Here is a 288,358-nt window from a genome sequence, read left to right as displayed (position 1 = left end):
ATTCCTTCCAAAGAAATCCCAGGGCTGATCTCCTTCAGAATGCACTGGTTGGATCTCATTCCAGTCCAAGGGACTCTCAAGAGTCTTCTCCAACACCACAGTTCAAAAGCATCAATTCTTCGGCACTCAGCCTTCTTCACAGTCCAACTCTCACATCCACATATGACCACAGGAAAAATAATAGCCTTGACTAGACGAACCTTTGTTGGCAAAGTAATGTCTCTGCTTTTGAATATGCTATCTAGGTTGGTCATAACTTTCCTTCCAAGGAGTAAGCGTCTTTTAATTTCATGGCTGCAGTCACCATCTGTAGTGATTTTGGAGCCCAGAAAAATAAAGTCTGACACTGTTTCCACTGTTTCCCCATCTATTTCCCATGAAGTGGTGGGACCGGATGCCATGATCTTCGTTTTCTGAATGTTGAGCTTTAAGCCAACTTTTTCACTCTCCTCTTTCACTTTCATCAAGAGGCTTTTTAGTTCCTCTTCACTTTCTGCCATAAGGGTGGTGTCATCTGCATATCTGAGGTTATTGATATTTCTCCCGGCAATCTTGAACCCAGCTTGTGCTTCCTGCAGCCCAGCGTTTCTCATGATGTACTCTGCATATAAGTTAAATAAACAGGGTGACAATATACAGCCTTGACGAACTCCTTTTCCTATTTGGAACCAGTCTGTTGTTCCATGTCCAGTTTGAACTGTTGCTTCCTGACCTGCATACAAATTTCTCCAGAGGCAGATCAGGTGTTCTGGTATTCCCATCTCTTTCAGAATTTTCCACAGTTTATTGTGATGCACACAGTCAAAGGCTTTGGCATAGTCAATAAAGCAGAAATAGATGTTTTTCTGGAACTCTCTTGCTTTTTCCATGATCCAGCGGATGTTGGCAATTTGATCTCTGGTTCCTCTGCCTTTTCTAAAACCAGCTTGAATGTCTGGAAGTTCACGGTTCACATATTGCTGAAGCCTGGCTTGGAGAATTTTGAGCATTACTTTACTAGCATGTGGGATGAGTGCAATTGCGTGGTAGTTTGAGCATTCTTTGGCATTGCCTTTCTTTGGGATTGCAATGAAAACTGACCTTTTCCAGTCCTGTGGCCACTGCTGAGTTTTCCAAATTTGCTGGCATATTGAGTGCAGCACTTTCACAGCATGATCTTTCAGGATTTGCCATAATATTTGTTAACTCTTTAAAAGTGTAGCACATGAGCAAATAATTTAAATGGAACCTTACCCATTACTATGCTATGGAGTTTGGATGTTACCTGTGGACCATTCAACTGGGGATTAGGAAGTAGGCCAGAGATGGAACCAGACCTGTGCATAGAAATCATTCTAGAGGTAATGTGGAAGGTGGATTTGAGTGTAGAAAATAGGGCCACAGCAAGGGAAACCAGGGAGGAGGCTGCTCAAAGACCCAGACCAAAGATGACCAAGCTAGGGGTTGGCATGGGATTTGGGTGTATAGAGTAGAGAGGCTTGTAGGGGAGACGAGTTTTGTAGAGAAAAGGGTAAAGATTCGGTGACCTACTGGGTACTGATGGCAAGGAAGGAAGGAGCTTCAATGACTTCAGGTTGTCCAAGTAGGAGAATGGAGAAACAAGGTTTGAAAGAGGAGGGGTGGGTTGGTGATAAACATTCTTTGCCTTGGACATGTTCTTTTCAAGTAGAGATGTTCAATGAGCAATTGGAAATGCAGATCCTGGGCTCAGTGCAGATGGAAATTTGGGGATGACACAGATGCAGCTGAAGGCTTGGTGTGAATGACAAAGAGCATGTGGAGCAAGCAGTCCACCAGGGACTCAATCCCCGGGATCTGTGAGGTTCAAATGGCAAGTCAACTAAGAGGAGTCTGAGAAACAAAGAGCAGAAGAATGATTAGGGAGGAGTGGAAAGAGCAAATTAGTCGGAAGGGAAAGTTACATGCAGGGCCCTGTTCCAACTCCCCTCTTCCACCAGACTTCCCTGTGTCCTGCTTGAGGGCCCAGGGTGTTCACAGAGTCTATCACTCTGTTGCGGCATCTTGTCTTGCTTCTGCAGCATCCCAAGCCCATCCGGAAGCTCAGGCTCCCTTGGGTCTTCTCTCTTCTCATCATTTCCTGTTCTGAGAACGGAGACATAGTGCCTGCCTCCACCTCCACTCACTCCTGGATCAAAAACCAATCTCAGGGGTCCTGGCAGGCACTGAGAAAGAGAGAGGAAGAGTCTCCAGACCCAACCAGGAAAAGAGTCTCAAGGGCCCTCTGCACCTTGAAGAATCCAATCCTCTTGAACTCTCTCTGACCTCAGGAGCCAACTTGTTATTGGCCAGAGAGGCAGGGAAGCTCAGGGGAATTAGTGGCCCAGTTCCAACCCACCATTCCCCAGTTGCAGAATCTTGGCCAAGTCCCTGAAGCCTCTCTGAGCTCAATTTCCTTGTCTGTAAATTGGATAATGGTACTACTCTATTGGGCTTCCCTGGTGGCTCAGATAGTAAAGAATCTGCCTGCAATGTGGGGAGTTTGATCCCTGGGTTGGGAAAACCTCCTGGAGGAAGGCATGGCAACCCACTCTAGTATTCTTACCTGAAGAGTTCCATGGACAAAGGAATCTGGCGAGCTATAGTCCATGCAGTCACAAAAAGTCACGAGCAACTAACACTTTCACTTTTTTCACTACCCTTTCACCCCTTCACGAATCACAGCCTGTGTGTCCCTTGGACTACAAGGAGATCAAACCAGTCAATCGTAAAGGAAATCAACCCTGGATATTCATTGGAAAGACCAATGCTGAAGGTGAAGCACCAGCATTGGACACCTGATGCGAAGAGAGGACTCACTGGAGAAGACTCTGCTGTTGGGAAAGATTGAAGGTAAAAGGAGAAGGTGGCGGCACAGGATGAGATGGTTAGATAGTATCACCAACTCAATGGACATGAGTCTGAGCAAACTCCAAGAGATGGTGAAGGACAGGGAAGCCTGGCGTGCTGCAGTCCCTGGGGCTGCAAAGAGTCAGACACGACTTAGCGACTGAACAATAACACTACCCTATTGATTGTACCCACCTTTCTGCAAGTTGGATAACAGTACCACACAGAATTGTGAGAATTGCTGGATAGTGCACAGAAAGCTCTTAGTAAGTGCCATTAAGCATCAGATAGGAGTGACCTTAGTGATGAACAGAACAAAACCTGAGGTAACGCCCCCACCCCAGGGCTTCTCCAACAACAGTGGGCAGACGTGTGCCTTATATTTAAACACTTAAGAAGCCAGTCTGAAGCCTTTGTTTCCAAATTGTCTGCTCCTAGAGCACTTTCTTTCTATTCCTCTAGAACATTTTATCAGTTCCATCTTCTCATTATTGAAAATAAAAATAAAGAAGAAGTTGAGCCACTTGGAGAAGCTGCTGCTGGGGTGAGGCTCTTTCTACCTTGATGTTCAGTGGAGCCGTGGGGTCACAGACAGCAGAGGGGGAGATGGAGGCACGTTTGCTGTCCTCTTCTCTTGGAAGCCTGTTCAGAGGCCTAGGGGGAGGAATTGCTGGAGAGGGAGAAGGTGACAGTACAGGAGAGGCCAAGGAAGGGATGGATGCGAGGGGTCCCCTCCGCCTCTGACCGTCACAGGAGAGACGGGCCTCCATGCGTGGGGGCCACATCACCTGCTGATGTGAGGGGAGCAGTGAGGGGAGATCCCAGGGAGCTTGAGGAGCTGCAAGGAGTTTGAAACGCTGCCACGAGGAGGAATCAGATCGGAGGACAGCCAGGGCTCGCGCCTGAGGCCTGGCTGGCTCCACAGTGGGAGGTGTGCATGCAGGGGTAACTGCCCACCTCTGCTTCCTGGTCACCTGAGCTCTAGAGTTTCCCACAGTCACCCTCATGTCTAACAAAGGTGGTCTTTTACATTTTGAAGTCTTATTTTAAACATCTGAGTGGGTAAAACTTTAAAATGAACGTATACACATAACCTAAAAATGGTGTTACTGCTTTATTATTTGAAAAATCAAAATATAAACGCACTTACAATAAAGCATCTGAAGGCTATTCTCATTACAATAACCGTGTTTTCACACACATGAACTTTCATGCACATGCATTACGTGTTACATCGACATACGAATAATCCATGGAAAAGACGACAGGCAGAGCCCACAAAGAGCGCTTCTCTGGTTCAGGGGGTCAGCGTTCCTCCCTGACATCAGCATTCCGGTATGCACGTCTTGATTTCTTCCTCTAAGTCCAGGCCTCGGGATATCTTGCTGGCATTTCACCCCCCAAGCTTGGCAGGACCTGGACCTGCCCCCGCCCCCACCACCACGTGGCTCCCTATGGGCTGGCTGTCTGCTCTCCTGCAGGAGTCACTCCCCTTTCTCAGCAGCAAGGGGGCATCCCCAACAAGAGCACACGGCATGGTAATGCCACATACTTTGATTACAATTAGGCCTTGTTGCTAATTAGCATCTACATAAAACAATTAGCAAAATATATTAGCGTGAAATTTCTCTTTTAAAATGCCCCACACAACCCATATTTTTAAATAGTCAACTGAAGGATAAAGTCCATCAATTGTTCTAAACTCCTGCTGAGCGCCTCTAGTTTGTAGCAGCTCAGCTGGTCTCTCAATGCCCTCGGGAGCTTAGAAAATTTTTTTAATGTCAACAGATGGACATTGTAAGGAAAGTGTGGAGAAAAAGAGGGCAAGCTGGGCAGTCAGGCAAGAAAAAGAAATTTATTAGAGGGAAAACAAGAGGATGACTGGCCCTTAAGGAGAATCAGTGTCCTCCCTTTCTAATGGGGTCTTTCTTATACCCTGCCAATGAAAAATTCTCTGAAGGAATTTTTAGCCTGTAGCTGAGTCCTGCTGACATGTAGCTGGAGGTCTGAAATCCAGTGGTCTCGTAGCCTTGAGAAAGTAGGGGCCAGTGGGAAAATAGACTGTCATTTGGGCAATTTGGTCAGTCTCAAGGATCACTGTGATTTTATTCTTTGTTTGTGAGGTCAACATAATGAGCCATTTCAACCATAAGCCCCCATGTGGGTGCTATCAGACATGTGGATAGGGTCCCACATGTCTGTGGGCTGTAAAATATAAACGGGAAAAGTTTAGCTTCACAATGATTTAAGCAAGACAAATAACTATGAAGTTTCATTGACCATACCCAGTAAATCGACAAAATCCAGTGTACAGCAGTGTCTGGCACTATTGCAAATCAGTGTAGCTTTTTTGGGGGGGACAGTCATGCAATAACCATAATACTTTGACCCAGCAATTCTACCCAAGGAGTGAAGACAAAGGTGCGAAAATTTTGTGCAACAATGTTCACTGAAGTTTCTCCCTATAAGAGGAGGACATTTAAAACAATCCTTAGCAAACAACGATATGCAGGTACACTGAGAGGTTCAGCGTGGCCACTATGAACTGCATTCATACATGAGATTTTATACATAAAATAATAAGTGACAGTAAAGGAAGACTCCAACTGAATCAATATATCACTTGTAATTAAATGAAAACGTATTTCATTTAAGGGACACAGATCATACCAGAAATGAATTAAGAATGAAATAAATAATTGGCATTGAGGTTTTTGTTCTTGTTGCTGTTGTAAAGTTGAGTCCAAAACAAAATTTAATTTATAAAAAAATAAAAAAGGGAGACCCCTAGAGCTCTGTGTGGGCACTGAGCGGCCCTGTGGCCGGTGATATGGATGCAGGGCAGAGGCTAGCTCAGTCAGGATTTCTCGCCTCGGCATCACTGATGCCTTGAGACACACGATTCTGTGTTGCGGGGGCTGTTCTGTGCATTGTAGGGTGACCACTGTCTTTGCTGGCTCTTACCCACTTGATGCCAGCAGCACCCTCAGGCATTGCCAAATGTCTGACAGTCGAGGATGGGAGACAAAATGTCCTGGGTTGAGAACCACTGGAGTGCCCGCTAAAAAGCCACAACTCTCCAGCTTAGCCACAGGCAGAGGCAGGCAGAGATCATGAGGGCCGCGGGGAGCCAGGGAGTATGTGCCCTTTTAAGAGGTCTGTCCTGATCCAATTAGGATGACACAGAATGTGCCTCCAGAATGACACAGCCTGATTTTGTTTTTCCTTAGCGGATACTTCAAAGTTAAAACGCTTTGTGCAGTCTGAGCCCTGTGTCTGTCGGCTTCACAGGGGTGGGTCAGCAAACTTTTTCTATAAAGGACCAGATGGTGACTATTTAAGGCTCTATGGAAGAAACTCTGTCACAACTACTCAGTTCTGTCTCTGTGTGCAGAAAGCAGCTGGAGATGATACATAAAAGATGAGTGTGACCGCGTCCCAACTAAGTTTCATCAGTAGACACTGAATTCTGTAGAATTTTCACATATCATTCAATGTTATTCTTCATTTAATTTTGTTTTCTAGTCTTTGAAAATGTAAGAATAATTTTTGGCTCATGGGCCCTTCAAAAACAGAGCCCAGACTGGGCTCGAGGGCCAGTTGGCAGGCACCTGGGCCGAAGCATGCCTGCTGCAGCAGCAATAGCTAAGAGCTACTGGAGACCTGGGGAAGGGACTGGGGGTGTGGGGGGTAACTGGCAGGTGTTGGGCAGACCAGCACAGGCTTTCCCCACACGAGGCAGGAGCAGCCCTGAGGGTGGCGGGACCTGCCCATCTTCTGCCTCTTTCAAAGTCCCACCCCCACCAGGATCCCCACCAGGACCCCACCTCACATGGTGTTACTCTGTGTTTTATTGCAGAGAAAGAATGAAGGTACCATCTCTCTTTTTTGAACCACTAACCGCTTCTCTGCCAGTCTTTAAAATTTTTTTCTGATATTACTGTAAAAGAAAGGCTAGTAACGGCACTAATGTAGCTGTTTGCATGGTTCCCAGAGCCCTAGAAAACTCTAAGGAGAATTTTATCAGTTTTTAATGAGCTTGATAAAACAAGTTGTCCTGTTTGTGTCTTCTCAGTATCTCTCTGACAGCAACAGGAAAAAACGCAGATGGCCCTCTCCATCTGCAGCCACAGAGGCAGGGCAGGACCCTAGAGCAGGGACAGTTCAGGACCAGATTCCAGGAGAGGATGGCCCCCGCCGGCTTCTCCCAGGCCAGGCCCGTGACCTGCTCTGCAGAGCTGTGCTGCTCAGCATGCTTGCTGGCCTTCCTCGGAAACTTGCCCCCTTTCCTCGCAGGAAACACTGACTCCTGCAAAACCGCCCTGGGCCATCTAGAACAAAACAGAGGGCCCTAAATTTCCTAGCCCTCAAAGCTAGCAGAAGTAAATCTGGAGATGTTATAAGGGGGCTAATGGAAAGGGGAGAAAGGTATAAAAAGAAAAGAAATAAGAAATGGGAGAGGGGAAAAAAAGGAAGCATTTAAAAAGATGCAAAGCTGCTGGGAATGGTGGGAAAAAAGGAGCAGAAGACAGGCGGCAAGAAGGAAAGTGAGAAAGGGAATGAAACAGAGGAAGGGTCAAGGGTGTGGTGCACGCGTGCTAAAGTCACTTCAGTCGTGCCCAGCTCTTTGCGACCCACTGCACTGAAGCCGGACAGGCTCTTCTGTCCATGGAATTTTCTAGGCAAGAATACTGGAGTGGATTGCTGTGCCCTCCTCCAGGGGATCTTCCTGACCCAGGGATTGAACCCGCATCTCTTATGTCTCCTGCATTGGCATGCAGATTCTTTACCCGTATTGCCACCTGGGAAGCTCCAGGGCATGGTATTTGCCAGCTATTCATCAGAAGCTTCAGGTGTTAACGAATGGTTAAGGGAGGGAGAGCAAGGGTAATGGCTTCATCCCTGAAACCCACTTCGATTTGTGACCTTTTCTCTCTCCTCACCATCAAACTCTTGGACTTTAGGTTCAAAAGGGTGTGAGAAAAAGACTAGAGGGACTCACTGGCACTCCCTGCCCCTCAGCTGGAGGCAGCAGAGGGTTTTTCAGAAGAGAGAGGAATGTGGGGTACCAGGCTAGGGCCTCCTGTGAGCCCAGAGATCAGAGGTGGGTGGAAAGGGCCAGTCTGGGGTTCTGGGAGACAGGGAGTTCACAGGAGTGCCCACATAACAACAGGGTTGGGGAGGGAGGCGTCAGGGCAGAGAGCGCCCACCACAGCCGAGAATCCTTTCATTTGGTCCCTTTCTGCTCCCGGACCATAGGCTCCCAGCGCCTGCCCCAGGCATCCTTTATTCCTAGATTTGTCAGTGGTCACTGTTCTCTGAACCAGGACTGAGGAATTTGGGGGTGCTGTAGACACTGGAGACTTAATGAGGAGGCAGCTTTGGGAAAGCATCCTTGCCTGTGCCCATGATAAGGACGCAGTGATTAGAGGAAAGTGGCAAGGGATAGGGAAGAGGGCACGTCCCTGCCTGGGGTCAGGCAGCAGACCTCACATTCCCCTGAAAATCTGCTGGCACTCAGAGCCAGTCCCAGGATGGACGGGGCATTGAAATCCCAGGTGAGCCCGAGCTCCAAACCCGAGGCAACTCAAAATCTCTAACTTGGGGTGGTTCCTTCTAAAGGTCAGGGGCTGGCACTGGAAATTAATCTTGGTTATAGGAAAGTAAAGCAATGTTTTTGCACACCTGAGTCAGTGGCTTGTGAAGTCTGTGACACTGCTTGTGGAGCACAAGCACAGACTTCTCACTCTTGGAGAAAATACCATCAACCTTTCTATCTGGCAAATGCTGGGCTCACCAGGCCCCACTGCCCCCACCTCACCAGGCTCTCAGCAACCTCCCGCAATGGCCAGACGAGCCATCGCCAACACCAGCAAGCCACTGTGTGCAGGGTGTGAGCCCAGGGCCAGCCGCAAGTTCCCAGGGGTCTGCCATCAGCCCTTGGGCTAGAGGTTCCAGTCAAGGTTGTGGGCTCCCGGCTTTGCCGGGTGAAGGCAGAGGAGCCCGGTGTGGGAGCAGCATGGTTACTAAGCATTCCACGTGCCCAGGCCCTGCCTGGCTGCGTCTGGGGAGGCCTTTGCAGGATGTGTTCCGTAAGCATTCCTGGGCTCCGGGCCAGCATGAGGGACCAGAGTCCCTGTCAAAAAGCCACTTCCATCTACAGTGCCTTTCAACTCCCAGGCTTGGGTACAGACAGAGGGGCAGCAGGGGCCCCTGGAAACTGTTGGCGGGCTGGGCTATGACCTGGACAGCGGGGCGGACCTGCTGGCCCAGGCGAGCGTCCCTTCCCCAGTGCCCTGCTGAGGCCCTCCCTTGTTCCTCCATCCCCCACTGCAGGCGTGGAGTGGACCAAGGGCAAGAGTCCTGGGTTGGTTGTTGCTGCAGACACTTAAGATTTAATGAGGGTAATGAAGCGTTTCAGGCACTTCATCTGGAAGGCCACCCCACTTGCTGCCTCTGTGTTGAAAGAGAGATTTAAAGCGACCTAAAGCGACGCCATGGCTGCCTCAGAGTGGAACCTAGAGCCGGGGAAGTCAAGGTGATGGGAGAGCCCCTCGCCTCCCAGCAGGTCACCCAAGTGCCAACTAAACAACAGTCTTCTGGCAACGGGGAAAGTCTCTCCTGGAGCTGTGAGGAGCAGCCCCAGCACAGGCCGTGCCCAAGGTCCAATTCCTCGGGAAGGCCACATATGTCTGCCTCCAGTGTCTACTGTCCCTCTAAGTCCATCTGCCAGGGGCCTCAGTGACAGCTTGTTAGCTGAACAACAACAACAACAAAATTGTTCTTCGTCTGCAGTGCTCAGGCTGATCAGCATCCTTTCTTCTCAAGCAAATTCCACATCTGTACCAACCAAGTTTGGGGGTGTGCAAGGCTTTCTCTAACACAAGCAGGATGGGACGATGCCAAGAAAGCTCTTGTAGCCATACCTTCCCCCTCTGTGTGTCACCCACACTGAGACACAGCGGGATTCAAGCCACAGCAGCTCTCAGACTTCTCTGTGGATTTGCTCTGGAAGTTTTTCAGACACGAGAAATTCTCTGGTTGTCACTGAATTTTTCAAGTATGGGTTTGGTGCTCCTTCCTCACAGAGATGGTCTGGCCCACAGCCCTGGGTGGGAGGGAGAAGCCGCTCTCTGGTTTCTGGGTAGATCCCCTCTAGCATCCCAGAGCTCAGGCACTGGGGCCCTCTGGGTGGAATCTCGGTTGAAACAGTGGGACAGTAAGGCCTGTTTGGGGAGGCCACGTACTCATTCTTTTCTCCTCCCAAGATATTTTCGCAACCCTTTCCAGGATTCTCAGCGGAAACCACTTCCAGAAAATTCTCAAAGTTCACCACCAGCTTGTCAATAAAGTCATTGGGTGAATAACATGGTTTTAGAATCCCGTCTTCTCTGTTCACAGAGTCGTCAAACTCCTTCAGATTTAGCTTACCCTGGGAAAATGAGAGAGACACGCCCCCAGTATTCATTTGGGGGCCACACATGATGTAGACAAAAGCTACTGGGCTTGGGACACCCAAAGCCCACCTCTGCACTGCTGCTGCTAAGTGGTCCCCTCCACGGGAGCTTGGCAAGAGTGGCCCATTTCCTGAGAAGAACACACTATATTCAAATAATTTCTTCTTCTAGGGAGCCCAAAGCTATTTTTCATATACTCATGGGTTCACAAAATCCCAGTGGAGATGGAGGCATCAAAATTAAAACTCTTACAGATGGAAAAACCACAATCATAAAGACAAATGACTTCCCCAATGTCACCAGAAAAATCAAAGATGGCTTCCTGGCAGGGGCAGGGTCGGACCTCTTTGCATTCCCAGAGCCTAGTTCAATGCCTGGCATATATTGAGTGATTAAGTGGGTGCTACAGATAATTCAAAAAACATTTTAGACATCAGACAATACTTCCTATGAATTAATTTACTCTCTTAATAACTTTTGATCAGTGGAAAATGAAATAGGATAATACATGAATGATGAGAGAAGAAAATAGAAATAACAAAAATTTAATTAAATAATAATATAATTTTAATGTCCATGTTAAGAAAAAAAGTCTTCTGAGTGGAAATAAGGGCTAATACTAAAAATTCCTGCATCAAGGGATACTGAAAATAGTCCTTCAATAATAAGGATTTAAAGGTTATGCTTGATTGGGCTTATTTCTACTTAACCAAGAAATTAAACCTTAAAAATTTCAGAACAGTTTTCACTTTCAAAATGTATGTGAAAGGAAACTTTCTATTATGAATAACTCACGAGAATACCCATTGCCAACTTCTCCAATCTGAGAAGAACAATTTGACGCACCCTGCCCCAGCCTTTGGGTGGAAATTCACATAAGCAGTCCCCAGGTGGTTTCTGGATTAATTTGCTCTTGGCTGCTTTTTCAACAGCCTCCAACCTTATAGCTCAGCTCTCCTGCTTTCTAACTGGACAGTCAGGTCCTTAAAGGTAAGGCCAGTGTCTTTCTTCTATGGCATCCTTTATAGGACCAGTTCTATGCCCAGCAAACACCAGGTTCTATGAGCCTGGTGAAGCCCTTTCCTCTTGTCCAAAGATTGAGGTCAAAGTTGTTCCAGGAAGGCTGATTCCACTTGTCCTGCCAGCCATTCCCTGGGATGTTTAAACCTCGAGTTCCCCTTGTGTGAACCCTGTGCAAATCTCAGCCCAGGACTGCTCCCCACCCACATCATCCTGTCCACCTCCCATAACCAGCCTGCTCACAATCTCCTTAATAGAAACAGGAGCATTTACCTTGAAATCATCTCCACACCACGTGGCTATACTGCTTTCAGCAGGGTTGGGAACATCAGGCCAACATAGGTGCTTCAGTTTGCTAATAAGAGAGAAGATTTTAAAACAGGAAGTGAGTCCAAGAAGCATTTTACTTGTACTGCATGGCCAAGCCAAAAGAGTGTTAACCCGCCTTCCAGTGGAGGAGACGCAAGACCCAGGTTCAAGTTGGGAAGATCCCCTGGAGAAGGAAATGGCATCCCACATCAATATTCTTGCCTGGAAAATTCCATGGACAAAGCAGCCTAGTGGGCTACAGTCCATGGGGGTCACAAAGAATCAGACACGACTGAGCCCGCATACACACGTGGGGAACTGTGCGGCTCCCTATTGAATAATGGCAAGCTCACAGCCTCCTGAGGGAAACTGAGAAAACAAAATACTTTGTTGGGGGAGGGGGGTGAAACTGCAAGTCATTTGTGGGACGTGATGGAGGGAGACCTTTCCCCAGACTATTCCCCAAAGCTATTCTTTCCCACTCTCCTGCCACTGTGTCTCCACACCCTGGTCCTGGTGCAGGGAATCACACTATCACAGAGCCATTTGTTTGAGATTTATTCCCCAAGAAAGGTAACACTCTAAGTCTTATAAAAGATACCCATATTTTAGAGCAGTGATTCTCAAAGTGTGGTTCCCAACCAGCAGCATCGTCACCACCTGGGAGCTTTTAGGTATGCAAAATGTCCAAGAATTTGTGCTGAAGATTCAGTTACAATCCACAGGAACTGAGGTTGACTTAGTTTGACCATATCTAAGCACAGCTTGGGCTTCCCAGGTGAGGTCAGTGGTAAAGAACCCACCTGCCAATGCAGGAGTCATTAGAGATGTGGGTTCAATCCCTGGGCTGGGAAGATCCCCTGGAGGTGGGCATGGCAACCCACTCCAGTATTCTTACCTGGAGAATCCCATAGACAGTGGAGTCTGGCAGGCTATGGTCCCTAGTTAGGTCTCTAGGGTCACAAAGAGTCAGACACAACGGAAGTGACTTAGCACACATGCACACGTGAGCGCAGCTTGGCAGAGAAGGCTCACAATTGTGCAGTTCTGGAGAGAGAGGTCTACCAGGCAGGGAGCCCGTGACCCTCAGGGCAGAATGAGACCCCCCGGCAGAGAAAGCACAAGACCCTGAAGACAGGCTTCCTTCCCTACAGTGGCCAGAGCAGGCAGGACAAAGGGCCTTCAGCCAGCCCTCCAACACTGTGTAACTAGCAAGGACCAGTCTATGCTGGCCATGTGCTAGCCAGTGCCCCAACTCCCCACTCTACCTAGAAGAGAAGCTGGCCACCTGGAGACCCTTTGCTGCTGCCAGTGGTCCCCACTAGACACTGAGAGAGAGGATCTTCTCCCCAGCTCTAGTCTTAATTGCAGAACATAGCAGATAAAGCCTGTGAGGCAGCTGGCACTTCCCTGGCTTCAAAAAGTCCTAGGCCTGGTGCATGGGACTGTGGGGGGTGGAGGTCCTCTGCTCCAGTTAGAATTCCAATGTGCCACAGTGTAAGGCACAGGATAAATTCAGTAGCTATGTGAAAAACCAAAAAATGAATGAACATGCCTAAATGGCAGAGTGCCCTCTTCCACCCATTGTGCCTTCTACCCCATTTCCATCCCTGATTTTGAGGGCCCACATTGTTGTCTCCAAACTCACTTGGGTTTTTTGATGCCATATACCACCGTCAGGATGATGAGAATAAGAAGGCCCCCTCCAACCAGAGAAGTTACAAGAAAAATCTCAAAGACACCTTTGGGAAAAGGAGAACAAAAGTCAATAGTAGGCTGAGCTCCTTACTTTCTTGACAAAAATCAAAGATTAATATTTCCTTCTAGTAGTTTTATGCAGAGTACATCATGAGAAATGCTGGGCTGGAGGAAGCACAAGCTGGAATCAAGATTGCTGGGAGAAATATCAATAACCTCAGATATACAGATGACACCACCCTTATGGCAGAAAGTGAAGAAGAACTAAAGAGCCTCTTGATGAATGTGAAAGAGAAGAGTGAAAAAGTTGGCTTAAAGCTCAACATTCAGAAAACTAAGATCATGGCATCCAGTCCCATTACTTCATGACAAATAGATGGGGGAACAGGGGAAACAGTGGCTGACTTTATTTTTCTGGGCTTCAAAATCACTGCAGATAGTGATTGCAGCCATGAAATTAAAAGATGCTTACTCCTTGGAAGGAAAGTTATGACTAGACAGAATATTAAAAAGCAGAGACATTACTTTGCCAACAAAGGTTCGTCTAGTCAAGGCTATGGCTTTTCCAGTGGTCATGTATGGATGTGAGAGTTGAACTATAAAGAAAGCTGAGCACCAAAGAATTAATGCTTTTGAACTGTGGTGTTGGAGAAAACTCTTGAGAGTCCCTTGGACTGCAAGGAGATCCAACCAGTCCATCCTAAAGGAGATCAGTCCTGAGTGTTCATTGGTAGGACTGATTTTGAAGCTGAAACTCCAATACTTTGGCCTCCTGATGCGAAGAGCTGACTCATTGGAAAGACCCTGTTGCTGGGAAAGATTGAGGGCGGGAGGAGAAGGGGACGACAGAGGATGAGATGGTTGGATGGCATCACCAACTCAATGGACACGGGTTTGGGTTGACTCCGGGAGTTGGTGATGGACAGGGAGGCCTGGCGTGCTGTGATTCATGGGGTCGCAAAGAGTCAGACATGACTGAGCGACTGAATGGAACTGAAATGAACCAATAGTTTTAGCAACATATTCCTTGTCAATTTTCTTTCAATTTAATTCAAATTCATTTCATTTCTCCTCTCCATGAATAATACTGACAAATTATGTTCCCCAGGTTCATCCTCCAATTTCATTCATTTAATAAACATTTTATGAGCACTTATAATTTGGCAAACACTATTCTGAGTAATAAAATAAACAACAAGAAACACAGGAATCCCTACTCTCATGGAGTTTACATTCTGGTACAAGAATTCAGACAATAAATAATGTAAGATTATTTCAGATAAAATGGGTGTTTTTAAAATTATTTTTGTTATTAGAGAAAAACTAGGGTAAAGTAGGATAGGAGTTAGTACCTTTAGATAGGGTAGCAAAGGAAGGCTTTTGGGAGAAGTGAAATTTGAGGTAATGTGAATAATGAGAAGGAATGAGCCATGTTCATTTTGGGGAAAGCATTCCAGGCAGAAAAAAGAGCAGATTCAGGAGCATAAATGGGAACATAAATGGTAAGTGGTGGGAGGTGAGATCAGGAAGGGACAGATTAGGAAGGGTCCTAAAAGCTATAGGAAGGAGTTTGGATTAAGCAGGGCGTCTAGGATTTTAAACTCTGGCTGCTGTGTGGAAAACAGATGGTAGAGGATCAAAGATAGAAGCAGGGAGATCTATAAGAACCAAAGGTAAGAAACTTCTAGGCTCCAAGGTAGACTTTTGCCTTCAAGTTGACCCCTAGAGAAATTCCACCAGATAATGCAATTTGTGCCTACTGTTGTAAAAATATAACATGATTTTTAAAAATTTTAAAGAGCAATATCAAAAAAGAAGTCCCTAAAGACAATGTTTCAGTCAATAAAAAACGAACGTGTTTTCTGTGTAGAAACACATACTGTACCCACATTTTCTAGAACCATAAACTGCTTTTCTTCTCTTGGAAACATGATAAATAAGGGACTTCCAAGAATACTTAGACTATTTCTAGCTTTTATTGAAATTTTGCAATATTCCTTCACTTTTAAGTTTCATTTGTAAGAACAGTGTTAGTATATCCTTACAATCAAACCTGTCATTCAAAGACTTGGAAAAATTAACCTGTTTCTCTCATCTTCCTTCCTTCTTTCTCCTTCATCTCCCTTCTCAGCCCATCTTCTTTCCCTCTTGAATAGCCCCACAAGCATCATATGAATCATATTATATTTTACATTATTGTTGTATTTATTACAATTTTCTTTCTCCCATTTTTAATATAAAATCTGATTACTAGAACATATTATGCACTTTCTTACTCAAAAGACTCCACAAATGTGACATTAAGTGGGTCAATGGTGCAAGGTTTTTCCTTGTTTGACACACAGGGATTGACTGTGAACTGGGGACAGTCTTCAGGTGGGGCTGGTTTGAAGTGTCAGTAAAGTTGGCATTAACTTGATCCCTCCTCTCTATGAAGATCTGGGGCCACCCCTGAGGAAGAAGCAAAACGAACCATCTTTCCAAATTCAGCTCTCCCTCCCATCACTCATATGCTTTCCTGGAAGGCCAGTGAGTCAGAGAACAAATGGTTCTTCTTACATCGCCCTTTCACTTGGCTTCCTCCTGCCCCTGGCAAACACCATCTGTGACTGGCCTAAAGGAAATACCAAGGAGATATTCCCAGGGACTAAAGGAGTACTCACTAATTGACAATGTCTTGAAGTTTATCCCGGTGCCATTAATTCCCCCAGCACTGGTGCTGGCCATGACCTGAACAGTGTAAGAGGTCTTTCGTGTCAGGGACTCCAGGTCATACTGCAGGATGCTGGAGTTGACTGTCTTGGCTAAAGGAAAAATACAGAAGTCAAACACCACAGCCAAACCCAAGTGAAAACTGTGCTTTATTGGAGCTCAAATAAGAGCACTGGAACCTGTGCTTCCAAGCTTGGTGATCTCACAGTCCTATCTCTCTATCCATTAAAATTAGCTTATTAAGATGGATCAAAGACCTAAATATAAGAGTTAAAACCATAAAATGCTTAGAAAACCACATAGGGTAGATCTATATGGACTTGAATATGACAAAGACTTCTTAAATATGATACCAGCACAGAAGCAGCAGAAAGATTAAACTGGACTTCATCAAAATTAAAAGTTTTTGTGCATCAAAAGACACTATCAAGAGAGTGAAAAACTCACAGAATGGGAAAAAATATTTGCAAATCATACATTTGATAAGGAATTTGTATCCAGAATGTTTAAAAAAAAAAAAAAAAAACCCTAACAACTCAACAACTGAAAGACAAACAGCCCAATTTAAAAATGAGCAAAGAGATTCAAAGACTTTTTCTAAAGAAGATATACAAATGGCCAAAAACACATATCAAAGATGCTCCACATCGTTAGTTATTACGGAAGTGCAAATCAAAGCCACAGTGATATGGCTGGTTCATGTTGACATTTGACAGAAACCAACACAATGTTGTAAAGCGATTATCCTTCAGTTAAACATAAATACATTTTTTAAAAACCACATTGAGATAGCATTTCATACCCACTAGGACAGCGACACTTTTTAAAAATGGAAAATAACAAGTGTTGATAAGGATGTAGAGAAATTAGAACTCTAATTTATTGCTGGTGGAAATGTAAATTGGTGTAGCTGCTATGGAAAACAGTTTGATGGCTTCTCGGTAAGTTAACTTAGAATTCCCAAATGACCCAGCAATTCTAATCCTAGTATATACCCCCAAAGAACTAAAAGCAGAGATTCAAACAGATATTTATACACCAATGTTCACGGCAGCATTAATCACAGTGGCTAAAATGTTTTATCAACTGATGAATGGATTACAAAAAAATGTTTCTTGATATAATAAAATATTATTCAGCCATAAAAAGGAATGAGGTGCTAATACATGCTACAACATTGATGAACTTTAAACACATTATGCCAAGTGAGAGAAGCCAGGCAAAAAAAAAAAAAAAGTCACATATTGTATGATTCTGTTTATATGAAGTATCCAGAATAGGTAAACCCATAGAAACAGAAAGGAGTTTTCTGGTTGCCACGGACTGTGGGAAAAGGGTAAGGAAGTGACTAATTGATGGGTATGCGGTTTCTGTTTGGAGTGGAAATAAGTAGTGTTATGGTTACAACATTATGGATGCTTAATATTTAGTGCCACTAAATTGTATACTTTCACATGTTTGAAGTGGTAAAATTTACATTATATGTATTTTACCATAACAGCAAAAAAAATTAGCCTAAACAAAAACCCAGGCCTAGCCCACAATTGAGGACGTCAGGCAATATTGTAGATGCAAGAAAAGGCAGTGGACGGTAGGAGCCATTGTAAAGGGTCCTTCACTGAAGCAAATGCCACCAAACAGGGTCTGTCCCCTCTAGCCTTTATCTAGGCATGTCCCATTCTGGAGGAAAGGTCAAGAAGCTCCCTGGAGGCCCACTGTTCACAGCCTGACGGGCACAAATGGTATCAGTTTCTCTGGTGCCTACAGGACTCTCAGGTACAGTCATTTCAATCTCATTTGACTCTTAAAAACTCAAGAGATGGACACCCTTGACTCTGTTTTCAGAGAATCTCAAGGAAGTTAAGTGATTCCTGCAAAATGGAAGGGCACCCACCACAGGATCTACCCCGATAGCAGGTCTACCGCAGCATCCATCTGGGGCTCAGGGTTCTTTCAGCTTGACTATAAGCTCACTTACAGAATTCCTTTCCATCTTCAGCTTGGTAAAATATGGTGTAATTGTTGATGAAACCATTTCTGTGACGCTTGGGAATCTCCTTCCATGTAATTGTGACTGTCCTCACACCAATGTTCTCCACCTTCGTCTCGGGACCTTCTGATGGAACTTTATAGGACGGGGAGACAAATGAATACCGAATCACACCCCAGCAGGTCCTTCCCCTACGAAGTCTCTGCCCAGTCCTCAAACTGTAATCAGTGCTGGGGGTGGGAGGCGGGGCAGAGTAGGGAAATGATGAATCAACTTGTCTTGAGAAAACTGTTGTCTGGAATCATACCTCTCAAACAGGAAGAGAAGCAGAGTCAAAGACCAGAGAAAGAGTACTTGCTCATAGACCTCTCACTAATTTGGCACCCAGCTCTCTCATCCATACGTGTAATAGCTATTATCAAACAGTTGAAGATTATGCCTCCGTGAGCTATCTTTGAGTGATAGGATATATTTCCTAAGGTTGAATCTGGAAGATGTTAACTTCCAAAAAGGTAGAAGTAAAGTCTGAGTGGTTCACCAATAAAACCTTTGCTTATTGCTATACAATCAACTATAATTTTTTAGCATCTCCAAGTTACAGTTAACTCTTAGGGTCCCTAGCTTGGTCTTTTCTGGTTATAGAGCTGTTAGTGCTGTTTCTTTGTGACTTTGGGCAAGTTGGTTCACCTCTCTGAACCTTGCTTTTGTGAGATGAGGGACCTGAACTTGATGATCTCTAATGTCCACCACAGCTTCAAAATTCAGTGACTCCATACTTTGACCACAACTGTGTCAACTACTACAAACGGTAATAAGTATACATAGCTTACTACAAGCTAAATGTGCAGCACGGATGAGCACGAAAGCAACTGTGAACAAGCTTCAGGCCTTCGCAGCCTTGGGTAAAGGATGGACAGGCCCCAGAGTTGCCTTTGCCCAGTGGAACCCTGTCCATACATACCACCTTCTTTGACATAAGCCTGGATGGAATATGGCTCGCCCACTAGGTTTTGCAACATTGGATACACAGAGATATTATAGCACCAGAAAGGTTCCAGTTCATCTGTAGAAAAAGGGGAGGTAGACAGGGAGTGGGGCAGCGGGAGGGAAAGAGAGAGAAGGAGGGAGGGAGAAAGAAGCGTTAGGTGCAGAGCACAGCATAGAAGAAGGAATGCTAGACTGACTTATGACCTATGACTTATGGAAGATATTTTATTTCCCTATCGTCTCCACATCTGGAAAATAAGGGACTTAGGTTGGATGGTCTCTAATATCTATGTTGGTTCTAACATTTTGAAACTAATTCTTAGAACCAAACCTGCACCACTCTGACAAAATGGTTGAGCCACCCAGGAAGGAGAAGTAAAAGATCCAGGCTCTTCTTCATCATTGATTTTGTTACATCATTTGGGGTGCACCACAGAATAAACTTAATTCTTCTTTCAATAGCATATCACCCTAGAGAACTCAGCTACCATAAATTCTAGCTCTTCTGTCTGTCTGCCTCCCTACATAAGTATAATTCTTCATATAGATGCTTCTAAGTATTAAAAAATGGTCAGAGTGATAGGACTGGGAGAGTGAAGCCTCACTTATGTGTCTTATATGGAGCAGGGACTTTCTTGAAAAGAAGGCTATTCTCTGTATCAGTCACTTGTGGAAGGGCCCTAGAACCTAAACATATAGCCAGAACTGAAGGAGGCACCCTGAGTAGGACAGATGGGATACAAAGTCTGGTGTTTCCACACAGTCACATGATTTCCACATTGCATCCACATGATCATGGTATCTGGGAAGAGCTCTCTGATGGTGGGTGTCCACCACCAAAGATGGTGCTTTCCGCCTGGAAACACGTCAGCTGCCTAGTCTGATGCTCACGGCTTCTTATTCCAGCACTGCTGGGAAATGCCAAGAAGCACACGTCACTAAGCTTGCCCTAGCCTGTCAAATTCTATTACTCACAATTTACAGGTATGAAGCCAAAATTAAGGATTTTAAAACTGGTGAAAACAAAAGTGAATCCTACACAGCAAGAACCTGTGGGGTCCGCACTGGCTACCTTGCTGGATTGTCCAGTTCCTGGCGTGAGACACAGACTCCCAGGAAATGGCCAAGGGCTTTGAGTCCAAGTCTGGGACCCACTCCACCATCCATGTATCGACCTCCAGAGCAGAGCTTTGCCACTCCACCACCAGCTGGTCCTGAGTGAGGCAGGTGTGCATGGCCTCGATGCAGTGGAACACTGAAAGGAGAGGAAAGACTGCTTCACAACACCGAACTCATCCTCCAGATGCACCAACCACATTTACATCTGTTCACTGCCCAAAGTGTAAAGAAGGTCAAAGTTCAGGATCTCCACTGCCACCTTCCACTAGGATGCTGTTTTTAATGTTTTTATTGTATCCCTTTTCCTTACTCTTAATATTTGATGAAGTGCCTTTTGTTATCTTCCCCATATTTGCCTGTTGCCAGCAGAGAATCTTACTAGACAGTTGATGACTAAGAATTACTGGGCAGCTCTGGGGTCTGTGCAAGTCAAAAGGAAAGTAAGCCTGAGACAAAGAATGATCTCTAAAGGTAGAATTTCAGGCATCTATAATTTTGTGACTGGGAAGCTGGAAGCTGGTGACCCTAAAATCATACCAGGGTGATGGCTTCAAATTTTGACCATCTAAACTGGTGCTATATGACCTGTCTATGCAGTCCCATCTTCAGGTAGGAAGAATTGTATCTGCTGCAGAAGGAGATAGACACACTCAGCTGAAGCACCTAGATGTGGGCCAATAGGTAAATGACTCTATTCCCCGCAGACCTAGCAAAAGGACAGGTGAGGAAACAGCCTACAGTGTTCTTTAGTAGAAAAGCTGAACATGTGGCTTCAAATCTAGTACCTGGGATCTAATCAGAATCAGAGAGTTCCCTTATTGAAAATGTTCTGGACACGCAGAAGAGAGGACTACTGGAGATGTGGGAAGGGAAGGAGGAGAAGGAGGGCATGAAGGAGTGCGGCTCAGAAGACCACAGCATGTGGCTTTCCCCTCCTCTACTCCTCACCACCTGCAACAACCCTGAGCCTCTAGAATTGGAATCCACAGGAAGCATGTTTAAATAAACATCAAAGATGGTCCTGGATGAGGGCAGAAGGGGAGATGGAGTCCCTCAAAAAAGCCAAAATGCCTCTTGAAGTTGGAAACTAGGCAAGTATAGAGATTTGGCATAAGAGTCCAGTGGGTAGTAAATTCTGCTATGCCTATGCAACAAATACATTACTATGAAATAAAATAGATAACTAATGAGAACCTACTCTATGGCAAAAGGAACTTTATTCAGTGCTCTGTGGTGACCTAAATGGGAACTCTTTGGGACCCAATGGACTGTAGCCATGGAATTCTCCAGACCAGAATACTGGAGTGGGTAGCCGCTCCCTTCTCCAGGGGATCTTCCCAACCCAGGGATTGAACCCAGGTCTCCTACATTGCAGGTGGATTCTTTACCAGCTGAGCCACAAGGGAAGCCCAAGAATACTAGAGTGGGTAGCCTATCCCTTCTCCAGGGAATCTTCCTGACCCAGGAATCAAACCAGGGTCTCCTGCATTGCAGGTGGATTCTTTACCAACTGAGCTATCAGGGAAGCCAAAGAAATGGGAAGGAAATCTAAAAATGAGGGGATATGTGAATATGTATAATGGATTCATTTTGCTGTACAGCAGAAACTAACACAACACTGTAAAGCAGCTGTGTGTAGATTAGTCATTAAGTTGTGTCCAACTCTTTGCGACTCCATGGACTGTAGCCCCCCAGGCTCCTCTGTTCATGGGCTTTCCTAGACAACAACACTGGAATGGGTAGACACTTCCTTCTCCAGGGGAATCTTCCTGACCCAGGGATTGAACACAGGTCTCCTGCATTGCAGTCAGATTCTTTACCATCTGAGCCACCAAGGAAGCTCCCCTCTCCAAAATCAACTATACTCCAATAAAAATTAATTTAAAATAAAAGGAAAACAACAACAACAAGCCCCAGAGGGTTGTGTATGTATTTAGGAGCCTCTGTTCTTGAAGCTCACAGTTGATGGGAAGGAGTCCTTTCCCCATACTGGGCCTTTATGAGAGACTCCAGCATCTGGTCTAGAAGCTAGGCTGGAGGATCTGTCAACTTGAAAGGGCAGCTCTGAGGAAGGGCAACTGAGACGTGGGGAAATTGTGAAGCTAGAGTGGGGCAAGCAGCACAGAGCCAGGAGATCAACCCCACCGAAGCCCTAGCGTCCCAGCTCTCTCCTCCCTGCCCTTCTCTGCTCATAGCCTCTAAGCATCCTTAGTCACTGTTTCAGTCAAGCTGAAAGTCATTATTGGAGCATTTGGAAACTTACTCAGCCTCTTGAAGCAGGTAACATTAGTGTTCCCTGATCGCCTCAGTTGGTAAAGAATCTGCCTGCAATACAGGAGACCTGGGTTCAATTCCTGGGTTGGGAAGAGCCCCTGGAGAAGGAAATGGCAACCCACTCCAGTACTCTTGCCTGGAGAATCCCATGGGCAGAGGGGCCTGCAGGCTATAGTCCATGGGGTCACAAGACTTGGACACGACTTAGAGAATAAACTGCCAACCGATCCCCTCTGATGCCTTTTTGCTGTCTTTATATGTTGCCTGCTTAGGATAACTTTGAGCTGTAACAAACTTCAGAGTTCCTGTGCAGGGTCAGGCTGGAACCACCCTCCCCAGGACTGTCAACTCAGATCGAACCATTATGGGTTGAATTGTGTGCCTGCAGAAGATATTCTTGGTATTGCAGAATGTAACCTCATTTGGAAAGCAGGTGTAAGTAGCTAAAATAAGATGAGAGTCCTTAGCCCAGTATGACTGGTCTCCTTAAAAGTGGAATTTGAATGCAGAGACAGACACACACAGGAAGCTGGTCATGTGAGGAATGAGTTGGATTAGAATTATACTGCTACGAGCCAAGAAAAGCCTGGGGCTTCCAGAAGCTGGAATAAAAAGGAAGGATCCTCCCTTGGAAGTTTTTGAGGGAGCACAGTCTTGCCAATGCCTGATTTTTAGACTTCTAGCCTGCAGAACAACGAGGCAGTTGAGTTTCTGTTGTTTGAAGTCACCTAGTCTATGGTGCTTTCTTGGGAATATCTGGGAAAATCAATCAGCATCTTTGGCTCAGCCTCCTCTTCCTCCTCTTCCCTGGCCTTCCTTCCTTTTCTGATTAATAAACCACTTGCACGAACATCCCAATTTGAAGATGGACGTGCGTGTTGGTTGCTAACCACACATTCTTTCTCTTTAGCAGCATTGGAACTCTGAGGAGCAGAAGTCAGGTCTAAAGAGTTAAGAAATAAGCACAGATTCTGGACCACAGAGGGTGTGGAATAAGCCATAAGTCAGTCTAGCAAGAGGAAAGGGCCTGGCAGCATTAAGGGTTGTTGAAAGAAGTTTCCAAGTCATTGTTCTACTGAATGTCGACTAATTGCCTCCATCACTCAATAGTCACTTTTTGGGCAATTTCTCCAAACACAATACACCCCCAGATGTGGTAGGAAATAGATTCCTCTTGAGAAAAGAGGAAAGGGACTTAGACTGCAAAAGCCGTTAATTTCTTATGATTTGCATGAAGTCAGTCACTCTGGGCCCATCAAATACCATTCTCAGATGCTAGAAGTGCTTCATCTTTGCCCACCATCCCAGCCCAACTTGAACCCTACCTCAACTCAGTACCAACCTCCTCCTCAGACAGTTGGTCATGTTTTGCCATGTCCTGCCTCAGACCACTCCACAGCTGTCTACTGGCTAAGGTCTCCTACAAGCAGAGCTTCTTGTCTTGGGGCCAAAAGGAACCTGAAGGTGTTTCTATTCCAATTCTTTATTTGAAAGATAGGAAAATAGGGGTCCACAGAGGAAAATAATCGTTCAGTGTCACACAGCAGCTGTGATCAGATTTCTAAGTCACTTTACTAAGTCCACGGTTCTGGATAAAATATATTGGACAAGTTTGGAATCATGTAGACCTGTGCTTAGAGTCCACCTGAGAGATCTTTGGGCAAATTACTAAGCTTTCCTGAATCACAGCTTCATCAACTAAAAAGAAAACCTGATGGCACCTATCCCATGGGTCATCTGAGGCTAAAATTAGATTGAACCATATCATTTTAGCACAATGTCTGACATATCCTAATGGACAATGCTGGATGATTACACCTAATGATTGTTAAGCTTACAATTATTATTATAACTATTCTCCAGGTGACTCTGTTAAACAAAATTCTGTAAAACATCACATTCTTAGATGTCTTAGACTGGGAACTGCAAAGAGGTCTGTAAAGGGTCAAATAGTAAACATTTTAGGTTTTGCAGGCCTCTGTTGCAACCAACACTGCCATTCCTGCACATTGTTGCAGAGACACAGGAGACGAGGGTTCGATCCCTGGGTCAGGAAGATCCCCTGGAGAAGGAAATGGCAACCCACCCCAGTATTCTTGAGTGGGAAATCCCATGGATATAGGAACTTGGTGGGCTACAGCCCATGGAGTCGCAAAAGAGTCAGACATGACTTATCAACTGAACAACAGCAATAAGATCTATAGAGAAAATAAAGCCAGGAAGAGGAAATAGATTGCCTGCAATTCCTTGAATAAGACTCAAAGAAGCTCTTTTATTCCAAAACAGGATATAAAATATAAGTTTGCATGGAAGTAACGTTTTTAAAATTACTTAATTAAAGGTGTAATGAGCAATTATTGGCAAGAATAAACATTACAGCCAACTCATTAGAAAAGACCTTGGTGCTGGGAAAGATTGAAGGCAAAAGAAGAGGGTGGCAGAGGATGAGACGGTTGGATAGCATCACCAACTCAATGAACACAAATCCAAACAAACTCCAGGGAGAAAGTGAAGGACAGGGAAGCCTATGGCATGGGGCAGTCCATGGGGTCGCAAAGAGTCAGACACTACTTAGAAACTGAACAACAACAACAATTAACATCAGAAATATCCCTAACTAGGTAGTCAAATGGGAGGGAGAAAAGGAAGAAAACAGGAGAGGGAACAGATCAAGACTGGGATATGGTCAGCAACGTGAAGGGAAGATCTCGAAAGACATCTTTTAGCCACTGAGGATAAACATGGCAGATCTGACAGTTTTATAATGCTCAATCCAGCTTATATTCACTCAGAATAAAACAAATACACGCTGCACATAGAACTTCTAGGCTCATGACTGTGTCTCGTATGATTTACGAAATCTCTGATTTTCAACACAGGCTTTATTCCAAAAGAAAAGTATTTCAAGAGGCTCATTAATTCATTGAAGATTATGATCACCCCACCTTAACCTAAAATGTCCTTACTTCATTTTCATTTTGATGCTAAAAAAACAGCAACCATTGAGAGGACAGGGACAACTCCTTGGCATATCAGATGGGGTTAGGCATCTAAATAAGAAGTTTATGTCATACTCACACTTTTCATCAATAGCTGGGATCCTCAAGGTGGCCTCTGGAGATTCCCCAAGAGAATTATAAGAACTCACATGGACCCAGTAGGTCTGGTTTCCCAGGTACAGTTCAGGCTGCTGGTTAGTAGTGTTCATTGTCTCTGTGAGGTTACTATTGTTTTCTGGAAAATACTGTATTTTGTAACCAAGAACTTTCTCCAGGACTGGGGCTCCTTTTGCCTTCTGAACACAAAGGAAACAAAATTTACTGCTAACAGCAAAGAAAGAAAGTCACTGAGACAGTAATGAATGGTGGGAATCAGAGAAGGGAGGCAATATTAGGTGCTACACTATAACCCTGTGATGATCCCTCTGGGATGAGTAACATACCTGTGCCATGTCAACCCTCCAAATGCCATAAGAGGTGATTTATAAATGGTCTCTTGGTATCAACCCTTGATAGAAGCCTAATTCCACAAAGCTAAACTAGCATGATGCCCAAACCAATGCAAGCAAATAACTCCTTATTCCTTTAGGCAGCATCTTTCTCTCTGTCTTAAATGAGGTTGTTGTTCAGTTGCTCAGTCATGTCCAACTCTTTGCGACCCCACGGACTGCAGCACGCCAGGCTTCCCTGTCCTCCACTCCTTCCCAGAGTTTGCTCAGACTCAGATCCACTGAGTCGGTGATGCCATTCAACCACCTTATCCTCTGTCATCCCCTTCTCCTCCTGCCCTCGATCTTTCCCAGCATCAGGGTCTTTTCCAGTGAGTCAGCTCTTCACATCAGGTGGCCAAAGGATTGGAGCTTCAGCTTCAGCATCAGTCCTTCCAATGAATATTCAGGGTTGATTTTCTTTAGGATGGACTGGTTTGATCTCTTTGCTATCCAAGGGACTCTCAAGGGTCTTCTCCAGCACCACAGTTCGAAGGCATAAATTTTTCGGTGCTCAGCTTTTTTTATTGTCTAGCTCTCACATACATACACAACTAATGGAAAAAATATAGCTTTGACTACCTGGACATTTGTAGGCAAGGTAATGTCTCTGCTTTTTAATACACTGTCTAGGTTTGTCATAGCTTTTCTTCCAAGGAGCAAGCATCTTTTAATTTCATAGCTGCAGTCTCCATCCACAGTGGGCTCTTTGGAGCCCAAGAAAATAAAGTCTCTCACTGTTTCCATTGTTTCCTCATCTATTTGCCATGAAGTGATGGGACCAGATGCCATGCTCTTAGTTTTCTGAATGTTGAGTTTTAAACCAACTTTTTCACTCTCCTCTTTCACTTCCATCGAGAGGCTCTTTAGTTCCTCTTCACTTTCTGCCTTAAGGGTGGTGTCATCTGCGTATCTGAGTTCACTGATATTTCTTCTGGCAATCTTGATTCCAGCTTGTGCTTCATCCAGCCTGTCATTTCACATGATGTACTCTGCCTATCAGTTAAATAAGCAGGGTGACAATATACAGCCTTGACACACTCTTTTCCCAATTTGGAACCAGTCTGTTGTTCCATGTCCAGTTCTAACTGTTGCTTCTTGACCTTCATACAGGTTTCTCAGGAGGCAGGTAAGGTGGTCTAATATTCCCATCTCTTGAAGAATTTTCCATCGTTTGTTGTTATCCAAATACTCAAAGGCTTTAGTGTAGTCTAGAAACAGATACAGACATTTTTCTGGAATTCTTTTGCTTTTTCTATGATTCAGTGGATATTGGTAATGGACAGAGAAGCAAAAACTTAAAAGTTGAGGCATTTCCTCTGAGCCAATCCCAAGTCTGTTCTGGCCCTGGGTCATTTCTTTCCTGGAAATGTCCAGGGATTGGAGAGTACCCTGTCCTTTTATCTCCATACCACCCCCTCCAAGGAGAGAGCTAGCTTCCCCAACCAGACATTCCAGCTAAGAGGACTAGAACATTCAAGGTTACCCTACCAGACCAAATCCTTGGTGAGAAATGAAGGTGACCCCAGGGGCTCCAGGCCAATCTCTTTTTTTCAGCCTTGAACCTGAGTCCATGTTTTGCTAGAGATCAGTATGTTGAATATTTCTCAGGAATTAGAGGGCTTTCCTGTTTTTCTCTTTCTGTTACTGATAACACACAGAGATGAGCAGAATGACTGATTATAAGGTCAGAAGGACTTCAGAAGTCACTTTTTCCCACTGTCTATCTGGTTTGAGAATTTCCTTTACACCTCCCATGACGTAAGAAGTCAGTTAAAAATCTTCCTAATGACTGGGAGGCATTTATAATTCATGATAACTCATTCTCTTTTTATAATAAAATCATAGTTTATTGAGATATAATTCACATACCAGAAAATTCACTTAGTGTGCAACTCACTGGCTTTTAGTATAGTCAAGAGTTGTGCAGTCATCACCACGATCTGATTTTAGCTCATTCTTTTTTAAGCAGCTCTAGTTCTTGGAAAACTCTACAGAAGCAAAAGGAAGACCAGTCCCCAGGCGAGGGGGAGAAGAAGAAGGACGTCCAAGTCCATCTCACCTACTTCACAGGTTGGCCAACTTGACCTGTGTGGGTCTGGCCACACACAGGATGTGCCCTGGTTCACTTTCCTTCTCAGAACTATGTTGACAGAGTAATTCGTTTCCTCACTTGACTGAGAAAGAACTCGACAACATCTGGGATCAATTCTTGGAGATTTCCCAACACCACAGGCTGTGTTCTCCCCTGTCTGCTGCCACTGAGGGTGTCCTTCTCGTCCCCGGGGTGGGGACAGGAGAAAGGTAGAAGGATGCTCCAACCCTGAGGTAACTGGGAATGGAATGTCATTTGGAAAAAGCAGGGTGATTTCCCCATTTTCAAGAGCGTTTGAAACTTGCCCAGACTTGAGCAAGTATGAGCTAACCCAATGAGTATTTCCTGAGAAATCTGGAGACACACCAAAGAATCAGGGCATCTCACTGCTCTCCTCCCTCTCTTCTTTCCCCCACCTCCTCTCTCCTATTTTCTGGCTGTTTTTTCCCCCTCTGTTTGCCCTTTTCCTTTCCTACTGATTCCTTCTTCCCCTCCTTTTTTATCCTTTTTTCTACCATCACCTCTCATCCCCTCTTTCGTGTCCTCTGTACTAACCTGGCTCCTCCTTTGTTCCTCATTCCGAGGCCTCCATCCTACAAAGGCCCACTTGGCCCCTGTTCTATCCTTGCACCCCACTATCCCAGTGCCCTGGGGGGCACCTGTGCAATGACCTCAGGAACACTAGCAAGCTCACCCCCAAGCCAGTGCTCTTCTCCAGTGTGGGGGTGGGGGCTATATAATTTTACATTGCCTTGGAGTGAAGGCCAGCCAGCGACGGTTTTCTCCAGAAGGTCAAGGTGCCTCCTGCACTGACACTTACACTTTGTACCTGTCTCAGGTGTTAACATTTCCAAGTGTTAACATTTCAGATCAAAGAAGAAGGCTCAGGGTCTGCATTGCACATTCAGGACATCTACAAAATGACATACAGGGCTTTTCTGAGATAGGAAATCATTGTGAGATTTGGGGCATCAAAGCCTCTAGGGAAGGAAATTAAGGAGGTAAAATGTCCATGATCACATTTCTTAGAGGTATAAGAGACCAAGGCTTTTACACAGAATTATAAATAAATAACCCAGAGAGAGGTCACCTTCAACAACAGCTGCACTGGCCTTTTTCCATCCACTTTGTCTGATCTCAGGACTCTCCATAGATCCAGGCCATGTGGAGCTGTAAAGAATAAGAGTGAGGTGTTCAGCAGAGACAGAAGGGAGCTGTAGCAGAATATGGTGAGATTAGTGAGGCTGTCTGTTTAGAAAATGCCGTTGGGGAGGATTTGCTTGAGGGGGCCAGCAGGAGTAATGTGGAGAGTGGAAGACTTCGTTGCAATGATGTCTTCATGCTGTGGTTGAAGGACTAGAATCAACCAAAAGTCAAAAATAACAAAAGATCATTATAACATTAATATCAAAATAAATTAAGATCAAAATAACATTAATATCCTATATATAATCACTCCTCCCCTGCAATGAAAATGTTGGGATTTTCTTGTATTAGAACACTACTATAATGTGGTGAAAAGCTTTGTATTTTGTGAAAAAAATAAAACCATAATCATGTAGGGCAAAAATTAAAAAAATAAAATAAAACTGCTCTTGGATCTGATGACTTAAGGTAAGCTAAAATAAAACGACAATAGATCCAACTGTAATATAATTTATCACTCAAATCTGGATTGATATATGACATCTCCTGCCCTCTACCATTCACATACATGAAAGCTAGGAATAACATAGATAACTGCTAAAGAGATTTTATATATAATTTATGCCATATCTACTCCCCAAAGAGATGAAACCACACACTTACAATGTTATAAAGCACAACAAAAAAATCAAAGAAGAAAGAAGCAGAGAAATAATCTTTCCTAAGCCCCTCTGTTAGCTCTAAATTTAATGCTAATCTTCCAGGCAAGAAGAGTAAAAAAGATAAAATTTAGTTGTGTATTCCTTATGGACTGAAATAAAGAACACATAGAAATCATTGTGAAGAGGCAAGTTTTTTCAGGCTATGGGCATTAAATTCATAAATGGAATTATCTTGTAGATCCAGTCAAAAAAGACAAAAGATAACCTAAAACCTGATGTCTGCAATCACAGTTGAACAAAAGTACAAAAATATGGCAGGTGTACAGTTCTCATGGTTGTCTTCTATGAAATGCAAGATCATAATGTGAAAGCTAGGTCCATGCATTTCTCCAGGGAAAAACAAGACCTGAAGACAGTACAGTTCAAGTGTGTCAGCTTCTGATGATCTACCTATTCAGGGACAAAGCTTAAAATAAGAAAAAAAGGAGAGAGAGCAACTTCTATTACACTTGACCTCTGCACTGTATCTCCCAAATATCTTGTCTCAAGGAGTTTTGGCACAAAGTGGGCCACTGGTAATTTATAGTTGAACCTTCTGACATGTGCCTGAAATTTCAAAATGCTGAGCTACTGACTAAAGAATGACACATACATTTTAGTCAAGAGAGGAAAGCAAGGTTCTAAAGAACTGTTCAGAAGGCTATTGGCCTGTAATTTATGAAATTGAGGAAATGTCTCTGAAGCTGCAGTTGATGAACACTAAATCTTTTTTTGAGGAAATCACATGGATGAAAAGAATGTAATTCAGTCTCCAAAAAATGGGGTCTGCCACTCAGGCCAAGATCTAAACTATTTTAGTATTGAGAGACTATTTTTAGGGACTTTTTTGTTCTTAATTCAGGTAATTGAGTGTTTAAAGTGAAATTACATACTGAACCCTAATTAAAGACAACTTCATAATGTAGAAATGTGCACTAAAGGGCAATTAAGTCAATGACCTGTCTTGTCATCAATGAAGGGTGACATTTCTACAACTACGCCTGCAGAAGCCAAAGTGTGGGTAACAGTCTAACTGCCAGGTTCCAAGTCTCCCAATGAGACCTACTATAATTCCATGTAAGTTCCATACAAGGAAATTGAAACTATTTAAACTTTCTATATGACTCAATCTGCATTCCATTGAAATGTTGTTATACAAGCTCTGCCAGGAGTTTTCCCAAAGGTCATTACCGAATCAAGAGACTGGACAGTCAGGACTCAACTTTCTCAGACACAGAGTAACAGGTTTCAGCCTGTCAACAGGTTACAGCCTGAGCTGTAAGTAAAGACAGCTTTCTTCCCAGAAGACATTCTTCTCAGCACAAAGCTACGAAGTCATGAGACCTTCATAGGTGACCCACAGAACTGGAAAGACTCTCAATCCATCTCTTACTTGCAGAGTCTCTCTGTTCCAGTTACATGGAAGTCAGACTCTGGGATAATAATATTGAAAATAAGAAAGAAGAAACCTAAAGGCAAAGTTTTCATTACAAGCCAGTTCCAAATACTCATCTGAAGCATAGACAGAAACAAAAATAAACTGATTATTAAATAATTAATCATTCCAGTCACTGATTAGAAAGAGTAAAATTCTACTTAGATTTACCCCATAGGCAGCCACTTAGTTCTAGTAGGTGGTAGACAGTGCTGATGAATGAATTTAATCAGGTATTTTCTCCTTTCATTGTGGTCACTATTTCCTGCAGATGTGTTCCAAAGAGAAACAGTCTTCCTGATGTAGACTTCCTACAGACGCAACTTTTAGTAGAACAAATGGCTAGCTTTTACATTTTCTACCATTATGTGTGCATGCTCAATTGTGTCCAACTCTTTGCAACCCCATGGATTGTAGCCCATCAGGTTCCTCTGTCTATGGAATTTTTCATGCAAGAATACTGGAGTGGGTTGCCATTTCCTCCTCCAGGAGATCTTCCCGACCTAGGGATTGAACCTGCATCTCCTGCATTCATAGGTGGATTCTTTACCATTTGAGCCATCTGAAAAACCCTCTTCTACAAGTATTACAGTCAATTTTCCATGATCATAAATTGATAATGAATAAATTAATAATGCAGCTTAACCAAATGGGGAAAAGTAATAATTCTGTATTTGTGAAAGAATAATACTAAGCTTTTACAAATTTGCCAAAATATTCACATATTTGTGGTGGTGGTCTAGTCACTAAGTCATGTCTGACTCTTGCGACCCCATGGACTGTAGCTCTCCAGGTTCCTCTGTCCATGGGATTCTCCAGGCAAGGAATACTGGACTGGGTTGCCATTTCCTTCTCTAATTACATATTGGAGTTTACATATTCCAAGGCATCAACTGTTTGGACAGATGTAGTAAGAATTTGCTGCTCTGTTGTTCCAGTTACAATCTGGAAATACCCACAGTCACCATCAATCAGTACTTTAGACACATTCTACTGCCTTTGCTGAAGATAACACTAAGAATCGCTCACTTTTAGCAAGTGTCACATACTAAGCATTTTACCTGAATCATCTCATCTAACCTCCACAGGCTTATAATTAGGTACATCAATATTACTATTTCCTCTTCTGAGGTGTTAAGAAGTGAGACAATTGCCCAATATAACTTTTAAGTAACAGAGCCAGGAATTGAATATTATTATATCTGTTTCCTGTTGCTGTTCAGTCACTAAGTCATGTCCAGCTCTTTGTGATCCCAAGGATTGCAGCACTCCAAGCCTCCCTGTCCTTCACTGTCTCCCGAGGTGTGCCCAAGTTCATGTCCACTGAGTTGGTGATGTGATCCAGCCATCTCATCCCCTGCTGCCTTCTTCTCCTTTTGCCTTAAATCTTCCCTAGTAACAGGGTCTTTTTTAATGAATTGGCTGTTTCATGTAGTATGCATGTTTCATGTAGTATATATTTATATGCTTAAATGTGAGTAAATAATCCTAATAATCAATATATTGAAATGTAAAAGAGAAGAGTACCTCATATTCTACTTAAAACAGAAATTTTCAAATTAGAAAAGGTTTGAGGTGGTGTGTGTAAAACAGCTGGCATTTCATTGTGAAACAGGGAGATATTTTATGAATTAGAAGAGGATAAATTAGGATTTGCTTGGGGTGGGTACATTTTCATTAGTTTCTTCTGGGATTCTGAAAAAATTAAGAAAAGCAAAAATTGTCCAGTGGTAATGTTAACAGATGTTCATTTTATTTAATTAGCACAGGGCACAGAGAACACTAGGATCTAGTGTTTGGTGGTCAATCTTAGCCAAGCAAGCTGAAATAATAAATCAGTTGAAATGGTAAATCTAATTTCTAGCAATGAAAGAAGTGTATTAAATTGACATTAGCAAGTGGTTGGACTGTGATGAACTTAAGACACTGAACCATAATGATGCTAGGTCTCTAAGCAGAATGACAGCTACAGGGAGGAGAACTGTACAAAACAAGGTCAATCCCAGGGTAGAACTCACTCTCCAAGATTGCCTGCTAAAAGGTGTAGCAGAGGGAGAGGGCAACTTGCACAAGGATATTGCTTGCATTTCGTCCTAATATTTTAAAAGAATGGGATCAGCCAAGCCACAGACAGCAATAACTGAGCACTCCAACAGATTATAACCATTGGACCATTTTATATTGTACAATTTATGTGCTGTTTGGTATTTGTAAACTAGTATATTTGTTTTAAGATTGGATTATTTGAGATGATGTCTATAGAGTGCTCCCAAATACGGCATAAATTTTAATCAAAAATTCACATTAGGTCCACAACTTGACTAGTTTTGTTTTAATCATGCACGTGTTTTTATTTATTTAAAATTTATATGGCACTTACCATTTGTAAGGCACTGTTCTAAGCATATAAACACATAATGATTATAAATTTTTTATTACTTTTCTCTGTATTCTTACAGTTGAGCATGGAAGCTTGGATGCCTGAATACCGTAGATTAATAGAATCTCAGAGCAAGAAGGGACTTCAGAGGCCATCCAGCCCAATCCTTTATGTGTGTCACATGAATCTTTGTTGTGACTACATCCACCAGTGAGTAGTCCAGACTAAGCATGAACATCTCCAGTGGGAGATACGAAATTCAGAAGGCACCAGATTATTCCCAGACATATGATCATATGGGCAAACATGCCAAATATCTGTTAACACTAATTTGGTTGTCATGGGAAACTCAACCAGGATCCAGGGGAATACATTTTTGCCATATAGACCAGGGAACACAGGAGCTGACCCCACATGTTGCCTAAGACCAGTGAGGGACTTGTTGTAAGATTGATTAAGAAGGGCCTGAAATCATGCCCAGAGGTGGGGTGGGGGCAAATTCATGGTCTAGAACCAACATGTCTCAAACAAAGTTAAAGCCTCAGAAGGTTAGAATGATCAGCATTTTTCTGTTTCTTTGACATATTTCAGAAGATGTGTGGCCCTTGATAGGTATTCATTTAATTAGTCATTCATTCATTGTAGTAGGTTGAAAAACAAACACCAAAGATCTAAGTACAAATCTCTATCACCTATAAATATTACCTTATATGGCCAAAGGGACTTTGTACATGTGATTGGGTTAGGATTTTGAGATGGGGAGATTATCTTGGATTATCCCAGTGGGCCCTAAATGTTATCACGATGGTCATTACAAGAAGGAAGCAGACAGATTTGACACAGAAGAGGAGAAAAAGGTAATGTGATAACAGAAGCAGAGTCTGGAGTAATATGCTTTGTTCATAGGAAGGGGCCACAAACCAAGGAATACAGGGAGCTACTAGAAGGTAGAAAAGGCAAGAAAATATATTCTCCCTTCAAAATCTCCAACTGTGACAACATTTTGACCTTAGTCCAGTGAAACTGATTTTGGACCTTTGAATTCTAGAACTAGAAGAGAAAAAGAAAAAATGTGGGCTTCCCAGGTGGCGCAGTGGCAAAGAATCCACCTGCCAATGCAGGAGACACAAGAGAGGGGAGTTCAATCTCTGAGTTGGGAGGATCCCGTGGAGTAGGAAATGGTAACCTGCTCCAGTATTCTCGCCTGGAAAATTACATGGACAGAGGAGGCTGGCATGCTATAGTCCCTGGGGTCACAAAGAGTCGGACATGACTGAACAACTGAGCACACACACACACCCACAATTTGTTACAGTGGCCACAGGAAACTAACACATTCATCAAACACTTATTGAACATCTACTGGGGTCAGGCTCTGGGCAAGGCTCCTGATTTATAGAGCATGGTAACATGCTGAGTGACCCTGAACAAATTAACATCTCATCTATCTCACTTGCAAATGGAGGTGATTCTACATATTTCATAGGGCTTTTCGGAGAATTAATAACACTAATAGGAAATCTATCAATTACTGAATGTTGATTATGGGCTAAACACATTATCTCATTTAATCTTTAAAATAATACTAAAAAATAGGTACCACTATTAACTCAAGTTTATAAATTATAGTTCATTATGGAAAAGGGGAAAAATTAGTAAGGAGACTGAGTCTTAGAGTTTGTGTATCTTGCCCAAAGTTACTCCGCAGCCTGGCTGGATTTTATATGAAGCCCACAGATTTGAAGTATTGGGTTGGCCAAAAAGTTCATTCCAGTTTTTCCCTAAGAGGTTATAGAAAAACTCAAATGAACATTTTGGCTAACCCAATAGTATTCTTAATTACCATTCCTGACTCATGGTAACCATTCAGTCAAGGTACAATCCTCTTCTCCTTCCTTCCTTCACTATAATTAAAGATGTGACCTTTTTTCTCATTAGTTATACCTTTATTTTTTAGCAGTAGCTCAGGGTTTGCAACATCAATCTTTATCATAGGACATCTTTAAATAATATTATACTACTTCAAGCATAGTATAAGAAATTTATACAAGTATTCAAGATATGGTCCTTTGCCTTCAAGGCAAAAAGCTGCTAATGTCACTAACATCATCGGGGGAGGGCCAGCTTATCCTGTAGGCTCAAGCATGTGCCATGCATGCCCTGTGGAGGGGCACTGTACAGACTCTCTGGCTCTGGGATTGCGGGATTCCATGATTCCCAAGTATGGCAAAGTACTTGACAAAATCCACAAAGGCTCAGTTCAGTTTGCCCTAAACCAGAGCAGGCAAAAACGAAACCACAAGGGACCAACTTGCCTTCTTCCACAGTTACTCCCATCTTTTCTTGACTCCAGCCACTCCAGAACCTTGACTTGTGAACCACACACTGCAGAGCTACAACGTACTCTGTAAAAGCCTGCAGCCCTGTGAGGTTGTATGCTTCTTCTTCATTCTTACCGCTTCTGGTGAAGTTGACTTCCATCTAAAAGACAAAGACAGCCTTGAGCTGGATGGGAGACCGCATGTTATCTTTCCATTTTTCTTCTTTACTTCCCAACCTTCTCTTACCTTTCTGAACTAGCAGCATTATATTTCACCTTTTTTAATTTTCATAAATAAACTTCTACACATGCCTGGAGACTGTTAGCATCAAAATAGAGGTGAGTTACCCCAAGAACCACCACCCCTCCCCTTTCTTGTTTCTAAGCTTGTGAGGTAGAGATTCCTGCCTCTGGACTGGATGTGAGTGAATCTTGCTGTTCTGGAAGATGCAGAGTGGAGTCCTGGCACCCAATACGGGCCTCAGTTTAATTTCTGGAGGTGACAATAATATGTAGAGATAAGATCTCAAGGAACAGCATGTAAAAGACACCTTGAGAGTATTAAATTCAAACTCATGTCATGAATGAAACCCAGACAAGTTAAGTGATTATGGACTACCTCAGCATTTATAATCAGCAGAACTAGGATCGGAGCACAGATTCCTCTCACTCTCAGACTCTTTCCTTTTATTCAAACTTCCCATTTCAAATGATTGGTCTTTGGGTGATCACTCAAGTTGCTAAAGATCTCAGTATCCTAGATAAATAAATTCATTTTGACACTCTCTCAATGTGAAGAACAGGGAGAGGCAAATAAACCACCTCCCCTTTCTAGACCTCAGTTTCCTTGTTAGTAAATGAGCGTGTTGCTTTCTATAAAAGTCCCTCTGGACTTAACTCTCCACAAGAAACTAGAAATTCAGCTATGTCTTACTGAGCATGATCATTGTTGCTACAGCATGAACTTTAAGCTGTAGGTTTATATAGATTTATATTGAGCTTATTAATGAAAATAAACTGTAATTACAGACATGACTACTTTGTGAGGATGCACACCAGCCCATAGAATCTGGCAAGAATAGGAAGTCCGGATATCGCTTACGTGTACAACAACAGCTGTGAAAATAGGTACACAATTGTAGGTGCTGGGCCTAAAGGAAACTGGGGCAAAATGAGGATGTGCCTATGTGGCCAACAGCTGAGCATCCCAGCTGCAGAAGGATGGTTCTGAACTCCCAGTCTAGTGAGATGGCATCAGAGCAAGGAAGCAGCATGCAGGCCTGAGGGCAATTTTGCTGCTGAACCCCAGGTTCCCTGAGCACCTTCCTGCAAAAGCCCCTGGAGACGTTGCAGTGGTAGAACAGGGCTGTTGGGAACATATCTTGGGACAATTCATCATCTCTGGGGAAGTACCCTCCCCAACTGACCTCAGTTATGGGACTCAGTTAAAACCAGATTAAGACCTTTGAGAGAAGGTCAACCACATGGTATTCTCCAGGCGTAAATCAAAATAAAAACAGTGTTAAGCCATAAAACACATGCAAGGGAGTCTAATGACATTCTATTTTACTTTTCATGCTTTTTAAAATACATAATATTCTTCTTCTATTTTTAATTTCTCAAAATTTTCCTTCTGCTTTGCTAGTACTCTCAGCACATGCTTGGTCTCTTGCTGGTTCTCCTCACAATCAGAAAGCTCTGTTCACAGTACCTATGCAAACCTGTTCTTTCAAGCCCTAGCCTCAGGGCAGTAAAAAATGCAATTAAATTTCCAAAGAGTGCTCCTCTACGGCTTCTTTACTGTGACTTTTTTCCAGGCTATATGGCTTTGGTCCTCACTGGGTCCAAGATCAATTGATCCTCTATATACAGGCTTAAATCTAAAATTTCCTGAACTCAGTACAAGCAATGGACTCCTACCAAAACACTAATTAACTTCACCAGTTTTGTTTCTAACAACCTGTATTTTGTGCCAAGTCCTAGCTTATTCCAAGCGTTTATGTGTTAAGAGATGGGTCAGAAGTTTTGGAGCAAAGCCTAAATCAAATTCTTAAAACTGTCTTGAAAACCTTTGGTAGAGTGTTTACATGGTTCCCTTTTATAAAAGTAGAAACCCTTTACACTACGGCCATGGGAAGGTGGTTTGGAGGTTAAAGTATGGGCAAATGAATGACTGAACTTGGCCTCACAAAACCTGAGCTCAACTCTGTAACTTACAAATCTTGGACAGATGACCAAAGCACTCTACATTGCAATTTACTAATCTGTAATAATAATGGGGCTTCCCTGGTGGCTCAGTGGTTAAGAATTCACCTGCAAATGCAGGAGATGTGGGTTTGATCCCTGTGTCAGGAAGATCCCTAGAAGAAGGAAATAGCAACTCATTCCAGTATTCTTGCCTGGGAAATCCCATGGAGGAGGAGCCTGGTGGGCTACAGTCCACAGGGTCACAAAGAGTCAGACACAACTTACTGACTAAACAACAACCACAATAAGAAGAATAGTGATATCTTATTTATAGGAGGGGTTTCCCAGGTGGCTCAGTGGTAAAGAATCAACCTTCCAATGGAGGAGACACAGTTTCAATCCCTGAGTTGGGAACATCTCCTGAAGAAGGAATTGGTAACCCACACTAGTATTCTTGCTTATGTTTTCCCAGTAGTCACATATGGATGTGAGAGTTGGACCATAAAGAAGGCTGAGCACCGAAGAATTGATGCTTTTGAACTCTGGAGTTGGAGAAGACTCTTGAGAGTCCCTTGGACAGCAAGGAGATCAAACCAGTCAATCTGAAAGAAAATCAACCCTGAATATTCATTAGAAGGAATGATGCTGAAGCTGAAGCTCCAGTACTTTGGCCACCTGATGTGAAAAGCCTACTCATTGGAAAAAATCCTGATGCTGGGAAAGACTGAGGACAGGAGGACAAGAGGGTGACAGAGGATGAGATGGTTGGATGGGCATCATCAACTCCATGGACATGTGTTTGAACAAACTCTGGGAGATAGTGGAGGACCAGGAACCCTGGTGTGCTGCATTCACAGGGAGTTGCAGAGAGTCAGATATGACCGAGCGACTGAACAACAACATTCTTGCCTGGGAAATCACATGGAAAGAGAAGCCAAGCAGACTATGGTCCATGGGATTTCAAAGAGTCAGACACAACTTATTAACTAAACAACAAGAATTTATAGGATATTTGCAAGGATTGAGTAGCTTAGAGTATAAAAAAGCACTCTGTAACCCATATATTGTGTGCGTGGGTGCTCAGTCTCAGACTCTTTGCAATCCCATGGACTGTAGCCCACCAAACTCCTCTGTCCATGGGATTATCACAGCAAGAATATTGGAGTGGGTTGCCTTTACCTCCTCCAGGGCATCTTTCCAACACAGGAATTGAAAACAAGTGTCCTGCAGTTCCTACATTGGCAAGTAGGATTCTTTATCATTGAGCCACCTGGGAAGCAAACCCATATATTAGCATCACACAAATATGAGTCTTGTTATATGAACGTATTGGGATTTTGAAATTAGTTTTTATGTGGTTTAGTTTAATTAAACATTTATTGAGCATATGCGGCAGGCAATAAGAAAACTAAGATGAAAATCAAGGTCTCTGTGTTTGAGGAACTTATCATCAAATATGGGGAGAGATGAGTTTAAGTGACTATGTTAAGTGCAATGACAGAGGAGGAGCACCTATCTAGACTCCCAGAAGAAAATACGTCAGACCAGAGTTCTGAGAGACGAGTGGATCTAGCAAGGTTTAGGCCAAGAGGAGATGTACAAAGCAGAGAGCTGTTCTAGGCAGAAGCACAGAATAATGAAATGACATGACGCAAGGGAAACTAGCAATTCAGAATCACTAGAGAAGCGAGAGCAAGATGGAAGATGAGTTTGGAGGGGTTGTTAGGGGCCAGACCTTGGAGGGTTAAGAATTTAGGCCTTTTCCATTGACAATGGGATGAGAACCATCCAGACAAGACTGGATTGGTTTAGTTGGATTTAGAACTGATTAGACTTGGTTGTGGTTGAGAACTGAAAGGAGAGAGATTCTGGTTGCACATTCCACTCTCCTTCCCACTTTCTCCAGGTTAGCAGGAGGAAGGACCTCTTCCTTCCAGGGTATTGGAAGGAGGGAGGCAAAGATAAGTACAGATGCAGGTAAGTTTATCAAAGAGGTGGGGTACAGGATGCTAGGGATTGAAGTAGCTTGCATGTGTTGCCCTCACTTCGTATTGTAAATGGTTTAGTAATTTTCCAGGGGAATATAGATCCTGGCTTATTTTTCTTGTTGGATTTTATAAAGTAGTCACAGGACTCTGGGATCAGACAAAAGAAACCAAGGGTTGCTAGACAGTAGATCACACAGAAGTTCCTCAGATTCACTGAGCCCATGATATGTGGTATGAAGATGAGCTTATGTTGTGCTGGGGAGTGTCCTACTTAGGGGTTCCTTTCTGGGTTCCAGAAACTACCAATCAGTGAGTCTTATATTCTTATAGTCAGTTCTAGGAGAATGGATCCAGAGTTGGCACAGAAAAGAAGCTGAGAGGAAGAGTGAACTCATTATTTCTCTTGACTTGAATATAAGACAAGTGAAACTTAACCAATTTTCTTTTCTGAAAGAGTCCTAGTCTAGTGGAGGATGCAATAGATATAGTACGGTGGGCTTCACTAAAGGAAACAGTCTAGTGATGGCCTCATGGCCAAGATGAAAAGAGGAGGCTGAATGACTGTGGTGGCCTTCTATATTCAAAGAAGCCTGAGTAAATGAGCTTCTTTTAGCTCAAAGTAGAGGCTGATATCTTTGGATGGGCTCTGATATAGTCATTCTTTTTGATCAATGATTAGATGAAGGTATAAAAGTGTTATCATATCTGAAGATATTAAAAAAATTAAAAAGTAAAAAGTTAACTCTAAGGTTTATCGAAAAGTTATAAAGTAGAAAGTTAACTACAGGCTTTGGGTAATAGAATAAAGATTCTCAATAGGCCAAAATGATGGATAAGTCCAACCTGAATAAATTCAATAGGAAGAAATAAAACATCAGCATTTTAGGTTAAAAAGGGATAAGTTATAAGACAGTGGAAATGTTCTTACTAGAAAATCTTTTGTGTGTTGAGGGGAAAGTCAAAGATTTAAGTGATTTAATTGGCTGGAAGCTAAGAGTGAATAATGTAAGTTGGTTAGAAATAGAAAGTTGATATAAGATCAAACTGCATTATGGAAATATGATAATTATTTCTGAATTTTGTGGTAAGAAAATATTTCTCAAGATGCAAAAGACAATAAATATAAAGGAAAAGGTTGATAAAATTTGACACTATTCATATTAAGAAGTTCTGTTCCTCTAAAGTTACCATTAAGAAAGTGAAAAGGCATGATGCATAGTGAGAGATGTTTACAAGACACATAAAAAATGAAAGACTCATAAACAGAGTATGTAAGTAACTGCTATAAGTCAATTAAAAAATCAGATCATCCAACAGAAAAAAGTGTGCAAAAGGCTTAAATCAATATTTCACAAAGAAGAATTCCAAGTGGCCAATAAATACATGAAAAGACATATAATCTCATTAAAAGTCAGGTAAGTGAAAATTAAAGCCATGATTCCATTGTGTACATGCAACAGAAGACTACACTGGGATAAAAATGTATAAACTCCAGCACTGTAAAACATGAATGGATCTTAGAAGCACAATATTGAGAGAGAGGAGTCAAACATAAAGAAAATACAAAATATATGGATTCCATTTATATACTGTCTCCAACTACATTGCTTAGGGATGCAGGCTTACATGGTAATACCATAATAAAAAGCAAAGAAGTAATTACTATGAAAACTAGGATAATCATGAGTTCTAAAGGCAGGAGGAGTGTGTCATCAGAAAAAGGTAGGCAGGGGGCTACAGCATGCTATTTTTTATATCAGTGGTTTTTACATGCACACTGACTTAATCTGTTAAATGCAATATTTATGTTTTGTTCACTTTCTAAATATGTGCTATAGATCACAAAGCTTAGAACAATTTAAAAGGAAATTCCCAAGCTATAGACTTTCAAGAACCAATGTAGCTAGACACAAAACAGAATGAAATGCAAAAATAAAGATGCATATAGTAAAACACTTTTCCAATCTAAAAGGCCCAAATAGGAAACTGGGGAGAAAAGTATTCACTATTGTCTCTCTTAAATGTAGAAAATGGAAAAAATGATTCCAGATCAACAAATGTCAACAATTCTCTTAGAAACATTATAATGGCATAACTTACCCAGTGGGTACTATTTACTGCTCTGAATCGAAGTGTATAATTTAAAGTAGATGACTTAGGTGCCAACACAGGCTGTGTCCATTTTATTTGAACCATTTGTTTGAGGCCCAAAACTGGTTTCACACTGGAAATCTTAGGTGGCTCGATTTTAGCTGAAAATAAAAATCATACAGTTTTTGTATTTGCACAAAGACCAGAAAGTGCTAATAACATCCACCCAGAATTGCAAAGGAAATCATAGTGCATATTCTATGATTTAGTGTACGCAAAAGGCAGTAGGAAAGCAGGGCATAAAGAATGCTGCTACCTCCCACCCCTTCAAAAAAGAATGTACAGTGAGGAGAGGCTATATTTCTGTGGGTTTCTTTCTTTCTTTCTTTCTTTTTTTTTTTTAACAAATCAGCCTTTTACCGACTGGGTCAGATCTTTTGTCAAACAGAAGGGAGGTAAAAAGAAACTTCATGACCAGAGAATGGGTGGTTCCTCTTGTCTATTCTCCCCATCTCTCTGTCTTTGACCCCCAGGATGAAGAAGTGCTCAGTAGAAAGCACCTTCATTTCCCCTGAACACTACAAACATTCTCACCCTAAATCTCTCCTTGAAAAAGGTTGGGGGGGGGGTGTTATAAAAGTAACATAGGCTCATTTCAAAAATTATTTATTTAAATTTATTTATTTGGTTGTGCCAGGTCTAAGTTGCAGCATAAGAATTCATAGTTGTAGCTTGTAGGATCTAGTTCCCTGGCCAGGGATTGAACCCACACCCGCTGCATTGGAAGGCAGAGTCTTGACCACTGGACCATTAGGGAAGTCCCCCCCCCCAATTTTTTAAATATAGAAAAACTACAAAGAAAAACTTTAAGTCAATCATAATTCTATCAACCAGCATGCATGCTAAGTCACTTCAGTCATATTGGATTCTTTGTGATCCCATGGACTATAGCCCACAAGGCTCCTCTGTCCATGGGATTCCCCAGGCAAGAATACTGCAGTGGGTTACCATGCCCTCCTTGCCATCAACCAGAGATCATCATTATTAGCATTTTGGTGTATTTCCAGGCTTTTACCTATACAAAAATTTGTACTTTTTAAAAGAAAATTGATGTTATGCTAAATAAATCTTTTGTCTTTATGAAAAACATTATGGAATCAGCGAACATCCCTTTGCATTGAAATTTTTCAAAACATGTTTTCAAAGCTTCATAATATTCTCTTATAGAGAAACAGAATTTGACACTTTCTCTATTAGTGTACTGTACATAGTGTTTCCAATTTCTCGTTTTAAAGCCCCCCTGAAAACAGAAGCTGAGTCTCAATCACAAGGCCTTTGATTAACACTTGGTACTTAGCAAATTTCAGATATTTGTTAAGTGAACAAGTAAGTGGATAATAGTTGTATCTTTGTGTGTATCTCTCATGGCTTCCTTAGATCCCCTAGGACAGAAGGATTAAATTAAAAAGTATAACCATTTTGGGGCTTCCCAGGTGGTTCAGTGGTAAAGAATCCACCTGCCAGTGCAGGAGATGTGGGTTTGATCCCTGGGTTGGAAAGATCCCTTGCAGAAGGAAAGGGCAACCCACTCCAGTATTCTTGCCTGGAGAATCCCAAGGACAGAGGAGCATGGCAGGCTAGAGTCCATTGGGTTCCAAAAGAGTTGGACATGACTTAGTGACTAAACAACAAACAACATAAACATTTTTAGGGCTACTTTCCACAAAATGTCATTTTGCTTTCCAAAATAGCTACAGTAATTGCAGTGTATGTGTATAGCACAATTTATTTATTCATGCCTCTGTTGGTGGGTATTTGGGTTGTTTCTATATCTTGGCTATTGTGAATAATATTGTAATGAACATGGAAATGCAAGTATCTCCTTAAGATCCTGCTGCTGCTGCTGCTAAGTTGCTTCAGTCGTGTCCGACTCTGTGCGACCCCATAGACAGCAGCCCACCAGGCTCCACTGTCCTGGGATTCTCCAGGCAAGAACACTGGAGTGGGTTGCCATCTCCTTCTCCAATGCATCAAAGTGAAAAGTGAAAGTGAAGTCACTCAGTCGTGTCCGACTCTTAGCGACCCCATGGACTGCAGCCTACCAGGCTCTTCCGTTCATGGGATTTTCCAGGCAAGAGTACTGGAGTGGGGTGCCATTGCCTTCTCCAAAAGATAAAAATAAAATAAAAGTTTGTGTTTACAAAGTGAAAAACCTTGCCCCTTTTAGGCCCATCGACAAGAGGCAGAGCCAATGTTAGCATTGTAATGTAAGCCTTTCAAAGGGAGTTCCTAAATGTTTTAGGAATTTTTAGTTTAAAATGTTTTAAAAAGAAACCCAAGTCAAAACACTTCATAAAAAGAAAATCTGAGGCCCAGATACCTACACTGGTGAGATGTACCAAAGGTTTAAAGACCAATTACCACTGATCTTTCAGTTCAGTTCAGTCGCTCAGTCGTGTCTGACTCTTTGCAACCCCATGAACTGCAGCATGCCAGGCCTCCATATCCATCACCAACTCCTGGAGTTTACCCAAATTCATGTCCATTGAATCGGTGATGCCATCCAACCATCTCATTCTCTGTAGTCCCTTCTCCTCCTGCCCTCAAACTTTCCCAGCATCAGGGTCTTTTCCAATGAGTCAGCTCTTCGCATCAGGTGGCCAAAGTATTGGAGTTTCAGCTTCAACATCAGTCCTTCCAATGAACACCCAGGACTGATCTCCTTTAGGATGGATTGGTTGGATCTCCTTGCAGTCCAAGGGACTCTCAAGAGTCTTCTCCAACACCACAGTTCAAAAGCATCAATTCTTCAGTGCTCAGCTTTCTTTATAGTCCAACTCTCACATCCATACATGACCACTGGAAAAAACATAGCCTTGACTAGATGGACCTTTGTTGACAAAGTAATGTCTCTGCTTTTTACTATCTGTCTAGGTTGGTCATAACTTTCCTTCCAAGGAGTAAGCATCTTTTAATTTCCTGGCAGCAATCACCATCTGCAGTGATTTTGGAGGCCAAAAAATAAAGTCAGCCACTATTTCCACTGTTCCCCCATCTATTTGGCATGAAGTGATGGGACAGGATGCCATGATCTTCGTTTTCTGAGTGTTGAGCTTTAAGCCACCTTTTTCACTCTCCTCTTTCACTTTCATCAAGAGGCTCTTTAGTTCTTCTTCACTTTCTGCCATAAGGGTGGTGTCATCTGCATACCTGAGGTTATTGATATATCTCCCGGCAATCTTGATTCCAGCTTGTGCTTCATCCAGCCCAGTGTTTCTCATGATGTACTCTGCATATAAGTTAAATAAGCAGAGTGACAATATACAGCCTTGACGAACTCCTTTTCCTATTTGGAACCAGTCTGTTGTTCCATGTCCAGTTCGAACTGTTGCTTCCTGACCTGCATATAGGTTTCTCAAGAGGCAGGTCAGGTGGTCTGGTATTACCATCTCTTTCAGAATTTTCCACAGTTTATTGTGACCCACACAGTCAAAGGCTTTGGCATAGTCAATAAAGCAGAAATAGATGTTTTTCTGGAACTCTCTTGCTTCTTCGATGACCCAGCGGATGTTAGCAATTTGATCTCTGGTTCCTCTGCCTTTTCTAAAACCAGCTTGAACATCTGGAAGTTCATGGTTCACGTATTGCTGAAGCCTGGCTTGGAGAATTTTGAGCATTACTTTACTAGCATGTGAGATGAATGCAATTGTGCAGTAGTTTGAGCATTCTTTGGTATTACCTTTCTTTGGGATTGGAATGAAAACTGACCTTTTCCAGTCCTGTGGCCACTGCTGAGTCTTCAAAATTTGCTGGCATGTTGAGTGCAGCACTTTCACAGCATCATCTTTTAGGATTTTAAATAGTTAAACTGGAATTCCATCACCTCCACTAGCTTTGTTCATAGTGATGTTTTCTAAGGCTCACTTGACTTCACATTCCAGGATGTCTGGCTCTAGGTGAGTGATCACACCATCATGATTATCTGGGTCATGAAGATCTTTTTTGTACAATTCTTCTGTGTATTCTTGCCACCTCTTCTTAATATCTTCTGCTTCTATTAGGTCCATACCATTTCTGTCCTTTATTGAGCCCATCTTTGCATGAAATGTTCCCTTGATAGCCCTAATTTTCTTGAAGAGATCTCTAGACTTTCCCATTCTATTGTTTTCCTCTATTTCTTTGAATTGATCACTGAGGAAGGCTTTCTTATCTCTCCTTGCTATTCTTTGGAACTCTGTACTCAAATGAGTATATCTTTCCTTTTCTTCTTTGCTTTTCGCTTCTCTTCTTTTCACAGCTATTTGTAAGACCTCCTCAGACAGCCATTTTGCTTTTTTGCATTTCTTTTTCTTGGGGATGGTCTTGATCCCTGTAACCCTTTCAAAAAACAGGACCAGGAAACACTTTCCAACTCATTCTGTGAGGCCAATATTTCCATGATGCCAAAAATATACAAAGATATCACAAGAAAAGAAAGCAAGAGACCAATATCCCCTAGGAAGATAGAAGAAAAACTCCTCAACAAAAAAACTATCAATCCAAATTCAGCAACATATAGAAAGGATTATACACTTACAACCATGTGAGATTTATTTCAGGAATACAAAGTTTGTTATTTTGTTTAAAAATTAACTCAGAAGGATCATAGAACTAAATGTAAGAGCTAAAGCTATAAAGGTCTTTAAAAGAAAACAGAGTAGAAATCTTTGTGACCTCAGGTTTGGCACTAGATTATTAGTTCTGACTCCTGAGCACAAGCAATAAAGGAAAAAATAGATAAATTATAATAAAATCATCAAAATTAAATTATGTTTTAGTTTCAAAGGATATCATTAAGAAATTGAAAACATAACCCGCAGGAAGAAAGAAAACATGTGCAAAACATATCTTATAAGGAGCTGATACCCAGAATATATGAAGAGCTCGAACTTCCCTGGCAATCAAGTGATTAAGACTCACTCTTCCACTGCAAGGGGCTTAGGTTTGATCCCTACAGCCCCCACAAAAAGAACTCTTAAAATTGACTAATAAAAAGACAACATATTTGTAAAATCGGCAAAGGTTATGGATTAACATTTTCCAGAGAAGATGTACAAATGGCCAGTTAGCACATGAAAAGATGCTCAACACCATTAATCATTTGGTAAGTGCAAATCAGAACAGTGAAGTATGATGTAATACCCACCAGGGAAGTCCCCTAATACCCACTAGGATGGTTATAATAAAAAAAAAAAAAGTGCAATAACTAGTGTTGAAGAGGATATGGAGAAGCTGGTAACTTTATAAATTGCTGGTGGGATGTAAAATGGTACAGCCATTTTCGTAAAATTCAGCAGTTCCTCAAAAAGTTAAAGACTAAGTTATATGACCCAGCAATTTCATTAGGTATACATCTAAGAGAATTGAAGCCTATATCCACACAAAAATTTGTACACAAATATTCATAATTGCAGCATTCATAACCAAAAAGTGGAAACAACTAAAATGTCTATCAACCAATGTGTGGTTAAACAGAATGTGATATGTCCCTATGATGGATTATTATTCAGCTATAAAAAGGAATAAATGCTACAAGATGGATTGAACCTTGAAAACATTATGCTGTGAAAGAAATAAAATACAAGGACTATACTGTATCATTACATTTATACGAATTTTCAGAAATAAGTAAATCCATAAAGACAGAAAAATAGATTAGTGACTGCCAGAGACCAAGGGGAAGGTAGAATTAAGGATTTCTGCTAATGGGCATGAAGTTTCTTTGAGGGGTGATGAAAAGTTTCTGGAACTAGATCCTGGTGATATTTGTATAACTTTGTGAATATGATTTTTAAAAACTGGTGAATTGTCATTTTTAAAAGGTGAATCTATGGGGTGGGAGATGGGATGGAGGTTCAAGAGACAAACAGAAACAAAAACTATATTGTAAAGCAATTATCCTCCAGTTAAAAATAAATAAATTAACAAAAAAGGTGAATCTTATAACATGTGAATTATTCTCACAAACGATGTTATTTTAAAATTAAATAGTAAAAATGACTCTTTGAAAAAGAATTTGAAAGCAACAATCAGTGAGATATTTTTAAAAATAAGAGTTTTACTTTCTCCTACAGGAGCAATAATATACTGTTTCTTCTAATATAATTGATAGTACAAACTGCAAGAGAAAATCAAGGACCAGCAAAATGTTTCTCATTAATTTTTTTTTTTTTGGTCAGGTCCCTCCTTCCTTCCTTTCTTCTTCCCTCTGGCCCTACCTCTCTTTTCCTTCTTCAAAAGAAAACAAATTTTCCATATATCTATAACATACACCTATGTGCTTGAGATGTGAATCTACTTTTGAGTTTACAGATATCTCTTTTAAAAAACAGAAGAAGAGGGTATATTTTAATTAAAAAGTTCATAAGAATATAAAGTGACACTTACTTATGGTAGTTAAGTCCCAATATGTTATATCAGATTTAATTATGCCATATGCATTTTTAGCCTCCACTTGAATAATGTAAATATCTGGTGGTGTTAAACTTGAATAAAAAGAGCATGAAGAACCAGCTTTACTTGTAGAATTACAAGTATCATTTTCACGTACATAACACCTTTGAAGGAAAAAATGATTCAGCATGAGTTTAGTACAGCAGTTTAGAAACATAAGCATATTTAATATGTTAAGCATGTATTTGGTAGCTTCCTTCTGGGTCTCTCTTGAGAACTGTATAGTCCAGAAATTGATGTTTATCTCTCCAGATTCCTTCCTCATCTTCAAGGAGAGAGAAAAGTTACCATGGAGACCTCCCTGGGAACCCTGTAAGTCCATCAGAAGTTACACTCATATAATGCATTTCCTATTGGTAAGAAATAATGAATAGGCTCTTGAAAATCTCAGATTCTAACCTTGAGAACTTATTCTTAAAAGGAAAAAATAAAAAAAATTTGTTAAATAAATTACAGTAGATACATAAATAGAATTTAAAATGATAGTTTTTAATACAACTATATTTATTGATATGGAAAGATGCCTGGTACTCTATTAATGGTGAAAAAAAGCAAGATGCATATTATGTAAATAATGATTACATTAATATGAAATTACATATTTATATAACTCTTCTTAAAGGTGTCTAGAAAGGTCTTCATCAAAATATTAAAAATTGTTACCTTTGGTGGTGGGATTTGGGGTGATTTTTTATATTCTTCATATTTTTCAGATTTAATTTTTTGCCATTGGTGTACAATGTTTTCAGAAAACTCATTACAATTATTTTCTTAGATAGATAACTTAAACCCTATCAAGCTGTAACTTAATGAAAACAGCTACACATATTGGTAGGAATCAAGTAGGTGGGTATTGCTAGAGTCCTCTGGGGACTATGTGGGAGATGAAACAGGCTGAGACCAGAAGAGGGGGCCCACTGTGTAAGGATTTGCAAAGGCAGGGGTGAGGGAGCAGAGACTGAACATACAGAAATATAGAATCATGGAATTTTGAAAGCAGAAAGGATCTCAGCATTTTCCATGGTTATCATAGAGTGCAAAAATGGCCTACAGGGTAATGTTGTGTCATGGTTATACAAGCATCCTCCCACCCTCTTAGCTGTAGATCCTATCAGTATGGTTGCAAATAACCAAGTATCACCCCAGCCACTGGATACAAATAATGGTTATCTAGAAGCTATAATTGAGAAAACATTTTACTGTCTAAGTGACTTGAGTCATGAGTTAAAGTGGGAGCCTCTGCCTCCTCCCCTTACTCTCCCTGACGGCACACAAGCTCCCGTACTCACAAAGTTCTCCTGACTGTGTATGATATAGAATTAGCTTCTTTCTCTGGACTCCAGGTGCAAGTAAAATTTTTCGTATAGTAGAAGACGCAAGAAATGTTCTCAGGCTTAGCTGGCAGGTCTAGAAAAATACACAAACACAATAATTTTAGTGCATGATAAACATTGCCAGCATTAACGAGTTTGATGAAAACAGATTAATCGAAAGCTGAATTTCTTGGTAAGTTACTAGGTATAATAGGTTCTCCTTATCAGGGCCATGGAAAGAATCTAACTCCATCTCTGCAGTTACTCCCTTTAAACAGCTAGATTTTGACTTAAAAAACACTTCTTATATTTTTATTCAAGGAAGTTCCTACCAGATAAGAAGTAAGAAGTCCATGACTTGTAGCAAGTAAAATATTGGAGCAGGGTAGTGAAAATAAGACGGAGCAAAGAACTCGGATGTCAGTTCTTGGTGCAACAGTACAAACATGCGTGAGTCTGAAGAACCAAGGTCGTTTGGGCTGGTGGCCTATTTCACCAGGCATAGCAAGTCTAGTCGGAGCCTCATGTACCACTCAGCACCAACTCCAGCATGATATGGAAGTCCTAGCACTGCGGAGAGAGGGCTGGGGAAGATCTTCACATAAGCTCTGAACAGGTGAGAGTAGCAGGCAGGGATTCAGAAGTCCCCAGTATCTCAGGGTGAGGAACTGTGGGCGGGTGTAGATGTGTGGGGTTGGTCCAGGCCTGGGATTCAGAAGAGATCAGGCATGTTCAGGGTGATATAGCTGTAAATCAGGGCTGGGATTCAGATGAAGAGGCTTCTGTGCACAGGGGGATGTCAACTACAGGCAAACAGCTGGGGCATGAACTTCAGGAGTGGGTTTGGCAATGATACCCCAAAGCCCATGCAAAGCTGGCTGCCCGGCAGCAGATAGCAGAGAAGGGATAAGACCCCAGCAGAACGTCCAGAGGGAAACAAAGACTTGCTCACACAGATTTAGGAGACCAGGACTCTGAAGTTACGTAAACCCAGACACCACCCTAGGCAGGAGTAGGGGGACAGGCAGAAACTATGGAACTGTGCACTGTTACCCCAGAGAGGCTGAATCAGCTGGAAAACACTATAAATCAGAAGAAACAGAGACAATGCTAACAAATGTAAGTGCTGCCTGTGCTGTCCCCTTCCTCAGCCCTGCCTGGCTTTCCAGGGGAGCAGGGACTTTTTGAAAACTGATTAGCTTATTCCTAGAAAATAAGGATGTTATAAAATATATCTGCATATCTGACTAATGCATACATTTCAACTCTTTCAGAGGTAACACCTTCTAATAGGAAGTCAGTAACAAACAGTTTCAGAATGGGTTGTATTCACTGCTTAGATTTGGGAGTTTCGGGATTTGTATATTCATTCATGGGTTTCCCTGGTGGTTCAGATGGTAAAGAACCTGCCTGCAACGTGGGAGACTGTGGTCTAAGAAATGAGAATTGTCCACATAGGTAAAGCAGCCCCTGGGAGAGACAAACAAGAGTGAAGCAGAGCAAGGGGGCCTTCATGTCATGGCCACATTTCCAGCTCTTTTCTGAGAAGCCTTCCTCTGAGTCCTTCAGATGAGCCTGATCCTGACAAGACCCACTAGTCAGCAGTTAAGTCAATGACTTGCTATCTATGCTACTTGCATGTTGAAAACCATGAAAAAGCTGGTGATCTCCAAGTCCAACTGCTTAAAGGACCAAAGTTAACTGACCTGAACCAAATAATGCTACATGGTAAGTGGAGATCAGAAGGTAGGCCAATTAGCCCAGTAATTCCTCAGAGAGCCCACATAGCTTGAAAACACTCCCTCAGGATTCCTCAGGACAGCAAGCAGAATACTAACAGATACACACTTCACAACTGTCAGTGGGACAGGCAAAATCCTCTAAGAGGGTGAGCAAACAGTTAGCCAACAATGTCCCCAGGGACATCGCTTTTACACTGACTGACTCACTCTCTGGCTCAGAGATCTTGGCTGTGTGTGTTTGTGCGTACATGTGGGTCTGTCTTTAGTCCTCTGGCCAATTTCCTTACAAATAGTCATCCAAAACTAGCCTGCCCTCCACCTCCATTTCACTCATACCAGCACATGAGCTCTTAGCAGGATATCAAAGTTGATCATTGGCTGGAAAACAAAGAAATAAGATGTCTTTCTCTGTCTACTCAGAATAGTCTTTAGTTTTGTACTCTTCTCATTATGGCCCCCTACAGTCACATTTTATTTCCACCTTCATTCTCGGTCTGCCTTGCACAGGCTGACTCCAAAGACAGCCACCCAAAAACCAGCGTAGAAATAGATGGACAGAGGAGCCTTGGACACGACTGAGGTGACTTAGCATAGCACAGCACAGGAATAGATCCTTGTGGATCTAAACATATCCCCATCGAACCATGGTGAACTCTGGTCTTTACTATGCTTCCTTGAATATCTCTCTTCAGCTCTTTCAGAAGCTTTGATTAATATCTATAAAAACCATAAGTCGGAGGGGAATCCAACCTCTGGTTACCAGAACCATCAGTGTTATCAGATATCAGAAGAGAAAGTAGTTCTAAAAATGATTTTCCTCTTCACCTGAGCTTTTTTTAAGGAGTAACATTTGTTTTACTCTCACTGTTTGGTACACGGCAAGACAGAAATATTCTTGGACAGGCCACTTGATATTGGTATAGAGAAGGAAAAAATTCTGTTTCCTTTCACTCTCCTAGGCTCTCCAGCCAGGGCCCTGTAAAATCAGACTGACAAAAGACAGATTCACAAGAGAAAAACATTATATTAATGCATGCAGTGAAATTACACAGGCAAAAACTCAATAAAGAGTCATTTAAAGGGGTGGTTAGAACTTGGGCTGGTAAAGCATCTTAAGACAAAACCAATAAATCTGTAGAGAACTGACAGGACAAAGGAAAATGAACTTAGGTTTTCAAGGGTAGCAGACTGTGAAAAGGTGAGTATACGGGAGACACTAATGGAGCAGGGTCTGCATGTGCAGACCCATCCTGGCACTGGTTTTCTGTCTTCCTCATGGTCACAAAACTCCTCCAGGAGAGGAGATTTATAGCAGTCCTCACTTTTCAGAAGTTCCTTCTTTTAAACAAATAAAAGAAGTTCCACAAAGACTTCACTTCTGCATCTGTTGATTCTCTTTTGACTCCAAATAATAAATTGACTCCAAAATAAATCCTTATGCGAAAGTGGTATATTTTGGGGTGGCATATTCTGATCCCCTATGCTGGTGTTACGGAAGAGATTTATGATAAATAAAATGAATGCCCAGGAACATTTCCAGTGCTCATCAGTATTTCCCCTTCCTGGGCATAGGGGAAGATTTTATTTCCTTTCTTCCTTGAAATTGGGCATAGCAATGTGACTTCTTTGGCCCCTGACATGAAAGGAGACTAAAGCGCTGCTACATTATTATCCTTTTTCTCCTCCCTCTGCCCTGCACACCCTGCAAATCCATGTTGAGATAATGAGTCTTAGGCTGGTACAGCCTCCAACAGCCTAGGTCCTGCTTATCTGTGATGGACATATAGACTTTGTTGTCTTAAGCACTAAGATTTTGGGCTTGTTTATTTTCACTGCATAAACAACTTTCCCTGCCTCATGTGAAAAATAGCTTGTCTGAAAATCCAAGATTTTAGGACTCGGGAGAGGAATTCATTTAAGAGTAATCTTCCCTCTTCTCTTTGTTATGTTCTCATGACATCCTAACTCTGCATATGATCTCAGGGCATTGTAGATTTGTTTGATCACAAATGAGGGTGCCAAGGGGAACTGGAATAAAAAAGGAAAACCAGATCAACAAATAGCTTCAGTTTTGCTTTCTTGTGGATCCCATACATCTGAACTGCCCTGACTTATGTAAAGAACTGCCAGCAAGTAGCAAGGCTTATACATCTGTTGTCCTGCCTACCTGCTGGCAACTTGTGTGCCTATTTTAAGTCTTCTTCAACTTACCTCTAATTAGAATATAAACTCTTCATCAAAAGACTGTCACAAACATTATGTAATTGTGATAGAGCAATGGAGGGCATTTTACCTCTGTACTATTTTTCATAAAACCCCAAGAGTACTCACAGAACTCTTCAAGACTGCCACAGTCATGAGAAAAAAGGGAAGACTAAAGAGTTGTCATCCACCAGAAGAGACTAAGGAGACAGGACAATTCAGTGCAATATGCTACCCTGAATTGGATCCCAGAATAGAAAGAAAACATTAAGGAAAAACTGGTGAAATCAAGTAAAGTCTGGAATGTGCTTAATAGTCATGTGTTAATACCAGTTTCTTTATTTCAGCAAGCATATGATGCTATTATAAAATATTAGCAATAAGGGAAACTGGATAAAGGGTATATAAAATTCTCTGTACTATCTTCACAATTTTTGTATAAATTTAAAACTATAACAGAATGGTTTTTTTGCACGTGGATGACTAAAGGCTATGTTTGCCCCTCACACACATGTATCCTTCCACATGTTAAGAAAAAGCATATAAACATATTGCCACATTTCTAGAAATAACTATTTCCCCTATTTTTAGAAATAGCAGCAATATTCAGAACTTTTCTCTAAGAAGGACCAGGAGAATGTTCTTGCTTATCAGCGAATTTCCTATATGCAAAAAGAACATTTTTCAAAATTAAAAAGATCTTCTCAATCTCCCTTCTTCCTCTCTACGCTCATAACACTTTGGTGTCATTGCAAAGTTAAATTTTGTTGTGAAAAGTGTCTTGAAATAAAAGAAGGGCAAGGCTGAGACCAAGGGGAAAATTGTCTAGAAGGGAAGTAGTATGGAAACTAGAGTCAGTTATACAGGAAATGGTATTAATGAAAGGTAGTAAGAGAAGACAGAGATACAAGACTGAAAAAGACAAGTTGAGGGGGAAAGTGTTATGATGCTTATAAACAGAACTTTAAATTGGACAATTGGAAGCAATTGGGGATTTCTGAGATGGCCAAAAGAGACTGAATGAGACAGAGACACACGGCCCTCCCTGCCTATAATGCCTACAAAGCTCTGGAGTGTCACAAGTATAACCCCAGGGACCTGCAAGGTGGGCCAGGCCATGCCAGAGGTCTGGAAGACATTCTCATTATCTCTGGATCACAACTGCCTTCTGGGTGACCTCCGATTATGAGACGTTATGGGCTGAATTGTGTCCCTCCCCACAAATCTCATATGTTTAAGCCCTACCCTCTCTCTGCTGTGCCTCAGAAAGTGACTGCATTTGGAAACAGGGCATATAAGGATGTATTAACTAAAATGGGGCCTTTACAATGTGTCCTAATTCAATCTCACTGGTGTCCTTATAAAAGGAGATTAAGATACACAGAGGGATGACCACATGAAGAGGCAGCAAGATGATGGTCATCAACAAGTCAAGGAGAAAGGTGTCAGAGAAAATCAACTCTTCGACCTTGGACTTTCAGTCTCCAAAACTGTGAGAAAATAAACTTCTGTTGTTTAGGCTACCCAATCTGTGGTATTTTGTTATATAGCAGCCTGACCAGACCGATATTTATACTACATGCCTTGTCTACATTCCCAGTGCTCAATCACCATTTCTTTTAATCTGGTCTTATCTTCTTTAACATAATATGTGATCTAAGTAAAACATCTTAGATCTACAAGGTATTATATGGCCATTAGGCCCATAGTTTTGAGTTGGATCATTGTAGTGATGTTGTTTCATTTCCCTTTATACCCTTGGAATTTATGGCAAATAGTGTGAAAATGTATATATGTTTCTATGTGTGCATCCTATATGAACCAATGCACACTTCACACAGGAATCACCAAGATAATCACCTACTATTACTCTAAAACAGTGAATCTTGACTTTCAAAGGGTCATTTCTCCCTTTGAAAATATGATAGATCATCTTGCCAAACTTGCACATGCATAAGTATACATCAACACACACATACAACCCCACACAAATTTAGGGAGCTCACAAATCCCCCACTGTTCATCCATGAATGCCCATGTCCAGCTGTCCCTTTGTTCTCAAGTTAACAACTCTTATCCAAAAAAGGCAAATAGAATTGCATAATCCATAAAAGGGCACAGGCTGACCTACCTGCCAGGCCAAATCTGCAGAGTAGAGGGAGCATCCACAGTGTCCAGGCCCACATTGTTCCCAAATAATGCAGGGAGGCTGGAAAGAGAACAGAAAATATCATCAGTCAAGAGTTAGTTTGCTTCCTGTCTCTCCTCAACAGCTCTGTTTCTAGTGATAAACAGATTCTGGGAATTTTGAGGAAAGGTATTTTATTTTATATATTTTGAATTACATTCTATTTTGTTATATTTATTTGGTTAGCATCACATAGATCCCTCTGTGATTATTCCATTACCCCAGTCAATTTTTTGTCCACAGTTAATTCTACTATATAATACAAAAAGTACACCAGCCAGCAAGAATACACTCCAGAAAAACAGTACTGTCCTCCAGTCTCTGCCTCAGTTCCTGAGCACTCCAGCTAAACAAGACATCTCATAATTTCCCAAAAGCACCATGCAATTTCACATCTCCATGCTTTGTCCATGTGGTTCCTTCTGTCTAGAATGTCCTTTCTTCCCTATTCCTGACAAAGTGATCCATCTTTCCAGACTCAGTTCAAAGCTAGCCTTCTCCAAGCACCTTCCCTGAATTCCCAGATGGACTCAGCCCGCCAGTCGGCCTCTGTGCCCCACCCACCCTCCATGCCATCTGTACTGTGCACACAGCACTCAGAATGGTCTTTAGTAGTTTACCCGCTGGCTTCTCTACAGATAGGGAGCTTCTGAAGAGTGCAGCTTCTCTCTCTGAGAAGCCTGAGTGTTGAAGGCAGTGCCTGGTACCTGGTAGACATTCACTATTGTTTGTGGAATAATTAGAATAACAAGGCTGCTGGCTCCTCACGTCATCCCAGATGAGATGGTGAGATAGTCTAAGGATTAAAGCAAATGTAAAGGCAATACCTCGCTTTCAGAAAGAAATACATGATGCTACATTTTCAGCTGACATATCATTATGGGGGGAAAAGGAGAGTTTTCAGCAAAATGAATCATTTTAGGGAAAGTTGAACGCCGCATTTCTGGACAAAAACCACAGGGATAACATTTTCTCACACACAAACCAGTTGAAACACCTAACGAACTGAAAGTGCCTAAGGCAAAATAAAGCTGAGTGAGAACTTGGATCCATAGAAATACCATTATGAAACAATAAAAGACTAGTTACATAACAGCAATAGTTAATGCCTGTTACTCAAGAGCTGTGGCTAATCTCTCCCAAAACAACCATTTTGATTTAAATGAGTATAAAACTTAGGAAGTTTTAAAATTTTTCAATGAAGAATAAATGTGTTCTTTGAAAATTAATTATAACAGAAAAGAATTTTTTTTTTTGGCCTTGAATAGAATTTTATTTATTTATTTAGTTTTTGGCCTTGAAGCATGTGGGATCTTAGTCCTCTGACCAGAGATAGAATCCATGCCCTCTGCAATGGAAGCTCGGAGTCCTAACCACTGGACCACCAGGGAATTCCCAGTAATAGCACTTTTTAGCATCCAACTATTCACAATGTTGTCTTAATTTTCTCCAGTTCTTAGCCAAAAAACATGCCTTTACAAGTTTTAAAAGCATACTGGAAAGGGAGGGAGGCCCAGTCATGAAGACATTATTAAAGACATGATGCTGATAGTCTCAATGATTAAATAAATAAACAATTATAGGCGCTAAAGCTCATATTGTTATTCCAATACAGGGTTTTGCATTTTAAAATCTTATCAATATTAAATATTGAATATTTTGAACTTAAAATATTTTAATCAATTGTAATTATTGCTTCTTTACTTTACAGTGAGAATACTCACCTATTATTTGTGAATTTTTAAAGCCTTAACAAAAAAACAGCAGTACTCACAGTACTAAATTATACCCAGGGACAAAGCTGTAGAAGAACAAAGGGTTGAGAACCACTAATCTACTTGCAGCAACACAGCATGGATAGTAATAGCAAATATCACCTGGTAAGTGCTGTAATTACAATAGTGCAGAGAGCGCACAGAATGTCCAAAGAGAGGAAAGAGCTCATGCCTGGGGAAAGTCAATAAGCTTTGTTGAATGACAATGCCCTAACACCTGTTTGTCCTCCAGTGCCTTTTCCACTTCCCCTCACACACCAGAGAACCACCACTCATGACTGCTTATTGGTAGTAAAAGTGAACAAATGTGAGGTACCTCCCAGGAACTTAGAAATAAGTTCAACTGAGAGTTCAACTAGCAAAATGTGTTCACAGAAGTGACCCTAGTTAACTGTGGGAGTAAATCAAGAATGTTTGAAGAACTTGAGTTTACTCCAAACTTCTTCCAAGGAAGCCTGGGTGTAAACTCAAGAGAGTTGGATCTGAAAAATTAACACTGTCATTTAGTTGCAGGAATTTATTCAACTAAATGTATCCTAAATGGAAGGAGACTATGGGAACAAAAGGAGAGGTCACAGAAAAAAAAGTTGGCAGTGTTCATCTGTGTTCATTGGGCTTCTCTGATGGCTCAATGGTAAAGAATCTGCCAGCCACACGGGAGATGCAGTTTCGATCCCTGGGTCAGGAAGATCCCCTGGAGGAGGAAATGGCAACCCACTCCACTATTCTTGCCTGGAGAATCCCATGGACAGAGGAGCCTGGCGGGCTACAGTCCATGGGGTCACAAAGAGTCGGACACAACTGAGTGACTAAGCATCCATGGAAGGAAATTATGAAGTTTTCCATTGCTGGAGTGACATACAGCTGACCTTGAGCAATGCCGAAGTTAGGAGCATAGGCTCTCTACACAGTCAGAAATCCACTCACATACCTTCTGTCCATACACACAGTTCCTCCCCATCTGAGGTTCTACAACCTTGGAGTCAACCAATCATGAACAGTGGAGTACGACAGTATCTACTATTGAAAACAAGACCACTTACAAGTGGACCCACACAGTTAAAATCCATGTTGTTCAAGGGTCAGCTGTACTCTATACCAGGACAATCATTAGACTTCACCACAGCCTTGATGCAAGATATCTCAAAACCCAAAATTTCCACGATTGCTCTGATTCTGTGAAGCTGTTTCTGATTATTAATAATTTAGCAGAAGCTCAGATCCTGAACAAAGGATGTAAGCCTTCTAGTAATTAGAAAAGACTACCCTCCTTTGTTTAACATACCAGCCTCATGAAGTCTTACATGAGGTAATCAGCCTCCCCAAATCTGAGCAGTTCTGGGTGCAGCAAGACTGTGGGCTATAGAAAATTCACGAAGATTATCCTGTGCTCTTCAGGAGAACCATTAAACTATTACCTTCATTGCCTGACTCATCAGCGCTAACTTTTAAAATGCAGCAGCTTTGAATAACTGTCCCCACTAAGGGGGCACTTCCTAGAAATATACACCTTCTCATTAGTGGTGCCTGATTTGAATACAACAGGAGCTCTGGAATTCTCAAACAACACTATGAATATTCCATGCTCAACCAAAGGACTCAGAACATAAAGTGATGCCACTTGAGTAATTTTTAGTGTTTTATCTTTAAAGTAGTAGCTACTGTTAGGAGTACAATGACTGGAAGTGAAACCAACCAATTATTGCTGGCTACAGCAGCGGCTGGAGACAAGAACACAAAGGAAGAGACACGGCTCTTGCCAGCTGATGTTAAACTATCCCTTCCTCTCCACATTCTGTCTCCTATCACCCAAGCAGAAGCAATAGCACGGCTGTTTTACTCTCTAGAAATCTCCCATTACACACACCCAAACACCTCCACCACCCCACACACAGGCTGTCCTTTGGAGCTTCAGTTCCCACTCAAGGCTGTGTCCTGGAGGCTGTTTTACCTGATTTCGCGTGCACACAAATATATTGCTATATGACCCTGCTTTCATTCATTCATTCATACATTTACTCAGTTAATGTGTGTTGATACCCATTCTGTGCCACAAACTTTGCAGAGTATGGGATTGGGTTTTTAAAGGATGGACAAATAAGTAAATTCTAGGGATAGCAACATACTTTTAGGTTGAATTATACAAAATTGCTATTTTCATAAGTCTAAAACAGTCGAATATTGGCAATTTCAGCCTAGTAAACTAACTGTATCTTTTCTTTTTGGGTGAGGAAATGCTTATGTACCTTATCCAAGATGAGATTAAGAGCTATCAGCATGGTGACTAACATATTAATATTAGTTAATAATACTGTACTGTGTATTTGAAAGTTGCTATGGCCAGTAGACCTTAAAAGCTCTCATCACAAGAGAAAAGTTTTGTAACTATGTATGGACTTCCCTTGTGGCTCAGCTGGTAAAGAATCCGCCTGCAATGTGGAAAACCTGGGTTCGATCCCTAGGTTGGGAAGATCCCCTGGAGACGGGAACAGCCACCCACTCCAGTATTCTGGCCTGGAGAATTCCATGGACTCTGTAGTCCATGGTGTATCTAAGAGTTGGAGACGACTGAGCAACTTTCACTTTCATGGCAGTAGACCTTAAAAGCTCTCATCACAAGAGAAAAGTTTTGTCTATGTATAGTGATATGTGTGCACGCTAAGCCGCCTCGGTCGTGGCCAACTCTTTGCAACTCTGTGGACTGGGGCCTGTCAGGCTCCTCTATCCATGGGGATTCTCCAGGCAAGAATATTGGGTTGCCACACTCTCCTCCAGGGGATCTTCCCAACCTAGGGATAGAACCTACATCTCTTATGTCTCCTGCACTGGCTGGCATGTTCTTTACCATTAGTGCCACCATATATGTTACCTTAACTAGACTTAATGTGGTGATCATGTCACACTACATACAGATATTCAATCAGTATGTTGTATACCTGAAGCTAGTAAGTTAATTATATCTCAATTATTTTTAAAAAGAGTTCTCAGGAAACTGCATTCAGTTTCAGAGTATAAACCCATTTGAGGTTCAGGCTGCTTTCACACAATGAATACTTTGAGACTGCCAGCAGCAAGACTGGTAAAAACACAAGTATGATGCAATAGTAAGAGTCTACAAAGTCCTAATTGCATTACATAAATTACATCTGTATTTCCTAAAATCCCTGCAGAGTTAGTATTATTACCCCTGCTTTACAGATATGGATGTTGTGGCTCACAGTATCACGTAATCAGTCCGAAACTCCCATAGTTTGTAAGTGACTTCACTTTCCTTTTCCGTTCAGTCGCTCAGTTGTGTCCGACTCATTGCGACCCCATAGCCGGATTCAAACCTATGCTTGTCTTATTCTGAAGCCTAGATTCTTTCCATCAAAATCAATCAGTAGTTATTAGTGATTTACTCTCTCTCAGTTCTCCTGCCACAAAATGCCATTACACACAGGGATTTTCTTCTGAATCTCCTAGGTCTAATTTTCTACAGCCTCAAGTTCCCAGAAAGATAAACCTTTAACGTTCCTATATTTTCCCCAGCCCCTGATCGTTGTCCTCCACCATCTCCTACCCTAGAGCCAGCATTTTAAAAAGATTTACTGCCAGAAAATTAGATTCCTTGTACCATCAATAACCAGTCTAACTACAGAGTAAGTCATGCAGCGAGTTCTGACCAACAACTTTATTGAAGAAAGCAGAAATAAACCCTCATATAATAGAAGAAGGGACCAAATCACAAGTTTTTGCGTTATCAGGTTGTGTGGCCTGATACTCACCTTCCTGTGTGGGGTGCTATCCCACAGAGGTTCTGCTGTTTAAAAAGATCCACATCAAAGGTGCTCTGTCTTCCACAGCACAAGTGAGAGCAAGGAGCGTGGTTTGTAATTTATCAACACAGTTATGCAAGTGTTTCCTCTCTGGTCCAAGGGCTTTTCCTTTGCTTTTAAGCCCAGCCCAAGCCAGGGTGGCACTTAACCCACTTATGCTGGGAAGTGGAGTGCATTATTGTAGCTTTAAAAAAATCTGCTTCTGTGCGACCACTCAACTTTACAGGAAAAAGTGCCATCTGAAAGTGCCATGAACAACTAAAAGGAATGACTAAACTTAAAATGTTCTATACAGGAAGTCCTTACAGATGCCACCTGCATTTGTAATGGGTGAAATGCGAAGAGTATGTTTAGCTTCAGAAATACATCATCATGCAATTATCTTTAAAAGAAGGAGATGGAGAGAAAATAATGGTTGCTAACTTGGAAAGAGATTTATAATTCCTAAGCATGTGTTGGGGTGGCCAAAAAGTTCATTTGGGTTTTTCATCCAGTATTGCAGAAAAACAAACGTTTTGACCAACCCAATATTAAGGATACTAAACTGGGGGGCTGGAAGCCAGCTAAATTACTAATTAAGAGGCTTAATATGATAATTAAATATATATGGAGATCTTACCACGTGTCAGTCACAGTACAACGAACTTGAAATTATCTCAATCTTCACAACAATTCTATGACATCAGTAATATTTTTCCTCTCATCTTATAGATGAGGACACAGAGGCCAGAAAAAGACACTTGTCCAAAGCAAATAGTAGAGCCAGGAACTGAACCAAGACAGCCTGACTCTCAGTATCCTATAAATCAAAGGTTAAATCTGATGGTTTCTGGGATCACTTTAGGCATTACAATTTTGTAACTTTTTGTAATTGACAAAATCATAAAGAAATCTCTTCTATACGGAAAAAAATTATGATGCAAAAGGAAAGAAACTCAACCTAAGCTTTAAAATAAGATATGCTCTCCAGCTGAATGTTTTTTTATTTAATAATTTTTAAACATATTATTTATTCGTTTATGGCTGTGCTGGCGCTTTGTTGCTGCACGGGCTTTCTGCAGTTGTGATGAGAAGGGGCTACTCCTTGTTGCAGGGCTACTCCTTCTCATTGCAGTGGCTTCTCTTATTGCAGAGCAAAGGCGCTTGGGCTTCAGTAGTTGAAGCAGGCAGGCTCAGGAGTTGCAGCTTATGGGCTGAATTGCTCTGAGGTATGTGGAATCTTTCTGGACCATGGATCGAACCCATGTCCTTGCATTGGTGGTGTTCCTATCCACTGTGCCACCAGGGATGTCCCCATATATGTCTTAATTTAAATTTATTTCCCATCTTCCTTAGGCAATGTTCTACTAAGTAGGAAAGTTTAGCAAAAGTAAGGAGGAGAAAGTTTTTTGTTTTTTTTTTTTACCTAGTAAACTATGAGGTACTAAAAAATCCCATTTTAATGTACTCTCTAGGACAGGTAAATTTTTGCATAAAAATAGCAGTTCTTTAATTTATTCAACAAATACTTAGTAAACTTATTATACATATAACACCTGACTAATGATGCTATACAATAAAATTCTGACTCCATGGTTGATTGGATATATACATTTCTCTCTGCTCTATCAGATAACTCCATGAAAATTATGGTAAATGTAGAGGAAAGCTACAAAGTCACACAAAACATAACAAATGGGAGAAGAGACAATAAAACATGGCAATAAGAGAGGTCAAAAAGTTTTGGAGTATGAGAAGTGAGTCAAGTGGCACCTGAATTAAGAAACATGAGAGAGTTGAAACCTAAAAACACCTAAAAGGGAGGCCACCAAGAAGCAAGATGTGTGGCGTGAATCTCATAATTTCAGAAGATGAGACACTATGGGGGCACAATCCATCCTCATTACCCATAGATTCATATTTGCAAATTCACCAACTCTCTAAAATTCACTGTGTCCCCAAAATCAGTACTTGAGCTATGTCATGGTCATTCACAGACGTGAGCAGTGGCAAGAAGCATACATTCCATGCGGAGGTTGAATAAGTAACACTGCTCTTGTACTATACAAACATTCTTTTCATGATCTGTTCAGTGCCACCATTTTCACATTTTCGTGTGCTTTCTGATGGCGATTTTGCCATTTAAAATGGCCCTCAAGCATAGTGCTCAAGTGCTGTCTAGTGGTCCTAAGCAGAAGGTCATACGTGTGTTAGACAAGCTTTGTTCAGGTGTGAGTTACACTGCTGTTGGCTGTGACTTCGAGGTTGATGCACCAACAATATACACTGAACTAGGTGCCTTTAGACAGAAACACATATACAACCTGGTTATGTGCTGAATATCTGGCACGAATGTCGTGAGCAGAGGTTCACAGGAACTGAACCCTGCGTTTCCATGAGGGAGAGGTGTTCAGTGTTCACTAACTCTGTGTCCACGGTGCCTTTATAAAACATGATTACCACAAGTAACACATGCAACAGAGAAGATAAATGTCAACTGAAGGAAGAGGGCAACTTGGACTTTTAGGGACCACTGAAGCTATGGCAGCAGGAGTTTACTGATAGGGGCTAAAGTCAATCTGAGCATATGACAGAAAGCATGGGACAGAGCACAGTAGGAGACAGTGCTGGCTAGAATGGCTAATTAATACACTGGGAGAAAGTAACATTGAGTTTGGAGGAGGAGAGATGAAATCTACACATTCCAGCCTTTCAACTCAACTCCGCAAACAAAAGTCAGTGTCAGATCTTATGCTTGAGAGTGTGGAAACAAAGGTGAGGAAAGCAGAGGTCCCAGCTAGGAAAAATTCACAACTTAGGTGGGAAAACAGACTCATAAACAAAGGTGCTGTGTGCTGTGCTGTGCCAAGTCGCTCCAGTCGTGTCCGACTCCGTGTGACCCTGTGGACTGTAGCCCACCAGGCTCGTCTGTCCATGTGATTCTCCAGGCAAGGATAAACAAGGCACTGTAAAACAAAGTGGCAAGTGCTGTTAAAGGTGTGTATAAAGTGCTACAGGAAATGGGAAAGAGGAGCCATTAATTGTGCCCTAAGGGAAATGGATCCCAGAAAGTAAGAGAAAGGAACGTTTTAGCAGTACATTGAAAATAAATGGAAAAATTATAAAAATAACATATTTCTGGTAGAGATGTTTAAGAGCCTGACATGGCAACTGGCTAAAGCCTAATCAATTCTGTTTTTCATTTCTTCAAAAAACAATTCATACCTTCATCAATCTTTTCTATTGGTTTTTTCCTTTAGAGGGGCTCTATTTCATTTCCTGATTGATCTTTACTATTTCTTCCTTCTACTGACTTCAGGCTTTGTTCTTCTAATTCCTATAGATAGTAGGTTAGGTTGTTTGAGACTTTTCATGTCTCCTGAGGTTGGTCTGCATTGCTATAAACTTCTCTTCTGGATATGTTTTTGCTGTGTCCCATAGATTTTGGGCTTCTCTGGTGACTCAGGTGGTAAAGAATCTGCCTGCAATTCAAGAGACTTGGGTTCGGTCCCTGGGTTGGGAAGATCCCTTCAGAAGGGAATGGTTACCCATTCCAGTATTCTTGCCTGGAGAACTGTATGGACAGAGGAGCCTGGTGGGCTACAGTCCATGGGGTTGCAAAGAGTGGGAAGTGACGGAGCGACTAACACTTTCACTTTCATAGATTTTGGAAAGTTGTATTTTTGTCTCAAGGTAATTTCTGATTTCCTTTTTTATTTCTTTGTTGACTCTGGTTTTTTAAGCTACTGGTTTTTTAGTAGCTTATTGTTTAGTCTCTATGTGTTCGGGTTTTTTTCCCCATTTTTTAAAATGCAGTTGATTTCTAGTTTCATACTATTGTGGTCAAAAATGATGCTTGATGTAATTTCTATCCTCTTAAATTTGTTGAAACTTGTGGCCTAGCATATGATCTACCCTAGAGAATGTTCTATATACACTTGAAAAGAATGTGTATTCTGCTGGTTTTGGATGGAATGTCCTATACATATCTATTCAGCACAACTGATCTAATGTATCATTTACTACTACTGTTTCCTTATTTTCTGTCTGGATGATCTGTCCACCAGTGTAAATGGGGGTGTTAAAGTCACCTATTATCAATGTCAATTTCTCCCTTTATGTCTGTTAATATTTGCTTTATATATTTAGATGCTCCTATATAAGGTACACACACATTAACAAATGTTATATCCTCTTATTGTATTGATCCTTTTATTATTATATAATGGCCTTGTCTTTTGTTACAGTCTTTGTTTTAAAGCCTATTTTGTTTTATATGAGTATTGCTACCCCAGCTTTCTTGCTATTTTTATTTTCAGGAAGTATTCTTTTCCATCACCTCACTTTCATTCCATGTGTGTCTTTAGCTTTGGGGTCTTATTTTTTATCCAATTAGACACCCTGTCTTTTGATTGGAGCATTTGGTCTATTGACATTTAAATACACTTACTGCGACTTTGTTACTTGTTTTCTGGTTGTTTTTGCAGTTATTCTGTTTTCTTCTTCCTTTAGATTCTTTTCTCATGGTTTGATTGCTTCAGCGGTATGCTTACGTCCTTTTCTCTCTCTTTTTTGCATATCTATTGTAGGTTTTTGATTTGTAGTTTCCATGGGGTTCACATATGTTGGCCTGTATCTATTGTTTTAAACTGGTAGTCAGTTAGTTCATACACATTCTAAAAGATTTACATTTTTTTACTCCTCTCCCCTGCATTTTTGTATTTCTGATGTCATATTTTACATCTTCATGTTTATCCCTTAACTGTTTATTATAGTTATGGTTGATTTTAGAATTTAATTCTTTAATTAAATCTTTAATCTTTACACAAGCTTACTTAAGTGGTTGATTCACAATCTTTACTATATATTTGCCTTTATTAATTGGATTTTTCCTTGCCTGTAAGTTCTTCTTGCAGCCTTTTCTTTCCACCTATAGAAAATCCTTTAACATTTCTTTTAGGGTTGGTGTGGCATTGATGAATTCTTTTCACTTTTACTTGTCTGAGAAGTTATTTCTCCTCCAACTCTGAATTATAATCTTGCCAGGCAGATTATCCTAAATTGTAGGTTTTTCCCCGTTTAATACTTTAAATAAACCATGCCACTTCATTCTGGCTTACAAAGTTTCTGCAGAAGAATCAGCTGATGACCATGGGAATTCCCTTTTACATGAGTCTGTTCTTGCTGCCTTTAAAATTCTAAATTTTGCTATTTTATCTTGGTATGGGTCTCTTTGAGTTCATAAATTTTAGGGAACTCACTGTGACTCTCATACCTAGATATGTTTCCTTCTCCAGATTCAGACATTTTTAAGCCACAATTGAGTCAAATTACATTTTCAACACATTTTTCTCTCTCTTCTAGGATGCCCATAATGTGAATATTAGTATACTTGCTATTTTCCAACAGGTCCCCTAATTGTTCCCTTTTTTTTCTTTTTCCTGTTCTGCTTGGTGATTTCCCTTATGCTGTCTTCCAGATCACTTGTGTTCTTCTGTTTTCTTGTATGTGTGTGTGTGTTGTTCAGTCGTGCCCGAGTCTATGCAACCCCATGGACTGTAGCCCCCCAGGCTCCTCTGTCTGTGGAATTCTCTAGGCAAGAATACTGGAGTGGGTAGCTATTTCCTTCCCCAGGGATCGAACCTGAGTCTCCTGCACTGTGGGTGGACTCTTCACCACCTGAACCACCCTTTTTTTCCTGTTCTGATTGCATGATTTCCCTTATTCTGTCTTCTGGATCACTTGTGTTCTTCTGTATCCTTGGTCTGCTGTTTACTCCTTCAAGTGTGTTTTTCATTTGCTACTGTATTCTTCAGTTCTGACTGGCTCTTTTATTCATTTTCTAGTTCCTTATTAAAATTGTGTCCATCTATTCTTTTCCTTAGTTCAGTCAGCATTCTTATTACTAATGTTCTGGATTCTTTGGTGCTTGGGTGCTTGGCATGGACTGAGGCATGCACTGGGGTGGTTGAGGGAAACCAGACTAAGTTCCAGGCAGCCTCAATCTGCATCCTCTGCCTTGTTTCAGGAGTAAGCAAGCATGTGCATGTTCTTCATGAATGAAGCCTAGGTTCCTAACAGTGTTAGTTTCACTGATTTTCACACCAACTAAAGGGACTTGTCTTTTCAGTGTCAGACCCCGGGATTGAGACACCCAATGTATGGTTCAAACTGTTTCCTCATCAGGGAGGCTCTCCAAGCCCACAGAATCCTGCTCCTCTTTTGTGCTTTCTCCCAGGGGCAAAGGTCCTGACCTGACCCCTTCTCTTCCCTTCCTATGCAACTCAGTTTGGATCTAACAGCCTTGGTTATATGTCTGCCAGTCTCCAGTTTTTCTGTGAGAATTGCTTCACCTGTAGATGTATTTTTATGTGTTCATCAGGGGAGGTGAGCTCCACATTCTCCTACTTGGCTTTCTTGCTCTCCATCTGCTAGTACTTTTATTTTTTAATTGGAAGAAAATTGCTCTACAATGTTGTGCTGGTTTCTGCCAAACAATGATGTGAAAAGGTCATTCTGAAGGAAATCAGCCCTGGGATTTCTTTGGAAGGAATGATGCTAAAGCTGAAACTCCAGTACTTTGGCCACCTCATATGAAGAGTTGACTCATTGGAAAAGACTCTGATGCTGGGAGGGATTGGGGGCAAGAGGAGAAGGGGACGACAGAGGATGAGATGGCTGATGGCATCACTGACTCAATGGACGTGAGTTTGAGTGAACTCCAGGAGTTTGTGATGGACAGGGAGGCCTGGCGTGCTGCGATTCACGGGGTCACAAAGAGTCGGACACAACTGAGCGACTGAACTGAACTGATACACACACACACACACACAAATACATGGGCTTCCCTGGTGGCTCAGTCGATAAAGAATCTGCCTGCAATGCAGGAGACCACCTGCAACACAGGAAACTCGGGTTCGATCCCTAGGTTGGAAAGATCCCCTGGAGAAGGAAATGGCAACCCACTCCAGTATTCTTGACTGAAAAATCCCATTGACAGAGGAGCCTACAGTCCATGGGGTCACAAGAGTCAGGCACAACTTAGTGACTAAACCACATACACAAACCATACACACACATATATATTTCCCTCCCTTCCCGCATCTCACTCCTCTAGGTCATCACAGAGGGCCAGGCTGGGCTTTCTGTGCTATCCAGTAACTTCTCACTATGTGATAGTGTATATATGTCAACACTACTTTCTCAATTCTTCCCACCCTTACTTTCCCCATGGCCACAGTCCATTCTCTAGCTCTGTGCTCCATTCCTTCCCTGCAAATAAGTTCTTCCGTGCCTTTTTTCTAGATTCCATGAACTAATAAATGACATTTGTTTTTCTCTTTCTGACTTCACTCTAATTTCACCCACTTCACTACAACTGACTCAAATTCATTCCTTTTTAGGGCTGAGTATGCTGGTACTTTTTGGATTTTTATCCCAAAGCATCAATTAGATCACAACTGTTATCTGGATGACATCAATTATAAAATACATCTTGATTTCAAAGATATTAAAATGTTGGGAAATGTCCACCCTAGAGAGATAAGGGTAGTTTGAGGTCCTGAGGACAGATTTCATAAATAAGAAGTCCATGTCCCAGCCAAGAAAACACCAATTTTTTAGGCCTGACCATAAGCAATTACAAAGACTTTCCTTGGTGGACTTCACATCAAAGGTTTCCTCCCCATATCAGATTTGATACAAAATCAAAACACAATGCATTACCATCTCTGAAAGTTGTTGCAGACAAGGATTCAGGTCCCCCTGGATGGTGGTGCTGTTATACACATCTGCATTTCTGGCCCAGGCACCTCTATTTGGAAGTCTTCTTATGGGAAAAAACTAGAAGACAATTTCCTAGACCCTGACTCTGTACTTTCCCACTCCTAGCCTTTCCTTCTTCCTTTTCCCAGCCTCTGGGTCCATAAGTCTGCAGTTGCCTTTTGTTCAGGGCTCCCTAAACAGTGAGACAACCCCCAACATCTGTGCTGATCCATCCAACCCTCAACAAGGAGGCCATTCCACAGGAAGAAGTGGAACAGAGGGAGTCTTTTAGTTCAGACCCCTGTCTATACAAATGCCATAAGTGGTTAAAGACTTGACTCACTTTCATTTTGACCTGTTTAATGCAGTACTCCAACACTGGGCAGTTAGCTCTCTCCAGCTCAGCTGAACTGTTCTCACTATTCAAGTCAAGCAGAATGCAGAAAAGCAATTTGAACTCAAAGCATGAGAACAGTCAGAGGTCCTTAAGAAGTCTGTCAGTCAGGATTTCCATTTGTCATTTTTGGGTGTACTCAAGCACATGTTGAGCAACTGTTACTTGTTAAATACTGAGATGACTGAGTTGAGATGGCTAGACATGACATGACGTGAGTCAAATGAGAAACAATTCACAACACTGTATATATATATTTGGATAACAAAATATTTGAGTCTATGAGTTATGGGATGGGAGGAAGCACTATTAAGTACAGTAACCAAGGAAGATTTTGCAAATGAAGTGTGACTTGAGTAGAGCACTGAACTAGTAAAGTCTGGATAATTAGTGGGAAAAACATATGGATGTTAATATATAAAACTCCTATTCTCAAAGAATATAGTTCTTTTTTCATGTTTTTTTTTTCAAAAAACATTTTTTGTTGTTGTTGTTAAATTACATGTGTATGCCTCTGTAACACAACAAAATAGTTTCCTCTGCAGAGCAACATGAAATAGGACGTATGATTTTTCAGAATTTGAACCTTGTTTTAACCTCATTTTCCTTTAGTTTCTATTCCCCAAATTCAAACCAATGAATCGCAGAAAAATCAACTTTGAACATTTTCCTCCATAGTTGTTTAGCTAATCCACTATGTGCCTATTAACATGCAATTTGACCAGAGCTGCCAGCCAGTGGAGTAGAAAAAGACATCCTCCAAAAATGTATAGCCATTGTAGCCTAAATCACTGCATGTATAAATGCTATATTTAATAATAATAAATACTATATATAAATAAATGCTGTATTTATGTTAGTCACTCAGTCATGTCTGACTCTTTGAGACCCCACTGACTGTAGCCCACCAGGCTTCTTTGTCTATGGAATTCTCCAGGCAAGAATACTGGAGTGAAAAAAAAAAAAAAAAAGAATACTGGAGTGGATTGCCATTCCCTTCTCCAGAAGGGAATATATATTTATATATTATATATAATTAAAATATATTATATATAATATATAAAATATATATTTAAAAACATGTATATTATATAATGAATATATAAATAAAAATAAATGCTATATTTATATATAATAAGCATACACTAAATGCTTATTAAGAATAATTAAATTTTTGAGACAAAACTTGGCTTTGGAAGTCTGGCTTCCTCCCAGCTACTCAAATTATTTATTAAACCTCACTTTCAACTCTTACCAACTTCAGAATAGGATGACATTATTTTCAAACCATAAATATTTCTTTAGCACTTTCTCAGTGCCAGGCTGAAGTCTCTGCCTTCCTAGAGCTTACAGTCTGAATTTAGTCTAGACTTTAGAATTGCACTGTTGCTAAGAGAGTTTTAGCCACTAACCACATGTGGCTACTGAGCACTTGAAACACAGTTAGTACAACTGAGAAATTGAATTTTTAAAATTTTATTTTACTCAATCTAAAGCTTGAGACTTGATTTAGCTATTGGGAAACTTAAGTATATCCGAAACAACTTGTGTATGTGAATCTATATTGGGTATGTAAATCATAATTTACTATATTCAGTCAGATCAGATCAGATCAGATCAGTCGCTCAGTCGTGTCCAACTCTTTGCGACCCCATGAATCGCAGCACGCCAGGCCTCCCTGTCCATCATCGACTCCCGGAGTTCACTCAGACTCACGTCCATCAAGTCAGCCATGCCATCCAGCCATCTCATCCTCTGTCATCCCCTTCTCCTCTTGCCCCCAATCCCTCCCAGCATCAGAGTCTTTTCCAATGAGTCAACTCTTCGCATGAGGTGGCCAAAGTACTGGAGTTTCAGCTTTAGCATCATTCCTTCCAAAGAAATCCCAGGGCTGATCTCCTTCAGAATGGACTGGTTGGATCTCCTTGCAGTCCAAGGGACTCTCAAGAGTTGTCTCCAACACCACAGTTCAAAAGCATCAATTCTTCGGTGCTCAGCCTTCTTCACAGTCCAACTCTCACATCCATACATGACCACAGGAAAAATCATAGTTTATAAAATCTAAACACTAAGTATTTCCAATGAAAACAGCTTCCAAATTGAGATATGAAGCAATTATAAAAATACATATTGGATTTCAAACATTCAGTACAAAAATTTTAAATACCTTAATTTTTATACTGATTATATACTGAAATCATATTTGGGATATATTGATCACATATGTCTCTCCCGTACCAGCGAGGCAGCAGTAAAGAATACCCTGCAAATGCAGGAGACTCAAGAGACGTGGTTTTGATCCCTTGGTTAGGAAGACCCCCTGAAGTAGAAAACAGCACCCCACTCCAGTATTCTTGCCTGGAAAATTCCATGGACAGAAGAACCTGGTGGGCTACAGTCCACGGGATCGCAGTTAGACACGACTGAGCAACTGAGCATACACACAGCAGCTGGAGATGGGCTAGACTGGAGTTTCAGCAAACAGACTTTTGGGCCAGAATATCTGGGTTCAAAGCCCCACTCTGCCACTTGCTAGCCTCCTTACAGTTAGATGTGACTAAGTTCTCAACGGCGGAATAGGAAAGGAGACCTATATGCCATTTCTTTGCCTAATTCATAAACATCTTCCTCTTGTCCACCTCTGCCCTCCCCTGGCCCCACTCCTTCCCTTTTCCTGGCTTGATGAAGAGAAGCATAAAGTCCTTGGAAACCATGTACCAAAGATAGTAGAGGCACACGACAGAAGCAGCCTGGAGTCCTAAATACCTACCTTGCAGGAGCACCCTCCCTGGACAGTTAGGCGAGCAAAAACCTATCTCCATCTTGTTAAGTCACTGAAGTTCTGGGGGTTTCTAAAAAGCAGCTAGTGTCATCCTAGTAGATAAAATCAGTGACTCAAAAGGCTAACAATATACCAGTTCACAACTCTTGGTGCCATCATGAAGCAGTAAGATAACACCCCAACCCTTGATTCCATCTCTTCTCCACCCCCTTGTATGACTCCCAGGTGTATTGCTGCCAAGACTGTGATTGGGTAGACATGTAAACAGATGAAGAAACAATAAAACAAATGACCAACAGGCACATGAAAAGGTGCTCAACATCACTAACCATCAGGTAAACGTAAATTAAAACCACAGTAAATGGCCAAAATTTTTAATCTGGCAATAACAAATAATGGTGAGGATGTGAAGCAAATTGAACAATCTTCCTACAATGCTGGTAGCTATAATAATAATAATTCAACTACTTTGGAAAACTCTTGCTGTTACTAAGAAAGCTAAACGCATACCTACCCTGTGATCCAGCAATTTCACTCCTACGTACACACCTGTGAGAACTGAGAGCTGTGTTCACCAAAGACTTACAGAATATACTTAGGAGCTTTATTTACAATAGTAAAAAACGGGGAACAACTCAAATGCCCATCAACAAGAAATTAGAAAAACAATTTATAGTATATTCATATGACAGAACACCACACAATAAGAGAGAACTGATACACACAACATGGAGAAATCTCACGAATACTATGTTGAAAAAACCAACAAAAAAGAGAGCTTATGATTCCATTTATATAGAGTTCAGGAACAAACATAAATTTATGGTTATAAATATCATAATAGTGGTTACCTCTGGGCAAAGGGGTCGAATGTAAAGGGGCAAGAGGGTAATAGAAATGTTACCCATTTTGATTCACGCAATGGTTTTAAGTATATGTAAATAAAAATTTAAGCCATATACTAAAGGTTTGTGCATTTTAAAATATGTAAATCATATTTCTAATAAAATGATTAAAAAGTTAACTTGTCCCAAAGCACACAAATATAAGATGTTGAGCTCAGGTTCAAACTTAGGTTAATCTTAGTCTTCTGACTTGAGTAGGGTTCACTTTCCTATCCAATACATAAAGAAATGAGAAAACTACAAGAAGACTGTTGTTACTTAGCTTAAATATGTCAGTAACATCACTCTCGCTACATAATTTATCCATAGTATCTGTATTATGATCAACTGTACTGATTTTTCAAGGCAGGCTTCAACAGTACGTGAACCGTGAACTTCCAGATGTTCAAGCTGGATTTAGAAAAGGCAGAGGAACCAGAGATCAAATTCTCAACATCCATTGGATTATCAAAAAACCAAGAGAGTTTCAGAAAAACAACTACTTCTGCTTTATTGACTATGCCAAAGCCTTTGACTGTGTGGATCAAAACAAACTGTGGAAAATTCTGAAAGAGATGGGAATACCAGACCATCTGACTTACCTCCTGAGAAATCTGTATGCAGGTCAAGAAGCAACATTTAGAACTGGACATGGAACAACAGACTTGTTCCAAATCAGGAAGGGAGTATGTTAAGGATGTAGTTTGTCACCCTGCTTATTTAACTTACATGCAGAGTACATCATGTGAAATGCTGGGCTGGATGAAGCACATGGTGAAATCAACATTGCCAGGAGAAATATCAGTAACTTCAGATATGCAGATGACACCACCCTTATGTCAGAAAGCGAAGAACTAAAGAACCTTTTGATGAAAGTGAAAGAGGAGAATGGAAAAGTTGGCTTAAAACTCAACATTCAGAAAACTAAGATCACGGCATCTGGTCCCATCACTTCATGGCAAATAGATGGAGAAACAATGGAAACAGTGAGAGACTTTATTTTCTTGGGCTCCAAAATCACTGCAGATGGCAAATGCAGCCATGAAATTAAAAGACAGTTGCTCCTTGGAAGAAAAGCTATGATCAACCTAAACAGCATATTAAAAAGCAGAGATATTACTTTGCCAACAAAAGTCTGCCTAGTCAAAGCTATGGTTTTTCCAGTAGTCATGTATGGATGTGAGAGTTGGACCACAAAGAAAGCTGAGTGCTGAAGAATTGATGCTTTTGAACTGTGGTGTTGGAGAAGACTCTTGAGAGTCCCTTGGACTGCAAGGAGATCCAACCAGTCCATCCTAAAGGAAATCAGTCCTGATTCATTGGAAGGATTGATACTGTAACTGAAACTCCAATACTCTGGCCACCTGACTCAAAGGACTGACTCATCTGAAAAGACTCTGATGCTGGCAAAGATAGAAGGCAGGAGGAGAAGGGGATGACAGAGGTTGAGATGGTTGGATGAAATCACTGACTCAACGGACATGAGTTTGAGTAAGCTCTGGGCGGTGGTGATGGACATGGAAGCCTGGCATGCTATAGTCCATGAGGCTGCAAAGAGTCAGACACAACTGAGTGACTGAACTGAACTGTACTGATTTTGGCACCAAAACATTCTATACTTCAAATGATGGTTTTAATTTGTGGCACTACAGCAGTAACAATTCTGTCTATAGAACTGAAATAAATTATTGAAATCAAACTTTCAATCATCCCATACAACTGGTAACATAGTAAGATAATCCACTTGAAGAACAAACATGGTAAGATAAAACTGTCAGAACCTGCCATTTAACTAACACAAATACATTAGCTGATTAGCATCTGTAGATTATAATGAAAAATCTCAAGTGGCAGAATATCCTAAAACTGATGAAACAATTAATAGATGAAGATATAGTGAGATGATAAATGGTCAATTAACAAGTGTCACTCATATCCCTGTGATATTTATAAGCAACTAAAACACTGTAGTTGCAAATGTGATCCCTGCTTCTCAGGAAAAAACTTATTGATCATTGATATATCAGCTAATTCAATACAGTATGTCCCCTAATACAAACCTTCACATTGTTAACTCTGAAGGATGCAAACATGCGTTCCATCAACATTAGGCATGAGTGAAACTGCAGCTTGCCCTCTGTTTCCTATTGCTGACGATCCTTCAGGTCTCTCATTTCCCATCTCCCTTCCCTCTTCCAGTCAGTAACTCTTCTTGCCTGTTCACTCAGTGCCAGCTCCTGTATGCTAGCTTCTGCACTGTACTACTATACTCTTCAAGGTACTGCACTGTAAGACTAAAAATGTTTTAATTTTGTTTTTTAATGTATTATTTGTGTGATAAGTATTATAAACCAATACAGTACAGTCCTCTGTAGCCGATTGTTCTGCTTGGGTACCTAGGCTAACTCTGTTGGATTTACAAGCAAATCAGACTTATAAATGTGCTCTTGGAATAGAATTTCTTTGTATGTAGGGGATTTTTTGTATTAGAGTAAAATGAACATTAAAATATAAGGGCACCAGCATATGGCTATGATACTCTGCATTCTTTCACGGGGCTGCCTCTTTTAAAAGTATTTTACTGTAACTGCATGCACTGACTGTAGCATCTTCACTGGATGCACACTGGATGAAGAAACCTCCAGCTATTGTCTTTTATGTAAAAGCAAACTGAAGGATAAACCAGATCACTGATAGTGCTAGGTACCACCCAAGTCATCAAATAAGACCAATGTTAAGGCTACTCCAACTAGTTCTTTAATATGAAGCAGCATACCCACCTTGTTATACAGGCATGTCTCTTCCTATACATAAAAGTTTTTGAGTATTTTAAACTGTTTTTGTATCTGTTGAGAATATATCCCTCACATGGTGAACCTCTGCCAAAACTAAGAAGAAAATCAGGTTAAATAGAGATAGCCAAGACTTTGGGATAATAAATTCATATACACAGGAAAGAAAATATTGGGCTTTGTTCTTGAATGCTGAAAAAGAATTCTACAAAAACACGATTCCAAATCCAGAAAACACTGATAAAAGGGAAAAAACAAAAAACAAAACCTTTTCCAAGGAATTCTTACATGCAAAATCCCCCACAGAGAAGTAGATTTCAATGCCCTACTATGACAATTTGGCAATTCCTAAATTATAGCCAAACAATTAATGAAGCACTTAAAGGATTAACCTAAATTGCCAAACCCCAAACTCTAGGACAAATCATTTGCTCACTTCAATTTCAAGCATCCGTAGTGTTCCAGCACACATTCACCTTATTGCCCGCCCCCATCCCCCGAAGTCCTCTCCTTACAAGAAATTCCTCAGGGAACCACCAACTGTCTCTAAAGCAGGAGTCATTTAATCTTTGGTTCCCTGGCCTTTTTGCTGTGTCTATGGATGGATTTTACACAGGTAGAGAAATCTAAGCACACGCCTAAGCACAGCACAGATAAATCCCCTGAAACTTCAAGTAAAAACTTGAGTCGGAAACCAACGTGATTTAAAGTGATTAGGAACCGCGATTCTAAAGGGAGAACCCTAAGAGTACAGCAGCGCCAGCCCACCACGCAGGCACGCCCCACACTCACTTGGATGCGATCAGCGCAAGTTCTCAGCAGCAGGGACGCTGTCCTATCTGCTTATCCCAGTCCCTGGGATCCCAGGAAGCCAACCTCCGGCTCCGCCCCAGGGGACGGTTCCCGCCGCCCCCACACCCTCAGTAGCTGTCATTCCCGGCAGCGGGCAGAGCAAAGCACTGCCCTGGTTCGGGAAAGGAAGGACCACCAGCTCAGAGCTGCCTCGGGGACCAAGCCGGGATGCAGGCAAAGCTGCTTCCCAGCACCAGCAGTTTCAAGGTGACCACAGCCACACACAGCTGTCTGATTGCTCACATTTGTCTGACCCCGAGGCTGAGCTCTCTGCTGGTCGGATAGTAAAAGAGCACTTTTCCTCACCACCAGCATCGTGGGACATAATACAAGTCTATTCTGGGCTTTTCCTAAGGAGGTACTAGGTTCCCGGTTCTGCATGAGGCATGGCAGGGAAATCTAAAGCCGACACTGAACGTTAAGTGCTGACCACAGCATCACGCACACTGGTGTGTGACTGAAATTTTTAACATGGCCATTTTAAACATAGTTTAAAATCAATAGAGTACACAAAACAAAATGAAATGCTCTCTTCTCCCCAGTTAGGGGACTAGTAAAGAGATTATACAGCACAAAATGTAAAGCCAGGGGTGTAAAGTGTAAAGAAGGGGTGAACTTCTGTCCAGTGCTGCTGCCCTGTATTATCAATGATGAAAAATTAAATCAGAAAACAATCACTACTCTACCCAAGACCCTAACGGACAGATGGGCTGGACGGGTCATGTACCCAGTATGAAATCAGGACCACTCTTCATCTTTACTCTCTAACATCACCACTATTCCCAAACCTTTATTTGTACAGCTGATGCCTGACATTCTACATTTTGAGCTTCTTTAGTTTGGGCCACAACCTTTGACTCTGCAAAGCTTTAAAATGCAAAGAATTCAAGGGAAGAAAATCTAAGCTTTATTATTCACATCTTAACCTATGCCTTTTCAGGTGGCACTAGTGGTTAACAATCCACCTCTCAATGCAGGAGACTGGAGAAACACAGATTCAATTCCAGTCAGGAAGATCCCCAGAATAGGAAATGGCAACCCACTCCAGTATTCTTGCCTGGAAAATTACCTGGACAGAGGAGCCTGACAGGATACACAGTCCATGGAGACGCAGAGAGTTGGACACAACTGAGAAAAGTGACTAGGCACTCACTTGAGAGAAGGCCTCAATGAACAGATAGAGGAGAGGTCACTAGACTCTAGTGGTTGGCAGGAAAGGCACAAAAACGAACAGATTACTGAATCTGACTAAAGCCAGCATTCTGTATCGGAGAAGGCAATGGCTACCCACTCCAGTACTCTTGCCTGGAAAATCCTATGGGCGGAGGAGCCTGGTAGGCTGCAGTCCCATGGGATCACGAAGAGTCGGACACAACTCAGAGACTTCACTTTCACTTTTCACTTTGATGCATTAGAGAAGGAAATGGCAACCCACTACAGTGTTCTTGCCTGGAGAATCCCAGGGAGAGGGGAGCCTGGTAGGCTGCCGTCTATGGGGTCACACAGAGTTGGACACGACTGAAGCAACTTAGCAGCAGCAGCATTCTATATACCATAACAAATTAAAGTTGATAAAGGCTAAAGATTTCTGATGTCAAGCAGCAGGAAAACACATGCTTAATGTAAAAAAAGAAAAATGATTTCTCAGGTTAAATTCCAGGGATTAAACAAGCTTTAGTGAAGTAGAAAAGGAGGAGGGTTCAGGATGGGGAGCATGTGTATATCTGAAATTAAAAAAAAAAAAAAAAAGAAACATTTGGAAAAACAAAAGAAAATAAGACAGCTATTGGAAATAAAATATAATTGCTAAAAAATAAAAAGATTTAAAGACAGTATTCTACCAAAACATAAGCAAAAAGATGAAAAAACATGAAATACAGAAGACTTAGAGATTAATTTTGTAGTTCTAGCATCTGATTAATATCAACAGGAGTTCCATAAAGAACAAAGAAAATCTAGGAAAAATTATCAAAGAAATACAATACACTCCCAGAGTCAGAAAAGTATGATCTGCAAAGCACACCAAATACTCTAGAATTTAAAGGTCCACTCATTATAAAATTTAAGAACATTAACATCTTTAGGGATCTAGCTTCCAGACACTAACTTTGAACACAGAAAATAATATGATGAAAAGCACATATTTCTTCTCCCAAAGAGAGAAAAGACAATCGAACTATGGACTATCAGTGTATAGTTATTTATATATCTGGGTATGTAGTAATACTATTAGATACTATTAGTATCTAATTAGATATTATTAGATAGTATTAGATATTAGTACTAGATAGTATTAGATATTCGGAGAAGGCAATGGCACCCCACTCCAGTACTCTTGCCTGGAAAATCCCATGGACGGAGGAGCCTGGTAGGCTGAAGTCCATGGGGTCGCTAAGAGTCGGACACGACTGAGCGACTTCACTTTCACCTTTCACTTTCATGCATTGGAGAAGGAAATGGCAACCCACTCCAGTGTTCTTGCCTGGAGAATCCTAGGGACGGAGGAGCCTGGTGGGCTGCTGTCTATGGGGTCACACAGAGTCGGACACAACTGAAGCGACTTAGCAGCAGCAGCAGCAGTATTAGTTATTAATACTATTAGATACCATTAGACAAATACACAAAGTACAGACAAGTCAAAATGAGTTTAGTTAAAAAGAATAAGCAACAGAAATTCCCTAGGAATCCAGTGGTTAGGATTCCGTGCTTTCACTGCCAAGGACCTGGGTTTGATCCTTCACTGGGGGAACTAAGATCCTGCAAACAAAAAAGTAAATAGGATGTATTTAACAATATTATTATCTCACTTCTGGGAAAGGCTAAATGAAAGTGTTTGCATCGTTAGTTGTTTTGTCTGTATGTCTTGTCTCTTCCAGTTTTGTTTACAAAGTGAATTTATAGGTCATTTCTTTTTTTATTTCCTCAAAGAGCTTCTTGGTCATAGCCTGATTGCCTTACAACTTTTTTGAGTCATGCTTGATTTATCAAATTTACCATCAGAGCATTACTGAAACAAATGTAAAGAGAAAGTCACACATAATCCTACCATCATAACAAACCAACTATAAATATCCAAGTGTTCATTTACTTATTTCTGAGTATAGATTTGAAAATTTTCTTTAAAAAATATCAAAGTGACAGATACACATATGACTAGAAAATAAAATTCTGTAGAAGGATTATATAATAGAGCAATATTGCTGCCTCTCCCTTTCTAAATTGCTATTCCACATCCCACAGTCTACTGACTGTGGTAAAGACCACTCACCTCATTCTCCCTTCCTTGGTAACTTTTTTCCAGTTCTACTGAGATGCAGTTAATATATACCACTGTGTAAGCAGAGGGCATATAGCATATGGTTTTGCTTATACTGTATTGTAAAATGAATACTGTAGTAAGTTTAGTTAGCATCCATCATCTTATAGTAGATAAAAAGAGAAAAGAAAAAAATTGGTAACTTTACTGTGCAGGTAGTTCACAGATTTGTGCTGTGTAAGCATAAAGGGGAGAACAGCTTTTAGGGGTCTCAAAGTTTCTGTCTGAGGGGGGACGGTATGTTGACAATAGTTTGCCAGTTATGACCAGGTCTGCCTTGCAGCTACGGTTTCCTAGAAAAGACTGCAGGGATTTCTGGTTTTCACTTGAAGCCTGGAGGCTTTGTTTTAGGAGTCTCACAGGTGACACTGAGAAGCAGGTAGATGTGAGAATCTCAAATGCTTCTAAGCATAACATTTTTTTTTCCTTACTAAACGGACAGATTCCAGGGTGTTTCATTACTGTGGAGGGAAATCTTCCCCAGGTCTGCAGAGAGCCATGTTCCCTGATTAGTATAACTTGTTGTAATACCACTGGGTCCGTAACTGGTGCAGAAACACTGATTTGTAGGGAGAGGAGAACTGCAGCCAACTAGTGTAATGTGCTGCTTCTAAACGTGCATCCAGAAATGTCCATGTAAAAGTGATAGTCCCTCTGTATTGTTCATCTCAAGGCCATTACCACACGGACTGGAAGAAAATTAAAAGGGGGTCTAGTCCCTGGCTGTCGGAGAAGGCAACGGCACCCCACTCCAGTACTCCTGCCTGGAAAATCCCATGGATGGAGGAGCCTGGTAGGCTGCAGTCCATAGGGTCGCTAAGAGTCAGACACAACTGAGCAACTTCGCTTTCGCTTTCACACTTTGTGAGATGATAAAGGCACCCTACTTCTGTTTTTACATCGCAACATCTGTAAACTATACATTTCCATTTCCAAAGTTAACATCTGCATTCTGTAACAAAGCCCTCTTGTTTTTTCTACAAGTTGGTTCTAAAACTGAAAATCAATAGGGTGTACATTATATAATTTGTTCTCTGCATGGGCCAGTTAACATAGTCTGATTATCTTTCCTTTACTGTTTTTCCAATTTTGTCACCTCTGTGTTTCTAGGGACAATTACTATAAATATTCCACAGACCAATTTGCTTTAACTTTGGATAAACTCTTAGAGCAATTTGCTTACCTTAGTGATATTTTTCCTTGTCTGTCTACCCTTTTTATATAAGCAACTAATTTTATTGTGATCAAATCTATTCATTGTTTCCCTCATGATTTCTGTCCTTTGAGCTTAATGTCAACTCTCATTCCCAAGTCAAAGGTTTAATCTTTAACTGTATTTTTTTGTAGTTGTAATTTTTACATGTCACACAGGGCTGATTTTTCATATGGCATGGGGGTAGGCATCTAGTTATCCCAGCAGAATCTGTTGAATGTTCCATTCCTCTTTTAATTTGTGATGCCTCATTTATTAACCAAATTCCTATAACAAGACATACATGTTCAGGAAATGCTGCTTTGGATATTTTAAGTGAATAATAACAAACACTTGAAACTGATTAGTTTTGTCCCCCTGTATTTATGTCTAACTTGTTTTATGTTAATATTTTGGTTCATTTATTTAATGATTTATTAAGAATTTCTTAACAATCTAGACACGTAAGTTTTTTTTCCCCTTCTTCCCTCTTTTTTATAAAAATTATTATTCTTTATTTTAATTGGAGGCTAATTACTTTACAATATCGTGGTGGTTTTTGCCATACATTCACATGAAGCAGCCATGGGTGTACATGTGTTCCCCATCCTGACCCTCCCTCCCCATCCCATCCCTCAGGGTCATCCCAGTGCACCAGCCCTGAGAACCCTGTCTCATGCATCGAACGTGGACTGGCAATCTATTTCACATATGATAATATACATGTTTCAATGCTATTCTCTCAAATCATCCCACCCTTGCCTTCTCCCACAGAGTCCAAAAGTCTGTTCTTTATATCTGTGTCTCTTTTGCTGTCTAGCATATAGGGTAATCATTACCATCTTTCTAAATTCCATATATATGCATTCATATACTGTATTGGTGTTTTTTTTTTCTGACTTACTTCACTCTGTATAATAGGCTCCAGTTTCATCCACCTCATTAGAACTGATTCAAATGCGTTCTTTTTAATAGCTGAGTAATACTCCATTGTATACATGTACCACAGCTTTCTTATCCATTCGTCTGCCGATGGACATCTAGGTTGCTTCCGTGTCCTGGCTATTGTAAACAGTGCTGCGATGAACATCAGGGTACACGTAGACACAGTAAGTTTAAGATATGTAATGGTAAGTGAAAAAAAGTTTTCACCCTCAATATTAAAATATCAAAAAGTTAATTATGGCAAGAGTGAACAACACTGTTTCTGTTGATATAGTTTGAGCTCAAAGAATGACTTTCATTACTGCATCTGTGTATTAATATATATTATACATATTCAATTTATATAAGACTTTTCACTTCATTGGTTTCACAAGACTCAAATAAAATTTCAAAATACGAGAGTTGAGAATTATAATCTGTAACAAGAAAAATTAAAAGTGCTGTTGGAAATCTTAGGGGGAAAAGAGTTTCATCCTTTATTTTTAAGGAGAAGTCTGTATATTATAAATATAATACAAACAGTTGTATCATTGAGTACAGAGTTCACGTTGCAAACATTAAAGCATGTTCATCACATATCTGATGATATAAAATCAAAACTGCTTTTAAAAGCTTGTCTTTCACTGTTTCTATCATGAAAATCATGTCATTACATTTCAGTGACACATATTGTTTAAAGGCTCCTTATAAGTAAAAATAGAACCCAATAATTTTTAACCAAAAGTGTACCCTATAATCCTGTTTGCTGTGGGATCAATAAACACTATACTAAGACATGGCATTTAGACATGAAATATGTCTAAAATCTTGAAGGATACAATAGAAATAGGCAAGACATTTAGAATGCTTTAATCTTTCTGGTTAACACCATTTGTATTAGTAACCGCAACGTTGTAACTTTTAGCATTTCACAGAACTAGTCAGTAAGGATTTTCTTAAGGGTGGGAGTAAGAACAGAAGGATAGGAGATGCAAGGTTTCATACTTCTGTTTTAAAAAATCAAAAATCAAAACTACTTTCTTCTCTGCATCAAAACTGTACCACAAACTTGCAGGTTGTTTTCGTTTTAATCCCATGACTCATCGTCTACTGGATTAGGAGCTTGTGTTGAAGAAAACCCTGCTGTGTTCAAAGAGCTCTTGCCGTGGTAATTCTTAAAAAACAAACAAACAAACATTTAATTTTATGCATCGTTAAAGTTACACTACTTAGACTGATAGTAAGGACTCAAGCTTTCTACCATTTCTTCCCCAAACAAAAAATTTCATTCTCACTGAATCCAATCCATTTGAAAAAAGGTCCATATCAACCTAGGAAGTTTAAATTGCACAGAATTTTTAAAGAAAAAATGTAAGCCAATAGTTTTGGCAACTGGAAAAACAAAGCTCTTCACTTCAACGAATAAGCAGAAATACTTAATGACCAGTATGCCCACTGTTTCTGTATAAAAATTATGTTGCCTAGAAACTGACACAATAGAAAAGATATGCAACCACACTGCTATTATTTTATCTTACTTATAATGTGGTCAGAATTCAAAAAATAATTACTACAAAATCTCAGAAGATCCCAAATTAGAATTTAAAATGTGAAAAGAAGGTGTTTGAGCATAAATCTTAAATTCCTTCCCTTTAAGACCAAAACTATATATGTACATAAAATATTTAGAGAAACATTAATCTTCCAGGCATGAAAAATAATGGCTTAACTTATTGTTATAGTTACTTCACAATATTAAGCACAACATTCACAAAGAGCAAATAACTAAAAGCCAATTTCTAAATTTTCCCCCTCAACTAACCTTTCTAGTATCGACTGATGCAAACACATTTCCTCTTGCATTACCACTGAAGCCAGGACCATATGTACTAAAGGCAATTTCTTCTAACCATGCAGGAACATCCTGTTGAGCCTTAAAAAAAATTAACTTCATAAACAACATGCATAAAGTCTCAAAAGATTCACATGTTTACTTTTCCTTCGAAAAAAGCAAGACAGTTCCAGAAAAACATCTACTTCTGCTTTATTGACTACACCAAAGCCTTTGACTGTGTGGATCACAACAAACTGGAAAATCCTTCAAGACATGGGAATACCAGACCACCCGACCTGCCTCCTGAGAAATCTGTATGCAGATCAAGAAGCAACAGTTAGAACTGGACATGGAACAACAGACTGGTTCCAAATAGGGAAAGGAGTATGTCAAGGCTGTATATTGTCACCCTGCTTATTTAACTTATATGCTGCTGCTGCTAAGTCGCTTGAGTCGTGTCCGACTCTGTGCAACCCCATAGACGGCAGCCCACCAGGCTCCCCCGTCCCTGGGATTCTCCAGGCAAGAACACTGGAGTGGGTTGCCATTTCCTCCTCCAATGCATGAAAGTGAAAAGTGAAAGTGAAGTCACTCAGTCGTGTCCGACTCTTAGCGACCCCATGGACTGCAGCCTACCAGGCTCCTCCGCCCGTGGGATTTTAGAGTACATCATGTGAAATGCTGGGCTGGATGAAGCACAAGGTAGAATCAAGACTGCCTGGAGAAATATCAATAACCTGAGATACGCAGACGACACCACCCTTATGGCAGAAAGCGAAGAACTAAAGAGCCTCTTGATGAAAGTGAAAGAAGAGAGTGAAAAAGTTGGCTTAAAGCTCAACATTCAGAAAACTAAGATCATGGCATCCGGTCCCATCAATTCAGGGCAAACAGATGGAGAAACAATGGAAACAGTGAGAGACTTTATTTTTGGGGGCTCCGAAATCACTACAGATGGTGACTACAGCCATGAAATTAAAAGATGCTTGCTCCTTGGAAGAAAAGCAGAAAAGCTATGACCAACCTAGACAGCATATTAAAAACCAGAGACATTATTTTGCCACCAAAGGTCTGTCTGGTCAAAGCTATGGTTTCTTCAGTAGTCATGTATGGATGTGAGAAGTGGACTTCAAAGAAAACTGAGTGCTGAAGAATTGATGCTTTTGAACTGTGATGTTGGAGAAGACTCTTGAGTCTCCTGGACTACAAGGAGATCAAACCAGTCAACCCTAAAGGAAATCAGTCCTGAATATTCATCGCAAGGACTGATGCTGAAGCTGAAGCTCCAATACTCTGGCCACCTGATGCAAAGAACTGACTCATTGGAAAAGACCCTGATGCTGGCAAAGATTGAAGGCAGGAGGAGAAGGGGATGACAGAAGATGAGACGGTTGGATGGCATCACCAACTCGATGGACATGAGTTCGAGTAAGCTCTGGGAGTTGGTGAGGGACAGGGAAGCCTGGCATACTGCAGTCCATGGGGTTGCAAAGAGTCAGACACGACTGAGCAACTGAACTGAACTGAAAATCCATACATATAAAATGTCTGCTTTCAATGACAAGGTAAGAACACTATCCATTCAGTTTTAAAAATTAAAAACTTACATCTGATAGCACTTTCACTAGAGGCTGTGCTAACTGGCTATCTGATTCCAGATCAAAAAAGGAAATAGCTCTGCCAGTATTTCCACAACGACCAGTACGCCCAATTCGATGAACATATTCATCAATGGTAGAAGGAAGATCAAAATTAATAACATGCTGAACATTTTCAATATCCAGCCCTCGGGCAGCTACTGAAGTAGCAACAAGAACAGGGCACTTTCCACAGCGGAAATCTCCAAGAGCTTGCTCTCTTTCTCTCTGTTCACGATCACTTGAAAGAAAACAAAGCATGTATTAGAATAGCCCTTAAGAAAACTATTAAAGACAACCATTAAAGTTCAATGGATAGATTTCTTTTTGGATAAGTTCAATGGATAACAGTAAAACAAAAATAGCAACAGTTAACATTAATGTCTACTTCTTACATACAAAGTATTATACTAATTTCTTGTAAGTCATCATTTAATTCTCACAATAATACTTTGAGGTTAGGACAATTAACTCCATTTGCAGATGAAGGTGACAGCTAATACCTACAGCCAAAATACAGACTCAAATGCGACAAACATCAAATCTTACCAACTAATAAACTGTTTCTAGTTTTGACAAAAAATACACAACTAGTTGATCAAATCCTTTCTCAAAAATTCCTGATTTTTTAAAAGTATAATCTCGGAATTCTACATATTCACCAATTAATATTTTAGATCTCCTAGTAAAGTGCCAATGAAGTTGTGTTACTATGACATTTTTGAGGCCCAGTGAAAAAAATACCAAGCACTGGATAGATTAGCTGAATAAGCACCTAGATCTAAGGATTAGAGAGACTAAGTGAGACTGCTTGATAATCATGATGAGGAACTTAAGATACTTCTAACTCATCCATCCCAGCCACTTGGTTCTTATAAAAACTTAAAGATGAAGAATAATAGCTAGACCTTGAGATCCTAATTCCAGGATTTTTTACTAGTTAAATATACCAACATTTCTTAACAAATGACAAATAGAAGTTACCTCCTTACTAGGAAATCATAATAATCTACTCACCCATGAATACTTGTTGTTGATATTTTTTCTTGACAAAGAAAAGTGGCAATAAAATCTGCTTTTTTCTTAGTTTCAACAAAGACCATAGTTCTTTCATCACCTACAAGACAATGAAACATTCAAACTACAAAATTAGGAAAAGAAAAAAAAGCATAGGGTGAGTAGGAAACTGTCTTATTCACCACTGTATTCCCAGCACCTAAACTCAGGCCTGATAGGTAAGAGCAATTCAAATATTTCCTGAGTGGATAAATGTCAAAGATAGAGAGACAAGGACTTTTTCCTACTTTATGACTAAAAAAAAAGAAAAACGACCGCTTGCCCCTTGCCTTCATAGGCCAACCAATAAGTAGAGACTTAGGGAAAGATAAATGATATCTACCTGCCAACTCTTAGCAGTTCCAAATTTGGCTCCAGCCCTTCATTTCCCTCTCTATAAATAAATTCCTTTGTTCTTCCCATGGTTATAGAATCTATTATTTTACCTTGACTGCCAGAGGCATTCATAATAATTGCATTCAACCCAGGGCTGACAAACTCTACAATATTCTATGTTTCAACATTATCTCAATTCAAACCCCTTAATCCCCAAAGTATCTTATATATATAGATATATAAGATATTATCTCAGGGTCTTAACACATTAAAGAATATTTACTTGTTAGCTTTGTTAATTGGTTTAAATATAAGCATGAGCCAAAGACTCTTCCACCCCAAGAAATTTTCTATAAAATGTTAGAGAGGAAAGATAATAATCTATAGCCTGAATAGAAGTAACAAGGTGTTACTTTTTGTAATCCCACTCCTCCATGTCCCTATCAGCTGTCTCCATTTATTAACAAACATTTAGCACCCAGTAGATGCCAGTATCTATTCTAGATACTGAAAACACAGCAAATAAAACAAAGCACCTGCACTCATTGTGGAGAGGTAAATAACAAATATGATGCATTAAGTCTAAAAAAGAAAAAAATTTAGCAGAATAAAGGGCCAAATGGGTTTATGCACCTTCTCTAATTAGATGACATCTGAGGACAGATATTACTAAACAAGTGAACTATTCAGATATCTGAAGAAACAATATTATAGGTCAGAGGTAAGAACAAATATAAAGGTTCTAAGGTATAGGTGCTCTTTACGTGCTCACAAACAAACAAACAAACCAGAAAAGAGGTCCCCATCTGGTTTTTACGTTCTAGGCAGAGGGAATATCAAGAACAAAGGCAATGAGGTAGAACCATGTCTGGTACGTGTGGGGATGAGTAATGAGCAAAGTGCAGCTAGAATAGGGTAAGCAATGGAGAGCAGCAGGATTTGGAGAGGGATGATGGAAGCCATTTCATGAAGTGCCTTGAAATCCACTGAAAGATCTTTACTTTGAGGAGGGAAGCCATTGGGTTTGGAGGCAAGAAGTAGATCTGATCTTTGTTTTAACTTAGCAACTGATGGGTTCTGATATAGTTTGATGCTAGACAGAAACAAGAGGACTCTGCTGACAGATATGTACACTGGAGAAAGAAATCAAAGATGCCTCATATTTTTGTGTCTGAACAACTGGAATGAGTGTCAGTCGCTCAGTCATGTCCGATTGATTCTTTGTGACCCCATGGACTATAGCCCACCAGGCACCTCTGTCCCTGGAATTCTCCCGGCAAGATACTGAATGGAATTTCCTAAGTAAGATAGTAGGACTGCAAAAAAGGAAGGTTTTAGAGGTGATATTTAATCTCAGATATCAGAAAACCAGGTAGGAAATCAAGAGAATGACTGATTCCTACAGTAATAAATGAGTTATATCCTTGAGACATAGTCATTTTATTAATGAGTAATGATTTTGTCAAAAATTATCTTTCAACAGTTTTGGAGATCATATATCAAGATGCCCAATGCCAAAACTGATTCATTTGATATAGTCAGGTACATAATACTACTATGCAGCTTCAAGCCTTGATCTCATCTTTTCCTGGTTCCCCAGTGTGAATCCCGCCAGGCTCCTCTATCCATGGGATTCTCCAGGCAAGAATACTGGAGTGGGCTGCCATGCCTTCCTCCAGGGGGCATCTACCTGACCTAGGGATTAAATCCACATCTCCTGCGTATCCTACACTGAAGGTATCCTGTGTACCACTGAGCCACAGGGAAAGCCCCCCACGCGCCCAACAAAAAAAGATGAAATGTGTTAAAATTTTAACAAATTCAAGCAATTAGCATGGAACTATTTCCTGATTTACTGTTTAATGCCTTTACTTACAATATGAAAGGTTCTTCTTTCTCTTCCTTATAATCAGCCTATATAGCAGAGAATCTTTTGACTTTATCATGTCTTTGGTTGTTTAAAGAGAAAAAGACCTTTATGAAAGATCTATTGTTCTTTATAACCACGTTACCTTCTACTCTAATTTTTAAATGCTTTGTCACTTCAATTAAATTACTACCTAAGAACTGAGTAATCTTACACTAGTAAAATGTTCAACTCTCTTCTGACAACTTTTGATTTTGTTTTTTTAAGATCAGACTATAAATTTAGACCTAACAGAAGCAGAAGATATTAAGAAGAGGTGGCAAGAATACAAAGAAGAACTGTACAAAAAAGATCTTCACGACCAAGATAATCACGATAGTGTGATCACTCACCTAGAGCCAGACATCCTGGAATGTGAAGTCAAGTGAGCCTTAGGAAGCATCACTACGAGCAAAGCTAGTGGAGGTGATAGAATTCCAATTGAGCTATTTCAAATCCTCAAAGATGATGCTGTGAAAGTGCTGCACTCAATATGCCAGCAAATTTGGAAAACTCAGCAGTGGCCACAGGACTGGAAAGGGTCAGTTTTCATTCCAATCCCAAAGAAAGGCAATGCCAAAGAATGCTCAAACTACCGCACAATTGCACTCATCTCACGTGCTAGCAAAGTAATGCTCAAAATTCTCCAAGCCAGGCTTCAGCAATACGTGAACCATGAACTTCCAGATGTTCAAGCTGGTTTTAGAAAAGGCAGAGGAACCAGAGATCAAATTGCCAACATCTGCTGGATCATGGAAAAAGCAAGAGAGTTCCAGAAAAACATCTATTTCTGCTTTATTGACTATGCCAAAGCCTTTGACTGTGTGCATCACAATAAACTGTGGAAAATTCTGAAAGAGATGGGAATACCAGACCACCTGACCTGCCTCTTGAGAAACCTATATGCAGGTCAGGAAGCAACAGTTAGAACTGGACATGGAACAACAGACTGGTTCCAAATAGGAAAAGGAGTACATCAAGGCTGTATATTGTCACCCTGTTTATTTAACTTATATGCAGAGTACATCATGAGAAACACTGGGCTAGAGGAAGCACAAGCTGGGTTCAAGATTTCTGGGAGAAATATCAATAACCTTAGATATGCAGATGACACCACCCTTATGGCAGAAAGTGAAGAAGAACTAAAGAGCCTCTTGATGAAAGTGAGAGTGAAAAAGTTGGCTTAAAGCTCAACATTCAGAAAACGAAGATCATGGCATCCGGTCCCATCACTTCGTGGCAAATATATGGGGAAACAGTGGAAGCAGTGGCTGACTTTATTTTTCTGGGCTCCAAAATCACTGCAGATGGTGATTGCAGCCATGAAATTAAAAGATGGTTACTCCTTGGAAGGAAAGTTATGACCAACCTAGACAGAATATTAAAAAGCAGAGACATTACTTTGTCAACAAAGGTCCACCTAGTCAAGGCTATAGTTTTTCCAGTGGTCATATATGGATGTGAGAGTTGGACTATAAAGAAAGCTGAGTGCCGAAGAATTGATGCTTTTGAACTGTGGTGTTGGAGAAGACTCTTGAGAGTCCCGGGGACTGCAAGAAGATCCAACCAGTCCATCCTAAAGGAGATCAGTCATGGGTGTTCACTGGAAGGACTAATGTTGAAGCTGAAACTCCAATACTTTGGACACCTGATGTGAAGAGCTGAGTCACTGGAAAAGACCCTGATGCTGGGAAAGATTGAGGGCAGGAGGAGAAGGGGACGACAGAGAATGAAATGGTTGGATGGCATCACCAACTCAATGGACATGGGTTTGGGTGGACTACGGAAGTTGGTGATGGACAGGGAGGCCTGGCATGCTGTGGTTCATGGGGTCACAAAGAGTAGGACACGACTGAATGATTGAACTGAACTGATAAATTTAGAAGAAATCCACCTAAACTACTTCTGAGATTTCTCAGAGAACCCCAGGGAAAAGACAGGCTTTTTATTTTACCATATAAAATAAAAGAGAGGCTAAAAATAATTAAGCTTGTATAGAATGTTATTACTTTCAGGAGTTGTGTGGTAAGAACTGTTGTATCAGAAGACATTAAGCTTTCCCTAGGTTGAAATGCATACGTAAAAATGTTATTCATACATTTCAAAACTGTTTACTTTATGAGAAGTCCCTAGAATTATGTAAATTCTCTTGCTGTTCATAATATTTTTTTTAAACTTCAGGAGAAACACTGACCAAGACACTTATGAAAGAACTCTAAACAGGTTTTCTGTATGTTTCAGAGGCTTGGAGGTACACTGCTCCATACAACCAAATTTGTTTGTAGATTTATTCTTATTTTCAGCCTTCATCAGATCTTTCGTATTTAACAATGATCACTAATAACCACAACCATTCTCTGTCAACTACAGACAGTTGCTGTTTTGTTTTGATGCTTGTCCAAAGACTTTCTATAAACCAGAGAATTTCTATCATCAGTGAAGAAGAACAGACTCCAAGTCTTGTGGGAAAAGGACTGTTTCAGGCACTTCAAACTATTGATACCTCAAGATAGAAGGCTGGAAACTGACATTTTGACAACTTGCAAAGATCACTGGATTGAGGATAATTTCTAGAACTGTTTATAGTCCAAAAGCAGATGGAATCTGCAGACAGATTCAATGAAACAAGAATCAATTACATTAAAAATCTGGGGAAATTAGAAGAGAGGAATTCACTTAAATTTCTAGGTACTGTAAATGATATATGAAAAGTATTTTAGACTTAGTTTCCTATTCTTCAGAGACCCTTACAACTTCAATCTCAGATTTCTTATGAAAACTATCTAGAAGTTAATTTTGTGACTTTCATAGTTGTTCAATATTGTACAGCTCTAGATTTGTGAAACGAACTTGAAGAGGCCTTTGTTATGGAACAGTCTTGCTGCACCTATGAAAATAGGCCAAACATAATGAGATCAGCCTTTCTTGTGATCAAGAATAATCTGAGATTATTGTGGCTATGTGGGAATACAGGTTGTCAGAAAAAACTGTTGAAGACTCTGAAATGAGCAAAGCTGATACTGACTAGCATACCCTTCAAGGTTGTCTGTACCTTTTACTACCTCGGTTTTATACCTCTACTGCAACTGAGAGCAATGCAAATGATTCTTATCGATAAAAATACAAATGAAAATCTTCCCTCAAATGTAACAGATTATTACGCTTTGTGGATACTGATTAATTTTGCATCTATTTATAAATTCATCTTAGTCTTCCTGATATCCTACACATAAATGTGTTCTTTGAATTCTCCTCTGAACTGGCTATAACATCTTACTAGTTCCCTTTGTAATTAATGAGCTCAATAAAATCTTTGACACCTGTTCATTTAAAATTATGAAAAAGGCAGTTGGTATACTACTATGAAATAATGAAACCTATACATTTTAAAAGCAAAAGAGGAAAGCTACCAGATTTAAGTTAATGATTAGAAAAAGAGATAAATTTATATGAACAAAAATACGTAAAATATGATATACAGCATAACATTTCTATGCAAAGCAAAAAGAAACCAAGAATAATAAATTATGAACTACAAAACATTTAACCTTTCAATTAATACAGAAGTATACCAACAGTGCTTATATGCTGACCTCAAAGGTTTCCCAAAGGAAAACCAGAACTTTTGAAACACTATCTTCAGCAGAATTATTCTCAAACTTCATGCCATAAATTCATATATAAAAAGTCTTAAGATAACTATACTAGAAATGTGCTCTAACTTCAGCAAAACCATGTATTACTTATCTCCTGTTGCATTTGGAACTTCAATTTATACTGGGCAAGTTATTTGACATCTCTGTATTTCAGTGCCCTCAACCTTAAAATGAGGGTAACAAACCTCACCCTCAGAAGGTTGTTTTGAGAATTAAATGAGTGGACACATGTAAAACAATCAGAATAGTATATGGCCCACAACAATTATTATTTTTATTTTGCATGCAATAGTACCTGCTATGAAACAGATCATGAAGTAAAACTAATAACATTTCTCAAACTCAAGATGAATATTTGGTTTTTAAAGTTTTTTTTATATAAAACTCAGAAAAAATTGAAGACTAGAAGCCTTTTAAAAGCATTTCTAAATCAACTTCTTATTGTTGGAAATTAGACAGCTTCTTGCCTTTTTATTCCCCATTCCTAACATTGACTTCAAACTGAAACAGACACTTAAAATGGAGGATGAGGAGAAAGGATCCATATGATACATTTAGCCTGTGAGGCAACAAAAAAAAAATTAAAATGGCCATATTATAAAATTTTATTTCCAGGCATAAACTAAAGCTATCTCAATCAAACAAAGAAATACAACTTTCCATAAAAACTAGCTTTTTTGAAGGGAGGGATAGAGTTTCTCATTAACATTGTAAGGAATAGAATTAGACCATTAAAGTCCCTTCTAGCTCCAAAATTCTTTAAATATATGAATACAGGAAGCCTTAGAGAGCAAAAACTGGGAATTAGAAATACAACAAAGATCTTACTTTTAGTGGAGTAAATAGAGCTTGAGGTAAAGATATGTTACTAATCCTTTCTATTTTCTAAAACAAAAACATATATATTTCTACTGGAATAGTTTTTGGTCACGCATTGTTAAAGTCTCAAACTCTTCCTATTTTTTTTTTAACATTTATGGAGGAAAAACAACTATACTGCTATATAATTTTCTTATGATTTGATTTTCTGGTAAAAGAATTTTAGAGGAAGAAGAAACAGTGAAAACTTATTTAACTCATGCCAAATAATGCTTAAAGTCTTTTCTAAAAGTAATTTTTGTAAAAATCAAAATCATGACAAAAGATAATCAACATAAGATACCTATGTTTCGTAGAATTTCAACAAGTTTTTCTCTTTTTGAGTACTGGCCAACTTGAAGAATGGTCTGCTGAACATCTCTACATGCTCCACCCACTTGTCCAACAGCAACAAACAAATAATTCGACTTTAAAAACTCCCCAGCCAACCTTGAAAGACAAAAGAGTATTCCTTAACTTATTCTCTTCCATTAATACTAATAATATTCACTGAATTCCTGCAAGTGTTACTTCAACATTTATAAGCCAGATTATAACATTTATAAACCAGATTATAACAGTCATAATAAGAGATGGTAGATATTACATCATCCAAGAATTACTTTCAAGTATCATTGCAAAATGTTAGCATTTTGCAAAACACTTATTACGAATGTAAAAGTCTGTGTCAAATGATGGTTAAGTAATTTCAAGTGGAGCCCTGACCACACGAAACTATATAAAATGTGTATACAACAAAAGTATGCTAAACCATCAGACTACAACAAGCAGGAATTTTTTAATTAAAGATTAAAATGCAAACCTACAGCAAAAATTCTGTTCTTCATTCAATGCCTTCATATATGTTATTTATAAGAGTTGGTTCCTGAAAATATGAGCTGTTAAATTAGTGTACTTCAAATGAACTATAATATTCTGAGCAAACCAGATCTTAAGTCAATGCTTTTCACATCATGACAAACAAAGAAAATGATAATATCTGTAGAGCATAACTGTTGAAAAAAATGAGACCAGGTGAACAGACTAGGGGCTAGGCCACACCAAGCTGCAGATGATCTCCCCAAAGTTTGAAGGTATCAACATCCTGACACACACACAACTCACGGACAACATATAATGAAGAAGCCCTGCTTCAGATCACAGAAACATGGGGTGGGGAGAAGGGGAACTGCCGATTATAGAGCAAGTTTGGGAGGAAAAAAGAGGAGGTCATGGAGCAGTCCTCCTCTCTCCTACATAGCAATCTCTTACTTTCTAGTCATTTCCTAGCATATCAAGAAAATAGTTCAAACTCCACATATCTAGAATCTTAATAAATCACTGTTGCTTCTTTTCCTTCATCTGCTCTCTTACCATAAAAGAAAAACTTCTTGTTCATATACTACTTCTAGAGTCAAGAACCCTTTCATCCAGGCACAAACCTTGACATTATCTAAAATTCTTATCAATCATCCTTTACACTCATTAAAATATATACTAAGTATATATATTAAAATATATATATATGTATTAAAATATAGACACACAGTACCTGGCCTATGTGGTATAAGGTAGTGTGTATAAAGATGAACATGATGATCTCTGCCTGTGTTGCTCAGCATAAATATAGCTATAAAAAGCAATTACTATAACTTAAAAATATTTTTAGTTTAATATTTACATATTTTAATTATTTAATGCTTTACTATAGTAAGCTAGTGCTATAACAGTTAACACTGATTGAACCTTACTATGTTACAAGAAAACTGAAAAGTGTTTTAAATAATTTCTTTCACAAGAAAGAGGGTTCCTTTATAAGACTGGCAGGAAATGGATGAAATGATGTCTATTAAGAGTCTTCAAGTTTAAAGCTTGATCTAAGGAAGAAGCAAGCAAGAACATGAAATAGTGATGACTAAGGAAAAGCACTCTATGCAGAAGGAAAGAAGAAATAAGGATTAAATAATGAAGAGGAACAGAATTCGGCTTGCGTAGCCAAAAATCCCATGGACGGAGGAGCCTGGTAGGCTGCAGTCCATGGGGTCGCTAAGAGTCGGACACGACTGAGCGACTTCACTTTCACTTTTCACTTTCATGCATTTGAGGAGGAAATGGCAACCCACTCCAGTGTTCTTGCCTGGAGAATCTCAGGGACGGTGGGGCCTGGTGGGCTGCCGTCTATGGCGTCGCACAGAGTCGGACACAACTGAAGAGACTTAGCAGCAGCAGCAGCCAATAGGAAATACTCTAAATAAGCCAGAAATCATTCCAAGGAATAAAGTGGCAAATGAGGCAAAAATTGTCATGTATAAAACCATTTAAAAGTTGGTTAGTCTGTGGAAATGGAAAGACATGGGAGAATTTATTTTAAATAAATGGCGATAAAGATGAGACTTAGTTTTGCAATTTTAACAGCCCAAAAGTCAAACTACAGACATATTAGAAAGCTACTATCAATAAGCAGAGGGGAACTTAAAAGGACCTAAAATAAGGTGGTAAACAGAGAAGAAACTAACAAATTTGCAATATTATAGAGATAACTGCCAAGTTGAATACTTTTGAAGGGCAGAGTTAAAGGAGTATGAGGGAGGAATCAACATGCTTCAAACGACTTTGGTTTCGAAAGACCTTGAAGCCAACAAGGAAAACTGGAAAGAAAAAAAGAGGGAGCTGAAGAAGAGGTTCAATTTTGTACCTGATGAACGTGAGTTACTGGTAATTCATATAAGAGGAAAAATAATCCTGAAGAGTTAAATCTAAAAGTCTGAAGCTGAGGAGAGAGATTAAACATACAGGTAATAATCAGGCTGTTTGTTTTTTGATATTTACTTATACAAGTTCTTCATGTATTTTGAATATTAACCCCTCATTGAACATATTGTTTACAAGTATCTTCTCCCAATCAGTACACTGTCTTTGGGTTTCTTCATGATTTCTTTCATAGTGTAAGACAAACAACCCAATTTTTTTAAATGGGCAGAGGTCCTGAATAGACATTTTCCCAAAGAAGACATACAGATGGCCAATAGGCACATGAAAAGGTGCTCAGTAACACTAATCATCAGGGAAAGGCAAATCAAAACTACTATGAGATATCACTGCACACCTGTCAGAATGGCTATCATCAAAAAGACAAGAAACAACAAGGGCTGGCAAGATGTGGAGAAAAGAGAATCCACATGCACCGATGGTGAGAGTGTAAACTGGTACAACCACTAGAGAAAACAGAATGGGCATTTTTCAAAAAATTCAAAAATAAAACTACCACAGGAAACAATTGAGTAAATATCTGAAGAAAATGAAATCACTAAAATGAAAAGATACATGTATCCCAATGTTCATAGTAGCATTATTTACAATAGACAAGATATGAAAACAACCTAAGTTTCCATCAACAAATGAATGGATAAAGAAGATGTGGTATACACACACACACACACACACAATGGAATATTACTCAGCCATAGAAAATAATGAAATTTTGCCATCTTCAATAACATGGATGAATCTGGAGGTAATTATATTTAGTAAAAGAAGTCAGAAAGAATACTGTACATTTTCACTTATAAGTGGAATCTAAAAAATAAAACAAAGGAACAAATATAACAAAACAAACAGACTCAGATATTGAGAATAAACCAATGGTCACCAAAAGGGAGGGGGCCAGGAGAGTAGTAAAATAGGTGAGGATTGAGTTACAATCTGCTAGGTATAAAATAATTGAGTTACAAAGACAGAATGTACAGCATAAGGAACATACTTAACATTTTATAACTTTGTATGGAATATATTCTATAAAATATTAAATTACTAAGTTGTACACTTGAAAGTAATATAATATTGTAAGTCAACTATACTTCAATCAAAAAATTACAGGTAATAAATTTGGGAGAACATACAGGTAGAAATGCAAGCCAAGGATATGGTTCAGGGAATATGCAGAATGCGAAAAATGGACTTCAGATGGAATAATAGGCAATTTGTAACATTTAAAAGCAGATAGTAAAGCAATCATTCAGTAGGAACCAAAGATCTTTATGGAGTATATGGGTCTGGGAACCAAGGGATCCAAGCTAGAGTGGCCCATTTACCATGACTCCCGGTGACCCACACAGGAAATTGTGCTTACTGCACTGACTACAAGTATTGGAGGTCTTGGTTCCCAAAGGGGCTTCCCTAGTGGCTCAGAAGGTAAAGCGTCTGCCTGCAATGTAGGAGACCCGGGTTCAATTCCTGGATCAGGAATATCCCCTGGAGAAGGAAATGGCAACCCACTACAGTACCCTTGCCTGGAAAATCCCATGGACGGAGAAGCCTGGTAGGCTACAATTCATGGGGTCGCAAAGAGTCAAACACGACTGAGCGACTTCCCTTAACAGTTCCACCAGAGAAAACAGGAGTTTTACTGAACTGTTTAAGCTAGAGCTGCTGTATGGGTACTTCAGGTTCCCTGTTGCCAAGGGATTAGCAGGCAGAAAGAAGAGTCACCATTCTAGCAGGAGTATGTCATGCTAACCTCAGAACTCACAGAACACACAGTGTATTTATGATACTCAAATATCTGCCAACAATTAGTACATAAATTTCCTAATACAAGTGCAATTCCCCTAAGTTCTATAATTTGGGGTCGAAGAGGGGGCACCACCATAAAAATATTTTTATTTAGTAAGCACTTACTAAATCCTAGCTAGGTGCTACGTGCTCTCATTTTCTCTCTCACACAACCGCACACACTCTAATAAGATGCGATGCTAATGCAAAGCCAGGAATTAAAGTAAGAAACAAGGGAAAATATAGTAAAATATAGTAAATTTAGAAATACTTTTAAACTATCTATGTTATAATCCTAAATTTTTTAAAAAAGTAAATCTCTCAGGAATAAGATATTCACATTAGTTCTCCTGCTGTAAAAGCATTTTAGTACATAGCAGCTACTTCTAGGAAGAAAAAATTTACCTTTGAATTTCTTCTGGAAAAGTTGCACTGAACATAAGGGTCTGACGCTGTTCCTTTGATGGCATTCCTGGGCAGGAAATTAACTTTTTCATCTCTGGTCCAAAACCCATATCCAGCATGCGATCAGCTTCATCCAAAACTAAGTATTTGACTTGTCTGAGACCAATCTTTTAGGATATTTTCAAGGGTTAGAGCAAAGAATGCATACTAATTAGTATAGTAGTTGATATATTAAATGAAAATATTCTCATCAAGTCTAACTATTAATATATTCTCAAAGATGAAGATTAGAAATCAATGCATACAATGATGAGACCACTGTTATGGATAGGTAATAGTATTAGTGTTCATTTCAGTTCTCAATTTTGTCTTATGTTATAAAACATTTCATAAAACTGAAAAAAAAAACAAAACATTTAGATCAGTATTACACAATAGACCTTTCTGTAATTACTTAAAAATTCTATATCTTCACTATTAGCCAGTAGCCATATGCAGCTATTAAGCACTTGAAATGTAGTTAGCATGCCTGAAGAACAAATTTTTAATTTTATATCAGTTAAAATGTAAATATCCACATGTAGCTAGTGACTACTGTATTAGCACATATCTAGACTACATTATCTGATAAAGTCAGGCTATTTCAATGTAAGAAATAAAATTTCTTAATAGCATGACATTATCAAATGGCCTATAACTGACAAATTTATTTCTAACTCCTTTAAACCCTTAATAAATCCCTGATTCTCTAATCACTCAGGAACAACTGGGAAACTTTTCTTACCTATCATGAATACTTAGTGCTAAAAACAGAAGCACATATTTGCAAAAAGAAAACAAGTGATTTTGTTACCCCATGGAAGATGGGAAACAAGGAGGGAATCAAGGTGAATTTCTCTGGATATTCTTAATAAGTAAAGAAAAATTCCTTTCTGCAAAAAGAGCATATTTTTAATAATCCCTTTAGAGAACAGTCTTTAAAAAGCAAAGCAGGGTCATGAAAGTGAACTGAAAATACTGATATAGAGATGTAATTATGTGGTATATGAATATTGAAAATAAATAGCCCTAAAATCTCTCTTCAAAGACAGAAACTTAACAATCCTGGATAATATGACTCTCACACTTAAAACAGGAGACAAAATTACTGATGCCACAAAGGTTTTCTTCCAGGAAAAAAAAATGAGTTCCTCAAGACATACATGAAACTAGAAAAAAGCATTGATTTCATTTTTCTCCCAGAGTAGTGGGTCTAGGATATGGATTCTGGAATCAGATCCAGATTCTAACCCTATCACTTACTAGAGCTAATTTAGAGATTAAAATAAATTACATAATCTCACTAAAAGTTTGTTTTCCCAAGTATAAAATGGAAAATACTATTTACTTATTTGTATTAAGATTTATATAAGAAAGCATTCAAGGAATCAGAAGGGAGCCTAATATACAAATGGTACTGTAATGAACATACATATCTTTACACAAGTTTCTCTCTTTCCCAAACAAAACAATTACTAGTCAATCTCACAACTTTGTTATCTGTCTAGAGCCTACCTTTTCTTTGCCTATGACATCCATCAGTCTCCCAGGAGTAGCACATAATATATTACAGCCTTGTACTATTTGTCGAATTGAATGCCCCAACTGGGTTCCCCCATATGTGACAACTGCTCTTACACAAGTCCTATTGACAATAAACATAAATGTCATTTTCTAGTTGCTTGAAAATTAGTCATTTGTTTTTAATGAGATGTAAAATGAAATACATAAAGAAAGAGCTAATACATTCAACATTTCTTTTACAATTCTTCCCCGAAAGTTGAAAAGCTGCAGTAAAAAAAATATCTGCAACTTGTCTGATAGAGCTCTTCAAAAACAATGATAAACACAACCAACACCCACACAACGGGCCAACAACATGAACAAATGTTCATTAAAAATACAAATGGTTTTTAAACACTTTAAGTTCAATATTACTTTTAAAAGCAAAAAAGCAAAACAAATGAAGTCTAACAAAATCTTCCCTCAAGTGTGATAATGCCATGTTAAGCCAGTGTAGGGAAACTGGCACTCAGGGGGATAAACTGATACAATCCCTTTCACAATTTTAGTCTCTATTAAAATTTTAAAACTTATTTTTCCCAATAAATTCATATATAGGATTTTCCCTCAGATATGTCCCCACAAATGGGTAAATATGACTGTGTAATATAATCACTGCTAACATGATTTTTAGTATCGAAAGACTGAAAACTATCTAATTGTCTAACAATAAAAAACAGAATTATAGGCCTTCCTTACAAAAGAACTGAGCATCTATAAAGAGGAGTACAGTTCTATGGTAAGTGTTAGCTCCAACATATACCATTTTTTTTAAAAGGGTGGCAACCAAGCTTAGTATGCTAAGATTTGTTGAGAGGAGAATTAAAGTGCATACATGTGCACCAGCTCTTTCTATACTATTTCACATAAAACTGATAATAGTGTGCAAACTTTGAAGAGGAGGATTAAATATAGTTAGATACTTCTCAGTTTTTTGCCACAAAAATGTTCCAACAAATATCCACATACTAATACAATTTTGTGTACACATATTATCTGAAATATCATTATTGTTTAAAAAAAAAAAACTTTTATCTTTTACTTGATTTAAGAGCTCGAAGAGCAACACAGTACATGGGGCTAAGAAATAAAACACTGATATAAGCAATGTACATCTACTTCTTACAAAAGATCTGTCAAGCTTAACATTAAAAGAATTTTAATTTTTCTCCTCTAATTTCAAATTAACTGATTTATACAAAATAAAAGGTGAAGGTTCTAGATAGAAAGCTCTAAAGAATTGTACAGAAAAACACTAATATACCAACAGATAAATGGGTAGACAACAAATGGATAATTCACAGGAAAAATGTACAAAGCATTCAAAAAGGAGTTCAACCTCTCAATAACCAAATAAATGAAAACATGAAGATAGTTGTAGTGATTTTAAAATACGTACACAAAATCTTCAATACACCTTCCTTTAAATATAGATCCTAACTCCCCTCCTCCAAAGATGTGTGCAAGGCTGGCCTCATAGGTATACAACCTGTGCAGTCATACAGAGTCCTATGCTTAAAAAAGACCTGAGCCTGGTTTAATATTCTATTTGCTGCTTTAAAATTCATCATAATTTTTTTAACAAATAACCTTGTATTTTCATTTTGAGCTAGTTCTCGCAAATCATACAGTCCTGAGTATGAGCTAGACTTAGTGACCTGCTTAGTAATGAACAGAATACAGCAAAAGTGACTGCAACTATCTTAAAAAGTCACAGAAACCTCCTTGCTCTTTCTCACTGACTCTTCAATCTAAGTGAAGCCAGCTGTCATTTCCTAGAGATGACCATTCTTACAGACAGATCCAATAAAGCCAGATGACTGTAATTCTAAATGACATCTTGTCTGCAACCTCATGAGATGCCAAGCCAGAAACACCCAGCTAAACTGTTCCTCAATTCCTAACCTTCAGAAACTGTACGATAATAATATGTATTGTTTTGAGCAACTAGGTTTTAAGGTAAGCAGCAACAGATAACTAATATAATACCAAATAGTGGCAAAGTGTATAGTGAAGTTAGCATTTTCAAATACTGCTGGTAGAATGCAAGCTTTAAAATAACTTCATATTCTTTAACATTAAATCTATTAAATCTACTCTAATAAAATACTTAAAACATAAAAGTAGAAAAAGTTTATAAGCAAGCTGTTCATTAAAGCAAGAACTGCTTTTATTTATAGTAGCCCCAAATTAGAAACAACTTAAATCTCCCAAATAGAGAAATAAAATACAAACACATGGACAATCTTACAGTCATTAAAAATTAGGTCTGATTGTTAAATAAGCAGTTATCCATTTTACTAAGTTATGTGTTAAAGAAACATTAACACATGGAAAATTATTAGGAACAGAAAATTATTAGGAACACCGTAAACTCATTTTTAAACATATACTTAAAAACTACCAGAAAACACATGAATATGTCCACTGTCTTATCATTCTACTTCTATCATCATCTAATTTTTAATAAGCATTTTTAAAAATAGATTCTATAAATAAGATTATGAAAAAGTCAACTTCAGTCAAGTAACACCAAATTAAATTATAGGACTGCATTCTTCTTCATGTACTGAGTTCTTCCCAAAATAAATACAATAATTCTCTAAAGAAAAACTTGTTTGTGAGTGGCATTCCAGATGTACTTACCCAAAAGAAAATTTTCTGGCTTCCAAATAGATCTGATTGATCAACTCTCGAGTTGGTGCTACAATAATACACTCTGGTTCCTGCAGTTCTTTAAAACGACTGGCAGTTATTCCATCACGCATCATATGAGCCAAAATTGGCAAGAGAAAAGCTGCCTAGAAGTTAAATTGCATAACTTACAAATTTATAGGGCATCATCCTTTTCCCTATGGCAACCTATTCCTCATGTCTTTATATCCTTTAGCTTCTTCTTTCATCTTTTTGATAAATTTAAAATGACAAAGGGAAATAATTTTTATTTCAATGAGTTTCTAACATTTTGGTCATCATGTTCATATTATACAATATAAAATGTTTGATAAAGTTAATCTATCTTATGAAACTATCTTTTGTGCTTTAAAAAAAAAAAACACAACCGAAGATTCTAAATAAACAAACATTAACTTATTTTGAGAGGTTAATGAGGAATGTAGCATTTATTCTAAATGATTCCTTTTGAGGTAGAAATAAAATCAGAATGCATGACAAAAGTGGTCCACAAAGCAGAACAAAAATTGGGAAAGCATTCATTTGGATTACTAGACGTATCACCCTTGTAAAAGTTACATATGGCAAGAGAAACTTTGTGCTACAGTTTTCTTATTAAATAAGACACTAAAATCTACCTCCAAAACCACATTTAAGTCACACATTAGCTGCTATATTGTACAGCTTATTTTCACTTATTTTCCTTTCACCTCTACTATGGAGGATTTTTAAGACTAATATAGTATGAGGTAAGACTATGATCCTGGAAATGACAATCTTTAATGTTCATCTCATGGAGCACTATTTAATTCACAAATCTCACAGTTTATTCCTAAGACCAACTTGGTCCCATCAGAGTTCTTTTAGCATAACCAGAGGTCACTTCATACTAAGGACCAGGTACTGTACACAGACAACAACAATACATACAGCTATTTCTCATTCTCGACTCCAAACTGTATAGCTATCACACTGTTGTTGTTAATCACTAAGTTGTGTCCAACTCTTTTTGACCCCATGAACTACAGTACGTCAGGCTGCTTTACTATCTCCCGGAGTTTGCTCAAACTCATGTCCATTGAGTTGGTGATGCCATCCAACCATCTCTTCCTCTGTCGCCCCCTTCTCCTCCTGCCTTAATCTTTCCCAGCATCAGGGTCTTTTCCAATGAGGTGGCTCTTTGCATCAGGCAGCCAAAGTACTGGCGCTTCAGCATCAGTCCTTCAAGTGAATATTCAGGGCGAATTTCTTCTAGGATTGATTGCTTTGATCTCCGTGCTGTCCAAGGCACTCTCAAGAGCTTCCTCCAGCACCACAGTTTGAAAGCATCAATTCTTTGGCTTTCAGCCTTCTTTAAGGCTCTCACATCCATACATGACTATTGGAAAAACCTTAGCTTTGACTATAAGGACCTTTGTAAACAAAGTGGTAAATTTCTGCTTTTTATTACGCTGTCTAGGTTTGTCATAGCTTTTCTTCCAAGGAGGAAGTATCTTTTAATTTTGTGGCTACAGTCACCATCCACAGTAATTTTGGAGCCCAAGAAAATAAAATCTGTCACTGTTTCCACTTTTTGTTTCCCATCTATTTGCCATGAAATGATGGGGAAAACTTTACATTACATAAATTATTTTTTCCCTTGCTCTTATAATCAAAGGTCTTATAACCTTCGGTGCTTTGACTCTCAGTTGTTTTGTTTTTAATATTAAGTCCCACAGAAGGAGCTGAATACATTTAGAGATTAAACATCTATGAACTGCAAAACACTACTCTAGAAATAGTTAAAAATTCTTTCTTCAAAAGTACACAAACTTCAATAAAACCAGAAACCAGACGCAAAAACATGAGTATTTATGACAGTTCACTAAAATCATCTACTTGGGAAGAACCAAAGTTCAAAAAGTGACAGTTTGAACACTGGGCAAAATATAAGTAGGGAAGTGACTTACAGTCTTTCCAGAGCCCGTCTGAGCACAAGCCATCAAATCTCGTCCTCCTTGTATAATAGGAATACTGTATTTTTGCACAGGAGTAAGCTTAGTATAACCAGCTTTAGCAATGTTGTTATTCAGTGTCTGACAAAGATTAGCTTCTTCAAAAGTCTAAAAAAAATCAGGGGGCAGTGGTTAAATTCCATGTATCATACACTAGTCATTTCATAAACATATTCCATTTGAATTAGTTTCAAGTTGTTAATTCTACTTTATATAATACATATTCAAAAGTAATATCTAGAACCTTTATGCGATTACTTGATAGAATTAAGGAATATTCCATATAGACAATGGCTCTAAAAACTTGTTCAGCCCCCTTAAAACCTGTGAGATACAAATAACTCTGATCAATAAAAATGGTTCATTACCAACAGGGGATTCTGGGCTCCTCACTCCTTAGAAAATCACTCCCCTAAGATGCACTTTCTCACATACATAGAAAGCAGAAATATTGAATTTTCAGGAAAAGTATCCTTTTTAATAAATTTAAATCAAGTTTCCATCCTAGTTTGAGGAGGTGGGGAGGAAATATAGTACCCTCCCTTTCAACACAGCAATTAATTCTAATACAGATGTTAGATATGATTCTAAATTTCCAACCTAAGATATTGAATACTAAAGATGAAATTTTGTATTTTTTAATATCAACTTAAAGAAATGTACCAAATTTTTAAAAAACAAAGTTTGCCTCACAGGCATTACAGAAACAATTATTGCACTGACCAGAATTGCTGGTGGTGGATCATGTCCAGATACTTCTACAAGAATAGTATCGTATTTGTCAAAGTTTATGCCTGTTTGATAATGTGCAAAGATGGAGTCCTCATCTTCAGGTGGAGGAGGTGGTATGTAGGTCACTTTTGGTCCTTAGAATTTAAAATAAAATTTACATTATAAGGACTAGAATAAAAATTAAAGAGAAAACAGACAAAAACCAACAGACTCAAATTTAAAACAACATGCAAATTCCTGGGCTTCCCTGGTGGCTCACTGGTAAAGAATTCACCTGCCAAATGCAGGAAACACAAGTTCAATCCCTGCCCCAGGAAAATCTCACATGCCATAGAGCAACTAAGCCCATGTGCAACCTGTGCTCTAGAGCCCAGGAGCTGTAACTACTGAGCCTATGTATCACAACTACTGAAGCCCGTGCACCTTAGAGCCCATGCTCTGCAACAAGAAAAGCCACCACAATGAGAAGACCGCAACTAGAGAGGAGCCCTCACTCTCTGCAACTACAGAAAAGCCTGTGTAGCAACGAAGACCCAGCACAGCCAAAAGTAAATAAATAAAATTACAAAAAAATTCCCAATGTTTACCATTAAAGTTTTTACTTCAAACTTTTTAAAGTTATCTCTTTAAATAGTCTGCATTTGTATTAAAATGTAATATACATTTATGTGGATCACACAAAAATTAATATACCTTGAGTGTCACCACTTTCTCCTCCTTCAGCTTCTGACTTCCAAGAATCTTAAAAAGAATCAAACCAAAAAAAGACAAATGTTTTTTAAAATTGAGGGGTAAAACAATACTCACTATAAAAATTAAATACCTTATCTAAAGTAAAACTCACTCTTTCCAGAGCCTGTAATTACTTCTTCATTTAAACCTTTGTAACCACCTATTAAAGAAATACAGTGACAGTCAGTCAATATACAAGACTATGTATATCTTTATTTTTGTTGCTTGTCTTCAAAAAGAAAAAGTTCTAAACATGGATGGTCCCTTCAAACAAATAATATTTGAGACAATTAAGATAAATAGAATCCTGAATATTTTAAGTTCCCTTAGCATTCAAAATGCTGACTTTATGCAGGTTACAATGTTATAACATATTAGTATCTTCTTTTTTAAGCTGTTATGTCTCTTTCCTATTCCTATATTCCTCAACAAAGGAATATATTTTCTAACAGGAACTAAAAGACCATCTCTGTTGAGATGTCCCCACTATAACCTATAGGTTCTATGATTTGCTAGGACTTAGAATACAGTCATAACTACGGCTGTGACTTATTACATAGAAAAGATATGGAGCAAAATAAGCAAAGGAAAAAAGGGTATGGGGAAAAGGCCAGAGAAGACAAGGTACAAGATTTCAAGAGTCACTCCCACTGGTGTCATACAGGACAACTTGTGACAACATGCTGAAAATGTTTACCAGAGTAATCAATTAGAGATTCAATATCCAGGGTTCTTATGAGGGGCTGATAAAGCAGGCAGGCACCTTCTGCCTGGCATGTACCAAATGTCCCAACTCCCAGAAGAAAAGTGGGTATTCATTATAAACCACATTGTTTTACAAACCATTTAGGCACAGTGGACCACTCTGTGGGGTTAAGGGTGTTGAGACCCCTCCCAAAATCCAAGTTCCCAGAAGTCAGGGAAGGGTCTCGTAAGAAGGACTTTCCAAGAAGAGCAGTCAGGCCTATCATGTTAACTCTTTTCCACATGCTACCCTTCTGGTTTCTAGACAAGGAGTCATTGATTGTGCCATTTTCAGATACTATCACAAAAAGAATAAGGACTGCATTAGATTTGAAAGGCTAACATATAGCATTTTTATATGTGTACTCTCTAATTTTCTTATCCTGTATGTCCATAGGTCTTCAAACCCCTTTTCAAACAAGATCTAATAATTTGTATAAAATATGGTTTAGCCATTAATAATCTTTTTCTGCACCGAAGAAACCAAGAATTTGAAGGAGTGAAGCAGGGAAAAGTGGTTCAAGGGAGTTGCCACTATGAATGCTCTCAGACTAATAATGATCTCAGAATTTTTCAGAGATATTAAACAAGCTTTATTGTTTTACTAGTCTGGAAAATATTTTAACTTTTATATGAAATTTAAGCATTTTTAACTCTGAGATTTTTTTAATAGTATAAAATTATCTATACTGAATTTTTTTTACCCCCTATACCAAGCTAATTATCTCATAATAAGGAAGATTATTTTAATATAAGAATCTGTAAACACAGATTACATCTCCATCTTTAACATTTGCATGGTAACTCCTATTTTATGGTTATACTATTTATTAAACAGTTATTTATTGATGAATTTTAGGTGATTTTCAGTTTTCACTTATTATAAATGAAGCTTCAGTGAACATCCTTTTATATGTATTAAACATATATACCTACAGTATATAATGGAATTGCTGGATTAAAGAGTAGTAGTAAACAACTGGCTTCCCCTGGAGAAGGAAATGGCAACCCACTCCAGTATTCTTGCTTGGAAAATCCCATGGACAGACGAGCATGGTGGGCTATAGTCCACAGGGTTGCAAGAGTCAGACACAACATAGCAACTAAACAACAAAAGAACAACTTCTCCAAACTAGCCGTGCAAATGTATACTCCTCGAAGTGTGTATAAAAGCAGCAACAGTTACCTTTAACTTCAAAAATTAAACTTGGACTACAGTCATTTTAACCACTTACAGGTAAACCAAATAAGAACTCACCTCGTCCACTTCCACCACCACTTCTGCTTTGGAAAGTGTCACCATTACCTGTAAGGCATTGTTTCACAGAATATTCAGAGAAAACACAGCTCCTCTTCAAGCACATAAAACATATAGCTATTTCTGAGAAATCTGAGTAATTTCTCAGGATTCCTAGACCCTTAATCCACCCATCTCCTAATTCTATATTTAACTAAAATCTTTTTCTCATTTGAACATTTTGTTTAAACACTTCATTTTTTAGGGCAATTTCAGGTTCACAGAAACATTAAAGGGAAAATACAGAGACTTCCCAGATATTTCCAGTCCTAACACCTGCATATTCCCCCCCTCCCCATAATCAACATTCCCCACAAGAGAGGTATTTTGTTACAGCTGATAAACCTATACTGGCACAACATAATCACCCAAAGTCCACGGTTTACATTACAGCTCATTCATGGTACTGCACAGTGTTTTTTATGTTTGCAAAAGTATATCATGGCATGTCTCCATCATTACAGTATCATACAAAGTAACTTCACTACCCTAGAAATTCTCAATGCTCTGTCTGTTCATCCCTTCCCTGAACCCCTAGCAACCACTCATTTTTTTTCACCCCTCTTCTTACAGTTTTGCCTTTTCCAGAATGTCATACAGAGCTGGAATCATATAGTATATGGTCTTTTCAGATTGGCTTCTTTCACTCAGTAGCACATATTTAGAGTTTCCCCAGTGGCTCAGCAGTAAAGAATCTGCCTGCAATGCAGGAGTCACAGGAGACGCAGGTTCAATCCCTGGGTTGGCAAGATCCCCTGGAGGAGGGCATGACAACCGACTATAGTATTCCTGCCTAGAGAATCCCATCGACAGAGGAGCCTGGTGAGCTACAGTCCATGGGGTTGCAAAGAATCTGACACAACTGAAGTGACTTAGCATGCACACAGTACACATTTAAGGCTCCTCCATGTCTTTTCAGGCTTGATAGCTCATTTCTTTTTAATACTACAGTTCATTTAACTACTTTTAAACATTTTCATTAACAGAATGCTTTTTTTTTTTTCACTTTCTCCTCAAATCCCCTCAGAATCCTTTCTTTGAAACCAAAGGAAACTTCATTTTCCTTCTTCTAACCAAAAGTATAATTTATATTTCAAATTAACTGGTAGATAAGAAAGAAGGAATAATTCACAGAGCACAAATTTTATGAGGGAGGGAAAACTGTCCACGTTCTTTTTCCCTACAAATCTAAAAAGCAGAGATAATCATGAGCCAATCTAATATACTTAAAAATATATATTAGGTTCAATAATCCTAGAGCTAGAAGCAAATGTAAATGATTCACATTCAGTAATAAATTCTATTTCTCACCTGCACCACTTAATGCTGATCTTCTAGAACCAAAAATGCCACCAGAGCGCTGGGTCCCCTCATCTTGTTCATAATCACTATCTAGATTTCCAGATAAAAATTTAGATTATGTTACCTTTTAAAACTTTTAAATCATGCAGTAAACAGAAAAAAATCAATTTATGGTACCAGAAATTAAAAAGATGCAAGATAAAATAATTTAACAGGAATCATAGTATTTTTGAAGTATCACACAGAAGGATTTTTCCATAAATTATTTCCTTCTATTACAAATTACTTTCTCAAAATTTTATTAAAATTATCTTATAAAAGTAGTCAGAGCTAATACTACACCAAAATATGATATAGGCAAATTAAATTACCTTTGAAAAACAGCACTGTTACTGTCCCTCAAAATTTCACATTACATAATCTTACTGCTTATTCTCCAGAATAGCATCCCTTGGTACCCACTGCACTCAAATCAAACTTTATCAGTCTTAAACAGCAACCCTCTGGATCTCTTCACTTTTAAAAAAGTGACAATTCACTAATCTGCTACACATCTATTAAATTATTAAATCATTTATGTTTTTAGTTTCACTATTCTGTTCTCCTCTGTTAAGAGAGATATGCATTCCAAAAGTGACCTCAGGAGACAATATCTTAGCACCAAGGAAAGATGACTGGAAAAATTTAGGTAGAAATCACACTGGTATAAGAAGGTATAATGGGAGGCTGAGTCATCAGAATGCCACTTATTTGTAAGGTCAGCCATCTTTATCAAAGCTCTGAAATGCTTCACAGCATGTAATATTAAAGAACTGCATCACACAAACTGTTAGAAAGATTCACATATTCTCATTTAATCTCTAAGGAATTACATGTGTCTACAAAATAATATTTTACATAGCGTAAGTGATTATGTACCAGCCACTATACTAAACCATCCCCATATAGTCATAACAATCTTATATGTGATAGGTATTATTTTTAATCATTTCTTTAATAAATGAAGGACACTATTTGCAATCCACTACTAACTTGGACTTCCTCGACCAAATCCTCCACGGCAACCTCGGAAACTACCTCTTCCACCTCTTCTGGACGATCCTAAAGCTTCTGAATCATTTCCGTCTTGATAACCTATAATATTAAAACACAAACACACAAACGACACAAAAACCAACAAAGAAATCTTGGGGACACGGTGGCCAAGTTAATTTAAGCCTTGCATAATTCAATGACTTTAATATTTTAAGCCATCAACAGATAGTTACTAAAGAGAAATGCTGTATTTGACCTATAAATGCTCAACTTTACCAGTAAATAGATAAAAGGTATTATTTTTTTTAAAAAAAATCCACTATTTGCTTTGCGAACAAAACCTAAAAATGACTAAAAAGAAAAAGTGACACCTATAAACACTGTGATGTTAGAGAAGACTCTTTAGAGTCCCTTGGACTGCAAGGAGATCAAACCAGTCAATCCTAAAGCAAATAACTCCTGACTATTCATTGGAAGGACTGATGCTGAAGCTGAAACTCCAATACTTTGGCCACCTGATGTGAAGAACTGACTTGTTGGAAAAGACCCTGATGCTGGGAAAGATTGAAGGTGGGAGGAGAAGGGGACGACAGAGGATGAGATGGTTGGATGGCATCACCAATTCAATGGACATGAGTTTGAACAAGCTATGGGTGTTGGTGATGGACAGGGAAGCCTGGTGTGCTGCAGTCCGCAGGGTCGCAGAGAGCCTGAGTGACTCAACTGAACTGAACTGAATGTCCTAAAAATATCAGTTAAGTCTAACTGTTCTAATACGTCATTCAGGATCTCTGTTGCCTTACTGATTTTCTATCTGGAAGATCTGTATATACAAATGACCAATATACACATGGAGAGCTGCTCAACATCACAGTCATCAGGAAATGCAAATCAAAATCACAATGATACAAGGATATGTTGTGCAATACAGAGGATACAGCCAACATTTCATAATAACTATAAGTGGAGTATGAATCACTATGTTTTGATACCTGTAATTTACAAAATATTATACATCAACTATATGTCAATTATAAAAAACCATAATGAGATACCACTTTATATCCATTAAATGACTATAGTCAAAAAGACAAACACTAACAAGTGTCACCAAAAGAAATGTACTTGAATGTTCAGAGCAGTAGTTTCAGAACAGTCCAAAACTGTACAAAATCCAAGTACACATCATTAGCAGAACAGGAGAACAAAAGAACACTATATAGCAATAATGATCTTCAACTGCAACCAACAATAAGACAATCTCACAATTAAGAAGCTAACCACAAAAATATTATATACTATGTGATTCCATTTATATTAAATACAAAATTTTTTTAAATTTATGCTACTAGAAGTCGGAATAGAGATTAACTGGAAGGGCAGTGCTAATGACTAAAAATGAGCATGAAAGGGGTTTTTGAGGATCTAGTAGTTTCTACTCCTGATCTGCGTGCTTGGGAAAACACAGAACCCAGGTGTTTTCAGTTACTGAAAAATCACTGAGCTGTATACATTTATGACATATGCACCAACCTGTTCCTGTATGACATCACACTTCAACATAAACTTAGATACGGTTCTATTTACACACACATCTGTATTTACTGAGTGACCACTGTGTCACACACAAGTTTTCTACCTTCAAATGTATACATCTAAAGAAAATAGCAATCAGGGACACCCTACTAGACAACCTACACTAGTCAATAAGCCAGGATCAAGCACAAAGAGCTGCAACTGGCTTTTCATTGCTGCACTTAAATATGAATTAAAATGATTTAAAGAAAACTGAATAGTAAGAAAGATAGCCACTGTTCTGCAGAAAACCAAAAGAGCTATGTTTTAGGAACATTAGTGTCAAAACTCCTTGTTAAAGGGGGAAGGAGAGCAATGTTAAAAGACGAGTCTATTTCTTAACTAAATGTCCGCCCCATCATTGCAGGGCCCCCTACAATTGCCATTAAAGACTCAGCTTATGCAGAAAGTGAAGAGGAACTAAAAAGCCTCTTGATGAAAGTGAAAGAGGAGAGTGAAAAAGTTGGCTTAAAGCTCAACATTCAGAAAACAAAGATCATGGCATCTGGTCCCATCACTTCATGGGAAATAGATGGGGAAACAGTGGAAACAGTGGCAGACTTTATTTTTCTGGGCTCCAAAATCACTGCAGATGGTGACTGCAGCTGTGAAATTAAAAGACGCTTACTCCTTGGAAGGAAAGTTATGACCAACCTAGATAGCATACTGAAAAGCAGAGACATTACTTTGCCAACAAAGGTCCATATAGTCAAGGCTATGGTTTTTCCAGTGGTCATATATGGATGTGAGAGTTGGACTGTGAAGAAAGCTGAGCGCCGAAGAATTGATGCTTTTGAACTGTGGTGTTGGAAAAGACTCTTGAGAGTCCCTTGGACTGCAAGGAGATCCAACTAGTCCATTCTAAAGGAGATCAGTCCTGGGTGTTCTTTGGAAGGAATGATGCTAAAGCTGAAACTCCAGTACTTTGGCCACCTCATGCGAAGAGCTGACTCATTGGAAAAGACTGTGATGCTGGGAGGGATTGGGGGCAGGAGGAGAAGGGGACAACAGAGGATGAGATGGTTGGATGGCATCACCGACTCGATGGACGTGAGTTTGAATGAACTCCAGGAGTCGGTGATGGACAGGGAGGCCTGGCATGCTGCAATTCATGGGGTCGCAAAGAGTCAGACACAACTGAGCGACTGAACTGATTCACCACCAAATTCCTACCCACCGCCCCTCACAACTCATCCAAGGCTATAGTGAAATCCACAGCAAGTCTCAGCTTCACTAGGAAGGCCTGCTATTCAATGATCTATTCAATGAGCCAATCATCTAATAGGCAAGGGAAAACGATATCTCCAAGTTGCAGCAAAAACTATGATGTATCTAGTGCAGCTCCAAACACTAAAGTTCTATCATAAATATATTTGCACACTTGTAGCAATTTTATAAGTTCACTGTGGTTTTTCATGGATATTGTTGCTATTTTAACATGTCTGCCTATAGATAATCCAGAACTGAGCACTATAATTTTTATACCATCTCACCTCAAGCAGAGGCAGGATTAGCAAGTATGGTAATTAATCTACAACTTCTCCCTTCCCCCATATCTCCAATGTTCCTACTCAGAGACAAAGACATCCCAGTTTATCTATACTGTGAATGACCAAGATTCACACAGTCCCACCTTTTGTAGTTCATAGAACACTCTGGAGGTCTTAGGAAAAGACAAATCGAGTGACATCAGAAAGCAGAAGGAGAGACACCTACTGAATATTAACTCAAATATTAACAGCATAAAGGATATGCCAAAGTATTTTTCTTGAAAGGTTTTCACCACCAGAATTTTTCTTTCAGCTCTTCCAAAATCAATTTTTCAGTTTAATTTCTGTCTTAAGTACAAGTTGTTCCAAAACATGGTCCTTACCGCCTCTCTTGGAAAACCCTCTGTTCCGTGTTTGATTATCTTCACAGTCAATACTAGATTCTTGAATAAAAATTTAACATGTGAATAGCATCTAAATAATTATTGCAGTATTTATATTACTGTAGTATCTAAATAGTACTATCACAAGAGAAATTACTGAGAAAAAATATATTCATAAGCTAACATATGAACAAAATTTTAAATTTTAAAATCACCATAACAACAAAATACAAACACATTATTCAGTCAATTCTTTTTAAAAATCACCTAATATACCTAAATACTAAATGTTAAGCATGTTATCTGTCAAGTTCTGAGCACAGCCAAAAAATAAGAATTTCATAAATGTCACAAAACAGTTTCAGAAATATCTGAACAGTTGAGTAGTCAAACGGATCTCAGAAATGCATAACTATTGTATTTATAATGTCATCATTAATCTGTAAATTGTCTTTCTTAATAAACCTGAGGCATTATAGTGTTTTTTTAATATACAAACTTTTCCCTATCCATCCTAATGGAAGCATTTGGGGACATCCCGGCTTTCTGTCCTTAGTGACATTATTAAGTAACATTACCAGAGTTTATACATAGTAGTATGAGGATCACTACACTGAAGGATGACTAAAAATTATCAGGAAAGTTGGTTAAAAATAAATTATCAGAACCCACCCTAGAGAGATTCATTTTGAATGTGCAGAGTGATATCCAGGAATGAACAATTTTTCTAAATTAAAAAATTATACCTTATTGATATAACTTTCAGTAATAACTTTAAGCTTTCTAGAAGATTCCAATAAACCCATATTTGGAAAATACCAAGATGGTTTCAAGGAATCTTTGTACATATCACTAACATTTAGTGCCAGAGAACTAGGTCCCAGTGATGACATATGTGGCTCGACAGATTAAAAGCTATCAGTTGTTTATGTACAAAAGTACTAATCTACTCAATTAATATTGATTTATAATAAACAATGACCCACAGCTCTTGTTGCAGGCTCCTACTTGAGCTGACATCAACAATTGACAATATTCCTAAAGAGTCATTTAACATCAAGACAACCTTCTCAGAAGCAAAGATTTCATACAAGGGGGTTGAAGAGGAAAGAAAGAATTCTGGAAAGATTCTTAGAATAATCTGGAATAATAGAATTATTATTTGATGATATAATAATTCATCATCATCTGGAATAATGATGATGGTAGCTAACATTTATTGTCATATATGAAAGAAAACCCACCTCACATAACCTTTGGCCAACTGTTCTCCTCAAACAAACTTACAGTTATTTTGACCACACTGGGAATTAAAATAGGCTAATGACATTAGGAGAAACTGGGTGAGGAGTACAATTACATTAGAGGCAAGCTGAAGGAAATCTTCTGTACTATTTTTGAAACTTCTTGAGTCAAATGATTTCAAAATAAAAAGTTATTAAAAAATAATCTCTGTAGAGTTAAAAATAAAGTTAAGCACAAACAAAAATGAGATAATGATCCCAAGATCAGTTATAATCTACTAATTATAGAAAAATAATGTAATAATAACACATAAAACAGTATCCATCTGACACTCTTCTAAATGAATTCTATTTTAACTTTTTAAATCCTCACAAAAACCTTATGAGGTGGGTATTATCCTCAATTTATAAACAGAAAAAAAGAAATACAAAGTTAAACATGCTTTTTTAAAATAATACAACTGACAGGAAGAGAAGGATCTGGGTCTCAAATCCCGGGTGTCTGATTCCAAAATCTGAGCTCCTTATTACTATACTGGACCAGCTAAGGGACACAAGATACGGGAAAAATAACCACAAAATACACTATACATCTGTGTGCAGAGAAGTTATAAAGACTCCATAGATCAGTGGTTACCAAATGAAAGAGGCATCAGAGTCAGCAGGGAGGCTTTTAAATACAGGATCCAGGGCCTCACTCAAATCTCCTCAATCAGGTTCTCTTGGGAAAGTATTATTAATTATTGTAGTCTATCTTCTGCTAACAATACTCTATTCTCACCATTTTCTGTATTCCTCCAAACCAGAGTGTCAGTACCTTCAAACCACATAAATGTCTTTGATTTTAGCAGTGATCCAGTCTCAGGAATCCTTTTCCACTGTAAATACTTATTTGAGTCTGAATAAGTGCCTACATGCCCCAAATTGTATTTATATATAAAGTGAAATTTTGTTTCCTGACTTGTTCTACTATCCTCTTTTTCTTAAGGTAACACAGCATTCAAAAGTTGTACTTCATAGATTAGTTAAGATAGATGACAACAGCCCAGATTAGGAAGGCTGAATTCTTGGTTAAGGCTCTGCCTATACTGCTTTGGTCACAAAGAGTCGGACACAATTGAGCAACTGAACTGAACTGATACTGCTTTGGGGCTTCCGTGGTGGTTCAGATGGTAAAGAATCCGCCTGCAATAAGGGAGACCTAGGTTGGAAAGATCCTATGGAGAAGGGAATGGCTACCCACTCCAGTATTCTGGCCAGAAGAATTCATGGATGAAGCACAAGCTGGAATCAAGACAGCTGGGAGAAAAATCAATAACCTTGCCTATGCAGATGAAGCCACCCTTATGGCAGAAAGCCGAGAGGAACTAAAGAGCCTATTATTGAAAGTGAAAGAGAGTGAAAAAGCTGGCCTAAAACTCAACTTTCAAAAAATGAAGATCATGGTATCTGGTCCCATCACTTCATGGCAAATAGATGGGGAAACAATGGAAACAGTGACAAACTTTATTTTCTTGGGCTCTAAAATCACTGCAGATGGTGACTTCAGCCATGAAATTAAAAGACACTTACTCCTTGGAAGAAAAGCTATAACCAAGCTAGACAGCATATTAAAAAGCAGAGACATTACCTTGCTGACAAAGGTCCATCTAGTCAAAGCTACGGTTTCTCCATTAGTCATGTATGAATATGAGTTGGACCATAAATAAAGCTGAGTGCACCAAAGAATTGATGCTTTTGAACTGTGGTATTGGAGAAGACTCTTGAGAGTCCCTTGGACTGCAAGGAGACCAAACTAGTCAATCCTAAAGGAAGTCAGTTCTGAATGTTCATTGGAAGGACTGATGCTGAAGCTCCAATACTTTGGCCACCTGATGCAAAGAACTGACTCATTAGAAAAGACCCTGATGCTGAGAAAGATTGAAGGCAGGAGGAGAAGGGGACGACAGAGGATGAGATGGTTGGATAGCATCACTGACTGGATGGAAATGAGTTTTAGCAAGCTCTGGGAGTTGGTGATGGACAGGGAAGCCCAGCATGCTGCAGTGCATGGGGTCACAAAGAGCCAGACACGACTGAGCGACTGAACTGACTGATAGTTGCTTTATAAAACTGTGTTTAAATAAATCAGAGCTGGAACAGATTAAGATACTTAATTATATTTTCTCCTTAACATGTATTCTAGACACTAAATTCTTAAGTCACTACAAAAAACAGTGAACTTACCTCTCCAGAAACCAGAGCTATCACCTTCTTCAAACTTGTTATTTGAAAAACCTACACAAAACATAAAATTAAACTCGCAAATTTCTGAAAACAATTACCTAAATCAAATGACCAAAAACCAATTTCTTCTGCAGAAGAAAGAGAAACAGAGAAACACACACCTTACAGGGACTGACAGTTATGATGTCCCTTTAAAACTGTATAAATCACATACAACTATATATATAAATAGTGATGAGTGCATATGCATTGTATGCCAACTTCTGCCTTGTGTCAGTTTAAGATTAAAATACCAGCCAATCTTATATAACCTAAAATGTTACATATTCCTCCATATGTACATGAGTGAAACATGGGTATGCGTGTGCCTATCTCACTATAACCACTATGTACTTTCTATTCAAAATATCAAATTTTTATGAATTTTATGAATTATACTCTCATCTGCTGGAGGACAACTAAATTACAATCCAATATCATATCATTTTTCCCTTCTCAGTATCAAGGAGATTCTGCCAACTTCTGTTAATAAAATTTTAAAAACAATCTTTCACCAAAGTCTGCTTTCAAATTTCTCATTGAATAAAACCTTGTGTCTAGATCTATGCATCTCTGGAACATATAGATGTAGCTCTAAAGTTCACTTTAAAAGCATCCATCAGTAATATATCATACATTTTTAAAAATATTAGTCTTAATAAAATGATCTTTACTGAAGTGATACTCAGGGTACCTAGGTAACTACAAGTTACTCAGATAATGTAACTTAAATGTCAATATGCAATGTCTATCAATCATGATCTAATTTAAATAAAATATATTAAATTACAGCTTCAATAGTACAGAGACCAATCAATTACTCTTTGACAGACATTAAATTTATATGCAAGGTGTCTACATATTAAGTCATTTAACATCTCAGGCTCAACAAAATCTCATGTTCCAGCATTAAACTTCAGAGACATTTAATATATAATTAGCATATAAAAAAGTAAGTATCCATATATAGAGGCCATATGGCCTCTATATATGAATGGATAACACTTTTTCCTTAAGCAGATATATAATTTCAAAATAAAGACAGCCCCTACAAAAAGATTATATATAACAAAACAGATTTTTTGGTTATTTTATTCATTTAAATATTTGCAATCTTTGAAGTTGGTTCAGAAAAGGATTACATTCTACTGCCCTCTACAATTGCCCCTTTCCCTCCATACACCTTTCCCAGAAAAGTCAAGTGCTGAGTCTCCAAAATGCTTGAGAAGTCTTCCATCTACGTACTATTGGTTTTGATCTTAAACTCTATGTAAGTTCTACTTTATAGTTTTTAAATTTTTTTAGAAACAAAATGCAAATTCAAAACTTCTACTGGTTCTTTTGGAGAAGGAAATGGCAACCCATTCCAGTATTCTTGCCTGGAGAATCCCATGGACAGAGGAGCCTGGCAGGCTACAGTCCACGGGGTCGCAAGAGTCAGACACAACTTAGCGACTAAACCACCACCACTGGTTCTTTGTTCAAGTACAGATGGAAACTCAGGTTCACCCCTGGAAGTGTAAGATAGATCTCTTGTTGCAGAAGCAGGGCAAGGAAATCATGAGTACAGGAGAAAAGACGTGGGGTTCACCTGTGGGGTAAAGCAATTTGACGAGATGCTGCAGCAAGTAGCATGGCTATTAAAAGGGAAAACAAGAGAACTAAACAGAATAGCAAACACATCCAAAGCAGCATAAAGTGTTGCTCTAAACTATGATTAGGAAAGTGAAAGCACTCCCTTGTGATCTCCATAAATTCTTGGGAAAGGCACACACTTAAAAGGAAACAGAACTCAAAGACTATAAGATGTCACTTAAGTTTCAATTGAAAGACATCATAAGCAGATTACCTCTGTTTCCAAAACTCTTTCCAACTCCAAAACCACCCACTGTGGACGTATTCTCTCTTTTATTAGACTCACCAGGATCTGAAAAAGTTCAGATAAAATTAAAACTTTTTAAAGTATAAAATCAAGTGTGTCATCAATAACTAGGAATTAAATGAATCTGTGTGGTAAGGGAACTTACAAGGATGAGGAGAGAGTATTACAGGAACTTATAAAATTAAAATATACCTGCAACTTCTTTTTTAAAAATTCTTACATTATACCAAACTAAAAATGTAAATATACTATTGCTGAAATACAGCTCTCAACTAGTTGCTATTTTACTAGAGAACTTTAACCAGGAAATTCAACTCTACAATTGAACTCTATTCAACTCTGATTTTCTATATATTGAAACCTCACCTTGATAGATCCAGCTATTTAGATAGATCACATACCTCTATGTGAAAGTCACTGCTAATGAAAATTCTATACTCTTGTCCTTTAATTATTATTTATTCATTTTTAAAAAATATATTTATTATTTATTTGGCTGCACCAGGTCTTAGTTGCATCATGAGAACTCTTAGTTGCAGCATATGGGATCTAGTTCCCTGACCAAGCATCAAACCAGGGCCCCTGGTATTGGCAGCAGAGAGTCTTAAGTCACTGGACCACCAGGGAAGTCCCGATTCATTTTTCCAGTACTTAAATCACTCTCAATCTACTTTTTAAAATTAGAATTAAGAAAGAGCTATATAATAACAAAAAAATGCTAAGAATACCATTTCCTTTTATCTCCCACTCCTCCATAGTATTTCCCTATATCAACCTTCTTAGTTTTATATCCTGCCAGGAGCCAGCATATTGCATATTGAGTGCATATTGCATATTGAGTGCAGCACTTTCCACAGCATCATCTTTCAGGACCTGGAATAGCTCAACTGGAATTCTATCACTGCCGGGAGCCAGCATGAGGAACTCTGCCCATGACAAAGGTCATGAGGAAGGAGGCTCGGCATACGCAAAGGCGGGATCGAGCCTCAGGGGTCCCCCTGGAAATTTTCGAGCATTTACACCCAAAACCAGAGTCTGCCTACTTTCTGCTTTGTGCTTTCACCTACACCTCTGACTTTACAGGGGGCTGTCCCCCACTACCTCTCTGAAAAAAGAGTTAGCTTACAGCTCCAGTTAATAATTCCTGGGTGTGACAGTGTTTAACCTACAAACTCCTTTGGAAGTCCTCTAGCCTGCATGAATAGGTTTTTTCCGGCAACATGTGATTGTTCAGAGCCTCCCAACTGTGAGAGGCAGGAGATGTTCTAAACTGTCTAAACACAGATTCCTTTGAGTAGTTAAAAGATTGATTAGAAATTGTATTGGTGAAGGGTTTTTCACTTGTTGGGCCAATGTTTGCTGTTAAGTTTCCATATCCCTTACCTGCTGTGTCCCTGGCAGTGTATTGATTAATATAATTGGTATAAGTAGTAGCTTTAATGTTTGTAACCTGGGACCCTTGAGTTAATTCTTTTTCTTGTTATAGCCCACCACACCTTTGCTCTGTAGGAATGCAACTTTATCTAATGCTTTTGGAGGGTGGCTCCTGACCAGTCACCTTTAGAGAAAAATAAGTTTTCTGAAGAAAGGGTCTTAAAATGTTAACAGGCCTCCGGGCCAGAAGATGATGCAAATCACCTAAGCTTTTGCATATGATAAGTTCGCAGGAAGAAAGCCTGGCTTGCTGCATGACTCTACCCCTTCCCCCATTATCCTCTATGCATAACTTATAAAAACTACTTTGGAAAATAAAGTGCGGGCCTTGTTCACCGAAACTTGGTCTCACCATGTCGTTCTTTCTCTTACCTTCTGGCTGAATTATTCAGCCTCTTTTCTCCACTGAATTTCCTCACCGAGCTATCCTTATTCCATTACTCTTTATATCCTTAATTAAAGTTTAATTAAGCAGTTGTTTCCTGATCCTCGCCAACGCCGTCCCCGCTTCAAATTCCCTGGGTCCACCGGGGCTGGACCCCGGCAATATCCCACTATATAACTCTGAGATATTGGGGGCAGGAGGAGAAGGGGATGACAGAGGATGAGATGGCTGGATGGCATCACTGACTCGATGGACGTGAGTCTCAGTGAACTCCGGGAGCTGGTGATGGACAGGGAGGCCTGGTGTGCTGTGATTCATGGGGTCGCAAAGAGTCGGACACGACTGAGCGACTGAACTGAACTGACTGATACAACTCTGAACACCCAACATTTTAACTCGTAAAACAACTTCCCATACTCCACACTGTGAACTTCTAATATATTCTATTTCCTACATGCTATTCCTTCAGCATGACATTCCTTGCTTTCCTATTTTTCCTAGCAAAATTCTTTTCACTCTTCAAAAGCCTGATTCAAAACCCACCTCTTCTGTGAAGTCCTCCTTCAGTCCTCCAACTGTAATCAATTCATCAATCACATTCCCACAGCATATTATGTGTATCTCTTTTTAAGCAATATTTCTTTCCATGTGCTTCTCTACCACTAAATTAAGAATTTTGAGGGCAGAGTTTCTATGCTAAGCAGCACAGTTATTTAAAACATAAACTTAAGCACCCAAAACATTATAAATAGCCACTTTAAATTATCACTGGGATAATTATCATTATCTTGTTATTTTCACAAATTATCTTCCCTACATCTGTAATATCCTAATACAGAGGAGCTAAGAGATCTGTGAAACTCCTAATGCCACATGTAAAACTGTGTATATGCAACTATCAGTATTTTTATCAGATGCTAAAAAAGCATGTGATTCAGAAAGCTAAGGCTTTTCAGGCCATACTTCACAGAAGATAAAAAGCTAGTCAATATATATGTTAGGTAATTAAAAGTCAATTTTAGAACCACGTTACTAGATATATCCAAGTTGTGAAAAAAAATACCATAGAGATTGAAACGAACTAGAATGTTAAACTGAATCATTTGGGATAGGTGTGGTTCTTCTATAAATTTCCAGGATTATATGCAGTATTAAAGATAACTTTTTTCTTTTCTTAAATATTATCGGAGTACAGTTAATTTACAATTTTGTGTTAGTTTCAGGTATACAAAGTGATTCAGTTTACATATACATATATTCATCCTTTTTCAGATTTTTCAAAAATAACTTTTTAAAGTATCAATGTTCACAGAGAGTTTTGATCAGAAATTTAATGTATTTAAATCTACAATATAACAATTCATAGTAAAATCTCAGTGATGGTTTTCTCATTTAAAAAGGCTCTATTCAACAATGTTTAGAAGTCTGTATCAAAAAATATCATTCTAAATTAGGATTTTAAAATATATCCAAATATTAAGTAGTTCCCTGAGTGTCATATTAAGGTATTTGTTACTTCTTAGTAGTAGCAAACAAAATACACACTTGACTCTCTAAGTACAACTACATGGTCCAAAACATTAATGCTTCTTACTTAATATGCAGGCTTAAAAACAAAAAAATATATATGTATCTTCAACAAATTTCATTAGTAGAATATGTCAAAGCATAAAATTCACACTTATGTTAACTCTATCTTAAAAAATTAAGTTTTCCAAGTAGCAAATGAAATACCATAGACCAACTTTCAGTTGCCAATGAATAAAAATATATAGAAATACCAAAGTTTTTCAAAAACTAACATTTAATAAATTCAAGAATAAGTATCATGTATATTTAAAACTATTAACCTTAGCTTACGGCATCCCATAAAAGAAATTTATTTAAAAATTCATATGACCATTTGAGGTTCTAATAATATTTTGTTGCACTATACTAAAATACAGTGAGAATATTTTCAGCATTTTAACAACAAATCTAAAAATGGAATGGAGGAAAGTATTTTGCTGGGTCATTTTCTGTCAAATCTAGTGCTGGTTGTTCTAAAAGTGACAATAAAAACTTTGAATTTTGAAAAAACAACCTCTTAATACTAGCGAGCTAACAGAACTGTTTCACATACTGCATTTTCATGAGAAACATAAAACTTAAGAAAGAGGTCCTTCACATTCTAGTCTCTGGAGTTTCTCTCATTCCTCCCATGCCAAATGGGAACAAAAACCATCAACACATTAAGCAGAAGCTCTAGGAAGCTGCTCTAGGAAGCAACTCTCTTTAATCAATCTACCCATCTAATCAATTCAACTATTTTCTACTATCTTAAAAAGTAAAACAGTGAAAAGAATACTGGTATTGAAAAAAAAATTCATCATCCCAACAAAGTCTACTATACACTAAGTTATATCAGATTTACCTTGCACTAAACTGCCTCTTGAGAAACCTATATGCAGGTCAGGAAGCAACAGTTAAAACTGGACATGGAACAACAGACTGGTTCCAAATAGGAAAAGGAGTACATCAAGGCTGTATATCGTCACCCTGGTTGTTTAACTTATATGCAGAGTACATCATGAGAAACGCTGGACTGGAAGAAACACAAGCTGGAATCAAGATTGCCGGGAGAAATATCAATAACCTCAGATATGCAGATGACACCACCCTTATGGCAGAAAGTGAAGAGGAACTCAAAAGCCTCTTGATGAAAGTGAAGCCTCTTGATGAAAGTGGAAGAGGAGAGTGAAAAGTTGGCATAAAGCTCAACATTCAGAAAACTAAGATCATGGCATCTGGTCCCATCACTTCATGGGAAATAGATGGGGAAACAGTGGAAACAGTGGCAGACTTTATTTCTGGGGGTTCCAAAATCACTGCAGATGGTGACTGCAGCTGTGAAATTAAAAGACACTTACTCCTTGGAAGGAAAGTTATGACCAACCTAGATAGCATATTCAAAAGCAGAGACATTACTTTGCCAACAAAGGCAAAGGCTTTGGTTTAGTCAAGGCTATGGTTTTTCCAGTGGTCATGTATGGATGTGAGAGTTGGACTGTGAAGAAAGCTGAGAGCCAAAGAATTAATGCTTTTGAACTGTGGTGTTGGAGAAGACTCTTGAGAGTCCCTGGGACTGCAAGGAGATCCAACCAGTCCATCCTAAAGGAGATCAGCCCTGGGTGTTCTTTGGAAGGAATGATGTTGAAGCTGAAACTCCAGTACTTTGGCCACCTCATGCGAAGAGCTGACTCATTGGCAAAGACCCTGATGCTGGGAGGGATTGCGGGCAGGAGGAGAAGGTGACGACAGAGGATGAAATGGCTGGATGGCATCACCGACTCGATGGACATGAGTTTGGGTAAACTCCAGGAGTTGGTGATGGACAGGAAGGCCTGGCGTGCTGCGATTCATGGGGTCGCAAAGAGTCAGGACACGACTGAGTGACTGAACTGAACTGAAACAACCATAAAAGCCTCTATTCATTCCACTATTCAGCTATTATAATAGATGATTAAAGAAAGATACTTACCTCTGTTTCCCAAACTCCTCCCAGAGGCAAATCCACTTCTCATGAAATGATCTCTTCGAGATGATCCATCACCCATTTCTAAAGTAAGTAACATGTGAAGCAAGTCAAAATAACAAAAAACTATCCTGGTGGTAAGTAAGCTTTAAACCATCTAAATGTGCCGTGCACATGGCATAGGAGGAATTTTACATAGCAATAAGAAAGATGAGTAGACTAGTAGAAAAATGGGCTATAAGAATAGGTAGTCCTCCAAAAGAAAAAAAATGCTGACTCTCAGTCATAATTAAAGACACTGAAAATCAAAAGAAGAATGTACTTTTCCCAACCATGACTGACTTGAACAGTTTGCTAATACAAATCTAGCAGAAGACCTAAATGGGCTTTCCTCATAGCTATGTTGGTAAAGAGTCTGCCTGCAATGAAGGAGACCTAGGTTAGATCTCTGGGCTGGGAAGATCCTCTGAAGAAATAAATGGCAACCTATTTCAGTATTCTTGCCTGGAGAATACCATGGACAGGTTACAGCCCATGGGGTTGCAAGAGTTGGACATGACTTGGACATGACTTAGTGACTAAACCACCACCAGAAGACCAGACATTTCTCCAAAGACAACATACAGATGGCCAACAAACACATGAAAAGATGCTCAGCATCACTAATTATTAGAGAAATGCTAATCAAAACTACAATGAGGTATCATCTCATGCAAGTCAGGATGGCCAACATCAAAAAGTCTACAAACAACAAATACTGGAGAGTGTGGGGAGAAAAGAGATCCTCTTACACTGTTGGTGGGAAGGTAAATTGATACAGGCACTATGGAGAACAATATGGAGGTTCCTAAAAACTACTAAAAACATAAGGACCATATGAGCCAGCAATCCCAACACTAGGCATACACCCAGAGAAAAACATAATTCATAAGGACACATGCACCCCAATGTTCACTGCAGCACTATTTACAAAAGCCAGGACAGGGAAGCAAGCAAAAGTTCCATCAACAGAGGAAATGAATAAAGAAGATGTGGTACACACAGACAATAGAATATTACTCGGCCATAAAAAGGAATGAAATTGGGTCACTTGTAGAGACATGGATGTACCTAGAGACTGTCATAGAGAATGAATAGTCATAAAAACAAATATCATATATTAATGCATAAATGTGGAATCTAGAAAAATGGTATAGATGAACCTATTTGCAAAGCAGAAATAGAGACACAAACATAGAAAACAAATATATGGATACCAAGAGGCAGGGGTGGGGGGAAGGATGAACTGAAGACTGGGATTCATGTATATATACTATTGATGCTATGTGTAAAATAGGTAACTAATGAAAATCCTACTATATAGCATAGGGAACTCATTGCTCTATGGAAAGGAAATCCAAACAAGTGGAAATATATATATATATAACTGGTTCACTTCACTGTACAGTAGAAACTAACATAACATTGTAAAGCAACTATATTCCAATAAATATTTTTTTTAATACCAAGACTAGTCAAGGACATAGGGAAACAAGCAGAATCATATACAACACTGAAACTATAAACTAGATCAATCTTGATCCTAATTTTAAAAGAAAATACTTTTTGAAAATATACTAGTATAATTTTTCCTGTGGATATACTCACACGGTAACACAGATACACATAAAAATGTTTTGATAAGCACTGTCTATAACAGCCAAGAAAAACAGTCAAAGGAGAACAGATAAATTACAATCATCCACAGAACACTGTAAAAATCCACAGAACTAAAAACATCAAACAAGTGACATTCTTCAATAGAATGTTCATAAAAACCAACCACATGGAAGGCCAAAATGTAAATTCAACAATTTCAAACACCAGTATCACATACACAAAATTCTGTAATTGCAATGCAATCAAATTAAAAGTTACTAGAAGACAAATACTGTATATTTTTGCTTATATGTGGAATCTAAAAAATAAAACATGTCCACAGATATACAAAAACAGAAAAGATGAACAGATATAGAAAACGAAGTAGTGGTTTGCCACATGGGAGAAGGGTGAGGAAGGTATGAAATAGGTGAAGGGGAGGTAAGAGGTACAAACTACTAGTTATAAGGAACTACAGGGATGTAATATACAGCACAAGGAATATAGTCAATATTTTATACTAACTCTGTATGGTGTATAGTCTATAAAAATAGCAAATCACTATATATACTGAAAATTAATATGATAGTGTAACTCAATTATACAATTTTAAAATTCTCTTACATTTGGAAATATATTTTTAAAACACTTCTATACAAAACAGTTCAAAGAAGAAAAATTACAATGGAACTTTAGAAATACTTAGAATTGTATGATAAAATGATATATATCAGAAATTAAATTTTTATACAATAAGAACTGAAAATTAATTAGGTAAACATCCATCTCAACTAGTAAGAACGTTAGAAAAACAACAAAATAAATCACACAAGAATAAAGGAGAAAAAAAGGAGGTAAGAGCAGACCTCCCTGGTGGCTCAGTGGTAAAGAATCCACTAATGCAGGAGACACAGGTTCAATCCCTGGTTCAGGAAGATCCCACATGAGGGGGGACAACTAAGCCTGTGCGCCACAACTACTGAGCCAGCTCTAGAGCCCATGAGTTGCAACTACTGAAGCCCATGCATCAACAGCCTGTGGTCCACAACAAGAGAAACCACTGGAATGAGAAGCCCATGCACTGCATCAAGAGTAGCCCCCACTTACCACAAGTGGAGAAGGCCTGTGCAGAGCAATGAAGACCCAGTACAGCCATAAATAAATAAAAATAAATATATCTTTAAAAAAATGTTAAAAACAACAAATAATGCAAGAGGAAACAGAAATATAATAGTGGCTCAATGAAGCCAAAACCTAGTTCTTTTAAGAAACCAATGAGACACTCCAGGACAAAGGACGGAAAGTACGGAGATGGAAAAAGGTATTTCATGCAAATGAAAATGACAATAAAGTGGGGGATGCAACACTCATATAAACAAAACAGATATCCAAACAAAAGCCATAAAAAGGCTAAAGAAAGACACTACATAATGATAAAAGAATCAATACATGAAGAGGATATTACATTCAATGACACATATGCACTCAATATAGGAGCATCTAAATTTATATAAATATATACATATTTATAAATATAAATTTTTATATTTAAAATTATATTTAAATATTTAAAATACTTATAAATGTAAAAACATATAAGTATATAAAAATATTATACTCTTTGCAGACAAACATGGAGAACTCTATACAGTCAGCAAAAACAAGACCAGGAGCTGACTGTGGCTCAGATCATAAACTTGTTACTGCCAAATTCAGACTGAAACTGAAGAAAGCAGGGAAAACCACTAGAGCCTTCAGGTATGACCTAAATAAAATCCCTTATGATTATAGAGTGGAAGTGAGAAATACATTCAAGGGATTAGATCTAACGGAGTGCCTGAAGAACTATGGATGGAGGTTCCTGACATAGTACAAAAGGCAGTGATCAAGACCATCTCCAAGAAAAAGAAATGGAAAAAGGCAAAATGGTTGTCTTAGGAGGCCTTACAAATAGCTGAGAAGAGAAGTGAAAGAAAAAGGAGAAAAGGAAAGATAAACCCATTTGAATGCAGAGTTCCAAAGAATAGCACAGAGAGAGAAGAAAGCCTTCCTCAGTGATCAGTGCAAAGAGATAGAGGAAAACAATAGAATGGGAAAGTCTAGAGATCTCTTCAAGAAAATGAGTGATACTAAAGGGAACAGTTCATGCAAAGATGGGCTCGATAAAGGACAGAAATAGTATGGACCTAAAAGAAGCAGAGATATTAAGAAGAGGTGGCAAATACACAGAACTATATACAAAAAAGATCTTCACGACCCAGATAATCACGATGGTGTAATCACTCACCTAGAGCCAGACATCCTGGAACGTGAAGTCAAGTGGGCCTTAGGAAGCATCACTATGAACAAAGCTAGTAGAGGTGATGGAATTCCAATTGAGCTATTTAAAATCCTAAAAGATGATGCTGTGAAAAGTGTTGCACTCAACATGCCAGCAAATTTTGAAGACTCAGCAGTGGCCACAGGACTGGAAAAGGTCAATTTTCATTCCAATCCACAAGAAAGGCAATACCAAAGAATGTTCAAACTACTGCACAACTGCACTCATCTCACATGCTAGCAAAGTAATGCTCAAAATTCTCCAAGCCAGGCTTCAACAGTACATGAACCATGAACTTACAGATGTTCAAGCTGGATTTAGAAAAGGCAGAGGGACCCAAGATCAAATTGCCAATATTCAAATTGCCAATAACTCAAGATCATTGAAAAAGCATGTGAGTTCAAGAAAAATATCTACTTCTGCTTTATTGACTAGGCCAAAGCCTTTGACTGTGTAGATCTCAACAAACTATGGAAAATTCTTAATGAGATGGGAATACCAGACCACCTGACCTGTCTCCTGAGAAATCTATTTCCAGGTCAAGAAGCAACAATTAGAACTGGACATGGAACAAAAGACTGGTTCCAAATAGGAAAAAGAGTACATCAAGGCTGTATATTGTCACCCTGCTTATTTAACTTATATGCAGAGTACATCATGCGAAATGCCAGGCTGGATGAAGCACAGGCTGGAATCAAGATTGCCAGGAGAAATATCAATAACCTAAGACATGCAGATGACACCACGCTTATGGCAGGAAGCAAAGAAGAACTAAAGAGCCTCTTGATGAGAATCAAAGAGGACAGTGGAAAAAGTGGCTTCAAATTCAATATTCAGAAAACGAAGACCATGGCATCCAGTCCCATCACTTCATGGCAAATAGACGGGGAAATAATGGAAACACTGACAGCCTTTATTTTGGGGGGCTCCAAAATCATGGCAGATGGTGACTGAAGCCATGAAATGAAAAAATGTTTGTTTCTTGGAAGAAAAGCCAATGACCAACCTAGACAGCATATTAAAAAGCAGAGACATTAATTTGCCAACAAAAGTCCATCTAGTCAAAGCTATGGTTTTTCCAGCAGTCATGTATGGATGTAAGAGCTGGGCTATAAAGAAAGCTGAGTGCCGAAGAATTGATGTTTTTGAACTGGGGTTTTGGAGAAGACTCTTCAGAGTCCCTTGGACTACAAGGAGATCCAACCAGTCAATCCTAATGGAAAGCATTCCTGAATATTCATTGGAAGGATGCTGAAGCTGAAACTCCAATACTTTGGCCACTTGATGCGAAGAACTGACATTTGAAAAGATCCTGATGCTGAGCAAGATTGAAGACAGGAGGAGAAGGGTATGACAGAGGATGAGATGGTTGGATGGGATCACTGATCGATGGACATGACTTTGAGTAAGGTCTGGGAGTTGGTGATGGACAGGGAAGCCTGGCATGCTGCAGTCCATGGGGTCACAAAGAGTCGGACACAACTCAGCAGCAACTGAACTGAACTGAAATATAGAAAACAAATACTAACAGACCTAAAGGGAGAAATGGATCGGAATACAATAATAGAGACTTTAACACCTCACTGACATCAGTAGACAAATCTTCCAGACAGAAAATCAATAAGGCAACAGAGATCCTAAATGACGTATTAGAACAGTTAGACTTAATTGGTATTTTCAGGACATTCATGCTCAGACTCTTTGTGAGTCTGACACCACAGTTCAAAAGCATCAATCCTTGGCGCTAAGCTTTCTTTATGGTCCAACTCTCACATCCATACATGACTACTGGAAAAACCATGGCTCTGACTAGACAGACCTTTGCTGGCAAAGTAATGTCTCTGCTTTTTAATATGCTGTCTAGGTTGGTCATAACTTTCCTTCCAAGGAGCAAGCGTCTCTTTTAATTCATGGCTTCAGTCACCATCTGCAGTGATTTTGGAGCCCCCCAAAATAAAGGCTCTCACTGTTTCCACTGTTTTCCCATCTATTTGCCATGAAGTGATGGGACTGGATGCCATGATCTTCGTTTTCTGAATATTGAGTTTTAAGCCAACTTTTTCACTCTCCTCTTTCACTTTCAAGAGGCTCTTTAGTTCTTTGCTTTCTGCCATAAGGTTGTGTCATCTGCATATCTGAGGTTATTGATATTTCTCCTGGCAATCTTGATTCCAGCTTGTGCTTCATCCAGCTTGGCATTTCACATGATGTACTCTGCATATAAATTAAATAAGCAGGGTGTAAGTTAAATAAGCAGGGTGTAAGTTAAATAAGCAGGGTGACAATATACAGCCTTGACGTACTCCTTTCCTGATTTGAAATCAGTCACATTACATCCCCCAAATACACATACTACACATTCTTTTCAATTACACATCATTTTCAATTAAAACATTCTCTAGGTTAGACCCATAGTAGGCCACCTCATGCGAAGAGTTGACTCATTGGAAAAGACTCTGATGCTGGGAGGGATTGGGGGCAGGAGGAGAAGGGGACGACAGAGGATGAGATGGCTGGATGGCATCACTGACTCAATGGACGTGAGTTTGAGTGAACTCCAGGAGTTGGTGATGGACAGGGAGGCCTGGGGTGCTGCAATTCTCGGGTTGCAAAGAGTCAGGACACAACTGAGCGACTGAACTGAACTGAAGGATACAAAATAAGCCTCAACAAATTTTAAAGGACAGAAATTATTTTAAACATCTCTTCTGACCACAATGGCATGAAGTCAGAAATCAACCACTGAGAAACAAGAAAAAAAGTGATTATTCAGAGACTAAACAACATGCTACTTAAGAAAAAAAAAATGGATCAACGAGATCAAAGAGGAAATTTTAAAAATACCCTGAGACAAATGACAATGAAAACATAACTATATACAAAATCTATGGGATACAGGAAAAGCAGTCCTTTGAGGGAAGTTTACAGTGATACAGGCCTTCCTCACAGAACAAGAAAATCTCTCAAACAAGTAACCTAACCTATTACCTAAAGAATTAGAAACAGAAGAACAAACAAAAGCTAAAGTCAGAAGGAAGAGAGATTTAATAAAAATCAAAGAGAAAATAAATTAAAATAGATATTAAGAAATAGGAAAAAAAAATCAATAAAACTGAGACCTGGTTTTTTGAAATGACAAACAAAGTGCACAATCTCTGGCCAGGCTCACCAAGAACAAGAGAGAGAGAGGACAGAAATAAAACAAGAAATGAAAGGGGAAATATACCAACCAATACTGCAGAAATACAAAAAACCATAAGAGAATACTATGGACAATTATATGCCAATAAATTAAACAATCTAGAAGAAATGGACAAGTTTTTAGAAACATACAGCCTACCAAAACTGAAGCAAGAAGAAACAGATAATCTGAACAGACTGATCACTAGAAGTGAAATAGAAACTGTAATTTAAAAACTCCCTGCAACAGAAAGAAGCACATTTGAGCCAATTCTAATGAGGTGGATGAACCTAGAGTCTATTATACAGTGTGAAGTAAGTTTGACAGAGAAAAACAAATATTTTATACTAATGCATATACATGGAATCTAGAAAGATGGTACTGATGAAATTATTTGGGGCAGCAATGGAGACACAGACATAGAGAACAGATTTATGGACATGGATATGGGGAGGAAGGAGAGGGTGGGATGTATGGAGACAGTAACATGGAAACTTACATTACCATTACGTAAAATAGACAGTCAATAGGAATTTGCTGTATGACTCAGGGAACTCAAACTGGGGCTCTGTAACTACCTAGAGGAATGGGATTGGGAGGGAGGTTCAAATAGGAGTGGATATATGTATACCTATAGCTGATGCATGTTGATGTTGGGCAGAAACCAACACAATTCTATAAAGCAAATATCCTTCAATTAAAAACTAAATTTAAAATTTTTTTAAAGTATAGGGACCAAAATATTACTAAAAAAAAAAAAGAAAGTTCCCTACAAATGTTCAGAACTGGATGGCTTAAATGGAAAATTCTACCAAACATACAAAGAAAAACTTGAACCAATCCTTCTCAAACTTTTCCGTAAGACTGAGAAGGAACACTCCCAAAGTGATTCTATGACATCACCATCACCCTGATACCAGGCAAAGACATTACCAAAAAAGAAAATTACAGGCCAGTACCTCTGGTGAATATAGATGCAAAAATTCTCAAGGAAGTATTAGCAAATCAAACCCAACACATAAAAAGTCATACACCATGATTAAGCTGGTTTCATCACAGGGTCAAAAGAATGGTTCAACACATACACCATATTGACAAAAGACAAAAACCACATATCATCTCAACAGATGCAGAAAAAGCATTTGCTACAATTCAACACCCATTCATGATAAAAATTCTTACCAAAGTGGATATGGAGGGAACATATCCAAGCATAATAAAAACTATTTGTGACAAACCCACAGCCAACATAGTACTCAAAAGCAAAAAGTTGAAAGCCTTCCTACTAAAATCTGAAACAAGTATGCCCACTCTCACCATTTCCATTCAACATAGTATTGGAAGTCCTAGCCACAGCAATGAGATAAGAAAAATAAAAGATGTCCAAACTGGAAAGGAAGAGGTAATACTGTCATTATATGCAGATGGCATGATAATATATATAGAAAACCCTAAAAACTCCACACAAAAACTACTAGAACTGATAAAATCAGCAAGGTAGCAGGATACAAGATTACCATACAGAAATCTGTTGCATTTTTTAACACGTACAATGAAATATCAGAAAGGGAAAAGTAATGAAAATTCTTTTTAAAATCACATTAAAAACTCCTAAAAGAGAAGAAAGGCAAAACATTCTCTGAAATAAATCTTACCCAATGTTCTCCTAGGTTACTCTCCCAAGGCAACAGAAATAAAAACAAAAACTAGCAAATGGGACCTAATCAAAACTTACAGGCTTTTGCACGCCAAAGGAAACCATAAAAAAAAAAAAAAAATTAAAAGACACACTACAGACTGAGAGAAGGACCAAGAAGGGATTAATTTCAAAAATGTACAAACAGCTCAATAACAAAAGAAACAAACAGCCCAATTACAAAATGGGCTGAACACCTAAACAAACATTTCTGCAAAGAAGACATACAGATAGCCAACAGGCACATGAAAAGATGCTCAACACTGCTAACTATCAGAGAAATGCAAATCAAAACTACAATGAGGCATAACCTCATATCAGTCAGAATGGCTATCACTAAAAGGTCCTGAAAATAAACCACTATGTTGGCTGTGGGTTTGTCATAAAATTATAAATCCTGAAGAGAGTGTGGAGAAAAAGGAACCCTCCTACACTGTTGGTGGGAATGTAAACTGGTGCAGCCACTATGGAAAACCTCCATACGTTACAGAGGTTCTTTAAAAAACTAAGTTACTATATGATCTGGCAATCTCACTCCTGGGCATATACCTGGAGAAAACTCTAATTTGAAAAGATACATACACCCCTATGTACCCCAATGTTAACAGAAGCACTATTTACGATAACCAAGATATGGAAGAAATCTAAATGCCCATCAACAGAGGAAAGGACAAAGAATATATACACACACACACAATGGAATACTGCTCAGTCATTAAAAAAAGACAAATAATGCCATTTGAAGCAACATAGGCAGACCCAGAGAATAACATACTAAGTGAAGCAAGTCAGAAAAATGAAGACAAATATATCACTTACATCTGAAATCTAAAAAAGACAAACAGCAAAGTTCTGATTCACCAAAACTGACTCAAGAAAACAAAAACAAAAACTGTCCTACAGAAAGTGAACCAGTACTCAAATCTCTGTATCAAACCTATTTAAATGTAGTTTCACAGGTGAGCTCTAGCAAACTCTCAAAGAACAAATCATTCCAACATTATACAATTCTCCCAGAAAATAGAAAGAGGAATTATTCCCCAATTCATTCCACAAGGCCATAGTAATTATGATATGACAAGACAGAAGAAAATTAAACCTCTTTTACTCATGAGTAGATATAAAATGGAGAAGGAAATGGCAACCCACTCCAGTGTTCTTGCCTGGAGAATCCCATGGACAGAGAAGCCTGGTAGGCTGCAGTCCATGGGGTCGCACAGAGTCGGACACAACTGAAGCAACTTGGCAGCAGCAGGCAGATATAAAATCTCAAAAATACATATTAGCAAATCAATCCCAATAGTAAATTGAACAGGTACAACAGTATGACCAAGTTGAGTTTACTCCAGTATGCAAGGGTGTTTATCATCAGAACATCTAAAAAGGTAATTAATTAACATTAACAGATTAAAAAGTATATCTCCACAGATTAAAGTACATAATACAATTCAACACCATTCATAACCTAAACCATATATTTAGCAAACAAGGGAAAATAAGAGATGTTCATGGTAGCTTTGCTCATAACAACAAAAAAGGAAGCAACTCAAATGTACATTAAAAAAAGAATTCAAATATGTGGTACAGTCACACAACAGAGTTTTACATATATTGTGTTCTATACTGTATTACAGAGTATTAAATATATGGTATATCCACACAACAGAGTATAATTATAAATGAACTACAATAATTGGCAATACAGATGAACCTGGTGGTCTGGTATTTTGTGTGGCAAAAACCACAATACTGTAAAGTAATTAGATTCCAATTAAAATAAATAATAATAATAAAAAGAATCTGCCTTCCAATGGAGGTGACAGGTTCGATCCTTGGTTGGGGAATTAAGATCCCACGTGACACAGGGCAAAAAAGCTACTGAGCCTACACGTCTCAACTAGAGAGAAGCTCGCACGCTGCAACAGAGCAGACTCAAATAAGTAAATTTTTTTTTTTTTTAAAGAAAGAAATCTAAAATATCAGAGTCAACAGACTTTAACAAAACAGAGTTTAACAAAAGTGGTTAAACCTGGAAGTCAAGATTTCAGATTATTTTCTTTCTTTTCACCACTATATTTAAGTTTTTTCTTTTTTTTTGTTTTTTTGCAATAAGAATATTTAGATAGTAACTTAGGATAGCATTCATTGCCCTGGTATGTATTTCTGTAATAAGAAAATCTATTTTCATGAAAAAGAAATCAATTAAAAAAGAGGGAGGGGGGATGATTTGGGAGAATGGCATTGAAACATGTATAATATCATATAAGAAACGAATTGCCAGTCCAGGTTCGATGCAGGATACAGGATGCTTGGGGCTGGTGCACTGGGATGACCCAGATGGATGGTATGGGGAGGGAGGTGGGAGGGGGGTTCAGGATTGGGAACATGTGTACACCCGTGGCGGATTCATGTTGATGTATGGCAAAACCAATACAATATTGTAAAGTAATTAGCCTCTAATTAAAATAAATAAATTTAAATTTAAAAAATAAATAAAAGAAATATACTAAAAAAAAAATAGAGATACCAAAGTACTTATTATTCAGAAGGTAAATAAGCAAGCTATATTTTTCATTATTGATTTTACTTCATTAGTCTGAACATTCAAGATCTAATGCTAAGAAAAGTCCACATTTTTAGCTGGTGGCCATTTCAATCTAGCTTATTGATGACTTCACTACAACGTTACACCTTAATGTACTATAGATTCAAACTTTCATTCCTTTATGAAAGTTATCTTTGACACCTCACAGAACAAGGTTTCTTTTGATTACACAATGATCTATGCATATAGATATGTTAAGTATAGAATACTTTCACCCAATTTTCTTCTTTGAATACTTCAAGTACCTACACATGGTTATTAGCCTTTTCCTGGGGTTTCAGCAGGCAGCAATTTCATAAACTTTTGAGAATCAGGATATTCTACATTAAACTGCTGCATTTAAAAGTTTACAAAAGATAAGTGTATCTTGACAACAACAAAAATATTTCATCTAAACTTGACTTCCTTCTATCAAGAGGATTACTCTGAACTTAAGGTGAACATGGGAATTAAATTTGCTTTAACCTGACGAAATTTCTCAACAACCCACCACCTTTTACATTTTATAAACTACCTCTCCACAGGTTTTTTCACATTAGGACAGGCTTCAGTGAGTCAGTAGCTCCCTTAACTATAAAAATGTTTTACTTCATTCACAAATTTTTGATGAGAGAAATGAAACTACCTGGTGTCACCAGGCCCTCTTTCTTACATTAGTTGTTGTTTTAGTCCCAAAGTCACGTCCGACTCTTTTGCAACTCCGTGGGCTGTATATCCCACCAGGCTCCTCTGTCCATGGGATTCCCCAAGCAAGAATACTGAAGTGGGTTGCCATTTCCTTCTCCAGAGGATTTTCCTGACTTGGAATCAAACACACATCTCCTGCATTGGCAGGTGGATTCTGTATCACTGAGCCACCAAGAAAGCCCCTTTCTTGCATGAGAGTAAGACTTAAAAGAAGTAGTTACTCAAGGTCACAGAGACTCAGAAAATTCATAGTAACTTAAATTCATAGAAAGTAAACAATGGTTGCCAAGAGCTGAGGAGAGGAGTGATTGTTGAGTTATTGTTTACTGGGTATGAAATTTCAGTTTGGGAAGGTGAAAAAGTTTCAGAGGTAGATGGTGGTCATGGCTGCACAGCAACATGAAGGTACATAATATCACTTGAACAGTACATTTAAAAATGGTTAATACAGTAAATTTCGTTGCTACATGTATTTCTTAACTGAAAAAATACTAGAAGTAGCATATCAGCCTGCTGTGAACTTCAACAAAATCAAAGACTACTGTCATGAGTTTAATTTTCTAGCCCAGGTCCTACCACTTCCAGCTATCTTCTCAACTTTATAAAAAAATGTAGGTGAACAAAATGGAGACAAGTGACGGGAAAAACAACAGCTCCCTTATCTTGATTTGTTTCTCTTATTTGCCAAGGACCTCCCTAAGTTAGTTTTCAGATCCCAAAGAGGCTCATATTATCTTTTAATTAAATATTTTACTTTTTAATTAATTTATTTAATTGGATCAGATCAGATCAGTCGCTCAGTCGTGTCCGACTCTTTGCAACCCCATGAACTGCAGCCAGCCAGGCCTCCCTGTCTATTACCAACTCCCGGAGTTCATTCAAACTCACGTCCACCGAGTCGATGATGCCATCCAACCATCTCATCCTCTGTCTCCTCCTGCCCCCAATCCCTCCTAGCATCAGAGTCTTTTCCAATGAGTCAACTCTTCGCATGAGGTGGCCAAAGTACTGGAGTTTCAGCTTTAGCATCATTCCTTCCAAAGAAATCCCAGGGCTGATCTCCTTCAGAATGGACTGGCTGGATCTCCTTGCAGTCCAAGGTACTCTCAAGAGTCTTCTCCAACACCACAGTTCAAAAGCATCAATTTAAGTACAATATTGTGGTGGGTTTTGCCATACACTGACATCAATCAGCCACGAGTGTACAAGTGTCCCCCTGTTCCAAACCCTCCTCCCACCTACCTCCCCATCCCATCCCTCTGGGTTGTCCCAGTGCACCAGCTTTGAGTGCCCTGTTTCATGCATTGAACTTGGACTGGTCATCTATTTCACATATGGTAATATACACGTTTCAATGCTATTCTCTAAAATCATCCTACCCTCGCCTTCTCCCACAGAGTCCAAAAGCCTGTACTTTGTATCTGTCTCTTTTGCTGTCTTACATATAGGGTCACTGTTACCATCTTTCTAAATTCCACCATATATATGCATTAATATACTGTATTGGTGTTTTTCCTTCTGACTTACTTCACTCTGTATAGGCTCCAGTTTCATCCACCTCATTAGAACTGACTCAAGTATGTTATTTTTATAGCTGAGTAATATTCCATTGTGCATACATATCACAACTTTCTTATCCATTCATCTGCGGATGGACATCTAGGTTGCCTCCATGTCCTAGCTACTGTAAACAGTGTTGCAATGAACATTGGGGTACACGTGTCTCTTTCAATTCTGGTTTCCTCAGTGTGTATGCCCAGCAGTGGGACTGCTGGGTCATATGGCAGTTCTATTTCCAGTTTTTTAAGGAATCTCCATACTGTTCTCCATAGTTGCTGTACTAGTTTGCATTCCTACCAACAGTGTAAGAGGGTTCCCTTTTCTCCGCACCTTCTCCAGCATTTACTGTTCGTAGACTTTTTGATAGCAGCCATTCTGACCAGCGTGAGATGGTACCTCATTGTGGTTTTGATTTGCATTTCTCTGATAAATGATGCTGAGCATCTTTTCATGTCTTTGTTAGCCATCTGTATGTCTTCTTTGGAGAAATGTCTGTTTAGTTCTTTGGCCCGTTTTTTGATTGGGTCATTTATTTTTCTGGTATTGAGCTGCTTGTATATTTTTGAGATTGTCAGTTGCTTTGTTTGCTATTATTTTCTCCCATTCTGAAGGCTGTCTTTTCAACTTGCTTATAGTTTCCTTCGTTGTACAAAAGCTTTTAAGTTTAATTAGGTCCCATTTGTTTATTTTTGCTTTTATTTCCATTACTCTGGGAGGTGGGTCACAGAGGGATCATGTTGTGATTTATGTCAGAGAGTGTTCTGCCTATGTTTTCCTCTAGGAGTTTTATTTTCTGGTTTTATATTTAGATCTTTAATTTATTTTGAGTTTATTTTTGTTTATGGTGTTAGGTGTTCTAGTTTCATTCTTTTATAGGTGGTTGACCAGTTTTCCCAGCACCACCTGTTAAAGAGATTGTCTTTTCTCCATTGTATATTTTTGTCTCCTTTGTCAAAGATAAGGTGTCTAGAGGTGCACGGATTTATCTCTGGGCTTTCTATTTTGTTCCATTGATCTGTATTTCTGTTTTTGTGCCAGTACCATACTGTCTTGACGACTGTAGCTTTATAGTATAGTCTGAAGTCAGGCAGGTTGATTCCTCCAGTTCCATTCTTCTTTCTCAAGATTGCTTTGGCTATTTGAGGTTTTTTGTGTTTCCATACAAATTGTGAAATTAATTGTTCTAGTTTTGTGAAAAAAGCTATTGGTGGCTTGATAGGGATTGTATTGGATCTACAGATAGCTTTGGGTAGTACACTCATTTTCACTATGTTGATTCTTCCAATCCATGAACATGGTATATGTCTCCATATATTTCTGTCATCTTGGATTTCTGTCATCAGTGTTTTACAGTTTTCTAAATATAGGTCTTTTGTTTCCTGAGGTAAATTTATTCCTAAGTATTTTATTCTTTTTGACATAATGGTGAATGGGGTTGTTTCCTTAATTTCTGTATCTATTTTCTCATTGTTAGTGTATAGAAATGCAAGGGATTTATGCATATTAATTTGATATGAGTTTGGTTTAAATAGTTGTTATCCTGACAAGTCACCATCACTGTAACCTGCTTCAACACCTGAGTCTACTCTCCTACTGCCTCCTTTCAGGAATCCTGACAATTCCCATAACAGCCTGAAAGCCAAACATGCAACTTCCAGGCTGGGCAAAGGTTTTACAGCAAACCCACTAAATCAAAGGATACACTCTGTAATACTACACTCTTTCTTCTCTCCCTTCCTTTAATTCTAAGAGGCTCCCAACCCAAAATATTCAAGCCAGAATGTCTCACTGCTGCTGCTGCTAAGTCGCTTCAGTCGTGTCCGACTCTGCGACCCCATAGACGGCAGCCCAGCAGGCTCCTCCATCCCTGGGATTCTCCAGGCAAGAACACTGGAATGGGTTGCCATTTCCTTCTCCAATGCATGAAGTGAAAAGTGAAAGTGAAGTCGCTCAGTCATGTCCGACTCTTAGTGACTGCATAGACGGCAGCCTACCAGGCTCCTCTGCCCATGGGATTTTCCAGGCAAGAGTACTGCAGTGGGTTGCCATTGCCTTCTCCGGAATGTCTCACTAGAAAATTTTAAAGACATCCTTGACAAGGTATCTATTAGTCTGCTTCTCATCCAATGCATGAAGCCCTTAACCTAAAAACAGTTCTGCATTTTTGCCTTAACACATACCTGACGATGAAGCCGGAGTCCTGTTAAAAGTGTCTCCATTTGCTCCAGAAGAATACCTATCCTGTAAGAAAAAAGAAAAGATTAGTTTTCTACTTTGAATAATAAAAATGAGTAATCTATCTCATAAATACTAGAAAGTTTTAACAACTGGGTTTTGTCCAGAACAAAACAATTAAAGAATGTAAGATTTCCTGGGTCACTGCATGTTCCTTTATTAACTACTCTAAAACACCTTCACTTTAAAATTGTATATATAGCATACTAATATATCACTTAAAACAATGGTCAGCAAACTATAGCCACAAGCCAAATCTGGTGGGCCACCAGTTTTTATAAATAAAGTTTTATTGGAAAAAAGCCATCCTCAATTCATTTAGGTATGTAACAGTCTGCTTCCTCTCAAACAAGTTTCTGATACTAAATGCAAAACTTTTGAACAGAGCTCTGAAATTCTTCAAAATCAAATTCAATAATTTAAGCACAAAAAGTGACCTAAAGTTTACAGATAACACTTCAATTAACTGACTGAATTAGAAAAATTACGATTTTTTTGTCAAATAAGTTTCTTTAAATAAACCTAAAGCTGGAGGGAGTGCACCAAGGTAGGTATTAACATCTTCAGGTAATGCTTTTGCTCCAAAATTTCTTTCACAAAAGACACTGACTTTAAAAACTACCTTTATAAAGCTCAAAAGACATTCAACTATTTTTCTAACTTACTAAAAACATACAATAAAATCCTTGAAATGGCTTGGGATTTTGATAACTGCTACAGTAAAAAGTTCCAATTTATGATTACCATAGACGATAAGACAAACAAGAAAAGTAATCTAGCTTTCCCGATTTAAAGTGAAACACTGAAGACTTTCTCTTTTCTAGTATCCAAAATACTACTGGATGAATAGAGCCCCCAAAGGGGCTAGTTTTATAAGTGTTATAACATTCAGCTTCATATAACTGATAAAAAGTAATGAAACACCCTGGTACCAAACAACTGAAAAATTATTATTACCAAACAATCTTCAGAAGATGGAATTTAACATCCCACATACATTCTAAGGAAAATTTTGAAAAAAAAAAATTTTTGTTTCAATAGAATTCATCTTTCATCATAAAAATCCTTAACATTTTTCATTACCTTAAAAATAAGGTAATTTTTATAAGAAATAAATAAGAAATAAGCATTTATCTGCTCCATTGTAGGCAAAAAATTTTGTCTACATTTGCTGCCTCTATTTTCTCACATTCCATATTTCCTTCAAGCTACTCTTGCTAGCCTCCATCCTCACCTCTGCACTCAAAAAGCTTATAGTAAGCATACTATGTAATAAAATTACTACTTTTAAGCTTCATCCTGCCAGAGCTCTCAGCAGCATTTGAAACAACAGACTATCTACTTCCCTCTCTGGCTTAGGGAACACATACTTCCCAGATTTTCCTCTTGCCCCATAGCCATTCCCTCCACAGTCTCCTTTGCCAGCTCCCCAGCTAACATACCTTTAAAGTCAAAGTGTCCCACAGTTCATGGCAGAGCTCTCTGTTTTATTCCATCCAACTTTACCCACTTTCACAGATTTAAATCCTATTAAAATAGATAAATCCCAAATTTGTACCTACAGCTCTGATCCCTCTCCTAAACAACAACTACTGACTAGTATCCTTACTTAAATCTTTTCTTGCTGCTGCTGCTGCTAAGTCGCTTGAGTCGTGTCCGACTCTGTGCGACCCCTTAGACGGTAGCCCAGCAGGCTCCCCCATCCCTGGGATTCTCCAGCCAAGAATACTGGAGTGGGTTGCCATTTCCTCCTCCAATGCATGAAAGTGGAAACTGAAAGTGAAGTCGCTCAGTCGTGTCTGACTCTTAGCGACCCCATGGACTGCAGCCCACCAGGCTCCTCCATCCATGGGATTTTCCAGGCCAGAGTACTGGAGTGGGGTACCCTTTTCTTAGGCCTCTGAAATTGAACACTGCAAATACAGAATTCTTGATTTTTTTCCCTGCCAAACTGGATCATCTCCATTTCAATAAAGAGCACCATCATCTATCTACTTGCTTCAGTAAAAAAACTTAGCATCACTCTCTCTTGCATTCCCCATATCCAGCCCATCTAGTTCTATCAACTATATGTCCACCTCTATCTCCAGGGGCCTCTCCCTCTCTTCCTTTTCTCTTTCCTTCTCAGATTTCATTTACTATAAATCTTCCATCTTACTATAGTTTAGCCATACTCGATATTTGTTGTTGCTCACTCAGTCATGCCCGACTCTTTGCGATCCCATGGACTGCAGCACAACAGGCATCCCTCTCCTTTACCATCTTCCAGAGGTTGTTCAAAGTCATGTCCATTGAGTCACATGATGCCATCCAACCATCTCATCCTCTGTCATCCCCATCTCCTCCTGCCATCAGTCTTTCCCAGCATCAGGGTATTTTCTAATGAGTCTGCTCTTCAAATCAGGTAGCCAAAATATTCAGGACTGATTTCCTTTAGGATTGACAGGTTTGATCTCCTAGCAGTCCAAGGGACTCTCAAGAGTCTTCTCCAACATCACAGTTCAAAAGGATCAATCCTTGGCACTTAGCCTTCTTTACGGTCCAACTTCACACCCATACACGACTATTCAAAAAACCACAGCTTTGTCTAGATGGACCTTTGTTGACAAAGTAATGTCTCTACTTTTTAATATACTGTCTAGGATGGTCATAGCTTTTCTTCCAAGGAACAAGCATCTTTTAATTTCATGGCTGCAGTCACCATCTGCAGTGATTCTAGAACCCAAAAAAAATGGTCTCTCACTGTTTCCATTGTTTCCCCATCTATTTGCCACAAAGTGATGAGACCAGATACCATGATCTTCGTTTTTTGAATGTTAAATTTTAAGCCAGCCTTTTCACTCTCCTCATTCATTTTCATCAAGAGGCTCTTTAGTTCCTCTTCGCTTTCGACCATAAGGCTGATATCATCTGCATATCTGAGGTTATTGATATTTCTCCTGGGAATCTCGATTCCAGCCTGTGCTACATTCAGCCTGGCATTTCACATGATGTACTCTGCATATAAGTTAAATAAGCAGGGTGACAATATACAGCGTTGACGTACTCCTTTCCCAATTTGGAACCAAACCATTGTTTCATGTCCAGTTCTAACTGTTGCTTCTGGCCTTGCATACAGGTTTCTCAGGAGGCAGGTCAGGTGGTCTGGTATTTCCATCTCTTTAAGAATTTTACACAGTTTGAAGTGATCCACACAGTCAAAAGCTTTAGCATAGTCAGTGAGGCAGAAGTAGGTGTTTTTTTGGAATTCTCTTGCTTTTGCTATGATCCAGCGGATGTTGGCAATTTGATCTCTGGTTCCTCTGCCTTTTCTAAATCCAGCTTGAACATCTGGAAGTTCTCAGTTTATGTTGAAGCCTAGCTTTGAAAATTCTGAGCATTACTCTGCTAGAGCATGAGATGAGTGCAACTCTGTGGTAGTTTTTTGTCATTGCCTTTCTTTGGGAATGGAATGAAAACTGACCTTTTCCAGTCCTATGGCCACTGCTGAGTTTTCCAAATTTGCTGGCATATTGAGTGCAGCACTTTCACAGCATCATCTTTTAGGATTTCAAATAGCTCTATACTAGCTATAGGAGATTGAATAATGTCCACTCAATGATATCAAGCCCTAATTTCTGAAATATGTGTTATATTATTTGGAAAAAAAAAAGTTCTAGCCAATATAACTAAGAATTTTGAAATGAAGAGATTACCCTGGATTATCCAAGTGGGTCCTAAATGTCATCACAAGTGTCCTTATGAAAGGCCAAGGGTATTAACACAAACACAGAGAAGGCCAAGTGAAGACAACAGAAAGAGATGCAGCCACAAGCCAAGGCTGCCTATAACCACCAGAAGTTGGAAGAAGCATGGATTCTCTCCAAGAGCCTACTGAAGGAAAATAGCACTGCTGAGACCATGGTTTCTAACTTCTGGCCTCCAGAACTATAAGAGAAATTTTTCTGTTACTGTAAGCTATCTAGTTTGTGATAATTGGTTACAGCATCTATAGACAACTAATACATTGTACTTCTTCCTGTTGTCCTGATACCCCAAGTTTGTTTCCTCTTCAGGATCTTTGCACATCATGTGTTACTGGGACTCTTTCAGGTCTCCGGCTCATGAGTCATAGTCTCAAGGAATATTTTCCCCTCCACATGATCTAAATCTACCCATACCAATACTCTTCCTCTCTCCCTCACACAGAGAGTTTCCTGATTCTCTTATTACTATTATTATTAAATTATTATTTAATACTTTTTACTACTAGTATGTGATTTTTAATGTGCTTATTCTGTCTCCTCCAGTAAAATACAACATCCATGCCAGCAAGCCCCTTATCTATCATGTTCACCACTAGCTCCAGCATCTAATAAGGCTCAAAAAAACTTGTTGAATGAGTCTTAGGTCTTAATGTTACCTATTTTTAGAACACTTAGCTATAAAACTTTTATAACCTCTTTACTCATCCAAGTGAACCAATTTATAAATTTTAAAACTTAACATTATTTCAAACATTATAAATTTCAAAATAATAATTGTGGATGGACTAATTATCTTGAGCAGTTTCCACTTTAATTACAAGAGTATATGCCTTCTGAAATACACCAGAAAAATGGCAAAAAGATCAGACAGAAGAGATGAGTGTGTAGACTCATCAGTCATTTAGTAAGAAATATTACAACTAGCAAGCAAACCCAGTATACTTTTACAGTCATCACGCTCATCCATTTCATCTCTCATCCCAAAAAGTGTGCACACAATGTGCAAATGCCTAACCATTTCTGGACTACTGTAACTGCTAGATTACCAAATATTTCTCAACCTCACATTTTTTTATTATTCTATCCCCGCATGGTACATTCACTTCAAAAACTAGCATTGGGAAGTTCTAAAATCTACCAGAAGAGCAACCTGTTAGTTCAAAATTATGTAAGTTTGTGTTAATACTAAATCTCCTTAGAAGGATCCTTAGAAGCACTCAGAAAAGGCTTATCACATAATAAGAACCTCCTGCATAGCACAGGGAATTCTATTCAATACTTTTTAAAGACCTATATTAAGAATACAAAATAAAAAATGAATATATGTGTATGTATAACTGACCTATTTTGCTGTACAGCAGAAACACAACATTGTAAATCAAATATACTCCCAATTTTTTAAATTAAGAAAAGGCTGATCACAGATATTATTACCAATCCAAGATGATGTCACAGCCAATACAAATTGAACAAAAGGGAAACCCAGTCACTTCTTGAAACAGAAACCCAATTAGACCAACCAATCAAATGGTGCCTTTAAAAGAAAACAGGCTGAAGAAAAGACCTCAGATTTCTCCTACATAAAAATGTCATATGTTCATTAGCTTCTACACAGCTTATTCAACGAAGACAAGCAAACAAAGCCATCATGTTCCTTCAAGTCAAGTAGGTCAAATTACTAACTGCACATCTAGCATCAGATGTTAAGTTTGTGGACAAATGTAAAAAATTTACTACAAATTGGCCCCACACAGATATGTACTAGGAATCGTAAGGTAGAAATATTAACATAATTAATATTCAATCAGTATGACCAATATCAAGAAACAAAGTATGTTACTGAATAGCACAAAGACTCCCAAAAGGTAAATCTGGAAGCCTGACAGTTGACCATCCTCAATTTCAGACACCCTTTGCAATAACCATGCACAACATGCTACAGTGCAGTATACCATTTGAATAATACTTAGTTAAGACAAAATCTCAGAGTAAGAAAAAGTAAAAATTAGACAAGTCCAAACGGTACTTTGGTACAAATGGAAGAACATCTGTACTTGTGAGTTAAACTGTGTTATTAGAACAAATCTACCAAGAACCTGGGAAAAAAAAGAACCATAAAAAATTATTTGACCAAGTAATTCAATTTTTGAAAAAAATACTCCCAAATAATAAACTGTAGATATTCATGACAATACTACAGTGCAAAGATAACACTTTAATTTCTACCAACAGAAAATTAATTATGTTATGGTAGTTCTAGTCCATTAAATACTATATAACCATAAGAAATTATTTTTAGGAAGTTAGTAATACGGGATAGCTAGTGCTGAAGAGTGAAAAAGCTGAAATCAAAAATTACTATAATGTACAATCATTACAATCCATATAAAAATGTGTTTGGGAAATACAGTAGAAAATTTACTAAAACCTCAACAGAGCATTTGTGCTAGTGAGCGAGACTGTTAGGTAATGTTTCACCTCTTTTGGTCTTACAGTATTTTTATGATATTGTAACATAAAGAAGACTATAAAAAGATACAAAAAAAATGTTATTTCTAAAACAAGTCCCAAAGCAAGAAACATTATAAATTCAGATTAACATTTTAGGTATTTTAATCTAAACTTTATATGCAAACAGACCAAATTCAAGACAGACAAAGAATTAAATTTTATGTTTTGGGGTAAATTAAGAATTTCTATAAGATATCACTTGAAATAGAAAGTGTCAGAACCGACTAACATAAATACAAACTGGAAATCCTAAAAGGAAAACAATTTGACCTTTGGAGACATTTTCAAGTAGATAAAATTTATGTAAAAGCAATCCATTAAATATACTGTTTTCCAAAGTAGACTCTGTTCATCATCTTAAAGTCAAAACTAAATTCCAAAAACCCACTCCATAACCCCCTCACCTAAATTACAGTGTAACTTTTCAAAAGCTATTGAGGAAAAAGATCTGCAGATTTGTACATCTGAAGATCAAACTGATGTTACCATCTGAACCAGCCTAATGTTTTCAACTTGAGACCCCTGCTTGTATAAAACCAATTTTCAGAATTCAAATTGCCACCCAAAAACGAATTGTATTTTTCCATTTTCTATACAACTATATCTGAGACATTCAACCACATTAACACAAGCTTGCTTTCACCCACAATAAGTTCTAAATCACTGAGATTTAAATTAAGTTGCTAATAATATTATACCCGTTTTAGGTTTTAATTATTACATTACGTCAGACTGTTTTCTTCTATTTGAGGCTTAGCATGCTTCATCATTCCCTATAAGACAGTTAATAACAATCAGGTGGAGAAGCACAGCATGCTTCTCACCACAGATGAACTTTCTCACCACAGAGATTTTCAACTTTGATAAAATCTGTAGCATTCAATAACTACAAACTTTAAATTTTATTACCTTCTCAAATACAGGAACATAGGAAGATATATGAGGTTTGATTATTTCTGCTTCCCAATCTTCATCTCCCATGGTGGCTTCCAGTTCAGTTTTTATAAAAATACAAACATGCACATTTAGGCTCAGTCAGAATCAGAGATCACAGTTGTACCTTTAAAAGCATAAACCATCTTTTCACACATATACCTCCAAACTACACAATTAACTGTTGATCCTCCCCAGAAGTTTTTGCAAAAAGAGCAATTAAAGTTTTGTTTCTTACCGAGAGAGACCATTTATATTCATCCTTTTGGCTCAGACGGTAAAGAATCCGCCTGCAATGTGGGAGACCTGGATTCGATCCCTGGGTTGGGAGGATCCCCTAGAGAAGGGAATGGCTACCCACTCCAGTATTCTGGCCTGGAGAATTCCACGGACTGTATAGTCCATGGGGTCGCAAAGAGTCGGACACTACTGAGCACTTCCAATTTTTTACCTTAAAAAATTAGTTGAACCACTTATCTAATCACTCTAGCAATCACCATGTTCCGGTGAAGTGTAGGCTTTTCCCCAAAATCTGTTGACAGAATTTATTTTCTCACCGAAGGGTTCCCAGTACGTCTTACTGAATGTTAAGAGGGAGGGGAAATTTTTCAGACACTACTCAAGGTTTCTCCCTTCAAAACTGGGTACGACATTTCGCGTGGGGTTTATTTAGTTTCTTTGGCGGGGAGGGGGAGATTGACCAGGGATCAAGGCCTTGAAGTTTGGCAGGGAAGGAAGGGGTGATTAGGTGGCCCAAATGTCTCCAACAAACAACTAGTTTCGCGAAAGAAAGTGTATACACGAATAGTTCTACAACCATCCGTGTTCTGAGAGTCTTGTTCTCTGAACACGGATGGTGTAGCACCAGGTGGTCAAAAATGCTCCTTCGCCTTTCCTGCAGGCCTCAACTCCAGACTTCGGACACGCACCGTGCTACTGGACTCTCCGGCAGGAAGCAGAAAAGACCCCAAAGGACAGCTTCAAACCCCTACCCACCCCAACGGTTCTTCACTTGGCCCGAAGTCCAGCTACTACTAGGAAGCCCAGAGCGTTGGGATGACTCCTGTACTGGGAAAAGAGCCGGCGGCCTACTCACCTCTCCGCGGCTTGCTCTCCCGGGGTCCTCACAGGCGCTGACGCGGCTTAAACGGCTGCACGTGCAGGACGCAGACTGCGTCTGGTGCGCTTATCCAACAACAAATGGCACCAGGCGACGAGCTCCATCAGCCAATCAGCGTCAGGCAGCCATGTCGTCCCGCCCCCATCTCCCGCCTCTCCTACCCTACGCGTTCGCGTTCGAGGCCGCTGTCGGCTGACCCATTACGTTCCGGACGGAGTGGCCCGTTAGGCCTGGGGGTACAAGGTTGATCGTGGGTCACTTTCTCTGGATGCTTGTGCGGGGTCCTCAATCTGGAGAGGCTATAGAATTTTCCTATGTAAGCACTGCAAGTCAAAGTTTAAAATAGAAGAGGAATTAAAACGTCCTCCTACCTACCTCTTTAAGTTTTCTCTCCTTTTTTTGCCTACTGCAGTCCCTGGCAGTTGGCCTCTATTTCTGAGGCGCTTGCTTCACATCCAGGGGGTTCCCAGGTACCTCAAAGTATGGCTGAGGCCGGGGGTGGTGGTGTATTTCTTTTTCTTCCCAGACCGAAGTTATGAGACTGTCACGCTGATACCTAGGAGGCTGTGAAGACAGTAACTTGTCTTAAAGAGCTAGAGGTCGAATTCTTTGGGCACCCTCTGATCCGGAAAGGAAAAATAAATTGTGCTGGTGAAGGTCGTTCATTAGATTTGTGACCCACCTGTTTATAGCCCTACTTACTGGCCAAACCTAAGGGTGTCCGAAGGTAGTTCAGACTTACACTCATCAACCAGTTAGTGTTCTGGCCCACAAAAAGTCAGAGAAATCTTTCCATATTTTCCTATCCTTCCAAAAGGCATAACAACACACCACTGGAAAAATGCCATTTTTATTTTTGGCTTTATATTCATCATTTTCCATGCTCTGAATCTTTTAATAAATTCCTGAATAGTTCAGAAATGTAAGTCCCAACACAGTCTGACACTCAGGCATAGAGGCTGAAGTACTTTATGGAACACTTTACACTTTCCAGCTCTAGAACCATCATTATTGGTCTCTTTAATTAAAAATACTTATTTTCTTTGAATCCTTAAAAAGTATTTATTTGGTTAGCATCAAACTTTGTCAGACTATTATCAAGGTGAATTTAAAAGATTACATTTAACAAAAGTGAAACCAGAATATTTTTTATAATTTTTATTTTTTCATTTTAAAAATTTCTATTTAAAAAATTTTTACATCGTACTCTTGAGGCATCTTATACTTTCAACTGTATATGTATGGGGGAGAGCTACCAACACTCTTTCTGATGCTCTGAATTTGTACACAGGGTCCTCTGATGTATTTTTACTCACTTTGAATTGAATGTTCTTTCGAAAATTTTTATGTTGTAGGAAAATATGTATTAAGTGAAAATAAAATATGAAATTGTGTAGATAGAATGATAACCAACTAGCTTTTTTATTTTAGGAATGGAAAGCTTGGAAATATTTTCTAAAATGAGCATATTTTTTTAAAACACTTGGCAAACATTCTCCGCTATTAACTCTAGAAGAAATTTTTGTGCTTTCAGGTATTGCAATGAAATAGTTCTTTATGAAACAATATAATCCTTGAGAGCTCCTAGTTAAGAAAAAGTGCATTCTGATGAGAACTAAAGTTCAGTATTGAGTAAAGGATAAACAATGGATAAAAATCATGCAATTCAAAACTTGAACATAAACAGTGAAAAAAAGACAAGCACGGTTTAGTAAACACTTGCTCCTTAATGGGTGTCCCAAGAAAATCAAGCCAGTATAAATATATTCTATTTTCTTGTTCTCACTAACAGATCCTAAGTTACTGGTGGTAATAAATCACAATGTATGGAAAAGGCAGAGATTCATTCATAAGTTAAAGAGGCTTTAAATGAGCACCTACTGTATGCCAGGTATTATGCTAAATGTTCCAGGTAAAATTAGCTTCTCAAGCAACATTCTAGTGACAAGAATGGCAATGACCAATGAAATTTAAACCTTAACATTCTTATCTCAAAAGATTCCCTGGAAAGCTTATGTAATGTTTCTCCAAATTCCCTAAATCCCCTATAATAAGGTAGGGCAAGAGTTTCCTCAAAGCTGTCTCTCAGTTTGGAATCAATGTAGTTAGTTCAAAGTACTGCATATAAATATGACTGATATAGATTTTATGTTCTTAGCATTCTCTCCACATTATTCAAGTTATGATTTTTTAATTGATGTGTACTGTGCCTTGCGCCATGTCAAGTCTATTAAAAATTCTTTTAATCTACCAGTAGTACATGGGGCTTCTCTGGTGGTTCAGTGGTAAAGAACCTGCTTGCCAATGCAGGAGACGTGGGTTCAATCCCTGGGTCCAAAGACTTTCTGGAGAAAGAAATGACAACCCACTCCAGTACTGTTGCCTGGGAAATCCCATGGACAGAGGAGCCTGGTGGGCTACAGTCTATGGGGTCACTAAAGACTCAGACACGATTTACTGACTGAACAACAAACAGTACAAAAATGGGTCACCTCATGTGGGGGAGAATTAGATGTTCATCTTTAAGTATTATAAATATTTGAGAATCTTTTATTATGTACATAACCATACAATAGGCTAAAAAGAATTAAATACTGCAGATTGGAGCCCTATAAATCAACACAAAAACGAGGTGGAGTGGGTTATAATGTCTCAGACAGGTAGCACATCTTGTACTAGTGAAACTTCTAAGGAGGAAAGCAACTTGGACAGGGGTTTTCAGCATACCAAGCAAGGTTCAGAGAGGCCAAAATATCTGTATTTTTCAAGTAATGGCTAAGGCAGTGTTTATGAATGTGTGGTACTCATACCACTGATTTTAGGCAACTCATAGACAATTTCCATTTTGATAGTCATTTTAGTGTTTTTATTTAATATCTTAGTATATATTAGACACATTCAGTGCACATGTTGATAATGAACTCTGTTCGAGGAGCTTCGAGGTAACAAGCACCCTCTTATATCACTGTTGGGGATGTTCCATGCCCTAAACCTTGAGGGAAGGGAATTTGACAACATCTAGCAAAATCACATGTGTATTTACCCTTGGATCCTGTAATCCTACTTCTAGAATTTATCTCAAAGATACACTAACAAAAATATAAAAGGACAAATCTGATGTTCAGTTGCTCAATTGTGTCCAACTCTGCAACCCCATGGACTGCTGCACGCCAGGCTTCCCTGTCCTTCACCATCTCCTGGAGCTTGCTCAAACTCATGTCCATTGAATCAATGATGCCATCCAACCATCACATCTTCTGTCATCTCCTTCTCCTCTTGCCTTCCATCTTTCCCAGCATCAGGGTTTTTTCTAATGAGTCAGCTCTTCATGTCAAATAGCCAAAGTATTGGCCCCTCAGTTCAGCATCAGTCCTTCTAATGAATATGCAGGATCGATTTCATTTAGGATTGACTGGTTTGATCTCCTTGAAGCCCAAGGGACTCTCAAAAGTCTTCTCCAAAACCACAATTCAAAAGCATGAATTCTTTGGCATTCAGCTTCTTTATGGTCCAACTCTCACATCCATACATGACTACTGGAAAAACCATAGCTTTGACTAGATGGACCTTTGTCAGCAAAGTAATGTGTCTGCTTTTTAATACACTGTCTAGGTTTGTCATGGAGAAGGCAATGGCAACCCACTCTAGTACTCTTGCCTGGAAAACCCCATGGACGGAGGAGCCTGGTAGGCTGTAGTCCATGGGGTCGCTAAGAGTCGGACACGACTCAGCGACTTCACTTTCACTTTTCACTTTCATGCATTGGAGAAGGAAATGGCAACCCACTCCAGTGTTCTTGTCTGGAGAATCCCAGGGACGGGGGAGCCTGGTGGGCTTCCATCTATGGGGTCTCACAGAGTTGGACACAACTGAAGCGACTTAGCAGCAGCAGCAGCAGCAGATTTGTCATAACTTTTATTTCAAGGAGCAAGCATCTTTTAATTTCATGGCTTCATTCACCATCTTAGGTGATCTTGGAGCCCCCCAAAATAAAGTCTGTCACTGTTTCCACAAAGTTATTAACTGCAAAACTAAAAGTTAACCAGAAATAAGTCAAAAATCCCTCAATAGCAGACTGAAACATCCACCTATGTAGTTGAAGGGGCAGAAAAATTTTCCCTTCTTCCTTTGTAGGCTTTTTGGCTGGCCCAATAATTAAACTGACATTAAACAAAAGGAGAAAAACAACTTTAATTTCATACATACAGGAGTCACACAAAAATATGAGACTCAAAGAAGTGACCAGGGGTTTTCTTGATGGCTCAGTATCAATATAATGTCCTTCCAGTGCATATCCAGGGCTTATTAACTTTAGGATTGACTGGTTTGATCTCTGCAGTCCAAGGGACTCTCATAGTCTCCTCTAGCACCACAATTTGAAAGCATCAATTCTTCGGTGCTCAGCTTTCTTTATGGTCCAACTCTCATATCCCTACAAGATTACTGGAAAAACCATAGTTTTTTACTATATGGACCTTTGTTGGCAAACTGATGTCTCTGCTTTTTTTAATATGCTATCTAGGTTGGTCACAGCTTTTCTTCCAAGGAGCAAATGTCTTTTGATTTCATGGCTGCAGCCACTGTCTGCAGTGATTTTGGAGCCAAAGAAAAAATCTGGCACTAATTCCATTTTTTCCCCATCTATTTGCCATGAAGTGATGGGAACAGATGCTGTGATCTTTGTTTTTTGAATGTTGCATCTTAAGCCAGCCTTCTCACTCTCTTCTTTCACCCTCCTCAAGAAGTTCTTTAGTTCCTCTTCACTTTTTGCTATTAGAACGGTACAATTTTCGTATCTGAGGTTGTTGATATTTCTCCAGGCAATCTTGGTTCCAGTTTATGAGTCATCCAACCTGGCATTTCGCATGATGTACTCTGCACAGAAGTTAAATAAGCAGGATGACAATATACATCCTTGACATTGACATACTTGATTTTGAACCAGTCTTTTGTTCCATGTCCAGTTCTAACTGTTGCTTCTTGTCCTGCATACAGGTTTCTTAGGAGACAGGTAAGGTGGTCTGGTATTCCCATCTCTTTAAGAAGAGGGTGGGATGATTTGGGAGAATGGCATTGAAACATGTATAATATAAGAAACGAATTGCCAGTCCAGGTTCGATGCAGGATACAGGATGCTTGGGGCTGGTGCACTGGGATGACCCAGAGGGATGGTATGGGGAGGGAGGTGGGAGGGGGCTTCAGGATTGGGAACACGTGTACACTCATGGTGGATTCATGTTGATGTATGGCAAAAACCAATACAATATTGTAAAGTAATTAGCCTCCAATTAAAATAAATAAATTTAAATTAAAAAAAAGAAAAATGGAAGCATTGTAAAATCAGAAAATTATGATTACATATTGCTGCTGCTACTGCTGCTAAGTCGCTTCAGTCGTGTCCGACTCTGTGCGACCCCATGGACTGCAGCCTACCAGGCTTCTCCGTCCGTGGGATTCTCCAGGCAAGAACACTGGAGTGGGTTGCCATTTCCTTCTCCAATGCATGAAGGTGGAAAGTGAAAATGAAGTTGCTCAGTCGTGTCTGACTCTTAGCGACCCCATGGACTGCAGCCTACCAGGCTCCTCCATCCGTGGGATTTTCCAGGCAACAGTACTGGAGTGGGGTACCATTGCCTTCTCCCTGATTACATATTACTGATGCTATAAAATAAAAATAAAGATGTTCTAAAAAAGATTTAAATGAAAAAAAAAAAACAATTTTCCAGTTTGTTGTGATCTACAAAGTCAAAGGCTTTAGTGGAGTCAAGTATGTTAGGTCAAGTATGCTGGCTTATATCTAAAGAGATATATCTGCTTGTATTTTTTTTAATGGAAGGACAAGCCAAAAATTATAAAATGACTAAGAGAGAATAGGTTGAGAAGAAGAATGTCAGACTTCTCTGAATGAGTGGATTTGATTGTGAAACCATGTGATTGTTATACAAAATTATAAAACTAAATCAAATCAAAATTTAAAAAGGTAATCTTTAAAGTTAATGCAAAAAAACAAATGCACTTAAATAAATGTGTATTTAGTTAGTGGCTTAACCACACAGAAATGTATTTCAAATGCTTTAAAATATAGTAATTTGACCATATGTCCCTAGTGAGATATATCATAAGGCAAAAAATATTGCATAAAATCCACCAATTCTGTAGTCATATTGTCAGTAATAAACTGGTACATAATTAAGTTACTATTGTTTAAGAAGTAAGATTTTTCAGTGTGAGAGAAAAGAAATTGAAAAAGAAAAGCAGAGGTTAAGAAATAACCCTATACTCTTAAATTTGAACTAGAAGTATCAGTATGAACTCATGATATATTATCTCCTTAAAAAAATAAAAAATTTACAACACAAAGACTTCCGTACTCTGCCCACTGAAAAAACTTAGCAACTATGACAAACCCATCAGCAGTACACATGCTAACACATAGACTAATGTTGACTTGAAACAAAAACACTGCTAAATATTTCTCCAGCAAAGATTTGTTTATTCAGGATCAGAAGAGAACTGCATTTTGGGGTCGGCAGCCATCCCAAACCACATGCAAGTCCTGGCGTGGCAAAGGAAGGAGAACACTTTTATAGAGAGGAGAAAGGCTTGTCAAAGTACCTGCCCAATAAGATGGGTTCCTCAGAGCTCTAGAGGAGTTCCCCAGATAGGGATAACCACTTCTAAAAAGACTTTAGCCACAGAAGAGGTAGTCTGTCTTCAAGGAAAGTCTTCAGTCCAGTGCACAAACATACATATCACGACTAAAACAAACAGCTCATGGCTTTTCACTGAGTCCTTGTCAGGAAAGGAGTCTTTCCTCTTCCTGTTGGGTTCTATTATCATTACAGGTTACGAGAGCTCCCCCTTCTGGTCTCCCAACTCTATTTAACTGAGGTTTCTGTTCATTAATTTTTTACATCTTCCCCTTTTGATCAGGATTTTTCTCTGAAAGCATTGCTGATCAAGAGTCAGGGTTTCTAGTTCTAACAGCTTTTTGTCCCTCAGTGTCACAAAGGACCATTACTGGGCATAGTGTCTCACATTAGATTGGAAACCCATTAATGTCACATTTGAGTAACAAGGAGGGGAAGGAGGGAAGACTGTCAAGCACTTTTTATCTAAAGTCCTGTTATCAAAATCATAGACATCGGAGATCTTCTGAAGCATTATGCCATCATCAAAGGTTTGGCAACAAACTTCCAACAGGCCTGGTCTACATATCTAGGGAAAGTTGTCTCATCAGATGTCATCTGCTTCAGTTCTGGAAAATCTTCACTTTCATGTCACCAGACGATGTGCAGTTTCAGTCAGGGTTTGGTGCTTTCTTTAGGTGTAGCTCAGGAATCCAAGAGTCTATTCTTTGGAGTCTGGAGGCACAAGGGTTGTTTGGAGTATTCAATAAAGGGCTTTCCAACAAGACTGAAGAGAGTTCTTCTGGATGTATCGTTTCTAATAGATGAAATCTCCAAGTTGCAAGTTGTGACACTTAAGGTCTTTGTCCCCCAAGGGTGCCATTTGAAAAGACTGATCTACCAAAACATGGTTATTTTTAATAGAAGCCATTACGCACTTGCAATACTGGAGTTCCTTTCCTTTTATCAGTTGTGGATCAAAAGAAGCAGGAGCCAAGTTCATTGGATATACTGTGACTATCTTTAAGAGTTTATAAATTCCAAAAGGAATGGATGTGAGATTTAGATGCCGAGGTCCAGCCCCGGCTGATCCGGGGTATTCGAAAGAGAGACGGCTTCAGCAACTATTTATTTATTTATTTATCAAAGATATAAAGAGTAATAGAATGAGGATAGCTCAGTAGGAAAATTCAGTGGAGAAAAGAAGCTGAGTAGCTTGGTTTACGCGGAAAATCAATATAACCCGTGACACCAGGTTAGCTCTGACCACGGAGGCCTCAGGCGCCCTCTCGAATAGCGGAAGGTGCCCCACCTTAGACACCTTCTCGAGTGGGTCTTAGATGCCCAGGCAAATAAATGGTTGCAGAGGATATCCACGCTCCAGATGGAGACTCAGCTGGAAGTTAAGGGGGAGAATGACATGGGGAGACCAAGCGTTGGTGAGCAAGGCCCGTAGCTTTATTTTCAACAGGGGCTTATATACCCTAAGTTACACATAGAGGATAATAGGGGATGCAAAATCAGCAGTCTTTGATCCTTATAAAAAACCAGGGTTTCTTTCCTACAAATTTATCGAATACAAATGGTTTAGGTGATTTACATCATCTTCTGGCCAGAAGGCTTATTAACATTTTATGACTCTTGACAAAGACTTATCAACCGTAAGACTTATTTTCTCTAAGAGTAATTATTTTAAGGTTTGGCACCATCTTCTGAAGATAAAATTGCATTCCTATAGGGCGGATGTGTAATGGGTTTACAACAAAGGAAAGAATTTATTACCTTAAGGGTCTAAAGTTACTAACACCAAGGCCACTACTTATTTTTTCTACATACCAACTATTAATTAATACATATTCAAGGATACAATTCAGGGGATGTGGAAACTTGGCAGCAAGCGTTGGTTCATCAATGAAATCTTTTACTAGTTTTATTCTGACAGTTTCTAATTCTCTGAGAGGCTCTAAGCTATTTGAATATCTTAAGCTTCCTTTGCCTCTCAAGGCTGGGAGACTGTAAACAATTGTATGCATAGCTGTAGGAGTCTGGGTAAACTTGTCAGGTGAGTTAGAGAGCCATCTGAGGGGTTTGGATTTAAACACTCCTAGTTGCCCAGGAACTTTATTAATTGGAGCTGTAAGTTAACTCTTTGTCAGAGAGAACGAGATGGTGGTAGGGGACAGCCCCCAGTAAAGTCAGAGGTGAGAGCACAAAGCAATAAAATAGGCAGACTCTGGTTTTTTGGGGGTAGATGCTCGAGAATATATGGGGGGACTCCTGAGGCTCGATCCCGCCTTTGCGTATGCCGAGCCTCCTTCCTCATGACCTTTGTCACGAGTGGAATGTCTCTTGCTGGCTCCCGGCATTTAGAGGAATCATAGCAAGGCTTTAGGCCTCTCTGAATTTTGCCAATTGAATCTAAACAACACCCTTTGTGCGTTAGACTAAACCAGAGGACTAAGGATGGTAACTACAGTGAAAGTGATAGAAAGCCAGCCAAACAGCACAGACTTGTCAAAGCACCTGGCCAGTAAGATGGGCTCCTCATAGTTCTAGAAGACTTCCCCAGGTAGGGGTGATCTTTTTCAAAAGGACTTTAACCACAGAAGAAGTAGTAGTCTGTCTTCAAAGAAAGGCTTCATTCAGTCCAGTGTGAAAACATATAGACCATATCTAAAACATACATATATGCATTAAATGGAGGAACTTGTATGAAATCCACTTGCCAGACCTCAAATGGTCCACAATGCAGTTTAAATTGTCCAGGATGCAATACAAACCAGCTTCCCAGATTTGTACTTTGGACAAGTGAGACAAGTGAGGTAGGCATTTTTTGCAGCCTTGTTAATGTATTGATTCATGAAGGCTATTATTTTGTCAGTATACTAATTGTTTAATTCATATATAGTAGTGAAGAGTGGGAATTCTAGAGTCTTCAGCAGGCTGGATTATTATTTGGTCCAAAACACAGTTTTTAAAAAACCAACACTTAAAATTTTACTTCCACTGGAATAAGGAAGCCATGTTGTTTCCACATTCTGAAATCATGAACTACTTCAAAACCATGTCTACTAACGATATAAACATTGGCAGTTTTGTCCTTGCCTAAAGTACAAGTCCATGTAAGAGCATATAATTTAGTGTATTGGGCTGAAGTAGTCATGGATAAAGATGCTGCCTCAACAGCATCAAAAAGAGTTGTTATAGCATACCCAACACAATATTTTCCATTGTCACCTTTCAAATAAGAACCATCAGTGAATCATGAGAAAGAAATATTACACAGTGGAATTTCCTTTAGATCATTATAAGAATTCAGGAGGTGATCCATCAGCATTAAGCAGTCATGAGGTACTTGATGAGTGACAGAGGGAGGAGAAATAATCAGGGTAAGGTTATTACAAGGTAAAAGAGTTATGTGAAGGACAGTTAACCAAAGTACTTCACTGGAGTTGAGGCAGCTGTCTGAGGAACGTTGAGTGTGATGGGAATTCTGCTGTGTGTGTGTGCTTAGTAGTGTCCAGCTCTTTGTAGCCCCATGGACTATAGCCGCCCCCCAGGCTCCTCTGTCCGTGAAACTTTCGATACAAGAATACTGGAGTAGTGGTCACTTCCTACTTTAGGGGCTCTTCCCGACCTAGAGATTGACTCTCCGACTCTTGCATCTCCTGTACTGGCAAGCAGATTCTTTACAACTAGTGCCACCTGGAAGCCCTGAGCTTCTGCTGGCTGAGCAGATGTGCATAATTTTGTAACAATCTAGACACTAAAAGATGATGCTGTGAAAGTGCCAATATGCCAGAAAATTTGGAAAACTCAGCAGTGGCCACAGGACTGGAAAAGGTCAGCTTTCACTCCAATACAAAAGAAAGGCAATGCCAAAGAATGCTCAAACTACCGTACAATTGCACCCATCACACATGCTAGTAAACACAGCAACATCTGTCAGATGCCATGTGAACCAGCTTGAGATGCTTCACAGTTTTAACATTAGATCAAGCTAATTCTTTTGGCTAACATCACATCTTTGGAAAATTGAGTTTGCCACAGTTGCTATGATGTCAAGTAAGTGTCATGCAAAATCCAGTGTGGGACAGGACATGAAGATAGTGATGTCCCATCTGATTTCCAGGTTTGAGAAGTTACACAGTGCCCAATAGGTATATACACCCAATTAGTAAGCAATTGTGGTTCTTTAAGAATAAAATAAAATAGTTTTCTTTAAATTTACATATGTATTTAAATGGTTAAAATTGTTAGGGCATAAACACATATTAACTTGTTTGGATCTAACTACTTAGTAAATGGATACAAGGACACGGAGAAAAACTTACTCAGACACTGAAGGTGACATGAACCTCTGATCTAGCAGATGATCATCAATGGCTGCATCTGCTGCTGCTGCTAAATCGCTTCAGTTGTGTCCGACTCTGTTCGACCCCATGGACAGCAGCCCACCAGGCTCCCCTGTCCCTGGGATTCTCCAGGCAAGAACACTGGAGTGGGTTGCCATTTCCTTCTCCAATGCATGAAAGTGAAAAGTGAAAGTGAAGTCACTCAGTCACATCTGACTCTTAGCGACCCCATGGACTGCAGCCTACCAGGCTCCTCCATCCATGGGGTTTTCCAAGCAGGAGTACTGGAGTGGGTTGCCATTGCCTTCTCCGTATCAAAGAATGGTGAAAAGCTAAAGGAGAATTTTGAAAGAAAAAATATTTGAGCCCACTGAGTAGTTTAATATCGCAAATGAGACTTCCAGAAATGTGCTTTCTAATATGATGGAAAGTACACAATACCACTTACAAAGACTTGATTTTAAAAATCAAGCTTAAATATGATCAAGCTTCTAGCCTTAACTGCCATTCTTGTTCAGTTGCTAAGTCATGTCTGACTCTTTGTGACCCCATATACTGCAGCACGCCAGGCTCCTTTGTCCTCCACTGTCTCCCAGAGTTTGCTCAAAGTCATGTCCACTGAGTAGGTGATACTATCTAATAACAATCTCATTCTCTGCTGCCCTCTTCTCCTTTTGCCTTCAATCTTTCCCAGCATCAGGGTCTTTTTCAAGGAGATTTAACTACCAGTTAACTAATTCTATAAAGTCTGCCTTCTTTGCTGCATGACCACTCCATTCCATTAGCTTGGTGGTCAACTAGTAATTTTTTTTTTCTGGTTATTTATATATATTTTCTCTCTCTTTTTAAATTTAATTTTATTTTTTAACTTTACAATATTGTATTGGTTTTGCCATATATCAAAAAGAATCCACCACAGGTATACACGTGTTCCCCATCCTGAACCCTCCTCCCTCCTCCCTCCCCATACCATCCCTCTGGGTCGTCCCAGTGCACCAGCCCCAAGCATCCAGTATCGTGCATCGAACCTGGACTGGCGACTCGTTTCATATATGATATTATACATGTTTCAATGCCATTCTCCCAAATCATCCCACCCTCTCCCTCTCCCACAGAGTCCAAAAGACTGTTCTATACATCAGTGTCTCTTTTGCTGTCTCGTATACAGGGTTATTGTTACCATCTTTATAAATTCCATATATATGCATTAGTATACTGTATTGCTGTTTTTCTTTCTGGCTTACTTCACTCTGTATAATAGGCTCCAGTTTCATCCACCTCATTAGAACTGATTCAAATGTATTCTTTTTAATGGCTGAGTAATACTCCATTGTGTATATGTACCACAGCTTTCTTATCCATTCATCTGCTGATGGACATCTAGGTTGTTTCCATGTCCTGGCTATTATAAACAGTGCTGCGATGAACATTGGGGTACACGTGTCTCTTTCAATTCTGGTTTCCTCAGTGTGTATGGCCAGCAGTGGGATTGCTGGGTCATAAGGCAGTTCTATTTCCAGGTTTTTAAGGAATCTCCACACTGTTCTCCATAGTGGCTATACTAGTTTGCATTCCCACCAACAGTGTAAGAGGTTTCCCTTTTCTCCACACCCTCTCCAGCATTTATTGCTTGTAGACTTTTGGATTGCAGCCATTTTGACTGGCGTGAAATGGTACCTCATAGTGGTTTTGATTTGCGTTTCTCTGATAATGAGTGATGTTGAGCATCTTTTCATGTGTTTGTTAGCCATCTGTATGTCTTCTTTGGAGAAATGTCTATTTAGTTCTTTGGCCCATTTTTTTGATTGGGTCATTTATTTTCCTGGAATTGAGCTGTAGGAGTTGCTTGTATATTTTTGAGATTAGTTGTTTGTCAGTTGCTTCATCTGCTATTATTTTCTCCCATTCTGAAAGCTGTCTTTTCACCTTGCTTAGAGTTTCCTTTGTTGTGCATAAGCTTTTAAGTTTAATTAGGTCCCATTTGTTTATTTTTGCTTTTATTTCCAATATTCTGGGAGGTGGGTCATAGAGGATCCTGCTGTGATGTATGTCGGAGAATGTTTTGCCTATGTTCTCCTCTAGGAGTTTTATAGTTTCTGGTCTTATGTTTATATCTTTAATCCATTTTGAGTTTATTTTTGTGTATGGTGTTAGAAAGTGTTCTAGTTTCATTCTTTTACAAGTGGTTGACCAGTTTTCCCAGCACCACTTGTTAAAGAGATTGTCTTTTCTCCATTGTATATTCTTGCCTCTTTTGTCAAAGATGAGGTGTCCATATGTGCGTGGATTTATCTCTGGGCTTTCTATTTTGTTCCATTGATCTATATTTCTGTCTTTGTGCCAGTACCATACTGTCTTGATGACTGTGGCTTTGTAGTAGAGCCTGAAGTCAGGTAGGTTGATTCCTCCAGTTCCATTCTTCTTTCTCAAGATTGCTTTGGCTATTCGAGGTTTTTTGTATTTCCATACAAATTGTGAAATTATTTGTTCTAGCTCTGTGAAGAATACCATTGGTAGCTTGATAGGGATTGCATTGAATCTATAAATTGCTTTGGGTAGTATACTCATTTTCACTATATTGATTCTTCCAATCCATGAACATGGTATATTTCTCCATCTATTACTGTTCTCTTTGATTTCTTTCACCAGTGTTTTATAGTTTTCTATATATAGGTCTTTAGTTTCTTTAGGTAGATATATTTCTAAGTATTTTATTCTTTTCATTGCAATGGTGAATGGAATTGTTTCCTTAATTTCTCTTCCTATTTTCTCATTATTAGTGTATAGGAATGCAAGGGCTTTCTGTTGTTAATTTTATATCCTGCAACTTTACTGTAGTCATTGATTAGCTCTAGTAATTTTCTGGTGGAGTCTTTGGGGTTTTCTATGTAGAGGATCATGTCATCTGCAAACAGTGAGAGTTTTACTTCTTCTTTTCCAATTTGGATTCCTTTTATTTCTTTTTCTGCTCTGATTGCTGTGGCCAAAACTTCCAGAACTATTCAATTAGTAATTTAGCAGAGATGTCTTTATTAAATGCCTAGAAGCAAAAAAATAAACACTCAAGATTCAAAAAAACTCTTCCAGTGCTTGCCAATTAGTTGTGTCACTGGGGCACTCCTTCAATGCTTAGTTAGATACTTTACATTTCTGCAGTAGTCTTCATTTCCTCCTTGCACCAACTGTAAAGGTCAACCAGAAGTGAGAGCTTAGGTTGACAGGGTCTTCTCAGGTCTTTTCTGAGTATATGTCCAGACCAAGGTAGGCATGTGGCCTTCTGGATTTCCCAGAATAAGAGGAAGCTTTTCAAAATCCTTATTCCCCAAGTATCTGCTCTCCTAGCCTCTTCCTTCCAGGCTTTTGGCCTGCTTATTGTTTGTCTCATCTGTTATACTGTACCCTGATGGCAGTGGCTAATACATTTTAAACCCTTTTGACAAACACTGCCTAGGAAGCTAGCTGCCTTAGTCCTGGGGAGGCTCCAGGACAGCCTTGAGTCAAACTTTTAGGGAACCACCAGATAGGTCAAAACACACAATTACAACTCTTTATCTTTTTTTTTTTTTTGCCCTCACAGCACTGCCTGTGGGATCTTAGCTCCCTTACCAGCAATTGAACAGGGGCTCTCAGAAGTAAAATTGGGGACTCCTTAACACTGGACTGCCATGGAATCCTTTAGAATAAGGTCTGTGTTGCCCTCTGTGTTACTGTCAACCTAAGCCAGGAATGTGGGCTGCTGTCTTCAAGGCCACTGACAAGCTGGAGATGATCATAGAGCTCTCTTGCCGAAATTCAGCAGTCTCTCCTTAAGTGTTTCCCTGGTTGCTGTAATTTTTTTTTATTAGATTTCAGAGTACCCAAAAAAGTTGATTCTGACAGTTTTGCCAGCTTATTCATTGCTTTTGTGGGAGGGACAATTTTCAAGTTCCCTATTCAGCTATCTTTGCTGATGTCATTCTATACCATTTCCTTTTACGCTTCTCAGCCTTGCCTAAAAATATTTTCTCAGCTTGAAAAGCAGAGAAAAAAGAACATTTTGCTGTCACTGGAGTTATCAAAAGAAATGTACTGTTGATCTGAAGAATGTAATGTTGATCTAAAGAGCAGTTGTAAAAGTTTTTAAATAAGGATACCATTAGCAAAATAACTTTTATCTACCTTAAAGGCAAGGAGGGCATGGCAACACACTCCAGTATTCCTGCCCAGAGGATCTTATGGTCAGGGAAGCCTGGTGGGCTACAGTCCATAGGGTCACAAAGAATCAGACGCTACCGAAGTGACTTAGCATGCACCTTAAAGGCAACGTTCATCACATCACCTGCCTTGCATTTGTCAAACCCTCAATACCAGAGGCAGTGTTTGAGAGCACAGGTTTTGGAATAAGACCTTAGTCTGATTTCCAGCTCTTCTGCTGCTTAATAGTTGTTGTGCCTTGGGTAACTCACTTAAATTCTCTAGGATGGCTTCCTTATTTGTAAAATAGTGGTAATATACACTTCTAGAATCATGGTAAAGACTTAGAGAGATACTGAATGTGAGAGTACAGTGGATAATGATCCAACTGTCAATGCAGGGGACACAGGTTCAATCCCTGGTCAGGGAAGATTTCACATGCTGCAGAGCAACTAAGCCCACGCACCACAACTTCTGAGCCCAACAAATACTGAAGCCAGCACACCTAGAGCCTGTCCTCCACAAGAGAAGCCACCACAATGAGAAGCCTCTGTAACGAAGAGTAGCCCTGCTCTCCACAACTAGAGAAAGCCCGCACAGCAACAAAGATCCAGCACAGCCAAAAATAATAAAATATTTTTAAAAGATATTTTGCATGTAAAATGCTTGGCACTCAATATTAGATATTTATTAAATTTGGGTTATTTCATTTTCCATTAACATATTACATTGTTGTAGTTATGCTGGTTGTTTTGCTTCCAAAAAAAAAAAAAACTCACAGGCTTCCTATATAAGAAGAGCTTGCTGCTGCTATGTCACTTCAGTCGTGTCCGACTCTGTGTGACCCCATAGACGGCAGCCCACCAGGCTCCCCCGTCCCTGGGATTCTCCAGGCAAGAACACTGGAGTGGGTTGCCATTTCCTTCTCCAATGCATGAAAGTGAAAAGTCAAAGTGAAGTCGCTCAGTCGTGTCTGACTCTTGGCGACCCCATGGACTGCAGCCTACCAGGCCCCTCCACCCATGGGATTTTCCAGGCAAAAGTACTGGAGTAGGGTGCCATTGCCTTCTCCAAGGAAGAGCTTAGGTATCACCATATGCTTTTCAGAAGGCTTACCTTAAGCTGACTTTTAATAACAAGCACATTAATTTTACTTAGTTGTATATTTATTTGGGGTGGCTCTGGGAGAAACTGTTAGGGATGAGGAGGGGGTGTTTAAAATCCTCCCAAATCCCCTTTCCGGCTAATGAGTAATTTGCCAACACGTTAAAAATTAAAAAAAAAAAAAAAAGCCTAAGTGTCGAGACAAGGAAGGAAAAGTGCCAATCCAACTATTTATTTTTCAAACCAGCTTCCCTTGGTATCCATAGGGTTCAAGCACGTGATGAGAGTACAGAGCATCAGCCAGAACATCCCGAGATGAGAGACAGTGGGAAGTCCGCCCTAGATAGAAATATCACATCGGCCCTTTCTCAGTGGCCTCCGGGGTGGTACCGACTGCAGGAGATCGCGTCCCTCCGCTTCGACGCCTTAAGGGCCTCGGACAGACAACAGACTCCAGCGCGGACGTCAGGCGGCTGGGGGAAGCGATCTGCCTACCCCGGCCGCCCGTCTTCCTGAAGCCGAAGCCCAAGCAAAAGCCGAAGCTGAAGAAGGAGGGTTGGGCTCTGCGGCGGGAGGCGTGTTGGTTGTCGCAGAGCCCTCTGGGAGTTGTAGTCCGCGACGGCGGGAGGTTTGACTGCGGCTGCCGGCTTGGTGCTCTGAGAACTCCATCCCCCGCCGGCCCCCGCGACCTAGGCCTTTGCCTTTTCCTGTCCTGGGGACGAGAAGCCTCGCTGTGGCAAGTTGAGAAGCTTGGGGAAGGGGTGTCCTTCTTCCCGCCAAACACTCTGAGTTTCTGGGCTTGGCCTGCTCAGGTAGAGCACGTTCCGGGTTTTGCAAACTCACCTCCGGGGAAGGAGCGGAGGGAACAGGGTAGAAGCGGCCTGAACTACTGAGCTTGCATCGGAGCGGTCTGTCACCCGGGGAAGTTCTTTGGGGAAACGCTCCGGAACGGTGGCTTCTTGCGGGAGCGGTGAGGCCAAAGCTGGGGCCCGTGGAGTCCTGTCCGGAGGGGAGGCGCGCGCCCCTGCAGGGTTCGGGTGCGAGCAAAGCAGGGGACTCATTCCGTGACTGGGAGAACTCAAGGGGCTGTGGGAGTCGTGTCTGCCGGAGCCTTAAGGAAAAGACATGGTTACAGTGGGTGAACACCCAGGTGAGAGGAGGATGGCGGAGAATTGGCAGAATTATAGGAATGGGAGTAGGAGAGAGCTTAGAGAGGGGAGGTGGGGGGGAAACCCCTTTGATGCCTTGATGTGATCCTAACCGCAGATGGCGGGGGCGAGGGGTGGGGAGTGAGGGCCAGACCAGTAAGTCCTTGTCACTCTTCTCCCCAACCTCCACCCCCGGCTCGATTGTGAGAGCTAGTGTTCTGAAGGCAATGGCACCCCACGGAGGAGCCTGGTAGGCTGCAGTCCATGGGGTCGCACAGAGTCGGACACGACTGAAGCGACTTAGCAGCAGTAGCAGCAGTGCCCTGATAGTAGGTGGCTTGACATCTTCCTGTCTTAGAATAACAGCTAGAAGGGGTCTTTGAGAGTTGCTATCAAGTGCTTTGAGACTTTCCAGATGAGGAAAGTCAGGCCCACCGAGATGAAGAAATTGACTCGCTCACCACCAGACAACCAGTTATTGACCAGCTTGACTGAAACCTAATTTTCATGACTCTCAAGCCTTGCCTTAATCTATTGCTGCCATCAGTAGATTAGCAAACTCTAACCTGTTCGCCCTTCTTTTATCTTTTTACTCTGTCATATGCAAGGTAACCAGGCAACCCCTGAAGGGAAAGAAAGGCTTTAAACTCCAATGCGTGAGTGCAAAGTCGCTTCAATCGTTTCAGACTCTTTGCGACCCTATGGGCCGGCTGTAAACCGCCAGGCTTCTCTCTCAGTGGGATTCTGCAGACAAGAATACTGGAGTGGGTTGTCATGCCCTTCTCCAGGGACTCTTCCTGAACCAGGGATTGAATCAGCGTCTCTTCCCTCTCTTGCATTGGCGGGCGGATTCCTTACCACTAGGGCCACCTGGGAAGCCGTTAAACTTTTCAATAGGTTAAAGAAACCTTGTTTTAACTTGAACAAAAATCTCCTTGCATCACATGTTAAAATGACAGATCGATAGCAAACTAAAATGTAAGCTATAGATTCTTTGACTGGAAGAAAATAAAGTTCACCTTTCCCACTGTGTGCCCACTAGAGCTCTGAGAACCTTTAGCCTTAGATTTCTTCTCTCAATCTTAAATGCTGCATATCTCAGTTACATACATAAAAGTAGTTGCTGTTCATTGTGATTTTCATAATGCCCTGAATAGTTACAATAAAGGATAAACAGCATAGGAGGATGGGAATGCATGAATGATTTATAGTATTATTTTTTTTTAAAGAAAATATAACCATAAAAGTAAAAAAAAAAATCATTAAGAGGTTAAAAATCTCTACCAGGCCAGCATTTTATAATACACTTAAATTTAAGTCCTTTACCAGTATTCTTTCTTTCTTCCTCCCTAAACATAACTTGAGAGCATTTATAATAGTGTTCCCTATTGTGGGAGAAGAGGTTCTTTGGTGCTACTGCATTGTTTTAACTGGTAATTTCTTTATTAAGCCACATTCTCTTCCAGCACCGTCAAATTTACACCTCTTGAAGGATTTGTTGATCCAACTGTCACATCAGAATTTAAATATTATAGCTCCTGGCGGTTGACCATTAAGCAATTCATAAGGAAGAGGTTTGGATAAGTCCATTACTGGACTTTATAGAAGTTATAGACTTACAATACATAAAAGAACATACATATACATAACAAAACTGCTTTTACCAGGCTGCCTTTTTAATGGTATGATTCCATTTGCTTTTTTTTTTTTTGAATATTTATTTATTTGGCTGCATTAGGTCTTAATTGCAGCATGTGGGATGTTTTAGTTGTGGCATGTGGAATCTAATTCCATGACCAGGGATTGAACCCAGGCCTCTTGCATTGGGAACACAGATTCTTAGCCACTGGATCAATGGTAAAGTCCCCCATTTGCTTTTCTTTTTTTCCCCCGTTTGCTTTTATATTGGCGTACTGGATAGGTGTGTAAACTATGACCAAACTTGGCCCACTGCCAAATGTATTTACTTTTTATGTAGTTTTACTGGAATACAGCTGTGCTTGCTCATTTATATATTGTCTTTTGTGCTACAAGGCAAAGTTGAATAGTTGCACAGACTGTATGGCTGGCAAAGCCTAAAATATTTACTATCTGGCCATTAACAGAAAAAAAATTATCAACCCCCAGCCTGGTAAACTGAATATAAATATAATATAAACTGAATCTAAAACTCTACCATATGCAGAAGTATTAGTTAATAGTAATTCTCAGTCATAAATACTTATATGGTGGGTTCATAATCCATTTCTTTGGGCAAAAGCCAGTGCCTGTTATTGCAGATTGTTGCTAGCATCTTGGCATATATATTGAGTTGGCCAAAAACTTGATTTGGTTGTTTTATGTAAGGTGCTATAGTAGTGCTTTGTTGTTTTTAACTTCATTTGAAACAGTTCTGTTAGATTGTATTGTAACAGCTGTCGTATCAGTGTGCATTAAAAAAAAATTCATCAAAATTGGTGAATTTTTGTGTAGCTTTTTTAATATTGAAGATGGAAGGAAAAAAGCAACACTTTTGGCATTTTATGTTTTATTATTTCAAGAAAGGTAAAAAGGCAACTGAAACACAAGAATAGACTTGTGCAGTGTGTAGAGAAGGTGGCATGACTGATCAAATGTGACAAAAAATGGTTTGTGGTTTGTACTGGAGCTTTCTTTCTTTCTTTCTTTCTGGCTGTGCTAGGTCTTTGTTGCTGTGTGGGCTTTTCTGTAGTTGCAGAGAGGAGGGGCTACTGTCTAGCTCCAATGCGTGGGCTTCTCATTGCGGTGCTTCTCTTGTTGTGGAACACAGGCTGTAGGGTGCACGGGCTTCAGTAGTTGCGGCACATGGGCTCAGTGGTTGTGCCTCCCAGCCTTTAGAGCACAGTCTTGGTAGCTGTGGCACATGGACTTAGTTACCCAGTGGCATGGGGACTCTTCCCAGACCAGGGGTCAAGCCTGTGTCCCCTGCATTGGCAGGTGGCCTCTTTAATCATTGAGCCATCAAGGAAGTACGGTACTGGAGATTTCTTGTTGGATGATGTTCTACAGTCAGGTAGACCAGTTGAAGTTGAGAGTGATCAAATCGAGACACTAATTGAAAACAGTCAACTTTCTATCATGAGGGAAATAGCCAACATACTCAGAATATCCACGTTAAGCACTGAAAATCATTTGCACCAGCTTGGTTGTGTTAATCGCTTTGATGTTTGGGTTCCATGTAAGTTAGGCAAAAAAACCTTGACCATATTTCTGCATTCAATCCTCTAATGAAAATTCCATTTTTAAAACAAATTGTGATGGGCAATAAAAATTGGATACCATACAGTAATGTGGAATGGAAGAGATCATGGGACAAGTGAAATGAACTACCACCAACCACACCAAAGGTTGATCTCCATTCAGAGAACATGATGTTGTATATATGGTGGGATTGGAAGGGAAGTCTCTACTATGAGCTCCTTCTGGAAAACAGAACTATTAATTCTAGCAAGTACTGCTCTCCATTTGGCCAACTGAAAGCAGCACTCAAAGAAAAGAATCTGGTATTAGTCAACAGAAAACACATAGTCTTCCATCAGGATAACGCAAGACTGCATATTTCTCTGATGACCAGACAAAAACTGTTACAGCTTGGCTGGGAAGGTCTGATTCATCTGCCATATTCACCAGACACTGCATCTTCAGATTTCCATTTATTTCAGTCCTTCCAAAATTCTCTTAATGGAAAATTTTCAATTCCCTGGAAGATTGTAAGAAGCACCTGAAACAGTTTCTTGCTCAAAAAGATAAAAAGTTTTGGGAAGATGGAATTATAAAATTGCCTGAAAAATGTCAGAGGGTAGTGGAAGAAAATGGTGAATGTTGTTGTTCAGTCACTAAGTTGTGTCCCACTGTTTGCAACCCCCTGGACCCCTGGACAGAAGAATGCCAGGCATCCCTGTTCTTCACTATTTCCTGGAGTTTCCTCAAGCTCTTGTCCATTGAGTCTGTGATGCCATCTAACTATCTCATCCTCTGCTGCCCCTTCTCCTCCTACCTTCAGACTTTCCCAGCAACAGGGTCTTTTCTGGGATGAGTCAGCTCTTTGCATCAGGTGGCCAAGTATTGGAGCTTCACCTTCAGCATCAGTCCTTTCAATGAATGTTCAGGGTTGATTTCCTTTAGGATTGACTGGTTTGAGCTCCTTCCTGTCCAAGGGACTCTCAAGAGTGTTCTCCAGCACCACAATTGAAAGCCTCAGTTCTTTGGCGCTCAGCCTTATCTATGATCCAACTCTCACATCTGTATAATACTACTGTAAAAATCATAGCTTTGACTACATGGACCTTTGTTGGCAAAATGAAATCCCTGCTTTTTAGTATGCTGTCTAGGTTTGTCATAGCTTTCCTTCCAAGGAACAAACATCTTAGTTTCGTGGCTGCAGTCACAGTCCACAATGATTTTGCAGCCCAAGGAAATAAAATCTGCCACTGCATCCACTTTTTCCCATCTACTTGCCATGAAGTGATGAGACCAGATGCCATGATCTTCGTTTTTTGAATGTTGAGTTTTAAGCCGGCTTTTTCATTTCCTTTTCACCCTCCTCAAGAGGAACTCTTTAGTTCCTCTTCACTTTCTGTTATTAGAGTAGTTTCATCTGCATATTGGTGAATATGTTGTTCAATAAAGTTGTTGGTGAAAGAGATGAAAAATGTGTCTTCTGTTTTTGCTTTAAAACCGCAGGAACTTTTTGGCCAACCCAGTACTATAAATTTGCTTTCTCAAAGAATTGTGAAAGGAAGTTTCTGAACCTGGAGTGGAAAGGACTGACATTCTTTGAAATATGGTGATGCTCATAGTTAATACCTTTTAAAAGACGTTACAGGAGCTTCCTTTTGTTGTTCTCTATGTTCTTTTTATGGAGATAATGTTTCAGCATAGGTATTAGCAAGCAAGTTATTAATAAGCTATTTTGGTCTTGGGACCCCATACTAAAACCAATCTTAAATGATTAGGAGCTCATTATTAAATGACTTATCTTTGACATTAATCTTGCATCTGGGACTTTGTTTTAAAGGTCAGAGGACTGAATGAAATAGTGAATATGTCTGTTTATGTCATTTTGTGTATTTAATTTCCTGTGTTAGTGTTAGTCTATGACAAAAATAATGTTTTGGAATATTTAACTGTTTAGTCAATCATTGACAGCACTATCCTGTGTTACCATCTAAGTAATGTTAGCTATGAAACTCCAGTTCACCTCTCAACCTAATTCATCAGATTTTAAGATATCTTATAGTTCTCATCAAGACTTTCAAAAAAGATACTAAATTTCCTTTGAGACAGCTTTCTGGGGGAATTTAAAGTTGAGGCAACTGAAAATTATCAATTTTATTACAATTCTTCATATTTATTTGAATATTATAAATCTCTGAAAGGCACTGGGGACTTTGAATTTGAACTTTGAACTCATTCATGATTTATTTTAAATCATTGAAATATCAATTTTCTACTTGTTTGGAATAAAAGGCTAATTTGACAATGCAAATTTCAGATTTGCTCAGGAAAAAAAAAAAGATGTTTGTGATTAAACTGGAACTTTTATGTCAATTCCTGAATGTCCTTCATATTTTCCTTAACCCTGATTACTACTTTTTGTTAAGGCTGACTGAAATTTAAGAACCTTTCTAGATTTTCCTCTTTTCTGGTTTCCTAACATTCAATAATCAGTGAAAGTATCATCTCTGGGAGTTAAAAGAATCCTGTTTGTAAATTCAGCCACATCCTAGTTTAGTTTAGGAACCAATACAGTGGAGAGCATTGGTTAGCAAAATAAGTCAGAAGTGTAACCCTGTATTTCCACCATTGTTTAAGCAGGTAACTTTTTTCCCTACTCTGACTTGGTTATTGACTTTTCCTCTGTTTCACTGCTGCTAGAAGGATTATTGCTGCATAAGGAAATACCTAGGGCTTCCCTGGTGACTCAGATGGTAAATATTCTGCCTGCAATGCAGGAGACTCAGGTTGGATCCTGGATTGGGATGATCCCCTGGAGAAGAAAATGGCTACCTACTCTAGTATTCTTGCCTGGAGAATTCCATGGGCAGAGGAACCTGGTGAGCTATAGTACATGGGGTCACAAAGAGTCAGATATGTCCCTGGGGTCACAAAGAATCAGATATGTCCATGGGGTCACAAAGAGTCAGATATAGTAAGGAAATGCCTAGGGTTTCCCTGGTAGCTCAGATAGTAAAGAATCTGCCTTCAACATAAGAGACCCAGGTTTGATCCCTGGATTGGGATGATCCTATGGAGAAGAGAATGGCTACCCACTCCGGTATTCTTGCCTGGAGAATTCCATGGGCAGAGGAGCCTGGTGAGCTATAGTCCATGGGGTCACAAACAGTCAGATGTGATTGAGCGACTAACACCTACTTACTTACTAAGGAAATATCTAGAGTTCCCTGGTGCAGTGGTTAAGAATCCGCCTGCCAATGCACGAGACCCAGGTTCAGCCCCTTAGTTGGGAAGATCCCTTGGAGAAGGAAATGGCAAACCACTCCAATATTCTTGCCTGGGAAATCCCATGAACAGAGGAGCCTAATGGACTACTGTCCATTGGGTCACAAAGAAGTCAGACACAACTTAGCAACTAAACAACAAAGTGTTCCATTGTACCTGTACCACATCTTCTTTATCCATTCATTCATCTGTTGATGGACACTTAGGTTGCTTCCATGTCTTGGCAGTTATAAGTAATACTGCTCTAACCATTGGGGTACCTGTATCTTTTTGAATTAACGTTTTCATTTTTTTTTTTTTTTTCAGATACATACCCAGAAGTGGAATTAATGAGTCATATGGTAGTTCTATTTTTAGTTTTTCTGAGAAGTAGCCATACTGTTTTCCACAGTGGTTACACCAATTTACATTCCCACCAATGGTATATAAGGGTTCCCTTATATTGGCATACTCACCAAGACTTGTTGTTTCTTACCTTTTTGATGATAACCATTCTAATGGGTGTGAGGTGATATCTAATTGTGGTTTTGAATTTCCCTGATGATTAATGCTATTGAGCATCTTTATTGGTTGGCCATCTGTATGTCTTCTTTATAAAATGTCTATTCAGGTCTTCCACCCATTTTTAAATTGGGTTGTTTGGTTTTTTCATTGAGTTGTATGAGCTGTTTATATATTTTGAATTTTGACCCCTTATCAGTCATACCATTAGCAAATATTTTGTCCCATTTAGTACACTGTCTGTTTTGTCTGTTTTGATTTCCTTCGTGTTCTGCAAAACCTTTAATTCTGATTAGGTCATATTTATTTTTGCTTTTATTTCCTTTGCTTTAGCATTTGTTGTTCAGTTGCTCAGCCACGTCCAACTCTTTGTGACCCCATGGACTGCAGCACACCAGGCTTCCCCGTCCTTCACCATCTCCCGGAGTTTGCTCAAACTCATGTCCATTGATTCAGTGCTGCCATCCAGCCATCTCGTCCTCTGTCATCCCCTTCTTCTTGCTTTAGCATACAGATAAAAAAATACTGCTGTAATTTATGTTAGCATGTTCTGCTTATGTTTTCCTCTAGGAGTTTTATGGTTTCCAGTCTTATATTAGGTCTTTAATCCATTTTGAGTTTATTTTTGTATTTAGTGTGAGAAAATGTTCTAATTTCATTCTTTTACATGTAGTTGTCCAGTTTTCTGAGCACTTTTTGAAAAAATTCTTTTCTCCATTTTATATTCTTGCCTCCTTTGTCATAGATTAATTGACTATAAGTGCATGGGTTTATTTCTGTGCTTTCTATCCTGTTTAATTGATCTATTTGTTTTTGTGCCTATGTCATAGTTTTTATTTTTATTATTATTTGTTTTTGTAGCTTTGTAGTATAGTCTGAAGTCAAAGAACATTATTCTTTTAACTCTTCTCTTTCTTAAGATTATTTTGGCTATTCAGGGTCTTTTGTATTTCCATACAAATTTTAAAATTATTTTTCTATAGTTCTGTGAGAAAGGCCCTTGGTATTTTAATAGTGATCGCATTGAATCTGTAGATTGCCTTGGGTAGTATGGTCATTTTAGCAGTATTAATTCTAACCCATGAACATGGTGTATCTTTTCATCTATTTGTGTCATTTTCAATTTCTTTCATCAGTGTCTTGTAGTTTTCCGAGTACAGGTCTTTTGCCTCCTTAGATAAGTTCATTTCTAGGTTTTTTATTCTTTTTTGATGCAATGGTACATGGACTTATTTTCTTAATTTCTCTTTTGAGTAATTCATTGTTCAGTTCAGTTCAGTTCAGTCACTCAGTCGTGTCCGACTCTTTGCGACCCCATGAATCGCAGCACACCAGGCCTCCCTGTCCATCACCAACTCCCGGAGTTCACTCAGACTCACGTCCATTGTTGCTGCTGCTGCTAAGTCGCTTCAGTCGTGTCCGACTCTGTGCGACCCCATAGACGGAAGCCCACCAGGCTCCCCCGCCCCTAGGATTCTCCAGGCAAGAACACTGGAGTGGGTTGCCATTTCCTTCTCCAGTGCATGAAAGTGAAAAGTGAAAAGGAAGTCGCTCAGTCGTGTCCAACTCTTAGCGACCCCATGGACTACAGCCTACCAGACTCCTCCGTCCATGGGATTTTCCAGGCAAGAGTACTGGAGTGGGGTGCCATTGCCTTCTCCTCACGTCCATTGTTAGTGTGTAGAATTAACAACCGATTTCTGTATATTAATTTTGTATACTGCAGCTTTACTGAATTCATCAATGACATCTGGTGGTTTTCTGGTGGCAGTGTAGGATTTTCTGTGTATAATGGAGCTTCCTTTATAGGTTATTATCCTTTTTCCCTTTGCTACCTTTAAAATGTTTTCATTGTGACTCACTTCTGACAGTTTTTTGTTGTTATTTTTTATGGCTTTATTGGGTTTTCATTGCTGCATGGGCTTTCTCTAGCTGCCGCGAGCATGAACTACTCTCTAGTTGTGGTACAAGGGCTTCTCATCACTGTGGCGTGCATGCCTGGGCACGTGGGCTTCAGTGGTTGTGGCTCCCGGGATTTAGAGCACAGTCTCAATAGTTGTGGCGCACAGGCTTAGTAGCTCTTTGGCATGTGGGATCTTCCTGGATCAGGGATGGAACCCATGTCTTGTGCACTGGCAGATGGATTCTTTACCACTGAGCCACCAGGGAAGCCCCTTTTGACAGTTTTAATATAATGCATCTTAGAGAAGATCTTTTTGCATTGAGGTTATTAGGTGTTCTCCTAGCTTCATAGCCATGTATATCCAATTCTTACCACAGGCTTGGGAAATTCTCAGCTATTATTTCTTTAAATAAACTCTGTTCCCTTCTTTCTTTTCTGGGATACCCAATGTCCTAATGTTGTCCTTCCTAAAAGAGTCAGTCAGCTCTTGTAGAATTTTCTGACTTAAAAAAAAAATCTTATTTCTCTTCCTCTTCTACTGGTATTATTTCTAGATTTCTATCTTCAAGCTTGCTGATTCTGTCTTTTATCCAGTCTGCTCTATTTCCATTGCTTTGTAATTCATTTCATTTACTGAATTCTTCAGCTCTAGAATTTTCATTTATTTCTATTTTTAGAGTTTAAATCTCTTTGTTAAAGTATTACTTCTGTTCATTAATTTTATTCCTGAGCTTATTGAATCTGCTTTTCTGAGTTTTCTTTAGTTTGTTGAGTTTCTTCATGACAAATATTTTGAATCTGTTTCAATTACGTCACAATATTTCATTACTTTACATTTAGTTTCTGGAGAATTGTCATTTTGTAGTGCAGTGTTACTATGGTTCATGGTGCCTGATGAGCTGTTTCTCCACAGACAGTTTTCAAGTGGCAAACACCTTTTTTGTTGATTATAACAGATTCAATAGATTAGAAATTAGAGGCCTTTCTTCTGTTTTCCAGTAAGTGGTGCACAATCTTTTGGTTTCTCTTACCTGAACTACCTGTAGTTATATTTGAATCTTCACTCTCCATCCTCCATCACCTCTGTTAGCAGTGTTACCTTGGGCACTCATTATTGCTTCTTGTGCCTCCTGGGTTGTCGGTGCCTTGCCTTCTGCTATAGCCGGGATGGTGGTTTCTTACGTCATATCCAGGGTCTCCTGAATTACAGGCTCTGACATTGCAGGGGAAGGGAGAAGAGAGAGAAGAGCCAGGATTGCAGGGGCATCTATGCTGGGTGCAGTGTTGTAAGGTTCTCTGTCTTGGCCTGTTTGTTCATGGCGGCTGCTGAGGCAGGAGTCGTGTGCCCACCTCCCCTGCTGCCAACCAGTCTTTTGGGGCTGCAGTTTCAGCTGCTAGAGCTGGAGGGCCACTCTTCTCTTGGTTTCTCCCTCCCTCAGTTTCCCCCTCTTCTATATATTCTATCTAGTCTGCTCACTCTTAGATGTACAGATGTATGGAACTCTCCAGCATCCTAGTGTGTTGGGTGGAGGCAGTTTTGTTGTGTTTATAGATGTTTTACTGGTTGTACTTTGACGGGAAAAGATGAAGGTAGTTTTTTATTCTACCATGTTGCCAGCATCCTTTCTTCAACTTTTAAATACACCCATTGACTTTAAAATTTTGGCTATTATGTTTTGTTTTATTTTTTTGTTGTTGTTGTTATTTATCTGGGCCTAAGAGTTCACTCTGTCCTTTTCAAACATGCTGTTACTTTTTGAAAATATCCACTTTTTCCTTTATTTGTTTAAAGGTAGGAATCATAATTGTTTTATTATCTTATTCTGATAATAAAAATGTGGTTGAAGCCTTTGTGAAACTATTTCTGCTGTTTCTTCTGGTTCTCACTAATAGCATTTTATTTCTTTATATGCTGGTTTATTTTGACAGTGTACTGTTCATTGTTCTTGAAAAACTGTTTGCAGGTCTTTTTTGAGGGCTAGGATCAATGTTTTCTGGATCCTCAAAGAAAAGATTTACATTTGCTTCAGCCAGTTACCTATAAGCTCTACCAAGCAAGTAACCTGAAATTATGTTCACAGCTTTAAGTGTTCTTTGATCACCTTGCAAATCCATGAGGTACAGTTTGTAGTATATAATATCTCCCTCTACACAGACACACACACAGACACATACACACACAGGCTGTGGTCAGTGTCAAGAAAACTTGTTTGCGATTCTCTTGTGAGGGAGTGAGGCACTTTTCAGTTCAGTTCAGTTCAGTCGCTCAGAGTGTCCAGCTGTTTGCGACCCCATGGACCGCAGCACGCCAGGCCTCCCTGTCCATCACCAACTCCCGGAGTTTACCCAAACTCAGGTCCATGGAGTCGGTGATGCCATCCAACCATACCATCCTCTGTCATCCCCTTCTCCTGCCTCCAGTCTTTCCCAGCATCAGGGTCTTTTCAAATGAGTCAGCTCCTCGCATTAGGTGGCCAAAGTATTGGAGTTTCAGCTTCAACTTCAGTCCTTCCAATGAACACTCAGGACTGATCTCCTTTAGGATGGACTGGTTGGATCTCCTTGCAGTCCAAGGGACTCTCAAGAGTCTTCTCCAGCACCACAGTTCAAAGCATCAATTCTTCAGTGCTCAGCTTTCTTTATAGTCCAACTCTCACATCCATATGTGACTACTGGAAAAACCATAGGCTTCACTAGATGGACCTTTGTTGGCAAAGTAATGTCTCTGCTTTTTAATATGCTGTCTAGGTTGGTCATAGCTTTTCTTCCAAGGGGAAATTGTCTTTTAATTTCATGGCTTCATTCAACATCTGCAGTGATTTTGGAACCCAAGAATATAAAGTCTCTGTTTCCATTGTTTCCCCATCTATTTGCCATGAAGTGATGGGACCAAATGCCATGATCTTTGTTATTTGAATGTTGTTTTAAGCCGACTTTTTCACTCTCCTCTTTCACTTTAATCAAGAGGCTCTTTAGTTCTACTTTGCTTTCTGCCATAAGGGTGGTGTCATCTGCATATCTAAGATTATTGATATTTCTCCCAGCAATCTTGATTCCAGCTTGTGCTTCATCCAGCCCAGCATTTCTCATGATGTGCATATAAGTTAAATAAGCGGGGTGACAATATACAGCCTTGACATACTCCTTTTCCTATTTGGAACCAGTCTGTTGTTCCATGTCCAGTTCTAACTGTTGCTTCTTGACTTGCATATAGGTTTCTCAAGAGGCAGGTCAGGTGGTCTGGTATTCCCATCTCTTGAAGAATTTTCCACAGTTTATTCTGATCCACACAGTCAAAGGCTTTGGCATAGTCAATAAAGCAGAAATAGATGTTTTTCTGGAACTCTCTTGCCTTTTCCATGATCCAGCGGATGTTGGCAATTTGATCTCTGGTTCCTCTGCCTTTTCTAAAGTCAGCTTGAACATCTGGAAGTTCACAGTTCACATATTGTTGAAGTCTGACTTGGAGAATTTTGAGCATTACTTTGCTAGGTATGAGATGAGTGCAGTTGTGCAGTAGTTTGAGCATTCTTTGGCATTACCTTTCTTTGGGATTCAGTTCAGTTCAGTTTGGTCTCTCAGTTGTGTCCAACTCTCTGCGACCCCATGAATCGCAGCACGCCAGGCCTCCCTGTCCATCACGAACTCCCGGAGTTTACTCAAACTCATGTCCATCGAGTCGGTGATGCCATCCAGCGATCTCAATCTCTGTCATCCCCTTCTCCTCTTGCCCCCAATCCCTCCCAGCATCAGAGTCCTTTCCAGTGAGTCAACTTTTCGCATGAAGTGGCCAAAGTACTGGAGTTTCAGCTTCAGCATCATTCCTTCCAAAGAACACCCAGGACTGATCTCCTTTAGAATGGACTGGTTGGATCTCCTTGGGATTACTTCCTGTTAACTCCTAATCTGATGGTGAAGCGCTCTGTAGTCACAGCTGTATGGGAAGTAGGGATAGGGAGTGATTTCTTACTATACTCGTTCCTTACTTTGGATGAATTTTGGGGTTTGTTTTTTATTTCACTAATATTCCACAAGATCTTGAAAACCCCAGCACAGTTTCTCCTGGCACAGCGAATACCTTTAGAATGGAACCAACTTGTTTGAGCTACTTACTTTTCTAGGTTCCTTAAATTCACCTACAAATGGCCTGCTTTTCCTATTTTCAAAAAAAAAAATTTAATATTTTATCCAGTATTTTCAGTTGTTTTCTGCAGGAAAATGAGCCCAAATAGCCTAATCTGTTTTATTACTGGAAATGGATTGCCTTGCTTCTTTTTTTATTAAGCTGAAAAATAAGTAGTAACTCCTTTTCAACTTAGCAAGTTTCTGATAATATAAGTATTTTAGACATATATCTCATTAAGATATCTTCAGCAAATTCCTGTGTTTTTGATTTCTTATACATGCAAATGTATTACCTATCAGTAGTAAAATAATTCTTATATTAAACTTTAAATTATTTCTCTTTTCTGATTTATTACAGGACTGACTTCTTTAGTGCTTACAGTCTGAGAAAAATGGCAAATATGGATAGTGATTCTAGGCATCTTCTCATCCCTGAGGGAGATCATGAAATAAATCCTGGACCTATGAATATCCAGTTTGATTCATCAGATATAAGATCTAAAAGGTAAGTGTTTAAAATAAAACATTTATTTTATAATTAAGACTTTTAGTTATTAAAATAGAACTCATTATAACCAAATATATAGAGATTTTATTATAAAATATCTAATTTCTTACAGGGTCTGTATGTTTGTATATAAAAGGAAATATATATGAATACATTTTCTCACTTACATTTGACTTTTTAGACTAAACTCCGTATCTCTGTCAGGGATGGCTGAGGTAAGTTTTATGAAGTAATATGCATGTAACTCATTTAACAAATACATATTGATTGTCTGATCTGTGCGATGTATTACGCGGTCAGGCTTCCGCAGTGGCTCAGTGTTAAAGAATCCACCTGCCAATGTAGGAGATGTAGGTTTGATCCCTGGGTTGGGAAGATCTCCTGGAGGAGGAAATGGCAACTCACTCAAGTATTCTTGCCTGGAGAATTCCCTGGACAGAGGATCCTGACGGGCTACAGTCCATGGGTTTGCAAAGAGTTGGACATGACTGAGCAACTGAGCACAAGTATGGGAAGTGCTGGGAATAGAACAGTAAAAATAATTTATAATCCTTACCTTCTTTGAGTTTAAATTCTAGCAGATAGTTTAAGATAATTAGAGTTTAAAATTTATTTCATTCCTTACCTTGAAAATCCAAAAGAATCCACTGAAAAATTATTATAAATGCAATTTATAATAACAGTTTATATTAAAAAATTCAGTAAGGTGGTTGTTTACAAAATATGCAAAAATCAATAGCATTCTAATAATAAAATATAATGGAGGAAAAGATAAAATACATAGGAATAGCCTTAAGAATATGCAAAATCTATATGAGAGAAACTCTAAAATACTAAAATAACAGCACAATGTTTATTCAAATCTGAGATGCTGATTAAAAGTTGTACTGATTTTGGTTGTTCTTTTTTTTTTTTTTTAATATAAAATTAACATAAACTGCTGCCCATACCTCTGATGCAACAATTTCTTAGAACTTAGAATTTTATTTTTGTACCTACTAGAATTCTAGTGCGATTACAAAATCAAAAATATAAACAAAATATATCAGTTAAGATATTACAATCTGATTCTTCACATACAGCCTGCTTCTTCTGAATCACTTTTTGACTTGCAGTCATCAAAAATCATTATTTTTTCCTGCTCACACAAAATTGTCCATATTACGATTAAGAGCATTGATAGTGTAGTATTTCTTGAAAGAATTTTCTTCCAAATCACTGACACTTTTTAGTTTTGATGCTTGTACTTGCCTGATCTTACCAGAAGGTGTCACAAAAAGCTTTCTAACAACACTGTGGCTCATATTTATTCCTTGCTGCTGCTGCTGCTAAGTTGCTTCAGTCGTGTCCGACTCTGTGCAACCCCATAGACGGCAGCCCACCAGGCTCTCCCGTCCCTGGGATTCTCCAGGCAAGAACATTGGAGTGGGTTGCCATTTCCTTCTCCAATTCATTAAAGTGAAAAGTGAATGGTCTCTAAATGGTTTGATCATTGAAATGACCACAGATGAACTGTCATGCCACCAGGAGCAGTTACTTTCATGACTGCCACCTGGCTGACAGTGATTAAAAGATGTCCTGGATTATTAGATGCCTCCATATTTTAGAAAGGACTAAGTATGTATGTTCTAGTTAATAAGGTATTACATGTAACAAAAAGGGATATTCTGTTCTCAGTAGGGAAGACTCTAAAATATAGTGTCATGCTCTTTAAATTTTAACCCACAAAATTAATGTGATCTGCCCCTCGCCAAAAAAAATGCCAGAAACCAATGCCAAAGTTTACATGGCCCAGCAGTTTCACTTCTAAACATTAATTTGCAGTGTCAAATAGTATATGTACAGAGTTGTTTGATGCACTGTTTCTTTGTAATAGCAAAAGATTGAAAACAACAAAAATGTCTTTTCTTATAGGACTAGATAAATTATGGCACCTTGATACAATGGAATATTTTTCACCCATTAAAAAGAAGGAAGTGACTGTATTACATATCAAAATGGAACAAGTCTTCAACTTATTTTGTTAAATGAAAAAAGTGAAGTGCAGAGCTGTCAGTGTATATAGTATACTGCCATTTGGGTAAAGACATTAACAAGTTATATATATTGCAAATATATATAAATGAGTCCAGGGGAGTAAATAGGAAACTGTAAGAGTGTTGTTTTCTCAGAAAGAAGCTGAGTGCTTTAGGTGGGACATGTGGCAGTTACTGTTAGGTAAATACCCAACTATTCAACAACCCCACCTATTCCTTGAACTTCTGTTTTTCAGTTTTCTCAAACTCTGTTTCCTCTTCCATTTCTCCCAGGACCTAGGGCTTTCTTACTCATCTCTGTGTTCCAGTTTTTCTCAGGGAATTCACTCAAAAATCCCCTCTAGACAATGCTTTATAAATTATACTTTTTCTTCCTCCCCTTATTCACTATTATTTATCTATCCTATTGGTGCCAGCTGTAATGTCTGTTTAATGTTATGATGGCAAAAAAATGCTGATTTTAAGGCTTTAAGGAGTTTCCAGTCCAGGGGATGAAAGAGGATTGGTTTAAACTATTCTTGATAATCCTGTTTCCATTTTCCAGATACTTAATTTTTTAGTCTTTTTTAGCAGGTTGAGCAGTATGAAATTTATCACTTGAGAAATGTATCATTGTCATTTAAAGTGGTCATCAGAGAAGATAATGAAATGAATCTTGTAATTTTCACTTGTATGATTCAGTATCAGTGAATAGAAGGAGTAATGAATGCTGATTAAATGCTCGGAACTTTCTTGAAACCTCTGAATTCTATGATAAATAATTGACCACTGTGACGATACAACACAGGTCATTAAAGTGCATTCCACTGCAATAGGTTGGCAGGAGTTCAAACAGTTCTCTGAGTATTTAACCATTTAGATTAAATGGAAGTATATTTTCTATAATGAAATTTGTCAAAATAAGAGGGAATCAACTATTTTCAATCATAGGATAACTGTCTAGGTAAGCATGTTTTAAGGAAGGCAAATTTTTATAGGAGTTTAGCAGTATTGAATGCTAATTTTCTTGTGAAATAATTTCAGGAACTTATTTGATGGGGAAAAAAACAGGAATATCTTAAAATACTGATATTTCTACTAAAATGTGGGTTATTTCATTTTATATACATAAATTTCAGATATACTGTATTTTTTATTAACTTTGAAAAAATTAATGTTAATTTAGCCTTATCTTCACATATTTGTGAAATGATGAAGTATCATTTATACTTTTTTCTAATATACATTGCAGTAAATACAAAGGAGTTAAAATAGCATTTATCCTCGTGCTACCTAAAATCATCTTTCGTATAGCCACACTTTGGGAAACTGTCTTCAGCTGTTAGAATATAAAAAATAACATTTGATACTTTTAGATTGCTTATTCTCAGTTTAATTTGTGGTTGACTCTGTCTCTTCCACTAGGTGGCAATCAAAATCATGTTCTAGTTCAAACATAAAAATTTTAAGAAATATTTGGGACTGAAAGTGTGTTGGACTTGCTTATCATTTTGGTGGACTGGGGATCTGATTAGACTTAGGTAGATGAAGGAGCTTGTCACTGTAGAGGAACCATACATGTCATAATCATAAGCATTTGGATCATTTGGAGAATTTTTGCAAATTACACAAATCCATATTTCTCTCTGCATGCCTCCCCTCCCCTCCCTTATTAGTTTTTCACCTGGTTTGGGGTGAAGAATGTGGGTAGGGGGACAGAGAGGTTTAGAAATCTCCTATACTGTATTTGTTATATGCCATTGGGAGTCACTGGCCTTAGAGTTTGTTTTGCTGCTTTTCCCAGACTTTCTGGTAACCAGATATTAGAGCTGGTATTCAGGATTGCTTCATGCTCAGCTGCTGCTCTGGGATTATAACCTTTGGGAGTTGACCCTCCCAGCCAGCCTGAAACCAAATTGGGATTTGAACTTCCCTTTTTCAGTTTTCTCAAACTCTGTTTCCTCTTGCATTTCTCCCAGTACCTACAGCTTTCTTACTCATCTCTGTGTGTCCAGTTTTTCTCAGGGAATTCACTCAAAAATTCCCTCTAAACAATTCATTGTAAATTATACTTTTTCTTCCTCCCCTTATTCACTAATGTTTATCTATCCTATTGGTGCCAGCTCTGTTGTCTGATTAATGTTATGATGGCAAGCAATCTGATGTGTCAAAGACCTAGTCTGTTACTTTTTCATAACTATTTGCATTTTAATAAGGAGAATTCTAGAAATATAAAAGCCTAACCTAAGGATTAGATTTTTCTAATAACATTTCAAGGACTCTGGTAAGCCAGTGGGGTAGAGGTAGATATTTAAAATAGGCAGTCTTCTGGGTGCCCTTCAAAGATACCAAGCATGCTTATGGCCCTTATTTTTTTAAAGTGTTTATTTGTCTGCCCATGTGCAAACTGGCCTCTCTCACTTTTATCTGTCATTAATACTGTCACTAGATAGCAACCTGAATTGACTCTGTTTGTTATCTGTGGTCCGAGAGAGAGAGAGCTACTGGGTGAGAGTGAGCAAGCACATAACAAAGTGAAGAGTTTATCTATTAACGTGTCCTAGGCCAACAACAGTGATTGGAAGTGATTATTTGATTATTGAGGCTCAGTTTCATAGTTGGGGATTTATACAGATCTAGTAAAGTAGTTTTTCCAGGAGTGTTGGTTTCCAGAGCTGTGTAATTGAATTTTGAGGAACTTGCCATCCATGTTAAATAGGCAGGACCAGGGCCCTTGACCATGCCCACATATCAGTGCCCTGGAGCTGAGGACCAATTTGCTGATTGTATATTATATCTTTTGTTCCCTTCCCTCTCCTTCCTCCTTTCTCCCTTCTTCTTGCCTCTCTTCTTTTCTCTCCCTCTTTAGTCTTCTTCTCTCACCTCTCTTCTCCCTACTTTCCACCATTATTTTTCTCCAATGGAACTCTTTTTGCTAAATGCTTAAAGAGGGCAATCCTGGCCATGGATTTAGAGATGCTTTAAATCTAACTATGGACTTTGTTAGAATGGGATCTTATTTTGAGTTTCATTGGAACCTTTTTATTCTCTCTAGTTCATAGGTTCTTTTACTTCTGCCAGTCTTTCCAGATGTCTTTGCTTAACTGTCCTTTTGCATTTATATTTGCTTTCCTGAGGTGCTTCCATTTCTTTCCCTAGATCTGTCTGTCCTATCTGATGGTTTCTTCCCTTGCCTGCAAACTAGTTCTTTATTTTCTTCCCTTTCATCTTCCCTTATTAACATTATTTGGACAAATCTGAAGAAAGAGGAAGCCTAATAATGGAGTATGACTAGTGCTCGTTAGGGCCAGTCAATCAAGCGTGTTTTGTTGGGAGGAAAGAGTATGAAGAGTTGGCCTAGCATTTTTCTCTGTCAGTTGAAAAGGATTTTAGTGTATCAACCCCGCCCCCCCCAAAAAAGTGTAGTGGGCTGCAAATAAGAAAAGAGTTTATGGCGGTGGGGGAGGGGGGTGTCTTAAAATTATAATTCAGGAGACACACATTTGGGTAATCCTGAAAGAGTGTTCTGAGAAAGTCAGGGGCTTATAAAGACAGAAAGCCATGAGATTGTTAATACTTGCCTGGAAAGAATTGTTATTCATCCTTAAGGAATCACAAGTTGTTTTAGGATAGGGGTCCTAGATGTAAATTACTGGTTATTTTAGGGTAAGGGTCTGATAAGTATCTTGAGTTTCTGGCAGATGTTCTAAATAACTTGCTTATCAGGTCAAAAGGTCAGACTCCATCCAGGCTGAGACTTGCATAACTCATACTTCCTTAATGGCTTCCTGGCTCCCTTTCAGAAAACTCTCAGCAATACCAACTCCATTTGGATTTTCCTTTCTTAAGTAATTATATCATTACTGCAAAAGTGATGAAACCCATTGCAAACTCATTCAATTTTCTTATTAAAGAAAATTAAAACTCCTTTTAACAAACAGACAAAATCAAATATTTTAAGTTGGAGGCTCATGAAATTTAGGGATCTCGTCAAAAGCCTAATGGATGACTGTAGCCCAAAGATAAGGAATTGATATAAAAGAAACATACTGAGATTATGTATCTTTGTCTTGCCTGTTATATTTTAGTCTTAATCTCAAATTGTCTCCAAAAGTCTACTATATAATTTTCCTATGGCTTCTTGTTTTAAGATTTCATCTTGCAATCTATTCTGTATTTCTTTGTCCCCAAGTATAGTTTCTAAGGGCTTTTAAATATTAAGAGATAAGTGAATGCCTCAACATTTCAAGCTAAGAAATACTTTTCTATAAAGTGACATAGAAAATTACTTTGGTGCTATACGTATTTTAAAAAGTTTGATTCATTTGCAACATCATCACACTTCCTCATTTTTTCTTTTTCAGTTAGCTTATAATTTAACTTGGCATGTATCACTACTTCAATTAAGGTTATTTCTCTTTTATCAAATTCATATCTGACTTATTGTTATTTATTCTAACACTAGTTTTTATGTCTACCAATGCCTCTGGTTTTTTATTTTATTGTACTTCTTCCATAGAATGGCTTCTAATCTTCTCTTAAATTCTGGCTTATTTATTATAAATTGATGTAGCCATTGGTCTTCATCCTGTCTTTGAGTGTTGTTATGCCCTAGCTCTTATATATTAAAATTGTTATTACTTTAGTATGTTACTTTCATTTTGTTTCTCCTTTATTATAGTTGGCTCAGAGGGTAAAACGTCTGCCTACAATGTGGGAGAACTGGGTTCGATCCCTGGGTCGGGAAGATCCCCTGGAGAAGGAAATGGCAACCCACTCCGGTACTCTTGCCTGAAAAGTCCCATGGAAGGAGAAGCCTGGTAGGCTACAGTCCATGGGATCACAAAGAGTCAGACATGACTGAGCAACTTCACTTCACTTATTATGGTTAGAGAATAATTTTTATAAATATTTTCTATTTTATTTCAGCATTATTGAGACATAATTGGTCTGTTTTATTAAGGCTAGTAAATTTGGGTGTTAAAAATAATTGCTTAAAAAGAGGGCATGATCCTTAAACATTGCTAGTGGAATTGAAATATGATATAGCCACTCATTATTCCTTCCAGTTTTATTGAGATATAATTGACATCCAGCACTTTATAAGTTTAAGCTGTACATCATAATGATTTGACTTACATAATAAAATGATTATCACAATAAATTTAATATACATCCATCATCTCATGTAGATACAAAAATTTAAAAACAGAAAAAATATTTTTCCTTATAATGAGAACTCTTAGGATTTACTCTCTTAACAACTTTCATATATAACATACAGCAGTATTAACTGTATTTATCATGTTGTGCATTATATTCCTAGTACATATTTATTTTGTAACTGAAAGTTTATATGTTTTCACTGCCTGTCTTCTTCCATTCCTCCTCTACCCTGCCTCTGGTAGAGTCTTTATTTCTATTTAGTCTTTATTTCTATGAATTTGTTTGTTTTTGAAGTATAATTGACCTGTAATGCAGTTCGTTCCTCTTATACAGCATAGTGATTTGACATTTCTGTGCATTTTAAAATGATCACTTCAATAAGCTTAGTTATGATCTGTCACCATACAAAGATACTACACTGACTTTGTTTCCCATACTATTCATTTCATACCCATGACTTCTTTTGCAACTGGTATAGCCACTTTTGAAAACAGGGTGATAATTCCTAGAAATGTTAAATACAGGATTATCATTTGACTTAACAATTCTACACCTAGGTATATACCCAAGAGAATTGAAACATATGTCCAAACAAATATAAAGAAATGTCCATAACATTTATAATAGCCAAAAGTGGAACCAATCCAAATATCCATCAGTTGATATATGTGTAAACCAAATGTAGTATATCCATACAACATAATATTATTTGACCATAAAAAAAGGATTAAAGTGTCAATATATGCTACAATATGTATGAACCTTGAAAACATGTTATATAAAAGAGGCCACACACACAAAAAATATATGATTCAATTTATATGAACTATCTAAATTAGGTAAAGGCAATAGAGACAGAAAGAAGATTAATGGTTGCAGATACTGGCGAGAGGGAATAATGGAACTTCTTTTTGGAGTGATGAAAAGTTCTAAAGTTGATTATGGTGGGACTTCCCTGGCAGTCCAGTGGTTAAGACTCCACACTTCCACTGCAGGGGGCACAAGTGGTGCCCCTGATGGGAGAACTAAGATCCCACATTCTATATGGCATAGCCAAAAAACAAAAAATTGGTTTTGGTGCTTGAGAGACAACTCCATGAATGTTCTAAAAACTATTGAATCACACATTTAAATGGGTAAATTTTACAGTATGTGAATTAATATTTTAATAATCTATCATTTTTAATAAAGTATTTTTATTTTACTTATTTTTAAATTCTTTGGCCATGCCATGCAGCATGTGGGATCTTAGTTCCCAGCCAGGAATTGAACCCATGCTTCCTGCCATGGAAATGTGGAGTCTTAGCTACTAGACCTACTAGACAGACTGCCAGGGAAGTCTTGTTAATCTATTACTTTTTTTTTAATTAAAGAGGACAAGGGAGATTTTGCTTATGACAAGGGCAGACTAAGGAATTTGGACCAACCAACTGCTTAGAATAACTAGAAAAACTTACCACCCCTCCAATTGTTTTAATGTGCCTATGGACATAGGAGAACTGATAAGACAAGAACAGTAGGATCTAGATCTCGAAGAAGGAGGGCACCAAGAAAGGGAAGTGCAGCATTTCCTCAAGAGTATCTGCCAATTCTAGTTTAAGTTTATTAGCTGAGAAGCTATTAAATTGACAGAACTTTTGACAGCTTTACAAGGCCACAGGGAGAAAAATTGGAATTCAGTGCTCACTAAAAGTAGGCAGGTCCCTGCAAACTTCAAGCTGAAAAGCCTAGAAATATGAGTGAACAGGAAATAGAATGGTCTTCTTTCAGAGACTGTAGCTCAACTTTAACTCATCTCAGTTCCTAAAATTGAATTAAAGTAATCTAGGTCTGCTAAGTGTCTTAAATTGGTTCCTCAAAGCAAATGTACATCCTTCCTAAAGAAAATAATATTATTCTAAGCCTTCAACTTATTTATACTATTTTCTGTATACTAAAATTCCATTAAGTACAATGCCAGGTACTTAAAAATAGCTAGGCAGAGAAGATAAACCAACATGATTAGAAATTGGAGACTTGGATATACAATAAAGACTGACAGATGATCCAGCTGATGGAGTTATCAGAAACAGACTTTTAAAGACTATTTTTAATATGTTCAAGGAAACTGAAATAAGATTGAGAATTTTGGCACTGGCTAAAAATATAAAAAAGAACCAAACTCATAGAAAATGTTTGCTTAATTAAAAAAGGGCCCAGATAGAAAATCTGGGAACAAAAGACAGAAAACAGTAACCTAAAGTAAGAAATCAATGATGAAAACAAATCAAGGCAAGGATGTAGAACAATAGGAGTGATTATGCAGTACTAGAGTAAGTGTAAATTAGTATAATCGCTTTGCAAGAGAGTTTGTAATTATCTGCTAGCATTATCTGCTAGCATTACAAAACTCTCGCTTTGCAAGAGAGTTTGTAATTATCTGCTAGCATGTAATTATCTGCTAGCTTGTAACTATCTGCTAGATAGTTACAAGCTAGTTTGTAACTATCTGCTAGCTAGTAATTACTAGCATCTGCTAGTAATTACACTAGCAATTATCTGCTAGTGTAATTACAAATAGCATTACACTATTTGTAATCAATAGAAACATTTCACCAAGAGACATGTACAAAAATATAGATTATAAGTTATTCATAAGAGTGCCAAACTGGAAATAACCTGGATACCCACCAACCAGCTATGGTTAAATAAATCATATTTTCATGTAATGGAATATTACACATTTATAAAAATGAACAATCTACAGCTGCAAACAAGAATATGGATGAACCTCAGAAAGACAATGTTGGCGAAAGAAGCTAAACAGAAAAACACACATTGTGTTATTACACTTTATGTAAAGCTCAAAAGCAAGTAAAACTAATTTCATGTTTCTGTGCACCTGAGTGCAGAGTGCATGTATGTGGGTCTATACTTATCTGAAAATATACTAGACTGTTAACTGGTTATTTCTAATGGGTGATTTTTATTTTCTTATATAACATCTGTATTATCCTCAATATAAACAGTGTATGACTTTTATTAAAAAACAGCTTATCCAGAAAATATAGCATTCCCATAATATAGGATAAAAATAGTATATACAAAGTGAAAAACCCATTTTCTTACAAACAGTGTTTAAGTCAACTGTACTTCTATAGGATGATAAATTTATCTTTTTTCTCTAAGAGGAGATTTTGTTTTGTTCTTGTATGGAGAAGGTTCTGGAAAAAGACAAAAGCATAAAGAAGCATAAACCTATCATACAGAGGCAAGTGTTGTTAAAGCATTTTAGTATATTTTCTCCTATCCTTTTCAATGATGTTTTAATGAGATCATATACTATATACAATTTTAATTTTTTTAACTTTTTCAATTTAAATTTTTATTACTTGTTGTTGTTACTTCTGCAAAATATTCCTTAGTTGTCTGCCTGCCTACCTGTTTTTTCTCCTTCTCTGCTTCTGTCCCTTGCTGTCTACTTCCTTCCTCCCTTTCTTTTGTTCTATCCCTTCCTTTTGTCGGTAAGCATTCACTAAGCTCCTTTTGGTGCTAGACACTCTGGGGAAGGAGATAGACACTCAGCAAAAGTAAAAGAGAGGTTATAAATATTTGATATGTATTTATATATATGTATATTGTATATGTATATATAATAATATATGTACATGCACTCAGTTTTGCCATTGTAGAATGAAAACAGCCATAGACAACACGTAACTGCATGGGCCTTGCTGTGTTCTGATAAAAACTTTATTGATAAAAACAGACTATGGGCCAGACTTGTCCTATCTGGCTGTAACTAACAACCTCTGGTCTGCAAGGAGGGACTGGACTTAGGTGTAAGCAACTGTAGGGACTGGTACTTCTGGAAAAGTTAAAAAAGTAAGGTCCACTCACCTTAATTTCTCTCCACCCTCACAGTTGCTTCTAATAGTTGTTCTAATCTAATGAGCCTTTTAGATAATTAAACAGTCTCCAGCCTCTCCCTGAACCTTAGGCCTCTGCAGCACATCTAGAGTTCTTTGGCAAGGTTTTCTAAGGGTTTTAGCTTAGATAATTTAGCCATAAATTCTAGGGATTATGACTGAGGCTAAGAATAATAAGTAAGGGGAAAGTACCAGATTTCAAGGAATTGTAAAAAATTTTACAATAAAAATTATCGTTAAGGATCATTGAAATGCCCCCAAAAGCTATGATCATTTTTCCATATTAAGAATTATTTCTAAATATCATTTTATATAAATGCATATTATTTATTTAACTATATCATAATTTAACAATGTTTAACTATTAAGCTGTTCACAATTTTAATTATTTTAAATAATGCTTTGCTTAGCAGCTTTCTACATGCCATATTTATACCATATTTTGATTTCTTCTAGTAGAGTCTCAAAAGTATAATTATTAGAATAAAAGGATGGAAAGCAGAATTAAGGTTTTTTTATATATTACTATATAGCCAAATTGTTATCTAGAAAGGCTGTGCAACTTTATACTCCTGCCATCTATGCGTGGAAGTTCCTGTGTCAGAATCCCCTTTCTAGCACTGTTTATTTTCTTTTTCACTAAATTGTTTATAAAACTTTCCTATATGTAGAATTAGCTGATAAGAGCCAGTTGGCAGCAGATTTCATGTTGGACTGTTGCCTTATCAGACTGTTCGGTTATTTTGGGAGTGGTTTGCTAAGTAACATGGCATACAACCAACCGTGGATTCTGGTCAGGCTACTACAGTGTTTGCCATTTGGGTTGAAGGCCAGTTTATGTAGACCATTTGTTTCTAGTGTCTTTTTACCTTTTTTTTTAATCTTATTTGGCTCCACCAGGTTTTAGTTGAATCATGCAAGATCTTCAGTTGTGGCATCCAAACTTCTAGTTGCAAGTGTGTGGGATCCCACACATGTAGTTCCCTGATCAGAGATCAAACCCCCTGCACTGGGAGCATGCAGCCCTTAGCCACTGGATCCCCAGGGAAGTCCCCATTTACCTTTCTTGAGGGTCATGATAAAGATTTCTAAAGCTTGATAAGTTGTTGTTATTCATTTGCTAAGTTGTGTCCGACTCTTTGGGACCCCATGAACTATAGTACACCAGGCTTCCCTGTCCTTCACTATGTCCTGGAGTTTGTTTAAATTCATGTCCATTGAGTCAGTGATGCCTTCCAACCATCTCATCCTCTGTTGCCTTCTTCTCCTGCCTTCAATCTTTCCCAGCATCAGGGTCTTTTCTAGTGAGTCGGCTCTTTGCATCAGGCGGCCAAAGTATTGGAGCTTTAGCATCAGTCCTTCCAATTAATATTCAGGGTTGATTTCTTTTAGGATTGACTGGTTTGATCGCCTTAGTATTCCTTTCTTAAGTTATGGGAGAGGAATAAGAGCAAGGCTCTTTTTCTCTGGTAATCTGTTTAAAGAGTAGATGAATTTTTTGTGTTTTCAATTACTAGGTAACAATTAAGGTAATGAAGAAAGCAATTCTAGTGTTCATCTGAAGAATCATAGTATATATCAAAAATAAGACTTGTCTCAATATATATACTTAGTGAAATATTTCATTACATTTCCAGCTTTTGAGGAAATTTTAGTTAAAATTCTGGCCTGGCAATTTTCTTCTCCCCTGCTTTTTTTCTTTTTAATGGGGAGTAATTAGGCTTTGAAACTAGACATTTTATTTCTCTTCCAGAAATTCTTTTGGTAGATTTGTGTAAGAAGGAGAGTAATAATGGGTGTGACATTGAGGGTTGAAGCCTATAATATCTATAATTTATATTATTACTTATTTATAATTAATATAAATAATTATAACTAAGTATATAATTAAGTATATCTTAGTTATAATTTATAATTAAGACAAATTCTTTTCTTCCAAAAATTAATAATACTCTTACTTTATTGCAGTTAAAGAAATTGAGACAATTTGGGACTTACTGTAGCATTCTGATAAAATGAGCAAAAGAAAGAATGTGCTTGGAGAGTGTGCCCTCTTGGGAATTTCACATTCCTCATTGGCTCAGAGGGTAAAGTGTCTGCCTGCAATGCTGGAGACCTGAGTTCGATCCCTGGGTCAGGAAGATCCCCTGGAGAAGGAAATGGCAACCCACTCCAGTACTCTTGCCTGGAAAATCCCATGAACGGAGAAGCCTGGTAGGCTACAGTCCATGGGGTTGCAAAAAGTCAGACACGACTGAGCCAGTTCACTTCAATCTTACTTTGTAGAATGTCACTCATGGTGTTCTGTTGGAACTGCTTTTTCTAGGTAAAAAATAGGATGGGGTGGTGGTGGTGGTGGTGTTACTGTTTTATATCAACCTAGAGAAAAACTGAAGAACTGTTATGTTTGTATATACTTACAGGTGCTTCTAGCATCTTAACTTTGTTGAAAGTTCCTGATGTTTATTTATACAATTCTTTTGGCCTCATTCCAGTGCTGATACTAAAATCAAAACAAACAAAAAGAACCTTACATTTATCTTATTGATCATTTTGTAACCATGAAAGAAGAGATTGTTTAATTTCAGCACAGTTGAATTAAAACAATTTATGGGTTTTTAAAAACCAAAATTTGAAACCATGAATTGCACTGAAAGAATTTGTAAATTCATTCTTAGCAGCATCTGTATTTAATTAAACTGTATAGTCCTGAGAATTAATATTCAGGTCAAGTTCTTTGTCCATGTGTCATTAAGAAAGATTTTTACTTGTGACTAAGTAACAGCCTAGAATTTTAAAATAAAGAACCCATAACCTTAGCCAGGTATTTATCAGGTAAATACCCATAGCCAGGTATTTATCAGCATTTACTTTTTTATCATACCAACCTTATCAGTTAAGAAAAATAAGCTGAAAAATTGGAACTGTATATATTTATATGTGTGTATATGTACTTTTTTTTCTTTTTGTTTCATTTTTTATTTTTTTGTATGTGTACTTCTGTATTATGTATATTATAAAACACAAAAATAGAAATTTAAAAATTATGTAATGATCTTGATAGAATTAACTTTGAAGAAGTGAAAGTCACTCAGTTGTATCTGATTCTTTGTGACTCCATGAATATACAGTCCATGGAATTCTCCAGGCCAGAATACTGAGTGGGTAGCCTTTCCCTTCTCCAGGGGATCTTCCCAACCCAGGGGTCGAACTCAGGTCTTCTGCATTGCAGGCAGATTCTTTACCAACTGAGCTATCAGGGAATCCCAGTAGAAATAACTTTAAATTTTACTTAACAGTACATTAAAACTTTTATTTTTACTTTATAATATTAACAATAACAATAGAATATGCTTTATTATTTTTGAAAATCTTCTAACACCTTGCCACAATAGTAATTCAAGATAATTTGAAATTCATTTCTGCTCATCCTACAATAATATATGGAAGTTTTTGTTGAAATTTGCCTGGTAAATTTTTATCCTTCTCAATATGACTCAATCACATTTAGTGACTGCTGTGCTAGTTTTTGTATTCTGGTATTCCTTGTTATTAATATTTTTAAAGCCCCAAATACTCCTGTTTTTATTGGTTTAATACTGTTAACTTGGAAACAACCGGTAGCATTGTTCACCTTTCTTGGTTCTCTTTCCAGTCTATCCTCCCACCTCTCCTCTCCTTTACAAAAAAATTTAAAAACACACACTGGTTTAGAGAGAGCCTTCAGAAAGCAGCTAATCTCTTTCCTGAGGCGAGGGAGAAATTAACAGAATCATCCTTCTCAGGTTAACTGGAATTAAAATCAAAACTGTTACAAGCCAGTAGCTTCTTGGCCAGAATGGAGGAGCTACCTCACGGGTCTGAAAGTACATTAGAGGGGAGCTAAATACTTCAGGGATATCCATTTGGAAGGTACTCTGATGAGAAGGATACAAAGGAGAAAGAATCATTAGATATACTCAGATCTAATAATTTACATTGGAATTATAACTTTATAATGTTTTTTATACTGTTTTATGCAAAATGTAAATTTTCATGTTTGAAATAAATTGAATGTTTAATGTCACTGACTTTTAGCCATTTTATACTCTGAATACTTTTTAGTGAAGATATTAATACTTAGTATTATACAAAATTAATACCTAGATACTGGTGTTGTCATTTGCTTCATTATTACAATTTTTACTTTGATTTTTTTGTGTGGTTAATAACATGTTCAAAGACCATTTAGATTCTTTGGAAGTTCTTAAACATTAGAAAAATTTTAATCCGTGTCTATAAAATTGCAGTTTTGAGTTTTATTGGTGACAGACATTATTTTCAACAATAAAATCATGTAACAATGGAAACATTTTTAAACATCCATTATCAGAATATTTTCTGTATAATGTGAGTTTTTTAAAAAGCAACTGCTTTTTCAGGGACTTTCCTGATAGACCAGTGGTTAAAACTCCAAGCTTTCAATACGGGGTACACAGGTTGGATCCCTGGTCAGGGAACCAGAATCCCAAATGTCACTCAGAATGGCAATAAATTACTTTTCAAAAAGCAACTTCTTTCTCAGTCATTGTTACAATATCTTTACTTTGAAGGGAGACAGATTAGGTATGTGGGGAGTTATTTTAGTTTTGGATACCTTCTGGGTACCTATGTAGCATACTCTTGACAGCCACAAGTCATCATAGAAGAGGTCAACAAATTTGGAACAATTGTCTTGTTACAGAAAAAAGGTAGCTAATTCTTATTTAAGTTTAACAAATCTTTAAGATATTTTGCCACAAGATAACCAGCAAATTTCTGTATGGTACACAAGAATTTTTGGGTCCCTCTTGATCTCATTACTGAATTTTGAAAGAATATGTTACTTTAAGATCTGTTTTTAAAGTTCTTTTTAATCATATGTTATATACAGTATACAGAAAAGTGTATGGTACATATGTACAATTTAAAAATTCATAAAGCCCACACCCATCCAACCAACAGTGAAGTCTAGAAATTAGCTGCACAGCAGCTGTTTTGAAGCTATTTTGAAGGTGTGTGTCTTTCACCAAACACATCCCTCTGCCTCCCTATAGGTAGTCACTCTCATGACATTTATGTGATCATTTTCCTGCTTTTCTTTATTATTTATTGTCTATGTATCCCTAAATACTGAATTCAGTTTTACCTGTTTTTGCATCTCATGTAAATGGGATCCTACTGTGTATATTCTTTTGTGACTTGTTGAGCATTATAGTTTTCATCCAAGTGGTACATAACTACTTTCATTGTCAGTGGTTTCTAGCATTTTATTCTATAAGTATCAGCAGTTTATTTATTCATTCTACTTTTGAACATTTGGGATATTTCCATTGTGGGACTTTTACAAAGAATGACATTATTGTATGTGTCTCCTGGTATATATATACGAGAACTCTTCTAGGATATATCCCAGGGAGTAGATTTGATGGGTAGTAGTGTATATGGGGTCGCACAGAGTCGGACACGACTGAAGTGACTTAGCAGCAGCAGCAGCAGCAGTGTATATGTATATTCAACTTCAGCTTCCCAGGTGGCTCAGAGGTTAAAGCATCTGCCTGCAGTGCGGGAGACTTGGGTCCGATCCCTGGGTCAGGAAGATCCCCTGGAGAAGGAAATGGCAACCCACTCCAGTACTCTTGCCTGGAGAATCCCGTGGACGGAGGAGCCTGGTGGGCTACAGTCCACGGGGTCGCAGAAAGTCGGACACGACTGAGCGACTTCACTTTCACTTTCATATTCAACTTCACTAGATAGTGCCAGACTCTTTTCCACAGGGGTTTTACCAGCTTATATTTCCAGTAGAGTTTCCATTGTTCTGCCTCCTACTAGTACTTGATATTGTGAGATTGTTAAATTTTACCATTCTGATGAACATATTATGCTGTGTCATTATATTTTTTCCATGAGATGGAAGTTGGTAAAGTGTTATTAATGATAACCAGTTGTAGGATTATAGGTGATTTTTATATTTTCTATGCTTTTAAAGCATTTTCCTATAGTATTTACACTTACCTCTTCAGCTACCACTTCATTGCTCTCATTCCTCTTTACAGAAAACTCTTTGCAAGGATTATTTGTACTCACCATACCAAATTTTTCTCTTGAACCCAGTTCATTCAGGATTTTGCTCTAACTACTCCGCCAAAACTGCTCACATGCAGGTAACCAGTGGTCATTTCATAGACTAGTCCTCATCTCATTTGACTTAGCAGTAGCACTTGACACAATCATTCTCTAATCCTGAAAAGTCTTTAATTTGCTTTTGGATACCATACTAAATTAATTTTCCTTTAGGTTGCTGCTTCTCATTTTTTATAGCTTTTGATACTTTGATTATTCCCTCCATCATTTCTCCCCCAGGTATTTATTTAAAATTTTTTTAAACTAAAGAAAAGTTAAAAACGTTATCTTCATGATTTTTGATTAACTTTTTTTCTGATTATAAAAGCAATATAGGTTTTGATGGTCATACTGTGGTTATATAAGACGTCATCATTGGGGGTTTACCTGCATGAAGTGTATATGGGAAATCTTTGTAGTATTTTTTCCAACTTCTATATTTCTAAAGTGATTTCAAAATGTATTTACTCACTGTATTTTATTGGGCTCCTATGATATGCCAGGTACTGTTCTAGACCCTGGGAATAGAGTAGTGACCAAACTGACAAAAATCCCTGCTCTCGTGAAGCTTTTATTTATTAGAGGTAATCAGTAGTAAATAAAAAGTACATATTATGCTAGATAGTATAAATGCTAGAGAGAAAATGTAAGGCAGAAAAGCAGAGATGGTATAAGAAATGACAGGGATGGAGAACAGAGGTTGAAATTTTAGGTAGGGTGACAAGGATAACCAAATGTCTCATTGAGAAAGGGGACCTTGAGGAAGGACTTGAAAGAAGTAAAGAAGCAAGCCATGAAAACATTTAGGAGAAAGGCCTTCAGAGCCTCTGTTTAAAGTAATAACAAAGGTCCTAAAGTAGATGCATGCTTTCAGTGTGTCAGGAATGGTGAGGAAGGTACTGGGGTTAGTGTGGTACACAAATCCTAGAGATGGGGTGGTAGAGGGGTAGCAGAGAGCAGTTATGATATGTGAATCGGAGTTCAGGCTGGAGATAATAGTTGGAGTGCCATCAGCATGCACATTATATTTGAAGTTATGGGACTAAATGAGTCCACCAAGAGACTGAGTGTAGATAGAGAAGAGAAAATGGATTCAACTCTGGATTACCCTGACATTTAAGGATTGGGGGTTTGAGAAGGAATCAACTAAGAAGACTGAGAATTTGTCCCTTTAGGATTATGTCTATTGGCATGTGAAGTCCTGCAGGTACTAACTCAGGTTTCCCTCGTCTCTCACTACTTCTCTTCTTACTACTTGTAGTTTTAAAACATTTATCGTGCTCCCTTTCTGGGTTCTTTCTACATACTTTTCCATTCTTTAAAGCACAATTTTTTTTCTTTTCCTCATCCTTGATTAACTCCTTTGTATCTTTTCAGATTCACTTCAATAATAGTTTTCTTGTGGTCTGCCAGACATGATTTAGTTTCCCCTTCTATGTACTCTGCACGTACCCAGCATCACACAACCTTTTTGCTCCTATTATTGCTCATAATCACTTTCTCTCTTTTTCTATTCTTCCTCTCTGAACTGAAATTGCTCACTTACCTCTCTTCTCCAGTAGACTGTGATCCTTGAGGCTCTATGTCCTGTTGATTATTTAATATTTAACACAGTGCTTAATACTTTGTTGGCACTTAAACAATATTTCATAAACTAGAGAACCAATAAAGTAATTAACCCTAATAAAAAGAGAAGAGCTTATATAGGCTCAACCTTTGGAGATGTTTTACCGAAATTTTTACTTTCCTTTTAGGTTCAAAGGATTTGTTAAAGAAACCACTCATCACACACAATTTCAATAGTTAATAGGGGATTATTTGACTTAATTTCAACATACAGTCATTAAAAGAAGAGAAATAGAAACAATAGAGACAGCACCAAATTAGGCCAGCCGACCTCCAGACTTAAACAGTGCTGGGAAGTCCCTCATTAACAGCAATCTGGAGTCCCAATTGGGAAAAGGTCCCAGGCAGTGCATCCAACCACGAGTGAGACTTCAGATTGCAGTTTCAAGGGCTCCCACTTATAATTCCAGACACAAAAATGCAGCTCTGACTTTTTTTAACTTTTACAATGCTGTTTGTTTCACCTCTAGAATTTTGCTAGACCCCAGGGTGTTGGCCAGACCTCCAGGGGCTCAAGAATTTCGAAACCTGCTCTCTTATCTAAAGCGCCGCCTGACTTGCTGTGTTTGCAGGCAGGCATGGAATCCGGGCAGTACCCAGGCAGGTCAGAAGTGGGTCAGAGGCCTGCTCTCCTGCTTCTGAAGTCTGAACAAGACTTCCTCCATTTTAATTTCCCTAATAGGAGACATTGAGTAAAGTTGGAGCATAGGGCAGGGTTTTTGTGGAAGAGAATGTTATTTAGGCATCAGAGGAAGCAAGAAATGTGTCTATAAGCCAGAAATTACCAATATTTTTCTTATAGCAGCAAATATCTAGGCACAATGGCTTGATTAACTTCTTTTCTGTCTTCTTTATTGAAAAGCTGCCCAGCATACACAGTGTTTTACCAAACAGGTAGAAACAAGTACAGTGGGTTCATTATTTTGAATGTTTATTTGCATGGGGTTTTTGTGAATACTTGATTCTCTTTTCATTTTCTAACAAACAGTTCCAATTTGGTAGGTGTTTGAGAGTTTCATCTTCCATAGAGATGTGAATAAAGAAATAGTTTTAAATCAAGAGTCTTCATTGTGAGAATGAACCTTCTTAAGAGTCATGGAATTGTTAGTAAATTTCAGAGAAGCGTAACTGGTCAGTAGAAGGGTGGAGACAGATTTAAAAGCCAAAAATTTTTAAGGAATTTAAGGAGTGGAACCTAGAAAAGGTGTTAGGTAAAAATAAGGTTTCTTTGTTTATAAGTGTATTAAATGAAAATACAGGGTTTTGAGTCACATTTTTAAATATTTTAAAAATTTTGCTGAATGTTAAAAACATTTTTTTTTCTGTAGCATGACCATAAATATTTTTAAGGTGAGATAAACATAACTTGTGCATGAAATATTATAATTTCTTTCCAGTGTGACACAGTTGAGCTGCATTTCAAATGAGAAGTACCATTGATAGGGAGCATTCATGTGAAACTGTTCAAAAGAAAAAGTTTCAAAAAATGTTTTATTCTGAATATTCTCTGTATAGTTTCAATTTTAAGTGTTTTCAAATTCAACAAAAGTTCAATTTAGAAATATAATTCATATTTTTTGCTTTCTCAGATGAAGCTTTAGCATATGTTTCTAATAATTCAGTTAAAATATGCTGAGTTGTATATTTTTAAAAAGAATCTGCATTGAAAAGATTCCAAAATATTTGTTTGAACAGGCACTCAGCATCTTGATGAAAACTGTTGAAAAAGAACAACTTTCAGAGTCATTCTGCTCTCTGAGTACCCAAGCCAACTAAACTGGTACAGTTAACACTTCTGTAAGAGGCCAGGAGCCAAGAAATTGGAACACTTCCTGGACTGCTTTTTAACAGGCCTTTGAGCCAACTTAGTGCTTGGTATTAAATATTAATACCATTGAATTTTCAGAGTAACAAGCTACGAGTAGAACATTCTCATCTCTTTCTGTCAATGTCATGCTTATTAGTCTCTATTAGTTATCATTGATTAGCTTAAAGCTCTGCTTTATGTTGGCCTTAAAGCTGTAGTTTGTTTTTTAATTTTGTGGGATATCATTCTTACAAAACAAGAAGGGAATGTCCTGTAGAATGTGACCCCTCACTGTCTCCCAGACATAAATGTTTTTATATTGCTTTTTTTAATACTACTGAGTGCTACAGTAGAGATGTAAATTATTTAGAACACCTAATGCCTTCAAAAGAGTGGTAATTATCTCAGGCTACCAAATTTATAAGTAAGGATAGTTTATTTGGCCTCTGACTCTTGTTTTCAGTGTATCCCCTTGAGATTTATTGACATCACTGATTTCATTTAGCAAATATATGCTTACTATAGATAATATATCATATTGATCTCTATATCTACTTATTTGCTCTAGGAAATGCTCTTAGATGTTTTTTGAATTGAACTAGAAAGTACCCACCATATTTAGGTGCTATGGTGGAGAGTAAATAATAAACAAAAGATTCAAAGATACTGTATGCTAACTAGAGAGACTAGGCTAAATTTAACTTCTCTAATATTACAGAGTTATTTGGAAAAATTGCATAAACTAAAATTCCAGTCACTTGGTTTTTCAAGTGCTTCCTGCAAGATTAGATTAACAGTGTCTCCAAAAATGGTTACCATACTTTAAGAAATTTTAAGCTTATTTCAGAACTATGAATGTAGAAGACTTACAGGGAACCAGTGATAAATCTCTTGGCTTTTTTTCCCCTTTATTATTTTGGATCTATGTACAATCTGAAATAGCAAATTCTATACAGTTTGGGAGACAATTCATTTGTAACTTCAAGGGATCTGAGGAATACAGTCATTTCATGCACCCCTGCAGATCTTTCCATTTAAAGTAGTTTATTGCTGGAAAGAAAGCAAATGGAGAGAGTTTCAGTAAGGAACTGAATGGGTTAATGACTGAACATGATGGTTGAAAATCAGAATCTATGGTTGATTGGGACACAGTTATGAGGAGAAAACATTGCATATAAATAGTAATGTAATGGTATGTTACTGAAATCTAAGAAAAGTAGAATGAGACAAAATATCTCTAGTGTCTTGATGTTCCATTTGATAGTACTTTGGATAAGTTTCATAAGGGAGTTGGTTGAGACCACTAATCCTTAGTACATGAACCAAGAAATAGGAATTGTATTTATCATAGGAAGTAATTTTGGCCCATAAAGGAGTAGAGACTCTTTAATAGAGGAATGTTTTTGTCTGTAATCTGTCTGATTCAATGCCAAACATTTTTCAGAGAATATTCAAAGCTGTGCCTAAGTTTCATTGTTGAAAACCGACAGCTGCTATATGTCTTTTTGATAACTGATTGAAGCTCTTTCTGTTATGTCTCCTCTGTTGCTAAATTCCTTAAGTTTAAAAAAGTGTGTTTAAAGTAAGAACTTTATGAAACAAAAGCTTTATTCTATACATTGGATAATACTTCTTTTGTGACATTTTCTTTTCCCACCAAAAGTGAGAAGTGAATGCCTTGCCTTGGTACATCCCATTTCTAATGGAGGACAAGAAGTCATTTTCTTCAATGGCTGACTTCCAGAATTTCTGCCTGAACGTTCTTTGTCAAGTGTATATTCCCTTCTCTAGGCCTTTCTATATAGAGCCCACAAACATCGTCAGTGTGAATGATGTCATTCAGAGGGTTAGCGACCATGCCTCTGCCATGAACAAGAGGATTCATTACTACAGCCGGCTCACCGCTCCTGCAGACAGGGCACTGGTAAGGGGCAAAGCATTCCTAATTGTCTAAGAAGTTGAAATGAACAGTGAACATAAGTCAGGGCAACTCCCAGTGGTTGAACTTTTTGCTGGCCATATTCCAAGGATGGCATCATGGAAAGTCAAAGATACTAATTAATACATCTTACATCTCAGACTAGTTCATTCTTATTAGCCTGGCATAGAGAAATTTGAAACAATCTCTTTATGTTTACAACACCCTAGAGATTTGTTAGATTGAATTCTGCTAATCCATAATCCTAAAATCTTTGAGAAGGATGAACTATTGAAGTAGTTTAGGTCATTGATTAATAAAATAAATAATAAGTTGTGCTTAGTCTATTCAATTTTTCAGTTTGTAGGTATAATGGAAAAATTTTTGAGATATTTTCTATAGGAATGAGAAACTGAAATTTATCAGATCAGATCAGATCAGTCGCTCAGTTGTGTCCGACTCTTTGCGACCCCATGAATTGCAGCACGCCAGGCCTCCCTGTCCATCACCAACTCCCGGAGTTCACTGAGACTCACGTCCATCGAGTCAGTGATGCCATCCAGCCATCTCATCCTCTGTCGTCCCCTTCTCCTCCTGCCCTGAATCCCTCCCAGCATCAGAGTCTTTTCCAATGAGTCAACTCTTTGCATGAGGTAGCCGAAGTACTGGAGTTTCAGCCTTAGCATCATTCCTTCCAAAGAAATCCCAGGGCTGATCTCCTTCAGAATGGACTGGTTGGAAGAGTCAAAGAGCAGATATTAAAGATTTTAAGCTTTGCAGTCCACCTACTGTCACATATTCTTTTCTGCTTTTGTTTTTGAATCATTTAAAATGTAAAAACTGCCCATAGGAAGAGACTGTAAAAAATCAGATTGAAGGCTACATCTTCCTATTAAATCTGTATTATTATCTTAGGTTCAAAACTATATAAGTAATTTCATGCTTATAAGAATTACCACATATGAGATGTTCAGAAATTTGAAAGTTTAAAGAAGAATGAAACATTCTGAGAAAAAAATCATTTTTATAGGTAATAATAAAAAGGGAGAAGGGAATTCAACATTCTAGATGTTTACAAGGGGCAAGGACTGAGCTAGTCACTTGAGCACAGATGTCTCATATTAGGCCTTGTGAATTCCTAAGATATCTTTTTGCGTAGTCAGAGTAGGGACTTTCAAAATATTCTGGGTGGGATCATTTGTTTCCCCCAATTTTTTCACTTTTTCTTATTCTAGGTCTTTACGTCAGTAGTTATGGTAAAGTCTTAGTGCCATATGAGAATTATCTAAGCCCTCTGGGGAGTAGAAGTAATCCAGTATCTCCAGGTCTAGTTCAGACCTCCTAGAGGCTGTATTCTCAGAAGCAAACTTCAGAGATACCAGCTGAGCCAGTCTAACTCTGAGTGTATGTTGTTTGCCTGGAAATTGTCAGCACTGTACACCAAGTTGAATCCCTTTTGTTAACTGACAGAGAGATGAGTCTAGTTAATCAAAGTATATAAACAGTGACCTAAAATTAATATGATATGACCATTTTAATGATTGTGTGTATACATCCACGCTCATTTTCTGAGAATCCCAAAATTATTTTTCTTAAAAGATTTTTAAAGGAAGAGAAATATGAAACCACAGGTGTCAGGTCTTTGCAGAGTTATAACTTTTATTTCTGAAAATTTCCCCACTTACTTTAATATTTTTATTCTAAATTGGAGAAGGGTAGTAAATCATTTGACTACCAACATCTCCCAGATGCTTGCTAATAAATGTGTGGCCTGCACAGGCCAGCATCACTGAGAGCATGTTAAAAAGGCAGACTCTCAGCCCTTAGTCCAGATCTACTGAATCAAAATCTGTATTTTAACAAATTTTCTGTGTGAATCACAAAAATATTCAAGTTTGAAAAGCACTGTCCTAGACCCACCGACAGAGTGTGGGATCCAATCTCCCAGTTTTTCTATATCTCCTAATAATTTCTTATCCTCTAGCTTTTTAATCGTATCCCTGATAGCTTTAGATTTTCACTTTTTATGAACTTGCTCTGGTAGATATCATAGTTTATCTCCTGCCTGATGCAGACATGGTCCTGTCCCTTTTTTCTTTTACTCCATAGTAGAATACAGCAGAGCTCAGACCCTAGAGGACTGAGGGTAAAGAGAAGGCGGCAGACCTATTTCTATATATGCTTTTGTAGCTCTAAGAAATAATTGTTTACAAAGCCACAGGCATGGCATTCAAGACATTCTTTCCCCACAAGGCACCAAAAATTGTATGCATAAAAAGAGAAGGATTTGATATTCTTTCTTTTTGCATCAGTTCGTATCCTGTCTACCTACTGAAGCCTAATATTCTGTCACTTCCTTGAGGTCTTTCCCAACTATTCCAGTCCCCATTATTGTTGTTATTATTATTGTCATTTCTGTGTTCCAGAATTGAACACTTAATTTTTATTCTTATAGCCTTATATAATTGTTTTATATGTTTTCTAACTGAAATTTAAACTTCTTGAAGTTAGGAGCCATATATTATTTTTTCTTGAACACTAAACCTAGCATTGTACCTAGCACAAAGTTGTAGATTTATGTAGTAAGTACTGATACAAAAGATTCTTGCTTTATACCAGTCAGTTCTTATGTCTTTAATATTATATGTAAGGACTACATATTCTCAAAGGACAATTCTCAGTGAGATGGTCAGAATTCCATCAGGAAACCATATTTCTTTTAACTCCCAGAATAGGGAGGTAGAAAGAAATGTGTCGGGGTCAAGTGGGAGCTATGTGTATGAGAAATATATACATATTTAATCATTCTTTTCCTGTGTGTCTTCAACCTCTCTCTATTGGTTCCATCCCTACTGTTTACATCTCCTGTCTTTAAGAATCTTTGTCTTGCCTTTACTTTAAGCCTCTTTAGCTTACCTTTTTCTTCTACTACCAAAGCATTTAAAAGAATAGTCTATATTTTTTATTCTTTTCTTACCCTTCTTTTGACTCCTCAATTTCTTATAGTTTGAGTTCCCAGCCTGCCTCTTCTCTAAAACCACATTCACATAGGAATTTGATGCCCACTTGATTCTTAAAATTCTCCTCACTTAAAGCCCAGTACTTTCCACATAGAATTACTTAATTTCAGTCTTTGTGGCTCTTCTTCCTCCTGTCTCGTAAAAGTAAAGAGAAAAATACTTTGACCATTGCATATTCTAAGAATTCATTCTCATTTGAGATGAACAGTTTATTATTTACAGTATTTAAACTCTTACTCCTTTAGATCTTACTATATTTAAAAAGTGATTTTTATGTTTTAATCAGGGGTACACACTGTTTATTTGTTCCTGATAGTTGGAAGTGTGTCTATAGTCAGGTACTTTATTGTATAGAAAATATCCTGTGTTGAACATTTACTGGTTCTAACATTTCTTTACTTTTTTTTTTAACCAGATTGCCCCAGATCATGTAGTTCCAGCTCCAGAAGAGTGCTACGTATATAGCCCACTGGGTTCTGCTTATAAACTTCAATGTTACACTGAAGGATATGGTAAAAACACCAGTTTAGTAACCATGTGAGTTAAAATACTTTTTGGAGCATAACTTAAATTATGTGTAAATAAAAATTACTGATTATTTTAATTTTTGTCTTAATTAAAATATTTGAAGAGTCAAACTTTATGTTTTACTACTATTACTCTGCTTTCAGTTTTATGATTTGGAATACCATGCTGGGAACATCTATACTAAGTATTCCTTGGGGCATAAAACAGGTAATATAATTTTCAGCACACTTTGTATTAGAATTTTTTTCTCTTTGTATTGTGAGTTTTACAAGTTTTCATAAGTCTACATAAAATTATTAAAGAAATAGATTATTATATTTAGTTTTATATTAGCTGTCAGATATTTATGATAATTGTTTAGAGTAACTTAATATGGTTGCATATTAATTTATTCTGACATGATACATGTTGTTCTATATTTTTATTTTTTTAAACAGGCTGGGTTTACTACTGGAATGTGTGTCATCATGCTGATGGGCCTTCTAACACTTTATTGCTGCTACAGAGTAGTGAAATCAAGATCTATGATATGTAAGAATTTACCATTGTAAAAATAAATGATGTGGATATTAATAAGAATTGATGTTGAGGTGGATCACTGATGTGTGATAACACACATTTCACAAGTGTGTTAACTATTTTCTGCCTAAAGGTTTATTTCTCATAATTCATAGCATTTGGCAGAACTGATATGGTAATAAATTTAGTGGCTTTCTTTGAAATTCTGAGAGGCTAGTTCTTTGCAGAATTCATTTACTTTGGTGCTAATTTCCTCAGAAGAATAATTTAAAAAGTCATATTTTAAAAATAAGATCTTTGCCAGAACTAAATTGAGAATTTTATGATTCTTATCAGTTAATTGTGACTCATTTTGACCTATCCCTACCAAAAGATCTAGATATTGGCATCTCCTAAAAGTGAAAATTGTAAATATGAAAATGTGAGCAATGTGTCCTTTATAATCAATTCTCAAAGTTGTACCAGCATGTCCACTCATTTCTATAAATTCTAGATCAGGGATATAACTTTTTAGATTGTTTTAAAGTAGTTTAGGACCTAAATAGATGTATATTATTTCAGTCAGTCTCAGCAAATGAGAATCAACAAACCAGGCTCTGCCTCCAGTTTTTTTGTCTCTACCAAGCAGTGGTATGTTTTTCTTAATTGTATTATTTCATCATATCCCTTTCCCATTTATCCACAAGCCCCTTGGTGCTCTTATAGATCTTCTAAATTCTTTATATGAAGTAGGCAGTTAACCCTTTATTGTCTCTTGTCAGTTTCTCTCGTATTCATATTTGAAATGGCTTTTGTATCATATTAGTTTGTTTATATCTGGCTATCTTTTCCATTGTAGTTTCTATTTCTTCAGTTGATAGAAAAGAACAATCTTTCAGTTTCTATTTTTATATTGTCATCTAAATTTTCAGTTATTTTTTAAATTCTTTAACTTAATTTTCTGAAATTTTTAATTGAAGTATAGTCAATGTACAGTATTAAATGTTACAGGTGTACAATACAGTGATTCACAATTTTTAAAGATTATATTCCATTTATAGTTATTATAAAATATTTTCCATATTCCTCATGTTATACAGTAGATCCTTGTAGCTTATTTTATACATAATAGTTCATTCCTCTTAATCCTTCACTCCTCTATTACCTTTCCCACTTCCCTCATTGTCTGAAATTTTAATTGGCATGTTATGTAAATTATGACTCAAGAAAACGTTTCTCCATTATTAAGTATGCCAAATATTGGATATTGTCTTCTATCCCATATGATTATTTTCTAGCCTTGGTTTATCACTTGCTATTATTAGTTACCTTAATCTACTTCTCAGAATCTACCTACAATGCAGGAGATCTGGGTTCAATTCCTGGGTTGGGAAGATCCCCTGGAGAAGGAAATGGCAACCCACTCCAGTGTTCTTGGCTGGAGAATCCCATAGACTGTAGCCTGCCAGGCTCCTCTGTCCAAGGGGTCGCAGGAGTCAGACAAAACTTAGGGACTAAACCACTGCCACCACCACTTCTCAGATTATCTGTACTATTTCATTGGCCTAACTTCTTCTTATATGTTTGTTCTATAATTTTTTGTTTTTTGTTTTTTTATTGACATATAGTTGATTTACAATGTTGTGATAATCTGCCGTATCTAATGTTTTAATTACTGTTATTTCATAAGATGGTCTAATGCCTGGTGGTGAAATACCCACCCATAATCTTTTGCTAAATATTTTGAATCAGTTTAGAGAACACAAATTATGAATATGGAATATATAATTGACATCTAATTATATTTTCCCCTTTTATATTTTATCTAGCATCAGTGGATACCACTACCTGGGAATATCCAGATGTCTGCAGATATTATTTTGGCTCCTTTGGGCAGTGGTCAAGTCTCCTTTTCTCTTTGGTATCTCTCATTGGAGCAATGATAGTGTATTGGGTGCTTATGTCTAATTTTCTTTTTAATACTGGAAAATTTATTTTTAGTAAGTATCCATATCATATGCTTTAGCATAATTATTTTCAAATATAATAACTACTATAATGTTTTGGTTTCAGTCTTAAATTCTGGACTTGAAATTAATGAAGTAAAAAGTAATATTTATGATTCTAGGAGATATACTTGATTCAGTTTGTTTTCTATTGTTTCTATGTTGATCACAAATATAAAATGTATGTTAATTCCCAAAACCTTATTTTTGGGTGAATATATTCCTTCAAATTCTCTAATTAACGTAAAATATTTCTAAGTTCCAAAAGATGTTTTAAGCATTGTTTGCATCGCCTAAGAATGAATTTTTTTCCTGCTTAAGTAATGGTATCCGTTTAGAAAACATGATCTCAACCTATACTCACTCTCCACCTCAACTAATATAGTTATTATATATAATAGTATATATAATATTATTATTATATCATAATAAATACTATTCTCTTTTTTATATGGAATTTGCATTAATTAAAATATACACATCTTGGCCATATAATTTTGACAAATGGATACATCCATGTCACTCACACCTCCTTCATGAAACATTTCCATCTTCCCAGAAAGTAGTGGTGTATTTTTTAATTATAAAAAATTCAGGTTATTTGTTGCCATTATAAGAGAACCTAGTTCATTTTTTAATATTTATCTTGAATCTCACAAATGTGTTGAATTCTTATTGCTTATAATTTTGTAAATTCACTTTGGATTTTCTATTTAGATAGTTGTGTCATTCATGAATATGAAAACTTCTTCCTATCTAGTTATTATTTTTTGAATGATTCATATATATATGCATACATCTATATTTAGTATATACATTCAAACATATATAGGATTTCCCAGGTGACACTGGTAAAGAACCTATCTGCCAATGCAGGAGACATAAGAGATGTGGGTTTGATCCTTGGGTCAGGAAAATACCCTGGAGTAGGGCATGGCAACCCCTCCAGTACTTTTGCTTGGACAATGACCATGGACAGTGAAAGCTGGTGGCCTACAGTCCATTATGTTGCAAAAGAGGCACACATGACTTCAGTTCAGTCACTCAGTCGTGTCCGACTCTTTGCAACCCCATGGACCACAGCACACTAGGCCTCCCGTCCATCACCAAGTCCCAGAGTTTACTCAAACTCATGTCCATTGAGTCAGTGATGCCATCCAACTATCTCATCCTCTGTCGTCCCCTTCTCCTCCTGCCTTCAATCTTTCCCAGCATCAGGATCTTTTCTTGGCCTCAGGTGGCCAAAGTATTAGAGTTTCAGCTTCAACATCAGTCCTTCCAGTGAACACTCAGGACTAATCTCCTTTAGGATGGACTGGTTTGATCTCCTTGCAGTCCAAGAGACTCTCAAGAGTCTTCTCCAATACCACAGTTCAAAAGCATCAATTCTTCAGCACTCAGCTTTCTTTATAGTCCAACTTTCACATCCATACATGACTACTGGAAAAACCATGGTCTTGACTAGATGGACCCTTGTTGGCAAAATAATGTCTCTGCTTTTTAATATGCTGTCTAGGTTGGTCATGGCTTTCCTTCCAAGGAGTAAGCATCTTTTAATTTCATGGCTGCAAGCACCATCTGCAGTGATTTTGGAGCCCCCCAAAATAAAATCAGCCACTGTTTCCACTGTTTCCCCATCTATTTGCCATGAAGTGCTGGGACCGGATGCCATGATCTTAGTTTTCTGAATGTTGAGCTTTAAGCCAACTTTTTCACTGTCCTCTTTCCCTTTCATCAAGAGACTCTAGTTCTTCTTTACTTTCTGCCATAAGGGTGGTGTCATCTGCATATCTGAGGTTACTGCTGTTTCTCCTGGCAATCTTGATTCCAGCTTGTGTTTCATCCAGCCCAGCGTTTCTCATGATGTACTCTGCATATAAGTTAAACAAGCAGGGTGACAATATACAGCCTTGACGTATTCCTTTTCCTATTTGGAACCAGTCTGTTGTTCCATGTCCAGTTCGAACTGTTGCTTCCTGACCTGCATACAGATTTCTCAAGAGGCAGGTCAGGTGGTCTGGTATTCTATCTCTTGAAGAATTTTCCACAGTTTATTATGATCCACACAGTCAAAGGTTTTGGCATAGTCAATAAAGCAGAAATAGATATTTTTCTGGAACTCTCTTGCTTTTTTGATGATCCATCGGATGTTGGCAATTTGATCTCTGGTTCCTCTGCCTTTTCTAAAACCAGCTTGAACATCTGGAAGTTCACGGTTCACATATTGCTGAAGCCTGGCTTGGAGAATTTTGAGCATTACTTTGCTAGTGTATGCAATGAGTGCAATTGTGCAGTAGTTTGAGCTTTCTTCGGCATTGCCTTTCTTTGGGATTGGAATGAAAACTGACCTTTTCCAGTCCTGTGGCCACTGCTGAGGTTTCCAAATTTGCTAGCATATTAAGTGTAGCACTTTTACAGCATCATCTGTTAGGATTTGAAATAACTCAACTGGAATTTCATCACCTCCACTAGCTTTGTTTGAAGTGATGCTTTCTAAGGCCCACTTGACTTCACATTCCAGGATGTCTGGCTCTAGGTCAGTGATCACACCATCATGATTATCTGGGTCGTGAAGATCTTTTTTGTGCAGTTCTTCTGTGTATTCTTGCCACCTCTTCTTAATATCTTCTGCTTTTGTTAGGTCCATACCACTTCTGTCCTTTATTGAGCCCATCTTTGCATGAAATGTTCCCTTGGTATCTCTAATTTTCTTGAAGAGATCTCTAGTCTTTCGCATTCTGTTGTGTTGTGTTTTTTTTTTTTTTTATCTATTTCTTTGCACTGATTTCACTGATGAAGGCTTTCTTAGCACTCCTTGCTATTCTTTGGAACTCTGCATTCAAATGAGTATATCTTTCCTTTTCTCCTTTGCTTTTTGCTTCTCTTCTTTTCATGGCTATTTGTAAGGCCTCCTCAGCTAACCATTTTGCTTTTTTGCATTTCTTTTTCTTGGAATGGTCTTGATCCCTGTCTCCTGTACAATGTCACGAACCTCATTCCATAGTTCATCAGGCACTCTGTCTATCAGATCTAGTCCCTTAAATCTATTTCTCATTTCCACTGTATAATTGTAAGGAATTTGGTTTAGGTCATACCTGAATGGTCTAGTGGTTTTCCCTACTTTCTTCAATTTAAGTCTGGATTTGGCAATAAGGAGTTCATGATCTGAGCCACAGTTAGTTCCCTGTCTTGTTTTTGCTGACTGTACAGAGCTTCTCCATGTTTTGCTGCAAAGAATATAATCTGATTTCATTATTGGCCATCTGTGGTGATGTCCATGTGTAGAGTCTTCTTGTGTTACTGGAAGAGGGTGTTTGCTATGACCAGTGTGTTCTCTTGGCAAAACTCTATTATCCTTTGCCCTGTTTCATTCTGTACTCCAAGGCCAAATTTGCCTGTTACTCCAGGTGTTTCTTGACTTCCTTAGCAATGAAATAACAACAGATGACCATAACTGGCTTAAAATAAGAGAAATTTATTCTCTCACAGTCCTAGAAACTAGAAGTCTGAAATCAAAGTGTCTGTAGGGCCCTCTCCTTCCTCTGAAGCCTTTAGGGAAGAACCCTTCCTTTTTCTTCCTAGTTTCTGATGATCAACTGCTACCAGTCCTTGGCATTCCTTGACTTTAGTAATATTTCTCCAGTTTCACCCTCTGCCTTCACATGACCATCTTCCCCCAGGGTCTCTATGTCCAAAAATCTCCTGTTCTTGTTAAAGACACCCATCATTGAATTTAGGGTGTACCCTAATCCAGTATAACCTAACCTTAGCTTGATTATGTCTGCACAGACTCTGTTTCCAAATAAGGTCCATTTTATGTTTCCTGGTGGACATGGATTTGGGAGAATTCTATTCAACCTAGTATACTTGGTGTCAGGGTTTTTACTAGCCTTATGTAAATCTTTGGCATCAGGAATTATGTAATTATGTAAAGATCCATAACTGCCTATCTTGAATCACTAGTAACCCATGGAGACATTATAAAAACCTAAGCATAGATTACTTCTTTTATTCTATCTTGAGAAGCATATAATGGAGATGAATAATTCACAAATATAACTTACTTTATGACCTTAAAATCTAATCTAGCTTTTTTTTTTATCATCTTATTTAAGTTTTACATCACTTTCTTTAATGCTTACTAAGGTTATGAAAGGCTAACATAAAATAGAATAAAGTAAATTCCCTCAGGCAAATAAAAAACATATTTTTAACCCATTCTCTCATTTACTATAGAATGATATGAATGTCCAGGTATCTGCATTAGCTTTTTATTTTGCTGCTACTTTTAGTAAAACTTAGTGGCACCTGTGATCAATAATTAGTATATAGCTTTCACTTTATAAAAGCTGTTCTATATTTTGTCAAAACTTTAAGTGATTTTTTTCAGATAAATTCAGGTGTCTTGAGTAGTGGCTTTCCACCTTTTGCAGGTTTTAGAACTTTACTATATAAGATATAACTATACCTCCATAAATCAGTGTGAGTATAGGATAAGAAATTGTACACATTATCTTTATTCCAGGACTTTTAACTTCAGCCTTCTGGGTGGTTTTTTTGTTTTGTTTTGTTTTTAAAATCTTCACTCATAAAAATTTTCCACCATGAGACTGTGACACCAATGACATCATTCCTATAAAGCAGAGAAAAGAAGGTGAAGTTATGTTAATAATGAAGTAGTCTTTGTTCTGTGTATTAAATAATACTACCACAGACTAGATCTTAAAAGATTTTTATAGATAAAGAAAATTTAGAGGGTGATTGATTTAACATCTTCCACTCAGTATTAAATTATGCTTTCCTCATAATTTTTAGATTTTATTCATCACATTAATGACACAGACTCTATACCGAGTACCAACGATAGCAACCCTGGTAAGTAGTTTGGAGTTGAAAGTTTGCCTTATTTCTTTATTCATCACCTTTTTTCAAAAAAGATATGAGGTAGAACCTATAACTTTATTTTAGGTAAATGACCAGCATAAAATCATTATCTTTAGGTTAACTAAGCCACTATTAAATTGTTGATAACCAGTAAGGTAAAAAAAAAACAGCTTCACAAAAGTTTGTGTTAATGTAAGCTAAACAATATTTAGTTCATGTTATACAGTTCACAGTTATAGCTCACATCCACAGTATCCATATTTGCTTATGATCAATAAATATTTTCAAGTACCTCTATCACTGCTGATTGTTTTAGAAATCTAGGACCTTTGTTCTCAGTTTGTTAATTTAGTTTTAAACATTGATCATTTTAGTTAGTAATATTTAAGATATATAAATGTGTGCCCTAAATTTCCTAATAATGAACTAAGGCTAGGAAATATGGAAAAATAAATTGAAGATTTGCCTCCCCCCAAAAAAATCAATTTCTTAGAAAAGTTTATTTTAATTAATTTATTAAAAATAAACATTTGGGGACTTCCCTGGTGGTCCAGTGGCTAAGACTCCAAGTTCCCTGTGCAGGGGGCCTGGGTTTGATCCCTGGGCAGGGAACTGAGATCCCATGTGCTACAACTAAGACCTAGTGCAGCCAAATAAATACATTAAATAAATAAAGAGAATTAAAAAATAATAAATGTTTGTAGCCCATGTGTTTATCCAGTATAGCAGTAATGGGAAAAATGAATAGAAAAGTTAATATAACCTGAGTAACAGCATAACTAACATCACCTAAAGCTTTTATGTGTTTAGGTTTCAGAGATACTGAATTGATATTTTGATGGAGGTACACATTGATCACTAAGAGGACAATTCATTCAATGCATATTTATTAAATCTATTATGTGTCAGAAACTGTTCTAGGCTCTGGGATATAATGGACAGACAAGAGTTTCTCTTGTGAAGTATACATGCCAATGTTTGCTGTTCAGTGTCTTACTTTACCCCTTAATTAAATTAATTAATCTGTCATTTGTTAATGCTAGAAAATGAGTGAAGTACCAGCATTATTTCTGTGAATGCACATACACACACACATACTTTTCATTAATTATACTAAAATGTATTCATATAATTCAAACACATACCTCTTGAACCCTGTTCCTTACCTCAGAATTTTCAAAAGCCCAAGAAACATACCGGTTTTAAAACTGAAATTCATTTACTGTAGCTACTCTGATATCAATTGATGAAACTAGTATATTACTATCTAGTAGGATTTCTTGAGTAGAGAGTCAGTTCATTGTTGAGTTCATGAATATTAGAATTACACTAAAAATTTGGAGAGCATTATCAGCAAAGTCAGTTTACTTTGCATAGTGATATCTTAAGTTGATAGTAGCACTTCTTGATTCTTTGGTTTATTTTAAACAAAGTATTGAACAGAGCATCAAGCAATCCATTTCAGTAAACATTAGAAATTACAGCAGACATTTATTGGATACTTACTGTATGCAAGCATTGTTCTAAATGTTTTACAGCAACTTCATAAGGTAGTACCGTTCTCTTCATTTTCTAGAGGGCTTCCCTGGTAGCTAGCTCAGCTGATATAGAATATGCTTGCAGTGCAGGAGACCCTGGTTCGATTCCTGAATTGGGACAGTCCCCCAGAAAAGGGATAGGCTACCCATTCCAGTATTCTTGGGCTTCCCAAGGCACAGAGAATTTAGTGATTTGTGTGTAGAGTGACAGTGAAGATTCTTTATTCAATCAGTTTACTTCCATAACCTGTGTTCTTTACCACTCTAGTTAATTAGCACAGGAAAAATTCAAGTTAATTTACTTTTGTCCAGAGCATAGAAGGAAAAAAATACAGGTTAAAAGTGCTGACTAAGAAAACTGTTTGGCTTTGTGGCATGCCATATAACAGATAGAGAATAAAATTGTTGCTCAGCATTTTTTTACAGCATTAAACATTCTTTACAAAGAGCTGATTATTAGCAAAAGTACTATTATGAACTTAGAAGCACAGTGAGAATGATTTGTATTCTCTCTGCAAACAGAAGACACTGCCACTTGTAGATCAGTGTTAGGAAAAATACATTTTATTCACTTCCCAGTTCTCTGGATATCATCTGGGCTTTCAGCTGCTCTAAGGCCTGAGAAACATCCAGGACAATTATTCTGGATTGCTGGGATTCAAGATTCTTAAGCTGTAGGCAATTATTAGATTTTGGCAGTACCATGGCAATGTTTCAATGGTGTCCGCTTTTTATTCCAAACCCATCAATTTTGCTTAATGTTAGAAGAAACCTGTTCTCTGGACTTTGTGTGGGTTATTAGCAAAACGAACAATTACCTTGAATGATGTGTCTTATATGATTGTAATAATAAGATCAAATATCATCCAACCTGATAGTTTCTCTCTGGCAGTGGGACAGAAGGATAGCTGGTAGAATAATTGTATAGTTTCCAGTAGAAAGTAGAAATCAAGGCTATACCTCAAAATTTTCTAACATTCTACCTTTAATTATTTATAGGTAAAAGTTTTCTGATTATAACTACATATAAAATAGATAAACCACAAGGACCTACTATATAGCACAGAAAAGTATATTCAATATCTTGTAATAACCTATAGTGGAAAAGAATCTGAAAAATAATACCTGAATCACTATGTTATATACCTGAAACTAACACAACATTATAAATCAACTATACTTCAAAGTTTTTAAATAAATAATTTAAAAATTTGAAAATATTCCACATATATCTAAACATAACCCTCTATTTTTTTTCCCAAAAAGGAGAAACTTAATACATGGTAAAACTTAAGGTTGGTAGAGCAAGTATAAGTCTCATTGTTTTTTGTTGCCTCCTCTGATCTGTTACTTCCTTGTTGCAGTGATTTGTCCAAGTGCCAGGAGCGGTGGCCATCCTGACAACAGCTCTGTGATTTTCTATGCTAGTAACTCGGAACTCCAGCAGTTTGAAAAGTGGTGGAATAAGTCCAAGACAGTGCCCTTTTACCTCATAGGGCTCCTTCTGCCACTGCTTAATTTCAAATCTCCTTCATTTTTTTCAAAATTTAACATCCTAGGTAAGCCAAGGACTGTGTTATAGAGCCTCTGTATAGTAGAATACATGCTGAATTCTGTGGGAATATGGTCTTACCAGCAAAATAGTTAACTTCCAGGCCTGTTCTTCTGTGTTTAATTTGTTCACACATATATTGCCCTAGTTTTTGCTTTTCTTGATGAAGTTTGGCACAGAGAAAAATAGAGATGGCCATCTCAAGCCCAAGTCCCTTTTAAAGATGAGTTACTGGGATTTCCATTCTGTCCTTACTGAACAACTATTCCTCATTTCCTCTACAACTAGTGGCAGTAGACTTAAAGATTTCAGCAGGAGAGATCCAAAGTGAATATGATAGGAATTCTCAATTCTAAAGTTTGGAAATGTTAGAACTTACTAAGGGAGATTATGGAATATTTTTTCCGTACAGATTCTATTTAAGAGTATAAACACAGAATTATCACTTTTTTTTAATATAAATTTATTTATTTTAATTGGAGGCTAATTACTTTACAATATTGTATTGGTTTTGCCATACATCAACATGAATCTGCCATGGGTGTACAGGTGTTCCCCATCCTGAACTGCCCCCCTGCCCCCGACCTCCCTCCCCATCCCTGGGTCATGCAAGTGCACCAGCCCCAAGCATCCAGCATCATGCATTGAACCTGGACTGGCAATTCATTTCACATATGATATTATGCATGTTTCAATGCCATTCTCCCAAATCATCCCACCCTCGCCCTCTCCCACAGAGTCCAAAAGACTGTTCTATACAGCAGTGTCTCTTTTGCTGTCTCGTATACAGGGTTATCGTTACCATCTTTCTAAATTCCATATGTATGTGTTAGTATACTGCATTGGTGTTTTCTTTCTAGCTTACTTCACTCTGTATAATAGGCTCCAGTTTCATCCACCTCATTAGAACTGATTCAAATGTATTCTTTTTAATGGCTGAGTAATACTCCATTGTATATATGTACCACAGCTTTCTTATCCATTTGTCTGCTGATGGACATCTAGGTTGCTTCCATGTCCCGGCTATTATAAACAGTGCTGCGATGAACATTGGGGTACACGTGTCTCTTTCAATTCTGGTTTCCTCAGTGTGTATGCCTAGCAGTGGGATTGCTGGGTCATATGGCAGTTCTATTTCCAGTTTTTTAAGGCATCTCCACACTGTTCTCCATAGTGGCTATACTAGTTTGCATTTCCACCAACAGTGTAAGAGGTTTCCCTTTTCTCCACACCCTCTCCAGCATTTATTGCTTGTAGACTTTTGGATTGCAGCCATTTTGACTGGCGTGAAATGGTACCTCACTATGGTTTTGATTTCTCTGATAATGAGTGATGTTGAGCATCTTTTCATGTGTTTGTTAGCCATCTGTATGTCTTCTGTGGAGAAATGTCTGTTTAGTTCTTTGGCCCATTTTTTGATTGGGTCATTTATTTTTCTGGAATTGAGCTGCAGGAGTTGCTTGTATATTTTGGAGATTAATTCTTTGTCAGTTGCTTCATTTGCTATTATTTTCTCCCATTCTGAAGGCTGTCTTTTCACCTTGCTTATAGTTTCCTTTGTTGTGCAGAAGCTTTTAATTTTAATTAGGTCCCATTTGTTTATTTTTGCTTTCATTTCCAATATTCTGGGAGGTGGGTCATAGAGGATCCTGCTGTGATTTATGTTGGAGAGTGTTTTGCCTATGTTCCCCTCTAGGAGTTTTATAGTTTCTGGTCTTACGTTTATATCTTTAATCCATTTTGAGTTTATTTTTGTGTATGGTGTTAGAAAGTGTTCTAAATTCATTCTTTTACAAGTGGTTGACCAGTTTTCCCAGCACCACTTGTTAAAGAGATTGTCTTTTCTCCATTGTATATTCTTGCCTCCTTTGTCAAAGATAAGGTGTCCATAGGTGTGTGGGTTTATCTCTGGGCTTTCTGTTTTGTTCCACTGATCTATATTTCTGTCTTTGTGCCAGTACCATACTGTCCTGATGACTGTGGCTTTGTAGTAGAGCCTGAAGTCAGGCAGGTTAATTCCTCCAGTTCCATTCTTCTTTCTCAAGATTGCTTTGGCTATTTGAGGTTTTTTTGTATCTCCATACAAATTGTAAAATTATTCGTTCTAGCTCTGTGAAAAATACCGTTGGTGGCTTGATAGGGATTGCATTGAATCTATAAATTGCTTTGGGTAGTATACTCATTTTCACTATATTGGTTCTTCTGATCCATGAACACGGTATATTTCTCCATCTATTAGTGTCCTCTTTGATTTCTTTCACCACTGTTTTATAGTTTTCTATATATAGGTCTTTTGTTTTGGAGAAGGAAATGGCAACCCACTCCAGTATTCTTGCCTGGAGAATCCCATGGATGTGACTTCACTTTCACTTTCACTTTGTTTCTTTAGGTAGATATATTGCTAAGTATTTTATTCTTGTCGTTGAAATGGTGAATGGAATTGTTTCCTTAATTTCTCTTTCTATTTTCTCATTATTAGTGTATAGGAATGCAAGGGATTTCTGTGTGTTGATTTTATATCCTGCAACTTTACTATATTCATTGATTAGCTCTAGTAATTTTCTGGTGGAGTCTTTAGGGTTTTCTATGTAGAGGATCATGTCATCTGCATAAAGTGAGAGTTTTACTTCTTCTTTTCCTATTTGGATTCCTTTTATTTCTTTTTCTGCTCTGATTGCTGTGGCCAGAACTTCCAAAACTATGTTGAATAGTAGTGGTGCAAGTGGGCACCCTTGTCTTGTTCCTGACTTTAGGGGAAACGCTTTCAATTTTTCACCATTGAGGATAATGTTTGCTGTGGGTTTGTCATATATAGCTTTTATTATGTTGAGGTATGTTCCTTCTATTCCTGCTTTCTGGAGAGTTTTTTTTTTTTTTTTATCATAAATGGATGTTTAATTTTGTCAAAGGCTTTCTCTGCATCTATTGAGATAATCATATGGCATTTATTTTTCAATTTGTTAATGTGGTGTATTACATTGATTTGCGGATATTGAAGAATCCTTGCATCCCTGGGATAAAGCTCACTTGGTCATGATGTATGATCTTTTTAATGTGTTGTTGGATTCTGATTGCTAGAATTTTGTTAAGGATTATTGCATCTATGTTCATCAGTGATATTGGCCTGTAGTTTTCTTTTTTTGTGGCATCTTTGTCAGGTTTTGGTATTAGGGTGATGGTGCCCTCATAGAATGAGTTTGGAAGTTTACCTTCCTCTGCAATTTTCTGGAAGAGTTTGAGTAGGATAGGTATTAGCTCGTCTCTAAATTTTTGGTAGAATTTAGCTGTGAAGGCGTCTGGACCTAGGCTTTTGTTTGCTATAAGATTTCTGATTACAGTTTCAATTTCCGTGCTTGTGATGGGTCTGTTAAGATTTTCTATTTCTTCCTGGTTCAGTTTTGGAAAGTTGTACTTTTCTAAGAATTTGTCCATTTCTTCCACGTTGTCCATTTTATTGGCATATAATTGCTGATAGTAGTCTCTTATGATCCTTTGTATTTCTGTGTTGTCTGTTGTGATCTCTCCATTTTCATTTCTAATTTTATTGATTTGATTTTTCTCCCTTTGTTTCTTGATGAGTCTGGCTAATGGTTTGTCAATTTTATTTATCCTCTCAAAGAACCAGCTTTTGGCTTTGTTGATTTTTGCTATGGTCTCTTGTTTCTTTTGCATTTATTTCTGCCCTAATTTTTAAGATTTCTTTCCTTTTACTAACCCTGGGGTTCTTCATTTCTTCCTTTTCTAGTTGCTTTAGGTGTAGAGTTAGGTTATTTATTTGACTTTTTTCTTGTTTCTTGAGGCTATGCCTGTATTGCTATGAACCTTCGCCTTAGCACTGCTTTTCCAGTGTCCCACAGGTTTTGGGTTGTTGTGTTTTCATTTTCATTCATTTCTATGCATATTTTGATTTCTTCTGTAATTTGTTGGTTATTCAGCAGCGTGTTGTTCAGCCTCCATATGTTGGAATTTTTAATAGTTTTTCTCCTGTAATTGAGATCTAATCTTACTGCATTGTGGTCAGAAAAGATGCTTGGAATGATTTCAATTTTTTTGAATTTACCAAGGCTAGATTTATGGCCCAGAATGTGATCTATCCTGGAGAAGGTTCCGTGTACGCTTAAGATAAAGGTGAAATTCATTGTTTTGGGGTGAAATGTCCTATAGATATCAATTAGGTCTAACTGGTCTATTGTATCATTTAAAGTTTGTGTTTCCTTGTTAATTTTCTGTTTAGTTGATCTATCCATAGGTGGAGTCCATAGGTGTGAGTGGGGTATTAAATTCTCCCACTATTATTGTGTTATTGTTAATTTCCCCTTTCATACTTGTTAGCATTTGTCTTACATATTGCAGTGCTCCTATGTTGGGTGCATATATATTTATAATTGTTATATCTTCTTGGATTGATCCTTTGATCATTATGTAGTGCCCTTCTTTGTTTCTTTTCACAGCCTTTGTTTTAAAGTCTATTTTATCTGATATGAGTATTGCTACTCCTGCTTTATTTTGGTCCCTATTTGCATGGAATATCTTTTTCCAGCCCTTCACTTTCAGTCTGTATGTGTCCCTTATTTTGAGGTGGGTCTCTTGTAGACAACATATATAGGGGTCTTATTTTTGTATCCATTCAGCCAGTCTTTGTCTTTTGGTTGGGGCATTCAACCCAGTTACATTTAAGGTAATTATTGATAAGCATGATCCTGTTGCCATTTACTTTATTGTTTTGGGTTCAAGTTTATACTCCCTTTTTGTGTTTCCTGTCTATAGAAGATCTTTTAGCATTTGTTGGAGAGCTGGTTTGGTAGTGCTGAATTCTCTCAGCTTTTGCCTGTCTGTAAAGCTTTTAATTTCTCCTTCATATTTGAATGAGATCCTTGCTGGGTACAGTAATCTGGACTGTAGGTTATTTTCTTTTATCATTTTAAGTGTGTCCTGCCATTCCCTCCTGGCCTGAAGAGTTTCTATTGAAAGATCAGCTGATATCCTTATGGGAATCCCCTTGTGTGTTATTTGTTGTTTTTCCCTTGCTGCTTTTAATATTTGTTCTTTGTGTTTGATATTTGTTAATTTGATTAATATGTGTCTTGATGTGTTTCGCCTTGGGTTTATCCTGTTTGGGACTCTGGGTTTCTTGGACTTGGGTGATTATTTCCTTCCCCATTTTAGGGAAGTTTTCAACTATTATCTCCTCAAGTATTTTCTCATGGTCTTTCTTTTTGTCTTCTTCTGGGACGCCTATGATTTGAATGTTGGGGTGTTTAACATTGTCCCAGAGGTCTCTGAGATTGTCCTCATTTCTTTTAATTCATTTTTCTTTTTTCCTCTCTGATTCATTTATTTCTACCATTCTATCTTCTACCTCACTAATCCTATCTTCTGCCTCCATTATTCTATTATTTGTTCCCTCCAGAGTGTTTTTGATATCATTTATTGAGGTTCAAGCTGGTTTTAGAAAAGACAGAGGAACCAGAGATCAAATTGCCAATATCCGCTGGATCATGGAAAAAGCAAGAGAGTTCCAGAAACATCTATTTCTGCTTTATTGACTATGCCAAAGCCTTTGACTGTGTGGATCACAATAAACTGTGGAAAATTCTGAAAGAGATGGGAATACCAGAACACCTGATCTGCCTCTTGAGAAATTGTATGCAGGTCAGGAAGCAACAGTTAGAACTGGACATGGAACAACAGACTGGTTCCAAATAGGAAAAGGAGTTCGTCAAGGCTGTTTATTGTCACCCTGTTTATTTAACTTATATTCAGAGTACATCATGAGAAACGCTGGACTGGAAGAAACACAAACTGGAATCAAGATTGCCGGGAGAAATATTAATAACCTCAGATATGCAGATGACACCACCCTTATGGCAGAAAGTGAAGAGGAACTCAAAAGGCTCTTGATGAAAGTGAAAGTGGAAAGTGAAAAAGTTGGTTTAAAGCTCAACATTCAGAAAACGAAGATCATGGCATCCAGACCCATCACTTCATGGGAAATAGATGGGGAAACAGTGGGAAGTGTCAGACTTTATTTTTCTGGACTCCAAAATCACTGCAGATGGTGACTGCAGCCATGAAATTAAAAGATGCCTACTCCTTGGAAGGAAAGTTATGACCAACCTAGATAGCATATTCAAAAGCAGAGACATTACTTTGCCAACAAAGGTTTGTCTAGTCAAGGCTATGGTTTTTGCTGTGGTCATGTATGGATGTGAGAGTTGGACTGTGAAGAAGGCTGAGTGCCAAAGAATTGATGCTTTTGAACTGTGGTGTTGGAGAAGACTCTTGAGAGTCCCTTGGACTGCAAGGAGATCCAACCGGTCCATTCTGAAGGAGATCAGCCCTGGGATTTCTTTGGAAGAATGATGCTAAAGCTGAAACTCCAGTACTTTGGCCACCTCATGGGAAGAGTTGACTCATTGGAAAAGACTCTGATGCTGGGAGGGATTGGGGGCAGGAGGAGAAGGGGACGACAGAGGATGAGATGGCTGGATGGCATCACTGACTCGATGGACGTGAGTCTCAGTGAACTCTGGGAGTTGGTGATGGACAGGGAGGCCTGGTGTGCTGTGATTCATGGGGTCGCAAAGAGTCGGACACGACTGAGGGACTGATCTGATCTGATCTGATTGCATTATTCATTACATATTGACTCTCTTTTATTTCTTCTAGGTCTTTGTTAAACCTTTCTTGCATCTTCTCAATCCTTGTCTCCAGGCTATTTATCTGTGATTCCATTTTGTTTTCAAGATTTTGGATCATTTTCACTATCATTATTCAGAATTCTTTATCAGGTAGATTCCCTATCTCTTTCTCTTTTGTTTGGTTTAGTAGGCATTTATCCTGTTCCTTTACCTGCTGGGTATTCCTCTGTCTCTTCATCTTGTTTATATTGCTGTGTTTGGGGTGGCCTTTCTGTATTCTGGCAGTTTGTGGAGTTCTCTCTATTGTGGAGTTTCCTCACTGTGGGTGGGGTTGGATGGGTGGCTTGTCAAGGTTTCCTGATTCAGGAAGCTTATGTCGGTGTTCTGGTGGGTGGGGCTGGACTTCTTCTCTCTGGAGTGTAATGAAGTGTCCAGTAATGAGTTATGAGATGTCAGTGGATTTGGAGTGACTTCGGACAGCCTGTATATTGAAGCTCAGGGCTATGTTCCTGTGTTGCTGGAGAATTTGCGTGGTATGTCTTGCTCTGGAACTTGTTGGCCCTTGGGTGGTGCTTGGTTTCAGTGTAGGTATGGAGGTGTTTGATGAGCTCCTGTCAGTTAATGTTCCCTGGAGTCAGGAGTTCTCTGGTTTCTCAGGATTTGGACTTAAGCCTCTTGTTTCTGGTTTTCAGTCTTATTTTTACAGGAGCCTCAAGACTTATCCATCTATACAGCACTGTTGATAAAACATCTAGGTCAAAGATGAAAAGTTTCTCCACAGTGAGGGACACCCAGAGAGGTTCACAGAGTTACATGGAGATGAGAAGAGGGAGGAGGGAGATAGAGGTGACCAGGATGAGATGAGGTGGAATCAAAAGAGGAGAGGGCAAGCTAGCCAGTAATCACTTCCTTATGTGTGCTCCACAATCTGGACCGCTCAGAGACATTCACGGAATTATACAGAGAAGAAAAGAGGGAGGAAGGAGACAGAGGTGGCCAGGAGGATAAAGGGGGGAATCAAAAGGAAAGAGACAGATCCAGCCAGTAATCAGTTCCCTAAGTGTTCTCCACCATCCGGAACACACAGATTCACAGAGTTGGGTAGAGAAGAGAAGGAGGAGGGAGGAGATAGAGGCGACCTGGTGGAGAAAAAGGAGAGTTCAAAGAGGGAGAGAGCAGTCAAGCCAGTAATCTCGCTCCCTAGTAAAAATGGGCACTGAAGATTGGGTTCTTAAAGGTACAAAATTGATAACAAATACCAAAAAACAAAGATTAAAAATCTAGAGTAGAGGTTGGATTTTCAAAAATTCAATATTAAAGAAAAAGTCACAAAAATCATAAAATATATATATGAAGTTTGCTTTAAAAAATAGGGTCTCTTTTTTTTGCAAAGTAATAGTAGGTTATAAAAATGAAAATTAAAGGAGTAATAGAGGACTTAAAAATAAAAAAAAATTAAAGAATGATAGTAAAAATATATCTAGGACTTTCTCTGGTGTTGTTGTGGGCAGTGTGGGGTCAATTCATTTTCAGATAGTTCCTTGATCCAGCTTATATTTCTCAAGATCTGTAGGTCCCTTCCTATGTAGTTGGTGCTAACTACAGGGCTTTAATCTATTGCACCTGTGACTTTTAGCTTCTTCTGTTTGCTGGTCTCTTCAGTGTCTAATTTCCGCCCTGAAGCAAGGGGGCGGTGGTGGATACTTTTTTAGGCTCACTTGTTCAGTCGCGCTGTAGGGAGGGAGGGATGCTGCAAACAAATAACACTGGCGTGTGCTCACAGTGTCTCAGCCACACTGGGTTTGCCCCCACTCACTGCATGTGTGCTTTTCCTGTCTACACTGCTTAGGCTCTAGGTTGCTCTGCCGGGAACTGTCTGAGGCCGGCCCTGGATTGTATGCACGTCTGAGATCTAAGCTGCTCAGGTTCAGGTACTCGGGTACTCCTCAAAGGCACAGACTCAGTTGGGCCTGCATTTTGTGCCCTTCCCAGGTCCCAGCAGCTCAGGTGACCAGGTGTTTGGTGAGTGCAGTCGCTGTGACTTATTGCCTCCCCTATCCCTGCTGCTTGGTTTTCTGGGTGTACAACCAGCGCACTTTCTCAGGTGGATGTTGACCGTCCAGAATCCCAAGAAGTCTTGGTTAGCAACAAAGCCTGCTTGGAGTTTGGTAGATAATGCCTCTCTGGGGCTGTGATTGCCCCCTTCTGGCTCTGGCTGCCCTCGCCTGCCTGTCACCGGAGGGGGATGGGCCGGCCTGCAGCAGGCTAGCTCTGCTCAGTCCTTTGTTCTGTGAGCGGCCCTGACCGTGTCTTAGATTAGGGCTTTTTGCTTAGCTCTAGTCAGTCCTTTGTTTTGTGAGCGGGCCTGACAGCGTCTTAGGGTTTTTCCGTGTGGTAGCTATCCCACAGTCTGGTTTGCTATCCCAAGTTAGTTCCCTCAGATTGCCCTCGGGGCATTCAGGCCCGGTCCTTACTCTAAGCAATGCAGCCTGCACCTCCCTGCCCAGTCCCCGCATACTAGTGGCGGATGCAGGCGTCTGCGCTGCTTCTCTGCTGGGGGAGTTACCATTGGGCACGTAATCTGTGGGTTTTAATTATTTATTTTTCCTACCAGTTATGTTGCCCTCTGTGGTTCCAAGGCTTGCCACAGACTCTGCAGTGAGAGTGTTTCCTGGTGTTTGGAAACTTCTCTCTTTTTTAAGATTCCCTTCCCGGGACGGAGCTCCGTCCCTACCTCTTTTGTCTCTCTTTTTATCTTTTATATTTTCTCCTACTTCCTTTCGAAGACAGTGGGCTGCTTTTCTGGGTGCCTGATGTCTCCTGCCAGCATTCAGCATTTTTGTGGAATTTAGTCAGTGTTCAAATGTTCTTTTGATGAATTTGTAGAGGAGAAAGTAGTCTCCCTGTCCTATTCATCCACCATCTTAGGACAGCCCCCATCACTTGACTTTGAACCTGGAATATTGTCCTCTAGCTGAAGTACCTTAGGCTTATTCTGGTTTTTCTCTGTTCCTCAGTGCTCGCTCTTTTTTTTCAACACTATTGCCTCTTTAAAGGATCAGACTTCTTTTTGTGAGGCCTGTTTTTCAGAAATTTCTGAAATCACTGAAGAAATTTCATAAAAGGAACCCCGATGAAAGCTCAGATCTGGTTAACTAAAGACAAGAGTATCATTCACAAAGAACTGATAACCTAAATAGATAATAAGATTTCACCTTCTCCCTGTACATATGGTCTCTTGGTAGGCAGACTAGAGAATGAAAAAATTAGATTACATCAAAGAGATGGCTTTTGGGGTTTTCAAAAGACCAAAGGAGGAAGTAAGGATATTTCTCTATACCTTAGCTTCATAATAAAATTCACCATGAGACTACAACAGACACACACAGAAAATGAAGAGTTGTGGTTATATAAGCTTCAGGCTTTGGAGAAGGCAGTGGCAACCCACTCCAGTACTCTTGCCTGGAAAATCCCATGGATGAAGGAGCCTGGTAGGCTGCAGTCCATGGGGTCGCTAGGAGTCAGACATGACTTCAGCGACTTCACTTTCACTTTTCACTTTCATGCATTGGAGAAGGAAATGGCAACCCACTCCAGTATTCTTGCCTGGAGAATCCCAGGGACGGGGGAGCCTGGTGGGCTGCCGTCTATGGGGTCGCAGAGTCAGACACGACTGAAGTGACTTAGCAGCAGCAGCAAGCTTCAGGCTCTTGTATGCATCCTTTCTGAATCAGCTAACCTCCAAACCCACAGTAGAGCTTATAGAGCTCATTTGTGGTTTCCTGATTTGCTGGCCAACTTTCCTGTGGAACAGATCTTTAAAAGTTAGCTTGTGAACTTACAAAATAACTTGCTCAATTGGGCAAAACAATCACTAGGCTTCTAACCAGGTTAAATTATTCTCTACCTCCTTATGGCAAAACTTTCTCTTTTAAAACTATATATAGCTTCTTTAGAGAAATCAGAATCTAATTCCTCTAAAAACCATCCTGGATCTCTTGACTCTGCTCAGTAGTGACTGGACTTAATTCCTTAAATCCTCTGACTTCCAGCCTACTAAAAAATCCTGAAATTCTGAATGCCCACTTTACCCTGCATAAAGTAGGTGTTCACTGTACACACAGTGAATGGAATCTGAAATCTTTCCATGGAGCAAGTAGTACTATGCAACCAAAACTTCATCTAGATTCTAGATCAGATTATTCATGGACTATTTGACTTACTGCCTTTCTCAAATAAGTTTATGATCCACATTTACTACTTTTCTTTCTTTACTTTCTACCATCTTACACTAAATATTTTGACAGATTTTCCCAACTTGTTGGCTGTCTCTAACTTTTAATACAGAGAATAAGAGTCAGGGACTTCCCAGGGGTCCAGTGGTTAAGACTTCGTGCTTCCAAATTCAGGGAGTGCAGGTTCTATCCCTGGTTGGGGAACGAAGATCCCACATGCCGCACAGACAAATTAGAAAAAAGTCAGTTTTGTGTTTTGTTTTTTTCCTAAATAACCTTAATAATAACCTTATAATAAACTCTCTACATGTATCAGAACCTAAATTTGGCTCATAACTTCTTAGGCCTACTACATAGTTTTGTGCTTTGTTTTCTGATATCTTCTGGGGTTTGTTTCTGTTCTTTAGATCTCACCTGGGCATAAATACTAATGCTAATTTTCCAAACTTTGCTGAAAGTGTAGAAACAAAATTTGATTTTGAAATAGTCTGTAAAACAAAGATGATTAATGGTTTCTGAATTTTTCCTTGCAGGCACAGTATCCGTTCTCTACTTGATTTTTCTCGTCACTTGGAAGGCTATTCGCTTGGGATTTCATTTGGAGTTTCATTGGTTTATGCCAACAGAATATTTTGTCCCAGGTGAGCTATTTCAGCCAAGTAAAGAATTAATGAATTACAATAATGTGATCTTTGGTTAACTATTGTTAGCTTTTGTTACTATAAAACAAATAATCGAAGTTTTTATGATGATGAGCACTTTTTATTAATGCTGTTAAGCTAAAACCAGAAATACAGTTGAAATTACTTTGGTTTTCTTGCAGTTGGGGATAACCAGGACCCTTTGTCATTTCTACTTGGGAGTTAAAAGTCACAACGCAATTGAAAAATCAAGAACTCATTCTCTAGACGTCTCTGAGAAGGCATAACCCTAGAATTTTAGAGACTTAGAACACAGTCAGTAATACATATATCTGGAAATACTAGTAATTGTAGGTCATCTGCTTGGTGGTTCTATGGTGGGTAATGCCACGTGACCCAGGTCTGCTGCAGCCAGAGCCCCTGTCCCTGTGGCAGGCCACTGCTGACTCGTGCCTCCACAGGATACACTCAAACACTCAAAGGCAGGTCTGGCTCAGTCTCTGTGGGACCTCTGGGTCCTGGTGCGCATACAGTTGGAAGCATCTCTGGTGGGTAGGGGGTTTAATTCTAAATGCGATTTTGCCCCTCCTGCCATTTTGTTGAGGCTTTTCCTTTGCCCTTGGACATGGGGATATCTTTTTTTGGTGGGATCCAACATTCTCCTGTCAATAGTTGTTCAGCTGCTGCTGCTGCTGCTGCTGCTAAGTCGCTTCAGTCGTGTCCAACTCTGTGCGACCCATAGACGGCAGCCCACCAGGCTTCCCATCCCTGGGATTCTCCAGGCAAGAACACTGGAGTGGGTTGCCATTTCCTTCTCCAGTGCATGAAAGTGAAAAGTGAAAGTGAAGTCGCTCAGTCATGTCCGACTCTAGCGACCCCATGGACTGTAGCCTACCAGGCTCCTCCTGCAGCAAGTTGCAATTTTGGAGTTCTTGCAAGAGATGAGTACACGTTCTTCTATTCCTCCATCTTGTTGCAGAATGATTATACCAAAGAAATTCTCGCAGTGTTAAGAAAGTTCTGGGACCCACAACAGATTTCCCAACTTGAGGATTGGGCAAAGGGACTGAGAACCCCCAGGCAATTTGACTTTGGAGACAGTGGGATTTGATTACAGAACTTCCACAGGACTGGGGAAACAGATTCTTAGAGGGCACAAACAAAACCTTATGAACACCAGGGCCAGGAAAAAGGAGCATTGTGCCCACAAGAGACTGAGCCAGACTTGCCTTTGAGTGTCTAGGAGTCTCAGGCCAAACAACAGAGATGGAACACAGCCTCACCCATCAAAAGAAAATTGGATTAAAGATTTCCTGAGCGTGGCCCCACCCATTAGAATAAGAACCAGTTTCCTCCACAGTCAGTCTCTCCCATCAGGAAGCTTCCATAAGCATCTCATCCTTTTTCATCAGAGGGCAGACAGAATGAAAACCACAGTCACAGAAAACTAAGCAAACTGATCACATGGACCACAGCCTTGTCTAACTCAATGAAACTATGAGCCATGCCGTGTAGGGCCACCCAAGACAGACGGGTCATGGTGGAGAGTTCTGACAAAAGTGGTCCACTGGAGAAGGGAATGGCAAATCACTTCAGTATTCTTGCCTTGAGAACCCCATGAACAGTATGAAAAGGCAAAAAGATATGTCACTGAAAGATGAACTCCCCAGGTCAGTAGGTACCCAATATGCTACTGGAGAAGAGTGAAGAAATAACTCCAGAAAGAATGAAGAGACAGAGCCAAAGCAAAAACAACACCCAGTTGTGGATATGACTAGGGATGGAAGTAAAGTCTGATGCTGTAAAGAACAATATTACATGGGAACCCAGAATGTTAGATCCATGAATCAAGGTAAATTGGAAGTGGTCAAACAGGAGATGGCAAGAGTGAACATTGACATTTTAGGAATCAGTGAACTAAAATGGACCAGAATGGGAGAATTTAACTCAGATGACCATTATATCTGCTACTGTGGCCAAGAATCCCTTAGAAGAAATGGAGTAGCCCTCATAATCAACAAAAGAGTCCAAAGTGCAGTAGTTGGGTGAAATCTCAAAATGACAGAATGATCTCTGTTCGATTCCAAGGTAAACAATTCAATATCATAGTAATCCAAGTCTATGCCCCAATCACTAATGCTGAAGAAGCTGAAGTTGAATGGTTCAATGAAGACCTACAAGATCTTCCAGAACTAACACCAAAAAAGGATGTCCTCTTTATCATAGGAGACTGAAATGCAAAAGTAGGAAGTCAGGAGATACCTGGAGTAACAGGCAAGTTTGGCCTTGGAGTACAAAATGAAGCAGGGCGAAGGCTAACAGAGTTTTGCCAAGAGAACTCACTGGTCATAGCAAACACCCTCTTCCAACAACACAAGAGACAACTCTGCACATGGACATCACCAGATGGTCAATACCGAAATCAGATTATATTCTTTGCAGCCAAAGATGGAGAAGCTCTATACATTCAGCAAAAACAAGACCAGGAGCTGACTGTGGCTCAGATCATGAACTCCTTATTGCAAAATTCAGAGTTAAATGGAAGAAAGTAGAGAAATCCACTAGTTCATTCAGACATGATCTAAAATCAAATTCTTTATGATTATACAGTGAAAGTGACAAATAAATTCAAGGAATTAGATCTGATAGACACAGTACATCAAGAACTTGGTGACCAAGACCATCCCCATGAAAAAGAAATGCAAAATGGTTAGCTGAGGAGGCCTTACAAATAGCTGAGAAAAGGAGAGAAGCTAAAGGCAAAGGGGAAAAGTAAAGACATACCCATCTAAATGCAGAGTTAATAGCAAGGAGAAATAAGAAGGCCTTCCTCAGAGATTCAATGCAAAGAAATAGAGGAAAACAAAGAATGGGAACACTAGAGATCTCTTCAGGAAAATTAGAGATACCAAGGGAACATTTCATGGAAAGATGGGCACAATAAAGGACAGAAACAGTATGGACCTAACCGAAGCAGAAGTTATTAAGAAAAGGTAGCAAGAATGCACAGAATAACTATATAAAAATATAAAAAAAAGGTCTTAATGACCAGATAACCACAATGGTGCGATCACTCACCTAGAGCCAGACATCCTGGAATGTGAAGTCAAATGGGCCTTAGGAAGCATCACTAGGAACAAAGCTAGTGGAGGTGATGGAATTCCAGTTGAGCTATTTCAAATGCTGAAAGATGATGCTGTGAAAGTGCTGCACTCAATATGCCAGCAAATTTGGAAAACTCAGCAATGGTCACAGGACTGGAAAAGGTCAGTTTTCCAATCCCAAAGAAAGGTTATGCCAAAGAATGTTCAAACTACCACACAATTGCACTCATCTCACATGCTCGCAAAGTAATGCTCAAAATTCTCCAAGCCAGGCTTCAACAGTATATGAACTGAGTGCTTCCAGATGTTCAAGTTGGTTTTAGAAAAGGCAGAAGAGCCAGAGATCAAATTGCCAACATTCGCTGGATCATCGAAAAAGCAAGAGAGTTACAGAAAAGCATCTATTTCTGCTTTATTGACTACACCAAAGCCTTTGACTGTGTAGATCACAACAAACTGGAAAATTCTTCAAGAGATGGGAATACCAGACCACCTGACCTGCCTCCTGAGAGATCTGTATGCAGGTCAAGAAAGAATAGTTAGAACTGGACATGGTACAACGGACTAGTTCCATACATACAAAGGAATACATCAAGGCTGTATATTGTCACTCTGCTTATTTAACTTATATGTAGAGTACATCATGCAAAATGCTGGGCTGGATGAAGCACAAGCTGGAATCAAGATTGCCGGAAGAAATAACAGTAACCTCAGATATGCAGATAACACCACCCTTATGGCAGAAAGCAAAGAGGAACTAAAGAGCCTCTTGATGAAGGTGAAAGAGGAAAGTGAAAAAGTTGGCTTAAAGCTCAACATTCAGAAAATGAAGATCATGCCATCTGGTCCCATCACTTCATGGCAAATAGATGGGGAAACAATGGAAACAGTGACAGACCTTATTTTGGGTGCTCCAAAATCACTGCAGATGGTGACTACAGCCATGAAATCAAAAGATGCTTGCTCCTTGGAAGAAAAGCCATGACCAACCTAAAGCAGAGACATTACTTTGCCAACAAAGGACTGTTTAGTCAAGGCTATGGTTTTTCCAGTGGTCATGTATGGATGTGAGCATTGGACCATAAAGAAAGCTGTGTGCTGAAGAACTGTTGCTTTTGAACTGTGATGTTTTAGAAGACTCTTGAGAGTCCCTTGGACTGCAAGGAGATCAAACCAATCAATCCTAAAGGAAATCAAAACCTGAATATTCATTGGAAGGGCTGATGCTGAAGCTGAAGCTCCAATACTTTGTCCACCTGATGTGATGAATTGACTCATTGGAAAAGGCCTTGATACTGGGAGAGATTGAAGGCAGGAGGAGAAAGGGATGACAGAGGATGAGGTGGTTGGATGGCATCACCTATTCAATTGACGTGAGTTTGAGCAAGCTTCAAGAGTTGGTGATGGACAGGGAAGCCTGGCGTACTGCATTCCATGAGGTTGCAAAGAGTCGAACGTGACTGAGCAACTGAACTGAACTAAATGCTGGTAATTAACATCATTGTTCCCTTTATGGGTTTTTTCTTTTAATGTTGATGGTTTTCAGGCTAATTAAGATGGTGATTATTAAGTGTTCTTTTTCTTCTTTTTTTTTCCCCATAGCAATTTTTTGTTTCACCCAAATTTAGAGTATTTTGAACATGATAGAAGGGCATCTTTTCAACCGAAGGATCAGACTCAGGTGTCCCGCATTGTAGGCAGGATTCTTTACCATCTGAGCCTCCAGGGAAGCCCAAGAACACTGGAGTGGGTAGCTTAACCCTTCTCCAGGGAATCCGTCCAACCCAGGAATCGAACTCAGGTCTTCTACATTGCAGGCAGATTCTTTTTCTGCTGAGCTACCAGGGAAGTCCAAAGCAATGAATGGATAATGCTAAATGAGGAGACAGACTAGAAAATACAAGTGGCTATTATGCCTGTATCTTAAAAACTGATAAAAAGAAAGTAGTACAAAATCCTGTTGTTGGTTTAGGAAGACTGCTCTCCTTCCATTCTTCAACTGTTGATTCTGGCAGTGTAGATTTCAAGTCTTTATTCAATTTCTCAGGTTTGTCTCTAAAGCCTACAATTAGAGTTGTCTTCCTTTGTTTCATTTATTACAACATTCTTGAGTTTTCCAAGTGTGCTGAGTTGGTGATCATTGGAAGTCGTTGTTTATGTTACCATGGTTATGTATTTTTAGTTCATCTGGCTGCATCAACTTTAATTTTTTAAATTTCTATTAGAAGCCCACAAAGACTAAAAAGTCTATTTAAATTCAGGATAAAGGAAGCACTGGGGCTTGAAAGGCATCCTTCTCTCACAGATTATATTTAAAATTGGATAGTGATAAAAATGGCAACTTTAAGCTACTTCTTCCACTGATTAATAAAAATAGTCTATTTTCTAAAAGTAGATTCATAATGATTTATATTTAGACTTAGTGATAAAAGTTCCCGCTAATGATAGAACATTAGAGATAAATATGAAAGAAAGGGAGAGTATTAATAGTTATTTAGAAGATGGAAAAGAGAAACATATTTAAGTAGTTATCAAGCCATTTATTTCACTTTGCTTCATTTCTAAATGATATGAAAGGAGAATCATGAGGACTGAAAGGAGTTTTTATAAATATTTATGGCTCTGAGACTTACTGTGATTGAAGAATTTTTCAATAAAGAAAATATGTCATAAATCTTTCTCAGTAAAAGCTGATTAAAAATCAGAGAACTTGGAGGCTGTGAATCTTTATTGTCCTGATGAAGAATTCTCATAAACTTCTGGGTCTAATTGAATCTTTATGTACTCTTGTTTCTAAAAATTCATTTTTCAGTTCAGTACTTCTTCCCAGGTAATTGGAAAAATAACAAGAAAAACCTGCTCATGTATTTCATTCTATCCTTTCCTGCCTACTCAAGGACTTTACTTTTTGCTGTTATCCTTTGTTTTTTAACCATGCATTATCAGATTTTTCCTACTGAACTATTCCTACTAGTATACAAACATGTTACCGAGTCTAAAAACAAAAACTCGTATAACCCCATTCCCTGTAACTGTTATTTCTTTTTAAAGAAAAGCTTTGTAAGAGTTGTCTGTGCTGTCTCCACTTCTTCCATTTTGCCTTGGACTCACTTCTGTTAGGCTTTTGCTCCAGTCACTCCATGCCTGATGACCAGTGACTTCATCTTTCCAAACCCCATGACCAAATCCCATACCTCTTCTTACTCAACCTATTAGCAGCATGGGGCACATTTGGCCACATCTTCCATCTTAAAACACTTTATTTACTTAACTTCTAAAACCCTATTCTCTCTTGACTCTTCTACATAACTGTTCCTTTTCTTATCTCTGACCTCTAAATGATAGTCATCCGGTTTAGACACAAACCCCCCTTCTCTCTACCTTTATTCCCTAAGTAATGTCACCTAGTCACCTGGCTTCATATGTTGTCATCATAGATGATGACCAATCCCAATTTTATCTCTAGCTTAGATCTCTCTACTGAAACCCATACTCATATATGCTTCTTCTTGGATGTCCACTTTGTATTCTTAATTTACAAAAATCCAATAATTGTTTTCTCCCTCATCCACCCCCTCCCACCAGCCTGCTTAACCTGCTCTTCTCCCAGGCTTCTCATTCTCAGAAAATGGTAGCCCCAGTTTACCACTTGACCAGGCCAAACACTTAGGAGTCATACTTAACTGTTCTTTTTTTCCACTTCCCTTCCACCAATATCTGCACAACCGACCTTCTACTTTCAAAATAAATTGAGAATATGATTATTTATTATCATTTCTACCAAAAAAGAACTATGTTAAGCTCCTACTCTCTCAGCCAGATTATTGAAGTAGCCTCATAACTAGCCTCACTGTTTCCACTTTGTCTCCTCCATAGTCTGTTCCACACCTAGCAGACAGAGTTTGTTTTTAAGACACAACCTTCAAAAGCCTCTAGTGTTTCCCATCTTATTCAGAATAGAGGCAAGTCTTTGTCATTGTCTATAGGCCCTGTTGAATGTGACTCCTGGCTTTCTCTCTGATTTCATTCCCTATTACTTTCCCATTCATTCAGTCTACTCCACAACACTGCCTTCCTTGCTGCTCTACAAAATTGCCAAGCACGCTCCTAGCTCAGAGTCTTTGCACTCAGTATTCCCTGTACATAAAATGTCCTTTTTCTCAGGTTTCTACATGATTGGTATTGTTAGAGAGGTTTTCCCTGACTTTGTACCACCTCTCACACCTTCTTGTTCTTTGTTTTCTTTAGAACTGTCATCACTACCAAATCTTATATGCAAGTATCCCTGGTTATCTAAATGTTAAATTCCTGATTCTGACTGGTTGGAGTATTGAGGCATATTCATTATTCTAATCAACTTGGCTCCCGAGTTTCAGATAGAAAGTAGCAGACATTAAGATAACAAGAGACTTACCTAAAAATGTTTCTAAATCTGTTTGGTTCTTGAATTTGGGAAGTTCAGATGTTATGAAATATCTGTATTTATTTATTTTTATCTGGGTATCTAGAATGTTCACCCTCTGAGAAATAGTCTTTGTTCTTTTTATGCTTCTCTATTGTATCCCCAAGACCTATGATACTTCTAGCATATAGTGAGTACTCAATAAATAACTGAGAAAATGGGTTTATATCTACTCCTTCCCAAATCCCATTAAAACAATATTTTAAAAAATGTAAAAAGCACAAAGAAATTCTCCAGAAGAGACAATAGCAAACGAGAGACAGCAACAGATTTTTAGAAGCTAGAAAGCTGATACGTGGTTGGTAATTGACAGCAAAGCAGAGAAAGCTGAAATGTAAATACCTGTAGAGAGGGGGCCAATGTGAATGACACAATCCTTGAAAGCCTCAGTATGTGGAGACATTTGGGAACTCTGAAAGCAAAGATAAGGAGAAGGGCTTAAAATGGGAGAATTCCTTGAAAGTTTGTATCAGTAATAATTAGATATAATCCATCCCCCTTCCCTTTTCAATCTAGCAAGAGATGGAAGAAACTAAATCAGATACTCTCTGGACTTTGGTTTGCCAAGCTCAACAGAAGGGTAGGAATAAGACTCAGTTCTGAAAATGGGTTAAGTGAAAGCATATGTGCTGAATGGTGAGGCCAAACCCCACCTCCTACCCCTCCAATTCTCTTTTCTTACACCTTGCCTCTCAGAATGCTGATAGCATAGGAAAATAGAGGGTTCTCCTCAGGAGAAACCAGTAAGCCCAAGAAGACCTGGAGTCTCAGATATTTGGGTTCTATCAAAGAAATGGCAGGTACCTTGCTTGTCTCAGACCATTTAGATGTCCACTAAGTATGCTTTTTTTTTTTTAGTGCTTCACTTTTAAATGTTAATATAACTGAATATCACTGGATACCTGTGGAAAACCTCTTACATAAAAATAAAACAAGAAAGATAAAAAAGGAACCTAAAGGGAAAATAATGAGGGAACAAAAGCAAAATTCTAAAAAATTACATCCTCAAAGTGACAAAAGACAGTGATATCCATGAAACAATATTTGAATACCATTGGAAATAAAATATGGATAGAAATTAAGAATTCAAAGAAAATTTGGAAGATAAAGCTAACCTTCTCAAAAGACTAGACAATGTGGATGGATGGATGGATGGATGACTGGAAGGAAGAAAGGAAAAATATAGGACAGAAAAGATGAGGAAATAGAGAATTAATCTAGGTGGTCCAGTATCCAACTGAAAATAGTACCGTAGAGAAGAGAGAACGTGGTGAGGAAATTTCCTCAGAACTGAAGAACATGTGTTTCTATACATAAGGGCCCAAAACATTGTGAATAAGACCCACACCAAAGCGTATCATTATGAAATTTCACAACACCAGGGATAAAGAGAGGAGCTTTCAGGGACTAAGCACAAGTCTGTACAAAAGGTCTGGAATCAGAAGAGTATCAGACTTTTTAACAACAGCTCTGAAAGAAAAAGACAATAGAAGGTCATCAAAGGTCTCAGAATAAATTATTTTGACCTAAAATCCTAAAGCCCATCATACTCTCATCCAACTGTTAGAGTATATAATAAAGGTATTTTTGGAAAGTCTCACAAAATTTTACCTTCCATGCACTCTTTCTCAGGAAAATACTGCAAAATGTGCTTCACCAAAAAGAAGTAGACTATCAAGAAATTCCCAGAATGATGGTGAAGGGAAATCCTAGGAAACAGCTGTGCAGCAGGCCTAGGGAGCAGCCAGCCCAGATTATAGCAGGTAGACAGATGGCTCCAAGAGGCATTAAAAATAATAATAATAATAATAAAATGGAAAAGGTTATTGATGTGTTATATAGATAGAGTGGAGTTTTTCCATTATTTTGGAGATTTTAGGGAAGAATTAGTGTTAACTAGAAAATCAGGCAACCGAAAAGGAAAAAAGTCACCTATGACTTCCAATAAAACAGGTCAACACAAGTATTTTATATAAGAAAGAAGAGTGTAATAATAGTAATAGATTCCATAGCTTAACTGTGAATAACAGATAATCATAAAAATGAAAACTTTGATTTTATAAAATCAGAATTATGATTCTATTAGGGGAATAAGACATGGGGAAGTGAAGGGTGATCATGATATAAAAGTCCTAAAGCCTTCTGGTGGAAAATCAATGTCTCATGTCTAAAATTTAAAAGTAAAGAAAAAGGAATATAAGCATATTACTTAAAAATAGATTATAAATTTAAGATATGCTAAATAGTTAAAAGAGTTACGGGGATACCACTTCCACCCATTCAGATGGCTATAATTAAACAAATGGAAAAGAAATGTTGGCAAGGATGTTGAAAAATTGGTACCCTTATACATTGCTGGTGGAATTGTAATAAGGTTCAGTCCTATGGAAAATACTTTGGCACTTCCTTATAAAGTTCAACACAGAATAACCATATGAACATGCAATTCCACTCCTAGGTATGTATCTAAAAGAACTGAAAAAGGGTGTTGAAAGAAATACTTGCATGTGAAGCAGTATTCACAATAGTTCAAAAAGGGAAACAACCAAAATGTTCATCAATGAATGGATAAATTGTAGTATATCCATACAGTGGAATATTATTTGGTCATAAAAAGAAAGAAAGTACTAATTAATGCCACAACATGAATGAAGCTGGAATATATGCTAAGTGAAAGAGCCCAGTTTCAAAGGTCCACATATTGACTGAGTCCTTTCATATGAAATATTCAGAATAGGAAAATCTTCAGAGACATAAAGTAGAATAGTGATTGACTAGGGATGGGGGGTTTAGGTGGAAATGAGGAATGATGGCTAATGAATGTGGAGTTTCTTTGTAAACTGTTGTAAATTGATCCTGGTGCTGGTCATACAACTCTGAATATACTAAAAACTACCAGTTTGTAAACTAAATGGGTGAATGGTATGATAGTGTACATGCTCAGTCACTCAGTTGTGTCTGACTCTTTGCAACCCCATGGACTGCAGCCCTCCAGGCTCCTCTGCCCATGGAATTTTCCAGGCAGGAATACTGGATTTGGTTGTCATTTCCTCCACTAGGGGATCCTTACAGCCCAGGGATCAGACCTGGGTCTCCTGCACTGGTAAGTAGATTCTTTACCACTGCACCATGATATATGAATTAAATATCATCTATGAATTAAATACCAATAAAGCTGTTTGAGAAAACATATGCTGAAAGGATAGAAGAGATATTAAAGTAATGTATGTGCCTGTCTAAACAAACTTCAACATTCTGTAAAGGAATATATAAAAATATAGCACTCAGTGAAGCAAAATTAACAATATTTGACATCTTAAAAAAAAAAAAAAAAGAGTTACAATTAGTTGCTTCTGGGAAACAGGATTCAGGATGGGAAATGTGAAAGGTATGAAACTGGTTTTTGTTAGAAACCTTGTGATACTGTTTAACTTTTAACAATTTAAGACTGCAATTAAGATTACATTTTTAAAATGAAAAGCTGTTAAATGCTTTGAAACTGACTTCAAAAAGAGACTCAGACACTGATTTTCAAGGATTATGGGGTGATTTGATAGCAGCATTGTGTTAATCTGCAGCCAGAAAAACATAATTTTGTAACCACATGTACTTTAAATAGTATGTATATACCCCACATTTTTTGTTGTTTTTGCTTTTGAACTTTTTAATTAAAGTATAGCATACATTTATAATAAAAGTGCACAGTTCCTGAGTGTACAGCTTGATTAATTTTCACAAACTGAACAAATCAGATAACCAGCACCCTGTTCAAAATCAGAAATTACTATTAATAGCACCCCAGAAATCCATCTCATTCTCCCTACCAGTTGGTATTGCCCTGCAGAGATAACCACTGTTCTAACTTTTAACCCCAAAGATTAATTTTGTCTGTTTTTTGACTGACTATAGTTGGTTATGTCCATATTTAGTTCTCTGCCCATGTTTTCAATCAGATTGTTTATTTTCTTGCTATTGAGTTATATGAGTTATTTATATATTTTGATTATTAGCTGTTTATCCAGTACATGATTTGCAAACACTTTCTCCCATTTTGTAGGTTGCCTGTTCATTTTGTCAATGGTTTCCTTTGCTCTACAGAAGCTTGTTAGGTTGATATGGTTCCATTTGTTTATTTTTGTTTTTGTTGCCTTTGCTCTTGTTGTGAAATAAAAATATCACTGCCAAGATCAGTATCATGGAGCTTACCGTCCTGCCCATGTTTTCTTCTCAGGGTTTTATGGTTTCAGGTCTTACTTTCAAGTTTTTAATCCATTTAGAGTTGATCTTTGTGTATGGTTTAAGATAGGGGGGCCCAGTTTCATTCTTTTGCATGTGTCTCCCGGTTTTTCCAACAGCATTTATTGAAGAGGCTCTTCTTCCCCCATTGTATATTCTTGACTTCTTTGTCATAAATTAATCAGCTGTATGTGTGTGGATTTATTTCTGAGCACTCTGCTCCACTGATCTATGTGTCTGTTTGTCAATACCATGCTGTTTTGATTACTGTATCTTGTAATAAAGTTTAAAACCAGGAAGTGTGATGCCACCAGCTTCATACTTCTTTCCCAAGATTGCTTTAGCTGTTTGGAGTCTTTTATGTTTCTATACACATTTCAGGACTGTTTGTTCTATTTCTGTGAAAAATGTCATTGAAATTTTGATGGAGATTGCATTGAATGTGTAGATTGTTTTGGGTAGTATAGACATTTTAACAATATTGATTCTTCCGATTCATGAACTTGGAGTCACTTTCCATTTATTTGTGTCTTCAATTTCTTTCATCATGTCTTACAGATTTTATAGGTCTTTCAACTCCTTGGCTAAATTTATATCTAGGTATTTTATTCTTTTTGATGCTACTATAAATGGGATTGTTTTCTTAATTTCTTTTTCTGATAGTTTGTTATTAGTGTATAGAAACAACAGATTTTGTATGTTGAAATAATACCCCCCAAGTTTTCTGATTTTGTGTATTGGTTCTAAAAATTTTTTGGTGGCATTCTTAGGGTTTTCTGTATATAGTATTATATCCTCAACAAATGGAGACAGTTTTATTTCTTCCTTTCCAATTTTGATGCCTTTTATTTCTTTTCTTGCTCTAAGACTTTCAATACTGTGTTGGATAAAAATGGCAAGAGTAGTCATCCTTGTCTTATTCCTGTTCTTGGAGGAAAAGTTTTTAGCTTATCATCATTGAATGTGATATTAGTTCTGGGTTTGTCTTATATATGGCCTTTATTATGTTGAGGTACTTTCCCTCCATACCCAGTTATTTGAGAGTTAATATCATAAATTGGTGTTCAGGCTCGATTTTGGAGGGTAAGTCCCTCCAGTGTGCACACTGCAAACATTTTTTCCCATCAATCTGGGCTTTTCCTTTACAGGACAAGCCAATTTGGTTGGGTACCCATTTGCAAAGGGGAGGTATTGTTGGACTCTACTCTGAGCCGGTTCGTTGAGAACTAGTTCTCATGGGGCAGGCCCACCCTAGTTGATATTAGCTCATTTGTAGGGTACATTTATTTACCTGATTTGGGAACTGGTCCAGTTGGAACTGGTTCATTTGGAAGCTAGTTCTTGAGGGGGTGGGTAGCCTAGTTGGAATTAGTTCATTTGTTTTATAGGATCAGGGAATCGGTTCATCTATATTCATTGATGCTGGAATCTGTGCCGTTTTTCTTGGAATTTGTCTGCATCTTTTGTGTTTTGGTGTTATAAAGCTTATAAAAATGGGAAATATTTCATGTGTACCAGGGGAAAGATCTTTGGGGTGCATATTAGATATGTTAAGATCAGAAGGGCAATGGCCCTTGAATGGTTCACAATTAAACAGTCAGAAATGCTTTACAAAGGAGAGGAACATTCTGATAATGAACATGCCCAGGAGGCTCCCCTGGACTTGTGGCATCCAATTCTAATTTCCCCTACAGGAGCCCCGGAGAAGGAAATGGCAACCCACTCCAGTGTTCTTGCCTGGAGAATCTCATGGACAGAGAAGCCTGGCAGGCTACAATAGTCCATGGAATCGCAGAGTCAGACATGACTGAGTGACTTAAGCGTATTGTAAAATGCTTTTTCCGCATCTATTGAAATGATCATATGATTCTCATTCTTTAATTTGTTAATGTGGTGTATTGATTGATTGAATGTGGTATCATTGATTACAATGATTGATTTGTACATGTTGAACCACACTTGCATCCCTGGAATAAATCTCACTTGATAATGGTATGTAATCCTTTTAATGAATTGTTTAACTTGGATTGCTAATATTTTATTGAGAATTTTTGTATCTGTGTTCATCAGGGACATTGGCCTGTAATTTTCTTTTCTTGTAGTGTCTTTGTCTAGCTTTGGTATCAGGTTAATTCTGGCTTTGTAAAATGAGTTTGGAAGTGTTTTTCTCTTTTATTTTTTAGAAGAGCTTGAGAAGGATACTATTCTTGATTGGTAGAATTCACAGAGAAGCTATCTAGTCCTAGACTTTTGTTTGTTGAGAAGGTTTTAATTATTAATTCAATCTCTAGTCTGTTCAGATTTTCTGTTTTTTCATGATTCAGTCTTGGGAGTTTGCATGTTTTTAGGAATTTATTCATTCCTTCTAGATTGTCCAATTTGTTGGTGTTTTGGTGTATAATTGTTCACATAGTCTCATGATCTTTTGTATTTCTGTTGTATTAGTTGTGGTGTCTTCTCTTTGTAGTTTCACTTATATGAATCCTCTCTTTTTTTTCTTGGTTAATCTAGCTGAAGTTTTATCTATTTTATCTTTCAAAAAAAGCCAGCTCTTAGTTTTGTTGATCTTTTCTATTATCTCTTTAATCCCTATTTCATTTATTTCTTGCTGATCTTTGTTATTTCTCTTCCTTTTAACTTTGGGATTTATTTGTTCTTGTTCTAGTTTCTTTAGGTATAAAAATGTTTATTTGAGATTTTTCTTATTTCTTGAGGTAGGCCTATCATGTACAAATGATAATTTTATCATCTTCTAAAATATTGGAGCTTTGTTATAATTATGTAAGTATAATGCTGTTGATCTGAAGTGATCATTCTTTTTCTTGTTAGAAAGTATCTTTCTGTTGAGGTCTGTCTCAATGGGGCTTTTTTTTTAACCTATATTGTTGGAACACCTCAGAGTAACTGCTATGAACACTGGAATGCATTATCTTTTCAAATTAGTGTTTTCATTTTCTTCAGATAAATACCCAGTAGTGGAATTACTGGGTCAACATGGTAGTTCTGTTTTGATGATAGCCATTTTGTATGAGATGCAAGGTAGTATCACATTTTGGTTTTAATTTGAATTTCTCTGATGATTAGCAGTGTAGATCATTTTTTCATGTGCCTTTTGACTATCTGTGTATCTTTTTTTGAAAAATGTATATTCAGGTCTTCTGCCCATTTTTCGTTCAGACCCTGAATTTGATCTTGCTCTGCAACATACTAGTTGTATGACCTCAAACAGAAACAACTAATAGAAAGTACCCTCACATGGACTTTCCTGGTGGTTCACTGGTTTCAACTCCGTGCTTCCAACACAGGGGGCATGGGTTCGATCCCACATGCTGCCAAGCTTGGCCAAAAATGATAAAGTATCCCCACAGGCATGATTTCTTGATTCCTCTTCTTTCCCTTTTCAAGTATTTGTTCAAGTATAATGTTAGCCTTGAGGAACTTTATAAAGGCATTTTATTCAGCTACTAGTACTCATTTTCCAGTTGTCAGTTTTAATGCATGTTTTTTCTTCTCTCTTTTTCTCCTAGAGATAAGATTTCAGTTTCCACAACTGACTGGGGTGCTTACCCTTGCTTTCTTTATTCATAATTGTATTATCACACTCTTGAAGAACAACAAGAACCAAGAAAATAATGTGAGTAATTACCTGAGGAATTGACTTTTGTTACTAAACCTTAATTTTTAAATGTAAACCACAAAACAATGGTCAGCAAACTTCTTCTTTAAAGGTTCAGGTGGTAAATATCTTAGACTTTATGGGCCATGGGATTGCAATTACCCAACTCTACTATTGTGGCACGAAAAGTAACTATAAATAATATGTAAGCAAGTGGGTAGTGCCTGTGTTACAAGAAAATTATATTTACTAAAACAGACAGTTGGCCGTATTTCATCCATGGGCCATAATAGTTTGCTCTAGAGCACTCACTAAAAAAAGGAAAAAAAAAAAGATGTATAGCTGGTAGCCATTAGTGGTGAGATCTTTAAAAATACCCAAGTGATCTAAAAGAAAACAAGAAAAAGGAAACAAAGAATATATGGTACAAATAGAAAACAAATAGAAAGACAATAGATTCAAACTCAGTCATATTAATAATTACATTAAAAATGGTCTAAATACTACAATTAAAAGAGATTGTCAGTCTGACTAAAAAAAAAAGCTATATATTGTCTACAAGAAACTTACTTTAAATATAGATATACCATGCAGACATTAAGTGTAAGAGAGTTGTTGTTCAGTCACTAAGTTGTGTCCGACTCTTTGCAACCCCATGGACTGCAGCATGCCAGACTCCCCTGTGCTTCGCTATCTCCTGGAGTTTGTTCAAATTCATGTCTATTGAGTTAGTAATGCTACGTAATCAACTTATCCTCTGCCGCCTTCTTTTCCTGTTGTCTTCAATCTTTCCTAGTATCAGGGTCTTTCCCAATGAGTCAGCTCTTAGCATCAGGTAGCCAAAGTATCGGAGCTTCAATTTCAACGTCAGTCCTTCCAATTAATATTCAGGGTTGATTTCCTTTAGGATTGACTGGTTTGATCTCCTTGCAACCCAAGAGTCTCTCATGAGTCTTCTCTCCAGCACCACAATTCGAAAGAGTCATTTCTTTGGTGCTCAGCTTTTTTTGTGGTCCAGCTCTCACAGCCATATATGACTACTGGATAGAAAACATATAGAAAGATAATAGATTCAACCCAGTTGTGTTGATACTTACATTAAAAATGGTCTAAATACTACAATTAAAAGAGATTGTCAGTCTGATTAAAAGCAAAACCTAATTATATACTGTCTACAAGAAACTTACTTTACATATAAAGAGATCATGCAGACACTAAGCGTAAGAGAGATGGAGAGGCTATTTTAATATCAGACAAAGCAGACTTCAGAACAAGGAGTATTGCCAAAGATAAAGAGGAACATTATATGATGATCTTTAAGGACCAGTTCATCAAGAAGACATAATTATCTTAAACATGTATGCTCCCAGTAACAGAGCTTCCAAGTAAAGGAAACAGCAACTGTCTTAACTGTAAGAAGTAGAGAAATCCACAATTATATTAATAATTAGTGATTTCATCAACCCTCCCTTAATAATTGATGGAGCAAATGGAAAATAAGTAAAGATATCAAAAGCATGAAAAACACTATCAGCCTACCAGGCATTTATAAAAGTCTTAAACAACAGCAGAATTCACATTCTTTTCAAAAACACATGAAACATTTACCAAGACTGACCATATGCTGAGTCACAGAACAAGTCATAATACACTTGAAAGGACTGAAATCATACCAAGTATGTTCTTTGACCACAATGAAATTAGAAATCAATACCAGAAAGAAATCTGAGAAACTGACAAATATGTGGAAATTAAACAACATACTCCTAAGTAACTAATGAGTTCAAGGAAAAAAATTACAAGAAAAATTAGGGAAGTACTTTGAGATTACTGAAAATGAAGATCAGATCGGATCAGTCGCTCAGTCATGTCCAACTCTTTGCGACCCCATGAATCACAGCACGCCAGGCCTCCCTGTCCATCACCAACTCCCGGAGTTCACTACAAGATAAAACATATCAAAATATATGGGATGCACTAAAACTGTGCTTAGAGAGAAATTTATGGCTGTAAATACCTACATTAAAAAAAAAATCTCAAATCAGTAATCTAACCTTCTACCTTAAGACACTGGGGGAAAAAAGAGCAAACTAAACCCAAAGAAAGCAGAACTTAACCAGTTACCTGTGGCCTTGTTAGTAAAATTTGAATTCGGCTTGATAGCTTCTAACCATATAAACGAAAATCATGATGAAGTTCTAATAGGAGTCTATACAATTATTGAAAGGTGAAAGTGTTAGTCACTCAGTCATGTCTGACCCTTTGCAACTGTGGATCTTTCTGCTAACAGGAGAGAATATCCTTCATGTTTTTTCTAGTGCCTTTAAATTTGTCTTGCAATGTGAACATATTAAGTCTTCTCCAAGATTTCTTTGTATGATATTGACAAGTTAGACTCTCTGAACAATAAATAACTCAACCACATCAGTTCTTTCTTTCTCTCTTCTCTCATCACTGTACTAGATTTTAATATTAAAAGCAGCTTTTATCAAGGGTTCATAGTAATACAAGAAAGCCATGTGTTTAATGTTGCTTCATTGTTTTATAAGAACTGTAATTGAGATATTCTTTGTTAAATTGCTCAGCATCCTTTATGTAAAGACAGTAGACAGAAAATTTTCTCTGTTCAAGGCTAGGAAAACATTTCCTTAATGAACTCATTATTTGATAATAAGGGTCATATAACTATTCTTGTTTCTATTTTTACTTTGACTTTTGGAAAACTTAAGAATTAAGGTCTCTTACCATTTTCTATAACTTTTCCTAGGCAAATGTATTTTTGCAGTTTTTTTCTTTTTCTATTACCCTCACACTTTAGATTCAGTTTTTATTTTAGAAATGTTTAATATTATTGTACTTCTGTCATAAACAGTTTTAAATCTTTGGAGGGAATAGGAAGAAAATCTTACTATCCTAAATGAACATTTGGAACTTTGGAGTGTAAAGGAAAAATTGAGAATATACTTTATGGCTTTTACTTTTAAATCTGTCTCACCTTCTTCACAAATTTCCTGACTACTTGCCACTTGAACTAAGCTGCCAATCACAAATTTTAGGAAGTTTCGAGATACGTGGAAGATATCTTTTGTATCATCACAGGAATAGTGTATGTAGTTAACAGTGTATACTTTGGTTTCAGCCAGGATACCTTTCTATCCTACTCAACTGATCTCTAATGCTAATTTAAACCAAGTACCACAGAAACCAATTTTGTGAAGTTGGATTCTCATGTTTTGGGTCATTCTATCCATAAGGCTGTGTTTCTCAAACTTCACCACCAAAGTCCCCTTAATGAGAGAGAACACCTTGTATACCTGAGAATCTGGGGGTGAAGAAAACAATTTTAGTGGAATCTCATATCCTATCCTAAACACTCATGTATATTTTTATTGTACTCATAATTAGTTTGTCTTACTAGAAAACAGTCTTAAAACAATGAGTTAAGTTACAGGCAGACTTCACTTTGTACAGTTCCCATATGCATGAATTTCAGTTGCTTGTGGCTTAGTTAGATTTTATCAGCTCCCCCTAACAACATGGTTCAAATTTAGGTTACCACAGGATTTCAACTTGCATAAAGTAGTAACTGGGGGCTTCCCAGGTGGTACCTTGGTAAAGAATCCACCTGCCAATGCAGGAAGGACTGTACAAGTCAATGAATCACTTATGGATCCTCATCTGGAATCAACTTCAGAAAATCTTAGCACCTTAGAAACCTTCACCTCAAGAAGTTTTTTTTCTAGTGACTCCCAGAGTCTTGATTGGCATCTGAACTGGTCCTTTCACTTTTAGATTATTTTCCTTTGTGCCTCTGATCTAGTCCGCACACCCCTTCTCCAGAGATTTTATGTTGTGGCTGGTTGGAGTAATTCTTCCTCGGTGAGGTGTTTTCCTGTAATTCTTCCTGGTGAGGTATCTCCCCAGTATTTGCAAGCCTTGGCTGCAACGCACCTTCCTGACTCACCTGTTCCCAGTGAGTGAACAGCATGAGGGAGGAGCCAGCCGACCCCAACAGTGCTGCAGCTGCAAAGGCATCTTCCTCAAAGAGGTGTTGGGGCACTTTCACAGTCTCATGTCGCTTAGTCGTGTCCAACTCTTTGCGACCCCAGGAATTGCAGCCCACCAGTCTCCTCTGTCCACAGGGATTCTCCAGGCAAGAATACTAGAGTGGTTTGCCATTCCCTTTTCCAGGGGATCTTCCCGAGCCAGGGACCAAAACCAGGTCTCCTGCGTTGCAGGCAGATTCCTTAGCTTCTGAGCCACCAGGTAACCCCCGTGACACAATCTCATACTACCATAGAAAGAGAAGACTGTCTATGCCTAGTTTTGGTCCTGAAAATTTTTAAGAGGAATAGCTTTTCTTGAAATTCACATCAGCTTATCTGAAGGTATGCATTCCTCAGTGCGAGAAGCAGACTGAATAGAGAGATAAATATTTCTGTCTTATGGTCCCCAAAGTACATAGGAAGAGTCCTGCCTTTCATACTATATCACTCAATGGACCTTGCAATCTATATTCCATATGTAAACAACCATAAATGAGTTCTTGTTTCTACTGAGTTGGGGGACTAGCATTTTGTAGAACTAGTGTGTGAGGTTCAGGTAATAAAATTTGGCTCAACTTTAGTCACTTGTGGAAAATAGTTTTTTAAAGGCTTAGAAGTAAAAGTTTAAATGGATGATGTCTTCTTACTGTCTTAATCGGTTGAAACCAGTGTATAAAATGCTTCCCCAGTGACTCAGCAGTAAAGAATCTGCCTGCAGTGCAGGAGATGCAGGTTCAATCCCTGGGTTAGAAGATCCCCTGGGGAAGGGAATGGCTATCCACTCTAGTATTCTTACCTGGAGAATTCCATGGACAGAGGAGTCTGGCGAGCTACAGTCTGTGGGGTCACAAAGAGTCGGACACAGCTGAGTGACTAACACTTTTCATTTTTCGTTGTATAAATTAAGCTAAATACATACTATATTCTGAGAAAACTTTGTCATTTGATTTATTCAAGGAGGTTTCAGTAAGTAATTTGAGTCACTGAAGTTTTGTTAATACCATGATATAATGTTTTCTTGAGATTTAAGTCAGAAAATGTGAAGCTTGTCAGGAACTTGGAATTTTTAATGTTGATTTTGGGTTAGTCATTCAGAGATCAGTAAAAAAAAAAAAGAAAAAAACTTTGAAAATAGAAAAGAAAACATAAGAATAGAAAAAGCCTCATTCTCATCTATATAAACTATAGTTGTACTTGGATCTGAAGACATTTGTAAAGAATAGTGAGGCTCCTAAACAGGGGTAGTGCTCAAATTTTCCAGGTTTTCCAAATTTGACATAATTTCATGAGGTTTTCTTTTCACTAAACATATTTTTACCTATGTAACTAAATGAGATATAGTTTCTGTTCTTTAGTAAGACATACCTTACCCCAAAGAAAGTTGTAGAGTTGAAGATCATCCAACTCATTCCTCATCATCAGAATATATTTGCTCTATAACCATCCTGGATCTGTGGACCACCCTCTTCCTATTTCCTCATCATGTTTGAATCAGAAGCTATACCATGCTTGTTTTGTTTTGCCTATCTTTATTTAGTTTTATTCCCTGCTTACTTCTTTTAAAACTATTCAAGGTGCTCATATCTTGTTATTTACTTTTCTCTTCTTATGAATCTTGGGTAGTTTACTCAACTATATGTATGTCTGCAGTACTTTTTATGTAATTGTTTGGGGTAGGCCTGTCTCTTTTTCAGTAAATGCTCCGCTGGATAGTCACTATGAAAAGTATGTGGAACAGAAAGATTATAAACCATTTTTGAGAAACAGAATGTGCTCCCAGGCCCACTTGTGCCCCACTTGGCATCCTTCCTGTCATTACTTCTGTACTGCCAGCCCTGCCAGCTGCTGCTTATTTGTGAGGCAGAGTAAGTTACTTTATTAATGTACAGGGTTCTTGACACATTTACCAGTTCTTATGGTCATTTGTGCTGATTTTTAAAAATATTTTTTACTTTGAGCCTCATTTTCTAAAAGATGGGTTTTTTTCTGCCGTTTTCCATTAAAGAGGCTTCTAAGAGGCCATATCTCCAGGCCTAGAATAGTGATGGCTTGGGTTCAAAGCACACATGTGTGCATGCTATTCATAGGTGGCATGTTTCCCAGGATCGTGCTCAACCTCAGCTGCTTTTATATTAAAACATCATTTCTTTCATTAGAGTATTTTCAGATGAAAACAGTTATTTTACAACTCTTGACATAGTTCTACTGAATGTACATTTAAATCACTGAGAAATAGATCTTTTCTAATCATTGTTATTTCTCTTGCATCTGTATGTGTACTTTATTGTTATCTTTTGTTACTCGTTATTTGGTACCTCTCTTTCACTGTTTTCTTTCCTATTGTTTATTAACTGTGACACAAAGGTATTATTCAACTGGTTAACTCTCCATTGTAGTAGCTAAGGGCATGTAGTTTGGAGCCGAAAAGTCTTTGGTTTGAATATTGACTTCACCAACTACTGACTGTGTAACCATGAACAAGTGTTGTAACCTCTCTGCACTAATTTATTTATCTATAAAATGAAGAAAAGGATTATACCTACTTTAAATGAGATAATGTATGTACTCTGCTTTGTACAGAGCCTAGTACCTAGAAGCACTTAATAATTGTAGACAACATGATTATTTTTATCTGTATTTACTGAGTTCCTGCTGTGTGCCAGGTATTGTCCTGGGTATTGGGATATAAGGCTTCCCAGGTGGCACTAGTGGTAAAGAACTTACCTGCCAGTGCAAGAGATGTAAGAAATGCAGATTCGATCCCTGGGTCAGAAAGAGCCCCTGGAAGAAGGCATGGGAATCCATTCCAGTATTCTTGCCTGGAGAATCCCACGGACAGAGGAGCCTGGCAGGCTGCAGTCCATAGGATCACACAGAGTCAGACACAACTGAAGCGGCTTTGCACGCATGCACACATTGGGGATATAAAGGTGAAGACACAGTCCTTGTCTCAGGGATGTCATAGTCTAGTAGTAGGGACTAACTTGGATATAGAAAAATTAGAAGACCAACATAATAGAAGAACTATTAACCTTGACTACTTTGGAGTGTGCAAGAATATTTTCTTTCCAGTTGATATCCTCATATCATAAATATAGATTCCTTTATAATAAAAATTAATGATGATTACAATATAGGGTAGTAGATGCCATATTTCAGATGTGTATGCAGTGCTATAAGAACAGGGAAGCAGAAGGGGGAAACTCTCTCATCAGGAAGCCCTTGCATCTTTGCCGATTTTCCCCAGTTTCCTAAGCTATACATCTTTGCAGAAAGCCTGCCCAAAATAATATGCTGATCAGGTGGTATACAGACTAAAGACTATCCATGAAATGGTAGCTGTCCCTCTTTATATGGATACATAGCTCTCTGACACAACCATTTTGGCCTTCCAAGATTTTGTGTTTTGCAAAACTTTCTTCTTGAGTAATACTGAGTAAGCTGAGGGTGGAATGACTTTCAAACATCACTCTGTGAGACACCTACCCATTGTTATGAATATGGGGGTTGCCTGGTCCATTTCTGTTCACACCTCACAAGACCACCGGGCAACTCAAAGGGTGACTGAAGTCTAGCCTGGGATGGGCCCTAGAGCTTCAAGAACTAGAGAAGAGACGTTGAAACTTCTCTGGAGGTTTTTTCGTCTTCCCCTTGTTTACCCCTACACAGTTAGAAACTCTTAAAACGCTGGAAGCAGTCTCCATAATCCAGGTTCCAGTAGTTCCATAGCCTAATGAAAGTGTTAGTGAAAGTGCTAGTCGCCCCAGTCGTGTCTGACTCTTTGCAACCCCATGGACTGTAGCCTGCCAGGCTCCTCTGTCTGTGGGATTTTCCAGGCAAGAATACTGGACTAGGTAGCCATTCTTTCTCTAGGGGATCTTCCCAACCCAGGGATCGAAACCAAATCTCCCGTGTTGCAGGCAGATTCTTTAGCATCTGAGCCACCAGGGAAGCCTCTACCATCTAATTTAGGGATTGAAATCCCTGTTTTGTTTTCAAGCTGATTGTCAACTTAGACTTGACTTTTGGGTTTCTCATAGTTTGTTTGTTTACTTGCTTTTGAAGTGAATTTATCAACATTTAAGTTTAGAACTCTCTACTATTGCTGTAGCCCATTTAAGGAGAAACGTTTCCCCCAAATCAGAAACGTTTCCTAATACCACATGTCCAGTTTTCTTACTGTGGTATCAAACTAGAGCAAAATTGTATATAATTTTTTTCTTATCTGTTTTCTTAGCTTTCAAAGTAATTTGTGTTTAAAATGAAAAATGAATAAGCTTATTGCCATAATTTAGTTGTGCTGAATTGTTTGGCCATAACTTTTGTGGTGATGGAGACCAGATTTATGAGCTGTGGGATCTGTTCTGTTTGGATCTGACAGCTGGCTCCATTAAATATCTTGGAGCTTTTTACTTTGCATGGGGATGGTTGGGAGGGTGGGAACAGCAGTGGAAGAAAGCAGTCCACTTTATTTAATGTTCTGCATTTGTTTACTGGCTCCAATCATAACACTGTGCAGCTGTTTGAACAGCTGCCTTTTGATTTCCTTTTGTTTACTGTTTAGGTTTATTAAGCTTGTCCTTAATGCCTGCTTACTGTCTGCTTTTTAACTAGCTTTTGTACTTTATAAAATATATTTTAATATATACCAGTCTCTTTTGGTCTAGGCATGCTTTGATGATCTACAAAGTTAATTCACTAAAAAGAAAAAAAAATTTTTTTTAATTCCATAGGTCATACAGAAAGCAGCCTATTCTTGATTTCTTGTTGTCCCTTAGCTTTATATTTTAGTTAAATATTTTAAAATTTGGTAAATAAATTGCATTTCAAAATTAAGTCCAAATTTCACTCATGATAACCACCATTTATGTTAACTTTCTAAGCCTGCCAACAGGTAACTTAGTCTACATACTCCAGATAGTTTTTTAAAAGTTGTCAGACTAGTTGTAAAGTCTGTGAATTTTGTTTTAACAAATGTCTCTGAGCAACCTGGATACCTAGGAGATATATATTTACACAGAGAGAGCAAAAATAAATATTATATTTATTTGTCAGTCTTATTATTTTGGAGAAGGAAATGGCAACCCACTCTAGTATTCTTGCCTGGAAAATCCCATGGACAGAGGAGACTGGTGGGCTACGGTCCATGGGGTCGCAGAGTCGGACACAACTGAGCCACTTCACTTTCACTTATTATTTAGCCTATTCAGACATACTAAAAATTTATTCATCATTGTGGGAATTTTATTCTCTTTACAGGTGAGGGACTTGTCCATTGCTTATATGCTGGTGACATTAACTTATCTCTATATTGGAGTCCTGGTTTTTGCTTCATTTCCTTCACCACCATTATCCAAAGATTGTATAGAGCAGGTAAGGCACTGTGTACCCTCTCTGTGTGATTGTTTACACCTTCATATCTGCAAAGCAAGCAGTGTGATAGAGTAGCAATGTATACTACCAGACAGGCCTGGGTTTGAATCCAGTCTCTTCTATTTACCATACATGTGGGAATTCAGGCACCTTCCCCGTTCTTTGTGAGCTTCAGTTTCCTCTTCCATTAAATATCATAATAGATACTCCATAGATTTTAGAAGGTCTCTCAGAAAACCTTCTGTCTGCTGGTACCTGTGGTACTCAAATAAATGATTCCTGTTATTTGCTTCTTATTTTTCTGTGTGTGTGGATAATTATGCTAGTAGCAGTCTTGAATTTATAAACCCTCACAGAGACTATATTCAGTTCCCTGATTTTCTAAAGTCCAGATCTGGAAATGTCCTGAATAAACTGGTTTCTTAATTCATCAGTCCCTGATAATAGATTTGACACTCATTTTGGTACTAGGTGGCAAGCATAAAAGCAAAGAAAAACTATTTCTAGCCTATTATACAGAGTGAAGTAAGCCAGAAAGAAAAACAGCAATACAGTATACTAACGCATATATATGGAATTTAGAAAGATGGTACCAATAACCCTGTGTACAAGACAGCAAAAGAGACACTGATGTATAGAACAGTCTTATGGACTCTGTGGGAGAGGGAGAGGGTGGGGAGATTTGGGAGAATGGCATTGAAACATGTAAAATACCATGTATGAAACGAGTTGCCAGTCCAGGTTCGATGCACAATACTGGATGTTTGGGGCTGGTGCACTGGGACGACCCAGAGGGATGGTGTGGGGAGGGAGGAGGGTTCAGGATGGGGAACACATGTATACCTGTGGCGGATTCATTTTGATATTTGGCAAAACTAATACAATTATGTAAAGTTTAAAAATAAAATAAAATTAAAAAAAGAGAGAGAGGAAGAGACAGAAAGAATAAAAGAAACATTCTTTTACTAAAAGGCTGCCATAAATAATATTATTTGATTTGACCCATCATAAACCTGGGAATAGCATAATCTCTAGTTTTATGTAACTGAAGAAGTTCTCAGAGAAAGTAGCATTCACAGGTGATTTTCATTCTAGTCAGAAGAAATTCCTCTAAGAGTGTGGTGGAGTACAAAATATGATTTATTACCTATGAATTATAAAGTTATTTCAGCATAATAGTGGTAATAATGTTCTCATCTCTTCAAGATAAATAGATTTGACTTATTGCTCTTTTGATAGTTTGAAATGTTCTCTTGATTTCCTTGATTCCAAAAGTTCTTTGGCAGCCAAATGTTTGCTGAAAATTCCCCTGATATGAAAAATCTCATATAAAGCCCACTCCCTTGGGAATAAGAATATCTGTGGTATTTGTATTTGAAAGGGAAAAAAAATCTGAGTGATTGGCTTTCTTTTTCTTAGATGCCAAATGAAAATGGAGAACAGAATCATGAAAGGAAGTAGAAAAAATTTCTTTTCTATTTATTGATAGACTATAGATAATAGTGATAGTAATAGATATACTCTAACTTTATTCTATAATCTTTAAAAATGCTACAGTGCATCAGAGGAGAAAAAATAAGAGAATTATTGAGAATGAAATAGCATTGAATTAGCTATTTAAATTTATTGAAACAAATTTATACTTAAACCTCATATACTAACAGAGCAGTAGTTCTCAAACTATCAGTGGTAAATAAGGTCTTATTTGTTGTTGTTTCAATGTCAAATGAATTGCAGATTGATACTTTTGTAAAACAAAAATATGCCAATGTCGAATTTCTTTAAGTTTCTAAATACTTACTTTTAATTTCTGTACTTAGCTATTGAAGAGTAATAGTTAGCAAATAGTTTGTGAACGGGCGCCAGCCCACAAAACCATGCAATTTGAGTGGCACCTGTGTTCAAAATAAGCAAAAAACTCCATTTTATAAATTTGTATATATTGAATTTGACTTGTGACATTACTTTATTGTCTTTCTTGGATTAGAACTTTTTAGACAACTTCCCTAGCAGTGACATCCTGTCCTTCATTGCAAGAATATTCCTGCTGTTCCAGATGATGACTGTGTATCCACTTCTAGGCTACTTGGCTCGCGTCCAGCTACTGGGTCATGTCTTCGGTGACGTTTATCCTAGGTAAGGGCTCTTCTCTTGACCAGCAAGATGTGCCAAGCAACAAATGACTGTGCAAACAGGTCAGTTTAAAATGTGACTGATCCTTTTGCTATGAAACTTTGCCTAATGAAAACGATTACTAAGGATAGACCTTTGGTGTTCTTTTCCCAGAAGTGCTTTAAAAATAGAAGCCGCTCCCTTGTCCAGAATGATTTAAAGTTAATTCCTGCCCATGTAGTTATGTTAGCTCTGATATCAGCTATATTTATCTTGTGATTTAGTTGCTATTAATCTACTCTTTGCCAAGAAGTTAGTAGTATGTAGTAGTACCTGTGTTAGTAATGTATGGCTAATGAGAAGCAACTCATTTAGTTATTGGTATTTACTTGTATATTTATTACCAGTCATGCAGTTTTACATAAACAATAATGGTTTAGGATTGAACGTGAGATACATAGCAAGTTTAAATTATTATTTGCTTCTGTAACGATTGCTATAATTTTTAATCTCTTATTGGCGATGAAAGAGTTTGAGTCCTCTTGAAAAATCTGTTCAAAGCTAGTCACCCTTATCCAAGAGAAGTTTCTATTTACTGAAACTTCCTTGTGGGCCCCTGGTTAATGCCTTCTCTTACATTAAGTTTTATTATAGATTATTCTAGTAAAAAGTACCTTGGAGAAGGCAATGGCACCCCACTCCAGTACTTTTGCCTGGAAAATCCCATGGACAGAGGAGCCTGGTGGGCTGCAGTCCATGGGGTCGCTAAGAGTCAGACACGACTGAGCGACTTCATTTTCACTTTTCACTTTCATGCACTGGAGGAGGAAATGGCAACCCACTCCAGTGTTCTTGCCTGGAGAATCCCAGGGACGGGGGAGCCTGGTGGGCTGCCGTCTGTGGGGTCGCACAGAGTCAGACACGACTGAAGCGACTTAGCAGCAGAAGCAGCAGTAAAAAGTACCTAGTCCTAAACTATTTTATTGGGAATAAATTATCTTAAATGAAGAAAGCTTTTGGATAAAATTTGAAAAAAGTTACACTTGCTGTAACCAACTAAACGAGTGGTCTTAACCAGTTTATTTGAAGTAAAGTAATGCAGTCTTTCCCCTCATTTAACAAATAATTGATTATAAGTATGTAGTTTTAAAAACAAAAAACTTTTAAAAGCCAACGTCAAGAGTTACCAAGCCTCTGGCCTTGACAACAGCAGCAACTACAGTTCTCACATTGGATTTCAGTAAATGTAAGAATCCTATTGTGTTTATATGCCCTGCCATATTTACTAATAAATACATTTTAAGTCATAGATGAAAAAAAATTCTAGGTAAATGCATTATTCCTGTTTTCTGCTGTTATTTTGCATAATGTTGGCTGTTAGAATGTTTTCTCTTCTTGGAAGAAGTCTGGAATTTCCCTCTTTCATTCAGATTACATTTCTTCCCCTACCATCAGGAACACATTATCATTTATCCTACAGTTGCAAGTACTCTGCACACTGCATACTTTGGAGCATACTTTTTGATCTCAGGACCCCTTTACACTCTTAAGGTTTATTTGAGGACCCCCAGGAACTTTAGTTTATGTGAGTTATATCCATCAATATTTAACACGAAAAATTAGAACCAAACTTTTAAAATGTTTATTAATTTACTTAAAAAGCAATAATAAAGCCATTACTTGTTTACATATAAATGATATTTTTGAAAACGAACAATTTCCAAAAAATTTTTTTACATTTCAAAACTCTTTAATGTCTGATTTGCTAGTATATCATTGAATTATCCTATTTTCTACATTCATTCTGTTGTAATATGTAATTTTTATTTAAATATATGAAGAAGATACACCCTCCCATGGACACATAGTTGGAGCAAGAAGGAAGTACTTTTAATAGCCTTTCCAGATCACTGTGGGTATTTTTCTTTGGTACTGTGCCAAACCTTGACAGGTGGTAGTTTTTAAAAGTTAGTTGAATCTGAAACTCAGTTACATTAAAAGCCACTGGTTTGTCTTACAATTTGGATCTTCTACCCATGTATGATTTTATAACATTAGGTTTAGTCATTTGGAAAATACTGGTTTACTGAGTTCTATAGATCTTCCAAATATTGACCCATTTCATTATATATTATCAGACCCCACTTTCGCTATTATCACCACCAGTTGCATTATAAAAGTCTTAGATATTGCAATACTGTCCCGCTCTCATGGTAGCAAATACCAGCTCTCCAAATTCTAATTTTTACTTGAAAGCTCAATGTTATCATTGGCAACACAAACTACCAGTTGTTTTTCTTGAAATGATAAGATCATATCATTTATTTTTAAGAAAATGTCTGTCACATACCCAAATGTAAAGAAACATAGTTTGTCTGTCTTTCAATTAAAAATGGTCTTTGGAAAAAACAGCACGGTTGTCCCCCAGTTCAGTTGCACAAGTGCTTTTCCTCGAGGCAGCCATTGTACTTCAGCATGCAGCAGATGTGCTGTATTATATACTTTCTATTTGATCATACAGAATATTAAAAAGATGTTTGTTCAGAGTATGAGATTTTGCACCACAACTAGAGAAAGCTCATGCACTGCAATGAAGAGCCCGCAGGTCGCAGTGAAGACCCAGCGCATCCAAAAACAAACAAAAACAACACCGAAGTATGAGATTTAAAAAAACTAATAATTTTCAGTCCTTTATCAAGGACAATTTTTAATAAAACTTTTTTTTGAGAATGTTTGGCAGTAAAGAATACAGTATAGAATACAGAGATAGTTGCAGCTACCTCTATCCAATCTAAGGGGGCAGCAGTTTACCCACCATTGCTTTTGCAAAGCATGTTTTGTCTGACTGGAAAATAATTTTTACCTCAGAGCTTCCTGGAAGGGAATTGGAAACTTCCCTGAGGTTCATGGTTACACTTTGAGAACCACTGCTTTGGAAAAATACACAAAATTGTTTCCTTTTACAATACAGAAATAACAGAGGCCCAGCCAATGTCTCAAAGCTCTGAAGCAATTTTAAGGTTGAAGTTTTTAGATAAATAGTAAGATCTAGAAGCCTGAATATCTTTGTAATTCATCAAGATATATGACTAACCATTTATTTGTATAAATAATTTTCCTCATTTTTAATTCTTTCTGTAATCTTTCCCAGGGATTAATTAACCTCTGATAACTTGGGCTCAAAATATTGCTTTGATATGTAACTTTGACTTTTAAGGATCATTTTGGGAGGAAATGGAGTTATTTCTCAAGCATCACATTCCATCTACCATATGATTATTTCTGTCCCAAAATTGATTTCACAAGCCTTGAATTGTTAACATCTAGTTCAATTTACTTAGCTGATATTCTGCTCATGGTAAATACTGAATAGCTTTACGTGACTAAATCTGAAAAATAAAAACCTGCCCATTTTGCCTTTCCCTTGATAAAATTTATTTTTCTAATTATAAAAGTAAAATAATACTTTACAAAGGAATACTATAAAACATACGAAATTTATCAGGTGTAGAAATGAAGAAAAACTACCCCAAATCCCAAATTGTAACACAATCACTACTCCCTTTTAGTGTATTTCTTTCTGATATTTTTTTCAAACATTTTAAGATTTTCTTGTGTAGTAAAAATCTAACTAGCTTTTTCCTCAAGTTGCCTAGATAGATTTTTACCATCTAGGTAACAGTGATTATATATTTTTAACATTTTAAAATGTTTCCATCAAGTAAATTGCTGCCCTGCCATATTTCTAGGATGCTTCTATCTTTTTACAAATCAGTTCAGTTCAGTCGCTCAGTCGTGTCCAACTCTTTGAGACCCCATGGACTGCAACACGCCAGGCTTCCCTGTCCATCACCAACTCCTGGAACTTGCTCAAATTCAATGTCCATCAAGTTGGTGATGCCATCCAACCGTCTCGTCCTCCGTTGTCCCCTTCTCCTCCCGCCTCCAGCATCAGGGTCTTTTCCAGTGAGTCAGTTCTTCGCATCAAGCGGCCAAAGTGTTGGTGCGTCAGCTTCAGCATCAGTCCTTCTAATGAATATTCAGGACTGATTTCCTTTAGGATTGACTGGTTTGATCTCCTTGCAGTCCAAGGGACTCTTAAGAGTCTTCTCCAACACTACAGTTTCAAAAGCATCAATTCTTTTTACAATTCAAAAGCAGCAGTTCTTTTTACAAATACCTTTAATAGTTTTTTAATTTTCTTATGATATTCCACCCAAATGGAATTACAGATGAAAGAATGTAAACCCTGATACACACGACCAGTTTGCTCCTACAGAATTTAATCTAGTTATATAATTGCAGGAAAGGGCCAATATCACTGTCCCACCACCAGTATTGAGTACTCCTGTTGCCTTCTATTTATGCTGTAATTTTATTGTCAAGTTTAAGACATTCTCATTTTAGAGATGATAGAAATGAATTTTTCTCACATTGTTATAATTTGCCTGTTTTTATATTTTTTCTTTCTTCAAACTCTCTTCTCAACTTTTAGCATTTTCCACGTGTTGATTTTTAATCTGTTTATTGTGGGAGCTGGAGTGATCATGGCCTGTTTCTACCCAAACATAGGAGGAATCATAAGGTACTGCCTGTAAGGCAACTTTGCCCCTTTACATATTGGTCTTTATTTTTATGCTTTTCCTATTGTTGTTGTCTTAATATAATTGTTTAAAATTCCAGTGAGTATTTAAAATTGCTAACATTCAAGTGCAGTTCACTGGTGTCAGTTAAGGGGCTCTTTATCTTCCACTTTTGCTTATTCCTCACTCTAGAAGCACCATTTTCCGTAGCCTTAGGTACCTTCCCCTTCTCTTTTTCTCATAATTTTCCACTGTATTTATTTTTATCCAAAATAAAGTTATTTTTAATATGTAACATCTAACTTCTTGGGGTACCTGGAAGGTCTCTAATATGTCAAGGCTATGTCCCAACTTTCTTAATCCATTTCTACTCAAGAACGTATTTCAGTGTCAATTGTAGTCAGAAAGTTTAGATCCCAGATGGCTCTTTGCTTAATATCCATTCTCCGAATATATTGTGATAGATTGAGTAGACTGGGATTAAAGTTGTGACCTCAGATTCTCATGGAAAACTGAAATTTATAATGATCCAATTTTTCTTCCTTAACCTTGTAGAAAGCAGGACTGAGTTACTTTTTTTGAAGACCCTTTCCTATAAAAGTAGCGAAAGACAAAAGAGGAGACCTTTAGCCTGACACTTGTGAAATATAATGGATTTACAAGTTCCCTTTAAGCTGTTTATAAGGAAATTAAGTATAGGGAAGGAAAGAAGTAAGTGTAGGTTCCTCAGTCATGTGTTTAGGTATTTTTGTTACTATCTTTGATAATTATGCTGAATACCAACAAGACATTCATCTGTTCTCAGTCTTAAGCAGATGCTTGCAGTCCTTCAACAACTCAGAATTTATAATTAGTTTATAAAAGATCAAAGATAGGAAGCCTATCTCCAGATGTTTCTGAGGAAGTAGCCATAATCACTGAGATACAGAGGAACTACAGAGACTTGAGAGATGAATAAAAAACTCTGTCAAGCAGATGCTATAAAGATGAACAGGAAATAGTATTTTATATTAACTTAGCAAGTAAAATAAGTTTTAAACTCAGATGCTTTATGTCAACAACAAATGAATCAAAAATAATTTTATTGTAACATCCAATTGAGGACGGTTTAAATTAACCTATATTTACCATAATTGTAAATCAGAAAAATGCAGAATGATTATTAACCTAAAAACTTTTTTATTCTGCAGGTATTCAGGAGCAGCATGTGGCCTGGCCTTTGTATTCATATATCCATCTCTCATCTATATAATTTCCCTCCACCAAGAAGACCGTCTCACGTGGCCTAAATTAATCTTTCACGTTTTCATCATTATTTTGGGCCTGGCTAACCTGATTGTTCAGTTTTTTATGTGAAATAGTCAACTGCCTTCTCAAGATCTTTCATGGTATTTTGAACTTTGACAACGGTTCCACATAAATTCACTTGAAAATGCTGTTCTTGCTCTGACTGTAAATATTTTCCTAAGGTCATTTGATAACAAGGAAATAAGGGTCCATTAGTCAGTAATTATTATTAGAGTGGGGAAAAGGGCAGTAAGAGTGGTCTTAATCTCTTTACCTTTCTCATATTCACTCATCTCTTCATTCTCACTGTCTTTTCCAAGTAGAAACATATGCCTCTAGGAAAAATCATGCTAGGTTTTACTTTTAGAGACGTAAGGTGGGTAGGTTTATTTTGGCTACAATAAAGGTTCTCAGGGTGTCACAGCAACTGTATTGCCAGGTCCCATTTCTGTTTCAGTGATTCAGTTTCATTTTATTACTTGCTAGATCATTTCTTCAGTTTGCCCAAACCTTTACTGTTTTGGACAGTAAACCAAATACCTCATTTTTTAAAAAGTGTCCATGACATCAGTGTTAGTAGAATTCTTATGTGAGTCCTTAATATCTGTTTTTAAAACAGGAAAAAAAAATCTACAATGTTAATACAGACCCCATGGTTGTGAAACTTATACAAAATAAAGGAACTAGGAGAATTTGTTGCAGTCTGACTCCTCTTTGTTTCTGATCCAGTTCTAGTTCCCCAGCCCCAGTTTCCATAGGAACACGTATGGTTGCCCTCCAAGATCCAGTGGGCTCTTTTGCTTTTTTTGGATCCCTGAAGATTGCATAGAATTTGATGACTGGACCAATGAGGAAGAGTGTAAGAAGCATGGAAGAGAGAGATGTATAAGGTGTTAAGGGAATAGAGAGGAGTCAGAAGGAGTGAGACCTCCTTAAAAGTATATTCTTTGCAGGGGGTGAAAGTGATTTCTTCAACACAGGAAAGGATTACTTCTGTTTAAAGTATGACCTCCAGAAGGAGACCACCCCCACACAGCTTACTTCTGTAATTGGCAATGTTAAAGTGTTAGGTACTCAGTCATGTCTGACTCTTTGCAACCCCGTGGACTGTAGCCTGCCAGGCTCCTCTGTCTTTGGAATTCTCCAGGCAAGAATACTGGAGTGGGTTGCCATTCCCTTCTCCAAGGCATCTTCCTGACCCAGGTATTGAACCTGGATCTCCTGCTCTGCAGGCAGATTATCTACCACTTGAGCCACCACAGAAGTAACTGACAGGGTAGAGGTTAAATCCCCATAAGAAAAGCTACTTGGATCTGAGAAAAGGATTAGGGAATCTAAATTCTTGTAATTAAAACTTCTCTTTTCCTTTCAAACTAAAAGTTAAACCAAAATCCAAATCCATGTCTTCCATGTAATGAAACTTCTATGTTCAGCTGGAAAAGGTAGTTTTCTCTGATTTTATGGTCACATTAAACAGTATTGTGTTAATACCCAATTCCAAAATAATACATAAATTTATTTCCTTCCTATGAGAAAAACAGATGAAATGTTTTTTTAAACCTGGTAAAGAGCCCCAGATTCAAGACCAGCTATTCTTTCTTTCAGCAGAGGTTTCTATCTAGTCCACAGACCCGTACCTACAATGATGACCTATATTGCCTAAGCATTAGTACTCAGTAGTGTCTGACTCTTTGCAACCCCATGGACTGTAGCCTGCCAGGCTCCAATCTTCGTGGGATTCTCCTGGGCAAGAATACTGGAGTGGGTAGCCATTTCCTTCTCCAAGGGATCTTCCTGACTCAGGTGTCGAACCTGAGTCTCCTGCATTGCAGGCAGATGTCTTTACCATCTGAGCCATTAATACACCATATATTACCTAAGCTCTTTTTAAAAAAGTCTGTTTATGAAAATTCTCCAACATACACGAAAGTAGGAAAAAAAAAAGACAAATTCCTCATATACTCATCCCCTACATTTAGTACAGTAATTATAAGACTTTGCCATTGCTCACCTATCCCCCAGTTTTTCTTTTCCACTGAAACTTTCTAAAGTCAATCTTGGAAGTTATGTCATTTCATCTCTATAAACCTTAATATGCACTAGTAGTCTCTTCAACGTAGTTATGTTTATTGAATGAGATGGTCTTTCTAAAGTTTTTGTTTGTTTTTAGCAAAAACTGCTAGTAGATTCTAAGGAATTAGAAAAATCTGCATTAAATATCTGGATCTTTGTGTTAACCTCTCTCAGAACAGGAGTATAAGATGGGAGAAAGTGTGTCTGTGCCTGAGCATCTTTGTGACTTGAGAGTTTTGTTCAGTTGGAGACACAGGAATCAAAAACCAGACCTTGAGAGATCCCTGTTTATCCCGTTTCCTCCCTTGTCTTTAAAAACATGAGAGACAAACTTGCATTGCCTTTTTTCAGTGAAGTTAAAACACTGGAATGTTTTAACACATAGAAAAAATGATTTGATATGTTTTTCCCATTTAATAAAGTGAATATGAAAGTGAATATATTATTTATTAAACTAAAAACCAATGTGGATATTTGCTTTTTGTTTTCTTTGAGAGATTTGCTAATTCAGAACTTCCAAAACCCTATGTTAGATTTATGCTGAGTGACTTTGCCTCCTTAGGTTTTTCTTTACAAAGCCAGCTCCTTTGGCCTGGTGATTAGCTTGGTTGGAACATTCTTTGTGTGAGTCTGTGTGTCCTGGCTCACACATTAGAATGATGAGATAAGGTCCATTCCAATCATTCTACAATGAATTTTAGACCTTTTTGTACTGTCATCTCTTTGAATTTTCTAATTAAAATTTTTTACTTTTTGCTCTGATGTGATTTATTTTAGTTTCTTTGAATTTAGCTTAGTTAACACATAATCAAGGACATTTTAAAACTTAAGTGTTTGGAGAGCTCTTCCTTGGAAAGGCTCTGGATGAATATGTAGTATCCTAATACTAAGCCAGAAAAAAACAAAGAAATATGCTTTGACATCTGACATGTGTGGGTATGCATCCAAAACCTGTTTCATCTTCACACCCAAAGAATGCAGTGGAGGAAAGAATAAACTTACCCACAAAAGAGACTGTTTTAGAGGGAAATATTCACTTTATTTACCGTAAATATACTTTGCAAATACAATGCAAACTCTAAATGGAGAGACAGAAGAGTTTTTGGTTCTACTTGAAGTTTATTAGGATAATTTTTTAATCTACATTTTAACTTACTCCACACATAATTGAATAACATTGTCAGGGGAGGGGAAATTTCCCCCCATCCTTCTTTGTTGTTTTGACTGGTCTAATAATTAAACTGACCCAAGACAGATTAACAGGAGAAAAAAACAAAATAATTTAATTCACATATGTGGAATTCTCATAGAAATAAGATTCCCCAAATGATCAAAGCAAGCTCTTTATATATCATTTTTAGACAAAGAAAGAAATTGGTGAAGATTTAATGTATGCTAGGATAGCAAACTAATGAGGAAGTAACAAGTTTGTTTAGGTATTTGTTTAAGCCTTGAATTCCCTAACTCTGATGATAAGGATATTTTCTAGCCTCCTGGTATAGGGAGGATTCCTTCACCTGAGAGATTTACTTCTTGCTTTCATGAAGAAGGAGGAAATGAGTGTTTTTTATATCTTTTTTTCCTACCAGCTGTTTCTCAAGTAACTTCATTTCAGAATAATCAGTGTACCACTGTGCCATATCTTGGGGTAGCCTGCCCTGAACCTCGACACTGCAATGTTGAGTACTTCGGAGGAGGCAAATATGTATAAGACATCATTGATATCCTAAAGGAACTTGTAGTCTAGTAAAGGAGCTATGCCTACAGTTAACTGTGACACAGGGTACCATCAGACCAAGAGAAACAGATCCCTTCCAGTTGGGATCCTTAGGGAGGGCAGGTAAGGAAGCTGAGTGGTAAAGCGGCAAGGATAACTGTCCAAGATTTTAGATCTTTGATGCATTCACTGTCAAGTGGGATTTTGTAAAGCATAATTGCTTTTGGCAAATTGCCTCTAAATAAGAGGTTTAACTGCTTCTCTGCACTATTTCTTGTTCTTTTTGCCTTTTCGCACTGCCTTGTTCACTTCTGTGACTCTTGGACAGCAAAGTACAATTGATCAATAGGGGAAATAATCAGTAATACACTGGGCAATATGAACAGAAAGATTCTATAAAATTTTCTCCCCAAAAACTTAAATTTCAGTATTCAAAATGTCAAATGTTTGGGCCCAGTGATTAGAGCAGGAAGTATTGATGTTGCTTGTTCTCTTTACAAAGCACTGACCTATTGCATTTTAGAATCTGCTGCTGCTGCTGGTTCATTTTCTCATCCCAACTCAAATGTCCAAAACAAAATCCAAACCTCACTGACACCTAAACAATAGAACGGTACATTAGTTTGTTGTCCAAAGTGGAACGCACACAACGCAGCCTGGCTGGCCCCAGTTTCACAGTCGACTGCCGACTTGACTTCTGATTATATAAACATGTATTGCAAAACAGCTCTGACGGGAACTTCATAACCTAAACAGTATTCTCTGAAATGTAATTTGTTGTCCTTTTATATTAAAGAAGAAATTAAATCAAAATTATTTTGATGAAAAACAACTCTGGGATTTTGTTTAATTGAATTTTGCCGGGAAATGCTATTGCCTACTAGCACTGACCTCAGGACAGAAGGAGTCCATCTTTTGCTGGGTCAAACTTCTCAAGTGACTCTGCATGTGTCACATCAGGTCATCCAAGTGACCGATAAGTGTGTCTCACAACGGGCCACATAGCACCCTCCTTCATGTTCTAAATCTTAGAAAAAGTTATATGCTTCTTTATGTTAACCGAAACCTAAAATGATCCTTTTTGAACAATAAACTGTTATGACTTCTCCCTCTAAGAGCATTTCACAGTGAATGTGGCACTTCAGATAAGGGTAGCCCAGTTTCTGGTATAATCTTACAGAGCCATTAAAGGCAATAAAGAGCTCTGTTTTCTTTAAGTTAAAATTCCTTTTGTTCCCAATTTTTTTTCATTATTTCTCAACTCTTCTGCAAAGATAAAAATAAGGCTATGTCTTTTTAAAAGATTAAAATTTTCTCCTTTCTCTTCATTCATCTCAGGCCATAAAGTACAGGATTGGGATAGGGTTTAGAAAGAGCACACTATGCAAAATTTTCCTCCTTTGGGTCTCTCACGATAGTCCAAGTAATCCAATTGTGTTTGTTCCCAACAGACACTTTATACACATGTTTAGTCAGTGAATTAGTGATGCAGATTCCACTTTAATGAAAAACAGTAATTGCTATTTTTAAAAGTTTTTTGTTTCTACTTGGGAGTTACATTAACCCCCATCCCCCCCTCCCCCCCCAAAAAAATCAACAATATTGGATCAGTCAGGTTCAGAATTAGTCCCTTGGTTTATATTTACATACTAACCGGATGCCGGGCCCTGCTAAGCATGGAGTATCCTGTGGTGACAAGCCAAATGTGGCCCTGACAGTCAGCATTCTTGCCCAGCCCTGAACTCTGGCAGCTGGTCATTTTTTCTTGGTGCCATGAAGTACCAGGCTGTGATCCTTTTCTGCTGCCCTCTTTCTGGTGAAGACTGTGACATAGCCACATCACACACATTTGGAAGAGATGAATATAGAACAGTGGTGCAATAAATGCGACGCTGTAAAGTGAACTATGTAGGCGTGTGGACATGTAAACGTGGACTTTGTAAAGTGAACTATGTAGGCGTGTGGACAAAAACGGAAAGGGACCATAGAATAAACATGCATCACCTCTTGAAGTGATGAGATTCTAATTGTGTATGTTGTTACTTTATGATTTGCATGACAAACTTTCTAAAAGGATATCTGTTACAAATCACAGAAGAGAAGGCTTGTAGAAATATATCTACACTCAACCCATGAAGTAAAGGACCAACTTACAAAGAATCTTTGGAATAGGGGATAGAGGTTGTTGGTTATACAGCAAATCCAGGTTTTGTGGGACATGAAGGTTATATAATTTGTTGTTACCTCTTAAGGAAAAACATAAAAACTACAGAGAACCCCATACAAATGAAGATCCCTTGCTTTAACTTTTTTAGCTGTAAGGTAAATCATCCTCAGACAGCTCTGAAGATGGGATTTAGAAGACCAGAGGAGATGGAATGAAGAAAAGCTTCAGCCCTCTGATATGTTAAGTTTTCAGTGTCTCTGTTACCTTTAAGAATTGCAACTTGTATAAGATCTGAGCCTTTGTTTCAGGAAGGGTCTAACTGGATTTAGCAAAATAGCATGGGGTACAAATTCAGTAATGGTTAATTTGGAATCACAATGGGACATTTTTCTTTTTTAGATCAGGGAGTTTTTACTTGGGGGAGGGTTCTGCAGGGGTGGGGGAGCATGGGGGAGGGGTGTTCCTTTTAACTTTACAGAAATAATAGAGTTCAAAGATAATGTTTGTCAAATTGCGAACTTAATTGTCGATGAATCTTAGAAATGAGAAAAACATTTTAAGGGCTCTTGATGCAGAAAACAAGCCACCAAGAGCAACACTAGGGTAAGGCAACATTTATTTACACTTCACTTTGTTCTACAAAGAACTTGTTTCTACTACAATAAAGTAAAATCAACTTTGAAGAATTAACTTGCAACATTTTTTTAGAGACTAAATTAGAAATTTATGACACTCTTTAAGGAAACTATTCAAATAAACTTTTATAATTTTATAGTTCTTTTTTGTAGTTCATTTTATACTTCTTTACTGTAGATGATAAAGCCTAATTCAATGCAGTAGGCCTATTGATTGTCCCAGATTTGGAAATACAATATAGAGACATCCTTCCCAGTGCTGCCAGAATTCTCTTTATGTAACATGACCCTGATTATGTCCCTCTTCTGTAAAAACCTTCAGTCCCCATAGAAAAATGGGCAAGGGCCTTTGTAACAGATGACTCAGAAGAACAACTACAAGTTAACATGAAGAGAAAAAAAGTTCAGGGTCGAAACATTGATCTGTGCTAATGGATAAACCTCAAAAACATGAAACTGAAAAAAGCCAGATGTGAAAGACTACATATTGTATGGTTCCATTTATATGACATGTCTAGTAAGAGCAAATTTATAGGAACAGAAAGCAAATCACAGTTGCCTAAGACTGAGGGTGGGAGCAGGGGTTCTCTAGAAGTGGCTATATGGTGGTGATGGTTTATTCAGTAAGTCATGTCCGACTCTTCAACCCCATGGACTGTGGCCCCACCATGCTCCTCTGTCCGTGGGATTTCCCAGGCAAGAATGCTGGAGTGGGTTGCCATTTCCTTCTCCAGGGGATCTTCCCAATCCAGGGATTGAACCCACATCTCCTGCACTGGCTGGCAAATTCTTTACCACTCAGCCACCAGGGAAGCCCTAAATGGCCATGGGGAGGAGATTTTCTAGGACTATAGAAATGATTTAGAAGAGGACTGTGGTAATAGTTGCACAAATGTATAATTACTAAAATCAGTGAATTGTAAACTTATATTGGTTAAATTTTATGATATGTAAATTATCCCTTGAAGCAGTTTTTTTTTTAAGTTCAACCGTGGTAGTAGAAAAGTAGCTTAAAATATTTTCTATTTATCAAGTACTAATATTATTATTTTATTTTTATTATATCATGACAAAGATATGGAAATGAACACTCACACACAGTGGTGGGTGTAAAATTAGGTGCAGATTTTCTGAAGGTAATTTGACAATATGCATCTAAGCCTCAAAATGCTGGTACACTTGGACTCCCTTCTGGTTGTATATCCTAATTGGAGGATAAACACAGAGATATTCATCTCTACTATTTGTAATGGGAAAATTAGGAACAACCTAAACATCCAACAATAGAAGATAAATTATGGAATACTATGTATCTATTTTCACGATGCAAATGCACATATGCAATGTGTCAATAAGATGTTTATAAATATAAGTGAAGCGATTACAATTTAATATGTATAGAGTTTAAAACATTTGTGTACATTTTTGGATATCTATATAACAAATATGAATCAGGTACCTCCAAGTGCTAGGACTACTGGGTTTCTTCCTGTTTTGTTTATGTGTGTTTTCTAAAGCTTTTAAATGTATCATGTATTATGAAAAAAAAGGTTTTTTTCCTTAAAAGGATATCTTTTTACTGACTTATCATGACTTTAAGGCTCCCTTTTGATATTAATAACAAAACCCTTTGGACCCTCACATAATAGCAGTTCAGTTTTTAGTATTTTAAAATTTTATTTTTATTTTTTATTGGGCTGCATCAGGTCTTGGTTGCAGCACGTGGGATCTTTGTTGCATTGTGCAAGATCTTTTGTTGTGGCACACAGACTCTCTAGTTGTGGTGCCAGGGCTTAGTTGCTCTGCAGTATGTGGGATCTTAGTTCCCCAACGAGGGATCAAACCCACGTTCCCTGCATTGCAAGGCAGAGTCCCAAGCACTGGACTACCAGGGAAGTCCCTTTAGTGTTTACTGATTAATACAAAAAGCTACTATAACTTCTATACCACTCATATGGCTTTGAATATATTATAGCATCTACAAACAACACTCCCCACTGCCTGCGCGCGCACGCACACACACACACACACACACACACACTCACACATCTTTTAGACTTATGTAGTCACAATGGCACCCCACTCCAGTACTCTTGCCAGGAAAATCCCATGGATGGAGGAGCCTGGTGGGCTGCAGTCCATGGGGTCGCTAAGAGTCGGCGACTTCACTTTCACTTTTCCCTTTCATGCATTGGAGAAGGAAATGGCAACCCCATCCAGTGTTCTTGCCTGGAGAATCCCAGGGCTGGTGGAGCCTGATGGGTTGCCGTCTATGGGGTCACACAGACGCGACACGACTGAAGCGACTTAGCAGCAGCAGTCTACATTATCAATTTTGAAACAACTCTGTGGCTGCAGGTTAGGAAGGACACCTAGAGAATAAAGTAGAAATGTTGTAGCTTGGTAATGAAGGTCCTTTTTATTACAGTCTTCCTACCTTTCCAACTTTCCACCAGTTCATACAAAACTGCTAATTCTGTCACTGGTCATGCTGTTATTTCATCTGCTTTTGTACATGCCGTGCCTTGGGCCTGACATGCCCTATTTCTTTTGTACACTTCACAAATTTTTATTTTTCAGGGCATTGCTTGGAAATCATCCTTTTTAACTCCCTTCCAAATAGATTAGGTGCCCTCCTTTCTGCGCTTTCCACTTGGCACATGTTTTTTCAATTGGAGTATAGTTGCTTTAGAATGTTGCGTTATAATGAAGTTAGTCAGAAAAATGAATATCATATATTAACACATATATGTGAAATGTAAAAAAATGGTACAGATGAACCTGTCTTCAGGCAGCAGCAGCAACATAGATGTAGACAATGAACGGACGTGTGGACACAGGGCAGGGGTGGGATGAATTGGGAGACTGGGATTGACATATGTGCACTGCCATAAACAGATGGATACTGGGATCCTGTACACATGCTTTTATTGAAGCATTTATCACATTGTATTGTAATTACTAGAGAAGACAATGGCACCCCACTCCAGTACTCTTGCCTGGAAAATCCCATGGACACAGGAGCCTAGTGGGCTGCAGTCCATGGGGTCGCTAAGAGTCGAACACGACTGAGCGACTTCACTTTCACTTTTCACTTTCATGCATTGGAGAAGGGAATGGCAACCCACTCCAGTGTTCTTGCCTGGAGAATCCCAGGGACCGGGGAGCCTGGTGGGCTGCTGTCTATGGGGTCGCACAGAGTTGGACACTACTGAAGCAACTTAGCAGCAGCAGCAGAATTGTAATTACTCACCATGTACATTTCACCATCCAGATAAGGAAGTTCACCTTTGTATCCACTGTTTCTGGCACATTATCTGCAACAGAAGAGAGGCCTGTAATCTCAGTTGAATGAGTGTGCAGAGAAAGACCCAATCTTGCCCTTAAGACAGTTGCAGTCTAGTTAGGGACACATACATGTCTCATATTATTGTTGCTCAGTTGCCAAGCTGTATCCGACTCTTCGCAACCCCATTGACTGTAGCACACCAGGCTTCCCTGTCCCTCACCATCTTCTGGAGTTTGCCTAAGTTCATGTCTATTGCATCGGTGAGGCCATCCAACTGTCTCATCCTCTGCTGCCGCTTCCTCTGCCTTCAACCTTTCCCGGCATCAGGGTTTTTTCCAGTGAGTTGTTTGTTAGCATCAGGCGGCCAAAGTATTGGACCTTCAGCTTCAGCATCAGTCCTTCCAATGAGTATTCAGGGTTGATTTCCTTTAAGATTGACCAGTTTGATCCCTTACTGTCCAAAGGACTCTCAAGAGTCTTCTCCAATACCACAGATCGAAAGAATCAGCTCTTCTGTGCTCTGCCTACTTTATGGTCCAGTTCTCAGAACCACAGGTAACTACCGGAAAAAACATAGCCTTGACTATACTGACCTTTGTCGGCAAAGTAACATCTTTGCTTTTTACACACTGTCTAGGTTTGTCATAGCTTTCCTGCCAAGAAGCAGTTGTCTTCTAATTTCATGGCTGCAGTCACCATCAGCAGTGATTTTAGAGCCCAAGAAAGGAAATCTGTCACTGCTTCCACTTTTCCACTTTCCCCTTCTTTTTGCCATGAAGTGATGGGACCAGATGCCATGGCCTTAGTTTTTTTTAATATTTAGTTTTAAGGTTGCTTTTTCAGTCTCCTCTTTCACCCTTATCAAGAGGTTCTTCAGCTCCTCCTCCCTTTCTGCCATATATATTAGTCCTATAATAGAAGATATGAATGACCACACAGAAGAGACAGTGGTTAATTTTGACTGGGTGATTAGGAACTACTTTCAGAGTAGGGTCCATTTGAATTATTTTGACAAACTGAAGAAGAAAAGAGGAATAAAAGCCTTGAGTCTCTTGTTACACTTCAGAAATTCAGTCTATAGAAAAATGGAGGAAGGCACCATCTTCCCTCCCATGTGCATTCGCTCTTCTCGGCAAAAGGAAGCTGCTGTCTCCTTCCAGCCCCACAACCTCGCCCTCCGGTCCACCCCGAGCCATCTTTGATCCGTCCTCTTGCCTGCCCAATGGCCCACGCAGTGCCCTGAGGCCGCTTCACAGATCTGTAGAAGAGTTTAAACTGTCATTCTGTCCGCGGCCCTTCCACCATTGGTGCCTGTCTCCACTGTTTCCCAGTCCCAGTCGGGGAATCAAGATGAAGGCGAGGGACGTGGGTGAAGAAGACAGCGAAAGCGGGCAGAACTCTTCCAAAGGAGATAAAATGCAGATTAGCCTCAGTGATGTGTCTTCTGAAGATTTTTTTAAAAATTTGGCTAACACTAAAAGAGCTCCATGCCAGAGAGCCACGCCGACTTCAGGGTAAAGTAACCAGTTTGAGGAAAGAGCGATTGTCAGACGGGAGGTGGACAGGCTCCATATCCAGAATTAAAGATTCGACGGAGCAACGGAGAGCCCTGAATGACACTATCCATGACCTGTGAGGTCAATTAAATGCCAAAGTATGTGATCGCTCTACAGTAAACGAAAGGTACAGAAATACGCCACAGCAAGAATTTTATGATATCCAACAACAAAATCTGAAATTTTTTGTGTGAGCTTTTGTGTGAGCTCACAGCAGAAAGGAATAAATTAAGAGAAGAAAACAAGCAGCTTTTGGCTAGGCTCAAGAGGAAACAGCCACAGTTTCGCCGTTCTTTTTCTCATAGTGATGACGACTCCGTCCCTGCGTCTCAAAAGAGCGAGTCAGTTATTTCCATCAGGGACCCTCCGCCGGACCTGAGAGGCATGTGGCTGTCAAACTGATAATGCAAACGAACACCAAACAGATGAAATCTAGAGGGAAAAAGAAATAGCCACACAGTTCCGAGTTTCAGGTTCCATTTTACAGTCAGGACGTCTTTGAGGTGCCAGAGAGCCCTCAGGAGAAGATTTCCTCTAACAGCAGTAGACTATCACAATAAGCAGTGGCAGTCCAAAGTCATCTAGTCCTGTTCCTTCAGCATCTACACTTGGCCCTCAAACTGTGTATAGATTTGAAGATAACTCCAGCCTTCCTGATGCCAGGCGTGGCCATCCACAGAGCAAATCCATTTTCACACAGAGGACCTCCCCACAGAGGATCTCCACACCAAAGCATGGAACTGACATTGATTTCCATTGGAGCCTTTCCAGTATTTCTCCAGGAGAAGAACTACCTACTGAAGTATTATCTGAAACTTCAGACGAAAGTATGATTGATTATCAGTTCAGTTCAGTCCCTCAGTCCTGTCTGACTCTTTGCGACCCCGTGAATTGCAGCACGCCAGGCCTCCCTGTCCATCACCAACTCCCGGAGTTCACCCAGACTCACATCCATCAAGTCAATGATGCCATCCAGCCATCTCATCCTCTGTCGTCCCCTTCTCCTCCTGCCCCCAATCCCTTCCAGCATCAGAGTCTTTTCCAATGAGTCAACTCTTCGCATGAGGTGCCCAAAGTACTGGAGTTTCAGCTTCAGCATCATTCCCTCCAAAGAAATCCCAGGGCTGATCTCCTTCAGAATGGACTGGTTGGATCTCCTTGTAGTCCAAGGGACTCTGAAGAGTCTTCTCCAACACCACAGTTCAAAAGCATCAATTCTTTGGTGCTCAGCCTTCTTCACAGTCCAACTCTCACATCCATACATGACCACAGGAAAAACCATAGCCTTGACTAGACGACCTTTGTTGGCAAAGTAATGTCTCTGCTTTTGAATATGCTGTCTAGGTTGGACATAACTTTCCTTCCAAGGAGTAAGCGTCTTTTAATTTCATGGCTGCAGTCACCATCTGCAGTCATTTTGGAGCCCCCCAAAATAAAGTCAACCACTGTTTCCCCATCTATTTCCCATGAAGTCATGGGACCAGATGCCATGATCTTCGTTTTCTGAATGTTGAGCTTTAAGCCAACTTTTTCACTCTCCACTTTCACTTTCATCAAGAGGCTTTTGAGTTCCTCTTCACTTTCTGCCAAAAGGGTGGTGTCATCTGCATATCTGAGGTTATTGCTATTTCTCCTGGCAATCTTGATTCCAGCTTGTGTTTCTTCCAGTCCAGTGTTTCTCATGATGTACTCTGCATATAAGTTAAATAAGCAGGGTGACAATAGCAAAAGCATATTTTCTCCTTTTACACGGAGAGACGAAAACACCACTTTACATCTATTTCCTTTAGACTATACTTCAAGATCTGATGTGAAAAGACCATCATTTGGTGTTTTTCGTGTTTCAATGAGAGATAGCAGTAGCCAGACACCTTGCAGTGAACAGTCCATAGCAAGGAAGAAGAGTAATGGAGCTACAGGTGCAGCCCATGATGCTGATAAGCCACAAGGTGAGACTCAGGCTTGCACTTCAGGGTCTTCAATAAACAGAAGTCAAGATACAGTTAGGAAAAGAGGGGGAAGTAGCTATCTCTCCATCTCTCTCTTAAGGAGACTGCTTTTCTTTTCCACAAGGACAGTCTTCCTATCAATTCAAACTATTTAACATTTGTATTCAGACTATGTAACTGGTAATTCCTGACTTTGATTCTACTTCCCAGAATATAATATACAGGCAATAAAAAGTTGGGCAAATGACTAAGACTTTGAAACAGGACCTACTGCCAGTTAATTAGATTCAGCTACAAAGAAAGAAACTTAGTTTTCAAAATCCCTCTACTTCTACATAAAAGTATAGAGGTCTATCATCTTTTTGTTGAAATTAAGCTGCTTGAGTCTATGAGTCAGGGTGCGTCATGCTGAGTTGGTTTAGTTGTGTCCTAGTTTTGGTAACACTATGGACTTAGCCTGCCAGGCTCCTCTCTAAAGAGAATCCATGGGATTCTCTGGAAGAATATGGGAGTGGGTTGTCATGCCCTCCTCCTGGGGATCTTCCCATCCATCAAGTCTCTTAGACTCTTGCATTGGCAGGTGAGTTCTTTATTACTAGTGCCACTTGGGAAGCCCTTATGAGTCAATAGTTCAGTTCAGTTCAGTCCCTCAGTCCTGGCTGACTCTTTGTGACCCCAGGAATCACAACACGCCAGGCCTCCCCATCCATCACCAACTCCCGGAGTTCACTCGGACTCACGTCCATCGAGTCAGTGATGCCATCCAGCCATCTCATCCTCTGTCATCCCCTTCTCCTCCTGCCCCCAATCCCTCCCAGCATCAGAGTCCTTTCCAATGAGTCAACTCTTCACATGAGGTGCCCAAAGTACTGGAGTTTCAGCTTCAGCATCATTCCCTCCAAAGAAATCCCAGGGCTGATCTCCTTCAGAATGGACTGGTTGGATCTCCTTGCAGTCCAAGGGACTCTCAAGAGTCTTCTCCAACACCACAGTTTAAAAGCATCAATTCTTTGGTGCTCAGCTTTCTTCACAGTCCAATTCTCACATCCATACATGACCACAGGAAAAACCATAGCCTTGACTAGACGGACCTTTGTTGGCAAAGTAATGTCTCTGCTTTTGAATATGCTATCTAGGTTGGTCATAACTTTCCTTCCAAGGAGGAAGTGTCTTTTAATTTCATGGTTGCAGTCACCATCTGCAGTGATTTTGGACCCCAGAAAAATAAAGTCTGACACTGCTTCCACTGTTTCCCCATCTATTTCCCATGAAGTGATGGGACCGGATGCCATGATCTTCATCTTCTTAATGTTGAGCTTTAAGCCAACTTTTTCACTCTCCACTTTCACTTTCATCAAGAGGCTTTGAGTTCCTCTTCACTTTCTGCCATAAGGGTGGTGTCATCTGCATATCTGAGGTTATTGCTATTTCTCCTGGCAATCTTGATTCCAGCTTGTGTTTCTTCCAGTCCAGTGTTTCTCATGATGTACTCTGCATATAAGTTAAATAAGCAGGGTGACAATATACAGACTTGACGTACTCCTTTTTCTATTTGGAACCAGTCTGTTGTTCCATGTCCAGTTCTAACTGTTACTTCCTGACCTGCATACAGATTTCTCAAGAGGCAGGTCAGGTGGTCTGGTATTCCCATCTCTTGAAGAATTTTCTATTGTGATCCGCACAGTCAAAGGCTTTGGCATAGTCAATAAAGCACAAGTAGGTGTTTTTCTGGAACTCTCTTGCTTTTTCCATGATCCAGTGGATGTTGGCAATTTGATCTCTGGTTCCTCTGCCTTTTCTAAAACCAGCTTGAACATCAGGAAGTTCACAGTTCACATATTGCTGAAGCCTGGCTTGGAGAATTTTGAGCATTACTTTACTAGCATGTGAGATGAGTGCAATTGTGCAGTAGTTTGAGCATTCTTTGGCATTGCCTTTCTTTGGGATTGGAATGAAAACTGACCTTTTCCAGTCCTGTGGCCACTGCTGAGTTTTCAAATTTGCTGGCATATTGAGTGCAGCACTTTCACAGCATCATCTTTCAGGATTTGAAATAGTTCAACTGGAATTCCATCACCTCCACTAGCTTTGTTCGTAGTGATGCTTTCTAAGGCCCACTTGACTTCACATTCCAGGATGTCTGGCTCTAGGTGAGTGATCACACCATCGTGATTATCTGGGACGTGAAGATCTTTTTTGTACAGTTCTTCTGTGTATTCTTGCCACCTCTTTTTAATATCTTCTGCTTCTGTTAGGTCCATACCATTTCTGTCCTTTATCGAGCCCATCTTTGCATGAAATATTCCCTTGGTATCTCTAATGTTCTTGAAGAGATCTCTAGTCTTTCCCATTCTGTTGTTTTCCTCTATTTCTTTGCAATGATCGCTGAGGAAGGCTTTCTTATCTCTTCTTGCTATTCTTTGGAACTCTGCAATAAGATGCTTAAATCTTTCCTTTGCTCCTTTGCTTTTCGCTTCTCTTCTTTTCACAGCTATTTGTAAGGCCTCCCCAGACAGCCATTTTCTTTTTTACATTTCTTTTCCATGGGGATGGTCTTGATCCCTGTCTCCTGTACAATGTCATGACCCTCATTCCATAGTTCATCAGGCACTCTATCTATCAGATCTAGTCCCTTAAATCTATTTCTCACTTCCACTGTATAATCATAAGGAATTTGATTTAGGTCATACCTGAATGGTCTAGTGGTTTTCCCCACTTTCTTCAATTTAAGTCTGAATTTGGCAATAAGGAGTTCATGGTCTGAGCCACAGTCAGCTCCTGGTCTTGTTTTTGTTGAATGTATAGAGCTTCTCCATCTTTGGCTTTAAAGAATATAATCAATCTGATTTTGTTGTTGACCATCTGGTGATGTCCATGTGGAGAGTCTTCTCTTGTGTTGTTGGAAGAGGGTGTTTGCTATGACCAGTGCATTTTCTTGGCAAAACTCTATTATTCTTTGCCCTGCTTCATTCCGTATTCCAAGGCCAAATTTGCCTGTTACTCCAGCTGTTTCTTGACTTCCTACTTTTGCATTCCAGTCCCCTATAATGAAAAGGACATCTTTTTTGAGTGTTAGTTCTAAAAGGTCTTGTAGGTCTTCATAGAACCATTCAACTTCAGCTTCTTCAGCGTTATTGATTGGGGCATAGACTTGGATTACTGTGATACTGAATGGTTTGCCTTGGAAATGAACAGAGATCATTCTGTCGTTTTTGAGATTGCATCCAAGTACTGCATTTCGAACTCTTTTGTTGACCATGATGGCTACTCCATTTCTTCTGAGGGATTCCTGCCTGCAGTAGTAGATATAATGGTCATCTGAGTTAAATTCATCCATTCCAGTCCATTTCAGTTCGCGGATTCCTAGAATGTTGACGTTCACTCTTGCCATCTCCTGTTTGACCACTTCCAATTTGCCTTGATTCATGGACCTGACATTCCAGGTTCTTATGCAATATTGCTCTTTACAGCATCAGACCTTGCTTTTATCACCAGTCACATCCACAGCTGGGTATTGTTTTTGCTTTGGCTCCATCCCTTCATTCTTTCTGGAGTTATTTCTCCACTGATCTCCAGTAGCATATTGGGCTCCTACTGACCTGGGGAGTTGTTCTTTCAGTATCGTATCAATTTGCCTTTTCATACTGTTCATGGGGTTCTCAAGGCAAGAATACTGAAGTGGTTTGCCATTCTCTTCTCCAGTGGACCACATTCTGTCAGATCTCTCCACCATGACCCGCCCGTCTTGGGTTGCCCCACGGGCACGTCTTAGTTTCATTGAGTTAGACAAGACTGTGGTCTTAGCGTGATTAGATTGACTAGTTTTCTGTGCGTATGGTTTCGGTGTGTCTGCCCTCTGATGCCCTCTTGCAACGCCTACCGTTACTTGGGTTTCTCTTACGTGGGGCGTGGGGTATCTCTTCAGGGCTGCTCCAGCAAAGCACAGCTGCTGCTCCTTACCTTGGACGAGGGGTTTCTCCTCACCACTGCCCTTCCTGACCTTGAACGTGGGATAGCTCCTCTAGGCCCTCCTGTGCCCACGCAGCCACTGCTCCTTGGATGTGGGGTTGGTCCTCCCGGCCTTATAAGTCAATAAGAACGCTAAAAAAAAAAAAAAAAAGAAAGAAAGAAAGAAAGAAAGAAAGCCATGAGAACACCTAAAAGGCGTGGACTGTAAGAGTTCAACCCTGTAATACTTGTGAAATACTTGACAAGGTAACCACAATACTTACACTGAGAAAGATTTTATTTTTCAGAATAAAATAAATATGACTTTACAGATACCATACAGCATGACTTAAATTACAAAAGAGAAGATGTGACACAGACTGTATACTAGTTATTAAAATTTGCTTTTAAAAATCAAAAAGCAAGAGCAGAAGGAAAAACCTCATCAACAAATACCAACTATTTGGCAAGCAAGGGCAACATTTACAAGAGGAGGAGACCTTTTTAAAAAACAAAGCAGTTATGGTTTTATCTGTAACATAAAGCAGCCAGTTGCTTGTCACTGGTTATCACAGTGTGTGTGTATGTGTGCATGTGTATGCACATGCATACGTGTGCAAGTGTGTGCACATGTATACTGAACGGAGGAGGGGAGAACTAGTCAGCAACGCATGTCCCTCTCCTTCCTTCCTTCTGTCCTCCCGCTACCATCCTCCTTACTTTCCCTGGGCCGTGGTGGTATTCAACTCCTTTTTTCTTTACAGTTTTTTTTTTTTTTTCCCGTGTGTCCCTGGGCGTGTAGAAAAAACAAAGTGATTGAGTGAATTCATGTGCCATAAAACTCACCCTTTAAAATAGAGTACAATACATTAGTTTATATGGTATATTTAAAAACTTGTAAAACCATCACCACAGTTTTAGAATATTTTCATCATCCTTTAAAAAAGCCCATACATAATAGCAGTCACTTTCTACATTCCCCCACCTTTTAGCTTGTGGGGAGACAAAACCAAAAAGCTGTGGTTGTGGTTGTTAATTTGATTCAATATCTCTTGGAATGAAATACCACCAGGGCTGAATATTATCTCCCTTTACATATTTCTTTCCCCAAACATGGAAGCTTATAACATAGCATCAATAATCTTTGACTTTTATTCTAAATCATACATTCTAAGTAGCTGAAGGTTGTAGTTATTTAAAACTGTTTTATTAATGTACTTTAGAATTCATATCCAGCTTTTGATGTGTTTCAATCTCTCTGGCAAGTTAAATATCAACTTATTTTATGTTTTTATATCCTGTATTATTACAAAAATATTTAAAATAATATTTACTAAAAGCAAAATGGAAAAGTAAAATTTACTGTATTATGATTTGACTTTTACTGTAAATCATACATTCTAAGTACTTGATTCTAGTTATTTAAAACTTTTATTAATGTTCTTTAGAATTAGTTATCATATCTAACATTTGATGTGCTTCAATCTCTGGCAAGTTAACTGTCAACTTATTTTATATTTTTATATCCTGCATTATTAGAAAAAATGTTTAATATTTACTAAAAACTAAATAGAAAATAAGTAAAATTTAACTACTGTATTATGCTGATCAAAACCCAGGTGCTTTTATGTTCTTCACTGCGTTTGCTTTTTTTTTAAAGTATTTATTTATTTATTATTTGGCTTCGTGGGTGTCTTAGGTGCAGCATGTGGCATCTATTTCCCTGTCCAGAGACTGAACCCAGGACGTCTGCACTGCCAGTGCAGAGTCTTAGCCACAGGGAAGTTCCCAGGGATTTTGTTTGTTGGTTTTGTTTTAAGGAAGGGGGGGTGTTTTTGTGTGTGTGTGTTTTTTCTTTTTTGTTTTTAGCAAAATTAGAAAAAAGAAAGGGGAAGGAATTGTGTAAACAAGTGTGGTACTGGCAACGAGTTAGCCTTCTGATTGTACTTCCAGAGGACATGCAGTTTATGAAAACCCTTTGCTTGTATTCTATCATATATAGTAAAGAGGAAATGGTAAATTGTAAATAATACAATTATACATCAAGGTAAAGAGAACAGAGTCTGGAAAAGAACCTGACACCATACAAAACTGTATAATGGTCCTGTGAAGATAACAACAGCATTCCTTACTCTTAAAGAACCTTCCTGTCTTTTTGCGTTTGATTTTGTAAATCCTGGGTCAAATAAAAGCTACAATGTTAAATATGAAAAAAAAAAAAGAAAAGAAAAATGGAAATGACTCACCAGTTACTTCCTGAACTTGCAGCTCTCTAGCTATCCTCAGTCCTAACTAAACATGGTTCCCACTGCCCTAGCTTCCCTTTCCTCTCATCTCATTGTCAAAAATCACTGACAATAGATTTTCTCTTTAGAATGCAGAGTTTGCACTCTAATCTGGCAAAGAGTTTGCTTACCTGATGATATGCATGTTTGGGTGGTAAGAAAAAGTGTTATGTGAAGCATGGGAGAACTGGTTTCTAATCCTGGCTTTGCCATAGTCTCACTCTATAGACTAGCTTTATGACACATTCATACTTCTTGGTCTTCAGTTTCTTCTTTGACAAATGGAGGTGATTAGAATAATTACGTCTCTTTAACCTAATTAATGTACTTATTTAGAAGAATATATATAACACTATATAAAAACACCTTACGAAACTGAAATACTGTACAAATGCTCAGTTTCAAGATTATATCATTACATTTCTGAAACCACTTGATGGAATTGGCCAGACTCCTCCTACCGAGGGGCTGTATAACTTAAGGAGAAAAGCATAGCAGAAAGTTGGGGAAAGAATTCTTGTTTTGTTTGTATAGTCAGATGAGTGGTTTTCAAGTGAGTGTGGGTGATAACACATCTGGAAATCATAGAAACACAAAATATTGATGCATTTAATTACATCATACAAATCAGGACTATTTAGTCCTAGTTAGTCCTGACTCTTTTGATGAACTATGATTATGTAACATGTATACAATACAAATAAAAGGGCTTACCAGGTGGCTCAGAGGTAAACAATCTGCCTGCCAATGCAAGAGACACAGAAGATGTGGGTTTGATCCTTGGGTTGGGAAGATCCCCTGGAGAAGGAAATGGCAACCCACTACAGTATTCTTGCCTGGAGAATCCCATGGACAGAGGAGCCTGGCAAGCTACAGTCCATGGGGTCACAAAAAGTCTGATGTAACAGCACCCAACACTCACTCATACAAATAAAAAGTAAAGATGTACTACTCCTCAGTTCTTTTCTTATTCTAAGCCCAAAATAGGGTTACTTGTGCTCTTTACTCACCATGGTAGTCAGGGTTCTCAGAAAAATAGAACCAAGAGGAGACAGACAGATCAGAAGATAACTTAAAGAATTGATTCATGTGACTGTAGAGGCTCGCAATTCAAAATCTGCAGGGCAGTCTGGCAGGCTAGAGACCCAGGAAAGTGTTGAGTGTACAGCTCCAGACTGAAGGCAGTCTGTTGGCAGGATTTCCTCTTCCTTAAGGGATGTGAGTCTTTTTCTTAAGTCCTTCAACTGATTGGATAAGGCCCACCCACCTTGGTTGGGTGGCATTACCAACTCAATGGATGTGAATTTGAGCAAACTCCAGGAGATAATGAAGGACAGGGAAGACTGTCATGCTACAGTCCATGGGATCATAAAGAGTCAGACATGACTTAGTGACTGAACACCACCACCACCTTATGGAGGGTGATCTGCTTTATTCAATCTGTTGATTTAATCTCATCTTAAAAGGATATTCACAGAAACATCCAGCTGTGTTTGACCAAATATCTAACATCACAGCCTAGCCAAAATGACACAAAATTAACAATCAGACTCACCAACTTACAAATCACAGCAGCAGGCTGCAGTTTCCCCATCCCTCCCTTGTCAATTTTCCAGGGATTTCTTACGACTGAATGTCCAAGGGTGATTCTGTGTGTGCCATGGGAAGGGACAGCATGAAATGTGAGAGCAAGTCCAGCACACAGCAGCTCTGAAACACTAAGCAATAAGCTGCCCAACTGGGACAGCTTCCAGGGACAAGCCAGCCCTGGGACCTCCAGTCAGGCCATTGCCCAAGGCCTAGCAGCAAATCATGCTCCTACAGAGCAGTTTTAATTCCTGCCCATTGGACCCAGCACCTCCCAGGCCACATGCTGAGCCCAAAGGTAGTGTCAGGTTAAATTTGGGTGATGACACTCTCTTGAAATACTCGGAGCCTCTCTTCAACTACAGTTAAGACTGTTCTCCTTTTTTTCTCATTCACTGATTGTTCTGTTTCCTTTATTGTTTATTATGCAAAGGCCAAGTCTAAATCACCTCAGACAGCTCTGCTACTCTGAATCTTGATTTGAAATCTTGGTGAAGGTTGTTTCGTTATTTTGTTGTTGTTGTTGTTGTTGATTTTGTTTTCTCTGTAAGACCTTCTCAAGTAGTTCTCTCAGATCCTTTGTTTCTGATGGCTTTTTGCCTAGTACCTGGGGCATGGTTCGTGCTCTATGGTTAAATTAATCAGATTTAGCCTGCAGCAGAAGTTGTTTTAGTTTATCAAGTTAACACAAGGGAATTTTCTGAGGGAAAAAAAAACCAGCTAAGGTTTAGAAAGGTTTCAGTGGCACTCAACCCTGATCAATTTCACTGGGCTTGAACCTGTACCAGAACAATAGTGTAAAGCAATTATCCTCCAATTAGAGAAAAAAAAAAAACTGTACCAAGAGCAGCCAAACCACCTTCCCCATCCCTCCTCTACTGTTTGGTAACTGCCTATTGTTATTCTCTAACTCCTTATTACCAAATTCAGACTTAAATTGAAGAAAGTAGGGAAAACCACTAGACCATTCAGGTATGACCTAAATCAAATCCCTTATGATTATACAGTGGAAGTGAGAAATAGCTTTAAGAGCCCAGATCTGATAGACAGAGTGCCTGATGAACTATGGATGGAGGTTCATGACATTGTACAGAGGACAGGGATCAAGACCATCCCCATGGAAAAAAAATGCAAAAAAGCAGAACAGCTGTCTGGGGAGGCCTTACAAATAGCTGTGAAAAGAAGAGAAGTGAAAAGCAAAGGAGAAAAAGAAAGATATAAGCATCTGAATGCAGAGTTCCAAAGAACAGAAAGAAGAGATAAGAAAGCCTTCCTCAGAGATCATTGCAAAGAAATAGAGGAAAACAACAGAATGGGAAAGACTAGGGATCCCTTCAAGAAAATTAGACATACCAAGGGAATATTTCATGCAAAGATGGGCCTGATAAAGGACAGAGATGGTATGGACCTAACAGAAGCAGAAGATATTAAAAAGAGGTGGCAAGAATACACAGAAGAACTGTACAAAAAAGATCTTCACGTCCCAGATAATCACGATGGTGTGATCACTGACCTAGAGCCAGACATCCTGGAATGTGAAGTCAAGTGGGCCTTAGAAAGCATCACTACGAACAAAGCTAGTGGAGGTGATGGAATTCCAGTTGAGCTATTTCAAATGCTGAAAGATGATGCTGTGAAAGTGCTGCACTCAATATGCCAGCAAATTTGAAAACTCAGCAGTGGCCACAGGACTGGAAAAGGTCAGTTTTCATTCCAATCCCAAAGAAAGGCAATGCCAAAGAATGTTCAAACTACTGCACAATTGCACTCATCTCACATGCTAGTAAAGTAATGCTCAAAATTCTCCAAGCCAGGCTTCAGCAATATGTGAACCGTGAACTTCCTGATGTTCAAGCTGGTTTTAGAAAAGGCAGAGGAACCAGAGATCAAATTGCCAACATCCGCTGGATCATTGAAAAAGCAAGAGAGTTCCAGAAAAACATCTACTTCTGCTTTATTGACTATGCCAAAGTCTTTGATTGTGTGGATCACAATAAACTGTGGAAAATTCTGAAAGAGATGGAAATACCAGACCACCTGACCTGCCTCTTGAGAAATCTGTATGCAGGTCAGGAAGCAACAGTTAGAATTGGACGTGAAACAACAGACTGGTTCCAAGTAGGAAAAGGAGTACGTCAAGGCTGTATATTGTCACCCTGCTTATTTAACTTATATGCAGAGTACATCATGAGAAACGCTGGACTGGAAGAAACACAAGCTGGAATCAAGATTGCCGGGAGAAATAGCAATAACCTCAGATATGCAGATGACACCACCCATATGGCAGAAAGTGAAAAGGAACTCAAAAGCCTCTTGATGAAAGTGAAAGTGGAGAGTGAAAAAGTTGGCTTAAAGCTCAACATTCAGAAAACGAAGATCATGGCATCTGGTCCCATCACTTCATGGGAAATAGATGGGGAAACAGTGGAAGCAGTGTCAGACTTTATTTTGGGGGGCTCCAAAATCACTGCAGATGGTGACTGCAGCCATAAAATTAAAAGACATTTACTCCTTGGAAGGAATGTTATGTCCAACCTAGATAGCATATTCAAAAGCAGAGACATTACTTTGCCAACAAAGGTCCATCTAGTCAAGGCTATGGTTTTTCCTGTGGTCATGCATGGATGTGAGAGTTGGACTGTGAAGAAGGCTGAGCACCAAAGAATTGAATCTTTTGAACTGTGGTGTTGGAGAAGACTCTTGAGTCCCTTGGACCGCAAGGAGATCCAACCAGTCCATTCTGAAGGAGATCAGCCCTGGGATTTCTTTGGAAGGAATGATGCTAAAGCTGAAACTCCAGTACTTTGGCCACCTCATGCGAAGAGTTGACTCACTGGAAAAGACTCTGAAGCTGGGAGGGATTGGGGGCAGGAGGAGAAGGGGACGACAGAGGATGAGATGGCTGGATGGCATCACTGACTTGATGGACGTGAGTCTCAGTGAACTCTGGGAGTTGGTGATGGACAGGGAGGCCTGGTGTGCTGCGATTAATGGGGTCGCAAAGAGTCGGACACGACTGAGCGACTGAACTGAACTGATTCTCTAGGTGTTTTGTTGACTGTTTTATCTTGTTACCTTGTCACACACAGATGGGACACTCAAGATATACTTGTTAATGGAATGAATAAGATACCTGCTAGAAAAAGAATTTGTTGTAACAAATCAAGCAACAAACAAAATAGAAGAAAGTATGAGTGAATGTTTGTCTCAGGTGTGAATGGATAAGAACTATGAGCCGTGGAAGAAATTATATGGTGGTTGGGGGTAGGGGGGAAGAAGCTGTATACTTGATTACATAAATTGTTAAACTCTACAGATCAAAAAATCATAAGCTACATTTAAAAATAAATATCAAGCTGGGAAAATATTGGCTACATATAACGACATATCAACGTGGAAGTAAATAATGGAGAAAAATCTAAAATTCCAGTTCAAAAGTGGGAAGAACTTAAAAATAGATAATTCACAAAAGAAGAAGTATAAATGACTAATAGTCATAAAATGACAGAAAACATTTTCTAACACTACTATTAACAACAACAACAAAAACCCATCAGTTAGAGTACTCATTACTAACCATGGTGCAGTGACTTGGGCACCCTCTTCCATATTTCCTCTTGATCGTCAAAGTCAAGTTTTTAAAACTCAAAGCTAGGCATTGAGTCAGTTTCTTTCTCTGCATTTTAGCTGCTTAGACTCTACATTAGGAGCAATACAAAACAAAAGCCCTCACTGCTGCTGAAATGCTGGGAGAGGGGTAGGAACACAAAGAATAGAGAACTATAAGATTATAGTATTATTCTACAAGTAGATAGGTATCAAATGTATTTTATTAATTTGAAGAGTGTGATCTATATGTAGTCCACCAACACTTAATCTCAGCCATTCATACCTTCAATGAAAGAATGATCAGTGACTACAGAAAGTTATGAAATCAGGTATATTACTAAGGCTGCTTTTTATTGGTTATCGGTTTGCCAAAGGTCCAGAGAGAATGATGTAACGAAGCATGAACTTTTGTCATGTACTGCCATGTCAGACCAATAACAGTTTCTTCTTTCAAAATCCTTTCTCTCTTTCAAAAAACTATGTTTATTCTAAGTAAAATTGACTTACAATTTTAGCATTGGCACAGTCCTCAAAACAGAAAAATTACAAATTATGTGCCTCTCAGAATCCTTTTTTTTTAGCTAATCACCAACCACAATGTGAATTCTTGCAAGAGTGGGGTGCCATGTCACAAAAGATCAGTCTGGCTTCACAGTCTGTTCTTACTTGGCCTGTGTGGAAGACAGATGTTTTTTGTTGAATCAGGACCATAATTTGCATCTGGAAGGACAATGGGCCACATTCTCTTCTCCTGTCCACACACAGCTACACTGACAGCAGCATGAGCTGCTCAGAGATAGAGGCAGAATTTGGCTCAACCAGTGCAAAATACAGCCCGATTTTTAAAAGTAAATGATCCAGCTGACATCTAGTGAAGAACAGACCAGCTAGTGGATTTGGAAGTTTCCTTTAAAATTTCTTGAAATTTTCCTTTGAAATTTCCAGTGCAGTGTATGAAGTAATTCCAGACTCTAATGAACTTCAGAGGCCTCTCTGGCTGTAAATAAGAACAAAAATGATTGTCTATATTGGATCCAGGACTTTCTTAGGCAATAGATAATTTATTGTTATGTTCTATGTCCTCGTTTTCCTTCAGTGATTGATGTATTCTCTTCTGTTTTCAGAAGCCTTTTCTAATATTCACCTTTCTTCAAAATGATCCCGAAAGATGAGTCAGAAGTTCCATACCTGCTTTCCATATGGGGAAGCTGGGGCCCAGAAAGGTTAAGCAGATTTCCTACCCAGGCAACAAAGGAACTCTGGGTTCTCAAGTGGTTATGGAAATCTAGTCAGAATGGAAATGAAACTTCTGCTTCCTTGGGTTATCTTTCCTGCTTGTTTAAAATGAAATCCTTTCCATGTTATCAGTTCCTAGGAGATTGTTTTTGACACATGTAAATTTGGAATCCCCTCTAACTGGAACCGATTTTGTCCAGGACATCCCAGTCATTGGTGACATCTTTATAGGCCTCCCCTCCCCATATAAACACAGCCCTCTTCTGGCCAGTCAGGTCATTGTTGATCGATGTCACCAATAGCACACAGAAGGTGTAGACAGTGAACAGTTGAATTGCTGGCTCTGGAGTATTATCTATGAAACCCATGCATTCAGGGTTTTCTTGCTTAGTAAATCTATCTGAACATATTTACTCTCAGAGTTCTATTATTGATGTTTAGATTTTCAGATGGTTTGATTATCTGAATTGAGAAAGAAAGATTTAACCTTGAGAAAGGAGAAAAAGTAGAGAGGGAGTTATTGGTTTTGTGAATTTTAGATTTTCCAAGGGAAAAAGTTGAACAGGGCACAATTCTATTTCCGGGAGCACAAAATTCTTGAGTGATATGATGTACTTCCCTTTTTATAGAATGAAGGAATCTAAGAGATTTTTTTAGTCCAAGTTCCCCATCTTACACATGAAGACACTGAATTCAACTAAGTTTTGATGTGTCTTAGAACTGTTTCCCTCTCAGTGTGTATACATTTACCTCATTTTTTAAAAAGTTGTGTAACATCCTATAAGGAGGCATCTTTATTTAGCCATATTTCTTTGAGGGCTATCTTGGTTATTTCCAGGTTTTTTCACTATTATAAATAATACTGCAAAGAATAACTTTGTATAGGTATCTTAGTATTTACTTAGTATTTTTCAGAATAGATAACCAGAAATTAAGTAAAATTTTTAGTAGAAATAGTCCTCTTAGGAAATTGTACCCATGACAGCACATCCTTGCCAACACTGGATATTTTCAAACTTTTAAGTTTTTTTT

The 288,358-nt window shown here is 38.5% G+C and overlaps 3 protein-coding genes and 1 pseudogene across 63 annotated transcripts; 2 read left to right on the top strand and 2 right to left on the bottom strand.

Annotated features, from left to right (window-relative positions):
* Positions 1-9,215: 9,215 nt before the first annotated feature.
* Positions 9,216-77,388, bottom strand: IL31RA (interleukin 31 receptor A). Of its 4 annotated transcripts, XM_086361773.1 has the most exons (15): positions 77,161-77,388; positions 56,124-56,201; positions 50,025-50,142; positions 48,670-48,839; positions 42,253-42,404; positions 35,973-36,138; positions 29,086-29,165; positions 25,492-25,708; positions 20,093-20,275; positions 18,995-19,096; positions 18,022-18,168; positions 15,995-16,135; positions 13,282-13,375; positions 11,598-11,679; positions 9,216-10,279 (listed from the first exon to the last, which is right to left on the bottom strand). In XM_086361773.1, exons 2-15 carry the CDS (start codon positions 56,176-56,178, stop codon positions 9,833-9,835), a joined length of 2,154 nt encoding a protein of 717 aa, XP_086217899.1. In that variant the 5' UTR covers positions 56,179-56,201; positions 77,161-77,388; the 3' UTR covers positions 9,216-9,832. The 4 variants fall into 4 exon arrangements, with proteins under 4 accessions (XP_086217899.1, XP_086217900.1, XP_086217898.1 ...); XM_086361774.1 differs by lacking the exon at positions 18,995-19,096; XM_086361772.1 differs by lacking the exon at positions 77,161-77,388 and having other exon boundaries at positions 56,124-56,226.
* Positions 77,389-83,125: 5,737 nt separating this feature from the next.
* Positions 83,126-149,729, bottom strand: DDX4 (DEAD-box helicase 4). 9 transcript variants are annotated; one of them, XM_086361763.1, is made up of 22 exons: positions 149,383-149,705; positions 148,263-148,339; positions 141,042-141,102; positions 125,181-125,258; positions 119,809-119,886; positions 117,921-117,971; positions 114,451-114,510; positions 111,000-111,101; positions 109,977-110,057; positions 108,627-108,674; positions 106,737-106,784; positions 106,586-106,633; positions 105,884-106,026; positions 105,116-105,268; positions 103,140-103,294; positions 100,446-100,575; positions 98,892-99,058; positions 94,240-94,385; positions 87,141-87,240; positions 86,094-86,364; positions 84,475-84,585; positions 83,126-83,826 (listed from the first exon to the last, which is right to left on the bottom strand). In XM_086361763.1, the coding sequence occupies exons 2-22, from the start codon at positions 148,332-148,334 to the stop codon at positions 83,740-83,742; spliced, it is 2,190 nt and encodes a 729-aa protein (XP_086217889.1). In that variant the 5' UTR covers positions 148,335-148,339; positions 149,383-149,705; the 3' UTR covers positions 83,126-83,739. The 9 variants fall into 9 exon arrangements, with proteins under 9 accessions (XP_086217889.1, XP_086217890.1, XP_086217891.1 ...); XM_086361764.1 differs by having other exon boundaries at positions 148,263-148,413; positions 149,383-149,569; XM_086361765.1 differs by having other exon boundaries at positions 149,216-149,421.
* A 16,668-nt stretch (positions 149,730-166,397) lies between these two features.
* SLC38A9 (solute carrier family 38 member 9) lies at positions 166,398-261,967 on the top strand. 50 transcript variants are annotated; one of them, XR_015148773.1, is made up of 16 exons: positions 166,398-166,817; positions 180,183-180,329; positions 200,884-200,968; positions 202,659-202,919; positions 206,349-206,470; positions 206,605-206,668; positions 206,899-206,992; positions 208,789-208,959; positions 213,781-213,840; positions 216,752-216,946; positions 228,349-228,456; positions 243,786-243,892; positions 253,180-253,293; positions 255,281-255,488; positions 259,901-259,990; positions 261,179-261,967. XR_015148773.1 is itself a non-coding variant. In XM_086361739.1 (16 exons), exons 4-16 carry the CDS (start codon positions 202,698-202,700, stop codon positions 261,342-261,344), a joined length of 1,662 nt encoding a protein of 553 aa, XP_086217865.1. In that variant the 5' UTR covers positions 166,398-166,479; positions 180,183-180,329; positions 200,884-200,968; positions 202,659-202,697; the 3' UTR covers positions 261,345-261,967. The 50 variants fall into 50 exon arrangements, 34 of the variants coding, with proteins under 34 accessions (XP_086217865.1, XP_086217868.1, XP_086217867.1 ...); XM_086361739.1 differs by having other exon boundaries at positions 166,398-166,479; positions 255,281-255,429; XM_086361742.1 differs by lacking the exon at positions 200,884-200,968 and adding an exon at positions 180,445-180,547 and having other exon boundaries at positions 166,398-166,479; positions 202,787-202,919; positions 255,281-255,429.
* A 10,539-nt stretch (positions 261,968-272,506) lies between these two features.
* LOC147350368 (uncharacterized) lies at positions 272,507-287,249 on the top strand (annotated as a pseudogene).
* Positions 287,250-288,358: the final 1,109 nt, after the last annotated feature.

This window comes from Bos grunniens, chromosome 20 (assembly GCF_055505025.1).
Source record: "Bos grunniens cultivar Pamir isolate PY7600 chromosome 20, Bosgru_T2T1.0, whole genome shotgun sequence".
Classification (NCBI taxonomy): domain Eukaryota; kingdom Metazoa; phylum Chordata; class Mammalia; order Artiodactyla; family Bovidae; genus Bos; species Bos grunniens.
This window is presented reverse-complemented; position numbering and strand designations above follow the sequence as displayed.

Bases quoted from the DNA above. Each gene is read 5' to 3' on its own strand.
- IL31RA (XM_086361772.1), bottom strand. From the start codon at position 56,226: ATGATATTTTCTGTTCTCTTTCCAGCCTCCCTGCATTATTTGGGAACA. The intron at 36,139-42,252 runs GTAAGTTATGCC...TTTGTCTTTTAG, and splicing joins CAGTAAATAGTACCCACTGG to ATGGAAGTCAACTTCACCAG. The intron at 19,097-20,092 runs GTAGCCAGTGCG...CTTTTTCTACAG, and splicing joins GAACTGGACAATCCAGCAAG to ATGAACTGGAACCTTTCTGG.
- DDX4 (XM_086361763.1), bottom strand. From the start codon at position 148,334: ATGGGAGATGAAGATTGGGAAGCAGAAATAATCAAACCTCATATATCT. The intron at 125,259-141,041 runs GTATGTGTTAAG...TACTTACTTTAG, and splicing joins GACTCCGGCTTCATCGTCAG to AAATGGGTGATGGATCATCT. The intron at 106,634-106,736 runs GTGAGTTTTACT...ATTCTTTTTAAG, and splicing joins AATTACAGGCTCTGGAAAGA to ATTCTTGGAAGTCAGAAGCT.
- SLC38A9 (XM_086361727.1), top strand. From the start codon at position 173,625: ATGAGTCATATGGTAGTTCTATTTTTAGTTTTTCTGAGAAGTAGCCAT. The intron at 206,471-206,604 runs GTGAGTTAAAAT...CTCTGCTTTCAG, and splicing joins AACACCAGTTTAGTAACCAT to TTTTATGATTTGGAATACCA. The intron at 206,669-206,898 runs GTAATATAATTT...TTTTTTAAACAG, and splicing joins TTCCTTGGGGCATAAAACAG to GCTGGGTTTACTACTGGAAT.